Source organism: Mauremys mutica, chromosome 11 (assembly GCF_020497125.1).
Source record: "Mauremys mutica isolate MM-2020 ecotype Southern chromosome 11, ASM2049712v1, whole genome shotgun sequence".
NCBI lineage: Eukaryota > Metazoa > Chordata > Testudines > Geoemydidae > Mauremys > Mauremys mutica.
Window position 1 is genome coordinate 71937951 of NC_059082.1, and position 288358 is coordinate 72226308.

At 41.6% G+C, this 288358-nt stretch overlaps 2 protein-coding genes and 2 long non-coding RNA genes across 4 annotated transcripts; 2 read left to right on the forward strand and 2 right to left on the reverse strand.

Moving 5' to 3' along the window:
• Positions 1-11910: 11910 nt before the first annotated feature.
• On the reverse strand, positions 11911-31949 carry TMEM130 (transmembrane protein 130). Its single transcript, XM_044980708.1, has 8 exons — positions 31626-31949; positions 26314-26616; positions 23078-23249; positions 21965-22134; positions 20675-20759; positions 15265-15467; positions 13288-13400; positions 11911-12448 (listed from the first exon to the last, which is right to left on the reverse strand). The coding sequence occupies exons 1-8, from the start codon at positions 31705-31707 to the stop codon at positions 12260-12262; spliced, it is 1317 nt and encodes a 438-aa protein (XP_044836643.1). The 5' UTR covers positions 31708-31949; the 3' UTR covers positions 11911-12259.
• Positions 31950-34321: 2372 nt separating this feature from the next.
• LOC123344006 (transformation/transcription domain associated protein) lies at positions 34322-194713 on the forward strand. The gene is made up of 71 exons (XM_044979696.1): positions 34322-34418; positions 35284-35445; positions 35809-35858; positions 38029-38139; positions 38790-38894; positions 39708-39791; positions 40903-40959; positions 47281-47406; positions 50793-50870; positions 51110-51198; positions 52780-52876; positions 53287-53425; positions 57800-57878; positions 59575-59809; positions 61589-61904; positions 62017-62114; positions 63123-63317; positions 64227-64418; positions 66491-66656; positions 68539-68795; positions 69822-70022; positions 72153-72304; positions 74760-74959; positions 75836-76053; positions 76183-76380; positions 77082-77342; positions 79399-79560; positions 81724-81820; positions 83603-83724; positions 91676-91846; positions 93153-93221; positions 97350-97469; positions 97791-97910; positions 98207-98371; positions 99400-99581; positions 99863-100061; positions 100697-100825; positions 102637-102903; positions 103712-103918; positions 105187-105345; positions 105434-105568; positions 105772-105882; positions 106775-106921; positions 110880-111093; positions 111740-111865; positions 115781-115927; positions 118909-119111; positions 121367-121488; positions 122689-122902; positions 124472-124651; positions 125547-125693; positions 126931-127050; positions 127360-127647; positions 128180-128317; positions 128772-128884; positions 129351-129486; positions 137169-137360; positions 147462-147657; positions 147984-148249; positions 148756-148856; positions 153114-153315; positions 156076-156240; positions 158885-158975; positions 160676-160875; positions 162927-163188; positions 174989-175214; positions 175941-176158; positions 181008-181192; positions 183624-183827; positions 184937-185131; positions 193437-194713. Exons 2-71 carry the CDS (start codon positions 35346-35348, stop codon positions 193719-193721), a joined length of 11502 nt encoding a protein of 3833 aa, XP_044835631.1. The 5' UTR covers positions 34322-34418; positions 35284-35345; the 3' UTR covers positions 193722-194713.
• On the reverse strand, positions 188541-208052 carry LOC123344007. Its single transcript, XR_006572429.1, has 3 exons — positions 207941-208052; positions 193268-193308; positions 188541-190686 (listed from the first exon to the last, which is right to left on the reverse strand). It is a non-coding gene; the product is annotated as an uncharacterized LOC123344007 (long non-coding RNA).
• Positions 208053-218290: 10238 nt separating this feature from the next.
• LOC123344739 lies at positions 218291-231819 on the forward strand. Its single transcript, XR_006572642.1, has 4 exons — positions 218291-218414; positions 220211-220318; positions 228483-228538; positions 231636-231819. It is a non-coding gene; the product is annotated as an uncharacterized LOC123344739 (long non-coding RNA).
• The last annotated feature ends 56539 nt before the right edge of the window (positions 231820-288358 follow it).

Consider the following 288358-nt stretch of genomic DNA (forward strand, 5'->3'; position numbering starts at 1 on the left):
GAAACCTTGTGGTGAAATAGGACACATTTAGGGGCCCGATCATGAAAAACTTACACACTTAATAGTTCCATTAAGTCCAATGGGACTACTCACATGTGCAAAGTTACTTTTGTGCCTAAGAGTTTGCTGGATCAAGGTCTTAACAAGTAGTATTTTAATTATATTAAAAGTAATATAGCCACTAGTTTGTGGAAAAATTAAGGCAACCTCTATTGCAAAGGTAACAAAACAGAGTGTACAGAGCACAAATCTTTACGGATAGGCATCCTGCTGGTAACAATTGAGGTGTAGTAGCCTGTTGTTATCTCTCAGTTGTATGTGTCATTTGATCCCTAGGGCTGCATGTAATGGATGAGTTTTCCTTCCGAGATCCCTGTCCTTTCCTCCTGTACTTTATTAGTAATGGCTGAGAGTCCTCCTGGTCATAAAAAATGTATGCACTACTTACCTGATTTTTCTCATATTTTTCTTATGAAAAAGGACATGGCTCCTGAAGAATTTAAATGAATCCTCTCATGTTTCATTACGAGGGGCTCCTCTTGTGAATAGATTTTCTCCCTTGCTTCTCACCTGATTGCAACCCAAAGGAGTAGAGTCCTAGCTGGAGTAAAGGGAATACAAAGAGAGAACTGTATGATCTAAGCCCCCTTCCCTTTAAATATCCTTCCCCATTTTTCATATGCCTGGTTTACTTTAAGAACATAAGAATGGCCATACTGGGTCAGACCAAAGGTCCATCCAGCCCAGCATCCTGTCCTCTGACAGTGGCCAATGCCAGGTGCCCCAGAGGGAACAAACAGAACAGGCCATCAAGTGATCCATCCCCTGTCGCCCATTTCCAACTTCTGTCAAACACCATCCCTGCCCATCGTGGCTGATAGCCATTGATGAACCTATCCTCCATGAACTTATCTAGTTCTTTTTTGAACCCTGTTATAGCCTTGGCCTTCACAACATTCTCTGGCAAGGAGTTCCACAGGTTAATTGTGCGTTGTGTGAAAAAATACTTCTTTTGTTTGTTTGTTTTTAAACCTGCTGCCTATTAATTTCATTTGGTGACTCCTAGTTCTTGTGTTATGAGAAGGAGTATATAACACTTCCTTATTTACTTTCCCCACACCAGTCATGATTTTACAGATTTTACAGATCTGTCAGATCCCCCTTTAGTTGTCTCTTTTCCAAGCTGAAAAGTCCCAGTTTTATTAATCTCTCTACATATGGAAGCTGTTCCATAACCCTAATAATTTTTGTTGCCCTTTTCTGAACCTTTTCCAGTTCCAATATATCTTTTTTGAGATGGAGCGACCGCATCTGCATGCAGTATTCAAGATGTGGGCGTACCATAGATTTATATAGAGCAGGGGTGGGCAAACTTTTTGGCCCGAGGGCCACACTGGGGTTACAAAACTGTATGGAGGGCTGGGTAGGGAAGGCTGTGCCTCCCCAAACAGCCTGGCCACTCTCCCCTATCCGCCCCCTCCCACTTCCCACCCCCTGACTGCCCCCTTCAGAACTCCCGACCTATCCAACCTCGCCTGCTCCTTGTCCCCTAACTGCCCCCTCCCAGGACCCCCCCACCCCTAACCAGCCCCTGGGACCCCACCCCCTATCCAGCAGCCCTGTTCCCCATCCCCTGACTGCCCCCCGACCCCTATCCACACCCCCACCCCCGACAGGCCCCCCCCCCAGACCCCACGCCTATCCAACCCCCTCCGTTCCCTGTTCCTTGTCCCCTGGACCCCTATCCACACACCCCCGCCCCCTGACAGGCCCCCTGGGGCTCCCACACTTATCCAACCCCCCCACACCCCGTCCTTTGACCACCACCCCAAACCTCCACCCCTTATCCAACCCCCTGGCCCGCTTCCCATGCTGCGTGGCTGCGGGGGAGAGGGGATAGCAGGGGAGGAGCCGGGAGCTCAGGGTGGTCCTGTAGGCTGGATGTGGCCCACAGGCCATAGTGTGCCCACCTCTGTCTTATTATCTATCCCTTTCTTAATGCTTCCCAATGTTCTGTTGGCTTTTTTGACCTCCGCTGCATATTGAGTGAATGTTTTCAGAGAACTATCCACAGTGACTCCAAGATCTCTTTCTTGAGTGGTAACAGCTACTTTAGACCCCATCGTTTTATAAGTATAGTTGGGATTATGTTTTCTAGTGTGCATTACTTTGGATTTATCAACATTGAATTTCATCTGCCAATTTCATCTTGTTGCCCAGTCACCCAGTTGTGAAAGATCCTTTTGTAGCTCTTTGTAGTCTGCTTGGACTTAACTATTTTGAGTAGTTTTGTATCATCTGCAAATTTTGCCACCTCACTGCTTACCCCTTTTTCCAGATAATTTATGAATATATTGAATAAGACTGGTCCCAGTACAGACCCCTGGGAGACACCACTATTAACCTCTCTCCATTCTGAAAACTGACCATTTATCCCTACCCTTTCCCCCACATCTTTTAACCAGTTACCAATCCATGAGAGGACCTTCCCTCTTCTCCCATGACAGCTTACTTTGCTTAAGAGCCTTTGATGAGGGACCTTGTCAAAGGCATTCTGAAAATCTAAGTACACTATATCCACTGGATCCCCCTTGTTCACATGCTTGTTGACCCCCTCAAAGAATTATAATAGATTGGTGAGGTATGATTTCCCTTTACAAAACCCATGTTGAGTCTTCCCCAACAAATTATGTTCATCTATGTATCTGACAATTTTGTCCTTTACTATAGTTTCAATCAGTTTGCCTGGTACTGAAGTCAGGCTTACAGGCCTGTAATTGCTGGGATCACCTCTGGAGCTCTTTTTAAAAATTGGTATCACATTAGCTATCCTCCAGTCATTTTGTACAGAAGCTGATTTAAATGATAGGTTACAGATGATAGTTGTTAGTCCTGCAATTTCACATTTGAGTTCCTTCAGAACTCTTGGGTGAATACCATCTGGTCCTGGTGACTTATTACTGTTTAGTTTATCCATTTGTTCCAAAACCACCTCTGCCAAAACCTTCTTTGTTTCATTTTCAGTTCTAGATGCTCAGTCCTGGGAGATGATGAGCATGTTCAACTCCCACTTAAGTCAATGGGGCAGATCTTCATCTAGGACAATGTACATGCACTGAGGTTTTGCCTCAGTGGGACTACTCTTATGCTTATGCTCATGCTTAAGTGCTTTGCTGGATTAGGGCCAAAATGTCCAGTTTTAGTGCTAGACTATTTTTATTTAATTAAGTGTGTTGTTTTCATGGCATAGATGCCCATTCCCTGGGTACTGGGGTAAATCCTTTAGATTCAATATAGTTAACGTAGTGCTAGAAAATTGTCATCAATCAGTACAGGTGACTTCTTAGGTACTGAAGTCAGTCATCTCATGGGGGAGGGATAGCTCAGTGATTTAAGCATTGGCCTGCTAAACCCAGGGTTGTAAATTCAATCCTTGAGAGGGGCCACTTAGGGATCTGGGGCAAAATTAGTCCTTGGTCCTGCTAGTGAAGGCAGCGGGCTGGACTCAATGACCCTTTGGGGTCCTTTCCAGTTCTAGGAGATAGGTATATCTCTATTATTATTATGGAGACTATTTGTTATATAATTTAAGATTAAAGAGTGCAAAAAGTATATTGTGCAGTTAGTAAGGATGCCAACTTTGTTAAATTTTAGTAAAATAAATGATTTCTGTGTAATGTACATTTTATTGGCTTTCACAAAAAAAAATTAAAAGGATTCACATCTAATGAAAGAAAAACAGGTTAAGAAGAGTATACAGGAATAAGAATAATTTAAAAAACCCACAGCATAATTTTTACAGCACCACTAAATATGTGCTATAGCTCTGCTATAGAGGACATTGTGAGTCATTCACATTCTGTATCTAACTTCTAGATTTAAAAAAAAAGAAAGAAAGAAAGAATAGCCCTAGAAGACCAAATGTAATAGATTTTTATAACCAGGAAAGACAGAGATGGCGCATCTGTGAAACTGTGATATGCAGTCAATAGTGCAGAAGTCAATAGTGGTTCTTTGGCTGAGTCCAGCCATTTTGTTCTCAGATTGCTGCAGCATGTTAGAGGGGCCACATGATATGTGCTGTCTCATGAGATTTCACTTGGGTTCTTTCTTGTTTTCTTTATTTTAAATTAAGTCATTTTAGACTGAAAGTAGACAGTTGCTCTTGTGTATGGAAAAACCACCTTAATTCAAAATAACAGGCCTACCCATGCAAACTTGTCTTTGCATAGCTGTCTCACTGAAGTCAGGATTGTATGCACGAGTAAGGGATTACAGGCCTGAAACCCATGGTTGAGTTTAAATATATTGTGTAAACCCAGCGCTCGAAAGCTTAGAGGGATGGAATTCTCTGGTCCCTCCAAAGGGAAAAGCCAACCCTGGCCACTCTCGTTTACACAAATTGTAACGTTGATTACCCACGGTTTCCCATACTATGTTTTGTTTTATTTGGAATCTATGTTCTAATTGTACAAATGCTAACAGATTGTTACTGTAACTGTACTTAAGAAAGGGAATAGGAATTGTGCAAGATATGCCCTGGAGTAAATGTGTCACCCTGAGGTTTCCGGTAGTGGACTCTGGTTTGGGAACTGATTCAAGTTCAAGAAGAGAAGGTCGAGGGTTGTTCCCTAGAGATCAAGAGCTCTTTTCAAAGGAACAAGAATTCTGTCTTGCTCTGGGTTCCCCACCTGGATATTCTGAACCATGTGTGGAGTGATTCTATGGGACTAGACAGGAGCAGGCTGAACCAGTGGTGGTGCAGAGCTGACCTCACAAGCAAGGCCCAACTGGACTGGCTGTGTAGAGATGACTTAATAGGTAGGCCCAAGAGCAGGTGGCTGCAGCAGCAGCATAGAGCTGATGGCCCAGAACTGGACCAGGTAGCTGCACACTGCAGTGGGACCTCATGGTGTGCACATCTCGAGACTTGAGCAGACAGGTGGACCAGCTTATGTCCCCTCACTGAAGCTAACTGGACCTGTGGTGGGGATTGTTTTGTGACTAAGTTCTGAACCAGATCATTAATACCTGGAGCCATAGGGGTGGCTCTCATCCTGGTACACTGACTGGGTTTTATGCATTGATTGTATTTAATTATGTAAGTGGTGTTAGTGTTCCTTTTGTTTGCCTTCCTTGGGCCCACATACTCCTGTTCTGCTGCTGAGTAAGGGAATCTAAAAGGATGCAGTTTACATGCCAAAGAGCTGGAACAAGGTGTAAATTGAAGTAGCCTCCATTCTATTTTAACATGCACCTTCGAAAAACCTTTCTTTAGTGCCTCGGCATGTAGGTTACACCAACTTAAACTTCTGTACGCGCCAATAGATTAATGGTAAGTAGTTCTACAGGGATCTAACTGGGTGTCAGAGGGTCGACATACATCACCTTATACATCAGCTCTGAATGTGGTCACCTCCCTCTGCCTGTCATGGAGTCACCAGGGGTGTTTCTGCTGAGAGCCCTTGGATGTGCAGGCTGGAGGTGGGGTGTTTCCTATGGAGCGTTCTTCGCTGTGAAGCTTGCTCGGCCTGCTCGTTCCCCTAGTCTGGGTTTACTGCCTTTCAGAATGACGCACCAGGCACGCCTCTTTTGAGTCAAGCACTTGTTTGGCTCGTGACTATCAGAGTTATTTATCATAATTGGTTGAGTTGGTGCAGAAGCTGGGGTGGTTTGTATTGCGTATGGTAAGCATTTTAAATGGAATCTGGTGTTACGTTTAGTTTAGATGCCACAGTGATGCATGCATAAAAATAAATAGATCAGCCACTGGTCTGATAGCAACTCGTGTCTTCTACCAGCTCAACCTGCCCGGGTAGATTCAGTGCAAACATTCTTGTGCTTAGGGAGACATCTGCTGTGTAAACTGCTAACTGCAAGCAGGATTTTCTTACAGCACATCGCCCACCCCTGTAGGTCCTGCTCACAAACTGGTGGATCCCCCAAAATCCATGTGTATCTCATGCTGCTGCCAGGGGTGCAGAAGCATCTCTGTGGAAGCCCTGTGTTGCTGCAGCATCTCTGGGTTCTCTGCAGCTCTGCCCCTATTCCCAGTCAGCACATCTTCATGCAGACATATTCTAAGGAAAGTGTAATATAGCAAGAGGCTGCATTAACCATTTCACTCCCACCAAGGTAATACACATCCCCATTGGCTCTGCTGCCCAGCCCACGTGCTCTTTGTTGCTTTCCCAAGTGAAGAGCCATGGGCTTGCTGGGAACCCTTTGCTGCATCTGAGGGATGTGGGGAATGCTACTGTGGAGGCTATTGACTGCCCCTTTGCACGTGGGTAGGAGATGGTCCATCCAGGGAGAGCCCCCTTCATAAACAGGGATCACCAGCGCATAAACTGGCCCCATTATCCTCTACCATCTTGCATGTGTGTTTTGGAAGAGTCTGTTTCAGACAAAACCAGGGAAAACAGGAAGGTGATTGATAACACATGTTGATTTATAAGCGGGTGCAAACAACTCTCTGTTGGTTCATGAGACTGTGATATTGGAAAGGTCTTGGCCAATTTCCAGCTAACATGGAATTCACTTGATTTTCATGCTGCAGCCTTATTGACTCTGAAAGCTGCAGAAATTATTTGGGGTTTGGTTTTGCTCTCTTGGACTTCAAAAAAGTCTTATAAAATAGGCTTTAGATCACTTCCTGGCTAGCACTAGTATCACCTGGGTGGGTTTCCTTTTATAATCACAGAGGTTAGGAGTCAGCTGCCAATAGAAACTCCCTTAAATGGTTACACTTCTACATGGGGAAATGTGGTAGGGAAAGATGCTTAAGATGTTATCCCCACTGTATTTATTCACATGTCAAACACTATGGCCTAGATATCCTTCAGATTTGTATTCAGAGAAGGTTGGCCCAGAGGTTAGGACCCTGGCCTAGGACTTTGGGACACTCAGGTTCAGGCTCTACCATACACTTCCTTCTTTTTGTGCTCAGTTCATCATCCGTAAATTAGGGAGGATACCACTGCACTACCTCACTGGAGTGTGGTGAGGCTAAATACATTAAAGGGAGGTGCTCGCAGACTATGGTGAGCTCCTTGGATGGAGCTGTGTGAGGATAATTTTCTCACCTGAAGAAGAGCTCTGTGTACCTTCGAAAGCATGTCTCTTTCACCAACAGAATTTGGTCCAGTAAAAGCTATTACCTCATCCACCTTGTCTCTGTAATATCCTGGGACCAACAGGGCTACAATAACACTACAAACATCATTTTCTTACACAGTTCTGTCAGTTGTTTTTATATGCAATTACCGTGGTTGCACATACACTCATTATGTGCATGATCTCAGTATTTCCGCTATCAGGTATCGTAATTATACGAACCTGCAATGTGCATTTACTGTTATGAAAATGGGGCCCTCGAAGATTTTGAAGCCCATGGAATCGCCCAGTCTGTAGGTGCAGTTTAAAAATCAGACCTTGTAGCGCTCAGTTAGTTGCCGCAACTGAAATGTGCAGAATTTTAGCAATTCAGCTAAATGGTGCAGGGCCCACTTCAGTTTCCATGGAAACTGACATCAGCTCACCAAACTCAAGGCAAAGTGTTGGCTGATTATCTGATGATAATGCTGAGAATTTAAATATACAATGATTATTCTGAAGCCCTTCACCTTCCTCTTGCTGAACCAATTTCCATTCCTAGCGCATTCAGCAGAGTAGATAGAACTCTGGAAGATTTGAGTTGGAGCTGCAGTCTGCTATGCAGTCAGGTCTCCAGAGGTGAAAGACTGATTAGCGTCTTGGCCCTTACATTGTGCTAAGAAAATGGGGTAACTGTCCCCAAATCTAGCAAGTAGTAACTGGGTTAATTGAATATGGTACAAACTAGAGGATAATGGTTTATTTGCTTTTTAAAATTCAAAAATTTTGCATCTGAACGTCTTTGTTTGTAACCCAGCCTTATAAATTCTAGGGCCAGATTCTGCTCTTGTTACATTGGTGTAGTTTTGGAGTAACTCCACTTACACCTAGATTTATAGTGGTGTAACGGAGAGAAAAGTTTGGTCCATAGAGTGCTCTGGGGAAAACAATCTAAAAAGTTAGTGAGGGAGGTTTAGAACGTGGCTTTAACCCAGCTTGATATCAGAGGCTTGGTCAACGCTGCAGAGTTGGGGGGCAGTGGCCAGTGTTGCAGTGGGACTGGTGCAGCTCCATCAGGGGTGTCGGAGCAGCTGATCAATGGATACGCCCTGTCTCTGAAAATCCAGCTGTTATCTTTCAGTTAACGTACAGGATGGAGAATTTAATCCCCCATGATTTAATTTTTATCCAAAGCAGCTTATTGACGTAAGCTGTGGATGTGGAAGAAAAATGCAAAAAATCTTTCGTTTTGGCTGCTCCTTTTTCCTATCAGTTTTAACCGACTCTGCCCCTGAATTTCATTTTGAAGTGTGTTTAACCATAGCTCTCAAACTGAGATAAATGGTCAGTGGTTAAAGAATGGACCCCACTCTTTCCAAAGCAGGTACCGAGTATTCCTTGATAACTGACTGAATACAGGTGACAATATTGAGTTGAATTGTGGGTGTTCTACACCAGCACTTAAACACTAATAAAATACATGACCCGTCTCAATCCCTCGTGGATGCTGGGGGAGCGTGGGGAGGTGTATTGGAAATTAAAATGGCTACTACTGTATTAAATACCAGGTATCACCAACATGACAATCCACTAGATCAGCAGTTCTCTAACTTTTTGATTGTGTGAGCCCATGTTCAGACCCTCTCCCCTTTAAGCATAAAGGAAGGGAAGTGGTTGTCACCCACCTGGACCTGACCATGGCCCCTAGGTTGAGAACTCATGCAGTAGACTAGAGGAAGTTACACACACAGGAAATAAAAGAAGAAAATCTTAATGTATAACTGAAGCAGTTACAGTTTTACACCTGGGTTTATTCAGTGTATTAGCTGTGTTCCAGTTTCTGATGCTGTTTGCTTGATATCCAGGATGCAATTTTATATAATGTCCTATCAATGTGTTTCTTCCCTTACTCGTTTTATTTAAAAAAATTTAATTAAAAAAATAACCACACAGAACGCCTTCCCTCAGTTGCATAAACTTCTTATCTGCGTATACTCTTGCTTATCTGACCTTACTTGCTCTCCTGCTTTCCACGCTCTGCTCTCGGTTTTGGATCAGTGAATTTAATGATTTTGCTGAACACTTTTTTTTTTCCAGGTCACTGATTTATAAGGTTAAAAAAATGAGTCCTGCTGATTCTTGCTATGTTGCACCACTCGCCTCACTCTGTCCTGAACTGTTCAATTACCCTTTGTCTTCAATTTCCAGGGCATTTACTGAACCCATAGATTAGCTTTTCTGTGCAGGAAGCAGTCTTGTACCATGCCCAGAAATGTATTCATGGGTGTATTCTTTTTACTTATAGCCCAGTTTGTTAGGGTTATTCAAACCTTCTATTACTGATTTGCCTGTTGACAAGCCCTTTTCGATTTCTGCAAGCGATCATCCTGGTGCTACAAAAGCACACCCAGTATATTCGGATTTCCTGCCACCAACTTACTCCCTTAATTATCTGTACTTTCAAGTAATAATGATAGTTCCCTACCCAAACTTCCTGCAAGAGCTAGCTCTGTTACTCCCAAACCTTCTATTCTCTTCAATTTGTCCTGAGCGATTAGCATTTCCCAATATTTTTCAGCGTTGACTTTTACTTTCCTACCCTTTGTGTTTAAGCTTTGAAATTATTTGACTTCTGTGTCACCCTTCTTGCATTATTCTAAAGAAGATAACAGATTGTTTCCTGGGGTTTGCCTTCTTTTTTGCAATTCTTTTTTCTTGATACCATTTTTTATTTCTCTCAGTAATTGATCTCTTTCATGCATAGGTCAGTCCTTCACCCTATCCATTTACTTATTCCTTTTCAACTCAGAGTAGCCCAGTTCCCACTTTCCTTTACATGATGGATTCCACACCCCAACCAGTGCTTGGTCCGATCACTTTTGTGTGGGCTCAGTCATGCCACTGTAGAGGCTGTAGTGTACTAGGGAGTTGAAGCAGTGGTGCTAGCAGGCATAAGTCCCCAGAGTTGTTTGGGGGTGAATGGAAGATGGAATATATCACGGGTGTAAGTAGTTCTACCTCAGCAAAGTCCTGCCTGTACCTTCACCCTACCCCCACGTCCCTTTCTCTGGGGCATCTAGTGCTGCCAGTCCATGTTCCCCTATTACCTGCAGGCAGATTCTGGCCAACTCCAGTGGAAGGGTGATGGGGTATAGGGGAAGAGAGAGGCTCCCTATATCCACTCCCCCAACTCACTGCACCTGGGTTAGCATGTCCCACAATGTATTATGTATGAAAGGGACACAAATGAATATCAAACATCATCAGCTATCTTCACGATCTGAACTTCCCTCTTCGTGTAGCAATTGCCGAGGGCAGCACAGTTCTCTGAGGTCACCAAGGGGCAGAGACCTGTCTTGTAGCTCAGTGATGCAAATCAAATGCCTCCTTTCCAAGGAACTGTGTAACCTTTTGTGGGGTATGTTAACAGCCAGGAACTAGTCCTGTACCTTCTGGCAATTTTTCAAATTGATATTATCTCAGGAATAAGCAGTAAAACTTCAGCGCTTGAGAACAATAGCTGCCTCACAAACTAAGTAGAGCCACCTTGTTAAGACTGACTGAAGATAAGATTTTGGCATTAGCACACTTAACAGGAACACAAAGGACACCTTTTCTAATTCAGAGGTTCCACAGTTCACTTGTAAATACACCATCAAACCCTTTCTTTAAAAAAACAACGGGGGTGGTGGTGGGGAGGGCACTACGTGGGAAGGTACCTGTTAATAGAACTTGGATTGACTAGATCACTTTTAAGGGTCCTTGTCCTCACCTTAAATCCCAACTCCCTTTATAAATATTAATTCAGTTAGCATCACAGCCCACCTGCTCTGAGTTAGGTAAGAGCCCATGTACTGGTGGAGACACTGAAGATCAGAGAGGTGAGCTGACTTGCCTAAGGAACGCTGCAAATTGGTGTCAGAAACAAGAAGAGAATCCAGGAATCCTAATTCTGGATCCCCCTCCCCTCCTTTAGCCATTACACAAGTATTTCCCATATTCAGGGTACAACGAAGTGCTTATAAAAACAGTGAGCAAATCAGCAGGTGAGAAGATGGAGAACAGAGGGAAAGAAATGGAACAGAATTTGATTTTATGTAAACTCTTTCAAGGTACTTCAGGGCTCTAGTATACTAGTAAGTTAAACGCTAGTAGTGCAGTGAATTGGAAGGCGGGAAAGGTAGTAGCCAGTATGCACTAAGCAGTGAGTTCACACAGCTTTGACTGGCAGAACCTGCTCTGAGGGGCACTGACAGCCAGCACTAGTTTTAGCCTATTGTTTGCGTTGTCTCTGAAGAATGCCAGCGGGAACTTCAATGACTATCTAGGTAGAGATTAAAAATGGGCAAAAGGGACCTTATTTTAATGCCTCATCTGAAAGATGGCATCTCTCCTGGGCTAGAAAACCTTAGTACTGCACTGCATCAACAATGTATTGGGAACCCAGCACCTTTTAAGTCATGTAATGTCCTCACACAGTACCTTGTATCTGTTGTTAGTATCTGCAGGTTTCCACCAGTGCAACATCAGCTATTATGTTTCTGGTGAATACTGGTTGCTAAAATTGAGGTCCTTTTAATAGTAGCAACATAATAATTATGGAGTCTGGTTCATTGAGAAGGGTATTGGAGTAAGAATGTTCCAATCTGGAGAACAAACAGGTTTCTTTTTAAGTCCTAATATGCATTACAGTAACAGCATTTCACCTGGTTCAGTCTCCTGGTAAACTGAATGCTGTATGGCGGTGAAAAAAGAGAGAGGCACTTTTTTGTCTTGAGCATTTGCATCTTTGAAACGAACAGCATTGAGATGGGAGTGATGGGGGAAGGTCAGATAAATTACAAAGGGGAGTGGATTTGGCAAACATCTGCACATAAAATAATCCCTCATAAGAATAACATACTGCATTTAAATGATTCGGCAATGCTCTCTACTGTAAGATATACACTCGTGTAATTAAAATATGCGAAGCCACTTTTATTGTAGTTCAGGCTCTTTCCTTTTAAATTACACGATGAAGTACTCTGTAGCATTGGGCCTAATAAGTAGTTAATCTCTCAATGTACCAGCAAAAATGAACCATCCATGCAGCACTTGGCTTTTAACTCATCATAAGAGAAAAGTGAAGGTCAGCAGTTAACGTAACCAAATGAAGCTGTGTTCTTCACACTGTGTAAGTTTTGACTGGCTTGTACAAAGGATGGAGGAGTCTGTGGCTCTCCCTGACAGTCTCCCAATATTCTTGAGGTGGCTGAAGGAAACAGGACCTGCAGCATATTCGACCACAGCTTGACTCGGAATCGGAAGGAGAGGGATTTTTGTCAGACAGAGGAGAAAAATCAAAGTCAGCTACCTGAAAAGCAACATCAAAGAAGAGGAGGTCACTTCCAAATTTAGGGCTACTCTAGCAAGTGAAAAATCAGAAATGGAGCCAGAGTCGGTTTTTCTCTTAACAGGCCTATTATTTATATTGTGGTACTGTCCAAAATGTTAGTTAAGTTCTAGTATCTAGGAAGATCAAGTCTCTGACCCTAGTAGCGTGCATATTAATTATAGACATAACACAAGGGAAAACTCCACTAGGTGAACAAAATAGGAGGATGGGTGGATGAAGGTTACAAAATACACTCGTATGATTACTTAGTACCATTCTACCTAATACCCTGTCCTACCTTACTATTCAACCTCCTTTCCCACTACCACTACCTTCCTTCTTTCCATCCACGCATGGTTACCCAGGATATGTCCTTCTGTGAATGCTCCCCCCGCACCTCCCCCGGGCAATCAGTCCCCTCCCTCAGAACAAGAAAATATTAGAGAATATTAATGGAAATTCAATTTTAAATCGATTTCCCACTAGAATTTGCACTGCAGCCTGAATCAATGAGTTACCTTCATCCGATAAGGACAAAGAGCCCTGCCACGTGATTTAAATGACCGTTTACACAGCTCAAATTTCTAATAGTGAATTCATGCAAGAAACTGCTGTGGAATGAACTACAGACCGAGAATAATTTGGCGAAACTATTCAGTGAATAATTTCAAAATATAACTGAGAAAATCACTCTCTGTTTGTGGGCAATCTGCAACCAGGAAAAAAAGAAACACAACAAAAAAAGGGGTGAGGTAGAAATTCATCCAGTGACTTGTTCTGAATTATTTGCCCAGTGCAAAGCAATGCTACCCCTGTACCTCCACAAGATCCTTCTGCTGTGAGCTGCTTCGGAAGGTCGTGTATATAACAAATCCCAGCATCAGTGAAATCAGAGCAATACATGGCAGGGCAAAGAAAGCCGGGTGAATACCTGGGGAAAGAAGGAATGTGTCCAGTATAATAATATGCACTGAGATCAGGCCATTCTAGGTGAAGAAACGTTAAGACTGGGTAGAATGAAAGAGTAACATGCACTTGGGCACAGGTTATTCTCCCCAAAACACTATTTTTAAAAAAAGCAAATTGCACAGCTGTATTTGAATCATTGTGGTGTATGCTAGATTGTTTTCAATTCTTTTAAACCAGCCTTCACTTTGCCAAATATATTTCCTCTTCCTCCCTCCTCAATCATATAGAATTTTAAGCATTCTTTGTGACTACACCAGGGACACAAAGGGTCCTTGAAGCTGCTCTAAAGTAGGCACCTGAGGATTTCCCAGGCTACTCCCTGAACCTGCCCTAAGTTATGCCAAGAGTTGAATCCATCCTTTGCTGACCCTAAGAGTGCAGAAGCAGGAAACAGAAAAGTGAAATAAAGTCCCCTGGGTCTTTCCTCACCTCCAGGTGTGCAGAGCATTGGGCCCAGAGAAGTGGAGGAAAAGAGAATACATAGGATAATCAGAAAATCCAAATGCTAAGGCAGGGAGAGATTCCACCCAGCAAACCTGCTTTGTAAATATATTCTACCAATTCTGTCTCCTAGTGAAGTAAAGCAAATTATATCAGAACAAACCTCACACCTGGCTGGTAAATCTTCTTAACGCAGTTGCCTGGATTCTGAACTGGCCATGGCATTCAGAACCTTTAACCTCTAGGCCACTGGTTCAAATCCAGCCTGAATTTTGTAGCAACCAAAAGTAACTTCCATCTGCTGGCTGTCCAGCAGCTTCAGTGAAATGAGGTGGTGGTCTCAGCCACAGTCTATTTGACAGGTGCTCGCATCATTACAGCTGGCACTTTTGCTGGCTAGCTCAGGCCAATGACTGAGGACCAGAATGGGGCCAGTCCTTATGAGAGAACAGGGTGGTGGTGTGGGAGGTTGTAAAGGTCCTTTCCTTCTCCTCTTGCATGGTCTGCACAAAGGCAAGGTCATAGATAGCTCCTGAGTGTTTGTGTGCACGCTCTTGAAAAGAGCAGGAAAGAGGTGTGGTCAGGGCTCCCTTCATAAGTTTGGGGGATGGGTTGGCTTTGCAGCTCCCAGTGTAAGCCAGCGTCTTAAAGGCCTTGGAAACTGAACTGCCCTCTTACCCCTTCTCCTGAGAATTTTTAGGCATTCTCTCACCATTGCTCCAGCAAGCTGCCCTGGCCATGCTCTCTTCCCCACCTGGCACTTACCATTTGCTCAGTGCTGGCCCGTTACAGATCTCTGAAAACTGGTTTCAGTTCTGGTTGTCCTGTCTCAAAAAGTGTATAATAGAGATTGATGGGGTGGGGGGCTGGAGGGGCAGAAATTGGCAACAAGAATAATTACAGACTTGGAAAGACTTCCCTATAAAGAGAGAGACTGAAAAGACTGGGACTGCTTATTTTAAGGAGGAGGTTAATACGAGGGGATGTGAGAATTTGTATGTCCTGTTCAGCCTCTCACAATGCATGAGCTAGAGGCCACTTGTGAAATTTAAAGGCAGCAAATTTAAAACTGATAAAAATACATTTTGTAAACAAGTCAGTCATCCTATGGAACTCACAAGGTACCACTGAGACTTAGTAGGATTTTAAAAAGGAGTAAATTTAAACAACAACAACAAAAAAAGAGCATATAACCTTCATGCTTCAGGACATAAGACAACTGCTGATCAGGGTTAGGAAGAAACCATCTCTGGGCTGGTTATTCCATAACTGTCCACTAAGAAACTTTTTGCACTGTCCTCTGAAGCTTTTGGTAATGGCTACTGTCAAAGGCACATCTAGTCATCTGAGCCAACATGGCAGTTCCTCTGTATCTCGAGTCTCACCTGTTGGCCACACTTTAATCTCATGGTACGTCTGCAACATGTTCACATCATTCTCCACTCTCACGCTGAGACAGTATTGTCCTGCATTACGAAAGGTATGGCTCAAATTGTAGGAGGAGCCATTAATCACCACTAGATGGCACTTTTCCCCTTCAAGTGGAATACATTCAGCCTTTATGAGCCAGCATAAGGTGAGTGGAGGGCTGAAATGACAAGGGAAAAAATCAGCAGAGGCTTGTAAAAAATTATTTGAAATAGGAATACATGAATCACATAGATTAAATAGCACAGGAACTTTGAAAACACTGACGGTTGGTGTAAGTAGTAATACTGCACTGAACTAATGCTAGAACTAAGTAGCTGTACACACATTTATCTATTGAACACGTCTTCATAACACTTACATAGCCATGGATATTTTATATAGACCTGACAGCCAAATGCCTGAGAGGCTAGTGGGGCAGACAGCTTCGTGTACAGAATGTGAATGACCGTTTCTGATTGCCTAGGCAAGAACAGCAGTACACACACAGATCGCGTCACAATTCAGGACTTACGATTATAATGGCTCAGCCTACCTTTTGTGGGAATAATGGACCGAAGTCTCAGCGGGCATAAATCAGTGTTGTTCCCTTGACTTCAGTGGAACTATACTGATTTACACGATTTGAAAATGTCCTAATACTTGCTATGACTTTCCCTCAGTTCTGTTAGTACATTAACGAATCCTCATTTCTGCAATAGCATGAATTATTCTTATGCCAAAACGTTGCTGCAGCAGGGGGTGGGGTAATCGGGTTGATGGAATTATTATCAGTGTATGGGTTTTTGGCAAACATTGACTATTTGTCTTTTGTGTTGTGGCACTGATCACCTAAATCATGTGGTATTGTTTTTGTGATGCTGGTAGACCAGGTGCCAGCTTTTGCCAGGTCTGTAGGCGTCAGCTGAGCATTGACAGATTCAGAGCTGGAGACCAGACGTAGCTCACTTGGATATTAGTAGTGTTCAAGTTGGGTGTTAGACTTGTAAGGATGGGTTTAGTGTTTAAACTCTATAAAATGCTTGTAAATTGCTGCACGCATTAATGCTACTTGTAGTGTCTGCATCCCATGCTATAAAGGTAAACAATAAGTTTTACTTTATAATTGTAAAAATGCCTCCTCTGAACTTGTAAACTCAGACAGGACGAGTGATTCCCCCTGCTCATGAAGGAGAACTATCAAGACTAATGCTGTGTCTACACTGCCACTTTCAGCACTAACACTTTAGTCATTCAGGGGTGTGAAAAAACACCCCCTTGAGCGACAAAAATTTTAGCATTGAAAAACACCAGTGTAGACAACGCTTTATTGCTGGAAGCTGCACTCCTGGCGATAACGCTACTACCGATCGTTTTGGGTGGTAAAAAGCAGAGATCTCCAAGGTCAACCCGGTTTAGCCCTAAAAGACATTCAGTGGACAGATTACTACATCTCTGTCACCTTTGGAAACCACAGACTATAACTCAATTGTGCCTATATGTTGCCTGCTTCAACCTGTAAATAACTCTCTCATTTGTTTTCCTCACTTAATAAATCCTTAGTTAGTTTACTATAGGATTGGCTACAAATGTTGTCTTTGGTGTGAGATCTGAGGTAGAAATTGACCTGGGGTAAGTGACTGGTCTCTTGCGACTGGAAGCAACCTGAATATTTTGTGATCTTTGGTGTAAGTGACCATTTATCACTAAGTCCAGCTTGCCTGGGTGGCAAGATAGACTGGAGTGCCCAAGGGGCCTGCCTGTGTCTTTATGGTAAGACTGGAATGGTACTTCAGGAGTTGACATTAGTTACTAGAATGGTAAAATCTAATTATAGAACATGCCACAAGTTTGGGGTGTCTGCCCTGCTTTTTGACAGTCTGCCCTGGGGTTGGCACTCATTGTGAATCATTCCACACAGAGTGGCAGTTTTTGCTTGGCTGACTGTAAATTTTGAGACAGGACAATAAGTAAACTTCTGTTGCTATTTTTTTGGATGAATAATCATTGGGGCTAAAATTTGTGAATTCACAAATGTTTTCCTGAATACTGGGCAGCTGTCTGAATGGACATGAATAATATGATACTATTATTAATAAAAAACTAAACTTTGATTCCTTTATTTCTTTATGAAAATTTGTTACGATCAGGTTGCTTTGTTTGTTTGTAAGTCAGTTCCATTTACCATTATGAAATGCCGTAAACATCTAAGAAATGTATTTTAAAAATTGAAAACCACCAGGACTCCTAAAGTATTTGGTGTCGGCCACGTTCAGAGATGGGATACTGGACTAGAGTGACCTTGGGTGTGATCCCGTCTGGAAATTCATATGTTCCTAAATTTTAGTCCTAATTCAACCCTAGCACTGAGGTCAGAGAATGGACTTCATATGTAAACATTCTGCACACAAACAGAAGTGGATGTCTATTATTGTTTTCATCAGTTTCACGGTATGCTATATAACCAGCCTTTCCTTGATCATCTTCATCATCACATTCCACAGCCAAGACTGAAAAGGAATCCCCTCTAGATACTGGAGGGGAAAAACTGGTTCCACAGCCTGAAGATATACCTCGGGGTCCAATCCTGCATTCCTTCTTATCCAAAACACCCATTCATTTTGGAAGCTTTGGGTCTTTTGGCCTGTATGGTTTCATCAGAGCTTACAAACTAAGCAGACCCAGGAAACACTCTGATAGGAAACCTTCAAAGGAAACCCAAGATGCTGCAAGAAGTGGTGCTGGCAATGCATAAAAGGTGCATGTCTACTTGAACAATCTCCATGGGTACGCCCTTTTGAATTAAATGCAAAACTGAGGTCCTAACCGCCTGTGGCGATTAATGATCTCATGTGGTTTTTAACAAAAGTAGGGGTATTAATCGTAGAGCCCTGGCCAAATTGCATCTTGCTGGATTACATTCTGCATACCTAGATGCTCCTGCAGTTTTATCTAGACAGAAACTGTCTTCATGTCATATAGGAAGTGAAAACTGTTACTGTCTCCAGATAAAACTGCAGGAGCAGCTAAGTATATAGAATGTAATCAGGTTCCAATCCTTTGTGCTCCAATCCTTTGAGGTGCTGAGTGCCCTCAACCACCGCTGACTTGCACAGGATGCTTAGCATCTCATGGGATTAGGTCCTTAAATACCTGCTTTATTCCACCCCACATGTAGCTGGATTTCAGTGGCAAGTGAAAGAATCCTCACAAGGGTATATATGGTTTATAAAGTGCTTTAGGAACAGTTGGCATGAAAGGTGCTGAAAAGGTAAAATGATACTATAAAAACGTGTCTCTCTATTTTTCATCCCTTCCTCAACTAGGGGAGGCAGAAACGAACTTCATTCCCAGAGGTCAGAAAATGTTATTTTTCTTGTTCCTTGGACAATGAGAGAGGTCAATCAGTGTCTGTGATGCTGTGACACACCCAGGATTGTCATGTATGTCCTCTGCTCATAAAAAGCCTATAAAGGAGCAACAGATGAGCGTAACACAACTATTTGGATTAAAGACTTGGCAAAAAGTAAATAAAGCTTGTAAATCACAGCATCGTCTTAAAGCAATGTCACAAAGCTCTTTATTTGCTAGAAATACATCCAGGTACACCACCATTTCCACCACATTTTGGCCATATAGCTTTTTGCTGTGTTTTGCTTGTGCTCTTTATTTACATTTTTCAGACCTTTGCTCTACATGGTTCTGCAGAGGCTCATCTGCTGCTCTCTGGACTTCAATTCTGGTGATAAACTTATCCTTTCTTGATCCTTTTTATCAGCATCCCATTCCTCCAACCCTGCAGCACATTCATTGCTGAGTGAAGAAGTCAATTTGTGCTTGGCTCACTTTGAGTTCTGCTTCTGTCATAAAAATCCCATCCCCTCGGGCCAGATTTTAATTAGACCAGTTTATTTATCATTCAGTGCTGCTTTGTATCACCCATATTCTTTTTAATATGTTGGTGCTATTTCTTCCACTAGGGTTAGGGTGTGGTTGGGTTGTTCATTCTAAAACCCTGTTTCAGGGGTCTAAAATTCACCTGCCAAATATTTTTTACAATTTATGTTAATTTCCATGCAATCTAGGACCTGCACCTGCAAATGTGTAAACTCATGAGAAGTCTTGCTTGGTTCAACAGAGGATGACTTCTGTCCAGGCAAATTACCAGCGATGTCCTGGTGTCACAAAGTTTGGGCACCTGGCAGGAGCCTTACATACACCTGTACTTGTGCTACTGTCCTCCAGGGATAGCTCAGTGGCTTGAACATTGGGCTGCTAAACCCCAGCTTGTGAGTTCAATCCTTGATGGGGCTATTTAGGGCAAAAATCTGTCTGGGGATTGGTCCTGCTTTGAGCAGGGGGTTGGACTAGATGACCTCCTGAGGTCCCTTCTAACCCTGGTATTCTATAATTCTATGATTTGCAATGCACACAGCAAGACTGTATCAACCCAGCCAGCTCTCACAGGCAGGCCTGGCAAGCCTCACTCACTTGGAGGAAGACTTATTGCTGTAGGATAAATTTTAAGCCAGAGTTTGTTCAGTATCTCTCTCTGCTGATGAAGGATTCGGTTAAGTTTTCCAACAAGACATTGCAAAACTCCTTCCCTATCTTAAAAGATCTCCTTCACTCAGACTGTCACACAGCTTGAAAGAGCGTCTGCAAAGCTAAACTTGGGTGTCCACTCTTGTGTTCTTACAGCCTTGAACCTTTAGTCCCAATGCACCACTAAATGCACCAAAGTGGTGCACTGGGAAGAGGGCCGAGACCAGCCTCTGCACTGTAAGCTTTCTCTCCTCCCCAGAACCAGCTGTCTTTGGCTAACTTCTTCACCATTATCCAGTTCTTTCCCTTCACTCCTCCCCTTCTGGGTCTACTGCCACTCAGACTCTTCTTGCCTGGTTCACCTTGTGGCTGCTGTTACCTGGCTGAAACAGCACCCTAAACTTATCACTCCCTAGTGTCAACCCTGGTGTGCCTATTGGTTAGTGTGCCCTACATGCGGCGTGCAGGTTTCTTTAGTGATAGGGATCAACGAGGAAGAAAAGTCCAGAGCACAGTTTAAAAAGACCCTTCTTTTCCTTCCTTTTTACTGCTCTCTGTGTCTCTTCTCACCGACCTCTTTGATTTTCATTAACATTTGTGTTGTGTGTAAAGCACTTGGGGATTCTCAGAAGAGAAGTGCAGTTTATTAATAGTCCACATTTCTGCAACCTTTGCAGTACGAGAGATTTTTAGAGTCATGAACAAGTAATGTGCAGTAATATCTTGTTCCTAGAAAATAAATCTTTCTAGGATCAGTTCTGTAGCATGCAACGGGTTACACACTGGGGAAATCAGAATTAAAAAACAATTTTTTTTATAGCAAAGGATATTTGTGTTACTTACCTGCCATTGATATGTAGAGATAAACTTAAGTTTTCCATTACACGAGTCTCTCTGGAGCCTATGACACTTATACTTTTAACAGCATCTGGAAAGAACAGTGTGACAAAGTCATGAAACTGTGGCTTTAAAATCAAAAACAATTTCTTGTTTTACACTGAAAGTTTAATTTTTATACACTTTTCTATGCTGGCTTATTTTAGTCACATCAGTGATATTTATCTATCATTGTTTGTTTTTGCTAATAAATAGAATCACTTCAGGTCAACTAGTATGTTTTGTCAGTTATCTTTAAAAATTACAATCGATTATTTTTAGGCTTGGAAAGATTAGATTTTTATCGGTAAATGTTGATTTCACCATATACAGACAAACCGACAAAAGAAAATTTCCATCAATGATCATTAAAATTCACAGATAGGCAAAGTAAGAAAAGTGCTGCCTGAGAAATTATTAGAGTTGATTTAGGATATTTACTTTGTATATTTTGACAATGTGATGTTGACAATTTGTGTTTTAACCATTACAAGCATTAGTTTTTGAATCTCAACATCTACTGTCGTTAAATAATTATGGTCTGACCCCACCATTGTCTGTACTTCCTCCCAGTAACTTCCTGCAGCTGTAAAAATGTAAATCTTTGAAAATCTAAAAAACTGCTTAACAATAAACATTGATATTATCTGCTGAAATTATCAAAAAATAAAAATTGAATTCTGTCAAGACTAATTTCATGCATTTAGGAACTGTCCTTTGCTATGGCCTCTGGGTGCCAAAGCAAACATAAATTAGCCTTATGCAGAGCTAATCAATATAATTAAATAGAGCCATTACACACTTTTTAAAATAATGATTAAAAATTCAAAATATTTTTGCAGGGTTTAAATTTTGCATTTTGATTTTTTTAATCAAAAAATGTATTTAACAATTTTCATTTACTAAAAACAAGGTTTTTGATACATGGAAATCTTTTGATCATGGTGATAAAAAAAATTCGGATTAGAAAACATAAATAATTTCATTAAAAATGAAAAATTTAGAAAAAGTCTTTACTGAATGTTTGTTTTTGAAAAGGGATATTTTGATGATAAAACTGGTTATTTGAAGGGAAAAAAAAACCACCCTGAAAAGCTCTGTTTTTAAACCATAGGTCTGATGCAATACCTTATTAAAGAGCTTCATATTCTGTTTGATTATCATGCTCAACTTATGATCTAGAAATTACATTATACTACAACTTGTGCAACAATGCAGGAAGTTCTGTTTTGCGCATCCAACGCCATTTATAATTACCCAGCAACTCCAATTCGGTGGTGAAATCTCCCGTTTTCTGCACAATCTTTCTTTCATGTGTGGCACTGTCAATTTGCTCCCATTCAGCTACAACTTTGAGATGTACCTTGCAATTCCTCACCATAGAATAATTATAGTAGACAAAGGGTTCTTCAGTTACCAGCTGAGTTCTATAGGTAGCATGAAAAGATTTAGAATCAGCATCACCTCTGTTCAGAAACTGCTTGCACTGAACGTTTTAGATACATGAAGGTCTGAGTCTTCTTTGTTACACCAATGTAAATCAGCACTAACTCCCCAGAAGTTCATGGAGTTATACTGATGTCAAACTGGTGAAAGTGAGATCAGAATTAGGCCCACCAGTATGCTTTTCTTACTTTGTGTCATTGTTTTCCTGAAAAACTTAAACAATCATCCCTAAATATCATTCTGGGTCAGAATTAGGGTGGTGATGATCTACTATTTCTTTTATTACTGTCAGTAAAGCAGGGGTGCCACAGGCAAACTGAATGCTTTAGTAAAAGAATATGGGCCACTATTTAAAAAAAAATCAAACCTGAAATATATGCACACAAACATTCATGCCAGAAGTGCTTATGCACCCATCCAATCAGTGACTAGAAACAGTACCATGTGATTATCTAAGGTATTTATAGATGGCCAGTCCTAATATCTAGACACTGTTCAATAACAACCAAGGGAAAGAATACAATCGATTCTTCAAATGTATTTAAAAATACACTTGAGAAAACTGCAATCTGCTCATAAAGATTCTGTAAGCAGAAAAACATGCTCAAGTCATTAAGTATATTTACTATGAATTATTTGTTCAGCTCTATGTATTTGCACTAGCATACCCTCTCTAACGAAACATGGACTTTAACCTAAAAACCTGGATCTCAACACCCCTGCAGTTTGAGGAAGCTCAGCACACATCAGCACCTAAGTAGCATAATAATAAAACTTGGAGACAGACCCTAGGCCAAAGCTTACATTTTTAACTGTTTGTGAGCTCCTAGACTATCTGAACATTGTGAGTGTAGGAGTGTGTTACACATCCTTACCAGAAGCATCCAGAGCCTTTCCATAAATAAACAAACAAACTGGACATACCCATCTCCAAAATCCCAGTTGTAGATGAATGATGCCGACTTGAAATAATTACTCGGATCATGAAGGAAGAAAGAAATCAGGGTCAGAGTGTCTGTGGCAGAACTGGAACCTTGTTCGACAAATGTTCTGTTGTCTTCTATTTGTGCAATGTTAAGATTCCCTACTATAAACTCTGCAGAAGAAGATGATAAAGGAAGAATAATGAGACTGTATTTCACTTCCATGGCATTACCTACAAATCTCAAAGCCTCATTTAAACATTAATTCTTTTAATCTCTCAACATCCCTGGGAGGGTGGGTAAGCATTTTTATACCTATTTCACAGATTGGTAAATTTAGATAGAGAGATTAAATGATTTACGCAAGGTCACACAGCCTGCAATAGAATCCAAGGGGGGAAATCTTGGCCCCATATAAGTCCAGAAAAGTTTTGCCATTGATTCCAATGGGGCAATGATTTCACTCCAGGAGTCCTGACTCCCTGTCCCTTGATCTAACCAATACACACTCTCTCTAAAACAAAGTATAGGAAAAGAAAATTTTTACTATTGTGGATGTCTGACATGCTATACACAATCCTATAATGATTTAAAATACAGTTATACAATGTAAAGCGATTCCGTGCAAACAGCATAGTGAAGTTCGAAATTTCATGTCTCTCAGTGATGATATTCTCTTATTTGCTTGGTTTATAGCAGGGGTTGGCAACCTGCGGCACACGGTCTGATTTTTAGTGGCATGCTGCTACCAGCCAGGGTCCTGGCCGCTGGCCCTGCTCAGCCCGCTGCTGGCCTGGATGGACAGAACCCTGGCCGGCAGTGGGCTGAGCGGGGCTGGCAGCTGGGACCCCAAACCGGCAGCGGGATGACCCGCTCAGCCCACTGCTGGCCTGGGGTCCCGGCCGCCGGCCCCGCTCAGCCCGCTGCTGGCCTGGGGTCCCGGCCGCCGGCCCCGCTCAGCCCGCTGCTGGCCTGGGGTCCCGGCCGCCGGCCCCGCTCAGCCCGCTGCTGGCCTGGCATGCGAAACCTTAAATTAATGAAGACTTGGCTTACCACTTCTCAAAGGTTGCTGACCCCTGGTTTATAGGCTGATAGTCTAGGGATGTGTATACTGCATTTAAAAACCTGCAGCTGGCCTGTGCAAGCTGACTCAGGCTGATGGGGCTTGGGTTTGCGAAGCTGTTTAATTTCAGTGTAGACATTCAGGCTTGGACTGCAGCCCAAGCTCTGGGACCCTCCTAGGGTTGCCAGTTTTGGTTGGATGTATTCCTGGAGATTTCATCACATGACATAATCTTCAAATTAATTAATTAAAGATTAATCTTTAAATTCCTGGAGACTCCAGGCCAATCCTGGAGGTTTGGCAACCCTACTCCCAACTCACAGGGTCCTAGAGCTTGGACTCCAACCCAAGCCCATATGTCTACACTGCCATTAAGCAGCCCTGTGACCCTGAGTCAGCTGGCATGGGCCAGCCCCGGGTTTTTAACTGCAGTGTAGACATATCCATAATGGCCAGCATTGTGAGTGCAACCTGTGATACAAGAAATTGGGCTGGGATCTCTCTAGATCGTCCATGGTCATGCTGATCAGATTCCAAGGGATAAGCTCATTATAGGTAACTAGATAGGTTAGACGGATCACCTGTAACATAGATTCTGCTATCCAGTGGCAGATTAGCCATTGGGCCAATTGGGGTGCTCGTAGGCTCCATACGCCTGGTGCTCCAAGCGGGGTTGGGGGCTTGCTCCACTCCCCTCACCCGCCCGGCATGCCTGCTGGGGAGCAGGGTTGGGGCCCTCACTTGTTCTGGCCCACTTGTTCACAACCCCTAATCCGCCTCTGCTGCTATCTTGTTAACAAATCTCTCGATCGGCAAATGAAGCTAGAATGAAAAATCACGCTTCCAGGCTGGGACTGACTCTGCAGAACTAACTGGAGACAAAACTAAACAGACTTATTTTTTATATTGGAGCTTTTCCTTGGGCCCTGCAAAGCCAGTACTTGGGGGCCTGCTTGCTTGGGGAAACTGGCAAGGTAAAGGTGAATCTTAGCTTTCATAGGTTAAAAAGTTTCTCTTCTTTTTCCTTGTGAAGATAGCCTTGAAAACATAAGCCGATGGAAATTGAGCACCGAGATTGAAAGGAATAAGCAGATAGGCTCTGCTTTGGCAGTAAGAGGCAGAAGAGGACTGAAAGATCCTGTGCGCACACTCAAACTCATTGTGTAAAATGGTTTAAGTTTGAGGTGTTTCTCAAAGAATGATCTCACTAACCCTCCCCCACATTTGCAGGTGTTCCCTGTGGCTAGTATTCTGATCCTGATGGACAAGAATCGGTTATGTTAAGGGATGATGGAGAAAATCCTTTCACAGGCCCACCCAACAATCCTGAGGATGAATCCACTGGACAGTAAAATCAGATCACGTGACTCTAAATAGCCACATGATCAGATCTCTTGAGCGTGTAAGCTCTTTGGGGCAGGGACTGTCGTCTGTTCTCTTTGTACAATGCCTCGCATAATGGTCCATGACTGGGCTCTTAGATGCTATGATAATACAAATAATAATAATGAGGTGCTATTTTACATAGTCCCACTTGTGACAGTAGCCACGCCTTCAACTGTGCTCCAGCTGCAGTTATTCAAAATACTTTTATACAAAGTATAATAGCTCTACCATGCCAATGGCCTCATGATATTCCTACTTCAGTCATGTCTTGTGCATAATTTGGATGTGACTGATAAAAGGGGAAACTTGTAGATTGCTGCTGCTGGAGGTCAACTCAAGTTTGGAACTAGATATGCTGAGCTAGTGTGTGACAGCAACAATCTGCATCTTCAGGAATCTAGATTTCACAGGAAAAAAAGGGCCTGATCCATACCAGGCTCGCTCTAGCTTTTGTGAGCTACAATTAGCAGAAACATGTGAAGTACAACTGCTCAAACATCAGGTTTCTAGCATGGTTTTCTTGAGTAGTGGGCACAGGGATTTTTTTTTTTTTGCAAGTGAGCATGTTACTGATTTTCTGTCTTGGGTAGTCTACAGCATGGTCTGGTGACCACAGTTCATGGCAAAAAAATCTCTGTCCACCTGTCAAAGAAACTGTTCTAGAACTCTGCTAGTAGAAGCCATGTTAAACATGGTTGTAGCTAGCACTGTTCTGAATCCCAGAATACGCAGTGCCTATCTCAGTGGAATGTGTGAAGACTCGAATGAGCTGTTCAAAGATATTTTACCTGTAACATGAAGCATTGTGAAGCTTTTGGCGATGGGCTGACATAACCAACAATGTGTCTCAGTTGCCCAGACAGAAATGGGAAAGTCTCCAGAAAATTCACCCGTCACTGTAATCATAGAGTTAAATCGCTGCTCTGATTTCTCAATCAAAGTCAGAGGGGTGAAAATCCAGTTAAAATGATAGGACTTTAGGTCACTAATGAATGCAACATCATCATTCTTCATACTCAAGCTGGCATGAATTGTGGCTTGAGCTCCCGTTGTGATGGGACCATTGTTGTGGATTTGCAGAACATACTGCACTGTAAAATCAGAAAACAAAAGTCATTGTGTTTATATATATATATATATATATATATTCTCCCTGTGATCAAACGTGAAAAAAGTATTAACGTGCTGTAATTATGTGGTTTTAGCACCCGATTGCACTAAACACAGTCAAGCCTCTGAACAGGCACTGCACCTTGGTATTTAAAAATATATGTATAAACATTACTCTCCTCTCTAGCTCCATGCAGGGCCGGCTCCAGAGCCCAGCGGGGCAAGCACCCGCCTGGGGCGGCCCTTTCCCGGGGGGGCGGCAGGCTGGGCCGGCGGACCTGCCACAGTCATGTCTGCGGGAGGTCCACCGGAGCCCCGGGAGCAGCGGACCTGCCGCAGGCATGACTGCGGAGGGGATGCTTGGCCGGCGGCTCCAGTGGACCTCCCGCAGGCATGACTGCGGACGGTTCGCTGGTCCCGCGGCTCGGCTGGACCTCCCGCAGGCATGCCTGCGGCAGCTCAACCGGAGCCGCCGGACCAGCGAACCGCCCGCAGCTGCGGGAGGTCCAGCCGAGCAACCAGTGGACCCTCCACAGTCATGCCCGCGGGAGGTCCGCTGCTCCCGCGGCTTGGGGGCGCCTCCCGGGCATGACTGCTTGGGGCGGCCAAATTTGTAGAGCCGCCCCTGGCTCCATGACTAGTTATATGTTATTTAGAATTAAAACAATTCGCAATGAAAAAACATACATTTCCATAGGGATGGGTCCTGGAAATGTTAAAAAATAGAGAGGGGTCCAAACCAAATAGCTAGATCAGAATATCCACAAAACTTTGGGGAAGTTTAGATCCAGATTTGGACCTTGCAGTTGGTTAAATAAAAGTGTATACGCAGAGAAGGGGCAAAATATATCTGTGAAGTAATAAACCCTCCCCAGCTTTGTTTGCCTTCTGAAACGTTACAAGCTAAACCAAATCCTTCCTGATAAGGGTCTGTTCCAAGATGTGCAAACACCTTCCATTTTAGGATTGTTTTTCTCTTTCTGTGTCACCATGTACAAGAACTCCTCACTTAAAGTCGTCCCGGTTAACGTCATTTCGATGTTAAGTTGCTGATCAATTAGGGAACATGCTCGTTTAAAGTTGTGCGATGCCCCCTTCTGACCTCATTTGGCAGCTGCCTGTTTTGTCCACTGCTTGCAGGAAGAGCAGTCCCTTGCAGCTAGCTGGTGGGGGGCCTGGAACCAGGGTGGACCAGCAGCCCCCTATCAGCTTCCCACTCCCCTAAGTTCCCTGTGCAGCAGCTGCCTGCAGTTCAGCTGTGTCCCTCCCCCCACTGCCATTTGCTGCTCCTGCCCTCTGCCTTGGAGCTGCTCCCAGAGACTCCTGCTTGCTGTATGGGGCGGGGGGGGGAAAGGGGGGCTAATGTCAGGGTGTCTCCCTCCCCCCTGCTCCTGCACCCCGCTTACCCCATCTTTCATAGAGCAGGGGGGACACACGATGGAGGGAGGGAGCTTCTAGGCAGTAGCTTCCCTCTCAGGTCTCAGCAAGATGATTTAATTAACAGGCCATGTACTTAAGCCTGGGGTCAGCTACTTAAAGGGGAAATGCACATTTTTTCTCTCACACCCCAGGTTTGTGTCTCTGTCTGCCCTCCCTCCTTTCCTGCTGTCTTGTAGAGTGTTGTGAGTGTTAACCCTTCAGGGCCCAGTCAATTGCTAGTTCATTTAGCAGTAAGGCATTCCCTGGGAAATATCCCACCCTCTGACTCCTCCACTTCAACCAAGCTTCACAATCATCATCACTGTGTACCGGTATTAAATTGTTTGTTTAAAACTTATACTGTGTGTGTGTGTGTATATATATAGTCTTTTGTCTGGTGAAATTTTTTTTCCTGGAACCTAACCCCCTCATTTACATTGATTCTTATGGGAAAATTGGATTCGCTTAACATCATTTCGCTTAAAGTCGCATTTTTCAGGAACATAACTACAACGTTAAGCGAGGAGTTCCTGTACAAGCCTGAACACACTTTTTACACCAACTTTGTATGATGAGGAGAAAAAAACCTTTGTGTAGTTAAGAGAAAGATTCTGTGCAGAGGAAACTGCAGGCTTCAGCGATCACCTGGGCCAAGCTCCCTTAAAGTGGTTTGTAATTTTAAAGTACAGGGGCAAATTCAGTACTGGTGGAAGCAGGCACAAACTTGGGCCAGATTTTTAAAGGTCCTTGGGCACCTAAAAATGCAGATAGGTGCCTAGCAGGAGTTTCAAAAGTGCCTAGGTGGCTGACTCCAGTTGAAATCAATTGGAATTAGGCACCTAGGTGATTAGGAAAATTCCACTAGTTGCCGAAGTACCTCTGTACATGCATTAAAAGTCTTGGTGTTTCAGCCTCTTATCACCAGAGCAGAATTTGTCTTATGGACATGGGTGTGATGATTTGGTCTTCGGAAATCATTACAGAGCCAGTCTCTGCATTTGAAACAAGACCAGTTTTACTTTAAGCCTACAAAAATAACAGGCATTATTCCATTGTGGATTTTGCAATGCAAGCCAGAAATCGAAGCACACACGTCATATGGACATGCCAACTCTCGCAAGTTTATTGTGAGAGATGCGATCACTAAGTAAAATGAAGCCTCATTCATGATCTTGTGATAGAACTCTCAAATCTCAGGATTGTTTTTCTACCCTGGCTGGGTGTGGCTCCCGCTGTCAGCCCCGGGCGGCCGTTCCCCTGGCAGCCTGGGAAGTGGGAGAGGGGACTCTACTGCAGCCCCCTGAGGCCTGGGATGGGTGAAGAGGAGCAGAGGTGAGACTAGAAAGGCTGAACTATGGCCGGAGGGCAGCAGGAGGGCTGATGTGAGGAGGTGAGGGCTGACAGGGTGGAGATCTGTACTGATGGTGGGTTCTGAGCAGGTGGGGTGAGTGCTGGGAGGCTGAACTGAGGGTGTTGGGGTCAGGGGTCAATGGGGAAGGGGGGTTGAACTGATGGGTGGTGATAATGGGGACTGGGGAAGTGAACTGAGGGGGACTGAATTGGAGGGGTTGGGTGGGGAGAGAACTTAAGGAGGACTGAGGGGCAGGATGAAGTGCTGGGCAGGTGATGGGGGTGAGAGCTCCTGTAATTGGGGCCAAAATCAGCTTATCCGGCACAGGTGGGAGAGTGGGAAATTGTCAGATGTACACGCCCTCGGGATGGGCAGGTTTTTGTTTTGTTTTTTTTTAAATCAAGAGAGTGACCAAAACAACACAATAAAATCTTTAAAAAGTCACACTTTTGGGGGCCAATCTCATGATTTTTGAGCGTCCAACTCATGATTTTTGATCTCTTGAAGTTGGCAATACTGTACGAGTTAATATCATAGAACTTCACCCAGGGAATCCCTTTCCCCAACTGTATTCATTCTTCCTGCTAGTTTTGGATCGGGCTTTTGTAGCCACAACTCCATTTCTTCCAATCACCCCCTGCTTCATTAAAAAAGAAATAAAAAGACCACAACTTCAATGCAAAGAATAAATTTTGTGTGAGCAGATCTGATGCTGTTCTGCAGAACTCATCTTTATAAATAGAGTCATTGTTAGCTACACCCTTCCCTTAATCAATGTATCCGTGAGCAGGGTTTTGGCCTGAAGATTTGTCCCCCAAATCAGGTACGTGTTACAGGTTTAATCCCCTTATTTCCTTATTAAACCCAAGAAAAATACAGGTTTTTCCTTTAGCCTTATGTGTATGAAAGAGAACATACTTTTTTGTTTGTTTTATGGTCCTCAATTACTAACCTTTCCTCTCTCTACTTCTCCCAGCCTGGGAAAGAACCAGTCTAGGGCCTTAATTTAAAGGAAACATCCACAGCCTAAATTGCGTATGCTAGTGAAGGTTAGCCCTGTATTCAAACGGAATGAGAAAGGGGGGGAGGGAATCCAAGCCCTTGCGGAATGGCTGGGAGTAGAAAGAAATGTGGTGGTGCAAAACTGGAAAAACTCAACTCCTTCCTGATGCAGGTAACCTTTTAAAAACTTAGATGGAGAGAGATGTCTCCTATTTCTCTATGTAAGTTAGACTTAGCTCACTGTCCATTTTGCCGAAGCACAAATGGAGGAAAATAGCAGAAATCAGTGGAGGATATCAAAAAGAAACTGGGAAGGGGTCTTATTGAAGTATGATAACTGAGAGAGAGAGGGGTCAAGTTACTCGCTCAAGGTCACACAATGCATAAGTGGCAGAGTGGAGTATTTAACCCACTCTCCTGACTCTCCTCTCATACCATTTGATGTAAGATGCAACACAGCCATGCTATGAAGGAGCAAAGGGAGAGGTGGGCTGTCTTAGTCATTTGTGACTCACTGGGTGCAATAGCAGTGAGGCAGCAGAGATGTTTTACTGCATCCCAATTAGGAAGGAAATCTAGAAGGGGGCTGACAGACTCATTCTTGTCCTCCCAGATTTGCCAAGCCTCACCATGAAGAGGAGGTGGGAGCTGAATGAGGTTTATGGATTAAAAAGGGCAGAAGTAGCTGCCCCTCCCTCCCCCGTTTTGTTCTGTAAGAGAACTTGCTCATTATTGCCAGCTTCCTACTGGGAAGGTGTCCCTTGGGGGTGCAACTCCCTTCACACCTGCTCCAGCTATTCAAGCAGGATGAATGAATACACAATCCACTGCAGAACAGGAAAACAAAAAGTCATCCTTATAAATAATCAGTGTTCAAGGTAGGAGGTTTAACCACATCTCAGTTTTGGAGTAGGGTTTTATCACTCTTCGGGAAAATAGAAACCTAGCACTGCAGAAATTAGCAACGGGAGAAAGATCTCTCATCTAATCTGTTCCCCTGCAAATGCAGGACTGCATATGACACTGCAAATTTTGCTGCAAATGCAGATAGAGCATTTATTTTCATGCAAACGCTAGAAATGCTCAGTTGCTTTTGAGCTTGCCTGGAAATAAATGCTGCTTCTGTGTTTACAGCAGCATAAGATTGCTTTTCAGGACTGCTTCTAATGACCCCTGGCTCATTAGCCCTGTACTGAGAAAGGAGCAGATCTACCTTACCTGCTGCTGACTTGAAATGGAAAAGAAACAGCACCATGCAAGTCACTTGGAGGATGCTCGGGGTGAAAAATGCCAGGGCCATTTGTGGTCAGTGTGCCAAGAGAAAGCAGCTGCTGTCTGTTCAGCTCCGATAGCCAGACTTCATCTTCCAAGTGGGCTCGAATTTGTCTTTATGCTGGGGAGGAGACGGGGAGCAAGCAACCACGGCTGCTGTCCCCTAGAGGCAATGTGGGGTACTGTGCTGTCTGGATTTTTTTGTTTTGTTTTTTATTTTCTCTGTACATTGTTTGCCCAGCAAATCCTCACTACCTAACCAATGTAGAAAAGTTCTTATTAGGTTTTGTTACAGGTATATTAGTCACCTGTATAAACCAATGGATTAGAAAAATGAGGCGGAGAAAATCCCTGTCTGGGGTGTTAATGAAAAGCTCCTAGAGCTGCAAGAATTTTGAAAATAAAAATCAGGTTTCTGGTAATAGAATAAATGTATTTTGGTATGTTTGGCGATGTGCATCTTGCAGAATTTTGTATAAAACACTGTATAAAACTCTACAATAGACTGACCTGTGCAGGGCTTAATATCCCATTAGAAAACAGGTGAAGTACTCTGCCCATCTCCTATACCATATTCCTGATGGCAGAGAAAAAAGTGCCACCTTAAAAAATCTTCCCAAAACAGATGAGTGATGAATTTTTGTGTGTCATACAGCTAATAATACAGTACAAAGCAAAAATATTTTAGGTCCCAATCCTGTAAACCCATAACTCTTTGCATGTAAGTAGACTCACTGAATGGACTGGGACTACTCCCATGCATAGTTACAAACACATAAGTATTTGCAGGATAGGACCTTATTTTGTATTAGCTCTTTCATACAAACTGGATGACACTAGGGTTTTGGAGAATCATGGCAGCCTGGGTAAGATGAGTTACTTTTAATAAAAATATTCTATTGTAAAATAGTCCAAGGCATAGAATGAGAGAGATGAGTTCAGTACAAAAATATGATATCCCATTTATTATTAACGGATTGCTTCTTGCAGTACAGCTTGTTAACTTGGATGACACTTCTATAGTTTGTCATGCAAATAAATTTTCTGAATGTGCCTACTGTCTGGGGAATCTTCTCCCGCAACCCACCTTCCCTTCTATTTTCTATTCTATATCTTGCTCATCACCATAGTCATCAAGAGCCATTGAATCAGTATAGCTGACTTTTCAAAAGAAACCATTGAGCAGAAACAAGTTTTGCCTCCTGAGCTAGGGTAGTTGCTGAAGTTTTTGCTTTCATTCAAATCCAGTTATTTGGTCCAGTCCAGTTCTATGGAAGCTGTGGCTCTCCAAGCACTTCACACAAGGTGTGGGGTGGGATAAAAATGATTATACACATTATATAGACCAACAGGGTTTCACAGTGGTTGAGTTTCTGCACAGCCCTGTGTTCATGCTTAATGCTCAGCGGGCTGTCAGCTTATCTTCCGTCTCCTTTCTGCTCATGGTTGTCGTGGGGAAAACTTATTGGTTCCGATCCTTTGAAGCATCTTTCTTCTACATCTAGGCATTCAGAGCAGGGGAGAACAAAGCGCCTGTCGGTTTTAACCTGGCCTCTGCCCCCCGGTCCTGAGTGCCTGTGTTTGCGGGCTGTCGCTTTAACAGCGGGGCGGATCCGCTGCGGCAGGGGCGGCTCTGCCCAGAGGTCGCGGCGGGCCTGCTGCTGGGAACCGACAAGCTCCGCAGCTTCCGAGCGAGGGTAAATACCGGGGCCCAGGCCCGCGCTGGGGGTGCTGCTGCTGCTGCGGTAACAGGCAGCCGGCCCGGCCCCGCGCCTGCATGGGGGGCAATGGGCCGCGCCGCCCCCAGCGTGGGGCCGGAGGGGTTCGGCTGGGCTGGGTCTCGCCAGTCGCGCGGGGGTCGGGAGGCCGGTGTAGCGGCTCATGGCGCCTGGCCGGGGGCACTGGCGCTGCGCGGGTGGGGAGCCCCGGGCCCCCCGCGTCTGGCTGACCCGGGCGCTCGCTGTTTCGGGTGGGGAGGGGTCGGGGCCGGGGCGGCCGGGGGGGGGGGTGTTGGAGAGATGCGGGGCAGCGATGCGCAGGAGGAGGCGGGGAGCGAAGCCGTTTGCAGGCGGCGGCGGCGGCCGGAACTGAACTTCGGCGGCTTCCGTCGTGCGCTGGGTGCCCATGCGCCGCGCCCGGCTGCGGGCTCGGGCTGGAGGCGACAAAGGAGGGACTCGCGCGAGCGGGGGGCCGCGGCGGCAGCCCGGGGGACAGACCGGGCGCGGGGCAGGTATTGCCCGGCCGGGGACTAGGCCCGGGGGTGGGGCGTGGTGCCGGGGCCGAGCCTGGGGCCGAGCAGTCCCGTCCCGCAGAGGCCCTGCCGTGGGGAGGCCTGGCCGGAATGTGTGAGGGGGGAGGGGGAGACGAGACCCTGCGCTAATGGGGGGGGGTAGGGATCCGAGGGTTGGGGTGGGCGTTGGAGGCCCTCCCGGGGTGGGGGGCAGGGATCTGAGGGGTGGGGTGGGCAGTCCTAGCTCGGGTGGAGGGAGGGTCAGGCGCTCTGGGCTGAAGGGTTGGAGAGAGGGCACAGATGTCAAGGGCTTTGACCTGAGAGGAAATGGGGGCTGGTAGAAGGAGCTGGACGCAATATCGCTTTTGTGCATGTTTTTTTAAAACCCGTAACGGGATTCACACAATTACAGGGTCAGAACATTGGCTGGAATGGGGTCAGCATAGATGGAGTCCAGTCAAAGGCCAAGTGCCCCCCTCAGTCAGGAGAGAGCCACCGAGACAGAGCAGGTAAGGGTGGAGAGGAGCTGAGACTTCTTGGTTGTATTTCCAGTGCTGTCATGAGCTGCCTTCTCGTTTGGGCAAATCACAGAAACCTCTCTGTTCCCCGGGGGCTTCCTTATCTTTAAAATGGGTAGAGCAATTGTCACAAAACTTTACAGGAGTTTTGTGACATTTAATCAATATTTGCAAAGAGATTAAGATGAAAGGCGATGTAAAAGTGCGGTGTGTTTTTTATTGAAACATAGATTGATCTGAAAGCTAAACCAAATTAAGACGTCAGATGTGACAGAAAGTAAGCATGGGTTGTGAAATGAGGTCAGCAGTAAAAACCCTGTGACAGACAATGAAAACTAAAGCCAAATTGAAATTACTGCTTTCAAGTTTTATTACATACTAGAAACTCAGATCTTATTTGTGGAAAAGCTTGCTTCAGGTACCCTGAAACTTTGTTGAGAGGTACTTAAAAGGACATTATCAACTTGAAATCTAGTCAAATTAAAGAATGCTGTTAAAAGAAGTTTATGTTGTGCTCCCACCTCTGAGTTCCCTTGCCAGTTTTTGAGTCTTTTCCACTGTATTTTCCTAATCTTTTAAAATGTTTGTTTCCCCATTGACACTTGATAGACCCACAAAAACAAGAGAGAAAACTGACTATATGCAATTCTGTAAAAGACTCAGTAACAATTTTCTCTGTTTTTTTTTCAGTTAAATGTTATGAGTTGCAATTGTAGGCTTAAATACGTATAACAAATATGATTTTTAAATTGATGGTGCCCCTTTAAAATAATGTCATAGGATTAAATCTAGATGATGGTGGTATCCACCAGTAAGTTATCCTACTTACAGTGTTTTTTTGTTTTGTGTTTTGTAGGTGGGCTGATTTTTTTTTTCTTTCCAGTTTTTTAATAAACTCTAATCTGGTCCAAAAGAAAAATGGCCTTTGTTTCGACACAAGGGCCCACTGTGGTTGACCAAACCACTTTGATGAAGAAATACCTCCAGTTTGTGGCTGCTCTAACAGATGTTAATACACGTAAGTTTATTTTCTATTTATTAAGGAAATGTAATTCTTTGTTACTCATTTGCTTCAAGGAGTTCTGTAATATTGTCTATTGAGTTGGTTGGTAAACTTGCATGGGGTTTGCTTTGCATTTCCTTTGATCCTTGATGTTTGAAGAAGCAAAATGATGAGCATTATTTACTTGAGCCTTAGAGAGAAGTGTGTGAGTATGAAGTGTGAGTATGAAATTGTGCGATTGTGAGAAATGTGTCCCTTTCAACTGGGCAGTGATGGCTAAACTGATAAGATCTGATTGCTTCTTTCACCTGTGAATGTTTGATGGTATTTGTCACACATTTAATTATTCACTTGAATTTGCAATTTTTTGTTTTTCAGCCGATGAAACAAAATTGAAAATGATGCAAGAAGTCAGTGAGAATTTTGAGGTAATTACTGAATAAACTTACTTCTTGAATGATTTAAATGCAATATTTCTTGTTCTTGCTGTGTATGCAAGCTGGATTTCTGCTCTTGTTTTGTTTGTTAAATTCAAACATATGCTAATTATTAAGTAAACAGCCATTACCCATTGGTTCTGTGTTTTTAAGTAAGAAAAGCCTTATTTCATTTTTAGAATGCATTACATGTCTCACTTCAAACTTGTTAGCAGAGTTATTGGAGAACTATAGGTTGTGTCCTTCCAGGATTTCTTTCTCTCAAATAATTGTTTTAACAGAAAATCTTTGTTCAGTAAGTAAGTTTTGAATAAAGAGACTAATCAAAATGTTTTTGAATTTTACCTCTCCAGTGTTTACTGCATAACTTGATAAATTTGTCTGTGGAATTGTTTCTATAACTGAGTTCAGGTGTACGTTTAGCTCTCTTGAAGTAGCGGGCTGCGTGGTGGTTTTTTTTTTTTTTAAATTGAGATATGCAGCAGTTTTAGAGGTGAGGGTGAATTGTCAGTGGGGATTCCTTCCTTGAGGACTGGAGGTCGAGGTGACAACACTGACCCTTTTCAGTTCTTGGGGTAGGGGGAAAAGGGGCGTCAGCTGAGCAGGAGAAAATAGTTTATACATAGTATGTTCATCTGGGGTGCATAAGAGGTACCATGTAGAAATATTAGATGCTAGGTTTGCATTTCTTGCTCAAGAAATGACACCATTGTATTATATTACACTAAAATCTGAATGGAATCCCCCGTTCTTATGTGTTGGCTTTTATTTAGAAGTACTGAATTCTAGGTACATTAGCCAAATATAATTTAATCTGGGACATTTGGGCAAGAATATCCACATTAATTAAAAATGCCACATGTTTAATGACCAGTGCTGAGGACCTCTGTTCTATGTCTTGCCCAAAGGTACATCCTGCATCTCTGACATTGCTATTGAATGAATTGCTGCTCCACTTCCTCTTGCCCCTGGGTTATCCATGGAGACCTCTCATCCAAGTACTGATGTGACCTAACGCTGCTTAACCTAGGGGCACGCAACTCAAGCTAATATAGCTCCACCATAAAGAAGATAGTATTAAATACAAAAAAGCCAAATATTGAAAGCATTTAGGCCAGGGGTCGGCAACCTTTCAGAAGTGGCGTGCCGAGTCTTCATTTAATCACTCTTATTTAAAAAACCTGAAAAGCTCTGTTAATAAACTATAGGTCTGATAAAATACTTTATTAAAGATCTCCATATTCTGTTTAATTTTTATCATGCTCAACTTATGGTCTAGAACAGGAGTCGGCAACCTTTCAGAAGTGGTGTGCTGAGTCTTCATTTAGTCACTCTGATTTAAGGTTTTGCGTGCCAGTAATAAATTTTAGTTTAGAAGGTGTCTTTCTATAATATATAACTAAACTATTGTTGTATGTAAAGTAAAGAAGGTTTTTAAAATGTTTAAGAAGCTTCATTTAAAATTAAATTAAAATACAGAGCCCCCCCGGACCAGTGGCCAGGACCCGGGCAGTGTGAGTGCCATTGAAAATCAATTTGTGTGCCACCTTTGGCACGCGTGCCATAGTTTGCCTACCCCAGATTTAGGGAATACTTCTTTACCTGAATACGTGTATTTGTTGCCTATGCAACTCTTTGCCACAGATGTCAAATCTTTCCTCTCAGTCTCTTGCAAGTATGTGTCAGATGAATTTGGAGTGTCATTCTTCAAAAATTGCTGCAGGAAGGGAGAATGTTTCTCTTTTCCCTGTTCCAGAGCTTCCTGGCTGCTGCAAACCTGAGAGAGGTCTTGAGTATCTTCCCATCCTCTGTTTTTGAGCCTGTCTCTCCTGAGTTGTTCCAGTGTCTGCTTCTGCTGCTGCTCATATCTTTTGTGTAGCAGTAGGAGTCTTCCCCTTCTGGGGTATTTTTTCCTATGTTCAATTTTATTCATTTTAATGTCAGTTTAATGTCCTTTCTGTCAGAAGGTGGTTGATCGCTAATACTTTAAAGATTTATTTAAAAAAAAAAAAACCCATAAAACCTTTTTCAGTGGTTAGCGGCATATAACGTTTATATTTTGATGACAGTCTGTGTAGCATGTGTATTACAAGTAACTTGGTTAAATCACACTTGAAATGAGAGTATTCAGAGAAAGTATTTTTTTTCTTTTAATAACTAGAATGTAACATCATCCCCTCAGTATTCTACATTCCTGGAACACATCATCCCTCGATTTCTCACCTTTCTGCAGGATGGAGAGGTGCAGTTTCTGCAGGAGAAACCAGCACAGGTACTATGTACAAAGCAGCAGTTATCTTTTTGTGCAGTTTTAATTCTCTAATTCAGAAATGTGAGAGATTAGAGAGAGTGCTGAGTGAGCAAATCTATTTTTGATTATAGGTTTTATATCTACACAAAGAGGCAGAATTGAAAAAGTCTGTATTGCTCTCAGTAAGATACTTAAATAAAGTTGGCCATTCTGTTTTGCAAATATGTTCTTTAATACCTCTCTTCTGTCACTTAAAGTAGTGTACATGTTACAGTTGGCTCTATTACTGAGAGATGATCACAACTGACTAAGTTTGCATTACAGAGTTAAAGGCAAAAGTTGAAGCATTACTATCGAGTAGTTATCAGAATATTTTATCATTCTTTTAATTTAAATTGCAGTTTAAGAATACAAATTAAATTTGTGCTGTGCTTTATAGCCAAATATTTGACCATTACAAGAAACTATTATGTATATTTATATAGGCATTTAATCTATTTGAAGAAAAGGGTTTTTTAAAAAAAAGCATATAGTTTGTCATTTTAGTGAATTAACACATTAAGGCAATATTGAATTGAACAAGAATTTTTTTTTAGTGATTTAAGGATTATCCTTACAAAGTTTTGATTATTTAAGTTCTAATAGATGTCTTTGTTCATTTTGTTTTCCAGCAATTGCGAAAGCTAGTTCTCGAAATAATTCATAGAATACCAACAAATGAACATCTTCGTCCCCATACCAAAAATGTTTTGTCGGTGATGTTTAGATTTCTAGAGGTATTTTTATTTATTTCACTTTGTTAAAACGATGCTTCAGATTTTGAGAGAGATTCCTATTTCTCCTCCTCCCGAAAAATATTAGGGTAGAATTCTGACCACACTGATGCTTGGGGTTAGATAATCTTTAATGGAACAAACCCATTCTATTAATAATTGCACTGTTTGAGCTGCTGGGACAGGATGGGAGGGGCAGTTGATTAGTCTTCACTTCATGATGATGTTTTCATATATAACATCTCTGGGTTCTATTTTACCCTTATGTATACTCTTGAAAGGTTTGCTAGGATTTTACTGAGACACAGAACTGTTCTTGATAGCTTACTCTAGGTGAGATGTCATGAAAGAACATTTTTTCTAGACTAGTTTATTACATAATTAAAGAGGAGAGGATCAGTGGCTCATTTTAAGTCCTTCCTTCAGATTCTTGCTTGCATCAAATCTAAATTATTGATAACTTAGGCCCTGTGTGAAAGGATCACTGTCCCTGTGAGGAGCCCTATTGAATTTGATCAATCAGTGGGGCTTCGCAAAGGGGTCTGCCGAAGTAGAGCAGGTTGCAGGATTGAGGCCTAATCCTGCCAAAGATACAAATTCAATATTTCCATTGATATTTTAATGGGATAACTACACACAGATAGCAAGACTGGGCTCTGATAAGTAACATGTAAAAAATGAGATGTTTTCCTTGTGGCAGTTTATATTAGGCAGAAACTTTCTAGGTTGCTGAGATTAAATTAAAGCTATATAAAATATATTTTTAATGAAGTTGTTTGAGTACAACAATGGGCTAATTAAACACATGTTTTCCAGACAGAGAATGAAGAAAATGTACTTATTTGTTTGAGAATAATTATTGAACTACACAAACAGTTCCGGCCACCAATCACCCAAGAAGTGAGTTGTATTTTATTATGTGATGTAGAAGAGTTACTCTACATGCTCTCTGTCTGAATTGATCTATTTCTGGCATATTTAATTGATGAATATGCCGGAAATATTCATGCACTACACCCAGTGTTTTATAGGTGTTAATATGCTGTGAGTATCCTGCATTTTAAAAATTCTCCTGAGAGTTAATGCTGTAGACAAGGATTGTGCCAGGGTTTACAGTCTCAGTGGTTTTACTCTGGAGCAGCATCAGTTTTGCTCTCAATCCTTATGAGCCTTCTGACTAGATTTATTGCAGTGGAGTAACAATCTGCTGTTCTAACCAAATGTGCAACTGACTAGCTTTCAGGCAGTTTCACTCTGATGATGATATTTTTTCCAGATTCTGTGTGCATAAACTGTGGTACCAGCATGACTTTGGGGAAAAGCCAGACAGAGAATAAATACATAGAAGGGAGGTCGCAGCCCAAAACATTCCAAATGAAAGATAAGGATTGAAAGGCAGAACAACATGGGTTGGGGGACCAGAATATTCTGGATGAGTAGGGGAAGGTGGAGGACCAAAATCTCAGGATATGGAGGTGGACCACCAAAAAGAGGGAATCCATGAGAGGAGAAAAAAATTGGGGGTATTTTGTTCTGAGAGAAGGAAAGAAAACCAGAATAGGAACAAGAAGAAAGTCAGCAATCGATGTAAGTTCTTACTCTGTTACTAGGGTTAGGAGTACAGTATATCTTACAAGAAGTAGAAAACCAAAACTGTAGTATCTCTTCTTCCCCCATCCCACCATTGAGAGGATTTAATGGTTTTGGAATAATGATGGTGTATCTGTGTTTGAATTATTATTTTGAGGGTCTTTCTACTGCTATTCAAGTTTAATGTTGACAGTAAACTGGCTTAGTAGTCCAAAGAAACTCTCCAAAAGGATCTCCCCAATCCATTTTAAGTTTGTGAGGATTCATCCCCATACTTAAGTGAAATTAATCTGCTGACAGTAAGTAATTTAACAAGATTCTTAGAGTACACTTCCCCCAGTACTGATACAAGGATCCTAAAGTAATGAAATTGATTCCCCCTTCTTCCCTCTCACCCTCCAGTAATATTCTTTCTTCCTAGATTCATCATTTTTTGGACTTTGTGAAACAGATTTACAAGGAACTTCCAAAAGTAGTGGTAAGTCTTATTCCCTGTGATCACACTGTCTGTGTCTGAAAGTGGTACTACTTATTTTATAATTAGCACAAATTAAAATGACTTTTTTGAAGTCAGTGACATGTAACTAATGCTGTTTTAAAGAAAATAAAAAGGTAACTATATAACATGTTATATTTTAAAAAGAGAGAAAGTTGCAGACTTCTGTTGAGTTCTTACATTCTGATCTCCATTTTAGAACACAATCTAACTAGTGTTAGCAAGTGAAGTCACTATTAGTTTAGTCAAGGGTTCTTCTTATTTTTTTTTTTAACTTGGAGCCTAATTCTAGAATCAAACACACACACACACACACACACACACAGTACACCTCTACCCCGATATAATGTGACCCGATATAACACGAATTCGGACATAACGCGGTAAAGCAGTGCTCGTGGGGGGGCTGTGCACTCCAGTGGATCAAAGCAAGTTTGATATAACGCGGTTTCACCTATAATGCAGTATGACTTTTTTTTTGGCTCCCGAGGACAGCGTTGTATCGGGGTAGAGGTGTATATTTAAAAACAAACAAACAAAAAAATCAGCTGCTATGCCTCAGACAACATCTAGTGTTTTGGAGGCATGCATTTGTAAGTGTGCCCTGACCCTGACTCAGAGATCTGATTTGAGCCTTTTCTTAACTGCTTAATAACTAGCGTTGAACTTGTAGAGAGACTATTTCAATCAATAGTGATTAAAATGAGAGTATTAGTACTTTGTAGTTTAGTCTTATTTTCAAGATTTAGTGTGATGAACACTTCGCTAGTAATAGGAAGTGTGAAACTTGTTTTTGCCATGTTCAGTCACACAGTATTTTGATATTTGTCATCATGAAATAGAAATTGGTTTTTGTTGTTTTCACGGTGTTGTAAGTCAGCCTTTACTCTAACATAGGAAGAGAGCAGCGTCCATGATGTGAGGTCTTAGAGACACTGCAGCTCAGTCATGGGTTCCGCAGTTGCAGTATTGCTAGGCCCTATAACCTCATTAGTGGCTCAACGTTTTAATAACATTGTTTTTTAATCTATAGAATTTCAGCTTCTTCAAGTCTATGTCCACAAAGATCCCACTGTAGGTGTGAGTGCTTCGAATGCGTGAGACTGGAATTGTCCAGCCATCTGTTTGCTTTTGAGTTGTCCTGTACACTCTTACGCCACTTACAATGAGGGCATAAAAATGGAGCAGCCCCAACCATCACTCACTTTCGTCTTACTGTCCGAGGCACTGAGTTGATGCATAATGTCTTTCTATTGCCCTAGGGGATAGGATTAGGGTTTTATAGTTTGTTTTTCTTTTTCTCCCCTCCCCTCTCCGTAACTTTTTTCTTGTTTCATTTAAGCTGGTTGACTTTAACTCCTCTACCTCCTCCGAAAGACTCCTTGTTTTCTTTCTGAGTCTCAAGTCTGATGGCTGAGATCTGCCCTGCCTGCGAGACAGCTGTGCCTATAAATGATACACATATAAAGTGCCTTTTTTGTTTAGGGGAATCTCCTATCTCAAACTACTATATTATTTATAACTCTTCTTTTTGAACACACACAAGGCATGTGATGACCACTTGATGATGATCTTTTTGCTGGAAAAGATAAGATTTTTGACTCTGAGATTCCTGCTTGAGAGCAGTCTGCTCCTGCCTATGAACTTGTTTCAGCTTGTGCTTTGGCTACAAGAGATGCAACTTGGGGGGGCTAAGAGGTCTTTTGATTCTGGGAGTCCCTGAAACTTTAAGCCTTCTGTTTGCTCTTAGGAAAAAAAGAAGTGATGTGAACAGGATTTCAGTCTTTTTGAAGAATCACAGAACCCAGTGTGACTTTGAAAAAGCAGAGCTCTCTGGATGCAGCTTTGCACTAATCTGCATCACTGGTAGTGGCCAAGAGGAAGGGTAAAAGGCATTATGCGTCTGAGTTGCCGAAGGCTATTCCTTCAAACTCACATTGGGGTTTCACGGAATCATGGCACCATTCTTTTGATTCAGGGGTGCAGCTTCTGTCTTCATTGATCAATACTGTTTCTTAAGTACAGTTGGCATAGGTGTACTGTACGTCAGGGCTTTGGAGCGGAGCCTGGAGCTGGAGAGCGGAGCAGCAGGTTTTTGCGTGGAGCTGGAGTGGAGCCAGAGCACAGCTCCAAAGCCCTGCTGTATGCCACCAAATCATTGCATTGTGATATGATATCTGCCAAGGCAGCTGCATTGGAACCATTGTCATCTGTACCACCTCCTCTTTCTGCCCAGGCTATTTTTACATCTTCTGCAGATCTAGCTATCACCCTGGAACTGGAATCCCCTTTGCTGAATCTCTCTCCTTTTATCTGTGGTATCCAAACCTCTGCTTGGAGTTCAGAGTACCGAAGATGAACCTGCCTGCATTGATCCTCTATGGTAGCAGTGTCTACCTTTAATACCAAGGGGTTCTGAGTTTCTGTGTTTCTACACTTCAAGGATCTGCACCTCCTTTAGAAGAATTCTGCTCATGTTTATGTGGCAGCAGATGTTGTTCTCCTAGGAGATGTTCTCATTTGCCTAGAGTGGTTCCTGAGAGAAACCTTAAAAGGAGTCACAGATCTCCTGCTTCCATCATGTTCTTTGGTTCCCATCTCTTTGGCACCATATGCCTTTATCTTCTGGGATGAAGTGGCCTTAATGTTTTGTGTGGAGTCCTTAGCTATTTCCTGCTCTTTTGCATCAAGATCTAGAATAAGGTGGTTGTCCCTAAAAACACCCCCCACCCACCCAAAAAAAAACCAACCCAAACAAACCCACACCCCATCTCAGGAGGCTCAGTCATCGCTCCAAGATCGCTCCTTCATGGTTCTAAACAGAAACTGTATAGTGATGAGGAAGACCTCCTCAAAGAATATGAGGACCAAGCTGGTCATATTGGCTTTATTGATTGAAGGTGTGACACCATCTGCTATGTCAAAAATAGAACATTTTAAGGCCATGAAAGATAGAGATACAAATATCTGTTTAAAAAGTTAACTGTTTAAATGATTTAAATTGTTTAATCGGTTAACTGATTAAAGGGAGAGGAAACCCGGGGCTGGGGGTCGCCTGGCTGGCCTGGGGCTGGGGGTTAATGATTAAGATTGGTTAACTGGTAAGACTAATGCTTACCGGCTAACCGTTTAGTATTTTACATTACTAGTTCAAGACCTCCTTAGAAGAATGGTGGACACTTTAGAGTTTCTGATAGAGATCATTTAAGAGAGCTGTCCTAAATTATTTGACATTTCCCAGGGTTGATTAGCCAGGCCTATTAATAAAGGCATTCTCAAGATAGAAAGTGGGGGCTGTCACAGATCCTTGGCTAAAACAGCCACATCCAAGAGGGCCAACATAGATGCCCTGCTAGATAATCATCGAGATGAGGAGATGCATCACAGCAGGTCACTAGGGATGTTCGCACAATTCTACAGTTGGTTTCCAGACAAGGCCTCAAGATCAATTGAGACATGTCCGATCTCACACCTACTCAGATCACAAAATTTATATGGGCGGTGCTGGACTTCACAATGGCAAGAGCATACATTCCTAAACACAGACTTTTCATGAGTCACCTCATTTCATACCTGCAATCTCATCTGAGAACCTCAATAAGATTCTGCCTCCATTTACTGGGTCATATGGCAGCTTTACTTATGTGACTCCATAAGTCCTCTGGTCTTTTCAGAGTTGGTTAAGAACAGTTTATCAGCCAGTCAAATACAACATGGACTTGCCTGTTGGAGTGCCAGTGTCTCTGCTTTGGTGGACAGACCCTTAAAAATCAGCTAGGGAATTATGTTTCATCCACCGCCCCCTTAAAAAAAACAAACAAAAAAACTCTTGTGATGGATGCTTTCAAATGATGCTGGGATGCACATGTGGACTTCCTCTGAATACAGGGCAAGTGATCGTGAGTAGAGTCTGTTACACATAAATGTACTGGAGCTGAGGGCCATTCATCTAGCCTGGAAGGCATTTCTGCTTCTCTTTCTGGGCACCACCACTCAAAGCTGTTGCATTGTCTGTCAAGATATATGTTGTATGGAGAGTCCAGGGGGAGTGCGATCATGACACTTCTGTCAGGAAGTGATAACCTATGAGACTGGTGCATCCTACAAAAGATCATCCTAGTAGCTCTGTCTTTCAAGTACCCAGAATTATTTGGCAGATCATCTAAGCAGAAAGAGCTCCATCACAATTCATGTGTGAGTGGGAGCTGAAAGACTTCTAAATCAAGTATTGCTAAACAGAGTTCCCTATTTGCTGGATCTGTTTGCTCCCAGTGTGAACACAAAGTCTCCAGTGTTCTCTTCCCAAAGAGGAGTGAGTTCAGGATCTATGGTAGATGTATTTCTGATTTGGTAGGAGAAAAACCTGTTAATGTTTCTCTCTATTTCATTATTTCCCAAAGTCCTTAGAAAGATCTATCAGGACAAAGCCAAGGTGGTAATGATAGTTCCAGCCTGGGTGCATCAGTTCTGGTATTCTGACATGATGCACCTATCAATTAGGCCACTTCTGCTACTAAACCTCCCAGATGTCATTCTGCAGAACCAAGGCCTGGTGCTGCAAACCGACCTGGCTTCTCTACATGTGACTAGTTGACTAAGGTCTGTAGATAGTGGCTGTACAAGAGCTTTTGATCCAGAGCAATAAGGCCTCTGAGAAGCATGTTTCAAGGTAAAAAGTTGTTTCTTGTTGTGGTCCATTGAAACACATTCAGTCCTTGGGTTTTTCTATTCCAGCTCTTTTGGACTATTTGCCATTGAAACACTTGGGACTGTAGATTAACTCTAATGAGTCATGTGACCGCTATATCCGCATATCACCCATCTGTTGAGGGTCATTAAAAGGTGGTTTCAGATTTCATATAAAGCAACTTATACACTTAACTGTAGTTTTTCCTAAATCTCCTGTGCAGGCTAACCTCCACACACTTATAACTCTGTAGTATAGACCAGGTCTGTCTGTCTAAGTTGCCTTTCATCGACCTCATTATGTCTGTGTCTATGCTACAGCCTTGCTCCCGCTGATATAAGTGCCATACTACAGCGACATAACTCCCTTCACGAGAGGCTTATGTTGGTGTAGTTAGGGCAATGCAAACACTGCATTACATACATGGGCTGTTGGCTGTCTTGTCAATTTGATGGCAGGAGAGCTGGGTGACTGGACCCCACTCCTGGCTGGGAACCTTGGCTGTCTTGTCAATTTCAGGGCTCCTTGTGGCTTTTGGTAATAAGTCTACAGTGCCAGTTGTTTTCTCTGAAAGACTCTTAGGTGGGTTACAGACTGTATTTAGATTTCCTATACATTAAACAAACAACCCCTTCTCAAGGTAGAAATGCTCTACTAGTTCTCAGTCAACTTCTGTTTCTTGTTTCAGGGGAGACTATTTCTGAGATTTATAAGATTGCGCTAAATGTATGCACAGAACTCCAATTAGCTATCTTTGCTCCCTTGTGACAGCTTTGAGATCAGATGCCCAGTTTGGTAGGGCTCTCCTACAGTCACTTTTAGGTAGGACTCCTGTCACCAACCTCCTTGAAAGGTAACTGCTACTTAATCACCTGCAGTGGGATCTGTATGGACAAATGCATGAAGAAGAAAGAGAGGTGGTTACTTGCCTCACAGTAACTGGAGTCCTTGAAAATGGTTTTTTGTCCACATGGATCTAATGATCTGCCCTCCTTCCCACTCATGTGGAGTCCTTACCTGCTTATTCTGTATTAGTGAAAGAACTCCATTATTTATATTCTTTGGGGAATGCAAAGGTGTATCCAGCAAATGTTCAGTCCCAGTGGACACTGGTGGTTCAGAGTTTGTGGGCTCACAGCTACAATGGGATCCATATGCACAAAAGCACCCCGAAGAACTCCAGCAAGGAAAGTAAGCTCTTTTCTGAAGAATTTAGTAGTAGTAAAAATACTTTCCTCATGGATTGTATTTTCTAAATGGACAACCTACCCAGTTCTCAATTACTGAGGGACAGTCTCCACTTATTGTTATATTTTGCTTTCCACAACCACATCTCTGTACAACTTTTCATGAGTGATGTACCTTAGTATTCGGAGTCTAATATCTAAACTGTATTGTTAAATGTATTCACCTAAATTTGAGTTATTGCTGATTATGTACTCTATGTATCATACGACTTCAAAAATAAACTTTGTATTTGTGGATAATCTAAGCACTATACCCAGATGTGTATACACTTTTCTCAACCTATGTATTATATAATTTTTTTAACATTAGCTTTAATAAAATTTAAATCTGTTTCTCTTCTTTAAAACTTCTGCTTTGTGTGTCTGTAGAATCGATACTTTGAGAATCCTCAGGTGATCCCAGAGAATACTGTTCCTTCCCCAGAAATGGTTGGTATGATTACAACAATTGTGGTGAAAGTAAATCCTGAACGGGATGACAGTGAAACAAGAACAGTGAGTATTTTGACTAGGTGACCTCAAATACTGAGTACCTGTAAAATTGGCCATATGTTAAAGATGAAAATCTTATGGAAAAGAACTAAAAAGGCATGTCCACCCTTTCAAACTTATTATTAGCCATAGAGGTAGGAACAGAAGATACTCCTTTTACAATGGGGATACTGCATAATTTAGACTGCAGGCAACTCCCAGTGACGTTAACAGAAACTCCCATTGACTTGATGTGGAGTTGGATCTGACTCTGAGTATGTTGTGACCTCACATGTTGGAGGGGTGGAGAGAAAAAAAAAAAAAAGCCTATTAACTCTCAGTCTTTCTGTGGTAGGGTTTACCTGATCTGGCTTTGGGCTCTGCTGCTACCCTCAGTTTTCCTTTCCTCCCCAGTCAATCATACTTCACACTGTTAGTGTTTTCTCAAAAAATTCTCCCCTTGTGGGAGTGTGATTTATTACCACAAAGTTCAAAAAAGCCCACACCTTTCACCCAGCTCACCTAGCTGGCTCTTGCTCCTAGCAGGCTTCTTTTCTGGGCCTTCTATCTAGGAGTTCTGGAGAGTTACTCAGCTTTGGACACCTCACTGACCCTTTCTAGGTAGTGTTCCTTGTTTTTTGATGAGTTCCTTCAGAGTCTGTTCTCCCTGAATGATCACAGGCTGCTCTTATCTTTCCCAGCAGGCCTGATTCTTAGGGCATGGCTACACTTGCAGATGTAGAGCGCTTTGAGTTAAACCAGCCTTTGTAGAGCACTGTAGGGAAAGCGCTGCAATCTGTCCACACTGACAGCTGCAAGCGCACTGGCCTGGCCACATTAGCAGCTCTTGCAACGGCCACAGAGAGCAGCGCATTGTGGTAGCTATCCCAGCATGCAACTGGCTACAGTGTGCTTTTCAAATGGAGGGGAGAGCGTGACGGAGTGTGTTGTGTGTGTCGGGGGGAGAGAGTGGGTTTTTGGGGGGCTGAGAGCATGTCAGCATGCTGTCGTAAGTTCAAACAGCAGCAGGACCCTCTCTACCCCCACTCCTCTCTCTCACACAGTATTCCACAGTAATGGTTGTTTTGTCTCGGAGCAGATAAGCATGCCGGATGTCAGAAATGGAGCTTTCAAAGGGCATAGCTGCATTCCTGCAGTGATTCTAAAACAATGACAAGAGTGGCCACTTGACTTAATTATGGGACGTTTCCAGAGGCTGATCAGAATGCAGTAATGCAACACCTCGTTCACACTGACACCTGGGCGTTTCAGCCAATGCGCACCAAGCATTAATCTTCTCGCCAAGGTGGAGTACCAGGAGTGCTCTAGCCTTGGAGTCAGAGCGCTCTACGTGCCTTGCCAGTGTGGAACGGGTAGTGAGCTCATAGACTTAAGGTTAGAAGGGACCATTGTGGTCATCTAGTCTGACCTCCTGCACAATGCAGGCCACAGAATCTCACCCACGCACTCCAGTAACACACCCCTAACTTATGTATGAGTTATTGAAGTCCTCAAATCGTGGTTTAAAGACCTCAGGGTACAGATAATCCTCCAGCAAGTGACCCGTGTCCCACACTGCATAGGAAGGTGAAAAACCTCCAGGGCCTCTGCCAATCTTCCTTGAAGGAAAATTCCTTCCTGACCCCAAATATGGTGATCAGTTAAACACTGAGTATGTGGGCAAGACTCACAAGCCAGTACCCAGGAAAGAATTGTCTGTAGTAACTCAGATCCCACCCCATCTCACATCCCATCACAGACCATTGGGCATATTTACCTGCTAATAATCAAAGATCAATTAATTGCCAGAATTAAGCTATCCTATCATACTATCCCCTCCATAAACTTATCAAGCTTAGTCTTGAAGCCAGATATGTTTTTTGCCCCCACGACTCCCCTTGGAAGGCTGTTCCAGAACTTCGCTCCTCTAATGGTTAGAAACCTTCGTCTAATTTCAAGTCTAAACTTCCTAGTGTCTAGTTTGTATCCATTTGTTCTTGTGTCCACATTGGTACTAAGATTAAATAATTCCTCTCCCTCCCTGATACTTATCCCTCTGATATATTTATAAAGAGCAATCATATCTCCCCTCAGCCTTCCTTTGGTTAGGCTAAACAAGCCAAGCTCTTTCAGTCTCCTTTCATAAGACAGATTTTTCATTCCTCAGATCATACAAGTAGCCCTTCTCTGTACCTGTTCCAGTTTGAATTCATCCTTCTTAAACATGGGAGACCAGAACTGCACACAGTATTCCAGATGAGGTCTCACCAGTGCCTTGTATAACGGTACTAACACCTCCTTATCTTTACTGGAAATACCTCGCCCGATGCATCCTAAAACCGCATTAGCTTTTTTAACGGCCATATCACATTGGCGGCTCATAGTCATCCTGTGATCAACGAATGCTCCAAGGTCCTTCTCCTCCTCTGTTACTTCCAACTGATGTGCCCCCAATTTAGAATCAAAATTCTTGTTATTAATCCCTAAATGCATGACCTTGCACTTTTCACTTTTAAATTTCATCCTATTACTACTACTCCAGTTTACAAGGTCATCCAGATCTTCCTGTATGATATCCCAGTCCTTCTTTGTGTTAGCAATACCTCCCAGCTTTGTGTCATCCACAGACTTTTATTAGCACATTCCCAGTTTTTGTGCCAAGGTCAGTAATAAAAAGATTAAATAAGATTGGTCCCAAAACCGATCCCTGAGGAACTCCGCTAGTAACCTCCTTCCAGCCTGACAGTTCACCTTTCAGTATGACCCATTGTGGTCTCCCCTTTAGCCAGTTCCTTATCCACTTTTCAATTTTCATATTGATCCCTATCTTTTCCAATTTAACTAATAATTCCCCATGTGGAACTGTATCAAATGCCTTACTGAAATCGAGGTAAATTAGATCTACTGCACTCTAACTCACAAGTGTAGCCACGCCCTTAGTCACATGCTCTGTGTCACATGACTATTGTATTCATTCCCTCCACCATGGAGATTGGTGTAGTTGAGCCCCAACCCCTTAAAGAGAGAGTTTGCAGGTGGCACCATCTCTAATGTCTAAGTCTATGTCTTGAATTACCCAAAAGTAGCAGGTATATTGAAAAATATTCTGTTAAAAATGTGTGTGACTCACTCCTCTTGCTGTTGGAGTTGTACTTATCAAAGCTACATTTAAAATGTAAATATAGTTACAGATCAAGAAATGTCTGCATAGAATTTTTATTTATCCAAAGAATAAAACTTCCATAGGATATCATGCGCTCTGAAATTAAGTATTGTTTACCCTGAATGTTTAATTATTAAAAGGAATGATAAATAATTTACATGTTTTTATGAAGGGATTAATTATCAGGTTTTTTTAGTACTTTTCTTTTGAAAAAGAATGAAAATTTTAAAATATTTTTACCTTTCAGCATTCTATAATTCCCAGAGGGTCTCTCTCCTTGAAAGTGTTGGCTGAGCTTCCCATTATTGTTGTTCTAATGTATCAGGTTAGTACAGTATCTTGCATATGAATATTTTATTATTGCCTGTTTATATAGTCTGTGTATTGTGTCTAGCTCATTAGTTAAAACGGATGTAAGATCTTGTGGCAAAATCCACCACCACAATGATGATGATGATGCATTCAGATTAGTTTTTTTCCTGATGTGCTCTCTAATAATTTGCTGAGCACAAATGTGAAATGTGGGTATTGGATTTTGTTTTCAAGTTTGTTATTTCTTTTTAGCTCTACAAACTGAACATTCATAATGTGGTCGCTGAATTTGTGCCCTTGATCATGAACACGATTATAATACAGGTTTCCTCGCAAGCCAGGTAAGACTATCTTAACAAACAATTTCAGTTGAATCTGGGTCATATTGGTAATAGATCTAAGTATGACTCATGCTCTGTAGGTCCCTCTACCCCCCAAACTAGAAATAACACAAGAACCAGGGGCAAGCCAATGAAATAAATAGCAGCAGGTTTAAAGCAAACGTAAGAGTACTTTTTTCACATCATGCACAATCAACCTGTGGAACTCATTGCCAGAGGTTACTGAGAAGGCCAAAAATTTAACTGGGTTCAAAAAAAGAATTAGAAAAGTTCTGAAGGTTAGGTCCATCAGTGGCTGTTGGCCAAGATGGTCAGGGATGTAACCCCTATGCTCTCTGCTTTCCTAAGCTTGGCTGCCAGAAGCTGGGACTGAACAATAGGGGATGGATCAGTTGATAAATTGCCCTGTTCTGTTCATTCCCTCTGAAGCATCTGGACGAGCCACTGTCAGAAGACAGGATACTGGGCTAGCTGGACCATTGGTCTGACCCAGTGTGGCCGTTCTTATGTTCGTAGTTTACTAATAGCTAAACTTGCCATTTAAAAATGATCCAAAATCTTAAAAGATAAATTTATCTTAAAGCACATCTGTTTGCCTTTGGTTGCTTGCAACTACAATAAATCTTGGCTACTTTTGACTTAATTATCCTGGCTCTCAGGAAATTGAGTCTTCGAATATTTCAATTCCAGGTCACTAGACTGAATCTGTCCCAGTTCACTAGTGACCCAGACTGTCATTAGAACTGTCTCAGTTCGTTTAAGTGGACATCTAACAGCATTACAACAATTGCTATTGCAGTGGGCAGTGTTTGCCAGGCCCCATATTTACTAGGATACTACACTCATGGAATCTCCATCCTGCCACAAAACTAGTGTTCTTGCTCTTCTTGGACCCGTGAGAGCCTCCGGTCTAGGCAGAGCATTGATATTCTGCCTGTTGGTTACTACTCTGTCTGCGTCAGAGAGAGAGAGAGTGCCTGATGAGCAGCCAGTGGTTCTGGAAGGGGAAGCAGGAAGAGACAGTCTATCCCGGTCTTCCCAATTCCTTGAGGTGAGCGATTGCTCAAAAGGCAGAGAGGTAGGGAGAGCGTTCTTGACCTGAGGGAAAGTGGAGGTGACCCCTGGAGGAGGAGGTACAGAGTCATGTATTCTCTGTCAGCATACCATCTTGGAATTCTGTAGAAAGCCAGAAACTACATGGTGGGCTGAAACGCAGTAGAAAGCGCTCACATTCTGAGGGCTTTCAATATCAATTGCTCATTTTAATAAGTTATAACCTTCAAATGCTTATCAAGCTATTACAGAATTTCCAGTGTGCCACAGCGTATGTAGGGCCTTGATTATTTAACACCTTTCTGCCTGAGAGGGTAAGCATCGAATGGGCAAGGAGCCTTCCCTACTAGATTTAGGCCCCTTCAGGGCAAAGGAGGGAAGGTTTGAGAGCCCAAGTATGCTCTACTTTGGGTAATTTGACTATACAGCAAACTGAAGCCCTTTCTGGCACTATTCATGACCTCTAAACTCATTTCAAAAAGAGAGGAAGAACAAAATAAGCATAACACTTGTTCAATTCAATTTCAGGCAACACAAACTTTACAATAAGGAGCTGTACGCTGACTTTATTGCTGCCCAGATTAAAACATTATCATTTTTGGCCTACATTATAAGAATATACCAGGTAGGTTATGCTAAAGATGGTTGCTGTTATAAGTAATGTGAGTTCTGTTGCAGGGAAGCAGCAAGAGGAAGATGATGAGCGGCACAGCATGCATCAGGGATTAGAGAGGGAGGAAACTTGTGTAGCAAGTTTAGAGTTACAGGTTTGTTCTATTAGTGAAAGATTTATTTAAAAAAAAAAAAATCAGGTTCAAGTCTGCAGACAAACCTTCCAGCTAAAGAAAAGGTGTATAGAACAGTTGTCTACTGAACTTCATTTTTTTACAGGCAGAATTTTTAAAGGGAAAAAAAAAATTCTGAATTTCTGCCAGATGGAACTATAGATAACTACCAATACAGAAAACTGAAAACAAAACAATTGTTTAAAACAATTTGCATTGCAAATATAACTTGAGCATATTTACTTTACAGGATTTGGTGGCTAAGTATTCTCAGCAAATGGTAAAAGGAATGTTGCAGTTACTGTCCAATTGTCCAGCGGAAACTGCACATCTCCGAAAGGAGCTTCTAATAGCTGCGAAGCACATTCTTACCACAGACTTGAGGAGCCGTATGTATTTTTTTTTTTTAAAACATGGGTAGAAACTGTGTAAATGTCTCAGATCCATTCTGTTTGCTTGATGCTTTGTTTTTATTATGTATTATTATTATAATACCATTGGTAGTGATTATAAAATTGCTTAAATTGGGCTGTATTGGATTTTTGAGTTCTTTGGGTCAGGTTATTGGGAAAATTGTCAACCAAGTTGTTCCTTAACATCTTTCTTTGCTCTCAGGCAAGGGAGCTTGTCATATGTCCTAGAGTGGGATGGAGAACTGAGCAAGGCGCCCTGATAGCTTTTTTGCTTTTTTTTTTAAACCTGTGCGTTGCCAAGGTGCTACTATATACTGATACACACCTAGACCCTAATCCTACAACCACTGATGTGCATGATTGAAATAAAGCACATGAGTAATCCATTGACATCAGTGGGAATAGTCACTCAACTACAAAGTGATCTTGCTTGGCTAATTCGGCTCAGTTTTTGTCTCCAGACAGAAGACCTCTTTCAGTCTGAACTAATGTAGGTTCTTCAGTAGATTTGTTCTTCATTCTTTTCTTTTGGCAGGATTGTCAAGTTTTAGAGTAGCCTGGCTCTCAGTTTCAACTTTTTATTTTTCCATCTCTCCCCCCCCCTCCTCCCCAAAACAGTCTGTGGGGATGGGTGGAGTAACTCACCATGTGTGCTAACAAGGGTCCACTGCTTCAGGTGCTAGAGCTGGGCTAGGGAGGTACAGAAGAATTAGTACACAATGTTTTCTTCAGGTTTTCCAGGGTTTTGAGTTTAGTATTGTAGTCACACTTAAAACTGTGTTTATTTGGATGCCACATGTTTGCAAGGGATTCCTTATACTTCAAATGGGACCTAATGTGGGAATCAGTAATATATCTGAGTGGAAGAAATTTTCAAAGTGCAACCCCCATGCTGATTGACAGATCATATAGTACTTGCCATTATGATTCGCTCCCCCCCTCCTTTTTTTTTTTTTTTTGGAGCTTAATCTTCTGAGGGGCAGGCAGGGGAGAGAAAAGAGGTCCTTTTTCTCCACTGCTGCTACAGTAAATGCAATATTAATCAATTTAAAAGAAAAGGGCAAAACTTTGTGTGCATGCAAATCTCAGGCAAAGGTTTTAAAAACTGACATCAATGTAATTTTATTAATGGTGCTTAAAATTAAAACGCAAATTAGAGTCCATGCACATTTTAAAGGTTTACATCCCTGTTGATGCTGCTTGTTTTGAATTGCAAGTGGCATTTTTCTTTCAAAAGATTAAAACGATATAAATTAGATTGAAAATTCGAAGTTCCTGGAATTTCATATCATTTTGTACTTGTTAAATCTTTGATATGTCATATTCATTAACTAGCCATTAGCAGAATCCCCTTAATGGTATGTTCTGCGTAATCTAATTTACCTAATTGTTTTTTATGCAAATTAAAAGAAATTAGGGTAGTGACACAACCAAAGATTTATGTTAAGAATGGGGCTTCCATACTGGATATTTTAATTGTGGATGGTCAAAATTTCTCTGCTTGTGTTGACTAATAAGACTTGTGGTTTCCTCTCTTTGTTCAGCTAAATGTCTTGACAAGTTGATCTCTTGAGCAAGAGGGCCCTCATCAAGCACAATTCCTTCTCCATCCCCTTCCTTTACTCAGATCTTCAGTTTTCTCCGCTATTATGCTGCAAGCAGTCATGAACTTAATTCTTTTTTCCCCACATCTGTCTTCTGCCTCTGTGGTATTCCCTATGTATACTAATTTCAGCTCCACATTTGAAATTCTTATTCATGGCTTCATCTCTTCTCACAATAGTAGGTAATTGATTGTAAAGACCTGATATGGTGGAAAAAACTCTAGATTTGCTAATAATGCTTTTTTCCTTTTCTGGCCCCCTCCTAAATCTGAGTTCTCTAGCAACAGTGCTGATGCTTGCCTTTACTCCTAGTCATCCTCCGTGCACTTGCAAGCACATCACCAAACAAACTCTACTGGCTCCCTGTTCATTTTGAGAATCCATGGAAAGTTGCCCCCCTTAGTTTTAAATATGTTTCACGCATTCCAACCTAATGGAGATTGCATCTCTCTTTCTACTTCACTCTCTAGTCCCTCTTCTTGTCTAGCAGTCGACTTCTCTGTCTCGTAGCATAATGTACATGCTGTGTATGAGCAAGTCTTCTCCACAATTCCCGTCAACAGCAGTATCCAGATAGTACTCCTGGGGGAATTCTGCGCATGTGCAGAATTTATGTCCCTCACAGATTTCTTTGCTTCCCTGCAGAAAAGTGACTTTCTGACAGGGAAACCATGGGCGGTCATGTGACCCTCCCCACCAATATGTTTCGGGTGCCTGGGGCAGCCGGCAGAGAGGTAAATCACTGTGGGGCAGGAGACGGGACTGGGGAAGACCCGGCTGGTGGCTCCTACCCTGCGCTTGGCTCAGCTGCTAGTCTCTGCTAGGATGGGGAGGATAGGACTACTTCTTCCCCTGCAAGGCATCCAGGGCTGAGTCAGACTCCCCCACCCAGATTTCTCCCCAGCTGCAGGAATCTCTGCAAACTTCCCCCCCCCCCCACTTCCTGCACCCATCACCCTTCAGCTGCAGAAGAAGGGATCCCTGTACAAGGAGCTGCTCCCCCATCTGCCCAAGCCCTGTGCATCCAGACCCCCTTGTACCCAGTTTCTTCCACCAAGCCTCACCCTTCCCAGCACCTGGTCTTTGGCAACCTTCCCTGGGCTGGTTCAGTTCTGCCTCCAGTGAGCTCTCCATGGTCCTGCTGCTCAGCCAGCCTGGCACCTGGTCCTCCCTCTTCAAGCTCCAGGCAGGAACTGAACTTCTCTGCTCTGCTACTTGTCTTATATAGGGCCCTTTTGGCCCCAAATTGGCTGCTCTATCAGCTTCCCGATTGGCTGCTCCTCTGCAGCCACTCTACGGTGCCTGGAGGACCTTGTTCTGCTCTATTCTGGGGCAGGGTGATTCAGGGCCATGAGGCCTCCTGCAGGGGACCTCCAGACCTAGTCCACCCTGCCACAAATAGGTTTTAGGAAAACTTAGTAAGAGCTTTTGGCCTTAATATAAGTTGATATCTCTCATATATTATGAAATTACTTTTTGGGGATTCACACCTCACCCTTAACGTTACTTTATTTTTTTGTTATGTAGAACTGGAATTGTTTTTTATTATACCAATTTTGTGGCTTTGAGTACATGCTAAAGCAGGGGTTGGCAACCTTTCAGAAGTGGTGTGCCAAATTCACTGTAGTTTAAGGTTTTGCGTGCCAGTAATATATTTTAACATTTGTAGAAGGTCTCTCTCTCTCTCTCTCTCTGTCTATATTATATAAACTATTGTTGTATTTAAAGTAAATAAGGTTTTAAAATATTATTTAAGAAGCTTCATTTAAGATCTGCATTTTAATTTTATTTTATCAATTTAGTGTGATCCTTGCCTGGGATCCTTGTCTGGGGTCCCAGCCACTGGCCCTGCTCAGCCTGCTGCCAGTCTGGGGTTCCATTCACTCAGCCAGCGGGGGGCTGAGTGGCTCAGTCCGCTGCCAGTCTGGGGGGCTGGCAGCACTCAGCCTGCTGCCGGTCTGAGGTTCTGGTTGCTGGCCCCTTGCCAGTCGGGATCCCATCCGCCAGCCCCGCTCAACCTCCTGCCAGCCTGGGTGAGCAGAACCCCGGGCTGAGGGGGGCTGGCAGGAGCTGGCGGACGGAACCCCAGACCGGCAGCAGGCTGAGCAGGGCTGGTGGCTGGAACCCCAGACAAGGATCCCAGGCCCTGCTCAGCCCACTGTCGGTCTGGGCTTAGCAGGGCCAGTGGCCGGGATCCCAGACCGGCAGCGGGCTGAGCCGCTCAGCCCGCTGCCAGTCTGGGGTTCCGTCCGCCAGCTTCTTCCAGCCGGGATCCCAGCCGCTGGCCCCCTTCAGCCAGCGCTACCAGCCTGGGGTTCTTCTCACCCAGGCCGGCAGGAGGCTGAGCGGGGCCAGCAGCCGGAACCCCAGACTGGCAGCAGGCTGAGTGCTGCCAGCACCCTGCTGAGTGCTGCTGGCACCCCAGACGGGCAGTGGACTGAGCCACTCAGCCCACCGCTGCGTGCCATCAAAAATCAGCTCGCGTGCTACCTTTTGGCACGCGTGCCGTAGGTTGCCGACCATTTAGGGAGAAAATTAGTGCAAAGTTCCTAAAGTTAAGTAAACATACTTTCTATCATTATGATATTGCTTTTTGTGTGCTTGAAAAAAGACTTGCATAATAAATTCACTGTAGTCTGGCTGTGGTTAAGTACATTAGTTACTTGATGCAATGCTTAATTACTTTTTGTTTTGTTTACTACTTTTCTTGGTGATATATGTAGTGGGTTTTTTTTTTGTATTATAGAATTTATTCCATGCATGGACAAGCTATTTGACGAATCTATACTAATTGGCTCTGGATACACAGCTCGAGAGACACTGAGGTATGAGATTAAATTTGTGGTATCTGTCTGATTGCTTGTCAGTAGAGCGTTTTAATGGTATTTATATTTAGTGTTTACTGAATATACAGAGTTCTAAATCATTCATTCCATTATACTTAAGTATTGCGTGTGCTTAAGAAAAGACTTGTAATTTGTATTTAATGCTGTGCAGTATTTAAACATAATCCTAATAATAAAGAGCAACAAACTGCATAAACTCCAAATCCTGTTCTTGGTACAGAGTTTAAGATTTTAAATCACTAGCTGAACACGTGAGCTTAAAATTCTCAGTAAATAATTGTAAAAATAAATGGAATATGTGTATCTACTAGGATCTCAGTTGAGAGAGATGTGTGGTTTTTTAGGACTTCTTACTGGACAATCACAGAAACCTGGATTTTAGGTCCTGTTAAGTAAACGAGGAATTAATTTTAAAATTTTATTTTTAAACTCAGTTAAGATGGACATATGTTTCCTCAATGACTTAGGCTCATAAACAGTTTTTAAATTACTTAAAAAGCATTTCATTTTTCTAAAATTTATCAGATTTTTAGTCATCCAAGTTTTTAATTTTTTTTTGTAAGTTAATGCATCAGTATTAGTACTTTAATCTGAGTAAATATTTCTGCATATGCACAGTAGGATACACATACAGTCCAATTGCCAGATGACAAGCACAATTTTCAAATGAGGCTGCAACCCCTGCTTTTATTAAAATACAAGCTTATATTTGCATACTTAATGGCATTTTGCATGTAGAAATGGAGATTTTATTGCCACAACAGATGTGTGGTAAATTTTCCTAGCATGGTCATTGTGTGCTGCCTTAAATGTGTCCCCACATGCTAATGGCGTACAAAATAAAAATTTGCATTTTCTTAAAATTTTTGAGCCCGGGAATTACAAAAGTTTCCGAAACAGCTAACCAGTAACACTTTAAAAGTTAGCTGTTTTTAGGAAAACAGAATATAACATTAAACCAAGCTATTTGTTGTGGAAGAGGGCATGTGCTGGGGACATACTGGGAGGGGGAGAAGAAAAACAGGGGAGGGAACATCCTCCCCCCCCAACACCAGCTCTGCCCCCCCCAACATCCCCTCCAACATCCCAGATCTGCTCCCCAACCAAACATCTCCCCCAAACTCCCAGCTCCGCACCCCCAACCGACTATCGCTCAAACCCCCAGCTCTGTCCCCATAAAAGAACATTCCCCTGACCCTAGCTCTGTGCCCCACCGAACATCCCCCCCAAACTCCAGCTCTGCTCCCCCCACTGATTCCCCCCCGAACTTCCCGCTCCAAACAGCCCCCAACCCTCAGCAGTCCCACGATCCCCAGCATGTGCTGTCTCCCCCAACCCCCAGCCCGGCTCTGACCCCCCAGATCCTCCCCCCGCCTGCCCTCCTCCCCCTTGCTCCTGGGCTCCAAGCTCTGCTGCCAAGCCGGGCTCCAGGCCCCTCCCCGCGTGTCCGCCCCTATAGTAAAGTACACAGGAAATGTATAATAATTTTATACAGGAAATAATGAAATACATTATATTTAGAGTTAAATGTGAATGTACAAATAAATCTCTTACAATTTGAATTTTAATATTTAAAAATAGTTTTGAATGTAGTAACAATTAATGATATCTGAATAGCAGCATACTATAACTGTATAATCAGTGTGATGCCTTTTAATTCCTTTTTTATCCGTAGGCCTCTTGCATATAGTACACTGGCAGATTTGGTACATCACGTCCGTCAGCATCTACCACTCAATGATCTCTCCCTTGCTGTTCAGTTATTTGCCAAGAACATTGATGATGAGTCATTACCTAGCAGTATCCAGACTATGTCTTGCAAGCTTCTTCTAAACTTGGTAGATTGTATCCGTTCCAAAAGTGAACAAGAAAATGGAAATGGCAGAGATATTCTTATGAGGATGTTAGAGGTACTGATTTGGTTGAGAAGTTTAACATTGGAATGATGTATAAATTATCATCCACTCTCTCAATCTTTATTACTGTATTGCCAAATGCTTCTTAATACTCTCTCCCATCCACCCCCATGGGATGGAGAACATATAGAAGTAGCTGGACTGAAATACACTATCTAGTCTTTTGTGTTGCCTTGAGCAGTGTCCAGGTCCAGATAATTCAAAGGGAGGATTTTAAAACTTGTGCAATACCTTAACCTGAAGGGAAATTCCTTTCCGTCCCCAGCTGGTGTTCAGCTTATGTTCGACAGCTGGAAAATTGAATTGCGATTTAGTTGGAGGTTCTCAGCATCCTCTTTTAGAGTATTGGGTGTCCCCATTCCTTTCTGATTAATAAACACTGTCTTTAGGTTCCCTTGTTATAAGGCCCATCTTTCCAGCTGAATATCGGATGGGAGTTCCTAAAGAATCTGTCATCACATCTCCTTTACGTTCTGGGAGCTTTGCTGTGTTAAACTGAGCACCCATTACCTTTCAAGTGTGAAGCATGCTTCCTCTGTAGAACCTTAGTCACACAAACCTCAGTGTAAACATCTCCCACTGCTGTGCTAGTGTCAGTGAAGCTCTAACTGCTAGTTGCAGTCAGAGTGTTAAAGTAGAAAGGCCTCCAGCACTTCTACCACCATGTGATCTGGACGTTCTCTGAGCAGTATTTATACAACATGGTTAGTTTAACAGCTGGAGACTTTCACAAAGACCTCAGGGTGAATATGGCCTTGGTAGTGCAGTCTTGAGGTATGAGAGCAGCCCTGAGAATCAAAGCCAGGTCAGTCTCATAGCAGTTCAAGGCTGTGGCCTCATATTCTTTGTCTCCTGGGCAGGCAGGCCCAGAGATTTTGGATCCCTGAAGATTTTGGTTTTTCTCCCTTCCCCATCTTCTTTCTAATCTGTTTATAATGACAGTTTATATCATGGCTCTAGCTGCCTGGGGAGGGGGTGAAGAAGGGTGAGGAGAGGGCTAGGTTGGATATGGCTGCTTTGAAATTTAGTCATCACCACTCCTGAACTATATCCTAGCAGACTAACATGAATTACTGCTTAGCTAGGCTGGGTTTTAGTCTAAAGTTGGCAGTTTTTCATGGATAGCAAGACATGCTTTTGCTCAAAACACAAAGTAGCTCTGACCCTATATATGAAGATTCTTTAATATTAGATGGTATTGTGGTGCAGTGTAGTGGACTGGCAGTGTCTGCGTTCCAGGTATCCTGTGATTTTGCCCATTTATCAAACTGGAAGTTAAAATTTAGAAAAATAATCAATAAAATTAATTGAAAGAAGGTGAGAAATATGAAGCAAGGGAGAATAGTATGGCATTGTATGTATTTATGGAAGCAGTTAAACCATGGAAACTAGGAGATCTGCAAGTATTACTGTAGGATTGCTTATGACTTTTCTAATTTTTGTTTGAAAAATCTAGTTCTCTGATGTCAGACAGATCAGGAAAGTAACTATAATGAGATCAGATCTCAGTTGGGGGGCTTAATTAGTCTTCAAGTATTTTTTACTTTTTGGAATGTGTTAAGGTAAATCAAATATCGTTAGTCCATTTAGAAGAGAATTTTAACAGTGATTACTTGAATTATTTTGGGGATATTTGATATTTCTGAGATCTTGAGTGTAATTTTTATTAACCCAGCTGTCTTGGTCTGAATAAGTTTTACCCTAAAGTTAATATACTAGTAACAATCTTCAAAATTAATTCAATCTCCCTTTGTTTTTTCTCTCCTGCCTCAGGTTTTTGTTTTGAAATTTCATACCATAGCACGGTACCAGCTTTCTGTCATTTTTAAAAAGTGTAAGCCACAGTCTGAACTTGGTGCAGCTGAAGCTGCTTTACCTGGAGTGCCGACAGGAGCAAATGCAGCTCCTGTTCCATCCCTTGCCCCTGCCACTCCTGTGACCCCAGCACCTGTGTTTGAAAAACAAGGGGAAAAAGAGAAAGAAGATAAGCAGACGTTCCAGGTCACAGATTGCCGAAGCTTGGTAAAAACTTTGGTCTGTGGTGTCAAGACAATTACATGGGGCATAACATCATGCAAAGCACCTGGTGGTAATACTACACAATATTTAATTACATCCACTTTTAATTTTGCACTTTATAACATAAAATCAAATTCTGTTTGTAATAGAGGTAAACTGTGCTTATTCCTTCCTTCTTCCAGAAGCACAGTTCATTCCTAACAAACAGTTGCAGCCAAAGGAGACACAGATCTATATAAAGTTGGTGAAATATGCAATGCAAGCTTTGGATATTTATCAGGTATGTAGTCTGGCCAGGGCATAATTCTGTGTCACTTTGATACACACAAGCTCTGCATACTGTGTGTTGTTAATAGAGAATATTTTTGATCCGTGTATGAAAATGAAGTCCATGGGGCTATATTTATATACCTGGGTTTTGGTTTTTTTTTTTGTTTGTTTTTTTTGTATGTGTGGAATTTATGATGTTGGAAATGCTTCTGCTATAGAATTTTCATTAATTTAAAGACTGACAAAGTGCTTGGTGGTCTGTGAGAGAAAAGTGTGTATTTTGTAAACAAATATTCTATGGTCCGTGTTATGTTGGAGGTCATACTCTAGAACAGGGGTCGGCAACCTTTCTGAAGTGGTGTGCTGAATCTTCATTTATTCACTCTAATTTAAGGTTTCGCATGCCAATAATACATGTTAATGTTTTTAGAAGGTCTCTTTCTCTAAGTATATAATATATAACTAAACTATTGTTGTATGTAAAGTAAATAAGGCTTTTAAAATGTTTAAGAAGCGTCATTTAAAATTAAATGCAGAGGCCCCCCCACTGCCCCCCCTCAGACCAGTGGCCAGGAACTGGGCAGTGTGAGTGCCACTGAAAGTCAGCTTGCATGCCGCCTTCGGCACACGTGCCATAGGTTGCCTGCCCCTGCTCTAGAATCTATGAAATAAATACAATCCTGCCTTCAAAAATTCACGAAGGGATTCACTTACATATTTTAGTTAGACATACGGTAGTTTAAGGGAGACTTAGTCTGAAATTATATAATATCACATTATATTTGAGCAATCTGTCTCCTCCCACTCTTGACTTGGTGACTTTTAATTTCATAATTGTGCTTAAAGCGTCAAATTTTGATGTATTTTCTGAAAGCTTCCTAGAGCTGGGGCATTGTTATCTTGCATATAAGGCATTGTGTACCAACTGGCATTCTAAATAGATATTTTGAGAATAATAAGGAAATTGTTTCATGTTGTGACAGCATTACTTAACTGTATATTAACTTTGCTGCATTAGGTCCAAATAGCAGGAAATGGCCAGACATATATTCGAGTTGCAAACTGTCAGACAGTCAGGATGAAAGAGGAAAAGGAGGTCCTGGAGCATTTTGCTGGTGTCTTCACAATGATGAATCCTTTGACTTTTAAAGAAATCTTTCAAACTACTGTTCCTTATCTGGTGGAAAGAATCTCAAAAAACTATGCCCTTCAGGTAGATGGCTTTACTTTATATAACAGTGAGGCATAGCTGTTTTTGCTCTAAATCAGACTTCATTTTTGTATTTAATTCAGAACATTGAAATGAACTTTTAAGGTATTTCTACAGCCAGTCAAGATTGAAATAATATAAATATTCTGGAAAGATGGATTTTATTTTCTACAGTTATTGCTGTGTAGGTAAAATGTAAACCGTGTAACTTGAAATGCTTAAATTTAAGTTAACAGTGAAGGTATTGGTGGACTGTGTTGTTCACGTGCTGAATGGAGTGGGTTTTTGAGTTGTGCAGAAAGTAGTAACCTAGAGCAACCAGGGGTCCGGGAGTAGGTTTCAGGTGTCCGCTAAGGAGGCCAGCATTAGACTCACTGGGGCCCAGGGCAGAAAGCCGAAGCCTCACTGCATGGGTCTGAAGCCCAGGGCCCTGAGGCTGAAGCTGAAGTCTGAGCAATGGAGCTTTGCAGGGGGGCCCTGTGGCCCCCGGGGAATTGCCCTGCTTGCTACTTCCTAATGCTGCCCCTGGCTTTTATATGCAGAAAAGCAGTTGTGGCATAGGTAAACTGTGGAGTTTTTATAGCATGGGGCAGGCCTCAGAAAGAACAAGGTTGAGAACCCCTAACCTAGAGGTCTCATCTACTGTCCTTCAGTATTAATTCCCTTAGACTGCAATGTGATTTTAATACTTGTGCAATAACTATAGGAGCTGTGCCAGTGAAGTGAAAAGTTTGATATGTTGCACAGGAAACACGATAATTTACCCTTTGTGGATAATTTAACTGAGTCACTGGTGGTGGAACAGCAACAGCAGTGACTACTTTTTTTTTTTTTTTTAATGGATGTAATTTGACTTTCCCTGTGTTCCTTTCATAATGGAATTAGTATTGCCCTATCTGCTTCTTTTGACAGATTGTTGCTAATTCCTTTTTGGCAAACCTGACCACCTCTGCCCTTTTTGCTACAATTCTGGTGGAGTATCTTCTAGATCGGCTGCCAGAAATGGGCTCGAATGTGGAGCTGTCCAATCTGTATCTCAAGCTGTTCAAACTAGTCTTTGGCTCTGTTTCACTATTTGCAGCTGAAAATGAGCAAATGCTGAAGGTAAAGTTCATTTTGACCAAGGAGAGGAAAATATTCCAATTTGTTTTTTTCGTTTTTCTTCACTGTTTTTAGCAATAAAATGCCTTTCCTGAAATGACCATTTTAACGTTTGAAAAATGTTCTTTGTTTTCAAACAAACAACCCCCTCCCCCAAAACAAACAAACAAAACCCCAACAACAACAAAAAACCCTCCATTAATGACAGGGATCCAGCATGCAGAGGCAGAAGATAGCCTAGTTGTAAGAAATATTTTTCATGAATGACTGTCTCATATTGGGAACTGTGAAGTGAAGTGGAAAATTCTAAGTCTTTATGATTGAGTATATGAGTTGTCTGTTTAGGAGTCCCATAAAGTTTTCCCTGGTTGAATAACTTTCTTGCCAGGCTGTGTATCTTACTGTATTTTTATCCTTTATTGCTGTAGCCACAATAAAAAATTCAAATAACTTTTCTCACTCTTCTCAAAAGCCTTCTACAGTATTTTGTAATGCTTAATTGTAGCCTTTATTATGACACAGCTTCAATGAGAGGAGTATGTTTGTGCAAGTAATGCCATTGAAGTCTGGATTGGAAAACAAAATTGTTTTTAAAATTGTTCCTGTGACAAGTATTGTCTAAGCTGCCTCATTAAAATTATCTTAGAAATGTGGTGGTTTCTGTACTTAAAAGCACAAAAGTAAAGTGTTTTCTTAGAACCACTTACTGTGTATATAGGCAAAAAAGGTATCAAATCTTAGTGTAACCCTGTTTTGCCTGCTCCTCCTCCCATTCCCTCTCCCCCCAAAAGGAGTGAAGTATCCAACATAAACAACTTTATACTGGTAGATATTTAGTTTGAGGGTTCACTATAGAAGGACTGGTTGAGTGCTGTCTAGATAGAGCAGTTTAGTCTTACATATGGATTACTAATTTAACTTGCTTCTTTGTAAGGCAACAGTAATCTGAAACTATATGCATGTAATGTGCTAAGTTTCCCCTCACCTGTCATCCAAATCAAGGTCACTTAAATTTTATAAACTGCAAAACCAATTTAAATGGTATGATTTACTGCCTTCACAGTTCCATGCTTCTGTTATATTTTTGTTTCAACAGAATTGATGGTGGCCTTGAGTAGACAATTTAATTGAATGATGAAAGCTATTCACAGCAGTTGTGTAGCAGAGTACATGGCTTTCAGATGTTAATAAAAGCTATAATTATTTCACTATTCATACCTAGGATGAGACAGTCCTGATATCTCCTTGCAATTTTTAATAGTTTCCACAAGCAGTTAATGTCCTGCATTCTAAGACGACCTTAACCAGAATTGTAAATTTCTAATTGCAGAGATTTTTAAAAAAATATGGAGTGCTTTTAAAAACTAGTGAATTTAGTGCTAATGAAAATGAAGGCTTTAATGATAAAGCTAGACCTAGAGCAAGAGGGTGCTGTACAAATTCTCCGCTCATTTACCTCTGATATTACTGCTAGTCCATCCTTAAGGTTCTTTGGAGCACAGGTTGCCAATTATGTCAGATTCAGTGTTTTGTTTTGTACTTAGTACTTTGTTTTGTACTGCAGGATAAGTGAGCAAACTCTTTCATTTGTGACTAATGTGAACCCATGTCTCCAATGGTTGAGAGTGATACATTTCTTAGCTCTAATTCAGATAATCTTTCTATATTTTTAATGTTTAACCTTTAGCAGCCTCTTTGCTAAGCTTGTGTTTCTGCTGCTCACCTATATCAAGGAAGGTTATTTCATTTAGAACACTTGTTCTCAAACTTTTGTACTGGTGATCTCTTTCATACAGCAAGCCTTTGAGCATGACCTCTCCTCCCCCTTATAAATTAAAAACACCTTTTTTATTTTTAACACTGCTATAAATGCATGAGGCGGAGCAGGGTTTGGAGTGGAGGCTGACACCTTGCGACCCCCCATGTAATAACTTCATGACCCCCTGGGGGTCACGATCCCCAGTTTGAGAACCCCTGATCTAGAAGATTGACAGCAAATAACTTTGTATCCTGTTGAACTTTTAAACAGTGATGATGAAATAGATGCTTTAATCTTGAAGCTTTTCTTTTTATAGCCGCATTTGCACAAGATAGTGAACAGCTCTATGGAACTTGCACAGACTGCCAAGGAGCCATACAACTATTTCCTTCTGCTTAGAGCACTGTTCAGATCTATTGGAGGAGGCAGTCATGATCTCCTATATCAAGAGTTCTTGCCACTGTTACCAAACTTATTGCAAGGTCAGAACAAATAACTTTCCCTATTTCCGATTAAGTGTTGAAAATACAGTTCTATTACTGGGTAAAAGTGTTTTATGGATATCACACATGGTGACTCTTGGCAATTGACATGTATTTTAAATATCTGACTCTAGCTTATTTCCTCTTGCTATTCACTGCCTCCGTCTCCAGGGTTCTGGCTACCTCAGCTCCTGCTGTTCACTCTTTCTGCCTCCCGTCGCGAGTTCTGGTATGCTTGTTCTTGTTAGCATGGAGTACTGAGGAGTAAGAGTGCGGTAGGAGAAGCAATGTGGCCAGAACCATGGCAATTTGGAGAGACAGGTACAAAGAAAAACTGCCTCTTCTCAGATTTAAAAAAATAATGGTGACGGAGTCTAAAGACAAACTAATTTAACAAAATTAGATTGGCTATAAGGGTATGCATGACTGAAAAGATAGCAGCAGAAGTATTAATGCTGAGCAGGGGACCAAGCAGAACCACTGAGATTTGGAGAGAGGTAATCAATATCAGAAAAGTGAAATCCTGTGGTACCCATCCTCAGCTAGGAAACTTTATTTTCCATTTAGTTAACAAATATATGTAAGCTACGTATAACCGGTCTGTACATAGAGTGCATTGGGGAAAATATATATACCCAAATAGAGTTACTACCTGGGGCTTATGGAATATATGCCATAAAAGCTTTTTCTGGTGGGAGGTGGGAGGGTTAGGGTTAGGGCGTAGTGTACATATTTCTTTTGTGGACACAATAAAAGTTCTTGAAAATATTTACTGCATTTTTTTAGTTTATCTTTACTAGAAGGTCAAAATCTTAAATTAAACCACTCAGGTTAGCATGTGCTTTTTTTTTTTTTTTAAATGTACTTGCTGAACATATGAATTCTTCCAGCATCCTCATTGTCTGAAGGCTAGAATTAGCCAAATTAGACCAGTGTACTAAAAGGTTATTTCATTATGTTAAATGTGCATTTTACTGGGCTTGCATACACATGTACACTCTTTTCATAGTATTTGCAGTCTGTTTTCTATTACATAATAGTTATCTTTGGACCTACATATGTATAGGAATAACAGACTTTTAGTTAGGGAATAGATATAGAGAAGCACCTTTACCAAATGCATTAAATGTAGAAACCTAAGGCACACTGAATGTGACTGGAAAAATACTGGTTGTTTTAGACCAGGAGTGGGTAAACTTTTTGGCCAGAGGGCCACATCTGGGTATGGAAATTATATGGCGGGCCATGAATGCTCACAAACTTGAGGTTTGGGGTGCAGGAGTGGGTGAGGGCTTCAGCTGGGAGTGTGGGCTCTCGGGTGGGGCTGGGGATGAGGGTTTGGGGGTGCAGGAAGATGCTCTGGGCTCAGAGCAAAGGGTTTGGAGGGTGGGAGGGGGATCAAGGCTGGGGCAGTTGGTTGGGGCACGAGAGGGGGTCAGGGTGCAGGCTCTGGGTGGCGCTTACCTCAAGCAGCTCCCAGAAGCAGTGGCATGTCCCCCCTCTGGCTCCTACACAGGTGTGGCCAGGCAGCTCTGCATGCTGCCCCGTCTGCAGGCGCTGCCCCTGCAGCTCCCATTGGCTGCAGTTCCTGACCAATGGTAGCTGCAGGAGCAGCATGCAGAGCACCCTGGCTGCCCCTGTGCATAGGAGCCAGAGGGGGGGACATGCTGCTGCTTTCAGGAACTGCGCGCAGCGGGCCAGGCTCCTGACCCCACTCCCCGGCTGGAGCGCCAGAGCAGGACAAGTTCCAGACCCCACTCCCTGGTGGGAGCTAGAGAACCAGATTAAAACTTCTGGAGGGCCATCGTTTGCCCACTCCTGTTTTAGACCATATTATTATAGTGTCTGTTTTTAAAAATATGTAACCTCCATTTTTTTTCAGGACTTAATATGTTGCAAAGTGGCCTGCACAAGCAGCATATGAAAGATCTGTTTGTAGAACTCTGTCTCACTGTACCAGTTCGATTGAGCTCCCTCCTTCCTTATCTGCCAATGTTGATGGATCCTTTGGTGTCAGCTCTAAATGGATCTCAGACCCTGGTTAGCCAAGGTTTGAGAACTCTTGAATTGTGTGTGGATAATTTACAGCCAGACTTCCTGTATGATCATATTCAGCCAGTTCGAGCGGAGCTTATGCAGGTGAATATGTAGTTTTTACTAAAACCACTAGGTGTCATTGATCACTTAAATATCCCTAAACCTTTGCTTTGAAATTTAGTATTGCTGAATCTCAGGGTGATCTGTGTTCTGAGAACCCTTCCCATTAGGTCTGTACAAAGTAGATGCAGAACTTTCAAGCTGGGTGATGCACATACGAAAAGCTTTAAATTAAACGAGGCCAGGACATAACATTTTGGTAGGTCTTCCCCCTATATTTGTTCTTTAAAAAAAATAAAATAAAATAAAAATAAAAAAATTGAAAGCCAAGAATTGAGATTCTGTAGCAAGGTGGCAAGTACAATAACATTAATAGATACAGAAGATGATAAAGTTTAGGTAATGGACTGGAAAAGAACTAATTACTTTTGTGTTATCTGCTCTTTTAAAACCATATAGTATGTAGATTTGAGGCATGATTTACTTCTTAAAGAGGGTTTGGATGACTTCAGGGTTTTCATATATTTAGATGGAGGATTATCTTGAAATGCTACATCATGTTTAAACTTGTCCATTTCCTCTAAAATGGGATGTTCTTCATCGCACGCAGAAAAAGCTGACTATACCTTGCACTCCAAACATAACATTTACTTTTCAAGCCCTGTTTATATGGAGCTTCCTTATTAAGTAGCACACTAACCTAAATTTACTTCAGCCTCTGTGAGTCCTTGTATTTTGTATATAATGCTTCCCTTCCATTGTTAGCCATGAAATCTAAATTGTAATTGAGAACTGTACTGTTTCTTTGTTATATTGAGAAAAGCTAATACTACTTTTTAGAACCAGAAGTAAAAGACCAGCTGCTTAAATGCAACATAATGGAAACATTTGATTTTCAAAAAGAGGAAATTCTTGTAATGTCTGGTAAGCTACTGGAGAGAGAGATTTTATTCCCTGAGAGAAAAATAAATTTCTCTTGTATAGAAATGTGCAGATTTAATTATTATTATTATTTTCAAGCAACACTTCTCTAAATATAGCACACTTAAACGTTCAAATTATCTGTAGGCTTTATGGCGTACATTACGCAATCCTGCTGACAGCATTTCTCATGTGGCTTATCGTGTCCTTGGTAAATTTGGTGGAAGTAACAGGAAGATGTTAAAGGAATCCCAGAAACTACAATACATAGTTACGGAAATTCAAGGACCCAGTATTACAGTAGAGTTTTCAGACTGTAAAGCCTCTATTCAGCTTCCAATGGAAAAGGTAATCTTACCCTTTTTTTCCTTGTCAGTTTCCTTCCAGTAAAGTTTCTGCACTGTTAATATTTGCTTATGAAATAGCCTCATTAAAACTCCTAGTACATATGCCATCAGCTTCAGTGATTAATTGTTTGAGATTTGAATGTATACCAACCTCACTAATGCTGAATTCTATCTAGCCTTCTAGAAAGCTGAATTTGCAAGGTATCTAAAGGCTTTTATGTTTCACAGCTCTCTCTTCAATTACACGTAGCACTGGTCAACTTCTTAGAGTTGACCAGGAAACAAAACTATTTACAGTACGCTTAACCAGTGCTGAAAGTAAATGCTGAATTTTAGAAAATTTGAAATGAGCTGAAAATGTAAGAAATCCATCTTTCCTTTTAGTGCCCTGATGAGAAAAGTTCCACTTCAGTGGTCTGTGAGAACTCATTGTTCTTTTCATTGAGACCTTGATAAGATTGCTTAAAAGATGATAGAGCAGCTAGTTAATTCAGTAGATGAAAAGATGATTTTCCTTAGAAAGAAACAAAATATCCCTTTGTCTGTAGCAAAAGGGCCTTCAAAGGTCATTTTTATCTACCTAATCTCATATTAACTGTTTAAGCATGGATGATTGGATTTCATTTTACAATCAGTTAAGCAATGAAATTTCTTATTTCATGCCCCCCAAATGAATTTTCCACATGGGTCACATTTGATGCATGTCTGTCTTATATTTGGGTGTGCTTTTCTGTTTCAGGGAAGGATGTAATATAAAGTATGTGCACTTGTAAAGATTTAAGTATAAAATATATAAGGCCTGTTCTTAAGAGACAACTTCAAGTATCCTCAAATGTCTTGAGTACAGTTCTTAGGAGTTGCTTAACACAGGTTTGAGAATGTATGATGTAAAAACATTTTGTATTGTGTGGAAAAAGGAACAAATCATCTATGAAGAGAGAATCTGCGTGCGTACCCCTCTCCCCCTTCAGAGCAGTGTTCCCCCTAATTTTGCCCACTCATATGCAGAATGAATTTTGTTGTGTCACACATCACCTCCATACTGGTGCACATATCACCTTCATTTTAGTGCACATAACAAAATTCATGTGGTGGGGGTGGGGCCGGGGGGGTTTGGAGTGTGGGAGGGGGCTCAGGGCTGGGGCAGAGGGTTGGTGTGTAGGGGTGTGTGGGCTCTGTGGTGGGGATGAGGAGTTTGGGGTGCAGGAGGGTGCTCTGGGGCCATGGCGGGGAGAGAGTACTCCCCCCAGCCCTCTCTCCCTGCAGCAGCACCTGGGCCATGCCGCCCCGGGCCGGGCCGCCCCGGTAGGATCCAGGCTGATCTGGCTGCGGCTGGTGCCATACCCAGCCATGCAACTTACAGAGAATTTAGATATATACACACACACACTGCATTTTATATCCAGCATATGTGGGAATTATGTGCAGTAATTACTGCTGGAAGGAAGAGACAAAGTGTTTACATAAGGAGTGGGGGAAGAAAGGACTAAATCTTCCATGATTTTGGCTATGATGTAGAGCCCTGCAAATCTTTGCATATCTGCATCTGTGGATGTGGTTGTATTAATAGAATCATAGAAGATTAGGGTTGAAAGAGACCTCAGGAGGTCATCTAGTCCAACCCCCTGCTCAAAGCAGGGCCAACCCCAACTAAATCATCCTAGCCCAGGCTTTGTCAAGCTGGGCCTTAAAAACTTCTAGAGATGGAGATTCCACCACCTCCCTAGGTAACCATATTTTTACCGTCTTTGCGTATCTGATGCAGATCCAAATTTTTACACCTGCACAGGGCTCTAACAATAAGATAGGCTGGTGGTGCAGACGCACATGCGGATAGATATAATAGGTGGAATGCGGATTGCAGGAAATGGTTGTGGATGCGGATGAAATTTTTGTATCCATGATGTACTCAGAGCTTCCCATTCACATAAAAAAACAAAATAAACATAATTTCAAGTTCACTCAAGCCTATGTACATTATGCAGAAATTTGACATTTTTAACTTGAGAGGTTTAAAGGATAGCAGAAGTAGTATTTAAATGATTTAAGTACCCTTAACAAGCCGATTTATTATAAGGCAACATGATTAACCAGTGCTTAGTTGATGATGATGTCTTATTTTTTATTGCAGGCAATTGAGACTGCTCTGGACTGTTTGAAGAGTGCTAACACAGAGCCATATTATCGGAGGCAGGCTTGGGAAGTGATCAAGTGTTTCTTGGTAGCCATGATGAGCCTGGATGATAATAAACATGCTTTATACCAGCTCCTTGCACATCCCAAGTATGATGATCCTTGAAAGCACTTGTGTTTATGTAAAATGTGAACTGTCCATAGAATACTATAAGTTTGAGGCAGAAATTAATCATTGAGTCTATACAATGCATATCCACTGTGGGATTGTTACCTGCAGTTTGCTTTCTGGTACTTAATCCAGTTTTTGTTTTAAATGTCCAAAGCCTGGGGCCTCCCTTCTTTTGAGGGACAGTTCTAGAATTTTGTTTTATTTACTGTAGATGATGGATGGTAGTTTCTTGACATCTTGACGCTTCTTCCTTACCCTTAGCCAAAAAAAAAGTGTGTGGGGAGACTGGGAGATCAGTTTGGTAAGTTAGGAGATGATTTAAGACAATTTGTGTGTCTTATTGGTGAATTGTTGGTTGGAATATTCCAGAATTTTGAGGTTCAGAATTCCAGATAATGGTCAAAGCACTATAGTAGAATTTATCTGTTCCTTCTAATATCCTTTCTTAGTTATTAAGTATTTTAACATGATTTTGGCACAATAATATTTTAAACTGTCAACACTTTGGCACACGGAACAGTTATTCTTTTCAGAAAGCTGGGTAAATTTTCGGTGCTATGTAAATTCTTTAATATGGAAACAGATTTTTGTTTTGGTTTCAATATAACAGGTCTTTCTGGCAGTCCAGTAACCTCTCCTCTTGCATTGTGCCTAATCTCTGCCTCCGTGCTCATACCCTTCTCCCTTCCCTCTCTTCTCCCCCCTCCCTTTTCCTCCCCCACCCAATTTCTGTCAAAGAAAGCCATGTACTTGGGACCCAGAATAGAGATGGCTGAATCTGGGTTCATGTTTAAGGTAGAGGAGGATACTAGAGGCTGACATAGACCTGTCTACACTTGTAGTATGTAGGGTACCTGTAGTTACACACTGCAGTGAAGGGCAGGCTACATCCACACTGTGGTGTGTGGATACACGTGGCAGCAAAAGTCTGTGGCAGGCGAGGGAGGCTGGCAGGAAAGACTCCGGCAGCAGGGAGCTGCCAAAGGCTTTCCCTGCTGCCTCCCTTCTCTCAGCGACTTTCACTATGGCGAGGAAAGGCTCTGCTGGTGGGGAGCTGCAGGAGCCTTTTCTCTGTGAAGTAAAAAGCTCCAGTGGCTCCCCTCTAGCAAAGCCTTTGCTCACCGCAGTGAAAGGCTCTAGGAGGAGGGAGGCAGCAGTATAGGCATGGTAGTTATAGCTCTCTCCATGCCCAACCAGTGTAGGGTATGTACTCTAACGTTCTGGTGTGAAGGTCACTCTGCTTTACTCTGCGTGCCTAAGTTGTGCCTCAGCATCTACACTGCTGTTTATACCTGTACTAGCTGGTGTGCTGTATCTGTACTCCACATGCTGCTGCAAGTGTAGACCTACCAACAGGGGTAGATGATTATGGATAGGAATGAGGCCAGAGTCATCAAACAGTCTCCTACCTAGTAATTTGTATAATAAGACAATCCCTTCCCCATTATGCATACTCACTTTCCGCACCTCCTGGGAAAAGTCTCCTCCTTCCAGCTGCGTGTCAGATTGCCCTTCTTCCTTCTCCACAGTTGCCAAACAAACCCCTTATGTTTGCTTTTTTTCCTCTCGTCCCTTAGCAGCCCTAATGGAAGGCTTCCTATTAGGGGCTGATTAACTCTTAATATTTTTCTATGCAATTTAAAAATAAAAATAAGTGTTTGTTCTGGACAAAAGCATGAGTGGAAAAAGCAGTGTAGTTAGACATTCAATCAGTGTGTTCCGTGAAAATATAAAACCTTTTTAATAAAGTTGATCTTGGAAAATACCAGGTATTTGCCTGAGCTGGGGTTTGTTAAATTAAGCAGTTGCTTTTCTAGGTAGTTTGATTAAAGTAGTTTAATTTTAAATCACAGATAATAAAATCATTGCATTTAAGTTACATTTGCCGTCTGTGTGCATAATATATATGTTACATTGATTCCCTCGGTGCAAATAATATGTAGCTAAAAAGCATGATTGTTTTTATTATAATGTATTTTAGATTTGACATAAATGTAACTTTTAAAAAGTCTATCTGGACTTTGAAGCAAATAGGTTTTATTGGGCAGTGAATTAATAGATAAATAACATTTCAGACCTTAAAGATCAAAATCAAATGTCATCTTACTTAATAAAATAAAAGTGTGAAAATATCAAAAATGCCATTCTATAATTGAATTCCACTGTGATGCCTGTATACATATTATTTGGAGTGTGTGTGGCCTCTTCTGAACCACTGGCTTTAAATGTTCATGATGAAATTGAGCCATCCATCATGTTGCCAGTGGTTGCCAAAATTAAAATGGATTAAATGAACTGATCTGGCTTTATCAGAATGAGGGGGTGGGGGTTAGAAGTCAGGAACAAACTGTAAATTAAGTCCTTGATGGTCATGGTTGAACTGTTGGCATAGTAGTTCAGGATTATAATATAGATATAATTTTGTCTTTTCAGCTTTACTGAGAAGTCCATACCCAGTGTAATTATTTCACATCGGTACAAAGCACAGGATACTCCTGCCCGTAAAACATTTGAACAGGCATTGACAGGTGCATTCATGTCAGCAGTCATCAAAGATCTGCGACCTAGTGCTCTGCCTTTTGTAGCCAGCCTAATTCGCCATTACACAATGGTGGCAGTAGCTCAGCAATGTGGTGAGTAAATGCAGAATAGAAATTTCATGAACTGTCAGGGGATAGGAGAAGAAGGTTTTAGTCTTTTGCAATAAATTCTTGCATAAAGGGCAAAAAATTGAAGTTTGTTACATTAAGTTCTTAGTTTAGTTTCTTAATTATATTATTGTTACAACACCTATTTGAATATGCTTACTCTTTCTCTTCAGTTACTTAAGTGTTTCAACTATTAAAAAATAGTTTTGTAAGCCGTACTTACAAAGTTATAACAATATTTTTTAAATATTCAAAAATCAAACACAGTGAAATGTGCACAAGTTATAACTAAACAGACCACTTTTGAAAACCCTGAGCTATGTATATCTCTGATACCGACAGATGTAGAATGCATTTGTACCTTAAATGCAAAATTTTTGTTATAGGCTTTCCACCCCCTCCCTCCCCCCATGTTGGGACTTGGGTACATTTTCTTTTAATTTTTGAAGGACCAGAAAAGGAATTGTGTAAATAACGAAGAGTAATGCAGTATCTTTCACTTATAAAATGTAACTTAATAAACCTTGGTTTGTACCTTTATTATATAGTTCAAGTGATGGGGGAAAAAAGGTGCTGTAAGCATACTTCAAGATACTTAAATGTAATTTTACTTTAATATTCAGAGTTTTAATTTCATAGTGAAGTACATAGTCACCGAATTAAAGGCAAGAAAACATTTCAAATAAGTTTTTTCATTTAAAAAACAAAAAAAATGACAATTCATTTACATGTAAATAGTCATAATTTTCACTAGTTTTGCAATGGGTTGATCAGAGAAGATCGGATGATCTAATTTAAAGATTGTTAACGCTGAAGTATCTATTATCTGTTCTTTTTCCCCCCCTCCAATATAAATTGTAGGTCCTTTTTTGCTGCAGTGCTATCAGGTTGGAAGCCAGCCCAGCACAGCCATGTTTCACAGTGAAGAAAATGGATCAAAAGGAATGGATCCTTTGGTACTTATTGATGCCATAGCCATCTGTATGGCATATGAGGAGAAGGAGCTCTGCAAGATAGGGGAAGTGGCTCTAGCTGTGATATTTGATGTTGCAAGCATTATTCTGGGTTCGAAGGAAAGGGTAATGTAATATTTAATTGCTTAGTTTTAGCCTGTTTAATAGTGCTCTTGAACGCTTTAAAATTCGGAATGGGATACGCTGATTGAATTAAATAATAAATCATTGACAGTTAATTTTTATTTTTTTTAGGCTTGTCAGCTTCCTTTATTTTCATACATTGTGGAGCGTTTATGTGCTTGCTGTTATGAACAAGCTTGGTATGCTAAACTAGGAGGTGTGGTGTCAATTAAATTCCTCATGGAACGACTGCCTTTAATTTGGGTCCTCCAGAACCAGCAGACTTTCCTCAAGGCACTGCTGTTTGTTATGATGGACCTAACCGGAGAGGTATTTAATGTATGGATGATTTCATTGAGTGTTTGGGAAATTGTGGAACTTCAGATGTTAAATTTATATAAACTAAACTCTTGCTAATCCTGAGTTTTATTACTTAACAGTTTAGTATACCTGTAACAGTTGTTGAATGTGTTCGTCTTTTTTTTTTTTTTTTAACCTAGTGAAGATCTCAAGCACATTGGGTCAAATTTAGCTCTGGTTTTATTGGTTACAACTCCACTGAAGGGATAGCTCAGTAACTCCACTGAAGTTGTTGGAATTGCTGACCTCTGAGTTAAATTTGACCTATAGACCTTTAATCAACAAAATAAATTAAATATGCTGTGATTTGAGTGGACAAACATTATTTTTCTTCATTTTAAACTCTACTTCTGGTAAAATGTGTATCTCGCAACTGATCAGCTTTAATGTAGTTCTTGTTTAGTAGTAGATGCTTAGAGAATAGAGTTCTTGACCTTTTCTGAAACCTAAATTGTTCACTGGCCAAGCTATCAGGATGTTCTCGCTTTAGGATTTCATTTATGAAATTGCATAGCACTCTACTTTGCTATCTTTGGATGAAAGGTGGAAAAGGTTAAAAAGGTGTGTTAACTTTAAATTTCTGGCAGAACAGCCATTCATAACTGAGCATAGTGTTTGTAAAGGTCGCTAATCTGCATAACAGCAGCACTAACAAATCCATGATTTCTTAGGTTTCCAATGGAGCCGTTGCTATGGCAAAGACCACACTAGAACAGCTTTTGATTAGATGTGCCACTCCTTTAAAAGATGAAGAAAAAACAGAAGAAATCCTAGCAGCACAGGAAAAGTCTTTCCATCACGTGACACATGACCTGGTTCGAGAAGTAACCTCTCCAAACTCCACTGTAAGAAAGCAAGCCATGCATTCACTGCAAGTGCTTGCACAGGTCACTGGGAAAAGTGTTACTGTGATTATGGAGCCACATAAAGAGGTAAGGTTATCACAAAGGGGATTCACTGAGATACCAAAGTATGTTAAAATAGCTTAAGGTTTTTGTTTTGCAAAATGCTTTTTGAAAGGGTTTTCACACTATTGAAACAAGCTCTAAAGTACTGTTAATTCTGGATATTTTTCATATGGCTTTGACCGTAGCAGTCCAGGATAATAGCTTTCCCTATACTAATGTTCCAGTGGTGCAATGAGTCACTGAAGCTAACTTTCTCTGAAGCCTACTTTTCAGGCTATTTTTTTTCCAGCTTATCCTCTGACATATCATATGCAAGGAGCTGAGTTTGTAAGGGGTTGTCACTCCCCATAGGAAGGGGATAGCTGGTTTGCACAGTCTTTTGTGGTCTAGTTTACAGTTCTAAAATGTCATTGTTCAACTGAATATTTTAGTACATTTTAAAAGCCTTTAATGTGGTAAAGAGGCAACCAAGCTGTGTAGGCTCACCGCTTGCACCTACTTGGGGCGTGGCAGCTCTCTCTGCTGCGGTTTGCTGCTGCTGGCTGTCCCACCTCTGTTGCAGCCTGCCTCTTTCCGTGACTTGGTTTGTCGTCCAGGGTCACTTCAGAGTCTCTCCCCTTTCAGGGTAGTCCATAAACAAAAAGCAAGAGGAATTAACACAAATAAACTGAGTTAGTAAGGGTGGGGGGGAATGACTCCCTCTTAGGGTGTGCTGGGATTAGGCAGTCCCTTCCCTCAGTGAGGGTTCTTCAGGCAGTGGTTGTTGTGGAAGTTCTTGCTGTCAATTACCCTTTCCTCAGGAGCTGAGGGTTGATGGTCTGTTTTCTTCCCTGCTCTGCTGGTCTGCCCACAAGTGAGCTGTTTTGCTTCTCTTTTAACTTCTCCTCCAGACTGTGCATGTCTTGCAGGTGTGGCAGGGTGGAACTAGCTGAGCCCAGAGCAGCTCCTTAACCCCTTGTTGTCCAGTATGCTTTGTATAGCCCATCACACAAGCCAACCTAGCTTTGTTAGGTTTTATTGGTCTAAGCACATTTCAGAGTTGGACTGTTGTTCGGATTTGTGTTTTATCTATCTTTCTTTCTTTCTTTTCGGCTGTTAGGGCAGAATCAGTTAAATATATTTTACTCTGGCTAATTGTAGAGTAGGCCTTGTCCCATCCTTTGGGTACAAGCTGAAGACTGAATCTCATGTTGCCCTCCACACATGGTCCATACAGACTTTGCTGTGCCTCTCGCTGCCCACCCCATCAATGTTAAATTCCCCAAAGTTGCAGGCACAAATCATCTTTTTTGTCCACTTAGAAGATAATGACATGGGATCCCTCAAAAACCTTGTCAAGTGGGCTTTCGATAGGCCAAAAGGATCTGCACAGAATCTCCTCTTACAACAAGAGACCTTCGTATTGTAATTCAGACATGTAACAGGGACGACATCTAATGGCAATTAGTCAGAATCTCACAGGTAGATAAGGGGTAGATAAGTGAGAATAAGAGGCTGATGTAATAACCCACCAGTCAATGAGTATTTCCATACTTTCTGACATTTTAGGATCTGACAGTATTCTAAGTGCGTGATCTAAAACATGTTTTATCCTTAAATCTTTGAATTTTCTGAGACTTTTAGACATCTTTTTTATATCTACAGGGTTCTAATAATCTTTTAAAAGAATATAGATCCATTTACAGCCTTTACTATCTTGACAGTTTTTTTTGTCTAGGGGTGTGTTTTTAATGTTTACAGTTTTGTGCAGGTCTTTGTCTTTTTTCATATGAAACATGTAACCGTTACTGTTACTCAGTTGGTCAGAAATAGTCATGATGACAAAAAGCTAATCATTCCATAAAAAATAAGAAAATCGTAATTAAAAATAGGAATATGTAATAGCCTGTTAAGCAAATTATTGTCAATGACATTGGCTCAAGGAAATCTCTTTCAGCTCAGTGATTTCTAAACAGGTATTGTGAGAGAGCCATAATGAGAGGGATAGAAACATGAGCAAAGCTGATATCCTCTTAATAGACTATTTATATAATCATGTATGCCCTGTAATCAAGACACTATTCTAAATGATATTTTGTAGGTTCTCCAGGACATGGTTCCTCCAAAAAAGCACTTACTTAGGCATCAGCCTGCAAATGCCCAGATTGGGCTCATGGAGGGGAACACATTTTGCACAACTTTGCAGCCCCGACTATTTACTATGGATCTAAATGTTGTGGAACACAAGGTTTTCTACACCGAGGTACTTCCCTTTTTGTACATTCTGACATTTCAAACTGAAGGTATTTATATTCTATCCTATAGCAATGATCTAAGCACTGACAATATTAGTAGGGACAGTGGAAACGAACATGCAGCATTTCTGTGCATGCTGTATGCTGAGGCTCACCCTGCCATTTGTGGGTATCGATATTTTCTGCTGAATTTAAGCTTTCATTTAAAAAAAACAAAACTTTTTGGTTCTCAATGAGAATATAACCTTTGAAATGTGAACTGATGAAGGGCTGTCAGCCTGCATCTGCAAATTAAAACAATAGCTTTCAGAAGTATGGAGTGTTCTTAATGTCGGGGAGGTAGGTGTTAAACTGATATTGAAAGTTCACAGTTTAAACAGTCCCAGGCCTTGTTTATACACACTCTTCACAAAATTGGTGCAACCCCCTAGCACAGGGGTCAGCAACCTTTCAGAAGTGGTGTGCCGAGTCTTCATTTATTCACTCTAATTTAAGGTTTCGCATGCCAGTAATACATTTTAATGTTTTTAGGTCTCTTTTTGTAAGTCTATAATATATAACTAATTTACATACAACAATAGTTTAAAGAAGGTTTTTAAAATGTTTAAGAAGCTTCATTTAAAATTAAGTTAAAAAGCAGAGCGCCCCAGACCAGTGGCCAGGACCCAGGCAGTGTGAGTGCCACTGAAAATCAGCTCGCATGCTGCCTTCGGCACACATGCCATAGGTGGCCTACCCCTGCCCTAGCGCATATGCAGTTATATTAATTTTAAAGTGTTTATTGGTTTAATTTATATTGGTGACTGCTTTAACTGAATTGGTTATAAATTTGTGTGTCGATCAGCCTTCAGTACTGATTTCTGCTTTAGAAACATCCAGCTAGTTTTCTTAGAGTGTAGTTGGATGTTTTTTAAAAGGACGTTCCACTGAAATAAAGCTGCAAGTTTAAAAATAAAGATAACTGAATGTTCTATCGGAACTGTGAGACAGTCCCCAGTTTTCTGGACTTTCTCAATGTCTCAGGGCTGACCTTAGTTTCAATATAATTGTCTAGCTGCCTGGTGGTCCATTACTTACTCTGCAATGCCCCAACACACTTCTTGCTTGTGAAGGGTCCCCGACACCAAACTTGCACAATAGAGAGGCACGCTGGTGGTGCATCTTGACAGATGCGGCCCATATTTCCTCTTTACGATAGGGAGGAGGGTGCAGGGTGTCTCTACAGTGGAAGAGAAGAGGCTAAAAAGCCAAGTATAGTAAGTGGCACCCTTTTCCTCCTCTAGGTATTAAGTACTATCCTCTCATCTCCTTAGACCCTCCTGCATTCAAGGACAAAATCCCTCAGCCACCAAAAATATTTTCTGCTTCCTGTATTTAACCTCCTTCCTTGGTCTTCAACAACTCACTTGCATCCCCATAGTGGATTTTTTTTGGCTCAAAGGACTTTTTGGAGACCATTAGCCGACCTTGCTTTCTAGAGGATGCTTCAGGTCATTGTGGTGATCTACTTCCATAACCATGGCCTGTAGACAAACTCAGGAGTATCTCTACAGTATCTCCTAGTCTTGAGCATGAGACTCAGTCTAGAGAATGGAACATGATCTATTGATAAAGGTAATCTCCTGGGAAAGAGCTAGGTAATGACCTAGTTCTTGTTCCTAGTTGAAAAAAAGACTCAGAGCAGATCATATAAACCAGGTAGAGAAGTCCTAATAATAATACCTAGCTCTTATATAGTGCTTTTCATCAGTAGATCTCAAAGCATTTACAAAGGTTGTTAGTATCATTTTATCGCCATTTTACAGATAGGAAAACTGAGGCACAGAGAGGCGAAGCAACTTGCTCCCGATCACTTCAACAGGCTGGGGGCAGAGCCAGGAATAAAGCCCAGGTCTTCTGAATCCCAGTCCAGTAAACTAGTAAATTAAAGCACTGAACCTAACTAGGGTTCTTAGAAATTGTGCAGGCTGACACTTTCAAGTATGGAATTGTGTACATCTTGTATTTTCAGCCTCTTGAATGAAACTAATTGTTTATTTGAAAATAACTTAAGGCAGCTAATTGCAAGAGCAGAGCTGTGTAGAGAGAATTATTGCCATGCTGAAAACGTGACTGGAAAGATTATTTTGCAATAATCACTGGGCTAACCTCTTTTTTTTTAAAACTTTCAGCTGTTGAATTTGTGTGAGGCTGAAGATGCTGCCTTAATGAAATTACCCTGTTACAAAAGTCTTCCATCACTAGTACCCCTTCGAATTGCAGCCTTAAGTAAGTTAAAGCATGCAAATATAGCTTGTGGTAGACAGACACTCTCCTTATAATAGCAGCGGGTGCTTTTGTAGATTACCTCAGCAGACTGAAGTCCTTGGAAGTTGTTCTTTCCAGATCATAGTTTGGGAGATAATGATGGGGACAGCCCATGGGAGCTTGCACTTCCATTGCCAATGCTGTACCTGCTCTCTGGATGAACAGGGTTTAGTTTTCAAAGCTGTGAATCAGATAATTGTCACAAGTAGGGTTGCCAATTTTTTAATCACACAAACGCAAAGACCCTTCCATGCCCCTTCTCCAAGCTTCTGCCTCGCCCACTCTTTCCCCACTCCCCCATCTCCATTGCCTGCTCTCCCCAACCCTCACTCAGTTTCACCATACTGAGGAAGAGATTTGAGGTGCGAAAGGGGATGTGGGTGCAAGCTCTTGGAGTTAGGGTGCAGGAGGGGGCTTAGAGCTGGTGATTGGGGGGTCAGAGGGGTTGAGGGATGCAGACTCCGGGAGGGAGTTAGGGTGCAGGAGGGGGCTTAGAGCTGGGGATTGGAGGGTCAGAGGGGTTGAGGGATGCAGACTCCGGGAGGGACTTTGGGTGCAGGAGGGGGCTCTGGGCTGGCGCAGGGGTTAGGGGCACGGGAGGAGGTTTGGGGTGCTGGCTCTAGCTGGGCAGTGCTTATCTCAAGTGGCTCCCGGTCGGCGGGGCTAAGGCAGGCTCCCTACCTGCCCTGGCTCCGTGCTGCTCTTGAAAGTGGCCGGTATGTCCCCCGGGGGGCAAGGGCAGGGGGGTCCATGTGCTGTCACTGCCTGCAGGCACGGACCCCGCAGGTCCCATTGGCTGCAGTTCCTGGCCAATGGGAGCTTCAAAGTTGGTGCTCAGGGCGGAGGCAGCGTGCGGAAACCCTCCCCTGCCCCAGGGGCTGAAGGGACGTCCTGGCCGCTTTTGAGGGCGGCATGGAGCCAAGGCAGGCAGGGAGCCTGCCGTAGCTCAGTTGCACCGCTAGATTTTTAGCGGCTTAAAGTCTCCTGTTTTGGCTTCAGTATCTTCCTCGAGATGGAGCCCGATTCCAAGAGACTCCTGGCTAGACCAGGAAGGTTGGTAACCCAAGTCACAAGCAATAAATGCACATAAATTCCAATGAGAGAGAACACAAAAATGTGAAGCAAGCCAGGAGCTTCTATAGGCAGTAATGATCTTGAAACTTCTTTAATTCAAGTGTGGCTTTATTGCCAGAATTGAGAGAGAGAGGAAACTATACAAATGATCTGAAAATTAGGAACTTCATCAATATTTACTCTGGGAAAAGTAACTACCGGTAATTATGTAATATCCAACAATGTTAATACATTCTCACTGGATTAAAAAGAAATTGTTAACAAGAAAGGAAAATACTGCTCTCTGTTAACATACTTATAACCTTATTGAAGTCAGTGTGATTGCATGTGTTGGAGAGCAAAAGTTGGCTGACCGGTTATTCCAGTGACAATATTCCTAAGTTCAGTTATTTACAGTAATGATTTTTAGTTCCTAAGGATTAGAACTCTAAATACTTTTGGAATGACTTCCTTGAATAGCACTCAGAAAATTTAAAATACTATTAGTAGTAACACCAGTCTTTTGTTGTTCTTGTGATATCTGTTGCGTGTGGCAAAAATGTTAAAGCTGTAGCTGTCAGTAATTTCAGAAGAAATAAAACAAACATATAGAGAATTTACCAAAAAAATGGCCTTTCCCTTCTGTATTTCAAGTTAACAAGGAACACAAAAATATTTTTATTTTTGCAGATGCTTTAGCTGCCTGTAATTACTTACCTCAGTCTAGAGAGAAAATCATTGCTGCACTTTTCAAGGCACTTAATTCAACAAATAATGAACTGCAGGAGGCGGGAGAGGCATGTATGAGAAAGGTTAGTGATATTAAAACAATGCTGCTTTGTGTTGGTCTTTCTTTATACTTTTCCCAAGAAACAGTGTAACAAGGAAGCAGTATTTCTGCTGGGATTAATAGCTGCTCTGTTTGTATTAGGGTGGCACCAGTATAATTAAGTTGCTTTCATTGTTTCTATGAAATGTTTCTTGAGGGAGGATTTGATCTTTCCCATAAAAATTTCCTCTGGTGGAAACCAGGCATACAGGCTCTTATCCAGGAAGCATATTTTTCTTTTGGACTAAATAAATTCAGCTTTGTTGTTTGAAAGTTCTTCTTCGAGTGATTGCTCCTATCCATTCCATGTAGGTGTGCACGCCGCGCGTGCACGGTTCTTCGGAACATTTTTAGCCTAGCAACTCCGGCGGGCCGGCTGGCGCCCCCTGGAGTGGCGCCACCATGGCGGCGGATATAAACCCCAGCCGGCCCGTCCGCTCCTCAGTTCCTTCTTTCCGCCCGTGACGGCTAGTAGGAACAGTGGAGTGATCTGCTTTCCTCCACAGCCTTAGCGTTCTCCGATAGTTAGTGTATATAGTTATCATAGTTGTTAAGTTTTGTTAATAGTTCTATAGTTAGTGTTACGATAGTCATTAGGGAATTAGAGGGGTTAGCCCTCTTCTTCCGCCCCGGTGCGGGCTTATGCCCGGACCGGCGGGTTTCAAGCCCTGCGCGGCTTGCCAGCGGTCTATGCCGGTGAGTGACCCGCACGACTCCTGCCTCCGCTGTCTGGGAGAGTCGCACCGGTCGGACAAGTGCCCCATTTGCGTCGCTTTCAGGCCTCGCACGAGGAAGGAGCGGGACTCAAGGTTGAAACAACTCCTCATGGAGTCGGCCCTCCAACCTCCGGCACCAGCACCGGCGGCGCCAAAGACTGCCTCAGCTAGCAGCGCGCCGACCGCACCCAGCCTCCCCGGTGCCGATGATGCATCTCGGCACCCGGCACCGAAGACCCGGCACCGCTCCATCTCCCCGGGAAAGAAGCGCAAAGTGCCGAAGACGGTCTCGGACAAGCACAAGAGACCGTTAGCCCAGCCGCCTCCGACTGTAACGGTGCAGGCTGAGGCTGTGCACAAAACGTGCACCGTGCTGTCGACTCCGGCGCCGCAAGGCCCGTCGAGTCCGGCACCGCCCGGCTCCCCGGTACCTACCGAGGAGGAGCTGAGGCTGCCGTCCACGCCCGAGGCGTTCGCGACGGCAAGACATTTGATTGACCTCACCGCTGATGCAAGCGCTCAGCTGCCGGTGCCACCGGTGCGGACTCTCAAATCTATTGGGAAGCCACTTATGATGCGCCCCCCGTCCCCGGGCCTCCGAGCTGATCGCAGCACCGCCGCCAGATCTCGGTCCCGATCTCGCTCACGGCACCGCTCTCCACCGCACCGGGCACGACGATCCACGTTGAGACGACGATCCCCGTCTCCTCGCCGGTCGCAGTCCCGGTACCGCTCCCAGTCGCGGTACCGGTCGCACTCCCGGCGACGTTCCAAGTCCCGGTCGCCGAGTCGCCGGCACCGCACCAGGTCCGGCTCCAGGCACCGCGAGAGGCGTCGAGAGTCACGCAGTCGCTCCAGGCGCCGCCGCACGCGGTCCAGATCCGCATCCCGGGGCCGCCGGTCGCGCTCCCGGGGCCGCCGGTCGCGCTCCCGGGGCCGCCGGTCGCGCTCCCGGGGCCGAAGGTCGAGCTCCCGGCACCGCCGCTCGAGCTCCCAGCACCGCGCCACGCGCAGGTCCCGTTCGCCGGCTAGACCACGTGACGACCGGCACCGTCCGTCGGCACCGCGGGGGCACTTTACTCCGGCACCGGACGTCCGCCCGGCCACCGCTTCGGCCCCCCCCTGGCCATCAAGAGAGCCCTCAGTCGCTTCCCCTGGGGGCAGCGCAATTGACTTCCGGGCGGGGTCCCTCCCACCAGAACATGGACCTCAACAATGGGGATTTTGGGTGCCTTGGGCCGAACATGAACAGGGGCCTCCCCTTCCGCCGCGACAGCCAGGCTCGGTGCGCTCGGTACCGGTAGCCACGGTCAGCAGGCCACCTCCGTCCCCCACTCCACAGGCCGCCGCTCACGGCACGCACTTAGAGCAGGAAACGCGGGCACCTATTCCCGCAGACACGGAGCAGGCACCGGAAGAAGTGCTACCGGGTCCTTCCTCATCCTCCTCCCCCGATGAGGCGGTGGCAGGGGCGTCACCGTCGGAGCCTCCGCCGATCGACCTCAAGGCTCACCAGGACCTTCTCAGAAGGGTAGCTAAGGCCATCAACCTACCGGTGGAAGAAGTCCAGGAGGTCGATGACCCCATCACGGACGTGGTGGGGGCGGAGGCCCCCGTGAGGGTAGCGCTCCCCTTCATCCGGACAATTCAAAAGAACAATGCCGCTATCTGGCAGTCGCCCTCTTCCGTCCCGCCTACAGCGCGCGGGGTTGAGAGGAAGTACTCGGTCCCCCCGAGGGGGTACGAATACCTTTACGTTCACCCGGCTCCGGACTCTCTAGTTGTCCAATCTGTCAATGACCGGGAGCGACACGGACAGCCCGCCGCTGCGCCAAAGTCGAAGGAGTCCAAGCGCATGGACTTGTTAGGCCGGAAAATGTACTCAGCGGGCGGCCTCCAACTCCGTATCGCCAACCAAATGGCCCTGCTCTCGAGATATACATTCAACATCTTGGGCTGCCTAGGGAAATTTGCAGAGTTCACCCCGCAGGATTCCCGCCGAGAATTCTCGGCACTGCTGGAGGAAGGAAAGCTGGCTTCCCGAACCTTAATTAAGGCAGCGGTAGACGCAGCGGACTCGGGGGCCAGGACCATAGCGTCAGGGGTAACCATGCGACGCATTGCATGGCTTCAGTCCTCTACTCTGCCGCCGGAGGTCCAATACACGCTCCAGGACCTTCCTTTTGAGATGCAGGGTCTATTCTCAGAAAAGACTGATACCCGCATTCAGACCCTAAAGGACGGCAGAGTGGCGATCCGCACATTAGGAATGCACACGCCGGCCACCCAAAGGCGTTCCTTCCGGCGTCAACCTTATCGCCCCTTTCAACACAACCGACCTCGCCCGCCTAACAATAGGCGCTCAGCCCCCTTCCGCCGCAGACCATCGGGCGGGCGGCGTAATCAAGCCCAGGGATCGTCCAAGGCCCCTCAAGACCCAAAGACGGCCTTTTGATGGGACGCCCGAGGGCCGCTCACCTCTCTCCAATCAGGATCCACCCCTTCTGTTTTCCGATCGCCTTTCCCGCTTCCTCCAGGCGTGGTCATCTATAACATCAGACAGTTGGGTCCTCAGCACTGTCCAATACGGCTACCGCCTACAGTTCATTTCGCCCCCTCCTTCCCACCCACCCTCCCTGTCCCTCTTCAGGGACCCCTCTCACGAGCAAGTCCTCTTACAGGAGGTCCAATCTCTGTTGAGCGTGGGTGCCATCGAGGAGGTGCCTCCCAGCAGGCGAGGCAGAGGATTCTATTCCAGATACTTCCTCATCCCCAAGGCGAAAGGAGGCCTTCGTCCCATCTTAGACCTCCGGGAGCTCAACAGATACCTGTGCAAGCTCAAGTTTCGAATGGTAACCTTGGGGTCCATTATCCCTTCCTTGGATCCTGGAGACTGGTTTGCTGCCCTCGACATGAGGGATGCCTACTTTCATGTGGCAATCTACCCCCCCCACAGACGCTTCCTGCGCTTCATGGTCAACGGAGCTCATTACCAGTTCGCAGTGCTCCCCTTCGGCCTCTCCACCGCGCCGAGGGTATTCACCAAGTGCATGGCGGTCGTCGCCGCAGCCCTCCGCCGTCGTCGCATCCACGTCTACCCATATCTCGACGACTGGCTGATTCGGGGCCGCTCCCAAGAGCTGGTGGCGAATCAGGTGACCGAGATTCTACATCTGTTCCGGTCTCTCGGCCTGCTGGTCAACACCGAGAAGTCCCTCTTAGTTCCAGCACAAAGAGTGGAGTTCATAGGAGCGGTCCTCGACTCCAATCTGGGCAGAGCGTGCCTCCCTCGCACTCGGCACGAGACATTGGCCTCCCTCATTCGGGAACTGCAGGCCTTTCCGACGACAACGGTGCGATCCTGCCTCCGCCTCCTGGGTCACATGGCAGCGTCCACATTTGTGACCGCACACGCCAGGCTGCGACTTCGCCCATTCCAAATGTGGCTGGCGTCGGTGTACCGCCCTCATCGCGATCCCCTAGACATGGTGGTAACGGTGGCAAAGCCCGCTCTCCAGACGCTCACCTGGTGGCTGGACCCGGAAACGGTCTGCGGGGGAGTTCCGTTCCGCCCGCCTCGCCCGTCAGTCACCCTGACGACGGACGCCTCGGCGCTGGGCTTGGGGGCTCACGTAGGAGACCGACACACCCAGGGTCTCTGGTCACCCCAGGAGCTCTCCCTCCATATCAACGTCCGGGAGCTGAGAGTGATCCGCTTAGCTTGTCTCGCCTTTCGGGCTCACCTGCAGAACCGCTGTGTAGCGGTCTACACGGACAACACCACAGCCATGTTTTATGTCAACAAGCAGGGCGGAGCGTGGTCCTCCCCACTTTGCAACGAGGCATTGCTCCTCTGGGATTTCTGCGTAACCCACTCGATTCGCCTCGAAGCGTTTTTTCTGCCAGGAGCGCAGAACACGTTGGCCGACCGCCTCAGCAGGTCCTTCGCCTCTCACGAGTGGTCCCTTCGCCCAGATGTGGCTTATTCCATCTTCCAGAGGTGGGGCTTTCCCCAGATAGACCTCTTTGCTTCCCGGTCCAACCGCAAATGCCACAGGTTCTGCTCCTTCCAAGGTCAAGCTCCAGGCTCCCTCTCAGATGCGTTTCTCCTGTCATGGACAGAGCCTCTTCTCTACGCGTTTCCTCCGTTTCCGCTCGTCCATCGAGTGTTACTCAAGATCCGGAGAGACAGCGCCCGCATCATACTCGTCGCTCCGGCCTGGCCGAGGCAGCACTGGTATACCCTGCTGCTCGAGCTGTCGGTTCGGGAACCCATTCCCCTTCCGCTGTGGCCGGACCTCATAACCCAGGACCTCGGCAGGCTTCGTCACCCGAACCTACAATCGCTGCATCTTACAGCTTGGTTCCTGAGTGGTTAACCGACGCAGAGAGGGATTGCTCCGCAGCGGTGCAGCAAGTTCTGCTCGAAAGCAGGAAACCTTCAACGCGAACTACTTACCTCGCCAAGTGGAAGCGCTTTGCCCTCTGGTGCGACCAGAGAGGTATCAACCCTTTCTCGGCCCCCATCCAGACTGTCCTCGACTACCTTTGGTACCTCAAAGGTCAAGGTCTGGCAATCTCGTCCCTCAGGGTGCACCTGGCAGCGCTGTCAGCATTTCGACCAGCTATAGGAGGTCGCTCGATCTTCTCCAACCCGATGGTATCACGATTCCTTAAAGGGTTAGACCGTCTCTACCCGCAGGTGCGTCGTCCTGCTCCGACATGGGATCTTAACCTGGTCCTCGCCCAGCTCATGGGCCCACCCTTCGAGCCCCTCGCTACGTGCTCTCTCCTCCATCTTACCTGTAAGACGGCCTTCCTTGTGGCGATCACATCCGCCAGACGGGTCTCAGAGCTCCGCGCCCTGACGGCGGGTCCCCCATATACCGTCTTTCACGGGGACAAGGTGCAGCTCCGACCACACCCGGCCTTCCTCCCCAAGGTGGTGTCGGCCTTCCATCTCAACCAGGAGATCTTCCTCCCGGTCTTCTTCCCGAAGCCGCATGCCTCGCCTCGGGAACAGCAGCTGCATACTCTCGACGTCCGCCGAGCACTCGCGTTCTACATCGACCGCACGAAGCCTTTTCGGCGTTCGTCTCAGCTGTTTGTGGCAATAGCTGACCGCATGAAAGGCGAGCCAGTTTCCTCGCAGCGGATTTCTTCCTGGGTGACATCCTGCATCAGAATGTGTTACGAGCTTGCTCGCGTTCCCCCGTGCCGACTCACCGCACACTCGACGAGGGCACACGCCTCATCGGCCGCTTTCCTGGCCCATGTCTCCATCCAGGACATCTGTAGAGCGGCCACCTGGTCTTCAGTCCATACCTTCGCTTCCCACTACGCGTTGGTGCACCAGTCTCGAGACGACGCAGCCTTCGGCTCTGCGGTATTACACTCCGCCACGTCTCATTCCGACCCCACCGCCTAGGTAAGGCTTGGGAATCACCTACATGGAATGGATAGGAGCAATCACTCGAAGAAGAAAAGACGGTTACTCACCTGTAGTAACTGGTGTTCTTCGAGATGTGTTGCTCCTATCCATTCCAATCCCGCCCTCCTTCCCCACTGTCGGAATAGCCGGCAAGAAGGAACTGAGGAGCGGACGGGCCGGCTGGGGTATATATCCGCCGCCATGGTGGCGCCACTCCAGGGGGCGCCAGCCGGCCCGCCGGAGTTGCTAGGCTAAAAATGTTCCGAAGAACCGTGCACGCGCGGCGCGCACACCTACATGGAATGGATAGGAGCAACACATCTCGAAGAACACCAGTTACTACAGGTGAGTAACCGTCTTTTTTATGGATGTGTCAAACTGCTCCCAATCAAAAAAATTAGCATTATGCTTATCTTGTGCTGATATATCCTAACATAACTTTAATGAATAAAGAGATACTTAGTGTAATTATTAATATTAAGTAAGTGTTTACTATTCATTGTCAGTACACCTCTCCCTCAATATAACGCTGTTCTCGGGAGCCAACAAATCTTACTGCATTATAGGTGAAACCGCGTTATATCGAACTTGATTTGATCCCCCGGAGCGCTGCTTTCCCGCATTATGTCCAAATTCGTGTTATATCGGGGGGCGTTATATCGGGGTAGAGGTGTATCTACTTTATAATGAGGAGCAGGCATTCATAGCCTATTACACAGGATAAGTTTCACGCTAGTAATGTCAATGATCCACAGATTTGTAGGTCATATGTGTACTATGGATCAGATTCCTTCCTGTGACAGCCTTTCTGTGGTGATGCCAGAGCTGGTTATAGCTCCCTGATTGTGAGGGCTGGCCCTGGCAAGAGTTCGGGCAGCTAAGAGGCTTAAACACCTTTTGTCATTGGTAGAGGATCATCTCCTGACCTCTTCTAAAGCCCCTTCTCTAAAGCGGAAGTGTGGGAGCAGTTGATGCAGGAGCTGCCTTCACCAGCTTCATGCTAGCAAGGGGTTCAGTTACGCCAGTGGAAATCCCTACTATCCAACTGTGGCCAGATTCCAACCCCTTTGCACTACTGGGGCAGTGCAAAATGACCTCGGGATTTCAGCAGAGAATCTGGCCCTACAGCTTTAACTGAGTTTGTAACCAGTTACTGATATGGCTGGCCCTAAATATAGATTCTCCACAATCCTTTCTTCAGTGGACTATGGCAGCTTGCAGTATTTTGCCCTTGCCTGTGGCATAAGATAGCACATAGCTGATGTTTGGTTTGTTGTGAAAAAAGCTACTGTGTGAACAAAACTTAGCTGTGTTTATTACGACCAGGGTCCCAAACATGTAGTTTTGCTTGTAACATAAAGCCTGAGTGTCTTTCACCTCTCTGTTAAGATCTTTTTCTGTTGCATTTTTAAAACTGCTGGTTGAATGAGAAGGACATTTAAATAATTATATACTTCTTCCCCAGTCAGAATTTTATAACTCCACAGTTAACAATAGTATTATAGGAATAAAATCCTGTTAACCGAATCTCTTGTTTGCAGCACATTCCGTAAACTGAGCAATGTATCATGATTAAACATGTTCGTCATAAGCCTCCATCCTGCCACCAAAAGCATTTTTTTAAAACCAAACATTTGTTGAACCATTTTTTATTGTACAGCCATTTTATTGTGAATTTTTAAAAATATGAAACCAGTTCTGCAGAGTTATTTTTTGTAAGTGTCTGTACAGAAGTAACTGAATTTTCTTTTATTTCTGTTGTGATTCCATGCTTTACTTCCTTGCAGTTCTTGGAAGGAGCTACAATAGAAGTAGATCAAATTCACACACACATGAGACCATTGCTCATGATGTTGGGAGATTATCGAAGCTTGACACTGAATGTTGTGAACCGTCTGACTTCTGTCACTAGACTTTTTCCAAACTCCTTTAATGACAAGTTCTGTGATCAGATGATGGTAAGCCCAATCCTTTTTTAAATGTTCCTAGAAGCTCTCCTTTTAACTGACATGGATAAAATTGAAGATTAAAAGAGCAGTTTAATAGTGATTTAATTAATAGATTGTACAAAAGGTTTCAATGCTTTACAATTCATGTATATTAATTTGTGATTTGAAATGTTTGCATGATTAGAATTTGATGAAAACCATCATTTTAAAAGAGGCTTAGTTAAGTGAAAAGGAAAACAACAAACCACCCTTTTTCTTCTAATGAAGTCAAACTTAATTATACTGAAATCTCCTTGGACAGATTTCTCTCTAAATGTGGGGTTGCCAGGATACTATGGTAAACATTGTTTTGAAAACTTGCTTTTTCCTTTTCAGTAGGATGCCAGTCTGCCCACGAAATGTTATCTCTTTGAATGCTAAAATGATGGTGGTCTTGCCTTTATCTTTTGTATTTGGATTCCTAAAAAATTTGCCTGTATCCTTTTGCCAGGGGCTGTAATACTCAGGAGATGAGTGATCATACTTGGTCATTGATTTATAAGATTTGTACATTAAAACATGTACGAATCAGTTACCAAATATGAACACCCATTCCTATTTGCCTATCAGACTTAATAAATATCTTCCTGTTCAACCCACATGCGCACTTTCATATCCATCCATTTTTTGAAAATTGGGGAACACGTACCTTGCAGCAGGCCTTAAAGGTCAGTGGATTTGGGCTTCACTGTTGGATGAAGTGGTGAAGGTAGTTCCAGAGTTAAGGGCTTTTAACACCCTCAGGTGACCTCAGCTGCTGTGATACCACATGAGGAATGAATTGGCAGCCATTAGATTTTGCTATGCCTGTGTAATCCACTCCCTGTGGAAAGAACCTCTAAGAAAGGAGACCTGCTGCATTTTTCACTAGCTAAAGTTCCCTAATGGACTTCAGATGTAGCCCCATATAGGAAGTATTAGTACTCCAATATAGAAGTGACAAAGGTATAGATAATTGTAGTAAGGTCAAAAAAAAGCTTGCAACTTTCCAATCAAGCACAGGTTTAAAAGCTCTTTTGGCCTCTGTAGGTATCTGGTCAGTTTAGAAGCAGTTGAATGTCTTACAAAACCTGTAGGTTGCAAACCAGTGGGTCGCAAACAGCAAGCTAACCTCTCCAATCAAGGGAGCCGAACTAACTACTGACAGCTGTTTAGTTTGCTTCCCTCAAAAATCAGGCTTGTACGTCTGCTTTATGTAGTATAAAATCTTGCTGTGGCTTTCATAACTGGAACTGTAAAATTAGAGTAATCATACTGATGTTGGATTTCCCCACAGCAACACCTGCGTAAATGGATGGAAGTAGTAGTAATTACACACAAAGGAGGACAGAGGAGTGATGGAAATGTAAGTTAATAGTTCCTTTTATGGGGGAGGGAGAAGCCGAAGTAAGCAATATACACTTTTATCAAATACAGAAATCATACAACCGTAAATGTTACCATAACTGGGTATCCACTGAGGTTTTCGTTACAAGGCTGCATATATTTTTGAAATTTTTGTGACAAATCTTAATAAAGGAAGCTTTTGACTTGCATTTTAAATTGGTATTTACAGTGACTGAAATTCTCCTGGCAAAGATAGTGCATGTATAAGTGTCTGAGCACTTTTGCTCTGAAGTTGAAATGATGTGGAGGATCTTTGGTAGGATCCTGTGTAGTGGGGTGAATTTCATCTAGTGTGCACAGTTTCCTAGGTCCTAATCCTGTAGTGAGGGCTGTATGGGCAGACACCCATTGACTTCTGAGGGATCTGCCTGTATAGACCAGATTACATGATCAGTGCCATAGTTTCTCAATAGTCCATTTTTTTAATAGTTCAGCTTGGTTTTATAGTTTAGTTTTCAGTTAATATGCTGGATGTTCATGTCATATTTTGTCAGCAAATGTATACTACATATAACATTCCCCCTTCCATCTTAAATATGATTTTTGAGAGCTACATTTTAAAATTTTGTTTAATAATTAAGGTCAGTTTGTTGGTTTGTTGTGGGAGGTAATAGTTTGTTGAAATGTGAAATTAAGTTTCCTTGCAAACTGAAAATTGCATAGTTTAAAGGCAAAGTGTGTTTTATAATACTATACTTGTAGAAATAATTATCCCATTCAGTGCTATAGTTTGTATTGTGTTTGCAGTTCTATTAGGAACTATACCAGTAATTTCTACTAGGGGTAAAGATTTATCACTGTCTCTAAACTTCCAAACTAGGAAGGAATCTGTTTTTGTTTTGTTTCAGATTAGAACTAAATTGGGCTGGCTGTTTTTGTTTCAGGAAATCAGTAGATTGAAATTATTTTTTTTTTAACTACTTTGTTCTCTGTCCCATCAAAGAGCTAACTTCAAATCTAAATTGGTCATCACTTCTGAAGTGAAGTTTGGGTTAATTTCTTGTTTGCATTAAGATTTAAAAGTAGGCTACTCTGCATGCATGTTTGCCAAAATACTAATATTTATTAATTCCACTGCACTGCTATGGATTTCTATAGACTGCTATTGGGATCCATTTTTTCCCACTCCCGATGATTATAGATAGAGTTGAGTCTTTTATAGTAATCGTCTTTCAGTCCACAGTGGGGCACCACTGTAACAGTTCTTTGTCTAGTTCTCTCTACATATTAGACATATTTCACTCAGCTGTGAATTCTTTTGCTTTTAATGTTTTCTGTCACAATCTTTTTGTCTCTGTGTATTTTTGTGTGTGTTAAACATTCCCTCCCCCAAGAACAAAAAAACTGTGGTGGAGAAAAAGCTATTTCAAACAAAGTTGTGAATGTTTGACACATGTTCAGCATTTTCAAATAGTGTTTTTTTGACAACGCTTACATTTAAAAAAGATTTGATTGATTAAACAAAGATAATTCAGTCTTAAATTTTACTCTTTTTTTTAATTAGATGTTCATCTCAAAAGAGTCCTTAATACTACAAATATTAGTAAATTGAAGAAAATGCACTTTGACACTGATCTTCACGCATCCATATATAAGATGGTTTTTGTAACTTTATCTCCTAAGAGAGAGAAATGGGGGTGAGGTTAATTAGTCAAGAGGATTAATTGTAGTTAGCATTAATACTTGTTTCTTCTTGGGGTTTGTGGACTCCAAAATTTCACCGATTCACATTAAAAGCATATTTCTATTAGTGTGAAGTGGTTCTTGAAGTGCCTTGTATTATACAAACTGATTGTGAATGCTAGCTTCAGGAGGAGATCATAACTTCAGTGGAGATTTACAGGCTGAGAAAAAGAAGCACATCTGCTTGAGGGTGGTTTGAGGCACTGTTCTTTAAAAAAAATAATTAAAAAAAATGACTTTAAGCAATTTTTATCCTTCTCTCTTCATCTATAAATTGGGGTGAGGTGAATAGGACTCCATGCTCTTTTTGAGCACTCTTGTTTTGATACCCGTGTTGTCATGCAGTTCTCAGAATTCTGAACACTCTGATTAGCTGACAAGACATGAATCATTTTGCCTTCTAGTAAAATACTTTACTGCAAAATTCCACAAGATCTGCATTTTTCAAGGAAAACAAATGGCACTTGTAAACTAAAAAGGCTAAAAAAAAAAAAAAACAGTTTAAAAACTGATTTATTATAATGTAAGTTCTGTCAAGGTAAACCCAGGTATAAAGTAAGGGAGCCAGAATTATTCAGCTTTTTTTGATCCTTAATCCTTGCCACTTAAAACAGCCCTTTTGTAGCCTAATGTAGCCCTGATTATGTGTGACTAGTAATAAAAAAAAATTGCATTCCAAGTGGAAATGAATTTTTAATTAATGGATCTGATGCTTAAAAGCTTCATTAAAAAAGCTAGTCTTTCCTTACTGCATATGAAATAGATAAAGTAACTTTTTTGATTAAGCAGGTTGCAACAAATTTTCCCCTCCTCATCAACAATGTTGCTTAAGTGAAAATTTGAATTTTTGTTTTGGGGGAGGGCTGAAGTCCATTGAAAAGACTTGTGTCGTTTGATATTTGAAGCATTGAAGGTTTTTGTTGTCTGCATGGGCAATACTTGTCTCTGAAGATATCTGAATATTGTTTCCACTGTCTTGTTCATCCCTAATATTTTTATTGTGCACAAATATATGGGAAATTATATGTAAACAATGTAAAAATAGAAAAAAAAAGATGCTTTTCCTCCCCATCCTCAGGAGAGCATTTCAGAGTGCGGGAGATGTTCGTTGTCTCCATTCTGTCAGTTTGAGGTGAGAACATAACCCTATTAAAGTCAGTTTCTGACTGCAATCTGAAGAATAGCATATACTTTTTTTACATTTTTGTGTTTCTTTTCTTCTTCTTCTTTTTTTTTTTTTTTCATGCTGTAATTTTTGTTTTGGTTCAGCCTGCCGTGGAAGGGGTAGAGGTGAGAAATTCAGTGGAGGCCCCAGGAGGTTCTTTGTTGTTGTGTTTGGTTTTTGCTGTGATATGTTAGCTGTATTGTTATGTAATGGGCAGAGTGCATTGTGCCTTTGAGTGCAGTGCTGTGACTTGTCCTATGTTTGTCTGTGGCGGAGTTGTTTTAGTAACATTGCTGTGAAGGATGTTCAGCATGTTTTGTACTAGGAGGTTTGGAGCAGTACTTTTAAATGCTTTCCAAGGGATCTAATAATCTGAATGGATTTTATAAATTTAAGCCCCAGTCCGGCAGTGTGTTCTGTGTAGGCGCCCCCAAGAACCTGCTTGTGCAGATCAGATTACAGGATTGGCGCCTTAATGCTTTGTATTTAAATTCAGTTTAAAAAACACCAATAATATCCCACTACAAACATGGTGCATAGTGTCTGTTAGAAGTGGATTTTTTTTTTCCTCTTCATGTGGTTCCTTGAATACTATTCATTAAGTAATACTCCCACTCTGAATAGAAAATACAGTTCATTGCCCTAGGAAAATATAAGACACATTTAAACTACACAGTTTTAAAAAGAAATCCTGACATTTGCTCAGACATTTAGAAGAATCAATATTTGATGGGAGAGCAAAGCTGTTTTTAAAAATAGCCAGCCATATGCAACATGCATTGAACAGTGATGGGAGGGTTCTTTTCTTTCGTTCCTATTCTGCTGTTGTGGAATGCGTATGGGAAATGGTTTTGAGCTGCTAGTTTGGATTTTTGAAGTGTGAACCGCTCAATATAGTGCCGCAATGAATCCTCATAACTCCCCTCATCACCATTCTCATTACACACAGTTTAGCTTTAATATTAAAATATCACTAAAGAAACAAAGTAAATAAATAAAATATGCCTACAAAAACATGATACCAAAATGGGGAAAAATATATATATTTCCTCAGGACAGATTCCTTCCATGTACTGGGGTAAGTAGTTGCTGCTTATATGTTAACTCCTTGCTTTTGTTTGCCAGCTGTGCTAATATATAGATACAAAAATGTAGTCATGGTAAGATCTGTGGTAATATGTTTGTACGTTTAGTTAGGAATTGTTAGTTTATTTTGATAATGTTTATTTTTATCTGTAGGAAATGAAGATTTGTTCAGCAATCATAAACCTATTTCATCTGATCCCAGCTGCTCCTCAGACTCTGGTTAAACCTTTGCTGGAAGTTGTGATGAAAACAGAACGGGCTATGTTGATAGAGGTAAAAGTGGAGTTTAATTTTGCTAATTGCCTCTTTTATTCCTTTTATAATACTCCTGTTTTAAGTGGGTTTTTTTAATTGTTCCAGCCACCTGTGTAAGATTATTTGGTATAAAAATTGATTTGTAACAAATTCTCATCTTTTAAGACTGATAATACTTGGTGGTTTTAAGACCTTGGGGTGGTTGTGGTTGCTAACAAATTCATTTTACGCCTGTACACATGCTAAATTCAGTGCTCTATTTTTTGCCAGATAATGTGAGAGGAATGGATAAATTGAATAAAGGGAAATAATTTAATTAAAACATTATGAATGTTTCAGGCGGGCAGTCCATTCAGAGAACCACTGATAAAGTTTCTGACACGTCATCCATCCCAGACTGTTGAGCTGTTCATGATGGAAGCGACTTTAAATGATCCACAGTGGAGCAGAATGTTCATGGTAATATCTGCGAACAATAGTCCAATTTTGATAAATTAGAAGTTATTCATGTACCTTTTTACCATTATTCTGACTGTGTAGTATCTGCTGTGTCAGACAAAATACCAGACTTCAGTCTTGAGGACAGTTGATTTGGCACCTTTTTATGAGTATTAAATTGAGGCACAAAATTAAAATGCATTAAGTCCAAGTGGTATAGGTAAACTAAACATGGGTATACAACTGTATGATGATACAACCTTTTGGTATGTTTTCTTTAAAATTTATTCCTATAATGGTTGGTTGCCCTTCTCCAGAGTTTTTTAAAACACAAAGATGCGAAGCCTTTACGAGATGTCCTGGCAGCTAATCCAAATCGATTTATCACTTTACTGTTACCTGGTGGCACCCAAGCTGCTGTTAGGCCCGGATCACCAAGCACCAGCACAATGCGTCTTGATCTTCAGTTTCAGGCTATCAAGGTATTTATTTGCTGTTTTCACAAACGTTGTCATGGATAGTTCAAATCTGTTTAGAGGGATGCTGACTATAGATACATTAAGTAATGTCACATATGTATTGGTAGATTTGTAAAACAGCTTAAAAAAATTGAATTTCCCTTTCACCTGCCAGTTTACTTGTTGCATTTACTTGGCTTTAAGAAAATAGACAGTCAGTTTGACTCTTCTGTTTCTCATTTACTAGCATAATGCTGCCAATGTTGAATAGGGACATTAAAAAAATATATCTTTCATTGGAGCTAAAAAGAAAACGAATTAATGGCAGTGTTTCTATGGGCAGTTTTTGTAGAACCATATTTAGCCCTAAATCAATCTGAAATGCGTCCCTGTATATCAAGATTGCTGTTATGGAGTGTTTTGGTCCCAGGATATTAGAGAGACAATATGGGTGAGGTTATATCTCTTATTGGACTAACTTCTGTTGGTGAGAGAGACAAGCTTTCAAGTTACACAGAGCTCTTCCCCTGGTCTGGGAAAGGTACGAAGAGTGTCAGTTAAATACAAGGTAAAACAAATAGCATATGTGCTAACTACTTATGCTAAGCTAAGGCAGAGGTTCTCAAACTGGGGAGGGGCAGGGGTGAAGGGGACCATGAGAAGTTGGTCTGCCTTCAGAGCTGGGTGCCTGGCCAGCAGCTGCTGCTCTCCACGCTGCCTTCAGAGCTGGGCGGTGGTATATGTATTTGTGTGGAAGGAGCAGAGGGGAAGGGGGCGCAAAGGACTTCAGACACTAAGAAAGGGTGTGTGTGTGTAGGGGGGGCACAATCAAATAAATTTGACCACCACTGTTCTAAGGGACCATTCAAGGTGAAGTGGCCTGTTAACAACTTGTTTCCCAGACCAGAAGTGCTCTGCATAAGCTCGAAAGAGTGTCTCTTTTACCAACAGAAGTTGGTCTAATAAAAGATATTAACTAACCCACCTTGTCTCTCTGATTGCTGCTATTAGATATGTCTAATAGATGTATTTGTCTTGTTTGTTTTTGACAGATCATAAGTATTATAGTTAAGAATGATGAATGTTGGTTGGCAAATCAGCATTCCTTAGTGAGTCAGTTAAGACGCGTGTGGGTAAGCGAAGCTTTTCAAGAAAGACATCGTAAGGAGAATATGGCTGCAACAAACTGGAAAGAACCTAAACTACTGGCATACTGCTTATTGAATTACTGCAAGTATGTAGAACTATTTATTGATCAAATCAATTTTTTTCTGTTTGTGTATATCTTTTCTGTACTTTCAAAATAATACTGCTGCATAGTGCTGTGTGGAAGAAAAGACTGAAAGTTGCTCTTTCGTGCTGCCGTTAGAACCAAAACCAAGACTACTTTTAGCAACTCCTGGGGTTTTTTAACTGTGCATGTTTAAAAGCAATGGTGATTCCTCCACCAAGTTATCAAACAGAATAGTCTGATACCAGTTTCTCACAAGAGGTTTTAATTGTTTCCTTTTCCAGACGGAATTATGGTGATATAGAATTGCTCTTCCAGCTGCTTCGAGCTTTTACAGGACGTTTTCTCTGCAATATGACTTTCTTAAAGGAGTACATGGAAGAAGAAATCCCCAAAAACTACAGTATTTCCCAAAAACGGGCTCTGTTCTTCCGGTTTGTGGACTTCAATGACCCAAACTTTGGAGATGAGCTGAAAGCCAAGGTAAGTAAAATAGGTTGATATTTAGGTTTAATTCTCATCTTGGGAACTAGGGCAACAAACCTTGCTTGCTTAAATGTCAAAAAGAGTTCAGTAATTGGCAGAACCAATTGTGTGAAAATACCATATATGTGGAAGACCAATAATAGATGGAGTCAGCAATTCCTCTAACTTTCAAAGTTGGGTATTTGTTACGTTATGCCTATGTGGCCCTGCAGTTTGGACTTTGGGGTGTAAATTGCAGAGTGCACTAGCGTGCTGTGCTCTGACTCCCATGTGTGGCAAACAACTGGCGTGAACTAAAAGGTAGTTGCAGCACAGCATGCTAGTGCATTCTAGTCCAGACCAAAAGTCCAGACTGCAGGCTGTGTAGACAAACACTTAATCTGCCCTTTCTAGGAAGCCAACCTTTGTGTGCGTCTCTCCCCCCCTCAACCCTCCAAATAATAATAATAATCTGTCCAGGATTTTTTACATGCAATCTCTAAGTTTGAAAGAGAGAACTTCAAGAGGCCCTGAATCTGCAGTGCATTGGTTTTGTCAGTAGTCAGAAATAATCCAGATACCGTTATTAAGTAATTGTTTTATTTAGAGAACTTAATAGCATAGTATTAACTTCTTCCATTTCTGGTTTGTAGGTTCTGCAGCATATCTTGAATCCTGCATTCTTGTATAGTTTTGAAAAGGCAGAAGGAGAACAACTTCTGGGACCACCCAACCCAGAAGGAGATAATCCAGAAAGTATCACCAGTGTTTTTATAACAAAGGTATCCAGCCCTGCTCGCTTTAAAGAATTGAAAAGCGAAAAATAAAATAAATGTACCTAAGTTGGTTGACATTCCAATCCTGCTCTGAATTATTCTTGCTACTTCTGGCCAAGGCTTTCTCTAAATATAAGTGGTCAATTATACTGACTCATATAATGATTTTGAATTGTGGAGAAATATCTACCAGGAGCTAGAATGAAATTACAAATACTCAAGTTACTTGTGACTTCATTAGGATTTCAACATATTACTTTACGAATGAAAGCTTGCTGCAGTAACCCCTTGTATCATCTACCTCTTGGTAAGAAGTGTCTTTACAGACGCTTGAAGTTGTCATAGGACTGACTTTTGTGCCTCATTATTATACCTGTCAGCAAATATAAGATAGTCACTGTTGAAGATATTTTGAAGGCCAGATCTTCAGAAGTGCTCAGCTCCCCTTATTATAAAAATGTGCTCACTTCATTTAGTTGCCAAAGTGGGAGCTGAACTTTAGAGGAACAGACTCACCCCTCCAGCGCCTCCTGCTGGTGACTTCCGGGAATTAGCTCGTTCCAACTCTGGAGCACCCTCTGCAGGCCAGTGATCCGCCTGTCCTCTGGCCCCCCATGTCCCTCCCAGATCCGGTGCTCTGTTGTCTGGGGTGCTGCCCCCTGGCAGTTAACCCCCCCCCACCCCCCCGTCTTAGGGTCTCTCCTCCCTGGGGAACCCCCACCTACTATCCCCACCTCGCCTCAGTATACAGCTACTGCCAGTCATTGTCTAGCCCCTGCACCCTGGGGCAGACTGCAGTATCAGCCTACTCATCACTGGCAAGGTTGGGTTTGGACCTGCTGCCTTTGCCTACCCCTGGGCTGCCCTCTGCAACTCCCAGTACCTGTTGGCCTTATGCTAGGTGGCAGCCTGGGGCTTTCCAGGCTGGAGCTCCCCAGTTCGTCTGCCTTTCCCCAGCCCTGTGCCACTCAGGTACCCTGTCTCTAGCTCCCTACAGGCAGAGGGAGACTGCTGAGCTCCTTTCTCCCAGCCTCTTTATACAGGCCGACTATGGCCTAATTGGGGCGTGGCCCAGCTGAAGCCACTTCCCAGTCAGCCCATCTTAGCAGCTCCTAGCCACAACCTTCCCCCAGGGCTGTTTTAAGCCCTTCAGGGCAGGAGCGGGGTAACCACCCTGCTACATGAACTCTTGCGAAAATCTGGCTTCCGTTGTGTGTGCTGAAGACGACTTTTGAAAACCTGGCCCTAAACGTAGATGTATGTGCATACAGTGTAATCAAAGATCATTTGGGCAATAGATGAGAAATAGACAGTTGCCCATTCCTTTGGAGAGTGCTGATCAGGGGCAGCTCCAAGCACCAGCACGCCAAGCGCGTGCCTGGGGCGGCAAGCCATGGGGGGCACCCTTCTGGTCACCGCGAGGGCGGTAGGCAGGTTGCCTTCGGCGGCCTGCCTGCGGAGGGTCCTCTGGTCCCGCGGCTTTGGCGGACCTCCCGCAGGCGTGCCGCTGAATCCGCGGGACCGGGGACCTCCCGCAGGCAAGCCGCCGAAGGCAGCCTGCCTGCCATGCTTGGGTCGGCAAAATACCTAGAGCCGCCCCTGGTGCTGATGGCTGGTGATAAAAGTACATTGTTCTAAAAGTCATCTTATCTGTTGCTGCAGATACCAACCTGAAAAAGTATATGATTTTTATAGACTTTGTGAACTATATTTGTTCTTGTAGCTGGTAATGTGTGTAGAGCTTTTGAAGATATTTATTTATTTCTCTTCTCCCCCCCCCCCCCCCCATCTTGCTACCCCTCCACTCTTGGGAATAGGTACTTGACCCAGAAAAGCAGGCAGATATGCTGGATTCACTCAGAATTTACCTCTTGCAATTTGCAACGCTTCTTGTGGAACATGCCCCACATCACATTCATGACAATAACAAGAACCGGAACAGCAAACTGCGACGCCTGATGACCTTTGCCTGGCCCTGTCTCTTGTCTAAGGCGTGTGTGGACCCAGCGTGCAAGTACAGTGGACATTTGCTTTTAGCACACATCATTGCAAAATTTGCCATACATAAGAAGATAGTGTTGCAGGTATTGTGTACAAATTTGCACGAATATGCTAAAGGGATGCTGATAAGTACTATTCCTGGTGTACGCTTTCTTTAATCAGTTATTTTGTACTGTAATGGAGGGCCTGTCATGGAGAATGGAGATGTAGTTTTGAATAATCATTATACATGTGATAACTAAAACCATAAGAGCAGATAAGATAAGATAAAACCCAGAGAGCAAGTATAGAAGGAGCAGGCCAAAGACCAGCACCTTGTGGGGTATCTACAAGAAGGGATCCAGTAAAGGCAGTAGGTGAGAGAGGAGAGTCATCACCTGGGAAGTTCAGTGGGAAGAGGGGCTTGTTCCTGGTAATGAAGGCAGCAAAAAGATAATGAAAAATTTGAACTGGCCTTAACATAGAGAAGATCATTCGTAACTTTCAGGGCAGTTTTAGAATATGAAGAGGGTAGAAGGTAACTGACAGGTGTAAAGGAGAGAGATGCAGGCAATTCAAGATAGTGGGCATAGATGACACTTTCAAAGAGCTTAGAGCTGGTGAATAAGGGAGATAAGGCAGTGAAGAAGCAGGTAATATTTAGAGGTCTCTTAGAATCAGGGCATTAGCAGTATCATTTAAAAGAATGGTGTTTGAGAAAGAGGTCAAGGGATTCGTGGGGGAGACACTTAAGAAAACTTAGCATCAGACACGGGGGAAAAACAGGATAGCAGGTTCAGGACAAGGAAGTGAAACTGCCATTTATTCAAGGGAAAAGGTCTTAAAGAGCTGTATTATTCTTTAGAAGAAGAGGTTTACACCATGTTTAAGAGGATCACTCCTTTTTTTTAGGTTTTTCACAGTCTTCTAAAAGCTCATGCAATGGAGGCTCGAGCAATTGTCAGGCAAGCAATGGCTATTCTAACTCCAGCTGTGCCTGCTCGAATGGAGGATGGACATCAGATGCTGACTCACTGGACACGAAAAATCATTGTAGAAGAGGGCCATACAGTTCCACAGCTGGTCCATATTTTGCATTTAATAGTACAGCATTTCAAGGTATGTATACAGTGACCAACCGAACACTTGGACAAATTATCCTAGATGCCTAGGAGATATAATACAGACTAAATAAAAATTAGTGAGATCCAAATTATATAGCAGAGAACAAATATTTAAAGGAGATGGTTCTGTATGCACATGTGCATACTACAAATGTTTAAAGCTGAAAACGTCTGCCGTTAACGTAACAATATATCTGTCCAATTCTGAAATGCCTCTGTCTCTTCTAACTTTTGCTTTTACGTTGTTACATCTTTCCCTTTTCTACCCACATGCCCTCGGCATTGCTTTTTGTTTGTTAAAGCCTCCTCCACTCATACATGGTGGTTTAAAGAGTCGTGTTCCCAAAAGTGCACAAATGCTTCAAATACCAATTTAACTTAAGCAAAGGGTCAGCTTGGTCGTGGTCCAAAAGCACTCTTAAAATTAGCTTGCACATGGTATGAAATAACGTAAATAGGGAGCCAACTGAAGTGCTAATAAAACATTTGAAAGCAGCACTAAAAGTGAAGTTTGGAGCGGTTTGTTTCCAAAATGAAACACTAGATAGGTATGATTCTGAGGCTATGTCTGTATTACACCTTATGTCGGCATAATTTATGTCAGTCGGGGGGTGAGTGACCCCTGAGTGACATAAATTACACTGGCATAAGTACCCTTGTGGACAGTGCTATGTCAGCAGAAGAGCTTCTTCCAGTGACATACACCTCTACCCCGATATAACGTGACCAGATATAACACGAATTCGGATATAACACGGTAAAGCAGTGCTCCGGGGTGGGCTGGGCTGTGTACTCCAGTGGATCAAAGCAAGTTCGATATAATGCGGTTTCACCTATAATGCAGTAAGATTTTTTTTTTTGGCTCCCAAGGACAGCGTTATATTGAGATAGAGGTGTAGCTACCGCCCCTTGCGGTTGGGGAGTAGTTAAGCTGACGGGAGAGCTCTCTCCTGTTGGTCTAGAGCAGCTACATTAGAGAGCTTGCAGCAGTGCAGCTGTATTGGTGCAGCTGTACTGCTGTACACAGACTATAGCTGTAGCCTTAGTCTGGGTTACCTGTGAGTCAGGGAAAATCTGGTCAGGAATGTTTGTTTTACCAAAGTACCAGCTTCTTGTCTTAATTCTAGAGGGATGAGCGTGGTGCAGATATAACCAACTCTGGGCTTAAAGGCAATTAATTTACCATTCAGTTTTCTGTGTGGTAGGGAATATGTAGAATATAATGAGTTTACATGTAACATATTTATGAATCCATTTCTACAGGTTTATTACCCTGTAAGACACCATTTGGTGCAGCATATGGTTAGTGCCATGCAGAGGTTGGGTTTCACTCCCAGTGTTACCATTGAACAAAGAAAACTGGCTGTGGACCTTGCCGAAGTAGTCATCAAATGGGAATTGCAGAGAATCAAAGATCAACAGGTAGGAATAGTAACAGTCTTGGTGAACCTCAAAATATTACCATGATTTTTTTTTTTTTTTTTTAATTTGTGTATCACTGATATTTCAGCCAGATTCAGATATGGATCCAAGTGCAAGTGGAGAAGGAGCAAGTTCTGCCTCATCTTCTGTTAAAAGAGGATTGTCTGTTGATTCTGGTCAAGAGGTGAAACGATTCAGGACAGCTACTGGGGCAATAAGTGCAGTAAGAAATATTCAGTTTCCTTTTGTTCTTATAACCAGCAATTTTAAGATTAAGTAACCTTAATGTTCATTTTCCTTCATAATTTTGTAGCCTGCTCACTGTTAAACTAAGATTCATTCATAGTTGTGCTTTATATTATTATTTAAACACAATATATTATATACCATTACCTCTCTTTTATTGAGCAAAAATTGTGTGCACAGGTATTTGGACGTACTCAGTCGTTGCCAGGAGCTGATGCACTTCTTTCCAAGCCAATTGACAAGCAGCATACAGATACTGTGGTCAACTTCCTCATTAGAATTGCTTGCCAGGTACTGTCTGATTCTGAAATGCATGTACCAATGCTTCATTAGTGTTCAAAAATGCAAATAAACTTTTATTATACAGCATTATTTTCAGTCTGGGATAAATGTATAAACTTTAACAATGGCTGTCATCTTCTGAAAAGTTTGGAAATTGGTATGAAAAGGTCTCATGAAAAACATAGGGTTGTGCCAATTTTTATGTACATTTTTATTAAAAATATTCATGTTCCATATTTTTGTAGTTATACTCTGAGATGTCTATATAGCTGATGAGACATTTAGATGTAAAGAACTTTAAGAAATTGACTTGGTTTTTGAGGTATAAAAATATATTTTGGAACAATACTAGAGCAGTTATTACTTAGGTTTCTACATGCCTAAATCCATGATCAGTGGGTGAGAAAACAGAGACCTACTGACTTTCACCGAGATGTAGTCTCTTAAGTGCAACTTTGAAAATGTGACTTAGACTCCTAAGCCGCTGAGATGCTTTTGAAAATGTTACCCACAGAAAAATTTAAAAAGTGAATAAACTAAAGAACTTTAAACTGCTCATAGACAAATTGTGAACATGACAATTAAATTTGTCAAAATAGTTCCTGTGAATTGTTTGCTTAGCTGTATTCTTAGCAAAATACATTTTAAAATATTGTTGCAACCTGACATCCCTTTGAGAATTTTTTCAGAGCTTTAACGTCTTAAAAACAGTTTGTACGTAAATACAATACTAGCCTTTTGGGTAATACAGTACTGTGATTGTACTGGTATAGTTACTTAACTAAGCCTTTCCAAAACTAGACAGATATATGCTTACATAGGATGTGTAAAAAATTAATGAATTCTAAAGATCATGGTTATGAATGGCTGTCATTCTGCAATAATTTTGATTAATTGCTAGGTAAATGACAACTCAAACACTGCTGGATCTCCTGGAGAATTGCTGTCTCGACGCTGCGTTAACCTTTTGAAGACAGCTTTACGACCAGATATGTGGCCAAAATCAGAACTCAAACTGCAGTGGTTTGATAAACTGCTAATGACTGTGGTAAGTTACATTCCAGCCCTGTAGAGCTTTAAGCTTCAGTAACACAGGACATAATTGAATACTGGCTTAATAAGATATTGAAGGTCTTTAACAATTTACCTATTTCTTGGTTAGCCAGTATCCGAGAGATCTATTTTACTTATAATATGCAGCTCTTAGGTTTAGACGATATATTGAAGATAGCATGTTGTTGTTGTAGAGAATTTTAAATTAAATATTGGTCCATTACTAGTTTAATCACTGTCATTACTAGAACTAATGAAATTGATTTATAGGTATTTTTGAGTAATTATTCTTGTCATTTTTCTTGACAAGAGGATTTAGGTAAAAGTCAACATTTGAGAATGGAAGTGCATGTTAATAAATGTTAGATTCTTTCTGTCAAGCATTTTGTAGCAATGCTAGTATTGTTAGTTAAATAATTTTAGTTTCTTTGTAGAGTCGTTAAAACTGATTTTTGTTCTAACATGCAATGTAAATACTACATATGGAATTGATAGAAACAAAATAAAGGAAACAAATAAGCTGATGGATCTGTTTGCACATGCTCAACAGAGACTTATAAACGTTTGGCAACTAAAGTCACTGAAGATTCTGTCTGTGCTGGACATGCTCCAGCCTAGGGCTGCAGGACTGTCTCCACAACTACCCCTCTGGGCAGCTGTGGGCCGCTGAGACACCTGGCATCAGAATTAAGAGCATGGAAACTATTCTTTCATTGTTCTCAGTGCTTCCTTTGCTGGTGCCCAAGCAGGATGAAGGAGAAGGGAGGAGGCAGTCTGACTGGAATGCAGAGTGTTGAGGAATCAGGTCTGGGGATGGCAAGTAGGGAAACTGGGACAAAGGTGGTGGGAAAACGACTGGTGCAAGGAGTTGTTGGTGGTACAGACCTGAAGAAGAGCTCTTTGTAGCTCAAAAGCTTGTCTTTCTCACCAACAAAAGTTGGTCTATTAAAAGATAACACCCACCTTGTCTTAGTGAAAGGTTGGCATTCTATACTTAACAGTGAAGTTTTTGATTAGGGCTGTCAATTGCAGTTCATGCATACAATTAACGTAAAACAAATTAACTAGATTTTAAAGTCGTGATTAATTGCAGTTTTATTTACACTATTAAACAATAATAGAATACCAATTTAAATTTATTATTAATATTTAGAATACTTAAATGTATTTTTTTATATAACTGCACTCAAAAACAAAACACTGTAAAACTTTAGAGCCTACAAATCCACTCAGTCCTACTTCTTGTTGAGCCAATCGCTAAGACAAATGAGTTTGTTTACATTTACCTTCCCACTTCTTATTTACAATATCACCTAAAAGTGAGAACAGGCATTCGAATGGCGCTGTAGTAGACCGCGCTGCAAGGTATTTACATGCCAGACATGCTAAACATTCATATGCCATCTGGCATGTAAATACCTTGCAGCGCTGGCTACAACAGTGCCATTCGAACGCCTGTTCTCATTTCAGGTGATATTGTAAATAAGAAGTGGGAAGGTAAATGTAAACAAACTCATTTGTCTTAGCGATTGGCTCAACAAGAAGTAGGACTGAGTGGATTTGTAGGCTCTAAAGTTTTACAGTGTTTTGTTTCTGAGTGCAGTTATGTTAAAAGAAATTCTGCATTTGTAAGTTGCACTTTCATGATAAAGAGATTGCACTACAGTACTTGTATGAGGTGAATTGAAAAATGCTATTTATTTATATCATATAAATTTTAATTACAATAAATATATTTTTATTACAAATATTTTATATCTACACTTTTCAATTGCAACACAGAATACAATGAATATATTTGAAAATGTAGAAAAATTGCCAAAATATTTAGAATCAATTTAAATTGGTATTGAATTATTGTTTAACGGTGCAATTAAAACAGCAATTAATCTTGACTATTTTTTATCTCGTGATTAATTGTGATTATATTTTTAGTCATTTGATATCCCTATTTTTAATATTACATGGCATAATATTACAATACTATAAACTAAGTTATTTGTACCATACTGCTATAATAAGTAGTATGAACTTTCTTATTATGATAAATATATTAGGATAACTTTTTGGATTCCCACTGTGGAATAAAGCCGTGGCAATCCTACTTCTCTGCAGTAGTAAATGAACTTAAGATTTTTAAAGAATACTTTTACCATGATTCCTTTTTCCAAATGTTTGACAGATGTTTAGATACTGTACATTACTGGTATGAAGATAGTTGCTTGGATAATCTTTTATTTTTAAAAGGTAGCCACTTCAATAATTTTCTTCTCCTACCATTGGGACTGGTTTAGTTGACCTCTGTTTAAAAGTGGTTAATACTGTTATTTCTATATACCCGTGTACATTTGGCTTTAAACCTCTGTAGTTGATGATGCTTCATCATTATTCATTACTCAAAACTCTACTTATGCTTTTAAAAAATACTGTACAACTTAACTAATGAGAACTCTCATTAAAATTCAGCACTTCAGTAGCAAATGTTATCCACCCTAAATAGAACAACCACAATTACTTAACCGCAATTCAGCACATTGTTTTCTCTTCAGTCCTGCAAATGAAACATCATAACATATTCAGCCTTGTGTCAGAATTCTCTCCCACCCACCTTTCTTGGTCTCAGTAATTCCAATGCAAATATATTTATCTGAGTTCAGGCCTTACGAGGTATTGGTGGCTGAGCAGAAATAACAACAGGACTTGGGTAAAACAAGACCGCACTTGAATATTTCTGGGAATAGAAGATGCAGAGGCTTGTACTGAGGACTAACGCTGGGCCAAGTTTTATAGTGGTAACTTTTTTTCACTGAAAAATGCAGTTTTGGGACAGTTTTAGTGAATTATTTGTTGAAACAAAAAAGAGAACATTCAGAAATCTCGGAACAAAGTTTTTCAACATGAATGAAGCATCTTGTTTCAATTTTTCAGACTATATTCACAAGGGGGATTTAAACACCAAAACTGGAGGAGGAGCAAGAGAAATAGGTGGTAGTAGTAGTGGTGCCCCCTTGTAACATTTAGCCCGGTGGTTAGGCCACTCACCTGGGATGTGGGAGGTCCAGATTTGAATCGCTGTTCCGGAGCAGGGACCTTGAACCACTACTCCTCCCCTCTTTCCCATGTGAGAGCCTAACCTCCAGGGTATTCTGGGGATGGGTCTCTCTCAATTTCTCCTGTTGAAGCTGTTCCACTTCTTATAAAATACTTAAATATTCAGTGAAGTAGACCTAGGAACCAAGTATGTCCTCCTCCCAGATGAGGTAAGTCCTCTGACCACTGGGCTATAGAGTCATTCTCTGTTTCTGGCCCAATGATTACTCAAGTATTTTATACAAAGATTCAACAGGAAAGGTGAGACCCCCCCATCTCAGAATACCCTATAGCCTGGCAGTTAGGGTACTCACTGGCAGCGGGGAGACCTGGATTCAAGTCCTTGCTCAAGAGTGGTGAAGTCATACAGCCTAATTCACTGTAACAGTAGTTATGTTTTAGGATGGGAGACAGACAGGGCTAGCAAAATCTTTTATTTTCCAGTCATTAGATTGGTTTAGTTTCAAACATCCTGTTTCTGGGCTTGAAGCGCCCATTTCTCATAAGCACTTCTTTTAAAGGTCCATCAGAATAGGCTGTTTTATACCTTCTCTTCAATATCTTTCTCTTTAAGGTATTTCCACAGGCAAATATAATGCTGCCCATTGTTCCAAGCAGTTTCTAGCTAGGCAAGGGTGAGAGCCACTTTCTTCGCTGCTTTCACCACTCCTGTAATGTTAAAAGTATGCAAATAGGTAAATTTCAGCTATGCAGTTGGTGGCTTCCCGTGTCTTATATTTTGCAGATCTGGAAAACATGGCTGGTGTAAGAAAACAGAATTGAAACTCTTGGAATATGGAAGCCTGGAATCATGTTGTAGAGCTAACAAGTCTTAATGCTCTTTTGTTTGTTGTGTTTTCTAGGAACAGCCCAATCAGGCCAACTTTGCCAACATTTGCACTGGGTTAGAGGTCCTAAGTTTCCTATTAACTGTACTGCAGTCTTCAGCTATCCTTAGCAGCTTCAAACCTCTGCAACGAGGAGTAGCTGCTTGTATGACATGTGGAAACACCAAGGTTTTGAGGGCTGTCCACAGTCTACTCTCTCGCTTAATGAGTATATTCCCTACAGAACCAAGTATGTGGTATTTTCCTCCTCCTTTTTCTTTTATCACTGCATAACTTAAGTGGTTTGGGTGTGGGGGGAGCAGGGAGACATTTCTGAATATGCTAATCTTCTGTTTTACGTGTTCTGCATTTTATGGTCCATTTTAGCTTGCACTTTCAACCTCCCTTAAAAAAAAAAAAAGTTGTTATAAGTAATCATGTGGAATACATCATTATCCGTTGACATAAAAACTTAATAAACTGTGGCAGCCATTACTTTGACTCAAGAAATGCCTGCTATAAATTTAATGTCTTTTGCAATTACCACTTTTCTGCTTTGAAAAATGCTGTTTTTCAGTAGTTGAACATCACTTTTTTACTAAGACAAGAAAGGGAAATCGTGTGTAAAGAGAGGCTTTAGGTAATTTGGAACACTTGACAAGGATAAGTCCTGTTATAGCACTACTAAATTAATCAAGACCATCTTATTACTAGGAAAATTTTGGTGAGCGTACTGGGGAAGTGATACCCAACACAGAGGCCACAGTGGTTGTATAATAGATGCAGGGTTTTGTAACATGCAAGTACAGAAGGTTCAGAGGGAGCCCCTTGTGCTGTTTTAATAACTATAATATTCTAAAACTTATATGGTTTTTATGTTGTCAACTCTGTCTCAGGTACTTCAAGTGTAGCTTCAAAATATGAAGAGCTGGAATGCCTATATGCTGCAGTGGGGAAGGTTATTTATGAAGGGCTTACTAATTATGAAAAAGCCACTAATGCTAATCCTTCCCAACTCTTTGGTGAGTTTCTCATTCCTCTTGTACATGTCTATAGATTGGCTCTCTAATTAGCGTGTTCTTTGTCATTAGGTTTTATTTTATTTTCTGTAAGGGGGTTGATAGCCGTGTAGATAGTGCTGTGTGCTGCCCTGGGAAATCTGGATGCAGACATGACCTTGGGATGAAGGCTGACAGCCTTGAGGAATAAGGCTACAGGGCTCATTGCATTCTATCATTTCCAAGCAGCTGGCTTGAAGATAAGTATTGAAAATGGATACTGGTGGCTGTATAGGTGTCTTAGTTACTAAGGGCATGTAGGAACAAGAAAAGGCATTTAAAGTAACAATGATGTAAAGTAAAAGCTGTTGGAAATTTCAGTTGGAGCAGCCAAAATCCTGCAGTTACTATTTTTGGGGCATAAGATCATGGTTTAAAAAAAAAAAAAAAAAAATGAAGTAAATAAACTTAAAACGTTTTTTGTCCAGTATTTTTCTTTTGAATACAAGCACCAGTTTGTTGAAAGCATCGTAATGTTAGCTGATTTAAATCACATAAGAGTCTTATTTAGAACTTGGATTCTGAATAAGTGAAAAGAACAGGAGTACTTGTGGCACCTTAAAGACTAACAAATTTATTGAAGCATGAGCTTTCGTGAGCTACAGCTCACTTCTTCGGATGCATAGAATGGAACACACAGACAGGAGATATTTATACATACAGAGAACATGAAATGGTGGAAGTATGCATACCAACAGGAAGAGTCTAATCAATTGAGATGAGCTATCGTCAGCAGGAGGAAAAAAACTGTTTGAAGTGATAATTAAGATGGCCCATAGAAGGTGTGAGGAGAACATAACATAGGGAAATAGATTCAATTAATGTAATGACCCAACCATTCCCAGTCTTTGTTTAGACCACAGGTAATTGTGTCTAGTTTGCATATTAATTCGAGTTCAGCAGTTTCTCTTTGGAGTCTGTTTTTGAAGTTTTTTTGTTGCAAAATTGCCACCTTCAAGTCTGTCACTGAGTGGTTAGAGAGGTTGAAGTGTTCTCCCACTGGTTTTTGAATGTTATGATTCCTGATGTCAGATTTGTGTCCATTTATTCTTTTGCGTAGAGACTGTCCAGTTTGGCCAATGTACATGGCAGAGGGGCATTGCTGGCACATGATGGCATATATCACGTTGGTAGATGTGCAGGTGTACGAGCCCCTGATGGCGTGCCTGATGTGATTAGGTCCTATGATGGTGTCACTGGAATGGATATGTGGACAGAGCTGGCATCGGGCTTTGTTGCAAGGATAGGTTCCTGGGTTAGTGTTTATGTTGTATGGTGTGCGGTTGCTGGTGAGTATTTGCTTCAGGTTGGGAGGCTGTCTATAAGCGAGGACTGGCCTGTCTCCCAAGATCTGTGAGAGTGAGGGATCATCTTTAAGGATAGGTTGTAAATCCTTGATGATGCGCTGGAGAGGTTTTAGTTGGGGGCTGTAGGTGATGGCTAGTGGCGTTGCAAATACTCACCAGCAACCGCACACCATACAACATAAACACTAACCCAGGAACCTATCCTTGCAACAAAGCCCGATGCCAGCTCTGTCCACATATCCATTCCAGTGACACCATCATAGGACCTAATCACATCAGGCACGCCATCAGAGGCTCGTACACCTGCACATCTACCAACGTGATATATGCCATCATGTGCCAGCAATGCCCCTCTGCCATGTACATTGGCCAAACTGGACAGTCTCTACGCAAAAGAATAAATGGACACAAATCTGACATCAGGAATCATAACATTCAAAAACCAGTGGGAGAACACTTCAACCTCTCTAACCACTCAGTGACAGACTTGAAGGTGGCAATTTTGCAACAAAAAAACTTCAAAAACAGACTCCAAAGAGAAACTGCTGAACTCGAATTAATATGCAAACTAGACACAATTACCTGTGGTCTAAACAAAGACTGGGAATGGTTGGGTCATTACATTAATTGAATCTATTTCCCTATGTTATGTTCTCCTCACACCTTCTATGGGCCATCTTAATTATCACTTCAAACAGTTTTTTTCCTCCTGCTGACGATAGCTCATCTCAATTGATTAGACTCTTCCTGTTGGTATGCATACTTCCACCATTTCATGTTCTCTGTATGTATAAATATCTCCTGTCTGTGTGTTCCATTCTATGCATCCGAAGAAGTGAGCTGTAGCTCACGAAAGCTCATGCTTCAATAAATTTGTTAGTCTTTAAGGTGCCACAAGTACTCCTGTTCTTTTTGCGGATACAGACTAACACGGCTGCTACTCTGAAACCTGAATAAGTGAAGAATCTCAGATACAGTACACTCTTTTCAAAAGGTAACATTTCTGAATGTATTTTTATTAAGCGCAGTTTTGAAAAGCTGAAACGCATTCCTAGTTCACTATTTATTTACATTGATTAAACTACTAGGGAACTAATCTCCCTTTGGTTCTTGTCTGAACGCTTGACTACAACTGAGATGTTGGAACAATTAGACAGTTTGGCTAGTCATACCAAGTTTGGCTCAGAATTGGTTCTGTCAATAATGCAGACTTGAAATTGCCCAAGTTAGAAAAGCTTGCTGCTTTAAATGGCAAATGTCCTTCACTATCCTAGTTTGTGATCTGTGCAGACAGGTGTAATTTCACTTAGGGAATTGCCTATTTGTCAGGTGTCAGGATGTGCTGTACAACACACTAACCAAGAAAGAGACTTTTTATCATTTGTCCAGAGCACACTCCAAGGTTAGATTCTACTGTTTTCCCTGAGTCAGTCTATATCTTATCGATGCTTTATAAAAAAGAGGTCCAGACTCTTAAAAGATATCGAGGGGCGGAATAGGAAGGACAAAATAAAGTAAAGCTTTCAAAGCAGTCATTCTGTCTGTTAATAAAACACTGAATCTCTAAATATTGTTATGGGTTATTTGATGAATTATGAAGATGAAGAAAAGTGGGAAATGGTTGTTACTGCCAGGATAGGGTTTCTAGTCTATCTGTATACTGTGTGAGGACAGGTTGCTATATATCTTGTAAAATCATCTGCCGTACATGAATGCCAACATACTTCAGAGGCGCATCAATCACTACATTTATATCCAATATATGTGCACAGGCACTGCTAACAAATATACAGTTTGAGGAGAAAAATATGTATTTGTTCTAATACTGATACTTAAGAAGCGTCTTTAATACTAAATGACAGCTTCTGCATAGCTCAAGTATGTACCCTTTTAATTATGGTGATTTCTTATCTACTTAGTAACTGATATATGAAACTAAGTAATGACATTCTGGGAGGATTACATCTATATGTCCGACAAGTCTGATGCTTTATTTTCATATTATGGGATTTAAGAACTGACACTGTTCCAAGGCATGAAAAAAGCCATTTAACAAGGCAAGAGTCAACTATTAGATATATTTAGGGTATTTCAATTGCAAAACTGAGCTTCTGACTGAGTAGAAAGGAATGCTTTGAGAGAGCTAAATAGAAAAAAATTGCAATTAATCTTGGTTTGCTAGCCTTTTCCATCATGCATCTACATAGATTTCCTGTCTTTGTAACAGGGATAGCTGAATATCCAAGGTAGGACACAACTTTCCAAAAGTAGAGCACTCTGCCTGTCCTTTCATAGGACAAGTACAGAATTTAGTTTACTCAAAATAGGGCAGGGTGTCCCTAGCCTCTGTTTGGCAGAAGCTGGGAATGGGCAACGGGGTGGATCACTTGATGATTACCTGTTCTGTTCATTACCTCTGGGGAATCTGGTATAGGCCACTATCAGAAGACAGGATACTGGGATAGATGGACCTTTGGTCTGACCCAGTAGGGCCGTTCTTATGTTCATCTGGTTACCTAAATTATGAATGATAATTTTAGTTGTCTTTAAAGAGTTTTTATTTATATCTTAGGTACTTTAATGATTCTGAAGTCTGCATGCAGTAACAATCCAAGCTACATAGACAGACTGATTTCAGTCTTCATGCGATCTCTACAGAAGATGGTCAGGGAACATTTGAATCCACAGGCTGCATCAGGAACAGCAGAAGCAACCACAGGTAGTAATGCAGGTCAATAAAAGTTTTAAGTAATGTAATCCTATCATAATGCAGAGATTGAGTGGTTTTAGCTGCTTGTGTATTTGTTGAGGTTTTGAATTCCATAGTGTGTTGAATAATTTGAAAATAATCCAATAAAAAGTGAGAAATCTTGTTGAAAGTATCGACTGGAAAAAATAACATTTTTGTGTTCTTAATACTTGCTGAACAATTTAATATTGAGTCAAACATCAATTGGTTAGTAAATGTTTGAAATGCAGTATATTTAAAAATAATTGGCTTCTTCAGGAGTATACGTTGACAGTTCTCTGCTTTCAGTGACTCTTAATTTAATAGGTGTAAGCTAATAGTAATGAAGTAGTTGTTTGTGAAATCAGTTGGTGTCCTTGTTATCTTTTTACAGTGGTGACATTATCAGTAGATGGAGTTCTGCCTGTCATCAGATTACCCAAATCATGAGTCAATACAAAATGCAAAAGTGCTGCTAAAGAAATACAGTGCTATTAAAGAACAAAATATTTCAATTAATGATGAAGCTGCTGAGGAAAATTGTTTGGAAGAAGCACTTCCAATATTAGATTTCTAACTCGCATTCTAATTACACAGACTAGAATCTTGTGAATTGAGACTAATCCCTGAGTAACTCATTGCAAATTATTAAATTTGGCAGATAAGCAAGTCAGGAAATGAACAGAATAAGAATACAGCATCACAAAATATTGTTTTCATTTTGACAAGTCTAGCTTCAATTATTTATACCTCATGATTTATTGGTATACTGTAATATTTGTCTAAGTATTATTAAAATGAGGCCTCACCACCTCCTTTCCAACCGAATTCTTTTCACATGGGCATGACCAAAGGGGAAGGCTCTCCTGAAGAGCACTGTGGGCCATTGTTTTGGGTATGATACATAGACTGTTTTTCAAAGTAATTATAGGGGTTTGTATCCATGGTAACATTTTCTGTTGTTGATATTTTAATAGTTCCCTAGAATTTTCCATAAAGTTGCACCCATAAAGAGGCTTTAACTATGTTATCCTTTAATTGCAGGATGGATTGATTTAAATCAAGGCAATTTAAATCACCACATGGAAAGGCTACATTTAAATAATTGATTTAGCCAACTTTTCCACTTGTATTTCAGTTATTTTCTGAAGAATTCTCATTGGTTGATGTAAATCAACATGTTTTAATAGAAGCAGCAAACAGACGTTTTGCAGCATGAGCTTTCGTGGGTGAATACCCACTTCTTCAGATGCAAGATTCACCCACGAAAGCTCATGCTGCAAAACGTCTGTTAGTCTATAAGGTGCCACAGGATTCTTTGCTGCTTCTACAGAACCAGACTAACACGGCTACCCCTCTGATACTTGACACCATGTTTTAATAGTTATGACTAACTAGATTTGGTAAATCTTTTTGCTACGTAGCAAACTATATACATTTATTTAAACAATTATATAGCTTAATATTTTCAGATGATTATTGTACATTTTCAGTAGGTTAGAAAATGGTGAATGATATATTATTTACTAGATAATTAACTTTTTTGTTCATGATTTGTCATGCTGCATTAGGATGGTAATGAATTTAATTAAACACAAAACTGCATATAACACTTATTTTTTATTAAACAAAACCTGAAATGTTTTGGATATATAAACTTATCAAAACATGTTTCACATTTACAACTAAATTATAATTAGGCCTTAACATATTTTGTGTTATATTTAGCTTTCATTTTAAAAGGTTTATTTTTTAAAATAAATGTATTATAGTTTAAATAAAATAAAAAAACCTATTTAAATAAAATATACATTTTAAAAAAATACTTTTAAAAAAATCATTGCTTACCCACCCTGCTTAACTGGGTTTGTGGTAGTACTGGGAGGTATAGAGGATCACAAATTGAATATAATTCAACAAGGTGATGAAGTTGGAAAAAATGCTAATATTCTGGGTGTGTTAATTTAAGAGTTATATGCAAGACACTGGAGTTAATTGTCCTGCTCTTCTTGGCACTGGTGAGGGCTCAGCTGGGTACTGTGTCCAGTTCTGGGTGCCACACTTTTGGAAAGATGTGGATAAATTGGGGAGAGTCCAGAGGAGATCAACAAAAATGATAAAAGGTTTAGAGAACCTGACCTATGAGGAAAGGTTAAAAAAACTAGACATGTTTAGTCTGGAGAAAAGAAAACTGAGGGGGAACCTGATGAGTCTTCAAATATGTTAAGGGCTGTTACAAAGAGGACTGTGATCAATTGTTCTCCATGTCCACTGGAAGTAGGACAAAAAGTAATCCACTAAAGCTGCAGCAAGGGAGCTTTAGGTTACATATTGGGAAAATCTTTCTAACTATAAGAGTTGTTAAGCTCTGGAATAGGCTTCCAAGGGAGGTTCTGGAATCCCCGTCATTGGAGGTTTTTTAAAGAACAGGTTGGACAAATACCTGTGAACGATGGTCTAGGTCAGGGGTTCTCAAACTCGGGGTCAGGACCCCTCAGGGGGTCATGAGGTTATTACATGGGGGCCACAAGCTGTCAGCCTCCACCCCAAACCCCGCTTTGCCTCCAGCATTTATAATGTTGTTAAATATATTTGAAAGTGTTTGTTTTTAATTTATAAGTTGGGGGGGGTCGCACTCAGGTTTGCTATGTGAAAGGGGTCTCCAGGACAAAAGTTTGAGAATTGCTGGTCTAGGTTTACTTGGTCCTACCTCAGCTCAGGGGACTGGACTAGATTACCATTTGAGATCCTTTCCAGCCCTGCATTTCTGTGATTAGGTGTTTCTTGTGTAACATGTTCATTGGCTTGCCTATCTGTTGCCTAGGAGAAGGGGTGATATTTAGCAGTTATCAGCTTCACAGATTGTTAGCAAAGTTAGAACTTGAAGGTTCTACTGTGCAGATCACACTGAAACCATTTTTTTCAGGCATATGAAATGACTGATGAATAAAATTATGCACTTCTATCCATAGCAGGTACAAGTGAACTGGTAATGCTGAGCCTGGATCTTGTGAAAACTCGTCTTGCAGTGATGAGCATGGAGATGAGGAAAAATTTTATCCAAGCTATTCTAACATCTCTCATTGAAAAATCTACTGATGCTAAAATTCTTCGTGCAGTGGTAAAAATAGTGGAAGAATGGGTGAAAAACAATTCTCCAATGGCAGCCAATCAGGTAAATTGAAAAGTTAAATCAGGTGAAAATCATTATTCCAATCAAAAACTAATGAAAACCTGTAACTTGCATTTTCTGTTCAGTGTTTGACAAAGGATTCTGTAAGGACCTAAGTCTGCATATTTTTAAGTGCCGTCTATAAGTTGTGAACACTCTAGGTTCCCAAGGAAGAAATGAAGTTAAGAATGCTCAGCACATTATAGGCTACATTTTCCCTTTCATGTGAAATAGTGCTTTGCTAAGAAAACTATGTATGTTTTTTTTTAAAGCCAAAGGTTCAAGTGTCCAAAAGCCAGTATTATAGGGCCATGTAAAGTTGCTTCAGTTAAAGTAAGATGATGGAATATTTGTAGGTGAAGCCATATCTTACCAATTACATCACTTTCCATAACATCATGCAGTGTCCTTGCCTGTATCTTATTTCTGAAAGAATTTGGCAGTGAATAAGGTCCAAAATGTTGTGCGTTCAAGCTAAGATCCTGATTCAAGTTTTTAAGTTTACAGGCTGAAAATTTTAGACTGTTGAAAATCTTCTTTCTGTGGTTTGATGAGTACATATTTTTATGCCTATTGTTGTGTGCGTACTGTGGGGCTTTTCTCATGCAGTGACCCAAAACCTTTTATTCTTAGGTACTTCACAAGGCATAATTGCTATTGTTGTAAGTGTAGGGGGTTTTCCTGCATTGTTCTTGCCTCAGTTTTTTGTGATAGGCATGGATAGGCTCTTGAAAGGAGTGTCGTAGGGGGGTGTTGATCATTGTAGCAGAGATATGTCTGCAGGTTTTGCATCTGATGTTCTGGCAGGGTCTGATGCTGCTTTGAGTTGCTGTGCCCTGGTGTGTAGGGAGCTTGCTTCGGGTGATGAGCTTGGAGAGGTTGCAGCGTTGTTTGAAGGCTAGAAGTGGGAGTTCAGGAAAGATTTGTTTCAGGATGGGGTCCCCCATCAAGTAGGGGTTGTAGTTGTTTGATATCCCATATGGGTTCCAGTGTCGGGTGGTAAGTGACAACTAGGGGTGTGTAGACAGAGAGGATTTTATTTCTGTATTGAAGCAGGTTCTCTGAGGGTATTTGGGTGGCCCTTGCAATATGTGCGAACTACTTATGCTAAGCAGTCTTTTCCACATTGCATGTTGCTGTGATGCTGGGAGTTCCTTTCCCAGACCTGAAGAAGAGCCCTGTGTGGCTCGAAAGCTTCTCTCTCCCACCAACAGAAGTTGGTCCAATGAAAGATATTGCCTCACCCACCTTGTCTCTCTAGTATGGTTCAATGGCAGTATAACCTAAAAAAATGTTGTACACCTTTCTGGATCACTGGTTGGTCACAGTATTTATAGTCATAAGAATGTCCATACTAGGTCAGACCAGTGGTCCATATAGCCTGGTATCCTGTCTTCCAACAGTGGCTGGTGTCGGATGCTTCGGAAAAAATGAGCAGAACAAGGCAATTTATTGAATGTTCCATCCCCTGTCATCCAGTCGCAGCTTCTGGTAGTCAGAGGTTTAGGCATACCAAAGTATACGGTTGCATCCCTGACTATCTTGGCTAATAGCCATTGATGGACCTTTCCTCCATGAACATAAAATTCTTTTTTGAACCCAGTTTCCACAGGTTGACTGGGTGGTGTTTTAATAAGTACTTCCTTATGTTTGATGTAAACCTGCTACCTGTTAATGTCATTGGGTGACCCCTGGTTCTTGTGTTAGATGAAGGGGTAGATACGCTTATTCACTTTCTCTACACCATTCATGATATAGACTTCCATCATATCCCCCGTTAGTTATCTCTTTTTTTTTTCTAATATGAACTGCCTCAATCTTTTTAATCTCTCATCATGTGGGAGCTGTTCCATACCCCTAATAATTTTTGTTGTAATAATTCTGTACTACTTTCAGTTCTAATATCTTTTTGAGATGGGGTGACCAGAACTGTATACAGTATTCAAGGTGTGGGTGTACCATGGATTTATATAGTGGCATTAGCTATTAAACAATTAAACTTTTTTAGCTTTAATGATTTTAAGCATCCATAGCTTTATTTATTTATATTTCCAGTGTAATATCTATGCTAGAACTATAAATACTTTAGAGTTTTGAGGGCTTTTTTACTTTTAGAAAGCATGACCTTGTGTCAAGCCATTTTTAGCGTAGGAGTGAAAAAAATGGTGTAGAGGATGGCTGAAATGTACTTTGAACATGCCATTTCTCCTTGTGTTTCGAGATGAATTGAGAAAATTAATCATGTCTCTTTTTAACAGACACCTACTCTCCGGGAGAAGTCCATTTTGCTAGTGAAAATGATGACCTACATTGAAAAGCGTTTTCCAGAAGACCTTGAATTAAATGCCCAGTTCTTAGACCTTGTTAACTATGTCTATAGGTAATTATAGCAATTAATCAAGTATTGCAGCTTATTGGTTCATAATTTGTACCATACATGACCTTTATAACATGCCATCCATCTTTTAGGGCTATACTAGATTTGTTGTAAAATGCACAATCAGTTCATTTCACTGAGACTGGAGTGAACATATTTACATATTCACGTTAGATCTTCAGATACAAAATCTTTTTACAGCCTTTTTCCAAGCAAAAAGAAAAGGGGTTGTGGCATCTTCATAGTTAATCGTGATGTAGAGATAGTATTGACTGCTAATGCAGTGTCCCTCCTTTCCCCTTTGTATGAAGCTTTTCTCCTGGAAGCTTATTGTAATGCATATTTTTCTAGTTACTTAGATAGCCACACTTGAGTCTTCTAGCTGCTTATAGAAAAACATTTACAATAATTGCCTCACCACAAGATAGATGTGCACTTCTAGTAAGTTATAATGGCCACTAAGGAATTTTGTACTTTAAACATATGCCTTGTTTTCAACCATTCAGAGCCAGCTAGCAGAGTAGCAGCAATTGTGCAAACCCTTAGTTGTAGACAAGGCAAACTGCAATTTGCGTCAGTGGAGCTTACCTGGGTATTTCAAGCAAAAATAACCTCCACCAGTGCAAATCAGAGAGATTGCCTTATCCACAATAGAAGTGTGCACTTGGACCCCTGCATGTAAGGCACCTTGCTAACAATATTGTCTACGGTGATTAGCATTGTATACACATGAACTTCTTGTTTGAGTAAGATGTTTTAAAAGCAACTTGTATAACCTCCGTGGCGCAGGAGTGATTCCACCACCCAAAATTCCACCTTGCCCAATCTGGACAATGGACTCATAGAGAAACCATTGAAACGTTGCATTACTCATTTGAGCCTTGTAACATTAAGCTTGTAGAAAGGTTTGCTGCAGAGCTAATCCAGAGAGATATAAACAGTGACCTCCATTGGACATGGTGGGACTTTTGGCCATTGTGGTATTTGTTCTTGTGATTTGACTCCATGTGAGATGTTCTCAAGGGACTTTTGATATGTCACAGAAACTTATGCTTTTTTTGGTAGTAGACAAAGCCACACTTGACTCCAGATATTAATATCTTCCAGAAATCGGTAGAACAAAAGAAAATATCCTCTGGCTAAATAAATAGGTGACACTTTCAAAGGTCTGTGTATTATCAGTTGCTTATGCGTTCTTCCTAGGGATGAGAATCTTTCTGGAAGCGAGCTCACTGCTAAACTTGAACCTGCGTTCCTTTCGGGGCTGCGTTGTGCCCAGCCGCTCATCCGAGCCAAATTTTTTGAGGTCTTCGACAATTCCATGAAGCGTCGTGTCTATGAACGCCTACTTTATGTAACTTGTTCTCAAAACTGGGAGGCAATGGGAAACCACTTTTGGATCAAGCAGTGCATTGAGGTTGGAAAACCATTTTTTATGAGAACCGTGAATGTAATTTTAGAAATGATATTTGCTGCTCTTTTTCCTTATGAATGTGTAGATGTACTGTGTGTATCTTGAAAAGTGATATAGCCCGTAAAACTCCCCATATCGAGGGTACCATTTTAGGTGCTCAGCACATTTTAAAACAAGTACTAAGCTTTTAAATATTGAAAAGCTAGTGCCTGGGAAATCTCTGCAACCATGCTCTTGAATCCAGTTGACAGTGACTCCAGTGGCTGTATTTTAAAGCTTTAAGGCTTCAGTTTATCTGAGAAAAGCTAGGCAGTGCTCAGAATTTCTTTAAGCAAAAAATGACTTATAAACAAAAAATGACTGGAGGAGGAATCTTTTTGACAGATTGAATCCTAAAAGACAGATCAGAATGGAGTGTCAGAACTGTTGCTGAGAGAGATTTTAAAGGGGGATTGCTGTGGTGTGAAACCTGGTTTCTGATCATTTTATCTAAAACAACTAAATTGCCAATTTCTTTGAAATGACCTGTATATCAAAATCTGAGTTTAAAATAACCAAGCACAAAGCAGTCATTTTATTAACTTCATCATCTGAGAAAGATCAGAGCAGCTTTCAGGGTGACAAGGAACAGCGGGAATCTTCTACATCTCTGTTTAGGTAAGCCATGTATTTTAGTGGAAAATTGTATATATTATGTAGATTTAGACACTAAATTTTTTTTAAAAATCCATAAAAATATGATGCTTAGATGCAGAAAACTTCTGTTCCCTATGTGTCCTAATGGGGTCTCTAATCTTACTGTCCTAACATATGACAATACATTTCCTGTTAGAGCTATAATCAAATGGCAACCTCAAAGGCACAATAACCTACCACATATCAGTGACAGAAGGTGATGAGCTGAAGATGGAAGTCCACTTTCTTCTCTGAATATGTGTGGCACCTCAGCTCTGTCCTAGAAGGGGCACATCTAGCAAAGACAAGATACTCCATGCCCATTCAATCTTTGGCCCTTCTGATACTGCCAGTAGAGGGACGGATTAATGAACAAATGTCATTGTCCCAGACTCTCACTATCTAGTTTTCTCCAACTGCTAGGCAACTTCAGTTGCCATCTTAACTTCCTTATTGACCCTTTTGTACTTGAACATATACAGCGGAGAATGTAATTGCGTTTCCTTTCTATGTTGTTCTGTTCAGTTTAAATCTTCGTTCTTTTAAGATTTGTTTGAATTTGTTCCTGTTTCAGAAACACAGGAAGGGGTGGGGGATATCTCGAACCCAACAACAACAACAACTGCTCATGAACCAGTTGGTAGAAATAATTGCTCTGATGTAGATAAAGTAGATAAAATTCTGACTCATTCAGGCCAGCCTGACATCCAAACTCAATTTGTAAAGGGAAGTTCAAGCTGTTAAACATAGTGCCCCCATTCTCAAATCAACAGTGAAGGACTGAGTCCTCTTATGACAAGGAAAAAAGGTGCAATACAAAATAAATCAAGGACATGTGTTCTTAAATACATCACACGCAATGGGTTAAAACCTTTGCCTTGTTTTTTAACTTCTTAGCTCCTGTTGGCTGTGTGTGAAAGAAACACTACAATTGGCACAAGCTGTCAGGGAGCCATGCTTCCATCTATCACTAATGTAATCAACCTTGCTGACAGTCACGATCGGGCAGCATTCGCTATGGTAACCCATGTCAAACAAGAACCTCGAGAAAGAGAAAACAGCGAATCCAAAGAAGAGGTAACATTTTATTTTTATTTTACAGCAGATGATGATGTCTCACCAAGCACAGTTTATGGGACACATCGTAATGCTAGTCTGAATTGCTATACATGTGTATAAAGTGATGTGCAGTGACTATAGCAGCACACCTGGTGTCAACGAATAATGAAGTTAAGTAATATAATTGTAATTACATTTTTAAACAATAGTTTACTACCATTTGACTTAGTAGCTCTATGAAACCGTGTTAATTCATAGACTCATAGACTTTAAGGTCAGAAGGGACCATTATGATCATCTAGTCTGACCCCCTGCACAAAGCAGGCCAATGAATCTCACCCACCCACTCCTGTAACAAACCCCTAACCTATGTCTGAGTTATTGAAGTCGTCAAATTGTGGTTTGAAGACCTCAAGGTGCAGAGAATCCTCCAGCTAGTGACCCATGCCCCATGCTGCAGAGGAAGGCGAAAAACCTCCAGGGCCTCTGCCAATCTTCCCTGGAGGAAAATTCCTTCCCGACCCCAAATATGGCGATCAGTTAAACCCTGAGCATGTGGGCAAGACTCACCAGCCAGCACCCAGGAAAGAATTCTCTGTAGTAACTCAGATCCCACCCCATCTAACATCCCATCACAGACCATTGGGGATATTTACCTGCTAATAATCAAAGATGAATTAATTGCCCAAATTAAATTTTTTAATCTTCCGTCTACTCTAGATGACTGCTTTGGCCCTTTCTTTCTCCCTTAACAGTGGGAATTAAATTTTCAAATTCTAAAAAAAATGACAATAGATAACAAGGGCTGAAATAATGAGTAGCACACTTTTTTTTTGTATGTGTACAGAAATGAAGTGGTGATAATTATTTACTTGAAAGTGTCAGCATTATAATTGGCCTTACTTTTGTATAGGATGTGGAGATTGACATTGAATTGGCTCCAGGAGATCAGACGAGTACACCTAAAACCAAAGAACTTTCTGAGAAAGACATAGGCAACCAGCTACACATGTTGACCAACAGACATGACAAGTTTCTTGACTCTCTTCGAGAAGTGAAGGTTGGTACAGGTTATTGGTCGCATAGCATGAAAACCATTGCTGAAATATTGAAATCTCAAAACTGTGATGCGCACAAATGAATTCTTTTTTGTTTCTTTGGTTCCACTGTTCATTTTATTTCATGCTAATACTGAATATTTCATGAGTCTTTTGAAAACTAGAGCCTACCTACTTTTACATTTGGCTTTCTCCTGGTCCTCTCCCCCAGCATCTAATTCTGTCCTTCACCTATTCCATCATATTTCTCTCTTCCATTTGGAAAAAAAAAGCATCATCTTCACTTTGCACAAGTTCTGAAAACAATAGGGCTCAGAGATTCAAGAGGTGTAATCTTTGCAGCCTGTTTTACCTGATCCTATCCCACTGCTAATATATTTGATGTCAATTTCATGGCTGCCACTGCTGCTCCTGTGGTACTTGTGGTGCTGATTGCTTTTGGCCACCTCAACAGTCTTGAACTTTTGCAAGCAATAGTAAGGTCCTGATTAACCTCCAAAACCTGAGGTTAAGCAGGCTGAGTGCGTGTCTTCATTAAGGAATACAGTGACAACTGTTTACTTATACTGACAATTTGAAAAGTTGCTAATTGTTTTTCCAGTTACCTTTGTCAGTGGAAATTGTATACTATCATGCTGGTACTAAGTCTTACGGGCCAAATGTGGGTAAACATAGGGCATCTGGAAAACCCTACTTTTGAGAGGATGAAATCAGGTGATTGGGCTCCTAACTTCAGTACACACAAATTTCAGGTTTTGCCAGATATACCTATTGCATTTAGAATTGAACTAAATATCTGTTGCATTTAGGTAAGAAAACTAGTGCCACGAAAACACAAGAAAGGATTACATCAATTAGTAAAGCGTGGTAACAGATTATAAACAGCACTGGCTTTTAATATTTCATAAGAAGCTAATTGTTAGATGAGCGCTATTTTGTGATACTCTGATCACATCAGTAGATCTAGCCAATTAGCCTGCTTGTTTTGTCTTACCACCAAATAGTCGGCAATCCCGTTGGTCACCTTTTTCTCTTCTCTTCCTTGAGAGCGTCTTACTTTTTTATTTGTAGCTTTTATTGTCATGAGTTGTTGTCTTAATAAACATGGAAATATGATTACATTTATTTCACAGTAGTTTTCTCTTTCCACCTAAGGGTAACTCTTCCATGGTGCAAATTCAATGAAAGGTCTTCTTTTTTTTTTTCGTTACATCCCTAATTGTTTCTCTTTATTTCTAGACTGGAGCATTATTAAGTGCCTTTGTTCAGTTGTGTCATATCTCTACACCGTTAGCAGAGAAAACTTGGATCCAGCTTTTCTCCCGATTGTGGAAAATCTTATCTGATAGACAGCAGCATGTGAGAATCATTTTTGTGTCTTTTTGGTAGTAGCTGGTGTTTCAGTAGATTGTAATTTTCTGCCATAATTACTTGTTCCCTCAATTTAAAAAAATCCATTTCTAGTGTTTCCTCCAGCTATATGTCTTAATACTGGTTGCTTTTGAAAGAAATTGGACCCTTCAGATTTCAAAGGGAATTAATCTTTTCATGTTTTAACTACTATATGAAAATTCCCTCATCTGTAGGTATTAGTAAGACTTTAAATATGACCTAAGTGTTGGAATAGTCTGAATGAAATAGTCACTGTTTCTGTTGTTTTAATTCCAGGCTCTTGCAGGTGAAATAAGCCCTTTCTTATGCAGTGGTAGCCACCAAGTGCAGCGAGACTGCCAGCCGAGTGCACTAAACTGTTTTGTGGAAGCAATGTCACAGTGTGTTCCTCCCATTCCCATCAGGCCCTGTGTGCTTAAGTACTTGGGTAAAACTCACAACCTGTGGTTCCGTTCCACACTGATGCTGGAACATCAAGCCTTTGAAAAAGGCTTGAGTCTTCAGATAAAACCTAAACAGACAACAGAATTTTATGAGCAGGAAAGCATAACCCCTCCTCAACAGGTAAGGAATAACATTAATTAAATTATGATAGCCTACTAAAGGCAGAGAAGACCTAGGGTGACCATAACCAGCTACACAAAGTTAAACAGAAAAGTATCTGTCCACACTGAGTGCTAAAGTGTGTAGCTATCATGTCAGTTACCATAAAAAGACCTAATATGCTAGTGGAGACAAGCCAGGTCAACACATGAGCAAGTTTTGAGAGAAATTGAATTGTAATATGGTGCATTGTTAATTTTTTATTTATCCGGTGATAACAGACCATTTACTTCCTGGGTTTTCAGAGTGATCATACAGTGGAGGTCTAGACATAAAAATTAAAAATGTCATATTTAGAACTTAATTGTTATTTTCATGTCTTTCTTTCTTACCCTATGTTGTGTGGTTTTATCATACGCTTTACTTTAAAATACACCAACTAACATGCTTTAATGTGTAAGGCATTTACTTAATAAAAACATTGATCACAAAAAAATTACAGCAACATTTTGACCTTAGAAGAATGTGCTTGGTTATTTGCTGTGTTTTTTAGGAAATACTGGATTCCCTAGCTGAGCTTTACTCTCTGTTACAAGAGGAGGATATGTGGGCTGGACTATGGCAAAAGCGCTGTAAATTTCCAGAGACAGCAACTGCTATTGCTTATGAACAACATGGCTTTTTTGAACAGGTAGTATTTGCACAATATAAGCACATTATTAAACTTTGCTCTATATAGATTAACTATCCGTATAAGCATACTAAAAGCCCACAAAATGTGTACTTTGTTATTAATAAGAACAAACAAATAAAAAATTCATTTGAGTTGAGGATAATGTCTCAAATAAAACTTCTTCTGTATGAAGTATTAGTTGAAGACTCCATGGTACCTTGATAAGATATATTTGAATATAGCCAAAACTAGTTTCCTGCAGTACATCATTAATTTGACTAAGAAACATAAAATTGTAAATAGGAAAATAAGTTAAGCCTCCTAATTTATTATAGGATCGGTTAATAAAGGTATTTAAAGAGAGTTTTTAAATTATGTACGTGTCTTCAAAAAAAAAATCTTAATGAAATGTAATCAGATATATGTTTAGAGCAGATAAAAATCTAAAATGAAGTGCTTTTTTTTTTTTTAGGCACAAGAAACATACGAAAAAGCAATGGAAAAAGCCAAAAAGGAACATGAACGAAATAATGCCTCCCCTGCTATCTTCCCTGAGTATCAACTCTGGGAAGACCATTGGATTCGGTAAGATTTTAAAATTGGAGCAGGACGATGTTGTTACAAAAGTAGTACTCTAGTAGTTTAAAACATCAATTACTAAAATAAACTAAGCCCAGCACATTTACGATACAGAGCAACTTAGGGGAATAAAACTTTATATTGCTACTCCTTTAACAGACTTCAGAACAGCTATACATAAATCATTGCAAAAGTATAATTTGCTGTTTGTGGAAACAGATTTCACATGGAATTTGTTTCCCCATTTAATATTGGGATCTGGGTCACATGAAAGTGCAGTTCCCCCTCTTCATACACTTCTATATTATGGTTTTTGTTGTTGTTTGTTTTTAATCCTTCAGTCTATTTACAACTACTGCAATGCCTTCTAAGCATTTTTCAAACATACACGAATGCAGATGCTCTCCTGATATGAAATGCTTAAAGTAACTTTTAAGTAACTCTTGCTAACATCATGTTTTCATTTTCGTAGCTGCTCAAAAGAGTTGAACCAGTGGGAACCTTTGACAGAGTATGGCCAGTCAAAGGGCCATATAAATCCCTATCTGGTACTCGAATGTGCATGGAGAGTCTCAAACTGGACTGCTATGAAGGAGGCACTGGTGCAGGTGAATATTTTTTTTGAGAATGTGCAGAGATAACATTTTGTTTCATCATTCATTGTGCTGATTGTGTTTCTTCAAAGTCAGCATTACAACTCATTTCACAGACGCAGTAAACTCCTTTTTGGGGATTTTCTTCTATGTAGTACGCAGCTGGGTATTTTGGCAACCAGAGCATATTGTTTCAACAGACTGACTTGGGTCTTTCCTTTTTATTTTTTCCTCATCTTTCTGTCTCTTTACAAAGCTTCCTTATAATTGAGAATTAATATTTCATAGCAGGGTAGCAATCACCAGGGTGGGTCAAGGTTGGGTCATGGTGTCAAATTATTAAAAAGCACCAAGTGGCTGACTGGTGAACATGCTGGTGCCAGTAGTGATTTATGGGGATGCTTGCAGAAGCATTTACAGTGCTGCATAAAAAAACATATCTTGCGGGGGCGGGGGGAACCCTAAGCATCAAACCAATACTGGTGGGCTTGTGTGATGTAAGATAGGGATGGGGCAGATAGATGTTGCCTATCCCTTTATGGTTTGTTGTTCCGGGAAATGAGGGATGCTGATATGAAAATCAAACTCTTGTACCTTCTATGGATGGATAGATTGTAACTAAACTCCCGGTTTTTAAATGGAAAAGCCCTCTGTCTGCAATGTTAATGTAAGTTTAGATGCTTTGATTTTAAGTGATAGAGCATGAGTACACCTGGCCCTTTCCTTCAGAATCTTATAATTAACATTACTGCTTCCACAACCATTTACTATGTATAGTTTTGTAAGGCTGTTAGGGTGTGCAAAGGCCCAGATTGACACTTACATAGGAAAACCTGCATACACCAGGAAACTGTCTGGATAAATTTTGGTTTCCCTTAATCGACCCTTTGTAGGGAGGGGGATGCTTGCTTCCATGTGTTCTGATATTCCAAGATTGTCAGGGACATAGTTAAATTCCAGGATATCCATGGAGGACTGGAGTTTTTTGCATAGAGGTCCAGTGCCAGCCTTCATTTTGCTAAAATATGAGATTATGAAGGGGAAAATGAGATCATGGAAAGGTAAGCATTCCCTAGTTTTACCTGGACTTGCCTCCTTCCCACAACTGTGGAGCTCCAGCCCTGTGGAGTTATGGTGCAAGGTTCTGGGGTGATTTGAGGAAATAGGGAGTATGGCACAGAACTGCAGTATTCTTCCTCCCACCCAGATCCACCCTGTTAAGCTTGCAACAGTAGAATTCAAAAGCAACCTCGGGGCATAATGCTGAAAACCTAAAACTTTGATATATTTTAATGTAGACCACATTATTTCAAATAAAACTGCATTAATTATTAGTCATGCACAAGCTACTTCAACAAAAGTGACATGTCTCTCCCTCTGCCTCCATTTGTCATTAATATGCTGGTAGGTAGGTTTGGCAGTCTCGTGCTAGGTCTATGAAAGAGAGAACTGAGTAAGACGCACATGAAATTTTATTTGCTGGGTTTAAATACCGAATGCCTGAGATTTGGAGTGTACTTGCTGTTGTCACAGGCTGTCGATAAAGCCAGCAGATATTATTTTAGTGAAACAAGTATTGCAAACTGAGGCTGCAGGCTGTTTATATGCTGTGATTGACATATTGCAATTACATGCTTGGCAAATACCTGTTCTAATTTTTCTTAAATTTTATTGCTCTGCTCTGCAATGGCTTTCAGAAGGGATATTTATACAGTGTGACCTATTGGAGGAGGACTGCTTCCTGTGTTAATATTCTTCCACTTTCTGTTCAAATTATAAAAGACCTCTGAAATAACTGTTGGGTTTCTCCTTTTATTTGGTCTTTTTTTTTTTTTTTGAGTCTACTTAATTTTATTTCAGAATGAGTCTCAAATATTGCTTTTTACAGCAAATCCGCTCAACTTTAAACTTTATAACTGCATTTTAAATAACCATATTGTAGCCAAGGGCACTAGCGCCACCTATTATTAAGGTTGCCCAGCACTTCCCATTATAAGACCCTGTTTTCAGTTGTTTATAACTTTGCCAGTCTTTAACCACATAGGGTATAATTTTCCATGTTGGGTGTCTGCCTCGGGGTGATTTTTAATTTCCTCCTAAAAAGGTTCAGCTGTTTCTGAGACCGGGGCTAGGGGAAAAAAATACATTGTTTTGCCTGTGTTAAATGTTTGAGACCTCTTCTTTGAAATGGTCTACTATCCCCATACTTTGGAACAGGGACTTCATATTTGTGTCAGGGATGTGTCTTTTGCCATGCTTGTAAAAATCCCTCCAAATGTGGCCAAGTTATATTGCAGTTTGCATGTGCTTCGTAGAGACTTGCTTGTGCATTAGAGCTAAAATACCTGAAGATTCCATGCTCACTGAGTATGCCCGAACCTCTCCCGGCTCTTAGCACTGGCTCGACTGCACATGTGCCATCCCCTGATGGTGACTGCGCTTCTTTAGCCCAGGGCTACAGGTATGAAGATGATTGTCTCTCTAATGCACTGATACTCAGACTGAGGCTTGCAAGCTGCAAGTGGCTCTTTAATGTGTCTCCTGCAGCTCTTTGCAGCACATATTAAGAGTGTGTGATTTAATTATTAACCAATCAGGAAGAGTTTACTATATTATTAACCAATTACAGTTGATTAAAATAATAATACTTGGTCAGTCATTTTGCTGTGAGAATTTTATATATATAAAAATTAAATTATATAAAAAAATAAAATTCTCACAGCAAGATGACTAAGTATTATTATTTTTTATTAGATTTGTTTATTATTTTTTATATATAAGGCTTTTTTGGGTAATGTTGATTGCTAATTTTGCTCCTGAACCAGTGAGGTCTGAGTATCGTTGCTCCCATCTACTCTAGGCTGGAGTGGGGTTGGGCACTGGGACTGAGAGCAGGGAGCCTATCCTGTGCTCTCAGTGAACCCCCTGCTGGCACCCAGACAGCATGAAGGAGAAAGCCATCTGATTCAAATGCAGAGGGAACAAAAGCCAGACCAAGGGGGAGGGGGGTGTCAAAGAAGTATATCTTAGCACAAGGAGTCTGGTAAGACTGGGACTGGATGAGCACGGAGGATAGGACTCGGAGTCATGGGTGGATGAGGAAGATGGGAAAAGTCACAGGGGGAGAGTGGGAGCCAGTTGCCTGGGGAGGATAATGAGATTTGAATGAGCAGCTGTGGGGATAGGGGGAAGACCTGGGACTGGCTGGACAAGAAGACTGTGACTATGAACCAGTGTGGTGGGGAATGGGTGTATGGGCAACTGTTCTAGCAAGGAGCTACAGTATTGGAGGAGAACTTGGACTGTCTGAGCAAAGAGACTGGGACAAGGAGCCAGGGGAGAGACTGAGTTTTGATGAGAGGTCTGGGGGGTGAGAGGAGAGAGAGAATGGATGAGGAGCTTGGAAGGGTAAACTGGACTGGCTGGGCAAGGAGACGAGGCAAGGAGTTGAGGTGGGAAGGGGGTAATAGTTGGAAAGAGGCAGAATGCCTGAACAATTTTTTTTCAGATTATGTAAATCATCCCTATCCTGAGACTTGTAATTTTTGTCCTGGAAGTAATTATCACCAATTGACAAACTTCTGGTGATAGGAACTTGGGGTAGAAAGCATAGTATGACTTCGTTGAGTTAGTATTACTGACATGAGCTACTGTAATGAGCTCATCTTATACCTTTCGGATGTCACTGCAGATAAGCTTCAAAATTTCTGATGTGCCAAGATTTTTAAATCAAACCAGTCTTCAGACTGCAGGTTCAAAATGTGTTTAATGCATTGGAGATAACAGGTTTTGAATCACCTCTTGTAGTTTAATGTAAGGCTTATTTTAAATATGTGACCTTTAGAAGCCTACAGTTCATACATACTACCTCCTTCCATCAGATGTTCTAAATTCATTAAGTGGCACGGATACTGTGTTTCTTCGTTTGGAGACAAGGAACTGGGTATGTAGGAGAGTGCAGTGGTCTTATTTTTCACTTAGTAATTTGTAAAAAGTATGGTTTGCAGCTGCCTGCTATTGACCTTCCTGATTCATTAGAGTTCATTGTGTCCTGGTTATATAATCCATTTTGCTGAACAACATGCACTTGAAGACCACTTAACCTTTCTCTTGTCCTTTTCTAGGTTCCACTCAAGAGATTATCTGGTCTTTGCTATCCATATGCTTGATTAATGAATACTTTGTAAAGTTTTGACTGTTGTAGAGCAGTCAAAAGGCAGGAGGCATGTTGTATATAGCAAACATATTTAAAGAAGTGTTGTTTTTTCAAGGCATTCAGAAGTCGACAATATAGAGATTTTGACTGATTTTATACAGCTAAATGGCTACTAGACTTCTTTTTTTAAGTGACTCTGTGAAGAAATAGTGCAAAAGTAGGTAGATACTTTCACTTGAGAGAACACTTTGAGGAATTTTTAAACACTCTTTGTGTCGTAATATAAAAAGTGAAGTAAATTGAAGCATGTAGAGGAAATCACCCTTATTAGGCAACCTCTGGTCTTAAAGCTACATCCCTAAGGTTCCTAGTATATGCTAAATGCCACCTTTATTTAGAGTCCTTCTGTGTTATGCAACAGATGGGTGTAGTTCCTTGTAAGGTTAAATAAAAATGTCAGCGTATACAGACTTAGACCACTTGGAAAGAATTACAGAACTGATGTGGCTACACAAGAACATTTTTCTGGTATATTTGTACACATGCATTTCTGTAATAATTGAATCCTTTTTACTTTTAAATTTGAAATACTTTTCATATATTTTATAAAAGTAAGTTAAAAGCCTTTTCATTTTGAGAAAAAAGATAATTCTTTAATGCTGAGCAGATTTGTTTCGCTTAGGACTTTGTTGGTGTGGGACATTAAGCCAGATATTGAGCCCAGATCATCAAGGTGAGAGGCTTGTGCATTAAGTCATGAATGGAAAGGAGTTTGCTGGTCTGCATCACACAGTCACAATATAGTGTGACTTGATTGTTTCTCTTTGCATAAGAGAGAGGACAGGAATAGCAAACCTTACTGCATTTCAAGATTCAGTGACATTGGAAGAGCCCCATGAAGAAGCTTGCACAGCACCTTCTTATCCCATATATGGATTTAGAAAAGCAATTAGTCCCTCACTTACATAAATAGAGACACGCTGGGTGAGGTAATATCTTTTATTGAACTAACTTCTGATAGTGAGAGAGACAAGCTTTCAGGCTTGAACAAGAAGACCTGTGTGTAAGCTCGAAAGCATGTCTCTCTCACCAACGGAAGTTAGTCCAATAAAAGATACCTCACCTGCCTTGTCCCTATTATCTTCGGACTACACTACAACACTGCATACTTACATAAATACTAATTTTGAAAAATCTGTTCAGTTTCTGAAACCAGCACACACTAACCAGAAACTATTTTCTATCTGCAAATAGTTGATGCACGTAGTGACTTTATTTCTCTAAATGTCCAAATAGTTGCAAAAGATGAGTCTGTTTCTTCAAGTTGCTGAATATCCTTAACTCAGGTTAACTTCAGTGTCTTGCAGGAGCAGTTTCCTGTATCCCAAAATCCTCCTTCACAGTGACTGTTTATTCTTGCATGATAAATACACTGCATTATGTTTCTTAATATATACAAAATCTATCTGAATTCTACATCAGTTTTTGGGGAAAAATACAGTTTCTCAAGGTTTTCTTAGTGTAGAACATCTGTTAATTCTTCAATAATTCTTTTTCCTCACTCAGATGTAGAAGAGGGAGATGCAATAAGTATGTATTACTTCAGGGGCTAAGCGTGAAAATTGTAAAGTTTGCTTTATGAATGAAGTTCTGTGTTTGTCCTTTGATAGGACCCAAAATTGAGCTGGTCAGGCTGTATCAGTGTTAGAAATTGAAGTTGCTGGTGTTAACACTACTGATGACTAGAATTGAATATTTGGCTTAACTAGCAGTTTTGTCACTGAGTGATTAAACAGTTATCTGCCCCAAAAGAGCAAAGTATAGGTGTTCAATATATAATTTTAATTTATATTTGTTTTTTGTTGCTATTTTAAAATCAATAATGTATTCTGTCCTATTCAAGTATGCACAAGTTCTTGAATAATTACACAGAACTTCTAAGAACACTTTTGTGGTAAGCTTTCTACAGCTGCAAAATAAAGAAAACGTTATACAGTAGATTTTAATCTTTGAGTTGTAGCTGAGTGAATTGATCATGTCTGACAGGTTCTACTTCTGATGGCTTTCAGTTTAAGTAGAAGTGACAACCACCAGCAACTGCAGATACGTTTTTGCTGGAGTTGTGTGAATGAGATTTTCAGTAATGAGGCATTTACTAATGGACTAAAGAAAACATACTGAAGCTATAAATTGAGCTTCTGTGGCTTTAGACAGATCCATGTAATAGTGTCAGGAAACATGTATTCATAAATAGCTGGATGTGAAAGAATAATTACTTCTCTGCTGATAGACTTGCTGGTTTCATTTTATTGATACTCTTTTATGCTGATGTTTCTGAATCTGACTTTGAACAGCTTATATTAAATGTTTTCTTTTATGCAATTTAACTCTTGATCCATAGGGAGTGATCAGAAAAGATGGCAGCTGTATATCAGTTTTCCTAAACTTTTGTGAAACCGTTTTAATAATCTACCTATTAAAGTTGAGGTATTAAAATAACAAGTGGCCTGTGATATAGGACCCAAGACTCATTTCCATTTGCTCACATTATTATTGTGTTTAATGATCCAGTGTATCATGTAATAAAAAAAAAAAGATGATTTTCATTCTATAAGTGTAGGATTGTTACCTGACAGTTTCTCTTTACAAGCTCAGGCTTAAAAGCTAGTTGAGAATAAACTGAAGCAACATTTAAAGTAATTGATACATTACTTTAACAAATGAAAGTGATTCCTTTGATATTTTTAAGCTAATGAAAATAGAACAAAGCCAGTGTAGCTGGAATTTCTATGCAGCACATGAATACAAAGGGGGGGCTGCACTGGGAGAATTGAGTGCTCAAGGTGTACAGAATCAGGCCTTTACTCTCTGCTCTGAATGCTAATGAGTGTTTGCAAATATTTGTGAGCTAATTTAAATGTACACTCTTTATTTAGTCAGATCGTCTCAAATGTATGCAATAATCAACCTTTCAGTACGTTTGTTGCAAAACATTTACATACTATGGCTAAATTGTGCTTTGAGTCTTCTAGTTGTCATATATTTGCCACTCCTGTGTTTCAGGAAGTCTCTGAAAATAGCTTAACATTTATTTCTCAGTCAAAAAGTGACTGTTACTTAAAATGATTGAGTCCCTGTATGCAGATACTGTTTTGACATAAACATATAATTAGAGCTAGATCGTTTTAAAAAAAATTGTCATTTACTTATTCTCCTAAAAACTTAATGATGTACAGGACAGCTAGGCAGCCTAGTATCTGTGCAATATGTTGACATGTAAAGTCAATTTATGTTGCTGAAAAGACATGAATATCAACAGACGAACAGAAAATCCCACAGATTAGAGATTTTAGTTTCAGGAAATACTATTTAAAGCATTCTCTTTCAGAAACTGGAATTTCTAGAAATTAGTCCATTTTAAAAAAATAATCAAGTTTAAAAATCAAGTCATATGTCCATTTAAGATTTCTTTTTGCTTTCAGATTTTCCTGTGCTTATGCAAAAGAGGTGTTTCTTAGCTAATTTTCTGTTTTACCATTAGGTGGAGCTGAGTTGTCCAAAAGAGATGGCTTGGAAAGTCAACATGTACAGAGGATATCTAGCAATCTGCCATCCTGAAGAACAGCAGCTTAACTTCATTGAGCGCTTGGTAGAAATGGCCAGCAGTTTAGCCATTCGTGAATGGCGAAGGCTTCCTCATGTAGTGTCACATGTTCACACTCCCCTTCTGCAGGTGAGATTAAGAACAGCCATACTGGGTCAAACCAATGGTTCATCTAATCCAATATCCTGTCTTCTGACAGTGGCCAATGCCAGGTGCTTCAGAGGGAATGAATAGAACATGCAGTCTTTGAGTGATCCATCCCCTGTCCTCCACTCCCAGTTTCTGGCAATCAGAGGCCAGTGACATGAGGAACCAGGAGTTGCATACCTGACCATATTGGCTAATATCCATTGATAGACCTGTTCTCCATGAACATATCTAATATTTTTTTGAACCTCGGTGAGGTTTTTGCCTTCACAACATCTCCCTGGCAACAAGTTCCATTGGTTGACTGTGCATTGTGTGAAGAAGTACTTTTGTTTGTTTTATCATTGGTGACCCTGGTTCTTGTGTTATGTGAAGGAGTAAATACATACTTAGTTGTTCACTTTCTCCACACCGTTCATGATTTTATAGACCTGAATTATATCTCCCTCCCTCCATAATTTCTTTTCCAAACTGATTGGGTCCAGGCTTTTTAGTCTCTCTTCATATGGAAACTGTTACTTCTTTGAGTAGTGTCCCTGTGGATGCTTCATAGACGCGCTACAGGCCAAAGCCTTCCTACCTCAGGACAGGTTTCTATCCCTGGTATCAATTATAGACAAGGGCCAGCCAGAATCTGCCTCCAGCTCCTGGACCATATGGCAGTTGGCATGGTGGTGATTCCACACGGCAGACTTCACATGCGATGCCTACAGCTATGGTTCAGCTCAGTTTACAGACCAAACAGGGACAGTCTGGACAAACCCCTTTCATTCTCCATCAGGATCAAGAACTCCTTGGACTGGTGGAAGAACCCGGCCAATGCATGCAAAAGGGGTCCCCTTCTTTCAGGCGCCACCTTCATCACTCCTTACCATAGACGCATCCCTTATAGGATAGGGTGTGCATCTAAACGGTCACCCATGGAGATCTCCCTACACATCAATCTCCTCGAGTTGAGATGGTCAGGAATGCCTCCGCCAATTTCCTCTTGGTGATAACAGGATCACATACAAAGGTCCCGACGGACAACATAGCCTGAATGTATTATATCAACCACTAGGGATGAGCAGAGAGGCAATAAAACTATGGAACTGGTGCATCTCTCACAACATCACCTTATCCATGGCTTACCTCCCGGGTACACAGAACGAGGTAGCAGACAATCTCAGTCACACCTTCCTGCACGACCACAAGTGGAAGATGCACCTGTGAGTACTTCTCGACTTGTTTGCACGGTGGGGAACACCGTCCACAGATCTGTTCCCCGCAGCGCACCTTCTCTCTCAGGACAAAAGGCCTATTTACCTGCAGAAATGATCCAGGTTCCAGATTTGGTGCACATCCCAACAAATCTCTCCAGCGTCAGCAACTCTTCCTCATATTCTGGAATATGCCCTGACCTTTAACCTCAGTTTTTATCCCCTAGAGCTCTCAGGGTCCATCTAGCAGCTATTACATTGTTTCATAAACCTGTAGAGGGGTACTTAGTACTTCTGCACCCGGCCACTAAAAGGTTCCTTAAGGGAATAACAAACCCTTAACCGCAACTTCCTACCCTGCCATGGGATCTAAACCTAGTGTTGAAAGGGCTGACTAGGCCTCCCTTCGAACCTATGGCCACCTGTTCACTAGCATATCTATCGATAAAAATGATCTTTCTGGTTGCAGTTTCCCCTATTCTTCTAGTCAAGGTAATAGCAGCTCTCATAGCTCATCCCCCATACACAGTATTCTTCCCTGACAAGGTTACACTTAGGCTGCATCCAAGGTTCATTCCTAAAGTGACCTCCTTGTTTCACATGAATTCAGTCTAATTCACCTTCACGTCTTCTACCCAAAACCTCACCAAGACAATAGGGAGGCCGTACTGCATACCCATGGCCAATGGTTCTCAACCTGTTTACCACTGTGAACCACATATGCAGCTCTCTGTGTTATGTGGGCCACATCCACACAATATATATACTACCTGTATGGCCCTCAGGGTTGCAGCTATGTGCTGATTCAGCTGCAAGCAGCCTACGGGCCTCAGGTTGACAACTACTGCTCTAGGTGTTAGGAGAGCTCTTCCATTCTACCTCAATAGGACAAAGGCCTTCAGGAAGTCCCGTAGACTATTTCTCTCTATGATGGAAAGATCTAAGGGCTCAGCAATATCAGCCCAAAGACTATCCAAATTTGTCTCTAATTGCATCAGACAGTGTTATCAAATTCATAACATGACCTCTCTAGACTCGATCCATACACATTCCATGAGATCAGTCTCATTTGTCTCCTTCCTCAAGGCTGTCCCCATCTCAGAGATCTGCAGAGCAATGACATGGGTGTCAGTCCACACCTTTGCAGAACATTATGCGATCACTAGGGACTCTGCCTCTGATGCCAACTGAAAACTGACCATTTATTCCTACCCTTTGTTTCTGATCCATGGGAGGACCTTCCCTCTTATCCCATGACTGCTTAAAATCCCTTCATTACAAAATGATTTTTCCAGTAACAAGTTTCAGGATTTTAGTAATCATAAGAAAAAGGTTTTGATGAAACATAGTTGATATTTCTGGGAGGTCAGGGAGGGCCAGGGGAAGATTCTCAAGTAATTTTATAGCAAGAAGGAGTTCTTTTGTTACACAATACTCATAACTGAAAGGTTATTCCTGGTGATATTTTTACGTTAAAATTGCAACATTTATATTTTTGGTTGGAATTCCTTTATAAAGGTTATAGTGTTACCACTGCAGGTAAACTAAGCTTTGAGAAAGTTGGCCTTGTGGCTCAACCTTTTCTTTTAAGGGACTTTGAACCAGCTTATAAGTCATTGGAAGGGCTCCCATTCACTTCAGTGGCCTTTGGAATCAAGCCCATTGTGAGGATGTTCTGCTGTTGCTTTATGATAACACCTGTGGAAATGTAGAATGAATCTGTAAAATGATTTTCTTTTCAGTTCAACACATTGTAAATACAGTACAGATTTCAGAAGCCTAAAATCTATAGGTTACTTTTAGTCTTAGCTAGACTTATTCAGCTGAGCCAACTGTTTGAAATCAGTGCCATTAAAAGAAAAATGTGTCTTCAGGAATGCTGGCATTGCTGTCGTTGGAGTAGAGTTCTGAACACATCAGTAAAATACCCGCAGCTGGCCCTTGTCAGGTGACTTTGGCTCACTGTGCTTGGAAATTGCAGTTTAGACGTCTGGACTTGGGCTGGAGCCCAGGCTCTGGGACCCTCTTCTCCCAAGGGGTGCCAGAGCCTGGGCTCCAGCCTGAGCCCAGATGTCTACTCTGCAGTTTTATAGCTTTGCAGCCTGAGCCCTGCAAGCCCGAGTCAGATGACTCAGGCCAGCAACAGCTGTGCCACAACTTTTATTGCACTGTAGACATCCCCTTGGCTCAAGGCTTGGGGTCAAAGAAGAACTTGTTGTCTCTAACTCTGGCATTAGTGAAAGACTGTCTTTTCCAAAGGGTAATAGTGCTCAGCTGAAAACTACTGCAGACTCTGGGACCTAAAGCTTGAGCATGTGTATTCTGTTGAAATGAACAAGGAAAAGGCTTTAAATACAACATTTTATTTTCATTCTAAATTGTAACACTTTAACCAGCACTAGGGACTCCCCTTTGTGCAGAAACCAAAAGCAAGACTTGCCTCAGAGACTGGTTTTTCATGCCACTTCGTACATCTCCTGAAGATTCCCTCTTGTACAGCGAATCCCTGTCCACCCAGACATATCATACAGTTAGGAGACTAGGTGCCTTCTCACTCCATTGCAGTCTTCCTTCCTCTTCCCCTCTCATTCTGCAGAATGTGACCGTGAAAATCAGGATCAGAACACTGAGGAAGGGCTCTTTCCACCAGACTTTTTGGAGAAGACTGTGTAGGAAAATAATTGCCAAATACACATTCCGCCTACAGAAGTAGTTTTCTTCTCACCACTGTGGTTGATTCAGATCCACTGGGTGCACAAGGTGATCAGTAAGAATAGTGCTGCCTACTTACTTCATGCTTCCTACTTGAAACTCCTCTTTGGTGACCTGCATGAAAGGGAGTAGGAGGCCCCAGCTCACATCCTAGTTTACTAGCTCTGTGATGTGCCTGGATGAACAGGGACTCCTCGTTCAAAGATGAAATCCTTCCGAGAATTTCCCCGAGTGCTGCAGAGGAGGCAAAGGAAGGGCAGATGGAAGACCTCTGTATTTGAGTGTATGTCTACACTACAATCGCTAGAATGCGACAACTCTAGCAGTGTAGCGTAGATGCGCTGTCAATGGCTACATCAAATTATCCCTTGTGCTGATGTAAGGGGGGAAGCTCATGTAGGTGCCATCCCATCATGTATCCTGGAGACTAAGGGTACGTCTTCACTACCCGCCCGATTGGCGGGTAGCAATCGATTTCTCGGCGTTCGATATATCGCGTCTCATCTAGATGCGATATATCGAACCCCGACCGCGCTCCCGTCGACTCCGGAACTCCACCAGAGCGAGTGGCGGAGTCGATGGGGGAGCCGCGGACGTCGATCCCGCGCCGTGAGGACGGGTAAGTAATTCGAGCTAAGGTACTTCGACTTCAGCTACGCTATTCACGTAGCTGAAGTTGCGTACCTTAGATCGACTCTCCCCCCCCCCAGCGTAGACCAGGCCTAAGGTACATGCTTGTATCCTGCACAAAGGTGATCTCAGCTGTTCCCCCAGTGGCATTATCCACTGATACAGTATACAGTGGGTAATGCCAGCAGCATGAAAGGTAGAACAATCTCACTTCAGACTGGGGATTACAATATTCCATGTCTTGGGAGTAAGCTGCCTTTACTGCAGAAAAAAAAGTCAGCTACACCCTGCTGGATAAAGGAAGGATGGAGCTGAAGGCAGGCTGCCCCTGAAATGGGGTGTTTCTGGACCTAAAATTCCAGTAGTGGAGTATTCCACTGACTTGTGCAGAGAGAGAAGTGAGGAGAAATTCATTAATTCCAGACTGCAGGAACCTCCAGCAGGAAAATAAACAACTAATTCAATACCACCTACATCAACTGACATAACTCATAGACTTAAGGTCAGAAGGGACCATTATGGTCATCTAGTCTGACCTCCTGCACAATGCGGGCAACAGAATCTCACCCACCCACTCCTGTAACAAACCCCTAACCTATGTCTGAGTTACTGAAGTCCTCAAATCTTCTGGCAAATGTCAAGATGTCATTTAAAAGTAGGAAGAAAATGTTTATAGCATAAGACTTTCCTACTTTTTCGTGGAACTGCAGTACACTGTACATCGCATGCGCATAATTTCTTAAGACTATCTCATGTATGCGTGCCAATCCTTGACTTCTGTGTACAGAAACAAGTGCTGTTTCAACTGGAAAACTAAGCATATAGCACACAGAGACTCAGCCAAACTGTCATTTCTGTGCTGTTTTGCTACTTAGTATGTACTATCTTTTATCTCTTCTATTTCCTATTTCTAGATTAGAGCTGAACTCACTGCCAACTCTTGAATCGTTTTTAACAGAAGTTATTTTGACTTCAGAAGCAGGCATGCTATTATCTGCATTTCTGCAACGAGTACTTTCTTTGGAATAATAGAAATAAAAAGCGGTTGTTTTTTCCCTCCCTAGTTAAACAGGATCTCAGGCTTGGGTGTTTATTTAAAGGCTCAGTGTTTAAACTTTAAGTCCTTTTTCTTGTCATCTTTAATGACCTTCTCCAGAACCTGCTGCAGGGTTTGACAGCACTTAGGGCTAGAGTTTCTGGGGTGTATGTGATGTGGTGTGTGGAGCTGTTTTGTTTTTTGTTTTGTTTTCTTATGTAAACCTAGTTTTATTGGTATTTCAGATTATGAAGAACTACAGGCATTGTTCAAAACCAGTATTTTTAATCTTTCTCCTTGGCATACACCTTACTCAAAAATAAGATCCACGTGAAAAATTAGGGGAAAGAGTTTCTTTCTTGTCATATCCTGAAAGGGTTGTGAAAACCTTTTTGAGAACATTTCTTTTAAGCACTCAGAAATGTCTTTGAGGCATTTTGCACAAATTTAAAAAGTCTCTCTCCTGAAGAGTGGGCAATTTAAGTTCAACATGACACAGCATGTATGAGTTATAATAGCCTTAGGAGGGGGAAAGAGAGAGGAATGACAGGTGCTGGTGATATACCTAACTCAGTAAGGAATGGCACATCTTGAAGGTTAAAGAGCTAAGCTTCTAGTTAGACAGAAGGCTACTGGTGTGGTGGATGACTCTCCCATAATTTGCATAGATGCTGCACTATAGCCAAAAAGGATTCCCATCTCACATCTTGCAGTATAAAATATCAAAACCTGATATGTTTTTCAGATGGTTTTAGCTGCCTATCTAAACATTTTAGAACTTCAACAGATACTTTTTTTTTTTTTGGATGAATCCGTTCCATTGCCAAGGGGGGACGACGACGACTTTTTAGCTGTCAATTTTTTTTTGAGTTATTGATCTGTTTTTCCTGACTCTTTTATGGAAAAACCACAAAGAGAGAAATAATGTCATTGAACTTGCCATATGCCAAATAATTACCTTTTTAAGGAAAAAAAGCTGCAAAGGACAGAACTTAGATCTATTGGTATCAGAATAACTCTTTCTTTCACTTTATGTTGTTAAAAATCGAATGCCTTTCAACTGCCATTGAAAATACTTATGCCCCATCTACACCAGCCAGCATGAGCAGCAAAATTGTGTTTTCCGGCTTAATCACACTCTTGAGTACATGGCACTCTTCCAAAGCCTAAAGCGTAAAAGATTTGAATGTCTTCGGGTCACAGATAAACCTGGGAAGCCAAGATTCTGGGAAGTTTTAAGAAGCAGGACTCAGAAGAGGCTGTCAGAACTTTTGGGTTTGCCATTATTGAAAAGGATAGTCTTAGGAAAGGGGGTTAATTTAGGGCGGACCTGTTAAGATTCGGTTTGGGTTTTCTTGTAGTTCTCACTTTCCATTTAATATCTCAAGTACTAAGCGGCCTCAAAAGTGAGTGTACTATGAATGAACTATAGGTAATTATTGTCTGTGGGGAAAAATTTCAAAAGTGCCTAAGTGACTTAGGCCCTTAGGTCTCTGCCTCATTGGCTTTTAGGATTCTAAATTCTTAGTCACTTAGTAAAATTTGATGTAGGCTCCTGACGCTTCTGAGAATTTTACCTTGTGTCCTTATTTTTGTGTTGTACAGAGTCTACTAGTTACTAAAAATTCGTGTTCGTGTTACTATTTAGAAAATTTAACTTTTCACTTATAGGCTACTGTTTGAACCACAGCCCTGTGCAATAGTGTCGGAAAGACAGCACCAACTGTTCATTTCTTAATTGACAAATGCTCATGTCATTAAAACCCACCATTACCTTGGTTGGCAGTTTTAGTAGAAAATCTTAAATTGATTGGGCTTGGGAGTAGGGTGACCAGATGTCCTGATTTTATAGGGACAGTCCTGATTTTGGGGTCTCTTTTTTTATTTAGGCTCCTATTACCCCCTCACCCCCATCCCGATTTTTCACATTTGCTGTCTGGTCACCCTGCTTGGGAGCTACCTTCACATATAGACATGGTTCATGCAAAAGAGGGTAAGGCATGTTGCCAGGACAATGCCAGGAAGCTTGCAGGGTCGCTACCTGTGGTGCACCTATTTGACACATAAATTGGACTTCGTTTTTATGATAAGAATCTGACACCTTACACAGGCAATACATTCATGTATAAAGCCCTCTCTTGAGCATTTTTAATGGACGGTCGTGCTTTATGAAGTTTCCTTTACCCTCTGTGGCTTTTGCAAGCGTTAAGATAGGTCTCTCTTCCTTATTCTTAGTACTCAATATGATCCATAAATAGCAAAACTTTAAATCTGAAAGATCTATAATACATAACTGGAATCATAATGCTTGTGTGGACATGTCCTACACAGTAGCCTGTTTCCCAGAATTTTCCTAATCATTTATGCTGCATCAGATGGGTAGTGAATGAATACATAAGGTTTCTACATCTTAAAATGTGAGTGTCAGAGTACAGTTTTGATAAATAATAGCAGAACACTCCATTTTTTTGAGATATTACATCTGGAGAATGGCTTGATTGAATTAACTCCTTGCTACCAAGAGTTGGGAATTTATTTAGCTTTTTTCAGGGCTGGCAATGGATGTGCCTAGACCCTCCAGCACGAAAGGATTAATGTTGCTAAATAAAATATTTAAAAGGTTCCACATGTGACATCAGTTAAAGTTAATCTTTATATATATATATATATATCCCCCCAGTGTGGAAATGATAAAATAGGCAGTGAATGATGAAGGTACAAACCAAACAATGAATTTGCACTGCAGTAATTACTTTTTTATATCAGATAGTGTGTGATTAAATACCTGCAAGAAAATTAAATTTACATGATGAATGGAAGTAGGATGAAGGTTAAGCTATTGTGTGAGCTGATACTGAGATGATTGTGGGAAAATATTACTTTCCTTAATTTATTTTGTTTCAAGAGATTTGACTTCGTAAATGTGGACTGATTTTTGAACAGTTATTTTATTGAGTTGATTAACAGTGAATGCAAATGTTATCTATTGAGAAGTAGCTTAGAGAATAGTATATTGGTTTAATTGTACTATAGATGATTAAATTCTAGTAAAGAGTGTGGGTCTTTTCTGTAGATTGTTGAAGTTCAACATAATGTCTGCTGTTTCTTGTAGGTGTGAGACTGCTGCCATCTTCTGTTTGTTCGTTTCCTTGATTTGAGCATGCTGGATGGCTGTAAAAGTTACTTTTAAACTGGTTAAATACTACAAACGTTAACATTTTTGAAATGTCTTCTTAGTTTTAAGCAAGCATAGACCATATTTTATGTTATGCTTTCATTGTGGAGTTCAGGAAGGACCAGTAACTATTTTTACAGGTTCTATGAAAAGTTTGCATTCCATTGATTTAAGATCAGTACTTTTATTCCAGCCTGCTACTTTATCATAAACTGGGTGCTATCTACTATTTTCTGGTGGTCTAAAGTTGATATAAATTCAAATTGTATTTGAGAAGGCTTCCAGTCAGAATTACTTTGTTTTCAAGCAGTAATAATAATTGAATCATATGAAAATTTAAATAAATTTTGAACATTTTCTTTCTGGTGATTACAGAGTGGCAGCTAGCCAGCCAGCCATTGTTGTCATTTGGATTAGGGATGTATGGAAAAAATACTCTCTGTCGCAAAATAAAACTTGGAGAAGATGCAAAAAATTGCAGGTTCACCACCTCCACTACTACTTCTGTTTTTCATGAAAAATGAGTATTTACAGGCACAGATTTTAGATGCAACACCAGTTGAAAGGGTTTTAGACCAATAAAATAAAATAAATATAAGTTCTATTGTCAGTTCCACCCTATGTGAGAGAGCCATGCCAATTGGTTACCTGAACTTTTAGCTGAGTCCCAAATTTTTTTTCCCCAAAGATATTGGCACAAATGCATACTATTCTAGAGGAAAATAGCTACAATCAGTAATGTCCACTCAGAACATACATGGTGTTAATGTTAGGTCTCCTTAGAAAGACAGGAATGCACGGAATGAGGTGCTTGGTACTTGATTTGCTTTTCTGGAAAAGATGAACGTCTGAACCACGCTACTGGAATTTTAAACCCAAGAGTGTAGGGAAGCACTTTAAACCTTTTTTTTTTTTTTTTTTTTTTTTTTTTTTAAATAAAGACATCACCTCTGGCATGAACTGATTCTCCAGGTTGGTGATTCAGGGTGTCAGTGATCTTACGTTTATTGAAATTCTCATGTCAAAATGCTGATTCTACCTTTTGATTTTTTGGCTTAATAATTAAATTGGTTATTGACTGTGTGTCTTCACAAGAGGTTATGAAATCCTCTGATATCTCATCGATAACCAGTTTGGCAAAATAAGAATATAAATAGCTCAGCTGTGTACTAAGTGACTTGACTTAATCAAATTATTGATGGATATCTTCATCTGATAAAATAGTGTGGACAACTCTTTATATGTCTGTAGTGCTACAGTCTTAAGATGGACTTCCTTGTTTAGTGACCACGAATGTCTGTCTTGTAATTTATATTCCTTAATCTTTCTAGGCAGCACAGCAAATCATCGAACTTCAAGAGGCAGCACAAATAAATGCAGGGTTGCAACCAACTAATCTAGGGAGGAATAACAGCCTGCATGATATGAAGACTGTCGTAAAGACTTGGAGAAACAGGTTACCTATTGTGTCAGATGACTTATCCCATTGGAGCAGCATTTTCATGTGGAGACAGCATCATTACCAGGGTAAAACTGCCTGGTCCAGCATGCATTCATCATGTAATTTTCCAGACCACCCACTGTTTTCAAAATATTTGTTTTTGTAAATGTATGTCCATTCTCTAGTTTCAAGCACTCAAGAATATAATTGATTTTGATATTTAAATGATCAATTTGAAATAGAACATCATTTTAAAATGTTGCATATTTTACATCTAAAACATACATTTTCAAAGCTTAAAAGAAGTTTGAGTATCTTAAATTTCCATTTTCATAAGTCATTTGTTCGTGTGTATTTTCTCTGTATAATGTTTGTTTTATAATTATTAACTTTTTACTTTCTGTCTCTGTAGCCATTGTAACTGCCTATGAAAATAGTTCTCAGCATGATCCCAGTTCCAATAATGCTATGCTGGGAGTTCATGCTTCAGCTTCAGCAATTATCCAGTATGGAAAGATAGCTCGGAAACAAGGACTGGTCAATGTAGCACTGGACATATTGAGTCGTATTCATACTATCCCTACTGTGCCTATTGTGGATTGTTTTCAGAAGATTCGGCAGCAAGTCAAATGCTACCTTCAGCTGGCAGGAGTCATGGGCAAAAATGAGTGTATGCAGGTATGTTAGTATTATCTGTGTCAAGACATGTTGCTGGGGACTTGGAGGGTTTGATCTGCCATCAAGTGTGCAGAGAGGGGAAAAAAGACTGTCACAAGACTAAGTGAAGATTTAAACTAAGTTTTGAGTGACTTACTGGATGTGTAATGAATGTCAGGATATTAAAGTGAAACTGAGTGAGTTAAATGGACAAGAAAAATGGAATGTGACAGTAAGCAAAAGAAGCTGAGATACAGTATTAGGTTTAGTGAAATTTAAAAGTGGAAAAGGCAGTCCATCGCCTACCAAGTGCAAGAATTTTGCATAAAGGCCAAGAAAAGTTGAAAAAATTCTGCATCTGTTTGGATTTTTAGAAAGCATTTTTTATTTATTTAAAAATTCTAACAGATTGTTGCTTATTAAACATCAAGATAATTTCTATTTTGGCAGTTTTTTAGGAAGCTCTTTCCTTTTATTGATACAGAATTCATTGTACAAGGCTTTTTCATAAAAATTTGTTTTAATAGGGCCTTGAGGTTATTGAATCAACTAATCTGAAATATTTCACCAAGGAGATGACAGCTGAGTTCTACGCACTGAAGGGAATGTTCTTGGCTCAGATTAACAAGTAAGTATGTTGTTTGGATGAGATACCAGCACGCATCTGGGAGAAGTGCAACATAAATATTTCAACAAAATGTTTAAGCAGCAGAGTTGTTCAAATGTTAAACCAGTATAAAATCAGGATAAAAATGAATATACATACTGATACTTAGCTTCTATGTAGTTTTTAGTAGTAATACACGTCACTTTACCTCTTCAAAATATTGTGGAAAATTAGGTCAAGTAACCCTCGCACTCCTTCTTCTATTAGAGAAGTTTTACATATAGGAAAAAAGGTCAAGTTAACTGATTTGTACAAAGTACCACAGTGAGTCAGTGGCCGATCTGAGGTTAGGACTCAGAAGTTCTCTGCCTAGTTCTTTGCATAGTCCATTCTGATTATATTATATTTGTCATACAAGACAATAAGATGGGATCTGCCAAAAAGGAGACATCAATATGATTAAATAAGTTTTTGGGTAGAGAATTACTTTGAGAAGGCAGTTAGGTATATCTCCATTGATTATAAGCAATCTCATAGAACTGGAAGGGACCTTGGAGGTCATTGAGTCCAGTCCCCTGCCTTCACTAGCAGGACCAAGTACTGATTTTGCCCCAGATCCCTAAATGGCCCCCTCAAGTATTGAACTCACAACCCTGGGTTTAGCAGGCCAATGCTCAAACCACTGAGCTATCCCTTTCCCCTATGAAAAAAATCCTGCTCAACCCATAAACTCAGAGCTGTCTGCTAAGCAAAAGTGGTATTGCTTTTTCTGTAGCTTTTGTTCACTGTACATCCCTTTCTTAAACAATAGCTATTGAAGGAATACGAAACAAAATGGTGACGAAATACAGCAGATTGTGTGATTCAGACTACTTAGACAATATGGCAGTGCCATATACAAACTCTTTTCAAATAATCATATTGAAAGCTTGATACAGAGGTGAAAGCAAGCTGGTATGGTCCAGTAAGGCCTACCGGCAAGAGCTGATACACAGCCAACCGTACCGGCATGGGGGCCCCTGGCCGTTTAAATCGCTGCCAGAGCTCTGCTGCTGGAGCCTTGGGGAAGCGGTGGCGGCCAGGAGCACCAGGCCCTTTAAATTGCCGCCGAACTCCTGGCTGCCAGTACCGCTACCATGGGGCTCTCGCCCCCCCTTTACTCCCCGGCTCAGGACCCCAACCCTGCATACCAGTAAGTCCCTTAAGTTAATTTCACCCCTGGCTTGATACACACTGCAAAGGTCTTGCCTGATTAAAAACATTCAATTCTAAGGCTTCCTTTCAAACAGATACCTGCCACCTGTTTTTTTCCTTCATGTTAAATAAGTATTTTATTACTGTTGGGAAGGATACGGCACCTTTAATCCAGAAGGCAAACTAATTTACAAGCTATAGGTCAAATTTTGTCCCGTGGTAACTATGCAGTTTCAGTAGAATTCATCAAGAATTTGCATACACATTTATAAAGGCATTATTTTTGCAGGCTTTATGTAAGGGAATCACTTCACTCACCAGTACAATGTAGCCACTCCTTGAGTGAAATTCATCAGCTTTTAAACTGTACACTGCAACACTACACAACAGACCAGGGCAGGAAATGATGACTATCTTCTCCAATGGAAACTACAGGGAATTTTAAACAGGCAGAATGTAATTACTTTGATGGGAAGTGCAAGAGGATCTTTAATGGCCACAAATGGGCCTTAGTTTTACACTTCATCTGAAAGACAGGCAGTTTAAATTTTTAATGGGGGCAGATGAAATAAATAATTAATGCTGTCTGTCTATAATCCAAGTAGATTTTTAAATGCAATTATAAGGTATTTACTCTTCTCTCTTTTTTGCAAAAATATACCAAATTAAGTGTAGAATTTCCATCATGTATTTGTCTCATACAATTAGCAAAATGAAAGTGGCAGTTTTGCATTGAACGCCCCAAAGAATGAGTGAATTATTTGCTGCCTATAAACTGAACTGGAAGTTAAAGGTCACCTGTGGGTGTACCATCCCCCTTTGCCGCCCACTCTGTGAACAAGGTGATAGAGATAGTATAAAGAGTCATCGGAGGTGTCAGAGTGATAGATAATACAGGAAAGAGGAGAGAAAGGGAAGACTAGGGACAAAGCTGGTTGGTAGAAATGGAAAGTAGTGATAAAGAGAGTCATTTATCAGACTGCTCTCATAGTAATCTGTTTCAAGACTGCACAACCTAGGACATGGAAATCTAGTGGAGGAAAATTAAGTGGCTGTGTAATATTGAGGGTAATTAGTTTTTTAATAAGCTATTTGACAGGCAAGGTTATTTTCATTTACGTCATGATTTTTCCCTAATGCTCGTCACTTTAGTTTTTGTATTGCTACAGATGATTACAAGTTGAGTGGTCTTCTGAATTAAATATTCATATTTTTGTATTAAAATGAGATTTTTAAGGTTCATTGTTAATAGAGAAATACGAGCAATACTTAAGTATTGGAATGAACAGTGCTATAGTTATCTAGTAAGAGGAATGTATTTATCTTCAAGCACTTCTATATCAAAGGAGCCCAAAATGCTTTGAAAGATTCCTCATTTCAGTGTTGCTGTACATGTGTGAGAGGGATAAAAATTGATGCTGAAGTGAGGTCTTTTATCTCTTATTTATTAAAATTGTTTTGCTTGAAATGTACTTAGTGTGTGCACCATATTATACAGATTCAAGAATTTAATTTATATTGGGGTAATTGGCACCATATGCACAACCTTCTGTATTTGGGAAAAAATCAGAATGGGAAATGTTTAAGGTCTTAAGGTTCTCAATTTTCGGGGGAGTTCTATGACCTGTGTTACACTACACAGGCAGTCTGTTACACTACATAGGGAGTTTTCAAACATCACAGTGGTCCCCTCAGGTCTTGGAATCTGACTCTCTGTGAATTCAATGCACTTTTAGTTGCCAAAACCTTCATTTTTGTGTCTCTCCTGAAATTAAAGTATATGTTAGAGATCTGTGATCCTCCTCAATCCCCCTTCACCTTTTCTCCAGAAAGCCACATGTTCTGGCTGTGAAGAAATGGAAGGAGTCATTTTCAGATCATGTTGATTTTGTTGCTTTATTAATTTCAGTATGGGAATTCCACACTCTTCCCCTAACTATTCTGCAAAAATTTCTCTCACATTTGTTTATGTGAGTTTCATCTCCATGTCCTGAAAGTGCTGGACAAGGAATCTGGATGTCATATCAATACATTTCCAATCTGACTTCTCCCCTTGACATCCTCTGAATTTTTTTCCCCCTCCCAATTTTTCCTCCCTTCCTTCACCCTTCCTGTTTCATTTCCCCACCTTTTTTTTCGACCAGTATTGCAAAGAAGTGTTGCTTGTTTGCCTTGCAACAGTAGTGAAAGTGATTTGCTCCTAATCAGTTTCCCCTGCTGCTTCTGAGACACAGCAGAATCACTCTGTGCTGGTGCAGCATGGGAGCAAGTCTCAGTTGTGATTGAAGCGCTTTTGGGGGAAAATGTTAATGTGGGAAACGAGCTTTTGCTTCTCTTTACCCCCAACTAAAGATCATGACTGGACAAAATGCTTTCCCTGTGGCCTAGTTAAATGAAATCAACTAGGACTGGGTCAGTTTTATACCATTCCTGCTGCTAGGTAAACAAGCGTGAGAGAGAATTTCACAGAAAAATGAGGGGAGGCGTGTGGAATTTTCACAATGAAATTAAACAAAAGGGACATAGTGTATACGTGTGATAAACAGTGAATTGTAATTATTTTTCTCTTTGTAGTAGGAGACTAATTCAAACTTTGTTTGAAGATCATTAGGAGATAGATGATCATGACTTCAAGGGATGAGAGGATAAGTGGCAGGATCAGATGAATTCTAAAGAATGGCTGTTATATTTAATTCCCTATTCATTATTTGCTAGGAGAGTTTGCTTGAAAATACAGGCCGTTTTTGTTTTATTTTGTTTTGTTTTTTTAATAGGAAGATTTTTTTCAGTTTTCCAATCGGTGGTAAATATAGACCTTTTAACAGTATCTCAGTGTTTCTATTATGAAACATTTATTTTAATAAACATTCAACTATGCATAAGAAAGCTCATGGAAAGTAACAATGTGTGTGTGGGGGGAACCTCATTACTAGAGAACTGAATAATAAAAATGCAGTTCAGTATTAAGAAAATAACCAGATTGAGTGCCATGTTTGTTATTACTGTGTTACTTATTATTACACAGCTTAGCTTTTATTAAGGTAAAATAAATATTCAAATTAGTCACTTACTATAATCCTGCAGGTCTGAAGAAGCAAACAAAGCTTTTTCTGCAGCTGTGCAGATGCACGATGTGTTAGTGAAGGCTTGGGCAATGTGGGGTGACTACTTGGAGAATATCTTCGTGAAAGAACGTCAGCTGCATCTAGGAGTGTCTGCCATTACTTGCTACCTGCATGCATGTCGCCATCAGAATGAGAGCAAATCAAGAAAATATTTAGCAAAGGTAAGACCTAGAAAATGTATTTTTAAGAAATGGCTATTGTATAGCTGCATAGTAAGAACCAAGTTGTTCCTTGGGATGTCAGCATTGATGAGGACAGCACAGATGAATAAGATGCAACACACGTTTGGTTTGGTTTACACATACGCTACAACTTTAACTGCTTAATAAGCTTCAGAAAGTAAGTAATACTACCGGGCAATATTTCAGTCTAATTCAGTATGCATCAGTGAATGTATCGGTCCCAGCCCTCCCAGCTTAAAGGAGGAGACTATTCTTGGCCCCTCTTCCAGTCAGACCAATGAGAGTCCAGATGAAGGGTACTTCCTGTTGGATAAGATCTTAAAATGAACCTCCCCAATCTGCATAGTTTTTGCTACTACTGCTGTTGAGGCACAGGGCAACTACATCAATAATTTTGGACTCCAGCTCTCCAAAATCCATCTTATACTGTAGGAGTGTTGTAAGGACTAAATTTAGCTCCTCCAGCTGCATTTCCAGTCCACTATGCAAAGAGAAATCTGCACAGGAGATGTCTTGCCCTTGAAAATCATCTTGAATTTGCATTTGTCTATATTATTTTGTTTAGTAATACCAATTATAAGGGGTTGATTGTTTTTTTTTTTTTTTACCACAGTTATTGAATTAAAACTAGTCAGTATTTCTGTGGGGGGGGGCGCCTCTTTCTTTCTTTCTGTCTTTGTCTTTCTGTCTTTCTTCATTTATAGCATGCCAACCAGATCACATTAAGCATGTATGTCTTCACTGTTAAATGTTTACTTTTTAACAACCCTCATGGAAAAATCTGAAACTAATGACGTTCTCTGCTGGGATATATTCTCCCTTCATATGCAAAAGTGCAGAAAATATCCCGTAAGAATAATGATGACACATCCGGTGTTTTGGAGAACGTTACTGTTTGCCCAATCCAGTTCTACAATATAAGACAAAAATTATTAGCAAGACCTTTGAGTTCTGCTTTTTAATTTAGCTGAATATTTAACAAATGAAAACATAGAATTAACAATACTGAAGATTTTCTCTTTTGAATTTCAACTTCTACACCAACACCTTTCTTTTACTTAATTGTAGGGGACTGGGCCTTCTGACTCCACCAGAGGCCTCCTCCACTGCTGCCATAATCTAAGCTGTGGTTGAATTTTATTTGTATTATCTAGATGATTTTAAAACAGAATTAACACATCCTTTTCTGCAATATCTTGGGCTTTGTTTTTTATTTTTAGTTCATCAGACAAATATAATTACTATCTTTGTGCCCTGCTGTTAACTAACAGTGATTATGTTGTCAAATCACCAAATTTTACTTCAGATGACTTTTTTTTCTAATGAAATAACTGGCACTTGGGGGTGTTTTTAAAAAAAACTCAAATACAAACAACAATGTAGCATTAAGGTTACATAGTTAAAATCAGAAAAACTCAGAAAATACAAACATTCAAATTCCAGCATTAAAGTTAGCTTAAATGTATAGCTCATTGTCTACATTATGAATGGACAGGGATGGTCAGAAAAAACCCCAGAAAATGTGTGCAATACAGCCAAAGTAAAATTGCTATTGTAGTGTTAACTTTTCCATTTCCTGCTTTGCAATTTTAACTGCAGAAGCTTAGTATTACATTTACTTACATGTTTTGCTTTTAATTTCCTTTTAAGAAAAAGATGAATTTGCCCATCCCCAATAATATTAACCTTTTAAGTTCCAAATTAGGTTTTGAGACTTTCAGCGTAAGTAGGTTAATGGAATAAGATACAAACTGAATGGATCCCAGTTTAAAATATTATGATATTACAGTGAAATAAATATAAAACACAATTCTCATGTGAAGACTTGCTGATGGCTGAGAGACTTATTTCTAAATGCTGGAAATGTGAACAACCTAAAACTGCCAAAGTTTGGCTGGCTGACACCTACAAAGATTTTTTCCTTCTGAAAAAGCAACATATAAAATCAAATGAAAAACTGAGCATTTTGATTCAATTTAAGTCTTTTACTCGCAGAGATTTAGCTGGAGGTTAGACTCTCTAACCATGATATAAAAAGTAAAATGAAATGAAAGATTAAAATAACTATATTATTTATCACAAATAATGTAAAATATATTAAATATTTTGCTTTTCCATATAAATGGAGTCTGTAGTTGCTTCAGAAGACAAATGGAAGAGGAGTTGATTTCATGCAGTTGTGAAGGGGAGGTAGTTTGCAAGTTGATCTCTTGAAGATGCAGTTGCCACTATGGATGGTTTAACATATCCATAAGCAAAAATGTTTCTGTTTCAATTAATGCTCTTAGCATGTATTTCCATAAATTAAATCAGCAAATTGATGATTTTGCAGAATGTACCTCCATCTCCTATCTTTATTCATACAGTTGTAGGATTTTTCTGAGGATGTATCATTTTGAAGTTTTCTTTTTTTGGAAGTTCTTTGTTCTCTAATATAAAATACAATAAACGTATTTCTTTAATGATTGTGTGGATTCCACAGACTGTGCAGATTCACTTTTGTAAATGACAGTTTGATAGGTTTTTTCATTTACTGTAATTTGCCTTGTGTAATATGGTTGGCTATGCAGGGCTTTCTTCTGCTGTAACTTTTTTTGGTTAATATTTAGAAAGCTAAACAGTTGTTTATGGGTGAAATATGTAAATTACTAGCAATCAGATTCCATACATCAGCTTTTGAAAATACTTAATATCAGAAAGATACAAGTTCAGCTTGAATCTTCTTTTTTTTGCTTTTAGGTTCTCTGGCTTCTGAGTTTTGATGATGATAAGAACACACTAGCAGATGCAGTAGACAAGTATTGTATTGGTGTCCCACCCATCCAATGGCTGGCTTGGATTCCACAATTGTTAACATGCTTGGTTGGCTCAGAGGGCAAGCTTCTTCTGAACCTCATTAGTCAGGTAGGGTGGATGTATGGTACAGATGATAATTTCTACTACTTTGTTGTTCATATTGTATTTTTGTAAGATTAGGTACTGTAAGTATTTTTAAAGCAAAATGAAGGAAGTATTAAGATTTCAAAATTTCATGGAGTGTACAATTATGAACATGTTTCTCCATTTTTTCCATGTAAGCAGGATACGTTAATTTCTAAATGAAGTTTTGATAAAACAAGATTAAATAAATTACTATTGTAATGTTTTGTTGCAGACATAGTATACAACTTTCCCTCTAGAGTTGTACTCCATATTACATTGTTATGAACATAATTGCCCATGTTTGAAAATGCACAGTTAAATTATGCATATAATGCAGGATTAGGAATTGAAGAATTGTTCTGGTTTTGCTTTAAAGTGATTTAAAAAACAATCTTGTTTTGGTGGGGTTTGTGTTTTGGTTTTGTTTTTTTGTGGGGGGAGTCAAGGTAGTTTGAGATGCTGGTTAAAAATTAAAAAAAATACCTAGTCCAGCGAGAATTATAAGCAAGGCCTATGTGGAATTTTATTCAGAGATGGCATTGCCAAATGATTAGAGAAGTGACAATGAGGTTTGAGGGGTTTAATCTAAACTGGTGGGTTCAGCTCTTTCAGTGATTTGCTGTATAATCTTGGATAAAGCACTTAAAGCCATCTGCCTCAGTTTACCAATCTGTAAAATGGGTGTCAAGGGATCTTTTTTTTTTTCTTGTAGCCTGTCCAGCAATCTTCACAAGAGGGTTGCGTCCATTCTTGTGGCCCTGGATGCAAAACTGAGCTATCGTTGTGCCACCTCACCCTTAATTCCCACCTTAGGAAATGGGCAAAAGTGGTTACTGACACTAGGATCCTGTTTAGACTAGGAAAAAAAGTGGTTTGGGGAAGGAATGGTTTTGAGGGTTGGTTTGTTTGTTTTAGGTAAATGTGTTACCATGTTTTAGAATGTGATGGTTTAGTGTTGTGAAAATGAGTTAGCACTTAGTATAGACCAGTTCAAAATGTTAGCTGTTCATGGTCAAGCGTACCCTTCTTAGCCACCTAGGCCCTGTCCTGATGTGTGTTACAATTGTGTTAGCTCAATCAAGTTATCTTAACATGATTGAAAACCCCTTTAAAGATGCAAGCTAATGTATGAAGTCATGATAGCTAGCTGTGTTGTAGCCTAGGCTGCTCCAGGCTACAATGTCCCCTCAGTCCCCTGGATGCTGGCAAAGGGGAAAAATCATCCCTTTTCTCATGACTCCCTTTCCATTTTTACAGTGGGCTCCCACTCTCTGTATGTTTGCCCTTGCCCCAACCTTTTTTAGGGTACTAACAGAGAATTACTGTGTTTTAAAAAGAAATGTAAGATAGCAGAATTACTATAAAATGGAGATTTAGAAGAGAGAGACACTCCCCTGCAGCCTTGAGGAAGCAGAACATTTGGGGGCATGCTTCCTGATTTCATTGTATCTTGGTGGTGGTGTCTTTCAAAACAAGAGTTCAGCTGTGTACTGAGGATTGATGCCTTAGAATAAAACCTATTTCACCAACTTGTTGAGGCTCAGTATTTATAAAGCTCTTTTTTGTAAAATTTTCAAAAGTGCTAGGTGATTTAAGACCTCAAGTCCCATTGAAAGTCATTGGGCTTAGGTCCATAAGTCACTTAAATGCTTTTGAATTTTTTTCCTTTTCTGATTATAGGATGGAAGGTGCTATACAAGTTTTATGCATTATTGATTTGTGGGCTTAAGGCTGTAGAAGAAATTAAAAAATGAACTTAATTGGAAATGAGATATTTACCACAGATAAACTTCTCATAAAATCATTTATTCCTGGATTGACTCCATGGAAAGTATATACATCATCTCAGTAATCTCTGTTCAGTTACATATGGACATTTTAAGATTATTTGTACATATCTTGCTCGTTTAAATGTAAGGACAGTATATTTTTAAGAAAAAAAATATGGTGAGAGAAACTTTTTTGCCTTATCTTATGCTTGCCTACGTCATTTGGCCAAGTTAGGTACATTGTTCTGCTCATGTAATGGGCACTGAGGTTTATAGATTTAAAGGCAAAAACTTCATGTTAATGTGTACTCAGTTTTCTGTAGGAGCCATAAAGCCTTTGTTTGGTGAAAGTGGTATCCCTTTACATTAAGTGGCTATTTTTCACATTCAGTGCTGCAATTATGTGGAGTAAGGTTACTCTTTAATGGGCCCAGCTACCACGTGGCATTGGGTTCATTGGGAATTGTGGGCCTAATTTAAAGACTAACTGGTGGTGTTATGTCTGTTTTTCTTTTATTATGTACATGAGTAAGATCTTTGAGCTGGTCAGGTACTCTTGCATTATGCTGTTTCCAGATTTATTAGGCAATACAGTAGTGGGAATCCTAATTAGATATCGCTTACTACAGTGTGCAGAGATGCACTGTGTCGTTTCTGTGACTCTACCCTCGTTTTTTTTTTTTTTGGATTTTGTTGTTGCTGAAATGAGCTTTAATGATAAATTCTAAATAAATCAGGGAATTATTGAAGTGCACTTGTTTAGCTATATACTTGAACTCTTGTATATTCTTTATAGATTCTCTTTGTAAACCAACAAAATACTGAATATTATTTCCTCTGTGTTTATATTCAAATAGGTGGGAAGAGTCTATCCCCAGGCTGTCTACTTTCCTATCAGGACCCTCTATTTGACACTGAAGATAGAACAACGAGAGCGTTACAAAAGTGGTGAGTTGTTAGTACTAAAATTCACTGTGCTCAATTGGCAGCTGCAACTTTGTCTCTCCAGTGGGGATTCCCTGACTTCCTGGTAAATCAAGTTCACTAGGAAGGATAGCTATTTATCAATGCTTAGAGCTAAGGGAGTAATTAATAGTAAACTTGTTTGGGTTTAGCATATGTCTGTGTGCAAGTATCTATGAATACCTTACAATTTTGTTGAATATATTCATTATATTCAGTCAAATTACTGTAATATCAGAGATCTGCACAATCATTCATGGATTTTTATCCTCATAAAACCGTTGTGAGTTACAGAAGTGCTGTTATCCTGAGTTTGCAAATGGGGAACTGAGGCATAGAGATTGTCACCTAAAGTCATGCAGGATGTCTGTCAGAGTAATAGCTGAACCCAATCTCCAGAGTCCCAGTCCACAATTATTAACCAGGAAGTTGTCCTTCCTTTTGGTTAGTTTTGATTGGACGCATAGGTCACATGGCGTTCTGTTACCTGTTGGATGAATGTAGTTCTTTCAGTGCACGTGCTGGTGTTTAAGATAAACTTCTTGCCATATATGCTCTCTAAATTTTTACTTTGAATTTAACTTCCTCTGTAAATACTCTCTCAAATTTGAAAATACAGTGTGACAGCAAGGACAAATCCCTGTGAAGCATTACCATATCAAGCAATTCCACAGCACCGAGTTGTTCTTTTGGCCCGTGTAGTCTCTCAAGAATAGCTCCCAAGAAAACTATTTGAACAACTTAAATCTTTCCTTTTGTTCTAGTTGTTGTTTTGTTGGTTTTGGTTACAAGTGCATTGTTTAGATAATCACCCGTTTCACTTGTGAGTCACTGTATTTAATTTCTGCATACATGTTAAAGGGCAGTATTTAAGTAACATCTTATTTTCCGGAGTGTATAGCTCTACAGAGGGGAAAATGTTCACATACAATAATACTAAAATTACATTTTATTTCTTGATATTAGTTGTATACTGCCTTTTTATTGGTTTCATTACATTAATTTCCAACAATGAGAGCATAGAAAAATGATCAGCTATCGATTATACATGCAGTGATATCATTATTAAGGCAGAATTTTGCATTTTTCTATTGACTCTACCTCATACTTTTTAACTCCTAATCACTGCTCATAAACAGTGCTCTTAAGTCATATGGTATCATTTGAAACCATGTCTCATCATTTAGTAAGTTGCAAGCTCATACCCTGAAATTCACTGATTAATTATATCATCATTCAGTGGTCTTTGTATAAGAAATTTAGTTTTAGTAAGAGATGTTCCTTAGGATGAATTTCATATTTGTTGCTATTAGATCACCTGTTGTTCCAATTATGTTATGAGGTTTCATCAAAGCAGAAAGGAATTGAATATTTTAACTTTTGCCTTTTACTTTAAGAGGAAGTGGATTGCACAAACCAATGCAAAAAGATTAAAGGTACAAATCTTCGCTCATTTTTTAAAAAATGTATGTTTTGCTCTTATCTTTATGAAACAACGAAATACCATTTGCAGCAAAATTATTTTTTAAACAATTTTTTGATTTAATCTTCCACTGAATCATAGAAAACTAGCTTCAGTTTCCTTTGGAAGCAAATTCAGGACGGTATATATTTTTTGAATACTATGCAATCATCTGTTTCATAGTTCTCTGAAAGTTAACTATGCTGTTTGGATTTTGTCCCAGATTCTGGACAACAGCAGCCAAGTTCGGTAGGAAATCAATCTCATTCTGCATCAGATCCTGGGCCAATAAGAGCCACTGCACCTATGTGGCGCTGCAGCCGAATTATGCATATGCAGCGAGAACTGCATCCGACGCTTTTGTCCTCTCTGGAAGGCATTGTAGATCAAATGGTCTGGTTCAGAGAGAATTGGCATGAAGAGGTATTTGGACTTAATATAACTATTCGTAATTATTTTACATGCATAAAAACCAAATCAAATTTAGATGTATAATATGTTTCTAGACTATTTATTTTTCATATCTGACAGTATTTTCTATAGAGTTTGTTTAGTAAACTGCTGCACAATAAACTGGTCTGTTTAAAAAATAACTCTAACAATTCTGCCTTCAGATGTAAGAATTTTTAATTATTTCTATATTTTTAAAAGTGATGTAGATGCTGTGGAAAACTCTCTGAAATAATTAGTGTGATAAATATTTCTGCAAATTGTAGAATTCCAGCTGAATCTTGTATTGCAAGAGACACTTTAAATTCTTGCATTATGTTTCTTTGTTTCCCTCTAGATGTGGTTTGTGAGGTAGAATTGGGAGCTACTGCACAAAGTCTAAATTAAATTTGATCTGTGTATTTTGAAAAGTAAATACAGCACGTGTAGTACACTGGAATCTTGCTTGACCCAGATTATCGACTTTAGCGCCTGCCTCCCAAAATGTTTCTTACCCCGACTCAGAAAAGATTTAATAACATTGGCTTTAATAAGGTCTCCTATTACTAACACTTCATTATTTTATGAAAAACCCCTCATGTTTATTAATGTATTCCAGAACACTGAGAATTTAAATTACAGTTGTCAAATGAACAAAGTACATTTTGTGATGCACTTTATTTGCTACATCTGTATAATTTGCTAATTTTCAGTGGAAAGACTCAACGCTTTAACTCTCAGTAGTGTAGGCCCATATTGAATATCTAATGATTCTTTTGCTAAACAGCATCTCAGGCACTACTACAAATAAAGTTCTTCTGTATTTTGACTTAAGGGCCAGCTCTTGCTTCCACTGACTGAAATGGAAGCAGAAAGATTCATAAGATTCATAATCTAGATTTAAGTACAGTAACTCCTCACTTAACTTTGTAGTTATGTTCCTGAAAAATGCGACTTTAAGTGAAACGATGTTAAGTGAATCCAATTTCCCCATAAGAATTAATGTAAATGAGGGGGGTAGGTAGGTTCCAGGGAATTTTTTTCACCAGACAAAAGACTAATATATAAAATACACACGCCCTCTCTCTCTCTCTCTCTCTCTCTCTCTCTCTCTCAGTTTTAAACAAATAATTTAACACTGGTACACAGTGATGATGATTGTGAACCTTGGTTGAGGTGGAGGAGTCAAAGGATGGGATATTTTCCAGGAAATGCCTTACTGCTAAATGATGAACTAGCAATTGGCTGAGCCCTCAGCGGTTAACTCTCTCACTCTACAAGGCAGCAGGAATGGAGGGAGGGGAGAGAGCATTGGAGACTGAGACACACGCTCTGTGTGTGAGAGAAAGAGATGAGCATTTCCCCTTTAAGTACACTGCCTTGTTAATTAGATCAGCTTGCTGAGACCGCAGCTGCTGCTGCCAGCAAGCTCCCTCTGTCTTGAGCCCTGTCGTGTGTGTGTGTCCCCTGCTCTATGGAAGATGGGGTAAGCAGGGTGTAGGAGCAGGGGGGAGGGGGACACCCTGACATTAGCCCCCTTCTTCCTCTCCTCCCCCCTGCACAGCAAGCAGGAGTCTTGGGGAGCAGCTCCAAGGCAGAGGGCAGGAGCAGCACGTAGCAGGGGGAGGGAGGGACAGCTGCAATTGCTAGCCTGCTGGGCAGCTGCTACACAGAGAACTTAGGGGAGCGGGGAGCTAATAGGGGGGCTGCCGGTCCACCCTGGTTCCAAGCCCCCACCAGCTAGCTGCAACGGGCTGCTCTTCCTGCAAGCAGTGGAAAAAGCAGGCGGCTGCCAAACGACGTTAGAAGGGAGCATTGCACAACTTTAAATGAGCATGTTCCCTAATTGATCAGCAACATAACAACGAAACACCGTTAACGGGGACAACTTTATGTGAGGAGTTACTGTAAAGGATAATTTTACTATTAGGAAATGTATTCTGGTTTTGCTGTATTCTAGTACTTCATTGCATTGTAGTAGTAGTGTATATTTGCTATCAAATCAAAAGACTTAACAACATATACTTATTTTTTTCTTTTATTAGGTTCTTAGACAGCTGCAGCAAGGCCTGGCAAAGTGCTATTCAGTTGCCTTTGAGAAAAGTGGAGCAGTTTCAGATGCCAAAATCACTCCCCACACACTCAATTTTGTCAAGAAGTTGGTCAGTACCTTTGGAGTGGGACTGGAGAATGTGTCAAATGTCTCCACTATGTTTTCCAGTGCAGCTTCAGAGTCGTTGGCTAGAAGAGCACAGGCTACAGCTCAAGACCCTGTATTTCAGAAATTAAAAGGGCAGTTTACAACAGGTGAGATCTTACAACATAAGTTCAAGTTTATTTTAATAATCTGCAATTAAAATATTGTTTGTCCAGTGTTCCGATCCTAAAATGGTCTTTACTCTTCCTTTCTGAGGAAGAAAAATGACTATAGAACAAACCAAATTTTTATCATTTGAAAAATTTACAATAGTCTACTGTCTGTCCATTCTTATACTCTTTGGAGTAGTAAAACATGCATGCAAGAAAATTAGATCACAACACCGCGGAAAGAACATTCGTAGAATAGCATGTAGTTTTTTCATTCTTTCTATAACTGTAGTCAAATTACTCCTATTTACAAAAATAAGTACATTACAGCACTTCAACAAAGGACTAGCACATTTTGACTGCTTGTATGGTGAATGACAAAACTATCTGGCAGATGAAAACCATTAATAGCTAGATAGTCCTTATTTATACTAAAAGCACACAATGTAAGTTACTTAAAATGTAATAGCAGTTTTCATCACAAAAGTCCAACAAACAGTATTATGTACACTTTCCAAAATTATCAACATCTGATGAATAATATTAATTTTGGATAGCTAGATTATAAAATTCTCTGTTCATTCACATAATTGTGTTAGATAAATTGAATCCATAACAATAGTCAGCTCTAATAAAAGTATCCTTTTGGGAAGTACCTTATTAGATATTTCATATTTTATTTGCCAGCAGATTTATTATATTTTGTGTGTCTCTGGTGTTGAATTGAAATTGAGTCACTTACCTAAGAAAAGCCTACAAAGCAGTTTTAATGTAAGAAACACTCAAAAGTATCAAAGCCACTCAGATATTGTCTGTATATGAGGTACAGAAGCTTGACATTTCATGGTGGGGGGGTTCCATGGCTTCCCTGGTCATGGAAATTGGCTTCTGTTGCAGCGATACTTTCTTGGCTTATCCCAAAAGAAGACTAAAAATCAGATAAAGTGGAATAGTAGAATATAAACTCTTTCAAACAGAAAAATATTAAACCTCTGAATCGGAAAGACATTTTAATGTAGAGCTAAGTTTTCAACTGTTTTTCTAAATCCTATTTTGATCATTTGTTTTAATTTTAGATGTTAATGTTCATAAGTAATTATAGAACTTACTGTATTCAGTATTCAAGGTCAGCACTGTTACTGAGTGCTTTATTGAGTTCAGCAGGTAGTTAGTTATAGTGGTTTTTCAAACATCTTAGTGACTATGATGTGAAAATAAGTGATCTGTTGAGATTCTTGTGAAAGTAGCTCCCAGTCACAGATATGACCTACATATCTTGTGCACATTTATGTATTGCATGATGTACTTTTGAAGCACAGCAGTTGCATGACAGTAGATAATGGAAGTCCTGAACCATATGATTAAATTTAATGGATAAAGGCTACAAGGGAAGGAAACAGTAGTTGAAGCATTTCACATATCCCCAATTGTCTGAAAATTACAGAGAAGCAAAATACAGTTAATGCAGATAAGGATTTCTTATTTTTTAAAGTCTTTATTATTTACATATTGCAACAGCCCTTAGGAAACATTTAGTCACTGATTTTTTTATATTTTTATAGAATTTTTTATATTATCTTAGTCTTTATTAATTTCTCTTCATGCTTTGTTTCCTTCCAGATACAACTTCTGGGAGATCTTAATTTTTTTAGGCTTTAAAGGAGAATAATTATGAAGTTAGACTTGGAATTCTAAGAGAAACAGAGAAGGGAGTAGTTATTTAAAAAAAAAAAAATACATACATAACCTTCCCCCCCACCCGCTAGAAAAAGGATTGTAAGACTTAATTATTTTGTAGTGTCCATCTTTGTTATGAAAATACCTTATACTGATAACATTTTCATTTTATTCTCTGTATATTTTCTTTGCATAATATCAAGGTTTATAAATGGCATATTTAAAGTTTCTAGCTTTGTTATCCTGTCACACTTTTACAAAAATTATATGCATCAGCATTTAAACAAACCTAAAGGGAGAAGTTTTTCTGGAGCTATTTAATGAAATAAAGAACATTTTAAAGTAATCAAGATACAAAGTATTTCTCTTAAATTTCAGTTTAAGAATAAGCAATTTGCCTGATTTTTTTTTTTTCCCTTGCAGACTTCAAAATTTATTTTTCAATTATAATTAAGCGTGAGTGGTTACAGGATTAAAATAGTTATTTTAGTTAGTGCTAGATTAGATTATGCTTTAATCTATTAAATTTGGGGTTTAATTCAAAATTGAAGTGTGAAAAAACAGATGAAATTAAATTGGTGAATATGCTTGCTTTGTGGAGTCTTCGATAATTTAATTTATTATGCAGAAAATGAAATTAGGTTTCTGATTAATTTGCAGTAGTAGTAGAAACTACATTATCAAATTAATAGAAACTTAATTACTTTACTGGACATAGCAAATGTATTAACAGTTTTGGACAACAGTTAGTAGATCATGCCTACATTTCCTTATGTGCTTTGGGCCTCTTCATTCTGAGTCAATGGGGTCCGCCTTCTGTCACACCTAGAAGTGACCATGTTTGTATTTATAATTCTCAACATCTGCTGTATTCACTTGATGTGTGGATATTTATATCTGTTTTCCAAGTCTTCTGTGACATGTGTATATTAGTTAAGAATCTATCTAAAGGTAAACTGTGTTCTCTGCAGTTATTCCTAGGTTAATGTGGATAGATAGAAATATTTTCAAAAGATATATGCAAATAATGTATTGTGGTTCCATAACCTCTTCTTACTACAGTTGACATGTTGACATGCATCTTTCTTCCTGTAAATACAAAAAGGAGCTTAGATATCTCCAGGAGGCTCCAGGGATAGGCCATACCCTTTCTGCACTCACTCACTACAGCCAAGCAAATGAAGTTCAGCTTCTTTTCCTTCTTATCTGTTACCATCCCAGCTTTTAAAGCCAAATTTAAATTCCAGTAGTTCTCCGCTCTATAATTTTGCCAGAATTTTTGATGGGATGGTTTTGTAAACAGGACCACTTGCCCAACATAGTGCAGTTGGCTAAATAGAGTCGAAGCAAAGAGGTAGCCCATCTTTGAAGAAATCTCTGAGGTCATAGAAAGAGTATTGTTGCAATTATCCTTAGCTTGGGCGGATGGATGTTGAGTCTGGAACAATCCTATTAAATACAAGCTGATGGTGAATGACATCTCTCACTTTCTGGTTAATAGGAGCAGTAGAACTGGTTTCCCCCAGAAAAAAGCTGTTTCTTCTAGTATATATTGCTGTGGGTGCTCCACTGTAGGATGTGTGTGTACCTGAATGCACTCAGATGGAGATTTGACTCAGCAGTGTCTGTGGGTCTGTGCCTGCACACTATACAACCTTGTGCTCCAAAGCAAAAAGGAGAAGATTTGCTGTTGCTCCAATTTCTTCTCAATGCCTGTGGCTCAAGACAGAGAACTGTGTCTGCTGCTTCCTAGAAGACTTTCCCATTTGTTTGTTTATTTTCTTTTCTCAGTATTTAGTTTTCTTTTCCTTTTCCTTCCACAAGTCTGTGCGTTAGGGGGATTCCTACCCAGGACTGATTCCTTGACCTTCCTCTGCTGTCGAATTTCTGGGGTATGCTGAAGGTCCCAGGATTCAAATCTGTACTAGACCTGCAACAGATTTTTCTCCTGAAGTGATGGGCATTCTAGCTCTCTCAAGCGTCTCAGAGACTCTCATTCCACCCAAGTGCAAAATTTGCATGGGATTTAAGAGGAAGTCTCATCCTCCATTCAGACTCGGACCATTTCCATCTGACAGTATGGATATTGAGAGGGTGAAGTTAATTGCACTTGGTTTGTCCTTCAAAGAGATTGTGACTCTACAGACTTCCAGAAGGATTTCATGTCTGGTCTACATCTCATCTTGTCACAGTTAAACTCCATGGGATCAAGAAAACAACAGAAACCCCAGGGTTTTCTTCAGTATGGACAAGGGACTTCACTTCAGAACCATAGCATGACAGGTGTCACCATACTCCGTGTCCCACATGCTGGGTCCTCAGGCTCTTTTGTTGAAAATCCTCAAGTCTTAAGATCTCTCAGAGGAATCATGCTGGCTAGACCCTATGATCAGGCCTATCTTTCCTAAGTGGGGTCTGGTGTTGGTGCCCTCACTGCAAATATCTATTGTTCTGTTCCATTCCCCTTTTTTTTTATTACCCTCACCTGCTACTGTGGCATCTGAGCACCTTCTGTCTCAGTTATTTCTGCAAGCCATATTCACATCCAAGGAACTCAGGCTCCATGCTTCGGTTATCAGGAATCTGTAATCTCTGCTAAAAGACGGTCAAAATAGATCAGAGTGATTTGTCATGTGCTGATAGGTGTCAGCCATTTGGGAATGATAGACCAGGCTCAACTAGGTCTAAGGGCTTGGCTACACTTGAGAGTTGCAGCGCTGGTGGAGGCTTTCCAGCACTGCAACTTAGTAACTGTCCACACCTGCAAGGCACATCCAGCGCTGCAACTCCCTGGCTGCAGCGCTGGCTGAACACCTGGTCTGCTTGGGGAATAACGAGTGCAGCGCTGGTGATGCAGCGCTGCTCGTCAGGTGTGGCCACACACCAGCGCTGTTATTGGCCTCCAGGGTATTAGGAGATATCCCAGAATGCTTTTAACTAAATCACTCTCTTTGTTTTGTTATGAAGCCTCTCTTTGTTTTGTTGTGAACTCGGGGCTCCCCCCCCCCCCCCCCCCCCCGGGCTGCTTATCTGAAAAACAAACACAGCTCCTGTTTGCTGTGATCAATCTGTAACTGACTGTGAACAATCAAATGAGATAAACCCCTGCCTGCCTCATTCACAGGAGTTGAGTGTTTGCTTGACGAGAGAAAGGGGGGGGAGGGGGAGAAAGGGAGTCCGTGCTGCTTATCTGGTCTGCAGGCTGTTTGCAGTTAAGACTAAGGGGTCGGGAAAATTTTCTGATTTTGCAAGGCAGGGAGCTAGTGTCGGCTCCAAAAATCCACTTTCTCTCTCTCTCTCTCCCCCACTCCCTGTCACACTATACCCCACCCCCCTCTTTTGAAAAGCACGTTGTTGCCACTTGAATGCTGGGATAGCTGCCCATAATGCACCACTCCCAACAGTGCTGCAAATGCTGGAAATGTGGCCACACTGCAGTGCTGGTAGCTGTGAGTGTGCGCTGTAACTCACCAGCACTGCAACTCTCAAGTGTAGCCAAGCCCTAAGACACCTTCCAGAGCATGCATTCTTGCAGTCTCCCATATTTAATTATGCAAAGGTATTACTTGGAATTCTGCATTCTTCATACCATTACTCCTTTGATTTGGCATCTAGATTTGATGCCCAGCTTGGGGGAGTAGTGTTGCAGTCACTTTAATATTTCTCAAATCTTTCTCACCTGGTGGGTCACTGCTATTTGTAGAAGAGGGGATGCATATAGATAATTCTCAAAAGAGAAAGTTATTGTAGTAATTGGTTTATTGAGGTAATTGTCTGTATGTGTCCATACGCTACATCCACCTTCCCCACTTCTTCAGATTAGTTGGGTAAGTATTTTTGAATTACTGGAAAGAACCAAAGTGTGTTCAGGATTACACCCTGATGTATATCTTCAGGCTCTGTTATGAGTAACGATAAGATTGTGTCAGAGGTCACAGATTGTGTCTTTCAGAGACCTATGTGACATCATTCCTACCCCATTATTTTTAATAAAAGTCAGACAGGTGGTTGCGAGCGTCCATTAATTTTAGTTTATTGCCCAGGACCTGTGTGTGACTTTTACTAAAAATAATTGTGACAAAATCTTACCCACACAGCCTCTTTTCTCATTACTAAGGTTAAGTCCTTCTTATGGCTGCATGCTGGGAGATTCTTACCTTGCGTGTCTGGACAAACTTCTCCTATTGTGGTAATTGTGGTAACTTGTTATTTTTATCCTAGTAATTGTAAAAATAGTGTTTGCTGTGATCCAGAAGTATTGATTCAGACAGGCAAATGTGTTCAATAAAATGTTGGTGTTATCTATGGGTAATTCCACTTTTTTCAGTATTTTCCCGATGCTCTTTACATTTGACTGTGGTTTCTTCATTGAATTGTTAAATCTTGAACTAATTCAAGGAGCAAGACTTAGCTTTTAGTAGTGGTTGAAATAGATAAATAAAACAACATATGTCTAAAGTAAGCTGTCTGCAAAGCAAAGTACAGAAGTCTTTCACCATAGTGAAGCCAGTGATATTTCTCCTCCCCTTCTTACAGCTGAAGTTACTTATTTTCTTCTCAAATGGGCTCTATGTGGAGCCTATGTGACATGAATGAAAACATTAATTAATTGAGCTCACTCTCTGTCATTCCCATCTGCTATTGAGAAACAAAACAAATCTAAAATAGGCATTTTCACCAAACCGGAGTGTATTCCTATAGTGAAATAAACAACTTGATGTAAAAATAAATTAACACTGTAGCATATTTTTACCACGTTAGTTATTTGCATGTCATTAGAATACTGTAGTTGTAATTTGGGGAAATTTTGCTGCACTTCATGGAGTTACAGAAAGAAATAATGCAGTCCTATTGTCACTTTTTCATAAAGTGATTTACTCATATTGCTCACTAGAGGGTAGACTTGGAATTATAATCAGATCTTTTTATAATATTTGTAGTTATCAGAGTTGTTCTGCATATACTATATAAAAACAGAAAAGGGACTGTCAGTTAACTACAGTAATAGTTTTTTGAGCAGGGGTAGGCAACCTATGGCGCGCATGCCAAAGGCGGCACACAAACTGATTTTTCAGTGGCACTCCTGGGTCCTGGCCACCAGTCCGGAGGGCTCTGCATTTTAATTTAATTTTAAATGAAGCTTCTTAAACATTTAAAAAACCTTATATACTTTACATACAACAATAGTTTAGTTATATATTATAGACTTATAGAAAGAGACCTTCTTAAAAAGTTAAAATGTATTACTGGCATGTGAAACCTTAAGTCAGAGTGAATAAATGAAGACTTGGCATACCACTTCTGAAAGGTTGCCAACCCCTGGTTTAGAGTCTAGCAGAATTATTCTTAATGTCTCCAACCTGGAAACTGTATGTGTCCTTTATGAGTTTTTCTTATGTTTTGAAAGAAACTGAAATTAATATATGTCTTGTTTTAATATAGGACATTCTCACGCCAAAATATTTAGTGTATCAGCATTGTTGTGGATACCAATGCTGCTCTGAAAATAATTTTAGAGCAGTTGCTGCTATAAAGCCAGCAGAGTGTAAAACACCATTATATAGAATATCAGTGTTGGAAGGGAGGGACCTCAGGAGGTCATCTAGCCCAATCCCTGCTCAAAGCAGGACCAATCCTCAGACAGATTTTTATACCAGTTCCCTGATCAGCCCCCTCAAGGATTGAACTCACAACCCTGAATTTAGCAGGCCAGTGCTCAAACCACTGAGCTATGCCTCCCCCCCGTGTTGATACAAAGAAAATAAACTTCTTTTAAATTAATTTGATTTTTTTTAAAATCAGAATAGAAAAAGATAAAGAAATCCTGTCACAATTTAAAAAAAAAATCAAAATTAGCAGTATCATAAGGAATATATTAAATGTATATCGTGTATGTGAGAGAGAGTGTATGCTGTGTATATAATGTGTGAATATATAGTGGTTACCCTTTAAAAAGCTAAGAGATTTATGGCAACTGTCAGATTTTTAGGAGGTGAGTGTTGTGCATGCATGTTTGCATTTCCTATACTCTTTGTGTCTGTCTCTCTCTCTCTCTCTCTCACACACACACTCACTCACTCACTCTCGTGGCTAAAAGCAAATAGGACCAGTTTGTTTTATTGTGCATGCAAAAGATACGCCCACAAAAACATGGTGTATTTAGGTTCTGTAAATTTGTTTGTAGAAGAAGTTACCAGATTTGTGAACAAAATGCAGCTTTTTGTGACCCCTCTTTTTGTGGTTGTGGTTGAAAATTTGGCCCCTAGTGTGTTTGTAATTGCCGTAAAGTGGATATAAGTATTTAATTGTTAGTGCACTATAGATGGATGTTCACAGCAGATTTTTGTGATCCAATTGCTCTTTCCTCTCATGTTTTACACTCACAATTACTTTAACTTATTTCTCTCAAATGCTTACTAGTTATATTGGAGACCTAGAAAAATATTTTATATATGTAACAGATTGCATAGTAGTTTCTGTGTTCTGAATGTACTGTCATCTCTGAGATTAACAGATAATTTTCCCTAGCATTCTACTTGTATTGAGCCATATTGGAGATTTCACATGCAGAAATTGTTCTACTATAACTGTGAATCTTATACCGGCTGTGAGGAAATGTGCAGTGCATTTCTAACACAGTAAAGCTAAGGAAGACATTGCTTGTTTTGACAAATTGATCAATGGTAAAAATTATTATATTTATAATTTATTATAATAATTTTATTATTATTATTATTATATAAATTTTCAGAGTTTAATATGCAGTAACTGGGATTTACACTATTATCAGCTTTTACCTTGTAAATTCTGTTCTTTTTGGGGTCTCATCCCATGTTCACCACTGTGGTACCTGAGCACCTACCAATAGTTTGCAATAGCCATTTTGGTCCCAGGATATATGAGAGACAAGATAGTAGGTACCAGATGTTAGTAGAAGGCACAAGCTTTTGAGGTACACAGAACTCTTCTTCAGTTCTGGGGAAAGAAAAAGACTGAGGTAAATACAAGATGGGACAGATTGTTAAGCGTAAAACAGAGGTGTTAACAGACTCTCTTCCTTGAATGGTCCCTATGTGCTAACTAGTTATGCTAAACAATCTCCACCTTGTATTTAGCTGTGATGCTCGGAGTACTTTTCCCAGACCTGGTGAAGATCTCTGTGTGACTCGAAATTTTGTCTCTATCACCAACAGAAGTTGGTCCAATAAAAGATACTACCTCGCCCAGCTCGTGTCTCTAATATCCTGGGATTGACATGGCTACGATTACAATTACACAGGCCAGATAAGGAGGGATCGCTTTGTGAAAGTTGTTTGCACGTGGGAGATAAGGTGTTTTTGTCTTTTATCATTTGTGTGTGTGTGAGTTCATTAAAGAGTGTAATATTTGTCTGGTTTCACCCACATACTTGTTGGGGCAGTGGATGAAGTACATTCACCACGTTGTGATAAGCACATGTAGGATCCATGGATCTTGAGAGGTGTGTTGTGTGTGATATTGATCATACAAATAGTGGAAATATGTCTGCAGGTTTTGCATCTGTTGTCCTGGCAGGGTCTAGTGCCCCTTTGACTTGATGTATCCTGGTCTGTGGGGAGGTTGCTTCTGATGATGCAGTTAGGTGGTTGTCTGAAGGTTGGTTGTGACACACCAGATTTACCTGCTACTCTTAACTGCATATTTTTCAAACCCCTTATGCATAACAACTGACCCTCAATTGCCCACTTCATTTCTAGTGCCCGCTTATAACATGTGTTATCCCTTATGCTTAACAATCTGTTCTGACTGGTATTTAGCTCAGACAAGGTTGATGAGGCAATATCTTTTACTGGACCAGAAACAAGCTTTTGACCTTTTTTGTATTTAGCTCTGACATTCTGATTTCCTTCCCCAGACTTGAAGAAGAGCTCTGTTTAGCACAGAAGCTTGCACCTTCCACCAACAGAAGTTGGTCCAATAGAAAATGTTACCTCATCTACCTTGTGTCTCACTTACCAGTAATGCATTTGGCACTTGGCTCTGTCTTTCTTCCTCTCTGCAGGGGGAAAATTCTGTGTGGATTTATTTTTAATTTTTAAAATATATTTTTATTTAAGATGTGCTGTGTGCTCTTATTAGTGAGAGCAAGGTCAAGATGAGTGTTTTGCACTTAGAACAGGAAGTGCTGGGATTTATCGTGGTTCTTAGATCCTGCAGGATTTTGTTCTACAGTCTCAGATCAACCCTCGAGAAAGCACTATCTCCTGCACACTTTACCCTTGTAGTAGATGCTTCCAGTTGTTGACCCCGGTTTTCATCCTTGAGTTGTGGGCAACTGTTCAGCTGTCCTGGCCCAGATTATTAAGTATCTTGAAGATAAGGATGGAGATCTTGAATTTGACATGATATTTTATGGAGTGCCACTATAGCAAGCAGAGGACAAGTTTGATATTCTAGCGGTAACCTGAGTTGTTAAGAAGAGCTGCTCTGTTCTGTACTAACTGAAGTTTTCTGAGCGTTGATCGTGCCCAGGTAGACTGTATTGTGGTAATCCAATCGGGACATAACAAAGGCATGTACTATTGAGGCAAGGTCACCACTTAGGATGGAACACTTCCCTAGCCAGCTATAGATAGCAGAATGCATTGTTTGCATCAGTGAGAATCCAGAACCATTCCTAAATTGCACTCATGTGACTAATTATGGGTTATGTATCTTCAGCTGGAGGAGACAGCACGTAGCTGCAAATTCTCTTTAAACTGGAGTAATCTCTCTGTTGCTTGGATTCAGCTTCAACCAGCTATTCATCCTTGAGCTGATCTTGGACAAGCACTGGGCTGTTTTGGAGACGCTGGAGTTGTGAAGGATGAACAGAGCTGTTTGTTTGCATGTTGTTGGCATTTCTGTTCAGGATGTCTTGTCCATTCTCCTAGTTGTTTCATACAAATATTGAACACCGAAAAGAGTAAAAAGAAATGTATTTTTCTATGCTGAGATATAAGAAATAAAAATAATTGTTTTGAATAGCAGACAGCAATTTTACTACTTTGTTTTGGAATTACTTCTGACTTTCAAGATTACTCCCCAGTTGGTGCTCTTTCATCTCATTTAAAAAAAAATATATGTATACTCAGATACAGAATAAAATAGAGCTAAAATCTCTTTTGTCCTATCTAATACCACTTAATTTCATTTTCAGTCAAAAGGAAACTCACATTACTAGATTGGAAAATAAGCTTCAGCTCTTCTTCCTCTATCTATGTGGCTTGATCTAATCCAGTCTATTCCATACCACATGCATTCCATGATATCTGCATTGGTGAACTATATAAAACCAAATAAAGACTGTTAATCAGTAACAGTGTTCAGAGTTTTCACAGTATTATTTCTAATGTCCTCATGACCATGAAGCAGTAAGTTATTAGAAGAATCTATATAGGCAAAAGAGCTGGAAAACAAATGGATTTTTCTAGAGCTTTGTGCAGGAGAAGGAAGCAACCTAGCTTGGTGGATTAAGTCATCTAGTGTACAGTTTATTCCATATTGGTTGTAATGATCAGATTCCAAAATCAAACTTCATACAGACATGAAATACCCAACAGAACCTGTGCAACTAAATGTAGCATACCTGTATGCATGATGGAATTGTGTGTGTGTGTTTGTACTGCTGTAGCACTTAAATCCCTAGCCCAGTTTTACTATGCATTCTACTCAGATGTAACAAAGATGGTCGGATCCCTTTCACAAGTAGTTTATCTCCCATTCTGTCTCCTCAAAATTTATCTGAACATACTAGCTTTTTTCTTTTTGTGTTTGGTATTCATCATTTGCTTTTAGTAACCACTCACATGTTTAATACACTGACTTGCTTGGTAAGGTAATGTTTTTTGTGTTCAAAATGCTAATTGTAATAGTTACTTTTCCAGTGTTATGTAAATAACCATTTTTAACATTTTTCTCGATGTTACCACTGTAGATCTATTTTAATGCAGAATGGTGTGCTGTACATGGTGCACCTAAAATGTTTTGCTTGAGGGCACAAAGATGAAAGAACAATTTTTAAAATGCCAACTTCAAATATCTGATAGTTAAATATAATGTACAGCATTCAGAATGATAAATTTTTTTAAAAAATTTCTTTTAGACTTTGACTTCAGTGTACCAGGCTCCATGAAACTTCACAATCTTATTTCTAAACTGAAGAAGTGGATCAAAATCCTAGAGGCAAAAACTAAGCAGCTTCCAAAGTTCTTCCTCATAGAGGAAAAGTGTCGTTTTCTAAGTAATTTCTCAGCTCAAACAGCAGAAGTGGAGATTCCTGGAGAGTTCCTTATGCCAAAGCCAACACATTATTACATCAAAATTGCAAGGTAAACTACCATTGGGTAAAAGGTAGATGTAACTGAAAAAATAAAGGTTTTAAAAAAAAAAAAATCCCCTTCCCCCACTTCTTGTGATGCAGTATCAATCTCAGTTACAGAAATGCACTTTATTTGTCTGTCTCTGTATTGAAATGACTTAATGAAATATCTAATGGAATGTTTCATTCTTATGTCTTAACATAATACAATTCTAATTTTAGATTCATGTGGTAGTTTTACAGGTCTTACTGGGAAATGAAGGAGGAGGAGAATATTTTAAAGTCATTGTAATCTACTTTACATTAGTGTAAATCCAGAGTTTTTCTGCTAACTACTAGAGTCAATAGAGGTATTCTGGTTTTTCATCCGTGTTGTGGTTATCAGAATGTGGCCAAGAAAATAGCTTGAATTAAAAGCTCCATTCTTAAATGTAGAAAAGACAAAGATGAAAACTTTCTTCATATCCATGTTTTGGGTTTTTTTAACAGAATGCAAATCTTTGCTGAGCTGTATTAGAAATTTAGCTTATAATAAGGTTGCATCTCATTTTAAAGAAGTCATAGTTGAGCGTTGGTTTTGCTCAGGAGCTAACAAGGTGTCTCTTTGTACCTCTAAATACGGCATTTCTATATTTATTTATTTATTTATTTAAGTCTTGCTTTCATCTCCAAGGACAGAAATAAAGCTTTAGACTTTGAAAGCTCAGGTGCTTTTATCTGTTCCTTTTCTTGATAGATTTATGCCCAGAGTGGAGATAGTACAGAAGCACAACACTGCAGCCAGAAGACTCTATATCCGAGGCCATAATGGAAAGATTTACCCATACCTAGTAATGAATGATGCTTGCCTGACAGAGTCTCGTAGAGAAGAACGAGTATTACAGCTCCTTCGGCTTTTGAACCCCTGCTTAGAGAAAAGAAAAGAAACCACAAAGAGGCATTTATTTTTCACAGGTACAGTAAGAGCAGATTTTAGATAATTCTTTGTGTCTTTGAAAATCATGTTCCTTAAACTGACTTAAGAAGATTTAATTATTTAAACTAAAATTTTAAATGTGCGACATCAAATTAAATTGATGTAAATCCTGCCGCTATCCTGGTGATCACAGAGGCTTCCCAGGCACTGTAACTCCACTGTATGAGGGGAAGGGGGAATGTACAGTATTTCAGGACATTTTTAGAAGAGGTTACAAATACTGCGTGGAGCAAAGTCATCTGTGAATGACTGGCCAGACCTCTGCATTATGTCCCAAAAGATCCACTGCTATGGCAATATGCAGACCCACCAGATGACATTTACCAGACAGTTTTATTTTAAATTAGTGATGTGTGAATACCAGACTACTTCCACCCACTTCTAGATAATCCAGAAGTAATGGGAAGGTGTTAAGCATCTGGAAGACAACCGCTCATGTAAAACTTTGAATTTGGTATAATTTCCAAATTCTACCTACGAGGCCATTACTCATTAATTCTTAGGTTTAAAATAAAAGGCTTCATCAGCTCTGCATAACATTGTTTACTGCTAAACAGTTGCTAAATAATGTGAGTTCAGTAATTCAGATATTTTTAATATAGGCCTCTCTTTTTGTGCATATTTTTATGTATTATTTTGGTCTTGAAAGAGCTAACTTGGAGCATGTGTCTCCATGCTCACACTACAGCCAGGCAATGTGTGGGCACAATAGTGAACAAAACAGTAGCTGTCTTGCCTCTGTTTCCTCAGTTAGACTTCTCCCTCACTGTAATTTTTTATATTAATTGCAAAAATCTTCATTCATGTAATATCTTTATGCATGCAATATTAAAGTTCAGAGACAAGGTGGGTGAGATCTTTTATTGGACGACAACTACAACAACACTGCATATAATAAGGTTGAAAGTTAAGCATTTAAGACAGGAACTGAGAGTTAAGGTGGAAGATACTGTGTATGTGCATTATGATTATTTTGTGTCATGATGAAGTTGTGAAACACTCCTTATTGAGAGTATTTGACTCTTCACAGTACACTTGGTCTGCATGTGACTTGAACACTAATGCAAATATAATGTCTTTGATCAATTAAATTGTTGGCAAGTTCCAGCTGCCAGCCAACAAATACATTATATATTAATATAAATACCCATCATCTTGGAAGATTGTGAGGCACTTGGCAGTTCTGCATAAACAGCAGTTCTGTATACAACACCGCTGTAATGCAATCAGAGGTGGAGGGCAGAAACCAACTGTCTCACAATTGAGGGTAAGGGAAATTTTTAGTCAAGGACAGTGGGGCAGACTCCCGATGTTTCAGCATGGGCCCTCGAGTTTTTTGGACAGATTTTTGTACCAATCTCTTTTTGCACCTACAGTTGCTGTTAATTAATTGCATATGTACCTTGATACAGATGCAATCATGAACTTGGATAACTAAGGGTATGTCTACACTACGAAATTAGGTTGAATTTATAGAAGTCAATTTTTTAGGAAGCGATTTTATACAGTCGACTGTGTGTGTCTCCACTAAGTGCATTAAGTTGGCGGAGTGCATCCACAGTACCGAGGCTAGCGTCGACTTTCGGAGCGTTGCACTGTGGGTAGCTATCCCACAGTTCCCGCAGTCTCCGCCACCCATTGGAATTCTGGGTTGAGCTCCCACCGCCTGATGGGGCAAAAAATCTCATCTCACACGTCCCTCCTGTCATTTTGTGCTTTCCTGGACTCTGATGTTGTTTGCCTTCACACATTCTGCTGGACTCTTTCAGTGTGGGAGGACTCCATGAGCTCAGAGAACATTTCAGCGCAAGTGCATTTTTTTCACCACCTTATCTGCGCTAGCCTCTGGGATGGCGATTATAGTGCTAGCATTGAAACATTTGCAGCTGTGGGAGGAAAAAAAAGGGAGAGTTGGGTTGACCATTTAAAATGGGTTGGCCATTTAAAAGGAGGGGCTAAGGTTTTCGGGTTAACGTGAAGCACAAACCCAACTAAACCCTCCCTCACACCGAATTCTCTGGGATGATCGCTTCACCCCTCTCCCCACCGCATGGTTAACAGCGGGTATGATTTCTTTTCAGCCACAGGCACACAGCCCAGCAGGAACGGCCACCTCTTAATGTCCCCTTACTAAAATTCCCCGATTTCAACCAGGTGACCATGAAAGATATCACTTTCCTGAGGATAACACAGAGCCATAAAGAACGGATGTTGCTTGACTGCATTCCAGTAGCTTTACTGGCTGCGAATACATCCCAAGTCTTCAGGGCAAATTAATCATTAAAACATGCTTGCTTTTAAGCCATGCATTATATTTACAAAGATACACTCACCAGAGGGGCCTTCTACACCTTCAAGGTCTGGGAGCCCGGGTTGGGAAGGTAATGTCTCCAGGGTGATAAACAATTCCCGGCTGTTGGGGAGAATGGTTTCTCCGCTTGCCTGCTGTACACTATCTTCAACCTCCTCTTCCTCCTCATCTTTCTCGTCCCCCAAATCCTCATCCCTGTTGCGTGAGACTCCCTTGCAGGAGTCCACGTACAGGGGTGGGGTAGTTGTAGGGGCACCCCCTAGAATGGCATGCAGCTCACGATAGAAGCGGCATGTCTGGGGGTCTGACCCGGAGTGGCCGTTTGCCTCGTTGGTTTTTTGGTAGGCTTGCCTGAGCTCCTTAAGTTTCACACGGCACTGCTGCAGGTCCCTGTTATAGCCTCTGTCCTTCATGCCCTTGGAGTTTTTTTTCAAATATTTTGGCTTTTTGTCTTTTGGAACGGAGTTCTGATAGCACGGATTCATCTCCCCATACAGCGATCAGATCCAGTACCTCCCGTTTGGTCCATGCTGGAGCTCTTTTGCGATTCTGAGACTCCATCATGGTCACCTGTGCTGATCAGCTTGCCACCCTGGCCAAACAGGAAATAAAATTCAAAAGTTCACGGGGCTTTTCCTGTCTACCTGGCCAGTGCATCTGAGTTGAGTGCTGTACAGAGCGGTCACAATGGAGCACTCTGGGATAGCTCCTGGAGGCCAATACTGTTGAATTGTGTCCACACTACCCCCAAATTCGACCTGGCGATGTCGATTTCAGCGCTAATCTCCTTGTTGGGTGGATGGGTGCAGGGTTAAATCGATCTAACACTGCTAAATTCGACCTAAACTCGGAGTGTAGACCAGGCTAAGTGACATAAATTACAAGTGCAAATAATTACAAGTGCAGAAAAGACCTAGCTTCAAAAATGTGACCCTTTATGTCCACACAGAGAAAAATCCCACTCAAAATTCCCATCCAAAGGAATTCTTATCAAAAAGGCAAACTGTGTATATATGTATAGATCACCGTATGGAGATATGTAGGAAGTATGCATTCTCCAAATCATTGATATAACTTATCACAGAACAGGCAAATTAACTTGTGCAGTGTCTTAACATCTTAGGGGGATTATTTAGTTAATATATGTGGGAAGACAACTGTATGTCATGCTCAGTACTAATGACAATTAAAAAGACAGAATAAACCCTTTGAAAGATATACTTAATGGATACGGAAGCTGACTCTTAAATGTAGCATATATAACAACATAAATGCAGTGCTATAGTGGATTTGCAAAGGACCTAATTTTAAACTACAATCTCTTTTTAAAAAAAAAAAAAAAATTTCAGTACATCCTCCTGTTGTGTTATTACACATTTCGTCAGAGCCTACAAGTGAAGAAGGCGAAGTTTCTCCCCCCCAAGGATTAAATGGAAGCAAAACAGGAGAATCAGCTCATTAATGACAATTCTGCACGTAACACAAATTATATTGGGGGTTTTTTTTCTTCAAGTTAGTGAAGAAACCACATCGAACTGTTGAAATAAGGATTTGGGGGCAAGAGGGGAAAAACTCGTTGTTACAAGTAAGCTGAGATCAATTATTTCAACACTTCCATTGCCAGCAATGAAACAATCTACCTGGTGACCAAAAGATCAAGATTGCCAAACGAACTAAATATCATCCATGTAAAACTAGCTACAAAAGAGCTCTAGTCTGTTTCTTTCTTAAAATAAGTGCAGAATGCAAATAGCAGACATGAGTGTTGTGTGAGTTTAGAAAAAAACTAAATAGGCTCAGTTCTGCAAAGTATCCAACTGGACTGTAGGATTTCAAAAGTACCTTTCCCTAGGCTCCTAAATCACTTAGGTGCTTTTGAAAATGTTAACTGTGTATCTCTTCAGCTAAGTATAAATAATCTTATCATGTGAAGGTCTGTTCACAGATTTTTGCAATGTTCTTTCTTTCCAGTTGTGGGTTCACCTCAGCGTTCTATTTTTTTAATTATTATTATTATTAGTTTTTTGTTCTTTAGAGTTTTTTTATATATATATATAATATTGGAGCGAGACCAGAGTGATTTAATCGGATACTGAAAACATGTGCTCGCAGTAGGCAGATTAGTATCTGAAACAAAAATTCTCTTTTCTGCAAATGAGAGACAGGATGAACTGTGAATCCCTAGATTTTTACTAAGATGGTATAGCTGTAGGGAATTCAACCATCCCTGTCAGTGTGATACAGAAATGTTTTCCCCACTCAGAAATTCCTTTGCATGGTATGACATCGAGTGAAAAAGAAAATGTCACTCTCTTTTATTAAGCTTTTTTTTTTTTTAACCAAGTTCTTGAACGTGCTATGAGGAATAAAAATCTCCACTTGACATACTTCAGTTGATTATCACAGCAATGTTTAAGGGCAGATATCTGCATGCTAATTCTCCCGTTTCTTAGTGTTTTCATTATGTATTAACTATTTTCTTCCTGTCTTTTTCCTTTTCCAAAATGTATTTCTAGTCCCCCGTGTTGTAGCAGTCTCTCCACAGATGCGCCTGGTTGAAGACAATCCCTCTTCTCTCTCCCTGGTGGAGATCTATAAGCAACGCTGTGCCAAGAAAGGCATTGAGCATGACAACCCTATTTCTCGTTACTATGACAGATTGGCAACAGTCCAAGCACGAGGGACCCAAGCCAGCCATCAGGTATTGAATCTTTGTTTATTATTATTCAAACTCACTTCTTAGGGGCTTTGTGGCATTATACTTTGCTTTCCTTTTGCATGTTTGCTACAGACATTGCATATGTGTGTTGTTTTGTTTTTTACTGGATATCTCATTAGCCCCATTATCTCATCAGTATTCTGAAGAATCTCAGGAAACTTACATCCTCAAAAAAGCCTCACTACCTAGTCTACTTTATTAACTACATATGTGTAATTCTAACTACTGTAGATGAAAACATGGTGTTTATATTATTTTCTAGTCCGATGTCTAATACTTAAGAAAGGTGTCAGTTGAGAGCATCAGAAGCAGAACTCCTGGCTCCACGAAAACAGATACAGTATTGGTAGATGTGGTGTAAGCTTCCCCATGTTGTTCTGCTGTGGTATCAGAGTCTCTGAGTAAGGTTTATCTTTTTGCATGAGGGCGCAAACGTGTCATTCATGAGGCCAGGTTTTGGAAAGTGGACCCCTCTTCACTAGAAGCTGAACTGAGACCATGGATTTATTTCACCAAAGTCAGATGCAAAGTGTAACCACTAATTTGAACCTAATTTATATTTGTGCCCTGCTGAGTGCAGGGCTTCATATCCTATTGTAACTGCCAGGAGCCATCCAGTTCTGATTAAAACCTTTAATAACCTTACATATTTATATAAAAAATAAAATATGTCTTGCACCATGCCCGTCCAGTTTCAGATTAGTTGTGGAAATACACAATATGTTTATCTGCTGAATGTGTTGTTGCAAGAAAGTCTTTCAGCCTTTCTGTGTTACAGAATGATGTGTTACGTAACATCTGTTTCTGTTTTGAGGATGATTCCTTCAGGTTATCAAACTTCATTGTTAACAATCATTTAATTGAAGCCAGTATGATGATGATTCTCTTTTGAATGTAATGGAACAGATTCCAACTTTATTTCTTTTTCTAATTAATTAGGCTAGTATATGCTAGAGTAATTAAATATGGTAGTAGTTTGCAGATGTTTATATCCAGGAGAGAACTCTATTGCACAGTGTGAAATTACAGAAATAGTTGCAAGCCTTTCTTTAGTTTTGCTATTGAGCGGGAACCCAGATTGTGCTAAGCACTGTACATAGATACATCTCTGCTCCAAAGATTTTGTATTCTGTGATTTTTTCGCCCAGTTCCACTTACTTGGGGAAATGCCCTTTATTTCCTCCTACAAACACTTAACCAAAAAGATAAAATAGTTTTTGTAGGTCTGTGCCTGTATATATCCCAGATGCAATTTCATACCTTTTTCCTGGTAGCCCTTTATGTGTGGAATGCTATTCTGCAAAAATCTGTCCCCTTCATATCCTTCATGTCTTGGTCTGCAGTAGCCCACAGACCACTGGTAGCTAATAACGGCTAATGAGCTGAGACTATTGCGGTTGATCTGTTCAAAGCTAGTCTATGACAAATATGCTCATACCACTGTTATCCTGTCCATCCTCCTTCCTTGGTGATTTGTTAGTCTCAGCAACCTGTTAACCTTCGTCTTAAGTCAAGGGCCTAATTTAAAACCCTTTGAAGTCAATGGGAGTCTTTCCATTGATTTCAGTGAATTTAGGATAATGCTTCAAGAGTAAAGTTTTTGGGTCAGAGACTGTTTGATCACATCTGTACAATGCCTAGTATGATGGGGCCCCCACCTGGCTCCAGAGCCTCTGGAAATAACTAAGAATAGTAACAAATAATATAAATATCAGGCCCTGAAGGGAGGATTTGAGTTTACTGTAAAGTGCTTCTTCAACTTGGAGTGAAACTGTCCATCCCAATTAGTTTTCTTAGTGTTTCTTTCCACTCTGTGAAAGAGGCCATCTGGGTATTTCCTGATTGCGGGGTATGGGATATTTGGTAGGAGTGAATTGATGCTAGTTATATTAATGAAGAGACAGCAAGAAAATTTGCTGATGAAGAGTTAAGTACTTCTCTCTGTCTGTTTTATGCAAGTGCAGCAGGATGGTGTATTGAATGTCCTTAGGATCACTCCTGATTTTTCTTGAGATGTTGAGTAGGAGCTATAGTAACCGTTTGGTCTTTTGGCTTATGTTAGATCTGTAAGCACTTTTCTCATGTCCTTATGGTAATAATTCATCTGACATTCTCAAGGCAAAGAAACATCTCTCAACATAACTTTTTGAAATGACCTTGAAACCATTCAGGATATACACTTTCAAAATCTCTCATCATATGTTTATAAAAGAGTTAGGAAAAAAATACTGGAATGAATGCATCTGTTTTAGAATCATGATTCCACCTTAAATGGAACAGTTGAGGGAAGAAGAGGGTGGTAGTTTCGTAAAGTTAGCACTGTTATTTCATTAGTATATTTTTTAATTGACCAATCAATAGATAATAGTGGTTTAAAAATCATTTGTCTTAACTAAATTTGCTTTGCTTTTAGGTTCTTCGGGATATACTTAAAGAAGTACAGAGTAACATGGTGCCACGCAGTATGCTTAAGGAATGGGCTTTACATACATTCCCAAATGCCACAGATTACTGGACGTTTCGAAAGATGTTCACAATTCAGTTGGCATTAATTGGCTTTGCAGAATTTGTCTTTCATTTAAATAGACTCAACCCTGAGATGTTACAGATTGCCCAGGTATATTGCATTCATTGAAGATGCACATTTTATCTTCTCTGATAAACTGAAATTTTGTAATTTACTTTTGAAATGAGTATATATTTACTATACACTGTACGCTGATTTGATTTTTTTTTCATGCGTTTATGCACCCTGTGTGTAATCAACAGAGCATTTCAGTAGGCCTCTCTTTTCACTACATGATTATACAAAATAAATGCAGTAATAAAAAATGACGTCAGTGGGCGCACACATTACTCTCTAAATTCTCAGCTTTTGGAAGGACAACTCCTGTTCATCAAAAAGGTCTAAAAAAAAAAATCGTAAAAGACTCTCATATGTTCATGTAGACGTGTGTACAGTCTCAGATTCCCTTTTCCCATTCTTTGCGAGCACTATGTGGCTATTTCCCTGTGTCAAATATCAAGTGATTTTAAAGCTTCATAGTCTTATGGGAAATATTCATTTTCTAACTCCATTCTCTCTCTTCCCCCCCACTCCCTGCTTTAACATAAACATCTAACATGAGACTTGCCAGTTTAGTAGAGCAAAGATGATATATTTTAATGCTTGGAAAGGTATACTCTATACAACTAAGAATCCCCAGCACTAAGCCATGGCTTTCAGGTGCATACCCAGAGTGAACAATGCTGTGCTTTTCTGAAATGCAAGCAGAATGAAGATGTATCTTTCTGCCCCTACTTGCTCACCTACCACAACCACAAAAGAACCTGTTCTCTATAGCTCATATTCTGATCCTATATATTTAATATGGTTCTTACTTTTCTTCTTTCTACGCACGATTTGTAAGAGAATAGTATATGTCTGAAATTCTAGATACCCATTGTTCAAGTATTGCTCGATCAAGAGAGCGAGGTGGTATTTGAACAAAGGAAATTAACAGTTTCCCCCGTCCCACCCACCCATATTTAACTTCCATCTTTGTTACAACACTTTATGCTAGGGAAATGGAAATATTTCACTGATGCATGTGGATTAAACTTAAAATATCACTCTGCTCTGAGAATTGCCAGGAAAAATAAAAAAAGGTCTATTAGTGATTTTTATATGTTGATTTTCCTTTCTTTATATAAAAATTCATACCTGTGTCTCATTTTAAAATCTAGGATACTGGCAAGCTCAACGTGGCATACTTCCGATTTGATATTAATGATGCTACTGGTGATTTGGATGCCAATCGTCCTGTCCCATTCCGTCTTACACCAAACATTTCTGAATTCCTTACCACTATTGGCGTGTCTGGTCCATTGACTGCATCAATGATTGCAGTAGCTCGCTGTTTTGCACAGCCAAACTTTAAGGTATGTACAGTATTTACCTTTTAAATTGTGTTTTACGGACATATCACACTTGCACTATAATGGACATCTCATAGGTCGGTATGCTTGGTATGCAGGAGTTCTGACTCTGCTCCATCTTGGAATGCACCACCAGACTTGGTGGCATCCTCGCATTGGAGGAAACCGGAGAGAAGACACCATTCTCCATCTCCAGTACCACCCAAGCAGTAGAAGAAGTCAAACACTTTTGCATCTTCTAGCCAGAAAGAAGGCCCACTTCATTTTTGAGGGCTAGGTCTCTGACAGAATCAGCCAGAAGTTAGAGCTAAGCCGGCTCTGACTAGAGTCTCCCCAGTACCACACTCATCATCTAGCATTGTAAAGTTGTGGACTCTAGCACCACTTCCTCCTCATCCCTGGATGAGGCCACTGTCTCTGAATTTTCCTCCATGGTTCCTGACAATAATAAGATGTATAAGGAACTTAATGAAAAGAATAGCCATCTCCTGTGTGCACAGCTGGAATTGGTCCAAGACAATCCATTTAAGTTAGAAGATGTTTTACAGGGCCTGCTAGCTTGGCTTTACCTGTAATTGAAGCCATCTTAGTGCCTACCAAAATCCTTTAGCAAATTCCCTCCCACTGCCAAAAGGATGGGGAAGAGTTATGAAGTTCCTTCTCAGGGTCATTAGTATTTTTATTCACACCCAAGCCCAAGATCTTTGATAGTAACAGCTGTGAATGAAAAAGCAAAACAAATCTAGCCCCAAAGACACACAGAAATTGGATTTGTTTGGGAGAAAAGTTTATTCATCATCAGGATTGCAGTTTAGAATTCTCACTATAACCACTTTTATTGGGATTAAGTGTTGAAATTTGTGGACAAGTTACCAGATGATGCCGAAGAGGAATACAGAGCTGTTGTGACTGAGAGCCACCTGGTGGCAAGATCGTCCTTGTAGGCTCCCTCAGGGTACGTCTACACTACGGGATTATTCCGAATTTGCATAAACCGGTTTTGTAAAACAGAATTTATAAAATCGGGTGGAGCGCGGCCATACTAAGCACATTAAATCGGTGGTGTGCGTCCATGGTCCGTGGCTAGCGTCGATTTCTGGAGCATTGCACTGTGGGTAGCTATTCCCTAGCTATCCCATAGTTCCCGCAGCCTCCCCCGCCCCTTGGAACTTCCGGGTTGAGATCCCAGTGCCTGATGGGGCAAAAATCATTGTCGCGGGTGGTTCTGGGTAAATGTCGTCAGTCACTCCTTCGTCTGGGAAAGCAACGGCAGACAAGCATTTCGCGCCTTTTCCCCCTGGATTGCCCTGGCAGATGCCATAGCATGGCAATCATGGAGCTTTTTTTGCCGTTTGTGACTCTCACCGTATGTGTACTAGATGCCGCTCACAGAGGCGATTCAGCAGCGCTACACAGAAGCATGCTTTTGCTTTTGCATGACAGCAGAGATGGTTACTAGCCATATTGCACCATCCAAACCCTTCCATAAATTGGAACTGAGGATGATCATGGCTACCAGTCCTTTTGTACCATTTGCTGCTAGTGCCCCTGGTCAATCAGCCAGGGGCGCAAAAGCCAAGAGTGGTTACTAGCCATATTGCACCTTCCATCGTTTTGTACCATTGGCTGCTGTCATAAGTGCCCCTGGCCGATCAGCCAGGGGCGCAAAAGCAAAAATTGGGAATGACTCCCTGAGTCAATCCCTCCTTTTTGGTATCTAAAAATAGAATCAGTGCTGCCTAATATAGGCAAGTGTGCTAGAGAACCACCTGCTCTGTGTCAGAGCCCGCAGAAATTATTATCTGTATGCTATTCACAGGGGGTGCTCCTGTAACAACCCCACCTGTTGATTCCGTTCTTCCCCCAGCCTTTCTTGGCTACCGTAGCATTGTCCCCCCACTTGTGTGATGAATTAATAAAGAATGCAGGAATAAGACACACTGACTTGTTAGTGAGAAATGAGTGGAAGGCAGCCTCCAGCTGCTATGATAGTCCAGACAGGACATTAAGCAGTGTGTAGGAGAGAAGCCCAGCATCCCACTGCTAGTCCAGGGGCAACTGAATCTTTTCTTTACACATGAAGGGTGGGGGCTGATGGAGCTCAGCCCCCTGTTGCTATGATGAGGATGGTTACCAGCCATATTGCACCATCCATCCACCAGAAAAAATTAGGGCCAATAGGCTGATGACGAGGACGGTTACCAGTCCTTTTGTACCATCAGCTGAGGCTGATGATGAGGATGGATTTCCATCATTTTGTACGATCAGCTTATGCTGATGATGAAGATGGATTTCCATCCTTTTGTACCATCAGCCGCCCATGGCGGGGGGGGGAGCAAGGATGTTGGTGTTGAGTGCTGCACTATCGCGTCTATCTGCAGCATTCAGTAAAGATAGGGTGACATGTAAAAGAGTCAGAGGATTGTTTTACCTTTCGCTTCTGGGGGTGGGTGGGGGGTGGGTGAGTAGATTGCCAAGCTATGCCCTGACCCGCGGGCACTGTGTTTGACCCTAGAAGCATTTGGAGCTCAGCCAAGAATGCAAATAATTTTAGGAGGCTGCAGGAACTGTGGGATAGCTTCAGTCCTCCAGTCCATGCGCATCCATTTGATTCTTTGGCTTTCCGTTACGCTTGTCACGCTGCAGTGCGCTGAGTCCCTGCTATGGCGTCTGTCTGGAGATTTTTAAAAAAGGATTCTGAATTTCATCTTCTGTAACGGAGCGCTGATAGAACGGATAGAACGGATTTGCCTGCCCTTACAGCGATCACATCCGCATGGTCCATGCGGGAGCTCTTTTTTTTAATTTTGATTTCGGACTGCATCGCCACCCGTGCTGATCGGAGCTCCACGCTGGGCAAACAGGAAATATTCAAAAGTTCGCGGGGCTTTTCCTGTTTACCTGACCACTGCATCCGAGTTCAGATTGCGGTCCAGAGCGGTCACTGGTGCACTGTGGGATAGCTCCCGGAGGCCAATACCGTCGATCAGCGTCCACACTAACCCTAATCCGATATGTTAATACCGATACTAGCGTTACTCCTCTCGTTAGGGAGGAGTACAGAAACCGGTTTAAAGAGCCATTAAAATCGATATAAGGTGCCTCCTAGTGTGGACGGTTTTGGCGTTAAATCGGTTTTACGCTCCTAAAACCGATTTAAACGCCTAGTGTAGACCAGGCCTCAGATGAGGCAGATTTATTAGCTTGAATAATGGCAATAGTGGTCACTATGCATCATGCTTATTGGCTGCAAACAGCTGTAATTTCAACCAAAGTCCAATAGACAATTGAGGGATTTGCCTTTCAAAGGCTTAAATTTATTTTTCAGAGAAGACAAAGCTCTGCATTGTCTTGAAGATTCTAGGGCAACCCTAAAGTTTTTGGGGAATTTGCATCCAGGCCCCAAGAAAAAGCAGTTCTGTCTCCAGGTCCAGTAAAGGTACCTGTTCTACCCTACAAGTCAGCTGGACCAAAACTAGGAGGTGCCATAAGACTCAAAGAAGACTACTACCTCCTCTGCCACCTCCACCACCATCTGCTACCTCTAAACAATCTTATAGCATTTAAGCAGTCTGACTTCTTAGTTGAAGCCAGCATACCACTCACTCTGATTTCCCCTCCCTTGGCAGCATGTTGTTCCACTCATCAATGGGTACTAAGCATATTGGAAATGGGATAAACCCTGCACTTTTCCTCTATTCCCCGTTCCCATTCCTCCCCACCTCATCCCTTGTCAGAAACTATTTTCTCGAGACGTCTAATTCAAGAAGTTCAACCTCTGTTACAATTCGGGGCCACAGATGAAGGGATTCTATTCCCATTATTTTCTCATTCCAAAGTCCAAGAGAGGCCTCAGACCTGCAAAAACTCAACACATACATTTTTAAAAAAAGTTTTGTATGGTTACCCTAGCATCTATTATCTCATCCCTAGATCCCAGTGACTGATTTGCTGCCCTCAACTTAAAGGATGCCTGCTTCCATGTGGCCATTCACCAGAGTCACAGGAGGTTTTTAAGGTTTATTGTAGCAGATAGTTATCAGTTAACAGACCTTGCCTTTGGCCTGTCTTCAGCCCCTCAAGTCTCCACAAAGTGCATGGCAGCCATTGCAGCACAATCCAAGAAAGTGGGTGCCTAGGTATGCCCATGTTTGGTTGGTTTGAGGTCAGTCAAGGGAGCAAGTGGAGGTAGCCATTCAAAAGATCCAGTCCTCTACAGTGTGTGGTGGTTGCCTTTGTTCATTGGGCCTGTTGATCAGCAAGGACACATAAGTTGTTCTGCCTTTGCAGAGAATCGAATTCATAGTAGCAGTTCTTGATTCTATGACTACAAGAGCATATTTACATCAGGCCAGGCTTCCAACAATATTGAACCTTTGCAGGGACTTCAAGGTGTATCCTCGTACAGCAGTGAGGAATTTTCTGAGACTTCTCGGTCACATGGTGACTTGTGCATGCCAGACTTCGCTTAAGAGTTATTCAGAGCTGGTCTATCATTCCTTTTGTTAGCTGGATGTACTAAATCATATACCTGCAGGTGTCTTCTTGTCCCTGGATTAGTGGATGGGACCCCACCAGAGTTTTCAAAGTGGGTTTCTTTTTTCCACAACTCTGCCCGCCATGCCCCTGGTCATAGATGTTTTGTTTCTCGGATGGGGAGCTCATGTAGGGGACCTCCAGACTCAGGGACTCTGGTCAAATAAAGATCTGTCTCTGCACATCAGTGCTGAAGAACTTTGAGCTATCCACCTGGTCTGTCAGGTTTTTCTCCCTCTCATCAAAGATGATACTGTGCAGGTAGTCATGGATAACACTGCTGTTCCATTTGAACAAGCAGGGAGGTGCCAGATTAGACCCCCTTTGCCAAGAGAAAATGAACCTATGGACTGTTTACATTCAGACAATTACACTCAAAGCATCTCATCTCCTGGGGGGGGTCCAAAACTATTTTGTGGACCATTTCAGCAGAACATTCAGGAGAGATCGTAAATAGTTCCTCAGATCTGACATAGCAAAGTCCATTTTCAGCCTTGAGAGATGCCAAAAATAGATCTCTTCGTCACCCAACAGGAAGTGTCACCTGTTCTTTTCAAGGGCAAGTCACAGTGCACGGTCTTTGTCAGACATCTTCCTATTGTCCTGGATGGGGGAAAATTCTATATGCTTTTCCTTCCAGTCCCAACGATACTGAGAGTTTTGTGCAATTTCAGACAATCACACCATTCTAATTTTAATAGCACCGGCCCAGCTTTGACATCCCTGGATCTCGGACTTGAGTCTTTCAATTTGAGATTGCATAACTCTCCCTCAGGTCTTGGATATAGTTTCACAGAACCACATCCAATCACTGCATCTCAACTCTCTCAGCATTCATCTGACATCTTGGATACTTGGTTGCTAACTACCCAGGAAGCTGACTGTTCCTTTGGGGTTCAAAACATTTTCTTAAATAGTGGGAAGTCTTAAATAGTGGGAGGAGGTTCTCCATGTGGTTCCAGCAGAAAGGTACTTCTCCTTTTTAGGCTCCCATACATTTTAATCTGGATTTCTTGCTTCACCTAAAGGTAAAAGGACTCTGTATTAATAGCTGCCAAATAAAAACTCAGGGTATCTCCTCATTCCATCCTATGGATGGAAGATTTTTTTTCCAACCCTATGACTATTAGATTCTTGAAAGGATTGTACAGGCTCTTCCCTCCTGTAAATGATCCCACACTATTGTGTCATTTAAATTTGATCCTATCAATTTTAATAGGACCCGCTTTTGATCCTGTATGTGTTCCTTTTCTCATCTAAATGGAGACAGCAACTTTTTTTCCGAAACCTCATTTTCTCGTAAAGATAAGGAAACATTCTATAGTTTGGATGTCCGTAGGCTGTTAGATTTTTACCTGGAGTGGACAAAACAATTCAATGTTTCTGCAATTATTTAATTCCTTTGATGACCGGGTCAGTGGGTCTCTTTGCAGAAGATCTCCTCCTGTATTATCTTTGCTATGATATCGATACGGTCCAACCACCTAAAAGAATTCTAGCACACACTGCAAGAGCTCAGGAAGCCCTGACTGCTTTCTTAGGTCCCATAAGGGCTGAGACTTGGTCATCTGTTCATGCCTTCACCACTCATTATGCTCTCTCCCAGTCCTCTAGAGATGGTGCTAGATTTGGGAGAGTGGCGTTGTGTAGTTCTTGTTTAGGTAGACTCTGATACCTTCCTCCTGGAACTGCATCAGAGTCACCTGAGGTGGAATGGACATGTGCAAGCACGCCAAGAAAAAATGGTTACATACCTGTTTCATAACTGTTGCTCTTCAAGATGTGTTGCACATGTCCATTCTACAGCCTATCCTCCTTCTCTACATTCGAGTACAAGAAAATAAAGGCTTCCATGGTGAAAGAACTGTGGGTGGTGGTTGGCTCTGTCCATTTATACCCTCAACTATCGGCACAAACATGTGGTGGGCGCAAGGTATCACTGTGGGGAAAAATATCTCATGCTTTGGTGAACAGACATGCAAACACCTGAAATGGAATGGACATGTGCAACATATCCAAAAAAACCCAAAAACCAACCAGTTACTGAACAGGTATGTAACTGTTTTTTTACAGATGCTAAGAACTCCACAGTAACTTCTTAAATATTACATTAGGACCAATACAAAGGCCAGTTGAAATCTCTGTAGTTTTGTAGTTTTAGTCAGAATACATAAGGTTGGAATAATTTCACTCTAAATTCACTGCTTGCTCAATCAAATTAATATGAACCAGTTGTTTTACCATCCTAGCTTTGTAAGTCCTTGAAAATCTAAAAATGACAAATGCACCATCATTTAGATCCTTAGGACTATACTGTAAATAGAAAAACACCGTGGCATCTCATTAGCAGAGTAGGATGTTGAAAATACATTGTTGCTTTGATGGACTTCAGCTCTTGGTGGTGTATTTACTAAAGAAATTGGCTTAATTCTTTTTAAAGTCTAATGCTTTACAAAAAAGAGGCATCTTGCAGTTAGGCAGCAATTTGCACCAAACAACATTGCACAAAACACATTGTAGTTACTGTTTTGTAGCAATTGGGCATTCTCATACAGTTTGTGGTGGTTACCTTTAAAATTCAAGTGGGGAAAGGGTTCCTGATGTGAAATTTTCCAGCTTTGTAGAACAGAAAGCAGGTGCTGTGTTTTTCCATAATTAAGCCACTTACAGGTTGACTTCACATACGTTTTAGGCCATGTTTACACATGCAGACAAATTTTCAGATGTGGCTTTTTGTGTGTGTGTGTGTCCCAGTTCTGGGCTGTACAACTGGAAATACCATCAGCCTGACTTTCATAGGTGCTGAGCACCCAAAGCTCCCCATGACTTTATTTGGAGGTATGGAAGTACAGTAGTTCTAACACTCAAATTGAGCACCTAGTAACATTGGTTACTTTTGAAAATGTGGCTTGGCTTTTAACCTTAGTAAGCTGAATTCCTTTAATTCTTTTTCTTCAAAATACTGTTTTGGTTACAAGCAGAGATACCTGGGATGCCTAGAAAGACTTGGTTTTTATAAACTATAACTCTTAGCATCAAAAGCTCAGACTGCTGGCATTTATACCTTACTATCAAGAAATGAGCTGCTAAGGGATGAGAGAAAATAGAAAACTGTTTGTTTTTTGTGTATTTCCTCTCAATAACAATAGGGTGTCCTTAGGATGCCAGTTAGTTGAAATTTTAAAAATTCAGTTCAGAAATCCACAGTTAAAACAAGAAATTACAACTTTGGGACAATAACTACTAATTACGTTCAGCCGAAATATGCTGCAGTTACGTAGGTGGGTAGGATGTGGGACCAGAATTTCCTTTCCAGACTTTAGTGGTAAGAGTCAGAGCTGTCTATCATTCAGCTAGTTATTTCTATTCTAGAACAATATTTTTCCTGAAATAAGCCTTTGTGTTCTTGTTTGGCAAAAATGTGTGTGCGGTGCATAGAAAATAGGTGTGTGTGTGTGTCTGTGTGTGTAAAAAATGTATTTGGTTTTGTAGTTCAGCTATAAAAAAATAATTTGTAGGGGAACTTCCTAGCTTTTTATACATTCTTTTTGGGGAAAAGAAATCTCTCTTAGAGAACAAAATAATTTGTTAAACAATACTTACAAAGCTTACTGCAACTCTTAGTCCTCTGAAGCAACCAGCCACTAAAGGGTTAAGATTACAAAGAGACCAAAATGTCAAGATGTAATTTATTACAATTTAGTTAAAAATCTATAGCCCCTTGACACTTCTTCTAGTTAAACATAATTATCTAATTTTCTCCTTCATGCAGGTTGATGGCATCCTGAAAACTGTGCTACGGGATGAAATAATTGCTTGGCACAAGAAAACACAAGAGGATACTTCCTCTCCACTCTCAGCAGCTGGGCAACCTGAAAACATGGACAGTCAGCAGCTGGTTTCACTAGTTCAAAAAGCTGTTACTGCTATCATGACTCGACTACATAATCTTGCTCAGTTTGAAGGAGGAGAAAGCAAAGTCAACACTCTAGTAGCAGCTGCAAATAGCTTGGATAATCTCTGTCGTATGGATCCTGCCTGGCACCCTTGGCTGTAACTTGAAATTTAGGTCTCTTTTTTTGCTGCTCTTGTGTTGTGAGCCATATATTATGGTAAGAAGAAAATGTGAAGAATTCATTTCAAACCATGGCTTACCTGTCACTGCCTTTTTCGTCAGTCTTCATTTTAATCATGTTTACAGAAATACTACAGTTTTACTGTTTTAAGTTAATTTCATGACAGCGGTATTTCATGTACAAAGAAATGTGCTGATTTATTATTCGAAGACAATTTCCACAAATAGCTTAAAATGAGGGGGCGAGACTTAAAATGTGTACAGACGAATTTGATTACAAGTGCTGTAATATGGGCACTGTTAGATTTTTAGGAATGGTATGTCCTAAATCTACAGCATGTTAAACTTTTTATACACTTTAAGAAACCAGTATTCCCAGATCTTCGATTTTACTTGGTGAAATTTTACTAAATTTTCCTTCATTTTAGTACTATGAAGGAACACGTGGACTGTTTAAATACTATCAGTTTTAATCCTTTCAGAAATTTACATGAGCTAAGTTGGTTTGTACAGAGATTTTTGTAACAAAAATGTATAGCAATGGCTTTTTTTGGTTAGGCACTCAGAAAAATGAGGAAACATTTGCTGGGTTTTCTTGGAACCGAAGTTATGTACAGTGAAAGTGTAAGCAGTTTTGGATATTTAGTTAAATGTTTGACAATGTATAAAAGGGAGTTTATAAAGAGGAGGGGAAAGTCATCCATTGATACATGTATGTGATGTAAATGGTATAAAGAAAAGCAAAAGGAGCTATAAAATGAACCAGTCTGATACTTTTGATTAGACTTCTATAGTTACTGTAGCATCCTCAGAAAGAACCTGTTTCAATTTCTTTGTAATTTCAAAAACATCAGTTTAATGTTTTATTTGAGTCTTTCTGTTCTGTTAGCATTTTTATAAACCTGCAGTGTTGAGAATGTTATGCTTAAATTTGTACAGGGTGATTTTTCAAAATAAATATTTTGTAAAATGTTCTATGGTACTTATGTCAATGTAGTGTATTTTTGGGTACAGGAAAATGAAATAAGTGGAAAAGGACCCACATCATGGGTAATACTATAAATGAAGCAAAAATTGCCTACATTCTGAACATGGGTAATTGCATTAATGGGAGTTGTATATAACTAGCTCTCCTTTGAGTGATTGTATTGTATTCCACTGAGGATATGTGCCAAGAGCTGGACCTATTCAAAGTAGCATTGCTCGGCGATCCACACGTGTTCTTGTACAGTAGAACCTTATAGTTATGAACTGACCAGTCAAGCACACACCTCATTTGGAACCAGAAGTACACAATCAGGCAGCAGCAGAGATATCCCCCTGCCCCCACGCCTCCAAAATAAAATAAAAAGCAAGTTCAGTACTGTGTAAAACATAAACTGCTAAAAAAAAATAAAGGGAAAGTAGCATTTTTCTTCTGCATAGTAAAGTTTAAAAGCTGTATTAAGTCGATGTTCAGCTGTAAACTTTTGAAAGAACAACCATAACATTTTGTTAAGAATTATAAATATTTCAGAGTTATGAACAACCTCCGTTCCTTAGGTGTTCGTAACTCTGAGGTTCATCTGTATTGGTTAGTGGTTTTGCCTGAGACGACGAATGGGTGGGACGGCCTGACCACATCTCCAGTTCCTTCTTATTGCCGCATGGTCCAAGTCAGAGCTTCTGCTGATCTCTCATTCTTAGTGACGCATTTTCTAAACAATTTTTTTTAATTGTTGTTTTTGTTCATAGTTAGGATTTTATTGTTTTTTGATGTACATTGGTAATTCCCAGCAGTTTTTAGAATTAAGGACTTAGGATGCTGCTTCGGCCTTTTGTTGTGCCAAACAATACTCCCCCCTCAGCTCCCGGGTCTGGGTACTAAATTATTCCAAAGAAACTGGGATTCAAAGTCTGTGCTTCCTGCCTCACTCGTTTTCCATCAGTGATTAATACCAATGCTGTTGTGTGCTTTCCTCAAATAGTACAATCACTTCCAGGTGCAGTATCTGCCTCATCTTCCCTGCCCATACATAGGAAGGCTGAGCTCTCCATCTCAAGAAGCACCTCATGGAGGTAGCTGTGGGGCCGAAGTCAGATCCTGGCCCAGGAAAACCGCTATACATTGGCCTGACTAATCCAAGAGCACTCCCCCTGCTGCGGAGCCGCCTTCCAGATCCGCCGGTACCTGTGCTTTCTACCCCATGTCATGGCTTAGCCATGAGCCACGGAAGCATGTGCATAAGCATGGCAGAAAGTCTTCCTTTAAATCCAGGAAGGAACCTGCAATCGTCCACGGGTTCTGGCCAGGAAGGACCTACATGCTCCAAGGTGCACAAGAGTGATAAGAGGCTGCATTGCTTGCTGGATCCATGTATTTCCCCCCGCACTTGGGCTGTGCCAGCATCCTATGAATCGTTGCTCCCAAGACTGGTGCCTTTACCAGTTCCAGTCCCGTCAATAGACCAGATACCATTGACTCTGGGGAGATTTGGAAGCACTCCCGGCCTTCATGAACTGCTTGCCCTGGAAGAAGCGAGGTCTCCGCATGTTCTCGTGCACTCACCTCTGCAGAGGCTCCATCTCCTGTGTTAGATCTACCTCCTGCTGGCCGTGTCTCTCTAATGCATCCTATTCCATCAGCACCACCATTCATGCAAAACTCTGAATCCTTTTGAATCCGAAACCCCAGATGTTCAGCACAGTCTGCCAATTCCGTTCCAGAAACAAGACTACCAGAGAGTTTTGATGGCTCCATGGCAGTTTCCTCCTTTGCCTTATCCAAGAAACTGGTATCCGGCTCCTTGAGCCCAAGTCCAACAGCAGCAGGATCAACCAGGTTGGCCATATTGGAGCTCATGGCACTAATATTCACCTTTGGAACAGCCGTGTTCAGCTTGGGAGAACTCCCCTGTTTCACCACCCCACCCTTCATCAAGTAGACATTTGGAAATAAGGTTAGATGATCCATCTTCAGTGGTACCGGTGAATCTGGAGAGATTCCCTTCGTTATCTCCAGATGCAGCTGTGTCATCAACACCTTCCTCCCTGCCAGAAAGCTATTGTCAGTTTCAAGAACTCCTATGGAGAATAGCCAGTGTTCTTGAGATCCCCCTGGAAGAGGTGTAGGACAGTCAGCACCAGTTACTAGACATTTTCCATGCATCGGCATCAGCCAGGGTGGCCTTACCAATCAATGCCATTCTTCAACCAGCACACACTGTGTGGCATACCCTGGCCACATGTGCACCAATCCCCCACCTCCCTGCCCAAAGGGTCAGAATTTTTATTTTCACACCTTCCACCTAACTCCTGAGTAACACAAGTGTGTCAGAGTGGACCAAACAACACACATGCTCCACCCTGGCAGGCAGGGAGGGTAAGGGACTGGACCTCAAGGATCAAAAGATCTTTTCCTCTCCTGGACTACAATTCCAGATCTCTTACTGGTTGGCCCTGATGGCCAAGTATGACTTTATAAACTATGGCCAGATAGAGAAATTCGCAGCTAAGCTATCTCAGCAAGATTGTAGTCTATTCCAAGCAATTTTATAGGAAGGCAGGTCGGTCACCAGGTCCATACTTCAAGCTGCTGTTGATTCAGAGGACACGTCCTCATGTGTATTGGCGATTAGAATTGTCATGAGGAGAAAATCCTTGTTACACTCAGGTTTCCCTAGAGAGGTGTAGAACACAATCAAGGACCTTCCCTTTGATGAATCATATCTCTTCAGCCAGAAAACTGATGATTCCTTACACCCACTAAAAGATATTAGAGCCAACTTATGATCCATGGGCATATATACACATGCACCAAAGAGAAAATTTTATCTCCCACCACCAGCCCAATGCTATAGAAATCAACACTTCTGAGGAGGTTTGTAGGCCCAGTGGTGATTAGAAGTGCCCTAAACTAAACTACACAGAGCCTGTCCACCAGTTCCAGCAACTCAGACCAATCCAGGGCACTCCCCACCAGATGGGATATGAACCCATTCAACAAGAGTGCAAGCATCAACCACAGCCACGCTCAACAACATGCCCATTGTGGGCATATGTAATGCAGCCACGTGGAGTTTGGTACACACCTTTTCCTCTCACTATGCTCTAGTACGTGACTCTGCGATGGGCACCTCATTTAGTGCAGTGATTTTTCGTTCTATGGGTCCACCCTCATCCTCACACCCTCTTTCTATCTAGGTACTGCTTGTCAATCACCCTCAGTGGAATACAGATAGCGACCACACATCTCGAAGAACCTCCAGTTACAAGTAAGTAACTTCCTCTTATTTACTCCTGAAATTGTTGAGCTGTGTGTTGTGGGAGTTGCAAATAGTAAATGTATACATGGAAAAAAACCACCTTGTAAATATGTAGATTGTCCTTGCCAGCTTGGGGATCCAACTAATTTGTTAGCCATCTGTCTCCCAAAATATGGTTTTAAATGAGACTTGAACCATTTCATGTCAATTATAAAATTAACTTTTGAGTGATTGTTTCAGAGGTCAAGATTATGAAGATGACTTGTGGCAGGGGATTTACAGTTCTCAGACTAATTTCTAGTCCGTTTTCCTCAAAAGGAATAATAATTCCATCCTGGCACTCTGCAGTACTCATTCCAATGCTGCATACTTGGAGAACTTTACGTACTTGTGTTCAGATGTAACCTCTGGCTCTGATGTTTGTGCACTCCTTCCTCATCTGCTGCAATCGTGGCTTTTACAGTTGATTTTAGGGGCAGTAGCAAGCAAAATAATCTTTCCCCGCTCTTCCTTTTGCTGAAGGGCTCCAAATTTCAGAGACTCCATTCCATGAATGGGAGCATTCACTGAAATCCTCTTTTTTTTGTTCCTTAGTTGGTCATGGCAAAGTGTGTCAAAGGGAGCAAGCTGAAGCAAAAGAGCTTCTTCATCTGTGTGTGGAGACACTTTCAACAGCATCAGAAAGTGTCAGTTACACTCAGTTACTCTGAGCCCACAGATCCTAACTCAGCCAAGGGAAGGGTGTTAGAATTCAGATGCCTTGTTGGGGCCTCTGCGTCTCCAGACGCTTCTCCCTCTTCAGCTGTTGGTCTGGCTTGCTGAGTCCTAGCCTCACCAAAGATTTCAGACTTAAGTCCAAAATATTCCATGAATCTCCTTGTCCAATCCACCTCAAAGGAGAAAATCTCCAAGTCCTTAATTGAGTAAATGTGCAAAGAATCCAGCATCTTTTGGACTGTTTTTCCCAAGAGGAAGATCCCAGATCTCTTAAGCTATGTCTACACTGGCGAGCATACTCCGGGTTCTGGACTGTGTATCTGCTTATGCATGCTCTCCATACCCACACCAAGTGTCCACATATCCTGTGTTGGACACAAGTATAGGGAGTCCTTGGGCTTACGACACCCGACTTATGTTGGAAGCCACTTACGATGTTTTTCAATTGACTTCCCATTTCGCCCCTACAATGCTTGTTTTGCCCTTAGGATGCTCGATTTTCATAAAGTTCTCTTGAAATCACTTCCTGGCTGTATTATAGTTCAAGGCAGCAGGGAAACTTGTTGCTTCCCTGGGTAGGGTAGGGTTGCCGCTTGCTTTTGATTGGCTCCTGTCCCGAGGCTCAGCCAATCAGAAAGCTTGAGCAGTGATTGTCTGCGGCTCAGCATGTGTGCTGTTCTCCCTGACTTTCTGACCCTGTGTTTCCGGCATTCAGAGCAGCGTATGTGAGTTTATATGTTTGAATGCTGTTTACAAAATGCAGTGTACAGTAAATACATTGCTGTTGCAACATTAGTCCTCTATAATTCATTTAGTATAAAAATCTGGGTTATTGTGGTGAAAATAGTATACCAAGCCTTGTTTCAGAAACCAACTCCCCCCCTTATACCATTGATTCCTATGGGAAAAGTGGTTTCGACTTACAACATCTCGACTTACAATTCGTTCCTCAGAATTGCATTGTGTCTTAAGTCCAAGGACTCCCTGTATAGCTCCATGTAAATGTGTATACCTGCATCCATGCTGCTGCTGTTACTTAATGACAGTGCTACCATTTTTGGGGCAGTAACTCAGAGTTCTGTGCAGAGAGGGAGACACTCTAGGAACAGCTTTACTGTGTGTTGGTACGGTCCCACCGCTTTCACGTATTTGGCTATGCAGTCCCTGATCACATCTCTCCTCACTTATTCCCTGCCAAACTGGGAGGAAGACATAGAAGCAATGGGATGATGATATGGTTCTGCTCCAGCTCGGTATTGTGGGACAAATGGAGTAGGTGATTGGTGAGATGCTGGATGGAATTTGGGCAGAACTTTCTGACACATTGAAGATGGCTGACCTTGAGGGTGAATGGCTGTTTATTCAGCTCACATGGTATGTCACTGGATGGACTGTCACTTCTGGTGTAGGAGAACCAGCATGGTATGGGGGGAATGCATCATTCTGGAAATCTGGGATGACCAACAGTGGCTACAGAACTGCTAAATGAGGAAATAGACCTTCATGGAGCTGTGTGAGGAGCTTGCTCCAAACCTCCAGTGCCAGATTCAGACACTTACTGTTCACTTGTTCTGCTAGCCTCTGTGGACCACAGAGACAGATTCATGAATACAAATGTAGGAAACATTGGAAAGGTTAATAATGCCAGGGTCCTGAGGAGATCAGGATTGTAGTTGAAGAGGAAAGTAAGGACTTTATTCCCCAGAAATGATAACGTTTTGTACCATCTGTCTGTGACATCTGTTGTTTTGAGGGACCCCACATACCCACTCCCAATTTGGTTCATGAAACTATACCCCAATGTCAATGATTCTGGAAAAAAGGAATTTAGTTACAAGCTCGCTAGCTGCAAAATGATCGTGGAGTGCATGTTCAGTAGACTGAAACCTCATTGGCACTCCCTGTGCACCCATCTAGATGCCAGTGTGGCTGACATTGTTTGTATAATTGTTGCCTGTTATGAGCTCCATCATGTTTGTGAGGGTAAAGGGAAGTACTTCTGTCCCAAGTGGGCTCAGGACACGTCTGGTTTACAAATTTTGCACAGTCAACCAGCTCCCACCCGGTTCACAATTCCTGGTTTACAGCGAGTGTGGAAAATCAGGGATGCCATTTATCTGCCTGTGCTGTGGGACACTTTCACAGTCTGTACAGCTGCTGGAAAATCACATACTCATGGTTTTGTTTCCCTGTAGACAAAGATCATTAGCCATTCATTCCAGTGAAAATTCTCACATAAGCAGTTGTAACAGGGCACCTCCACTGGGTTAAAACCTTAGGGTTTGTTTTTTGTGGTGGAGGGTGGCAGTTGAGTTGTAATGCAATAATTGTGCAATGCTTTTGTCTTAACTATTCACAGTTGTTTACAAACGTGTATTATTGGGAGCACTCATCTATCTTAATGCCCTTTTAACATTTGCTTGGGGGAAAGGGGGTGCGCAGATTCTTTTTTCAAACTATTCCTTGCCTGCAGAGCTAACTGCACTTAGCAGCTGTTATGGAGCACTAATCACTACTAAGATTGAAACTGGTGAGGGTTTGGGGGCATGGGTAGGAGAGAGACCATTGAATTACTGGCCAATTCCTCTTTCATTACGTGAATTACTTACTTGAGTTGTGTTCCAATTTTTCTGCATGTGAACTAAGCTGTAACAACATTTATCTACCTATCTTCTCTGCAGTAGATTTCTGCTACATTGAGAACTAGCACTGCTTTCTGTATGCACAAAGCACTAACTTTCCTCATTCCTCCTATGTAACCTTGGGACTTCAGATATTTCTGAGGCTGGGGAAAGGAGGGGTGTGGGACAGACAGAAATGATGGCACCACACTGTTACAACATTCCATTTCTTGTGCTATGAATCACCCAATCCCAGACCTGAAAACTGTCTTGTGTCTATCATGCTTAGCAAAGAAGGTTCATGCACAAGGCAAGGAAGCTAAAACATTTATTAAAAGTACTATATGGAACATGTAATCAAAAAATTTCAAAAAGAAATTTAAAACATAACAGGTCTGAATCTGAATAATTGCCAAATGTTAATATCTCTGTACCCATATCCTTGCCCTTTCCCTGCCAATGGGGGAACAGCAGGGAGAGATTGTTCTTGGGGTGATCTCCTGCATGGGGTTTTGGGAGGCAAGCACTTGATGGGGTTCAGGGACTCCTGCAGGCTGATTATTCTCCTCCTGGATGCTCAGGTGGGGTCCCGTTATTAGGGGTTTCAAATGCCAGTGGAGGATGTGGTCCTGGGAGTCTTGCTGGTTCCATGTTCTTCCGGTCACTCTATTGAGTTCAGTTCTCTGGCTCAGCAACACCCTGGGTGGCACCTGGAGGAGGATGGCAGTTCATAGACAGGTGCAGCAGCCACCTAGGTACACCTATTGCTAGCCAGTCAAAAAAAGGGGAAGGCTGCTATTCACTAGGGAAGCCGAACAAAGATCATAAGGAAAAGTTGCTTTTGGATCAGAGATGATTAAATCGGCTTCTCTGTGTGTTTCTCCTCTGCTACTAGGACAAATGCATCAGTAGATTTTAAAAGGGGGATTCTGTCACACTAAATTAGCCAAGAAGGCCATGGTGTTCAGACTTAGCAGAACTATTGCTCATGTCTCTACTCCATCTTCTGAACAGGCAGGAGAGTTTGTCTCAATGTCTATTTCTTCATCCCAATCTAAACTGCTTGAACCTGGCATCTCGAATATTGAGCAGCAAGTCCAAAACAAGATGGAGACTGTTCTAGTCTTGTGTAAGGCTTCTGCATGCTCAGCCTAAATAAGAGTTTCTTACTGGGGTGGGGTTAAGCTAGAAATTATCAACTCGAGGAAACCAGGCATTCAGTTCTAATTTCCTTTCGAAGTGGCCTAGGTCTGGATCTCCTACCATTACATATTGGATTACTAAGACCATCTTATCTATCAAAATCAACAGGCCTAGCTGCCCATAGTGTTTATGGACTCTTATGACCTATCCAATTGAACTGATGACACCCAATTCCCTATGGATCCCCTCACTTGTGGTGTTCCACAAGAATCCATTCTCTTTCTGGTCCTCCTCAATATGTACATGTACATCCACTAGATAAACAGGTCAGGCAACATGGACTCAAGTGCCAGCAATATGCAGATGATAAACAACTCTAGCTATTCTTCACTACAAGCGACCACACCACTACCACCAAGATGGCCCAATGCTTGGAAGAGATCATCTCATGGATGAAGAACAGCTGGCTAACAGCAAACCTGAGCAAGATGGATGTAATGCTGGTGGGCAGAGGGAAGCATTTTGAAGAGTTCACAGCCACGCTGCAGTCTTCTTTTGGTTGAAGGTACACACCCACAATTGGACAGTTAGAGTCAAGGAGTACTCTTGCATTCCTCACTACTGCTAAGTCCCACATATCAGTATCCACGAGTAACACCTCTTATCTTTGGTATCTTCCTATCCTGGAAGCCTGGCTTTAGTTATTCGTGGCTTTGTCATCTCTCAGCTGGACCACAGCAATGTAATATGCATGGGCATGAAGTCTTCACCTCTTAGTAAACTCCAGCTAGTACACACTACTGCAGTACATCTCTTCAGCAACCCACATTCCTGTGTGCACGTCACACGTGTCCTCCACTCTGTACATTAACTTCCCATAGAATATCAAACCAAGTTCAAGGTCTCAGTCCTTATTGTCAAGGTGCTCCAGGGCCTGGGCCCAGGATATCTAAAAGACCACGATAAAGACCCTGGCACAATGGAACTCTCTACAATAAGAGTGAGTTGCTACAATCTGTGCAGGAGACAGAACTTTCTCAGGGGGTTGGCCCACAGCTGAGGAATGAAATAAAGAGCATCACAAATCTCATCACCTTCTGCTCCAAGTGTCAGGCTCATTTCTTTGCCTTCTCTAACATAAACACATAGGGATATTTTTTTTTAAATATACATGTTGCTATCAGAACAAGACACTGCATATATTTCTTGTTCTGGGGAGATGAGAGAAGAAATGTGACAGATGTTAGTCATGTTTCTTAATGCACTAGTGGAAGGTGTTCAGGTACTTCTGAGATGAGCCTGGTATAAGAACCTCTATAGAACAAAATTTATCATTTTGATGAAGATGCTTCTTTGTAAAAATCATGCTGGCAAGAAGAGTCTGAAATTTCTTTTCTTGTAAAACACAAGCCTTCCTGTATTTTCTCTGATTTCCTTCATAAGATTAGCACTTCCATACCTCACAGGAAATTGCCTCCTTTTACCCAGGACCTCAGCATCTGAAAGAGAATATGGTATATGCTACATAGGAGCAGAGCAATAAAAATGTATCTTAATAGATCTGACCAGTTCAGGAAAACATCTTTTTCTTACTCATTTGTATGTCTCAATGTATCTGCCTCAGGGAGAGATCATTCCTAGAAAGGAAATACTAAGGTAACGTATATGCCATTCAGAATAGAACAGAATGAATGATAGAAAAGTGGAGGTAAAACATTTGTACAGGCACATACCAGCAAACTTGTGATAAAAGCGGGAAGCTGTCTGGCTTGATTCTGACTCTCCCAAGGGCCATGACTAAACTTCCGTACAGGCATCCTGCTACAGGAACCTTAGAAAGACATTCCAGGAGAGAACCCAAGTGCCTTTGTAGATCTTCATGCAGCCTGTGACACAGCTATGGTATGTTGTGATGATGTCTAAAGGGGAAGGTGACTATCTACACTAATGTAGTCACCACCGTTACAAAATCTGATAAACCTTGTACAAAGTATGCCTTGTGAGGTATCATTCGAAAAGTTGCAATATGCTGAGTAGTATTTATCTTGTTATAATGTGTGTATCGACATTGTGTGTGGGGTTATGACATTTTGCTATATGTTTGTAACACCAACATGTTGAGACTAAGAAACGCACTCCGGGTTAGCTTCTCAGAAATAACAAAGGAGCTGTAAACAAGGGCCTCTGCATGTCATCCCCGAAGACACCACACAGGACACGTGCACAAGGTGCAAACTAGAATGTGCAATTTATATGAAGAACTGATGGCGAAGCATGTGTAAGCAGAGTCAGGATGAGCTCTACCCTGACATCTGGTGGTAAATTATGGGGAGTGCGGAAAGTGTTGCATTGGTATTTCGGTTATTTGCATGGGCACTCCCACCCCACTTAGCATACCGCAAAGCAGCATGGGATGGTTACTTTCACAGCTGTGGGAGCCCCCAATTTCGTTGTTATTGGGGCAGGAGGAATGAAATGTTGTCACCCTGATTGGGTAAATGGGGAACTACAAAATTGTCTTGTGATGGGGGGTTTCATTGTCAGCTGGATAGCGCTTGCTAGATGGGGCACATGGGTTCCAAAACCCATTGAGAGGAGAGAGGCTCGGGGCCAGTATCTGTACTTGGTGGTGCAGGCTCCTTGTGTGAGCCAGAAGCACCAGTTCCACCTGTGCCTCTCTCCACTGTGGAATGTCAGAGTTAACTTTTGATTCCCTTAAGAATCTTGATGCAGGTTACTGAGCTGAATTCACTGGGGCTCCCCTACTATGAGCTGAAATCACTGAAGAGCTGGACTTGCTGAGCTGGACTTGCTGAGCTGAGAGCACTGTGCTAATGAGTGGAGCTGAAATCACTGAAGAGCTGGACTTGCTGAGCTGAGAGCACTGTGCTGATGAGTGGGGGAGCCTGAAGCAATACTGGCAGAGCAGAGTGGAGCAGTTTGTGCAGCCACTGGGTGAGTGGAGCTGAGCAGCTCGTGAGGACGGCTGGAGCGGATCACAGGACAGCTGGTGGACCAGAGCAGCTGGCAGAGTGGAGCAGCCCACAGAGTAAGCGGAGCTGAGCTGTTTGCGGGGACGACTAGTGGAAGCAGAACCCCACGAAGAGGCAGGGCAGCTGGCCCCGAACCACGTAAGGTGCCCCTTTCTACCTAGGCTGGGGAGGGGGACCTCTGCAAAGAGACTCTTGAACTCTGGGCTGCCTGACCCGGGACAGAGACTTTTGAATTGTGGGACTTTTGGGACTGTGGGTGATTTAGGGGGGTTGCTGGACTCAAGGGCCCAGAGAGAAGGACACAGCCCAAGTTGCTGGGGTGGGTCTTTGCTCACGGTTTGACCTATGAACTCCAGTTGAGGTATTTTCCAAATTTCATGCTTGTTGTTGTTTATCTTATGTAATTAAATCTTTTCTGTGACACCAAGACTCTGTGCTTGCGAGAGGGGAAGTATTGCCTCCTCGAGGCGCCCAGGGGTGTGTGTAAGATTTTCCCAGGTCACTGGGTGGGGGCTCGAGCTGGTTTTGCATTATGTTGTGGGGAAGGGACCCCTATGTATTGAACCTGGCCCTTGCTGCTATCGTTTCGGCCCGGCAGAAGGGTTACACATGTATGCCATGGAACTGCTTAACCCCATGACACAGCAAGAATTTTTCCTGCAAAAAGGGTCACAATATAAAAAGGGAGACCAAAGGCCCCGACCATCTCTTTCCTACCCCATCTCTGGACTGGTGAATTCTAAGGGGAAATTTTGAACAAAAGGACTGAGGTCCCCAAAACTATTTGGGCATAAGCTTTCGTGGGTAAAAAACCTCACTTCTTCAGATGCATGGAGTGAAAATTACAGATGCAGGCATTATATAATGGCAAATGAAGAGAAGGGAGTTACCCCTTCTCTTCTTACTCTACACATGAAGAATAACTCCCCTCTCTTCATGTGTCAGTATATTTATGCCTGCATCTGTAATTTTCACTCCATGCATCTACAGAAGTGAGTTTTTTACCCACAAAAGCTTATGCCCAAATAAACCTGTTGGTCTTTAAGGTGCTCCTGGACTCCTTGTTGTTTTTGTGGATTCAGACTAACACGGCTAATCCCTGATACTTAAAGCTATTTGGGGAACCCAGAGAGACTCATGGAAAACTAGCAGCGTGGACATCCTTGTGATCATTTTGGACTATATACTCTAATTCACCTGTAATGTGTTTTGTCTGCTTTTAACCTTGCTGTAACTTTCATTACTTTTTCTTAATTGATAAATCTTTAGTTTTAGTTTACTAAATGGTTGACCTCAGCATTGTATTTGGTGAAATCTGGAATATATTTTGACCTGGGGTAAGTGACAGGCCCTTTGGGGCTGGAAGCAACCTAATGAATTTTGGTTTTAATAACCTTCCATCAAAAAGCCCAGTTTGTCCGGATGACAGAGCCTAAGGGCGAATGTGATTCTGTGGTAAGGCTAATGCAGAAATTCAGGAATGCACTTTTGTTACTGGTTGGATGAAATCTAATGATAGAACATACCACCAAGTTGGGACGTCTGCCCTTTTTCTGACAGCCTGACTTGAGTTGGGCACTCTTAGCTGTGAGCTATTCCGTGCACCGTGGCATATGCATACAGATTATTTATGCTCCTGAAAGAAAATATCTTTTGGGATGTGGAAAAGGGAGCGGTATTTCAGAGAGATTCCTGGGAGTCAAAATGTGAGAAAATTAAGTGCTTAGATTTTTTTTTCATGCTTTTGTAACATGAGTTTCCACCATTGTGAGTGATGTATACCTTTTTCACCAGTGCTGGCCCCAAAGCAGTAAATTAAAAAAAATTCTGTCACCATTAATGTTCATTTTATAGATGGCTGTTCCTGAGAGAGAGATTCTTAAATTGAAAGGCTTTTTCTATCTTGTGTGATTAGTAATGATCTTAGCAGGTAACTTTAGGTCTGACATTGTACAATGAATGAAGTTCCTGATTATCATTAAGAAAAAGTTACATGATTGTCTATTATCAGTGCATCTCATTTTCCATTATTGTAGTTAGAGGTTATCTGTGCAGCTATGCTTGAGATATCTGTAAGCAACACTCATGCTGCTGAGCAGATACTTAGAAGTCAAATACATCAACTGTAGATTATCTCTGAAGGTATGTTACTGCCTTTAAGGTTTCTTCTCCCATAAATCACGCCTGCATCATGATATCTATATAGATATAGATATCATGTGCATCATTTTATTTTATTGATATTTTGCACACATGTGCAACAGTAATAATCTTTTAAAAGTCAAACATTCAGAAGTTAGCAAATGCCAGAATTGAGGTTGCCTCTCCAGTGTTAATATTAGGGATGTAAAATATTAAACGGTTAACTAATAAGTATTAGTCTTACAGTGAATATATTCCAGTTAACGTTTAAAACTGATTAGTAAAATAATGTTGTGACATTGTAATACCTAATGTGCACATCAAAACCACCACCGCAATACCCTGGGGACGCTGGAGCTTGCAGCACTCTCACAGCTTGGGGCATCGCTGGATCCGCCTGTGCCCGATGGAGAGGGCACCGCTGGGCAGCCCAGCAACCTCCCAGCTCTGCTTCTCTTGCAGCGGTGGGTCTGCCTAGGAACCACTGGATCTGCTGGAACACTTGGTTTGGTTTGTTGCCCAGCATCACCCAGGAATTCTGCAGCAGAATCAAGGATGTAATCCCAGTCTCAAGGGCAGCATTCAACTGCCTTAATCCTGTGACCCCCTTTTTTTCTTCCTGTAATCCCCTGCCTCATTCACTACACACCTTCCAACTTCTGCAACAAATTAGGCAAGGGTCTGACAGACAAGTCTCCTTCACTACTCGGGCTTGATTCATCCACAGAGCAGGTCCATTCTGTACACTGACTGAGGCAGTGAGGAAAAAAATTGTATGTGACCCTGTAAGTAAAGAGGGTTTATCATAATGCTGCATATGCATAGGGAGGCTGAATTTGGTGTTTCTTAACTTTTGAATGCTTGACTTTGCAACCTTAATGTTTTAACACAGTGTTTTGTATGTAATTCCTGTGCGTTTATAGGAGGTCACTCTAGTGAAAATTTGCTATGAAATATAGTAAATGAAAGCATGGGCTGGGCAACTTAAATGGGTAATAAATAGTTGTCAGGCTGTTGGAGTGGACAATATTTTTCAAGTTTTTTGGGGGTTTTCTAACAATGTTTTGGTTGTGTCTTTCTTTGAGACTGCAATCCAGCCATTTATTACTCTAGCCTACTTTGAAAGTAAATTAACAGAGTTAATTTGCTTAAGTAAATTATACTCCAAAATGAAATCATTTACCATTGGTTGGTTGTTTCTATCTACCCTCCAAAACTGTTAGGTTGCTCTGCTCCCCTGTAATTGGGCTGTCCATGAATTGTCAGATACAAAGAGAAAAAGATTAGTTATTATTGGAAGAAGATGACTCAAAGCATTTCAGCAACAGACAATAAAAGCTCTGTTTTTGTAATGGCAGTAGAATAAGGTTTCTTTCAGAACTGTGGTCTGTTTCAGCTGTGATGCTTAAAATGTTCTTTTTGTGGTGTAGGAACCTATTCAGAAAGCAAAATCCCAATATGAAAAATGTTACCTACATATTCCCAAATGAGTATTTAAATGAGGTCTACGAGGGTGCATTTTGCATTCTGAAAGGTTTGAAAGAGCACTTGTAAAGCCATGCTACATGTGGTTTATTATTATTCACTCAGTGTGCTATATACATATACATGTGTGAGATCTTCAGCAAACAGCCTGGGTAAAATGGTAGCTGGCCCTGTGAGAGTACTTTGCAAATAAGGGGAAATCCAAAAAATTAGTCGTTTCATTCACTGTAAATCAGTGTAGCATTTATCTGGAGATTTTAAGAAATGATGGGGGGCGGGAAATCTTATCAGCATACCAACTGCATTGCATTCTTCCTTCACTTCTGTATCTTTGTTCCAAACATAATCAACCAGAGTGGACTAAAGAAATCTTTAATATATGTCTACTTCCAGTTATACCTTGGGGAGCAACATGTACATATACATCCTAACATATTTCTTCAGCCACAAGACCTCAGGTTCTGAACAGAGCAGCTCTCATAAACTATGCACTTTTAAGATGTTGGCTTGGAAGTTCACCAAGGGAAATGTGGGTGCTGCAGAGAGTAACATTGGTTATTCAGTAGGTGTCACTCTTCCCTCCGAGGGTACGTCAGCACTGCAGTTAGGAGGTGTAATTGGGGATGTCTACACATACTGCAATCTAGCTTTGATTGAACTAGCTTCCTAAAAATAGGCAGGGCAACATAGGCTACCCTCCTGAATACATACCTAGGGTCTTGTACTCAGGCCATGGCTTCACCACTACTTTTAGTGGGCAAGGTTGATCAAAGCTAGCTGGAGTATGTCTACATGCACTGTAACTGAGAGATGTGATTACAGTAAAGTGTGCTGCTGGAAATTCCATTTTTTGAATTAGATGTAAAACTTTTTCCTGACTTTGTATCCATCTCATCATACCGTTCGCAAGAGTAGTGGTCACGGTTAAATTCCAGTTGCATCATTACATTCTGCCATGCTAAATTCTACTGTTTCATTTGGTATCATCTTCAATTCTTGTTCTTAAGAGCTGTGCAGTGTTGTCAGGCCCTGTTAAACAACTGCTCTGCTGCTGCATATCCAAGCTGGAAGCGATCACTAGTGTATGTGTCCCGTCCTGTATTCCTGCAATGTAGTCGTTTGGCTTTATAAGCACCTCTGGGCAGAGACTCTATTTCTTGTCGTGTTCAACAATGTGAACATCTTTAGCACTTTGTGCAAATACATAACTTGCTTCTTAATCAGTATCAGCGGGATATCTCTATTAAATCCAGCATTAGGAAATCAGATGTCATAGCAAACTCAGCCTCTTTTTTCCAACCATCTGATTTCTGTGTTCTTAAATGTGATGTGGACATATAGATATAATTTTTTAGAGGTGACATTAGCTGTGGCTTTTAGAATTGGTGAGTTCTAATGGCCAGGCCTCACTCACTGGCTGCTGTTTTTTAAAAAACGTTTTTAAAGATATGAGTTTTATCCAGAGTCACCAAACTGTTATCAGAATTCCACCTTGATCAATCAATCATGGCTAACCCTCATTCCAGCCACAGTGAGCCATTACTTCACACATTATATTAAGGAAGGCCTCTCAGTCTGTTATCTGGAAAGGACAGAGACCTCTGCAGGCTCTTCGTTTCTCTTGATGTGAACGCATTAATTATTGCCTCCATCCATTCCCCAGTGTTGTTATTTTTGAGACATTGGCATTAAAGAATTAAATCCGCTTATTCAGCAAGAGTTCTGATCAGTAGCAGTTCAAAAAGCCACTTTGGAATGGGTTAGACATGTGCTCGAGCATCGTATGCAGCAATACACAGCTGCATAGAGCTTTTAATTGAGGTCCGGCTGTGTCATGAGTGTGGTAAGCCTCTGTCAGTGTATATAATAATAACTTCCCCCTGCTTACGGTAATAAGCATAGCCATTATCACATAAAGACGGGGTTGAAAATGATGGATGCTGCATTAAAATGATGTAAATTGTGTGGGTGTATTACTTTAAAGATAATTCTTTAAAATATCTTGTATAATGAATGTTACATTGTTTCATTTTCTCAGCTCAAGCAGGAGTGGAGAGAGAATTGTCTGCCTTCAAGTGGTTCAGGCAAAGGACAGGCAGTCAGAACTCCTGGATTCTATCTCTGGCTCTATCTGTGGATTTTCTTTGATTTGTGGTAAGTGATTTAATCCCATCGGATTTCCCCATCTGTAAATAGAGGTGTTAGTTAGCTAACATGGTGTTGTGACACTGTAAAATGCTTTGAGATCCTCAGGTGAAAGGCACTACAGTCTTACTAGTCTTAATAGTTCAGCTCGCTCTGTTGCTCTTGCTCTGGAGATACATCACTGTTGTTTTTAGTCTTTTAGCCTTCTAGGGTGGACACTGACAGTTCTTGTCATTAAGAGCAATCTTTCTGGGGGGAGTGCTCACTGCAGATGAAGAGATGTGGCCTCGCTCTTTCTGCACTCGTCCGTGTCTCTCTGGGGGCATATTCCGTGGTGGTTTGTGCTGAGATGCTCTACGATTTCCCACCCTATTATTTATGTCAATGAAAGAACACGTCTGGCCCTTCAGGGGAAGGGCATTGGAGGGCTACCAGCACTTCAGTGATTTTTTTTCCTGCATTCTCACTGCAAAGTAGGTGGGTTACAGCCCGAATTAAAGTGGAGTCCAGGCTCTAAACAATACCCCCAACCATGTAAGCTAGCCAAGGCTTAAAGCATCTCCAAATCCCAGTCAGAGGCTTTTCTGTGTGGATCGTAGTGCTAAAACCCAGGTAAGAACTGCAGTGAAGACATTCCCTCAGGGTTTCTTTCACAGAAGAGTTAACTCGAGTTATTACTTGAGTGTTGCCCCTAACTTGAGTCCTGTCCACATACGCAAACCCTGTCCTCAAGTGTGGTGGTGCTTGTAACTCGAGCAGGTTTAGGGTAAAGCCTGAGAGGGGGTTTAGGGTAAAGCTCAGGTGAACACACCTTTGTCAGATGCTAACCCCACCATCCTGTGCAGACTGAGTCTTATTTTGCAGGTGGGCTGCTCTCACTTGAGGTAGGTTACCCCGAGAGGAGTTAACACGCGTGTAGCTAGCTTGAGGTAACTCTGCAGTGAAGACGTGGCCTGTCTGGATTTGAACCAGTAACCTTGCAGTAAAAGACTGAAGCCCTCTGAGCCACTCATTCCTTCACAAACAGTTTAACAGTAAGCTTGGAGAAAAGAGCTGACTAGTTTGTCGCTTAAAGGATGCTCAAAAGTGCTTCTTTAATTAATCATGTTAGACAAAATATTTGTTATTCCTGGTGCTGTGGGTCTAGCAAAATAAACTCATACATTTAATATTCAGCTTTCAAGACAGCACATCATTCATCCAGGGAAGAATATCAAAAAAAATCCAGTTTAGTTTCATGTAGCTGTTTTCATTCAGGCCAGTTTGGCAGGTGACACTTATGCTACCTGACTCATTGCAATTCTTATCTCCACATTGAATGAAATCATTAGGATGAAACGTCACTGCTCTCACAGACACAAAACTCTGTTTGTCAGATTGTCTAAGGAGATTCAGCCCAGAGAGAAATCTCAGCGTTAACGCTGATTGTGCATTTTACCAAAAATGGCAGCTTTTAAGATTTTCCTTTTCCGTTCAATACACTTGTGGATCAGTGAAACATGCTCTCTCTTTCATAGCTGTAGAAGGGGATCAGTTTTAAGTGTGAGAGCCAATTTATTAACTGTACATTTTATCACAGAAATGCATTAATAGATGCTCATGTGAAGAAAATCATTTTTAGATGATTGCTCAGTCTTACTGCTGGGTTACGAAGTGTCTGTTCCTGTAACCCTTTGTATTCATCACAGCACGATGGAGCCGAAGGTGCACACCAATTTTCAGACCTGCTGTTTGTAAAGTAAGAGAGAACCATAAATTACAGTATTTTGCTAGGAGCCATTCGCATATCTCATCAGTGAATGTCATAACCCTTCGTTCTGGATTGCAGTGAGACAAAGCATCAACCCATCTATTTGAAGTGAGGTTATCCTTAATTTGTCACTGTGGCGGGGCCATTGCCCTGCTCCTGAAAAAAAGGCTGGGCTGATTGGGGAAGCAGCCACAGCTGGGGCCATGCCCCAATCAGGCCACAGCTGGCCCTATAAAAGGGCTGTGAGCCAGGAGCTGAGTCAGTGTCTCTCTTGCTCTGGAGAGAGAAGGACCTGGCTGCCTGGAAGCTCAGGGTACAGGGAACGGAGCAGGGCAGGGGAGCTCCAGCCTGGTAAATCCCCAGGCTGCAGGCCTTGCTAAAAGGCCAAAACAGGTACTAGGGTTGCAGAGGCAGCTGGTCCGACCCTCCCTTGCCAACGATGAGTGGCCTTTTATAGACTGCAGTTTGCCCCAGTGAGCGGGGGCTAGATGATGACTGGCAGTAGCCACTGTGGCAAGGTGGGGATAGCGGGTTGGGGGTTCCCCTGGGTGGGGGGAGACAGACTGTGGATTACTGCTGGGGGCAGAACCCAAAGGAAAAGGGGCACCGGGGTCTGGGAGGGACAGGGGGGGCCCTAAGGCAGGCAGGACCCCGGCCTGCAGAGGGCGCTCCGGGCTGGACAAGAGCTAATTCCCAGGATAACCAGCAGGAGGCGCCGCGCTGGTGAGTTGTCACATCACTACAGTCACTTTTAAATGATATTTAAGCGAAGGAGAACATTGCATTCGCTGAAGAACACTGCAACTCTGTCAGCTCTCAGCCCTTGCATTTCCATTTGCTAATGCTGAATTTAGATTAACCGGAGCCCTACTTAGAAGGTGGCATGAAAATGGCAAGTCAATTAATTAGGAATGGAACTAAGTGAATTGTAAATGAATTCCCCATGAATTTTGGTATGCGAGAGGCAGTGAGGTCCAGTGGCCAGGGCACGTGCTTGAGGCGCTGGAGACCTGAGTTCTATTCTTGGTTCTTCTACTTGTCTGCTTATGACCTGGGGCAAGTCACATCTCCGCTGTGCTTCTCTTTCCCCTCCCATCCATTGTCTTGTCTTTTTAACCGATAAGCTCTTCCAGGCAGGGACTCTCGTACTATATTATGTACGGTGCCCAGCGCAATGGGGACCCAATCTCAAATGATGCCTCTACGCACTACTGTGTCAGCCATTGTGGGAAAGGAACCACACAAATACATGGGAAAAGTGCTATCCCTGGTATAGTCACTATAATTCTTTCCATTTTATGTCTTTAGGTGGGTTAAGGTGGCAGAATTTTCTCAACAAAGAACCACCACCCTGAGTTAATTGTTTTTGCACCCAAATCTTTCCTAGTACATCCATGCCAGCACACCTGTAGGATTTAGATAACAATTATCTCCATATTTTTCCTGAATCACTGGACAGGAACCACATATTTAGAGTGGCACAGTTCACCTCTGTACATGCCTTTAAAATATTATTGCGAAATAGCAAGGATAAATACTAACAGTCAGTGCACTAGATTATAAAGCAGGAGTGAATAAATCGGCAATAAAAGTTTGCAAATGGACCTGACATCAGTGGTGTAGCTAAAACATAATTTTGTGATCTCTCATCAAGATTTGCAATATCTGTTCCCCAATCTTTAGTAGGTGGGTGTTCATGAATCAAATACAATTTCAGTCGAGAAGCAGCATGGCAGTGGGAGGAAGCATATGAACATAAATTACGTAATTATTATTCTGTCTGCTTTTATGCATTTAATCACAAAAGAGCAGAAGACGAAGATATGAAATAAACCTTAAAGGCATCATAATCCTAAACAACAACAGAAACAAACCCACGCAGGCCCCTGCCAAACAACATTATAATATGAAATGACAAGTAAAACAGAGGGCCAGGGACATTTGTTAATTTTATTTTTGCCTCACTCATGTTCATTAGGCAATAACACAAACTGGTATAGCAGAATATTTTTGTGTATCAACATTTCCCAAAGTGCAGGGTGCACCCGTAGCTGGGCCCAAAGAGCTAACCAGGGGGGAAAGAAGGGGCAGGGACAGACCTCTCAATTGAGCTCCATCTCGGGGGCGGAGAGACAGCTGAAACCTTTCAGAATATGACCTGAGTGTAACTGGTGCAGCGATATCTGCCTGAATTTGCAGACAGCCTGAAATAATAGCTCTGAAGTGAGACTTGCCTTGTGCATTCCAACTAGGTGCTAATTCAGGTCATACTTTAAATGTCAACATTGTGAACTATTTCATTGCTTATCAAAGCATGTAGGGATGGAGAGGGAGGCTCATATTAGGGAGATCTATATGAATGTTTTCCAAAGTGTGGGGCATGCCCCCAAGGACACATAGGGGAGTGGTGGTGTGGCAGATAGGATTTAGAAGTCGTATAAAATAAGATGATTGTATCACATCGTTAATGTGCTTGGTTCCATTCTCCTGAAAGGTAGAATGGCAGCTCAGTATTATAGCATTTAGGAAACGCTGCCCTGAACCTTATAGCAGGGATGCAGAAACTTTGCCCAACTGAGTGTCCACATTGCCAGGAGAATGAGGTCTGAACTTTGATAGCATAAAATATGGTAGATCCCAGCTGCCTTTACCGTTAGTACAGAGTGGACTGCAGCAATGAGAGGTCATATCACAAGGAGCCATAGCCAGCTGGGAACTGTAGTCTATCTGGTCTGCATTCCAGAACTAAGTGTTGCCATTTTTGAGCCATGCCATATAGTTATACTATCCCTGGGATAGTCTTGCAGGTTCAATTCAGTTCAGGCTGCAATCAGATTCTGATTCCAGACACACTTCAGAACAGTTTAGCATTTCAGTCATTTTTGAGTTGTCATTAATTTCATCCCCCTCATCTATTAATGAACTTTCCCCAGGGCTTAATTTGTGCCAGGGCTTGCCTGGGTAGAGCCCTGGCACCTTTAATGGCAGTTCGTAGCCCCGGCACCTCTGGGCTTGTCATGTCAGTTGTGAAAGTAAAAAAAAAAAAAAAAAAAATCGTGAGCCCCGGCACCTCTTTCATTACAAATTAAGCACTGGCTTTTCCCACCCCTAGGTTGTTCTTTTCCCCTGAGATATTTGTAAAGAACCTGACCTTTTGCGTACCATTTGTAATGGAGGTACTGTAGGTCCTTAACTATAGCAGAGATGGTCAAAAATTAAGAGAGACACTAAGGACAACAGGATGTTTTCTTTCCTTCCTTCTCTCCTTCCTTCCTTTCTGTCGGACTTGGAGGTGTCAACTGCTAGTTCTCAGTCTGTGTCCACAGGCCTAAACAGAGACACCTGTGAATTTGTTACAGTGGCGTTCTGTCTCCTCATAGCTGTGTGAGAACATGGCTGTAAGCAGACTGTGTCCACTCAGTCCTCTGAGGGCATGTCAGCAGTTCCATATAACAGTTCTACATGGGTGGCTGGACCACACTGTAGTTTGGACTTGGTCACAATTAGCCCCATAGACTGTTTGTTTTAAAGGGGAAAACGAATGCTCTCTGGAAAGTTGATTTCAACACGAGTTGGTATACAATGTAACCCCTGATTTAATCCCTATGCTACTTGGCTATTGCTGGGAACAGGCTTTCCCCACCCCATGCCCTGATCTCACCTAAATTCTACTACAACGGACATGTGCAGTTACAGGCAAATGGCAGAGGCTTTCCATTCTCCTCCTTGGAAAGAAAGAAGGAAATTGTGGTCATGGGACACACTGAATGTCAGCAAAACTGGTTGCAGAATTCAATTCAATGGAGGGAAAAAAGATGGGATCTTGAATGTATTACTTTGACTCTGTACACATCACACACAAACACCACGTCATGCAGAAAAAATAGCAGATCCATATACTGTGTCAATGATATGCAGATTAAGGCCTGCTAAATATTATGCTGTGGCACAATATACCGGACAAAGCACTGAGAGACTGTTAAATCCTTTAATCCACAAATACACACTCAGTAAATAAAACATGGTTTTGATGGGAAACCCAATTACTTTGATTACAGCAGCTGAGGGAAATATTTTTTCTATTATTTTATGCAGGAAAAATGGGGAAAAGACTAACAAAATTGTCCTTAAAAATGCATCATCTTTATCTGCTTGGGCAGACTCATCCCTGGAGTAATCCTACTGAAGTTAGTGGGCTCGCACCATGGCTAGATTTGGTTTGTTGTCTTTCAACTTTAATCCCTGATCCATTGAGTATGAGTGACCTCCACATCCACTGTCTTGTTATTGATGATGGAGGATAGAGTCTTTCCTGACACCGTACTCTTTAACTTGGTCTCTATATTCTCCTTCGTCAGGCTTGAAGGCTACAATTCTATTCATGCAGATGTTTTTCAGGTTCTTCTTTGTTTCCATTGCCTAAATGGAGAGACCCAGAATTCAGGTTTGGCTCCAAAGAAGCATCACATTCTCCAGGAGGCAATGAGCCCCCTAAACAGAAAAACCTGTTGGTAGCTGTTAAGACAGTTGCACAATTTTACTAACGGCTGCTCTTGTCAAACACTGGATCAATCAAGGTGCTGGCTGTTTTTTATTTATAACTGTGGTTGTTCTTCTGGGAATCTAAAGCAGATCTTGGTGGGCAGTAGTACATGCTGGAGTTCCCAATGAAACACTACATGGTAACTTAAATCTGCAGTGACTACAGATGAGCAAAACCACAGTGGTGTTAAAGATAGAAAAGGGATTATATTGATCATATGAATTTACGGTAGATTAGAGATACTTATCCAAAGAAACGTTTGAGTGAGGATAGAGTGACAGAAACTTAAAAGGTTTGTTCGAAGAGCAAGAGATCTCAGTTACCCATGGCCTACAACACACTGAGTGTAGGGAACATATGAAGCAGCAAGCATGTAGAATGGGCATTGGGGCAGTTTACTTTCTATATAAAACTATGGAGAAGGGAGTAGCTTGTGACAATAGAGTCAATCCCAAATGTTACTAATGATTTGTAAGGTAGTAGTATCTGGAGTTCCTAGCCAAGACAGAGCCCCATGATGGTAGATGGTATACCTGAGTGATCCTGTGAAAAACTCTGGGGATTTGAGTGAAGGTTTAAAAGTGGAGGAGAATACAAGCAAAGTGGATATAATAATCTAGTTAAATTCATAGTTATAACTAAATTGAGACCCAAGTGGGAAAGCCTTTGACTATCAGCTGAGCAAATATTGGTAGGATTTAGGAAATGTTGGGTGTAGTTCACATTTCTGAATTCTCTTTTGATTTTTTCCTCTGTTTTATGTCTGCAGTTTGGCTCCTTCAAAACTCTTGCTCCTCCCTCAAGCTTTCACACTATTACCCCAGAGTGAGTTTCTGAAGCATCACAGCCATTTTCGATCTGCAGCAGTCCAGTCACTGGATCCTCCAAAAAGGTCAGTTGCCTGCTGCTGCATTTGAATTTCATCATAGTTTTGCAAATCCAAACCCTGGACTTTGAGATTCCCCAGCCATTTTTCCTGACCATGTCTGAATCCAGATTGAGTTCCCCGTAGGCTCAAGTGATTACCACCCCATCTGAACAGCATCTTCTCCTGACCAAAGAAAAACACGTCACATATCCAAAATCCACTTCCTTGCCTGGTCATTAGATCCTGCTGTTCCTTTTCAGAATATTTCTGGTGCCCATCTTTGCATCTGCTGGATTTGAAAGAACTTTGCCCTGAACAACTCCACTAATTCCCGGCAAAACTCCTTGGAGACTCCCAAGGAATAATTTGTGATTTGTATCAATGTCAACACCTGCATCCCTCCAGGAACAATTTCCTTGCTTACTCCATCCTTGACATCCCCTGTTGTGTCCCAGTCTATCCCAGTTGCCTGCAATGATTTTTTTAAACTTGGGGTTATGGGCATTCTTTCCACCAATTTTTTTTCCTGAACAATAATTGAAATTCATGTCAATTATGTATCGATAGACTTTATTTTGTTTGTGTGTGTATATATATTTCATTCTCATTTTATTTTGCATTATTTCTCATGTAATCTAAAAATTATATTCTAATGGTAGATCATAAGCTCTTGGGTGAAGGGACCACGAAAGCTTATGCTCAAATAAATTTGTTAGTCTCTGAGGTGCCACAAGAACTCCTGTTGTTTTTTGTCTTTTGTACTGTGCTTGTACAGCAATGAGCACAAGTCGGGGCCCTGGTCCATGATGGCTGCTCCTTGGTACTGTTGCAATAGAAATAATTATGCAAGGATGCATTTTTCTCAAAAATCACCAGGGGATATGTTTGCCATTTTAAAAAAAGAAAAGGACAGTACATTTTGGTTCAAATTGAATACTTTAAGCTGGATTTGCCACACTCCATTCTATCAATCACACTTGTCTGTGGATATGGGTAGAAGCCTATGGACTGATGAGTTGAACTGCTATCATGGGAAAACAATGCTCTCTCACTATAGTTGTCTCCCTTAGGAAATTACAGAGCTATCTCAGTATTCAGGAGTTTTAAAAAACTATCAGTGCCTGGTAAAGATGAGCAATAGCAATTCCAGGTGTTCTCAGCATTGAGTTTTGAAATTGTTTTCACCTCTAGATGCAAATGTCCCTTTCAAGGTGAGAAATGTCACACCAGAAAGGCAGAAAAGATTCCAAGCAATTACATTGCTGAATGCCTTTCTATGGATTGTTGATAACTTCTAAATAGCCTCTTTTTAATAAATAATAATAAAAAAGACAAGAGCCTTTCATAATTTATACACAGGTTGGCTGCACTGGGGGGAAAAATAAGATGTTGAATAAAACTGTAAGGCTATTTCCTGATTGTTGAAATCTATAATTGGTTTATTTATCAGCATTCAGCCAAGCTTTCCAATATAGTACCCATGCTACTAAGGCTGTCAGGTGATGCAGAATGACTTAATCTAATCTCAGTGCGTGACACACCCAGTCCCAGATTTGATCTTAAAGTGCAAAACCATCATAATAGCCAGAAGCCCAGGCACAGATTACCTCTCATTTGTTGAAGATGTGGACACACTAAACTGATGCAGGAAATAAATGCAACTTCACATTTTTTATAATCACCTATAGCTTTCTCTGCCATAGCACATAGCTTCTTGACACAGGTTTTTTTCATGTGATTGAATTGTGATAAATGCTGGGGAAACCAGGTTACTTATTCAATTGGTAGAAAACATTACACCCTTCTTTTTTTTTTTTAAGTTTTGGTGGCAGACTGGGGATTTAACCTATATGGGAAGATGATGGTTAGCTATGGGGCAGCTGTTATGATTGCGATGACAGTGATGAATAAGCATCAATATTTCAAAGGTGAGAGAGGCATTTTTCATATATTTGATGATTTTCATGCCTTGACAACTTGTTTTTTTAGCTGCCCGGAGAACATACGATGGCTGATTGAAATGTATTTATTGATTTGGATTTAGTTCAAAGACCTGCACAATGACCCTGTGATATGTATTATCTCCATTTTACACTTGAGGAGTTTGAGGCACATGAGTATATCTCCAATTATTAATTATCTCCTAGAACTGAAAGGGACCTTGAAAGGTCATCAAGTCCAGCCCCCTGCCTTCACTAGCAGGACCAAGTACTGATTTTGGTCCCAGATCCCTAAGTGGCCCCCACAAGGATTGAACTCACAACCCTGGGTTTAGCAGGCGAATGCTCAAACCACTGAGCTATTCCTCCCCCCTAAGGCACATGGATCTTAAATGATGTGTCCAAGGCTACACAATGAGTCAGTGTCAGAGATAGGCTTAGAACTCTGCAGCTCTTTATTATACAATCTCTTGAACTATCCACTAGACAGAGCATAATGCTGGGTATCAAGGAATGCAAGCTTCTAATCCCAGCTCTGCTGCTGAGTCACAATGTAGCCTTGGACAAGTCCTCTATGAGTGAAATGAGGCTTGGGATATGTCTACACTGCAATAAATGACCCAAAGCCTGGCCGTGGCTGGCCCGAGTCAGCTGGCTTGGGCTCAAGGGGCTTGGGCTGAGGGGCTATAAGATTGCAGTGTAGATGTTCAGGCTCAGGCTGGAAGCCGGGCTCTGAGACTCTGCAGAGGGAGGGTCTCAGAGTCCAGGATCCAGCCCGAGCCCAAACATCTACATTGCTATTTTTATCCCCACAGCCTGAGCCCGCGTCAGCTGATCAGGGCCCTGAGACTAGTGCCGCAGGTTTTCTATTGCGGTGTAGACGTACCCATAGAGTAAATGTGCAAGGTGTGTATGCCCCTGCCTCTCCGAGTGAACGGAGGAGGAAGATTCTGGTACATAGTGATGGGTTTTCTGCAAACGTGCCTGCAGTATTCTGATGTGAAAGAGACGAAAAAAATCACAATACATGAACATGTGAGATTGCTTCCCGGAAACCACGGTTTGCACTCACTTCGAAAAATGGCCCAGTAAGTCACGGTTTGGTAAATTCCCTTAAGTGGAAGTTGTTCCAACAATCATATTATTCAATGCTGCTTTGAGTTTTAAACAACTCTTTTTCAAAAAACGATGTAAGCCGGATTGCAGTGTTCTTGCCTTTCGTTTACCTTTGGGGAGCTAATGCATAGTGTGTCTGGAGAGACCAGAGAGCCTGCTTAGCACTCTCCCCAGTGGTGGCACCGAAAGAAAAGAGAATGTTTAAGTGGTACACAAATAGCAGAAATAAATCAGGGGGCCATTCAGTACTGAGCGTACAATATTAGGCTAAATGGTTGGAGTCAAATATTTCTGTAAGATGTGAGAGGGTGATCAGCCGCTCAGTGAAGCATAACAGGCAAAAGAACAGGAGACAAAAGGCTGAAATAAATTAGCCTGAAGGTAAAGCAAGTGAAGGAAATACATAAATGAAACCTGGGTAATTGGAGGGAGGTCCTTTGAACCGTCTGCTACTGGCTATTGTCAGAGGCATGGTGCCACACTATTATTTGTGTCTCGCACTCTGTAGTCCCAGTCCAGCACAACAGTTACTCACATGTTTAATCCCATCGTCTTCAAAAGGGCTGCACGAAGCCCGGGAGGTTGCCTGCATGTATGAGCTTGCAAGATCAGGATGTAGGTTTGTGTGTAAACTCATGCGATTGCCTCTGCGCGTTGGCTGTTTTGGGCCTGAACACCCATTCCACATACGTTCTAAGCATCCCTGGAAGTTAATGGGAGTTTGGGCCAGTCGAGCAGAGCACAATGGACTCCTTTCTGAGCATTGCGGACCCCTCATGGCAGCAGTTGTATTTCCTTTGAGGGGGTATCTCAAAGAAGAGAATGAGCCTTTCCCCTTTCTAACTCCAGGACGCAATCTGACTCCGGCCAGGGGAAGGTAACGTCTGGGAGATTTTCACACCTCTTCTTGAGCAGGGAGCTTTGGCTGGGCCTGGGAGGATTTATCCTGTCAGTCTGATTCTCTTCAGTGGGGCAGCAGGCGAGGCCTGAGCTGCTTACAGCGCCAGTTCAGACAATGCTGCCAAAGATACAGACAGACGAGCCTCATGTTCCCGGTGCGCTGTATATCAGGGCTGGGTTGAAATTCTGGTGTGATATTTACACCCGTGCTCTAGTGCCACATTGTGTGCAGTGTGAGCTGCTTTGTGCAGGGGTGGGATGCCCTGTCAAGATGCCCCTGTCTCTATCCTAGTCTGGCTGGGATATGTCATCTAATTCCCCTCCTCCTCTTTAACAGCTAACCTCCCTCCATTATATCTCCAGCTGAGCATCTTCCACCAAACGCACACTGGTCTGGACAAGCTCCATCTTCTCGCCCCATGTGGCACGGCAGAGCAGTTTGGGGAAGTGGGGGAGGGCTGGTTCACGTTACAGACAAGACTAAGTAAGAGTGGCTGTGCAGGGGGCTCCCAGTTTTCTTGAACTGGCCTTAGTTGTATTACAGACACCCAGGATTTCAGTGATGATTCTCATCTTTAGAAGTCTATGCCCTGGACAGAGCTGAAATCTCCCCTCATTACATCATATCAGAAGAGTAAATTTGTCTTGTTCTAGGCCACATTTTATGTTTGATCTTACTAAAAAGTGCCGTTTAAAAACTAACCATTTTTTTCCGAAGAAAAATTCTTCCATTCAGTTGACATCCACTTGAAATGCAGCCCCCACCTCATGCTCATCATTCCTTACCTACCAGTTATAGAGAGTCGTTTAGGCAAAACCCATTATGTATTCCTACAATGAATAGATCAACACTGTGCATCTATGAAACAGTCGATTGATATGGACATAATTAGATTTTTATCAGTTTCAGCTAGGTGCAACCATTTCATTATAACTGACCTGGATTAGTTTCTACGTGTCTCCTTCATTAAAATCTACAGCACCTGTGCTAATGGGTTTTGTTTCTATCAAGATATAATGAGGACTGGCATATCTGCATATTCTCCAAGCGAACCAAGAACAGAGACAAATACTCCATTTTATTACCATCTGACAGAGACATAATGATTGCTGAGAAACTCATTACCAATGTATTATGCAATGATTTAACTTGAAATCCTTGCCATGCTGCAGCCCAGCAGCAGCAGGCTTCTTGGAAGTGTTTGAGTTTATTTGTTTGAACAGAGAGATTAGCCCTTTCATACCAGTTCTGTGCTCAATAGAAATCCTATTTGTTGTTCTGATTAGGCATTGCCCTTGCTTTTGCAAGGTGTCTGATTGCCTGAGGGTGCATTTCATGGTGGGATCATGCAATTTATGTAGCCAGATTTCTCTGATGATTATTCACACACGTGCCCCTTGCGAGGATGTGCAAAAAGCATGGGGGTAAAAGTGATCAGAATTATTATCTTTCTTCTGTACGTTCTCTTCACCATCAAATTCTCTTCCCAACCCAGTGTGCCACTTAGCTGGCGTCTCCACTGGTGGGTGAGAGGGGCAGCATGTTCTTAACTCGGCTTAAAATAGCCATGAAGAGATGGCAACTTGCCTTTTAACTCAGGCTGTTAGCTCAAGTTCAGTGCCACGTATCAGCTTGTACTCAACCTGCTAACCCAAGTTAAAAGCCTTGTCTTCACTGCTGGTTTAACCCGAGTTAAGAACACACTTTTTTTTTTTTTTGCAGTGAAGACAAACCTGTGTTCTCCTTTCAAATCTCACCTCAGAGCCCAGAGACAGCAATTCCTTTCCGTGCAAACCATCACGACCGAAATGCAAAAAAGAGGCTTTTAGCTGATACGCTTTTTCACCAGCCCAGGAAGAGAAGCAAATGTCATGCCCAAAACTTTTAAGGCATTTGTCTCAGGGTACCATTTATTGTTCGAACACAAATACATAACTAATGTAAACAAAGCAATTCCACTGACAGCGGAGGAGGAGAGGGTATGAAGAGGACACACCCTTCCTCTCTCACTTTGGGTCCAGCTTCTGTTTCCTTATATATCCCTAACCCTTTCCAAGATGATGCTTCTCCTGGTCACAGACACCTTAATGTAGAATATTCTCATCCGTAGTGTCTATGTGTGTTGAGAGATTCTGCAGCCTGTACTCCTATCAGGTAGTATTTACTCACATGAGTAACCAACATTATGTTCAGCTGTGGGCTCCTCAGCCTGTGGGAAATGAGTTTGATGGTCTCCAGGGAGAAATGTCCACATCACGTAGACCATTTGTTATCACTAATGGCATCCAACCACTTCCAAAACTTAAATTAACATCAAGCTCCTTTCAATGCAGTTGTGACCTAGAAATGAGAGCTGTGGAAATCTCTACCAGCTCCATCTTCAAACGATGGGATGCAAATGTTTGCCGGCATTTTTCCAGGTGGGAAAATGATAATGAACAATTGATAAAATAACCAACGTGCGCCTGAAAACAAGCATGAAGCTTTTTCAGTGTTCAGTGGTTGATCATGTAAGTAATTTAGACTTATTGTGTCACAGAGTTGTAAACATAATATTTCACCTAGGAGAGCTCCTACCGGTATACCGAGCAGACTTGAGCCATATGCCACATATGTCAAAATGAGAAAAGGAGGTAAACTGCTCAATATGTAGCGTAAACAGATTGAATTCTAATTAAGATCAGATGGTCCCTACGATGAATCAAATACCCTGGAAGCCTATTACCAGTTGCCTAATCTTGGGTGTAAAGTTGCTATATAACCAGATTTCTCCAGTCGCTCACTCACAATCAGTGGAGTTTCACAGATGTGAATGAATGTTGAATTTATCTCTTAGTCTACAGTGGGTGCAAGGTTTGGGGCTAGGAAGCAAATCTATCCAGCGTACTGAACACTGTGGTTTTGAACTTGGCAGGTTCAAATGTGATGAGGTCTCAGCGTAATGGCTTTTATACTGTGATATCACTCTGGCAAAGCTTTGCTGGCACTAAGAAGAGACTCAACGGGCCAGCCAAAGAGGCTGGCATTTTGGAGATTGGCTCCCTGGAGCGTGGAAGGCAAGAAAGGGCTAGGAAGAGCTTTGTGTTGTCGGGGCCAATTCTGAGTACAGAAAAGGTCCTCACCTGGCTGCTCCACTCTTGCCGTATGCTCTCCATCCCAGGGTTCCAGGTTCTAGCAGGCACTGTAGCATTTCAGCCTAATCTAGACTGTTGTCAGAGTGCTACCGGTGTGGTGCTCTGCTCTCTCCAATGTTGATATCACTCGGCTGCGTGCGTGTGTTCCCTCTGTGTGCTGCCCCAGCTCTGCGCAGATAGCTGACACAGCAGACCCGACGAGAACCCCCAATAACCACAGAGTCCAGTAAGATGCAAAGTCACGTCGACTAGGTTTATTGCGACCTCGGACACAATGGCAGTTCCCTGTAGGTTTCTTAGCCTAACTCAGGGCATACTACGAGAAAGTGCCTCTTGGCAATGGACTCAGCTCAGTCAGTGGCGGGACTTTCCACTGCCCCCTAGGCTGGACAAAGACACCGCCCCAAGGATGCATTGTTATACACAGATACAAACAAGTTACACATCACACCTGACGTATTGAGGTGCAACCTTTCTACGTAGCACGGTACAACCCCTCTACGTATTAAGGTGCCGCCTCTCACCTTGTACATGTTGGTTCGATCAAAACAACTCTATCCATCATATTACCCTTTTGCCCCTGTCATTGGGATGGGCCAGCCTGTTCTTTATCTGTGTGGAATGTGCAAGTATGTGAATGTTCTGATATCTAGTGTTCAGTACCTTTTAGGTACGTATCTTCTTGCAGCATCAGCCCTTTCCTTGCTTCTGTGAGCAGGGCCTGCCTCTGGCTCACAGCTTAACTTTGCTTTATGTTAGCAAAGTCTTGACCACTACTTTAGTTTAGGCCTCAGGCCTAATACCAGGCCTCTGATACCAAGGTTTATATCTTAGGGCCTCCTCTTACTACATAGACTGCTTAGTGTCTGCTCTAATTGCTCTGGAAAGTGTTGGATATTGCTTTAAAAAGAGGTGTCTTGCAACTAAGTCAGTGGTGGTCTGCAGAATAAGATATTGGGAGACCCAAGCAGTGGTAGGTCAGGGAGATGGGGCCAAAAGAGCATTATTCCCTTACAAAAGGGCTTGTAGGAGAACCACTGGACTAAAAAGCTGTAACTACTGATTATTATCCCCAATAATTCTCACATATAAAAGAAACATTACGTTGATTGTGTTGACTAGAAAGAAATAAGGTCACTGCACAAAGAGGCTTTGGAGCATAGATCAGTTATTGATGTTGCAGAGGATTATGCTTTAAATAAGTCCAGGGATCATTATGGCAAAAAATATTCCACACCATTCATTTTCAGGTAAACATTCTGCTGTAACTCAGTTTAATAGGAGGAGATATCTCTCTTCAGAACCCTATACATTGCTGCACACTAACAATAGTTCTTGCTATTTATTTCTATCCCACAGAGTGATTGAAAATGGGACAGTTAATCCCAGAAGCTTTCTACACTATAATTATTAAATACAATACATAACCCCCCAAACTGAGTAGCCACATAGAATCTTATTCTGGAAACATTTTCTGTGTGTTTGATGCTTCCTTAGGGAGTAGGGGGTGGGAACGAAAACTTTTTAACATTATAAAGGAGAAAATTAAAAAAGAATGAGCATCCATGTGGTAGAAAGATGTCCAGGGAAGAGAAGTGAAAATAACTAGATGCGTTGAAAGCTATATAAACATAGGAATTGTTTGCCAGATCAAAGCAATTGTCCATCTTCTTCTTCCTGCCCCTGATAGTGGCCAATATTAGATGCTTCAGAGGAAGGAGCAAGAAACCAAACAGGATAATTATGGAATTAACGTACCCATAGAAGTTTCTTTCCGGCATCATCAGTTAGGCGGTGGTCTATGCCCTAAAGCATGAGTGCTTATTGGGGAAAAAACAAAGCAAAAACAACTTTCCTACCAAATGTGATTATGGCTGTCCTCATAATCCAGAGATATATAACCTTTTAAATGGAACCCTCTATATTCTTGGCCTCGGTGATATCTTGGGGTGATGCGTTCCACAAGTTAATTATGTTTTGGGTAAAAGTACTTCCTTTGATCAATTTTAATTTTGTTGTCTTTTAATCTAACCCTTGTTTTAGTATTACGAGTTTTTGTATCACCGTCTCCGCGACTACCTAAGTTTGGGGCATCTCTGATACAATATTCCGATAACCTGAAAAGGTGAAGGACCGTGTACACTGTGAAACATGAGCTTCATTCAGTGATGTTAATGGCTTCGGTTGGCTTTGGAACTGTGGAAAAATTTGTAATAAGCTGAAGCTGGTTTTTGGGGCCTTCAGAAGGAAAGGCAATATATCCAGTATTACTATTGTGCAATGATATGAGATTGTAATTCGGTTTATTATTATAGTGCAGGTGGGCATATGTTATGAAACATATTTCCTTTTGAGGGTAATGGATCTTTCAAAAATGCCATAAGAATTTTTCAGTGAGTTTCTACTAGTTTCTGTTGGGTTCTGCTGCTGTGTTTTAAGAATCCTAGGGACCAGCAGACAATTAGACCTTTTGCTCAGTTCCAAAACTGAGCCGCCAACCTTAAATAGCAGGAACCATCTGCAAATTTTCAATGGGAATGTCCACTAGGGAGAAGTGTACACATAAAGTGTTCCTTTTACGTACTTAAAAGACCCTATTCTGTACAACATTATAGTGTGTGTTTAAAAGATCTCTCCAGCTCTGCTTTTAGGGACCCCAAAAAATAAAATCTCTCTCCCACCGTACTTTGTTCATTTGTCAGTTTCCCTCATGTTTCTAACTGAGCTGGAAATGAAAGTAGCTTTCTGTGCTCACTCCTTTGTTTGCACACCATTATCTGTGATGTTGGTACAGCTCTGAAAAATAGCGTTTGATAGTTAATTTCTGTTGCCGAGCCATCAGACAGAGCACAAGAGTAAACAGTGTTCAGATGCATAGTGCAACATACTGTGCATAAACATTTGCTATTGCTATGCTTTCCCCCAGAGTTTTCAGTGATCAGATAATTTTAAAAAGGTATTTTTTCCCCTGTCTCCCCTCTCTTTTGTCTCCTTTGTGTAGGGGTTGTGAAAAGTGCCAGACTGAAAGAGAATTAAGTCCACCACCACACAGCACAGGTAGGGATGGTGCAAACTCCCCCTTTGCCAAAGTGCCTTACCTCTGAACTGGTCAAATCACTTCGAAAGGCCAAAGGACAGTTCAGTCTCTATGCCGATTCTGGTCCTTATCTTCTCAGCTGCCAACTGATGGCATTGATGGTGGCTGGCTTTAGTGACGTGGACATGTCTACAATTGGAAGTAAGGGGTATGTCTACACTGCAGCTGGGGTTTGTGATTGCAGCACATGTAGACGTACCCAAGTTAGTTTTGATCCAGTTAGATGAAAATACCAAAGAGGTATTTTGATCTCCAGGTTTGTGTCCACCAGATTCTAAAAAATATCAACTGTTGGCTGTCGTCAAACTGAACCTCTACAGTATTCCCTTGAAGTAGGACCCTGATTTTTCGGTTTGTTTATATTGTAAATGTGCACAGTGTTGCAAGGTCAAACATTCAAAAATCACGAATCAGGCCCCCACAAATTTGAGATTGACTTAAAAGATTTTTAAGATACATTTTTGCATGCTGGTCATACTTTTAAAGCTTATCTCCATAACTGTGAGGGCTGTAGGTTTATTTTCTTCTCTTTAAGAATGAGAGCTAAAGTTTTCATATTCACATGACTCCAAGAGCTGGCACTTTGATAAAAACACCAAATGTTCAAAATAAAATCATGAGAACTGGCCACACTACAACTGTCAAAATACAAAGCATAAATATCTCCACATTATATATTATTTTTATTATATAATATGATCATTATTCCTTTATACTTTCTGAAGGCTACCACAATATGCTAGGTGAAATACACAAGTAATGGCACTTTACACTTACACATTCACAAAACAGCAGTTTGACATTAGAAAACTGGAATATAAACAAGCAAACATTTAATTACATTTTTCTCAGCGTGAACTGCAAGATAAACTGTGTTAAATTAACTAAGCAACATGGTCAAGCCAATGTGAGAGTGAATTTATTATGTATTCCAGGGTTCTAAGAATACTAATTTGGGAACGAAATAGAGTGTTTTTCGCCTTAATACAATATGTTGTTCAACATCAAAAGACACCAGAGTGGAGATGGTAATAAAAAAAAATCCCATTTATGTGTAGCATCGCAAAGCTGTTCACTAAATTTAATGCAGCGCTTATGTCGTCATTTTCATCTCCCCTATCAATCTCCTTCAATCTTTCTCTGTCCATTGCTATTGCTAGATAAATGCCTCATCATGTCGTACTAGTTTGTTTGTATCCAAAGCTATCTCTAGCCATGATTTGTAAGGACTTATCTTCACACAAAAGTTGCAGTGTGGTTTGACTAAAATCATGTTTTAAATTGGCCTAAACTCATGCAAACTAGGACACTATTAAATCTGTTGAACCCTGGCTTGTATATTACGTTGTCAAGGAAAAGTGGTACAAGCCATGTTTAGGCAGAATAAAGAGTGTCCATGCAGAGGAATACGCTGGTTTAACTACATCACAATTAAAAACACACTCTAAAACCCCATGAAAACCCTGGTGCAATTCTGTGTCGGTCCGGTCCGAGTCCTTCAGACTGGATTGAAAAACTCAGTATTTTGACTCCCATCATATTGACTTCACAGTTTTTGACTTAGAAACTGGCCTTGATGTACAGACACCACCAGTCGGTGAAATTGTGCTTTTTTTACTTTTTGTTGGGTGCTAGACGCACTGGTGGAATGCACTCCCTCTTGTTTCAGAGGACAATTTGGTCCTTGTGCGTAAGTGATGGTGGCAGACAATAAGGATTTTGGGGTGTAATCCAAAGCACTTTTAAGTCAGTGGAAAGGCTCCCATTCACTTCAGTGGACATTGGATTGAGCCCCAAATCCTTTTCTCTGTCCTGTAGTCGTAAAGGACCCCAGACAAGCTGAAGAGGCATGTCTCCCCTGTGCAAAAAGTGAGGAAGGGAAGATGGAAAGCAGTGTCCACAATTCCTGTGTGCTGTCTAGCTCTGCTCTATGGGTTGGTGCATCTGTGATTATCTGGATCCCTGGGCCATTCTCTGCTACAAGGAGAATGCAATCACTGCTGGAGATACTGCAGAGTACGGCTGCTGCTTGGGTGGCAAGCCCCCTTGTCTGGTCTGCGCTCTTGGAGATCCCCAGACAGACTGGCCTCTTGGACTGGGAAGTGTAGTCTAAGACCGGGCCCTATGTTGTTATAGCAGTTGCCAATACTGATCCAGCTTATAGGATCAAGGTGATAGTTAGCTGTGTTCAATCTTCCACTACAAAGCCATCTCACATTTGTGTAGACCGCTGCTGCTGTGTATTTTATACACACACACGTATATATGTAAGTGTGTGTGTGTATGTGTACACACACGCGCACACACACACATTATTGTGACAAAGTTCCTCCTTTATCTTGGTAGGTCCTGCGCTTATTGGCAGATTTGCTCACCTCAGTGATCCTCCCCACAGTCTGGATCAACTCCTCCTGTGTCTGATCAGGAGTTGGGAGGTTTGGGGGGAACCCAGGCCCGCCCTCTACTCTGGGTTCCAGCCCAGGGCCCTGTGGGTTGCAGCTGTCTATAGTGCCTCCTGTAACAGCTGCATGACAGCTACAACTCCCTGGGCTACTTCCCCATGGCCTCCTCCAAACACCTTCTTTATCCTCACCACAGGACCTTCCTCCTGGTGTCTGATAATGCTTGTACTCCTCAGTCCTCCAGCAGCACACGTCTCCCTCTCAGCTCCTTGCACCTCTTGCTCCCAGCTCCTCACACGCACTTCCTCTCCTCTGGCTCCTCCTCGCCTGACTGGAGTGAGCTCCTTTTTAAACCCAGGTGCCCTGATTAGCCTGCCTTGATTGGCTGCAGGTGATCTAATCAGCCTGTCTGCCTTAATTGGTTCTAGCAGGTTCCTGATTAGTCTAGTGCAGCCCCTGCTCTGATCACTCAGGGAACAGAAAACTGCTCATCCAGTGACCTGTATATTTGCCCTCTACCAGACTCCTGTATCCCACTGGTCTGGGTCTGTCACTAATTAATATATATATAAAATTTTCTGTGAGGAAAAGTAGTTTGTATTAAGTGTGAACCCAAGGAAACACCTTTTATGATTTACTACATTTCTACTTAAAGTTTCATTTTAGCCTTGAAGAAACTCACCCCAGGATTCACCCTATGCAAGAGCCTGGAGCTTCAGAAGCAGTTTTCATTGAGTGAGCTGGTCCAGGCAGAGTTGTATTAACTCAGCGGACTTGAATATTCAGGACAAGGTGGTCTTGGCTGAACATCTGGCATTTCTGTAAGGATGCTATGAATTTCCCAATTGATACCAAGTTACCCACAAAAAAGAACAAGGAAAAAAATGTATTTCGCATTCTATTCTTTCATCTTCCAAGCGCCTAAGCAGTGGCATCAATTATCAAGTGCTTGATCCCTGCACGGAGCTGCGGTGGAAATAGTTTTGATTTTTACTGTCAGATGGACTCACTTATCTCCAACTAGGAATTAAAAAGGGTTAGAGCATTTCTGTGACGCCCAGGAAACCAGGGTGTGGGATGGGGAGGAGATTGCTGGAAGGAAAACACTCAAATCAGCTAGGGTTGGGGAGAAGGATTCTGCTGGGTTGTCATTTCAGGTACCAGCAAAGCCAGTCCCCAGAAAGGGGATGCATTTGGCCTATCAGAGTGGGGCTCAATCCTTAGCCCTGGGATGGGTCACTTCGCTGCTGCAGAGAAATCTGTGGGAAGAGTAAACATGGTGTAGCCAGTTCTGCACCCCAGCTCTCACTGCATATGGTGTGGAGAGAGATGGGACTGGCATGCTTTATACATAGCCCAATCCTCTACCGATGCAACAATCCCTGTTGGACTGCTGCAGCCAGTGTAGCATAGAGCAGCCTAAATTGTGTTGGAGACAGTTTCTCTCCTCCGTGGCCGCAGGAGCTGGATGAAGCAGAAAGATAGCTTAGAGCCACCTCACCTACTCACCTTAGCTATGCTGAACATCTGGCTCAGAGCGTGTATGCTTTAAGAGGAGGAGGATGGGAACTCCATCTGTATACAGCAATAGGGTCCCTGTTGTGCCAGAATTGAGGCATGGAGAGTTAAGTGATTTGCACAGTAAGCCTAACAGAGTTAGGATTAGAATTTGAACCTTCTTGGGTTATTCTCCTGTGCTCACTGCATTGTTAGTTTTTGTAAAAGGGACTTGCTCATTCTTATGCAGGGCCGTCTTCACTCCATCTCACCAGTAACGTCACTGAAACTCGGGTTTAAGTGGCCAATTTCTTAAAAGCTGCTACAGTCTTTAGGCTCCTAATGATGCCTAAAACATGAAGTGAATTCCTATTCGGTGAGATTGAAACAAAAATAAAAGAAGATAGAACAGAAAATATATCAAAGCTTTCTCCTGACTGTTTTTCTTGTCTTTTCATGGGTGAATTACTATCAAGAAAGCTATGTATCCATGGAGATATGCATTATTATTATGATAACTGGAGGGGGTTTCCTGGTGAGGAGCTAATAACCGTATCCTGTGTTGAATAGACTCTCAGGTTGAAAGCTCTCTCTCCTGCCCCCAGCCCTGTGATGCTAAACCTCCACAGGAGCTCTGCCAATTTCTGGGGTGAGAGGCCTTGGAGGAAAAGGGAGATGTTGCTTCCCACAGCACCATCCCCTGCAGTGTGTCTGGATTTCCAAGTGGAAATCCACATGGTTGATAATAGAGCTGGGAGCAGTATTTATCTCCCACCTGGTTTCATCTGCCGCTGCTACTCCGTGTAACCTTGCCAGTGACAACCTGGCTCCTGCTACAGCTGCACTGCCAGGGTGATAGAGAGGGGGCAATGGAGCAGAGGCCGTATCTACATGATGGCTCCTGGCTCCACATGGAATGGATGTCCTCTTCAGGTAGATCCCTATGATCTAGGAGGTTTGGAGACGCATAGCCTCCAAAAATAGCAGTCACTGTAGCTCCTCCTACCATTTGGGACTGTGTAGAGAAAACCCCAAGAGTGAAACATGAGAGAGCTCTCCTTCCCCTTCACCCCGCTATGAGGGGGAAATCTGACTCTCAGTTGCCCTGGGAACAAGAGCCTGGCTGGCTTGTGCATGTGGACGGGCAAGTGGAGGTGAAGGCAGATTGGAGGCCAAGTAGAAGCATGTTCAGTTCCTTATTCAACAGACCCATTCTCCTTCCCTGTTGGGGGAGCTTTTAAAATTCCCTCGTGCATTTTGACGTGTTTTGGGATTTGCTGAAGGGTGTCGAGGCTGATATGGCATTTTTGTTGGTGGCAGCCCATTTAACATTTCCGAGTACAGGAGCCCATAAATGCAAATTTATGATTTTGGCCAATTGGAGAAGAGAGATTTTCATGCTGAGCATATGGTTACTAAACAATATGATTAAGAAAAAGACTGCCTTCTGACTGGCTGACAGAAATGTTTTAGTCAGAGCCCAGGGTTTTGCATAACTGCAATGATTATACAGAGTGCAGGAAATCATATTTTCTGAGTTATTAATCAGTAACAGTACAGCATCTCCAGATACTGATTGGCTGAGCAAGTCTATTTTAGTGTAATGTAAAAAAGCCACAGTCTGTGGCCAATCAGAATGCTCCTTCGTTTTAAATAATTTTATAGGAGATAAAAAAATTCACGGTTATTCATTATCATGTTTCTGTTCTAGGTAATTGATTTTTGCATTGTTGCTCTGCTCCTCTCCCTATGTTAGTGAAATTTAATTGACAGTAAAAGCAGGGGAAATTAAAGGGATTTTAATCAGTCAGACCACAGTATCTGTTTTAAAAGGAAAACTGGAGTAATAGTAAAATAGGCTAGTATATATTCTTCCTTATCCATTTTGCTATTAATTACTGAATGGATGGTAATACCTACTTTGCATTTTTAATCATACAATTGCTTTTTTAAAATTAAAAATCTTGCTAGGAATTTTTACGGTCAAGGTGGTCAGTAAATGTTGTTTGCCTTCCAACTGTGCTCTCAACTTTACCCAGAAACCAATGCTACGTCTAAAGAGTAGTATTAATCTGAGGCCTGATCTAAAATCCACTGATGTCTGTTGTAAGACTCGCATAGACTTCAAAGGCTTGGGATCAAACCTCTTTGGACTCTTAATGTAGAAAAGCATTCCTATTCAGGAAAGCTCATAAGTAGGTACTTTCATTTTAAGCTCATGTTTAAGTACTTTCCTGAATCAGGGCCGTAGTACATAAAACCTGCACGGTTTAAAAATGACTGTTATGGTTCACAATAAAATGCTTGTTGTAAAATTAACCACGAATTATTTTTCTTTTGAAATTCTATCAGGTTTTTTATGTTAATAAATGTGCTTTATGAATATAGGCCCCTTTTGTGACCTTCATCATCTTCTTGCTATCTCCAAATTCCTGCCGGGTGCTTTGAAACAACAAATGAGTTCACCTTGATGTTCTCTAGCAACATTGCTAGGAAATACAATCTCCTCATGTCAACCAAAGGTACTGAGCAATTCTCTTACAGTTTAAGCTTTTCTTATAGTGCAAAGCAAATAGGGATTTAAAATGTCATGTTTATTGTCCCCTCTTCTTTTCTGGAATTTGCAACAACAAATAAAATCAGATGATCATGTTGAATGGCTTTGTGGAAGAAGTGAAACAGAAATTTGCTAGAAGATCTGAGCGTCTGCTATTTACTATGCACTGTATAGTGGAGAACTCAAATACAAAGACATGCCAGAGACTCCATGAAGTCCACTAGGACCTTTCGCTAGAGCTGGTATGTGGAAGGTTCTTAAGCTCAGCTTCTCAAAGGTATTTAGGCACCCAACTCCCACAATAGAAGTTTAGGCACCTAAGTACCTTTGAATATCTGGGCCTTAGATTCTACAGCAATGGTCATCATTATAATCTCCACAATCAGGTAGGTGGGTAGGTTTCTAGCAGTGAGAAAACAAGCTTTAAAGAAATGTGTTTCTAACAATATTTTGTTCTCTCCTTTCTTTTTGAGTGATGTGCGGATGGACAAACTGCCTTAGAGACAGCAAGAACCTTTCCAAAAATTGACCTGCCCCTGGACAGCTCCTTTTGTGAGGTAGGAAACACTTGATGACATGTTTAGGTGCCTCTCCACCTGCCAGGGATCCACAATCCCACATGCTGTGAATATACTCACAGGAGGTATTCAGCTCCTTGTAGCATGGGGCCTACAATAGACTCTCTTGCACAGTGACTTTTTTTTTTTGAGTTAGTGTCCTTAGACATGTGTTGCAGCCAATTTTAGGGTTGATTGACATAAGAAGTTATGTTTCTCTTTGTCATCATTTCTGGGTCACTATGGGCCTGATCTAACTCCACTGAAGTTAATGGGAGCCTTTCCACTGACTTCACTGGACTGTGGATTAGCTCCCATGTATGTATGTTTACTAAATTACATTGCACGGCTTTGAGAAGATCGCTGCATGGGTATACTTATGCTCATTCTAAATTTCCACCTCAGTTAAACACAGCAGGGATTTCCCAAAGCAAGAATATAAATGGTCTTGTCTCAAATCTGAAATCAAACGACTGTTCTTTCTGCCCTAGCACACAGGCTGCTGATGGAGTGGAATGCAGGTTATTTCTATCAGGCTTTCTGCCTTCACATGGAAGGTTATTTACTCTGTCATGTGGTTCTGGTAGATTTGTTAAAGGGATACTATCAGCTTGAAAATCATATTTACAGCTAAAAAGGTTTGTGCTTCCCAAGTAACACCAAAGATGGTATAAATTGACTTTAGCAATGCTTTTGATATGGTCTCCAACAGTATTCTTGCCAGCAAGTTAAAGAAGTATGGGCTGGATGAATGGACTATAAGGTGGATAGAAAGCTTGCTAGATCATCGGGCTCAACGGCTCCATGTCTAGTTGGCAGCCGGTATCAAGTGGAGTGCCCCAAGGGTCAGTCCTGGGGCCAGTTTTGTTCAATATCTTCCTTAATGATCTGGAGGATGGTGTGGATTGCACCCTCAGCAAGTTTGCAGATGACACGAAACTGGGAGGAGTGGTAGATATGCTGGAGGGTAGGGCTAGGATACAGAGGGACCTAGACAAATTAGAGGATTGGGCCAAAAGAAATCTGATGAGGTTCAACAAGGACAAGTGCAGAGTCCTGCACTTAGGATGGAAGAATCCCATGCACTGCTACAGACTAGGGACTGAATGGCTAGGCAGCAGTTCTGCAGAAAAGAACCTAGGGGTTACAATGGATGAGAAGCTGGATATTAGTCAACAGTGTGCCCTTGTTGCCAAGAAGGCTAACAGCATTTTGGGCTGTATAAGTAGGAGCATTGCCAGCAGATCGAGGGACATGATCATTCTCCTCTATTCTGCATTGGTGAGGCCTCATCTGGAGTACTGTGTCCAGTTTTGGGCCCCACTCTACAAGAAAGATGTGGAAAAATTGGAAAGAGTCTAGTGGAGGGCAACAAAAATGATTAGGGGCCTGGAGCACATGACTTATGAGGAGAGGCTGAGGGAACTGGGATTATTTTGTCTGCAGAAGAGAAAAATGAGGGGGGATTTGATAGCTGCTTTCAACTACTTGAAAGGGGGTTCCAAAGAGGATGGATCTAGACTGTTCTCAGTGGTAGCAGATGTCAGAACATGGAGTAATGGTCTCAAGTTGCAGTGGGGGAGGTTTAGGTTGGATATTAGGAAAACCTTTTTCACTAGGAGGGTGGTGAAGCACTAGAATAGGTTACCTAGGAAGATGGTGGTATCTCCTTCCTTAGAGATTTTTAAGGTCAGGCTTGACAAAGCCTGGGCTGGGATGATTTAGTTGGGGATTGGTCCTGCTTTGAGCAGGGGGTTGGACTAGATGACCTCCTGAGGTCCCTTCCAACCTTGGTATTCTATGATTCTATGATTGTCATAAATATAAAAGGAAGAGTAATAACTTCTATGTATGCAGTAACATAAAATCCCTCCTGGTCAGATGTACTGAATCTTTACCTGTAAGGGGGTTAATCAGTTCAATTAACCTAGTTGGTACCTGACCAGAAGGACCAATGGGGAAAGAAGATACTTTCAAATTGTGGGGGGGGGGGGGGGGTGTTGTTTGTGCTCTCTTTTAGTTCCCTTTCGGGACAGAGAGAGAGACCAACCAGGTTAACCAGTTCCTAAAAAGATACCTGAAATATACATATAAAATTACAGAAATTGTAAGTAAAAGCAAGGAAATACATTAGATTATCTTTTGTTTTAGCTTGTGAATTTTCCCTATGCTAAGAAGTAGTTTTATTCCTGTTTTTTCTAACTGTGAAGTTGAGTCCAGAGGGGAATCCTCTGTGTTTTTAAATCTTTTATTACCCTGTAAAGTTACCTTCCATCCTGATTTTCCAGGTGTGATTCTTTTACTTTATTCTTTATAATAAAGTTCTTCTTTGAAGAACCTGATTGATTTTTAGTGTCCTAAAAACCAAAGGGGTTAGTCTGTGCTCACTTTGTTAACCTATTGGTTAGTATGTTATTCTCAAGCCTCCCCAGGAAAGGGAGTGATGGGGCTCGGGGGGATATTTTGGGGAAATAGGGACTCCAAGTGGTCCTTTTCTTGAATCGTTGTCTAAATCACTTGGTGGTGGCAGCAATACCATCCAAGGACCAGGAAAGGAATTTTTGCCTTGGGGAAGTTTTTAACCTAAGCTGGTGGAATATAAACTTAGGGGGCCTTTCAAGCAGGTCCCCTCATCTGTACCGCAGAATTCAGAGTGAGGAGGGAACCCTGACAATGATAAATAAAAGTGAGTAGAGAGAGATTTATTTCCAGTCTGTTTACTTCGAACATTTGACTTCATCACGTTCCTTATCGTCAGTGTCACTGTTATGAGTATGGTCGGTTGCACTTCCTGGCTCCAATACTAGCATGATCACATCCTCGCTTGCATGCGCTGCTTGCAGGGAGCTCCTCTGGAAGGAAGCAGAAGAGCTCCACAGAATATTTTTTAAACCAATGTTTTTCCCTAAAACATCAAGATACACTGTATAAAGAGGGCTCTATCAGAAAACTGAAGTTTTTGTATTTGTCACTGTTGAAAAAATTAAGTAGGCAGTGCCCCTTTAAGAGCTACTGTTTTATAAATACACTTCCTTTGGACTGTTTGTGTTTTGGACTAATTGTGCAACTCGCTCTCCCGATATGGGTCTGCGCTGTGGCCTGCACTATCTCAGGATTCCAGGCTTACCACAGGACATGGAGAGAGAAAATAACAGTCCAAGGAGAGCCAGCAAATTGAATAGAGGGTGTTTTATCTCAACCCAGGCAAAAAACCCTGTAAATGGGGAAACATAGGCAGTTACATAAGAGTGAAAGAAAAACAGGCTAATACTCTGCGAGAGAAGGAAACTAACTATTCTCCCAGAGAGCAGGGGCAGAAAAGAGATCTGGTCCAACATACATCTCTGTCAACATACCCCCAGCTAATGAACCCTGTCACTCATGTGAATTCCCTTTAAAGATTTCTGGGTAGATATTTCCCCAGCACCAGGTTTGAAGGTAGTGGCCATTGCATGTCTCCAACCTTCTCGCTTTTCCTGTCTCATTCCTGTCCTGTTTCTGGACTCAGTAAGCTGAAAAATTTGCTGTGGGTTGACAAAGACCCATTCATCTCAAGCAAAAGCTGCAAAGCTTAGGGCTAGTCCTGATGTGAAGTCTGGAGTGGTGGGTAGTGCAGTCTGTGCATATCACTTGGCATTATGGCTACTGCTGTGAAGTATAAGAGTGAGAAAATCAGTAGAGTGGTATGGCTTTCTTTGCCTCTTTATAGCACCATAAAGCATACCCAAGACAGCAGGATTTGGAAGCCAGGAAGGCGACAGGACAAAGTGAGGTGTAAATTTGTACATGCAAATCGTCTGGGATTTATGCTCTTTGGAATGATCCACTGGGGGAGCTAGATGATACTTTATTGCCAGGCATGCTATGGTGAGAAAGTTCAGGCTGCATGATTAATGAAGGACAAGTAGGTGGCATTGGCCAAAAACCCCCTGAAGAATTTTTATAATAATACTTAGGTCTTTGATAGAGCTTTTCATCAATAGATCTCAATACACTTTATAAAGGAGGTTAGTATAATTCATCCACATTTTACAGAAGGGGAAACTGAGGCACAGGGAAATGAAATGACCTGCCCAAAGCCAGTCAGCAGCAGAGCCAGGAACAGAACCTGCGTCTGAGGGGTCTATTCATTAGGCCACACTGCTCTGAAAAGAAAACAGAGGATTTGTCTGTATGTTGCCTTAGTCCACACAACAGGGGTGTAAATTCTAGTGTGCACTAGCACTGCACACTAACTGGCCTGTGTGGACCATGCTGGCATGCACCAAAAGTTCTCTAGTGCACATTCATGTAGTCCAGTTTCAAACAGCCCTCTATTAATGCGCACTAGGCAAGTTCTAGTGCACACCAGCAGAGTCTCACAGGCCAGTTAAAAGCTAGTGCACACTAGAATTTACACCTGTCTGGTGCAGATGAAGTTAAGGTGTAGACAAGTCCACAGCAAAAGTCCAATTCTCAGGCACTGGGCTCAGCACTGAAACTTTGCTCATGGAAGCTTCTAACTGGATTAAAATGGTTTCACCTTTCAATCTGAGAGTCTTTCCAATGGCTTTATTCAGCCAAGCCTGTCTCAAAGCCTTTGGCAATTTTGGCTGAGATTTTAGACTTTTGTGTTCAGAAGCTTTCAAAACATCCAAAGGGCCACTATCTCTGCTTGCTGTATTGGCATTTAACAACTCCATGTGTCATCATCATTCTTACCCTTCCTTGCTTTTCTTCATTCCCTTTCTGCTTGTGGATGTGGAACAATCAGAGCAGTTGTCATTTGAACTCAAGGTGATAGTTTCCCCAAAGCTGATCCAGCTGTAAATGCATTTACTTTTCCTAAGAGCACTGAGTTCCAGGTAAATTTCCTCACTCTGCCCCAAGGGAGATGAGCCAGATGGCATTCTCCTGGCACCCGGTCTGACCCCAGACTAGTACAAATGTAGACAAAGCTGTTTGACGTCCCTGTCACTGGGCAGCCTGAGCACAAAATAAAGAAACGGAACATGAGGACGTAAATGTCAAAGCGCTTCGCTCTGTTGCAGCCATGCATTCCTTCTGTGCCTCTTCCTCATTCCTGCACCCACAACGTGGCAGTCAGGGGAGTGAGCCTGGGGCAGGATGGTGGCAAGACATCTGAGGATAGAGACAGTTTGTAGAATTTTTAAATATGCCGCCCAAACCCATGCTCTGGTGACATTTTTCCCTAGGAAAATGTCCTTATTGCTGCAGAATGAAAGCTAGTGTTCTTTTTCCTCCAAGATCCAGGCTCCTGCTCACTTACTGATTGCACAGCGATGTCCTCTTGCTGTCCTGTTGCTTCTATTAGCATCGTCTCTGGGGTCAGTGCTTCTCTGAACGTGCCCTGCGTACTTGCTTAGCGCGGAGGCTTTGCTCTGTGTAGTGGGATCAGAGAGCTGTGCCCCTTGTTCTGAAATACCAGGGATGTCCTTGTTTTCCAGCAGGAGAGAGAGGAGCACATATTTACAGTTTCCCATAATTATATTTTATGATAACCTGATGCTAGTGTGAACACCACGCTGAACATAAGGAACTAATTGTATGCGTCCTACTGAATAATGCAAAGCAGTAACAGTCCTTAGCCTTGTACTGCCTGAGAATTATAGAATCTCTCCATCACTGAAATCTCATAAACTTTTAGCAGATAGAGAAACTAAATCTACATACAAGGTTGTCATTGTCTCACTCTCATATTGGGAGCATAGGAATTGCTGTACTGAAATACAGCAAATAGCTTGTCTAGTCAGATCCTCTGTTTTCAAACTGGCTAATGTGCCAAATGCACCAAAGGAAGGAGTAAAACGCCTAATGGCAGCTCATTAGCTTGTAGGTTTCAGCCTAGCTCCTTTGAAATCAATGGCGCCATAGTGACTTCTGCTAGCTAAGGATCTGGCCCCTAACTGTGCAATTCTCTGCTACTGTGGCGGGTAGGGAAGAGAAGAGGGAGTATATTGCATTGAAGCTAGAAGTTTGAATGGAATGAAAGGGAGGAGGGGGAAGCAGATGGCCAGGTTCCTAGGTGACCAGATTCATAAAGTTGAATTGCACGCTGGAGCCAAATGTCTCCGGAGTTCAGGTGTACAGATGCAGAGTCTGGTTTGGCAAAGATCTTTTCAACAAGGGTGGTGGATTTTACCTACACGGGGCATAAAACAAAAAATTGGCCCCCTCGGAAGAAGTTTGCCTGTGAGATAGAATTGTCTGTTCGCTTAAAGGACAAAGGCGAAAATCAAGAAAGGGCAAGCAATCAGCAGATCACTGATGTGATTCAGTACTGAGCTTCCTAGCCTTGAAAAGTGTTTCTGTGAGCTGTTAAACCTGACCATTGATTTTAAATACCTGGCCCAGACTGTGGGCATCAGACTCTCCAGAAAATCTGGGCCTTACTATGCAACAAGTCGTCATTCCAGTTGCTGAAAAATAATTGTTTAACAAGAGTAGCTTAACACACTTTGTGGAGTCATGGGCCGAAAATGTATAGAGCTGGGCTCAAGTCTTGCTGTCTGTTGTGCTGGTGTTTGGTCTTTCTCATTAACCTTCCCATGCTCAAAGCAAGGCATTATTCCTCCCTGGAGCACCAGCATGCTGGGAGAGATGGCCTGCTCGTGTGCCTCTAGCTAGCATATATACTATAAAGAAGAGCAAAGTTCAGTCCCCAGTGTGTTCCTCGTCAGTACCCCGTGGAGGTGGGCTCCTGTCATCAGCTATCCTTATGGGTAAGCTACATCTCTGGACCCCTTTGCATCAGTGATGCTACTTGGACAGGATTCAGCCCTCGAGGTGGCATTTAAATCTATGGGATTCAGCCTCAGACCTGTACGTGCTCCTGTGGGCATCACTCATGTCACCGAGTATTTCTGTAGATCCGTGAGTTTCATGTTGTGTGTATTCTGACACGTAAACAGCCGTGATTAAATTGAAACCCCATAATCAAGTAAGGGTTATTGTCACACATGGCTAAAAGGTTCAAAGCATATAATTATTTTGCTCTGTTTGCATCAGGAGTGCCAGCTGCCAATATATAGCAATACCAGGAGCTATGGGTCACCATTGATCCTGTTTCTGTCAGTTGCAATATATGCAATCATTATTAAAACGTGCAGATTGTTTGGTAAATGGCACAGTCTGTGAAGGTCAGGTAGATTAGCCTTGTCACTGTAAGGGACAGGCAGTGGCTTTCCCAGTTTGGTACGTAGTCCCTTGACTGGTTGCATTTACTTTTATTTCTCCCTGAATTTGCCTGGAATAAGGGTAAATTTATATATTTTTTTCGAGAAAAGAGAAAAGACACCATTGCAGCCAATTCTGCTGGTTTCCATAGATTCTTCCATTTAAGCCAGTGTTTCCCAAACTTGGGACGCTGCTTGTGCAGGGAAAGCTCCTGGTGGGCCGGGCCAGTTTGTTTACCTGCCGTGTCCGCAGGTCCGGCTGATCGTGGCTCCCATTGGCCGTGGTTCGCAGCTCCAGGCCAATGGGAGCTGCTGGAAGCAGCGCGGGCTGAGGGATGTACTGGCTGCCGCTTCCAGCAGTTCCTATTGGCCTGGAGCAGTGAACCGGGGCCAGTGGGAGCCGCGATCGGCCGAACCTGCGGACGCTGCAGGTAAACAAACTGGCCTGGCCCGGCAGGGGCTTTCCCTGCAAAAGTGGCGTCCCGAGTTTGGGAAACACTGGTTTAAGCCAAAAATGGTCAATAAGATTTTCTTAACAGCAAAGGCAAGCAGGCCATGTAGGGCTAGCTCTGGCCTTCTGTTAATGTCACAGCGTTCAGCAGAGTTATTTCCCCCCGAGGTTTGTTAGTTTCTTTCTTACCCTTCCAAACAAAAATCCTAGAATAACTCCCTGGTATAAATAGCTTGCGGGATCATACTAGAGCTAATCTGGAAAGCAAATCCCCTGTTTTGGTAATTTCTAGATTGTCTTTCTGAACAAGAGAAGTTTTCCCTTCATTAGCAAGTTCTGAAGGTGAATATTTCGAGTCTGTTGAGTACACATTTTTAACTCTGTCCATTAAGTTGTTTTTAAAGGGCCGCCCTGGGACATACTCCGAAGATACACAATAGGAGGAGCAATACATGCTCTGTCATGACATATTGCTCTGTTACATATCTCACTAGGTGAGGAACCTGTTTAGTACATTTCATCGTTTCAAACTCTGATTTGGTGTTGGCATTGGGCAGCATTTTTTTAAAAAAAAGCAAAATTTGTTGTCAAAACCTAGCCATCCTCAGCAATGAAGGGATGTCATTTAATCGCTAGTGATATCCCCCCATTTAGCTTAATGTTGAAACCAGCAGCCCACTTCCTTGTGTGTCAGTTTCATTCTCCACGATCTCTGGGCCTCCTGGGTATTGAGCTTGGGAATGAGATACTCTTTGCTCTGAGAAGCGCTGCACCGTAAAGGTTTGAAACAAAAGTCTTGTGTCTGTGACCTTTAGCAGCCTTCAGCATGAATTAACAGTCCGCTCTTTCATTAGCAGCGGAGTCAAGGCTCACGTACTCCTGATCTTGATCTCACATACTGCACGTACTGGTGGTTCATTCCGATTTTCTAGCGTGCAATATTAGCTCCACTCCCTTTCTGATCTCTGTGATCATATGGCTACACTCACGGTACAGACACTGGGAAGAGAGTACAGACACTGCATGTTTCCCCTCCCCCTAGCTGGGATAGAAATACCAGTACTGACAGTGAGGCTCTGCTTAGGTGAGTAGAATACACACATTCCAGAACTCTTAGGGTGCATAACCTACATGGCTTTCTACGTGCCCCAGCTGCGCCTCCCCTATCTGCAGTGTAGCGTCCTGCTATCTTGCAGCTGCTGGAGCCTTTCCCCACTGTAGGGAGACTCTGGCAGGGGAGAGGAGTGCAGAACTCTCCATTGCCAGAGCCATTCACTGCTGCTTGTAACTACACACAGCCATGTGGACGTGGCCTGTTTTTCACTGCCGCATGTAGCTCAGGGATTTCCCTACACCCCCTCCCTGAATTTCCCCAACATGCACCTCCCCAGTTTCGTGAACTAGTTACAGGCAGTGTGGCCAATTTAGTGATTGTTTGGAAATCTGAATTGAAATTGAAACATTAATACACACTTTAAAAGCATATAAAGAGTATGATAAAATACGTGTATCTGACAAAGTAGAATAGATTTGAAAAGTATGAACATAGACTAGCTTCCTTATACAGCTGTTGTTTTTTATGACAATGTCAGTGCATTCATTTTGGTGACGTTGGCCCAACCTAGTAATTTCAAATGATGATTTGTAAGCAAAGTCTAAATGAGCTCTCCCTGACAGCTAGTGATGAGGTGGGGCTGGGCAGAAAGGCTTCAGGACCAGATTGTAGTTACATTTACACCTAATCTACCCAGGTATCCAGCAAACAGAGCTGTGTTGCCCAAGTGATAGATTTTGGCTGGGGCTGGGTTAAAAATCACTTGAATGCAGGGGGTTAATGAAATGTTGTTGTTCTTATTGTACGAGTAAAGGGCAGTAGAACTGTACTTAGCCTGTGCTGATTGAGGGCATCCATAGAGAGAGTGGGGAGGGGTGTTTTGCTTGATGGTCTGCCTGAGTCACAAGTACTATTTGTACCTGCCCCTCTCCACTGTTTAAGGACAGAGCTGATTAGGCTCCATAGAGAGTCTTTTGCTTTAAGTGACCACTACAGCTAAAATCACTGATAATCAGGTCTAAGTGCTTAGACCTGCTGTGGGACAGTGTTTCTGTGGAAGAGACAGCCCAGACTGCACTAGCAGCGAGGTTCCCCCACTGAGAGCTCAGCAGAAATCACTGAGAGCTGGGTGGAACCTCAAGAGACCAATTCGCTGAAATCACAGTGGCAGGTGGCAGCAGAAGGTGATGGCGCAGGGCCATTGGCAACAGAGCAATGGAGTCAATGGTGGCACAATGAACAACAGTGGCCAGAGTGAATAGTGAGCAACTGGAGGAACAAGCAAGGTGCCTTCTTGCCCCCCCCCCCGAGAGATGAACTCATGTGAAAGCACCTCTGAACTCTGAGTCTCCACTGACCAAGGACAACACCGGTGAGTGTTAATGAGGCTGTTAAGAATGCTGGAGACACAACACAATTCATGCGAACACACGTGGCCATGGCATCATACATTCTATTTAAGCAAGAGATACCACACGCTACAAACTGGAGGCCAATGTTAAGCGCATTGTCACTTGTTCATCCTGAACTTGAACACTGGTTCCAAACAAGACCAGCAAATGCGCATTATCTTTCTGCAAGAAACTCAACTGATTGGCTAGAAGCATGTGGGGCAACAGTGAAAGACTCAACAGTTGAAAAAGTGAAGAACTCTCTCACCACATTCAAAAAATGTGCATACATAGCTGATGAATGAACCGATGCAAATGGGCATCAAGTATTAAGTCATTGTGTATGCTATTTTGATATCAGTGGTAGGCCAGTAGATGCATTTCTAGATATTCAAGTTATAGAAGACACATCGGCTGCATCTGTGACAGCCCACATCTTAGAAGAGTTAAATGCTTGTCAATTGGACCCCAAACAGATGGCTGCTTGTGCCTTTGATGGTGCTGCAAACTTCTCTGGAAGACATGGTGTAGTACAAGCTTTGCTCAGAGAAAAGTGTAACCCTAATCTCTCCTATACACACTGCAGAGGCCATCTACTCCAACTACCACTAGTACGAGCTGCAGACTCTTCAAAAGACATTAAAAAAGCTATACATTTAATGTCTTCATTATATTCTTTTTTCAGCAATAGTCCAAAAAGACTGAATATCTTGGAAAATATAGACGATACTCTGGGACTGAAGTTCAAAATAGTCCAACCTGGGAAAACCCTCTGGCTTTCTCATTAGCGATCCTTGGCTGTTGTCTTAAAATTACTCCAGCTGTTATTACTGGCTTTGGGATGGATCTAAGTAGTGAAGCTGATGGATTACTTTTGCTACTATGTTCAGAGAAGACTATTGACATTCTCTCTCTTGTAATGACCACTTGGGTCATTAAATAATGCCATCCAGGCATCTGCTACAACAGTAGTAGATCTTTGTCCAGCAATAGAAGCTACATATGGATCGATCAGACAGCTATCTTTTGAAAAAGTACTGGAAGAAGCAAAGACTTCAGTCCAGAAGTTAACTAATGAAGGCATTTATATTGAATCATTAAGTGAAGAGGACAAGAAGTGTTTGGTAAGACAACTGAAAAAGTATACCGACTCGATTCTTAAAAATCTACAACAGCGACTTCTAGATTCTACTCAACCTCTACATAGCTTTTACAGATCCCTGTCCTATAAAACACTGACAGTTGAGTGGAGTGAGGCACTACCAGCAATGGGGTGCTGTGTGCTCAGGACTGAATAGAGAATTTGAACACAGAGTAGAATATCATATGACGAATGAATGAAGATTTGACTTCAACTTCTTTTTTTATCATCACTAGTGGCTCGAGCTGATCTTTATGCTATGTTTCCTGGGATGAAAGAAGTAGAAATTCTTCTCTTGCTACTCCCAGTCACAACAGTTACAGATGAGCGTTCTTTTTAATCATTGAATAGAATTTTGTGTTCTGAAAGAAGTCGCCTTCTGCCTGATCATGTGACTGAACTAATGAGCATATCTACTGAAGGAATGGAAGTACCGGACACATGAGAAGCCACCAAAGATGACCACATTGCATTCAAGAAGTTCATTAACAGAATTGTGCAAAACTATAACAAGAAACCAAGAAGGATGTAGATGTAGTGCTTCATAGAAGGATGGGTAGCCAACTTTAATTTGTGTGATGATTTTAAAACATGAGTTAAAAATAAAATGGTCATGAAACATTTTTCAGTTTTTATATGATGCCATACAGCCCACCTTCACCCTCATGGTCTCACCCCCTCATTGGCCCTGACACCTCCCCCCCATTCATTTGAACCCCTCCCTAATTTCAATTAAAACATAGGTGTAGCTACATGTACCCCACATGTCACTCGAAGAGTAGACAAGACCTGAGTGCATCCATGTCCGGTGTTTGGTCTCTTGCCTTTCCATGTCTCAGGGTGGAATTTCACAATTCATTCGGTCTTAGACTGGGACCCGGCTTCCCTACCCTGTGGGGTACCCACAGCGTATTACCCTCCAGGTGCAACTGGATTTCATGCCTTTGCATTTCTTCCCTCCAGGACCCTGTGATGAGTGATATACTGACCAGCAGCTTTAAAACTCTGTGTTTTATTCAGCAGTTGGAATAAAGCATTAGAGAGGGTTTTAAAACAGCAACCAAACCTAACTCACTTTCAAAAATCCCACCTTATGTCCCTTAGGAAAATGAGACTTAGGGTCATACATCACCTAGGTGCTTTTGCAAATTTTACTCATCGACTCCACTATCTGAAAGGATATAACCTTCAGGATGATAAATGCTGCATTTAAAAAAAATATGGCAAGAGATTCTGAAAATCTAGCTATAGAAAGGAAATAGAATCCTAGTAAAGCAAAACAAAGATGGGAGAGAATGGATTCAGTGGACCACAGCACAACAGGTTTTAGAAAAAATGGCTTGGAACGATTTATTTTGTAACAACATTCTATAATCCTATAATCCTTTGGAAAGCAAAGGGATGGACTGCAGCTTTCTGCCCTTAGCAATTGCATGCTGTGGCTTTATTATTAAACCACAATAATTAAATATTCAACCTGGAGAAAACATCCATGCATGCAGGAGGGCAAGAAATTGAAGCCCTGGCTAAGAAGCTGTAGAAGGTACTTTTGTATCTGGAAATGCTTTTGGTTTTGGAAATAAAAATAACAAAGTGGATGCTTTGTAACCTGGGATCTTATGAATGTAAAATCTCTCTTTGGATAGCTTTTGTCATTAGCATCTCACCGTGTTACCTAAAAGCTGGCCTTTTTCCTGTCAGATAATGTTATAACCGTTTTCTGTAAGAGTTGTTACTAATTTTGCCCCACATGAGTTTTCTCAAGTCTTAGAGCTGATGTGGCAATCCTTACTTGTAGGAGTAACCCCGGTGGCCTTACTAGCGGCATAGTCACTTAAAGAGTTCTAGTAAATGGGACGGCTCATGTGAGTAAGGATTGCCGAAGCAATCATGCAGGGAAGTGTCGATTCGTCTCCCAAAGCTTCACATAACTAGGGACCTGATCCAAAGACTAGTGAAATCAGATGAAAGGCTCCCATTGACTTTATCGGGCTTTGGATCAATGTCTATGGCCCCTGATCAGCAAAGCATTTAACCACACGCTTAAGTCCATCCTTCTTCAGCAAATCACTTCAGAGCATGATGAATCCCAGTGGAGACTTAAGCACGTGCCTAGAGTTCAACACGTGTTTAAGTGCTTTGCTGAATAGGAATAGAGTGCTGACTCAGGGCCTACGTTGAGTGTCACAGCAGCATTTTCTTCTGTAACCTGGCATGACATGGTCCTTGGTACAAAGCCAGGATGAGTAACTTAATGTAAACTTAAAGAGCCTGGCCCAAAGCCCATTGGAGTCAATTTGGGAGTCTCTCCTTCTTGCACCCACTGTACTTTCCATATACTGTGTGTTGGCCAAACCTTTGTTAATGAAACTCTTTTTGGTACAATGGAAGATTTCATTAGATAGACCTGTTCACAGTGCGACTCTTTGTGATGAACTGGGAAATAGCTATGTTATATTTTCTAAATATAGTGCATGCCTCTCTGTGTGTGTTGTTAAGGGGTTACTTGCTAAGGAATTAGAGGAAAAGGGTGGCTAGGGGAGCCAAGCAGGAAAGGTTTAAAAAAAATGGCCTAGATAAGGAGCATCCCCACAAACACTATAGCTGGGTGCATTGCCATGAAGAAGCGACTCCTGGGCCCCAGCTCTGGTGCCATAGCTTGTTTTGCCAAGACTGCGAAGAGAGAGACCCAGGGACAGCAGCAAGGAGGCTGGCTTTCCCAACCCAGGGTCGGGAATAAGCTGGACCTAGCAGAACTCTCTATAGAGAGGTTAAATTTAGTAAGGAAATATGCCTATGGGACTCTGTGGTGTTAACCCGTTTCCTAAATCCCGTGAACCCATTTGGTAATTACAAGCTATTTTGTTTTGAAGGTGCTGGTGCCGAATCACTTTCATCAGCTGCTGTCACACACTCCCTGAGAAAAAGGGCTTTCAGGTGCCTGATGCAGTTGGATTAGCATGGCTGCTGCCCAGAGACTGAGTCCTGGAGTGGCTGGGCCTCCTGGTTCTTCCCAGAGTGTGGTGGAGGAAGCCAGGCTGTCACCTAAGTGGTACCCTTGAGATGGATTAAAAAGGGTGTAAGATGCAGTTTGCCCAGTGAGCGTGACACTTAAAAATAATCGTGTTTAGCGCATCTCCCATTAATAATTCTACTTTAATTTTGTCCAATCTTTCCTTAGCCACACCATAATGAACAAATGCCATCTCTATTTCAAAACTGTGCAAAAGAGGAACAGAAATCTCTCTCCCTTATTATCTGATCCATCAAATGACAGTCAGACATGTCAAAAATGGAGACGTTATCTTGAAGGGATTTACTTTTGTAATTTCTGCTAAGGGATTTTTTTTCCTACCAAACCGTTAATATGTCACTTGGAGGTGGATTTTGTTCAGCTCTTTGTTTTTATTTTCCCTCTGTGGTGCTTTTCTTTGCATCGATATTTTTCTAGTATATTATCTTCATGACTGAAATCTTTTTATCTCTCAGTGATGTAGGAGGCAGAGTTACCTGTTGTTACATCCTTCCACTCTCTGGAGATGTCTAGTAAAATATCAATCCTCTTTTCCCTCTGAACATTTCCAGCTGACAGCCACAAATCAGGCCTCTATCACTTTTTGCTCTGGAGTTGTCAATGTCGTTTCCTGTGTAGGTTCTCTCTAAACTCTGGTGAGCATGGTGTTTGTTGCTGTTGATTTTCAGACATGCCATGTGTCATCAGTCAAAGTCAGGAAGGATGTCTTAACCTAATTACAGCTTTTGTGAGGGAACAAACTAATCAGCAGAGCTCTAATTTGTTATTTCCAAATATAGACTTAAATATATATGTATGTGTAATACGGTATTTCTGCTCTGTGGTCTCTGGGATCTACCACGAATCCTACGAGAGAGGAAGCAGAGTGTAGATGTTACGCATTTTGTAGCTAGTTTATTTCTGGGGATTGACCAAAGGAAGTGGACAGGAGGATATACACAGTTCTTTTCCCCCCTCTGCTTAACCAGATATGTTTTGACTTGTGTGTGTGTGTTTTTAGATAATTAAGCTACAGAGTGTTCAGTTCTCTGTACACCTACTTCTGCAGCTGCTGCATGCACTCTGCTGCTTTATTCCGCCCCCGTCCTCCAGTTCCTGTGGCCAATGTACTGCTAACAAAAGTGTTGCCTGAGCTTTCTTTTTAACTTAAAGGTGGGCTGCCCCATGGGGATTGATTTTCCTGTTTCTCTTTATAAATCTTCTCTGAAAATGTCAGTCTGTTCCTGTGCCACAGAGCAGATGGGTACCTCAGAGTGTACATCACACTTGGACTCTTTGAGGGCCAGATTCTGCCTGTGCTGCAGGTGTGTGGTAGAATAATGCTGGAAATGAACAGTTATGTATTTCAACAATACTGTATATGGTTATAAGTCTCCCACTTTATTATTTGGGTAGGGCCATTCCAGTTCCTTAGAAATCACATACATCCCCAGTTACGCAAGCCAGGAAAGAGTAGAGAGGTTCTGTTCAGGTGACCCCTTCCTCATGCACACAGAGAGAAATAAATCCATGGGGAGAAATTGTCAGTATAGATCTGGTAGAGCAAATCACATATGATGAGCACTAAGAATTTAATAATATGAGAAAGTTGGATTAAAGGATCAAGTCAGAGCTTTCTGAAAACTCCAGTGTTTGCGAGTTCAATTCTGACAACGGATATTCTAATCTAACGTGAACTCATTATGCAGGAGTAGGTTGGAGCAAATTGTTGTTGCTAAAAGTCAGCTACCAGATTACTAAGGTTTTTTTATTAATTTCTAGAAAAATAAATAAACCCAGTAAACTTGTCATGCAGAACATGACTGACACAGAAGCAATCTCAGATCATTTTGATTTTTCTTTCAGTGCACATGCTCTCAGTTAAACCATGTCATTTCATTACTAATATACTAGAAGATGATGTTTTTATTTGCACCTTTTAGTGATGCTGATCCATAGCACTAAGGTTTCCCAAGGTGGAGTTGTGGGTTTTCTCATCTTTTCTGTTGTTTGTTAGCAAAGTTGATGGATGAGTGAGCCCCCACACGAGACAAACACCAGCAAGGAAGGTAGTTTGCAAATTCAGATGTACTGGTTCTTTAGACTCAGTTTGCTGAGTCATCTTAGGTTCCGAAAGCCACGTGCACCCACAAGGTAACCATAATCTTAGTGGACTTTCTGTCCTGTGGGGATGTTTTGGTTACTGTGTAGGTCTCGGAGTTGGAAGAGCAGCTCATACCAGGGTCCTGCAGACAACAGTTTGTCTAATTTCCATTAGATGGCGCTATTGAGTGAGCACAGAGCCCCATCTCAGACAGGTCAGGGCCTCCTGGAAACATTACAAAGTGTACATGTGAAAAAAGCAATGGCTTAGAAAAGTATATATACTTATGTTTTTTTATCTGAGGAACAGTAAATTGGAGCTGATTGGCAACAGGAATTTCTGTTCCATGGGAACTTCTGACATTTTGGAAAAATATTTCATTCTGAATCAGAACAAATTTCAAAATTTCCTGCAAAATAAGAACATTCTGAAAACTGTTGGTCCAGGACCATTGCATCATTTCATTTCAATACTGTTGATTCATTTCATTTTGATAATGTCAAAACATTTCATTTTGATAAGATAAAAACTTCTTGTTGGACTTTATCATGTCAATTAATCTCACTTTGACTTTCATTGTATATTAAAATATGATTACAATGTATATAAATGTATAACATGAATATCATCACTAATAATATAAAACGTGTGATATTATTTTAATAATATATAACTTGTGAAATGAAACAACAAAGTTGAAATGAACCATCTGAAATTTACATTCAACTCACTGCCTTTATCCCAAGGAGAACTAATTGGACGAAGCTCCCTATCGACACAGAGAACATGAGCAGTGTGGAAAGCTACAATGCAAGTTGATATGTACCTCAGTCTTGATCTGGATAGAACCACCTCAACACATGAGGCAGCTCATTCTCCGTATGCATTTACTAACTAGATTCAATAAAACACTTCAGCACATGCATAAGTCCCACTAAAGTCAATGGGACTGAAACATGCTGAAAGTTAGGCATGTGCATTTACTTTGCTGAATAGGGAGGTTTTGCTGAATTGGGGCCTTAATCCTTGCCCTACCCTGAGATGATGTAGATGCCAATTGTGTGCTGGTTCTCTCTTGTCCACCATTAGCTCCTTCCGTGGTACCCCAAATATTGTAACTCAGCTGGGAGGCTTTTCAGAAAGCTGTGGACATACTTTAAGCTGTCACGGTTTATTACATCCATGGAACCTACATTTCCCTCGAGTCATTATGCTGTTAAATGAAACATTTGACATTCTAGTTAAAATTGTCCTTCCTTTTCCTCATCTAGATACTTTTCTTTGTTTTTTCTAGTTGATTGTTCCACCAATTTCTCTTTAGCTTAAAGGACTTAGCTTTAAGCTTTCTTTCCCTAATAATAAATCTCCCAGCGGTTTTGAAGACTGGGAATGAGGTAGCATCTAAGACAGCCAGGACCTCTAGAGTGATCACCTGTTGGATTTCACAGGTAATTTCTCTCTGGCACAAGCCTCCCACTGATTGCTGTTCCTTTGTTGTTCCCAGTGGAAAAACAAGTTACAGCGAGGCAATAGATGGCGCAAAGGTTTGGGGTACTAACCTTTCGTCCACTGTAGGTTCAAATTCTGGCAAAGTAAGGGACACAAAACTAGCTTTTATGTTCTCACCCTTGTGGGTAATAGGAGTAATGCAGTGGTAAATTAGGCCCTGAATGTTTTGCTTTTCAGTTTACTGCTATTTCTTCAATACACTTGAAAAAACTCCAACTTGATGTCATCTGCAAAGTCAACACCATATTATCTAAACGCCAAGATTTTATAAACAGCTGCCGTAGATGAGTCAGAAACCAACAAGACAGGAAATCATGGAATGAAAATGGAGATGGCTGATACACATGGAGGAAAGAAATGAACAACATAACAAGACAGGCATTGGACTGGATCCCCAGGGCATCAGGCGATGAAGTAGACCAAAAACAACTTGGAAATGCACAACAGAAGAGGAAAATGACATGAGAAGAAGCTAAGACTGCAGCAAGAGACTGCCAAAGATGGAAGGGTAGTGGTAAAGCCCTCTGTTATGCATGGAATAAAGAGGCGTAAGTCAAGTCCTCAACACACACATCTCCCAGTCTCTACCATACCATCCCTGAGGCTCATATAACTCAAATCAGCCAAGACTGGCCTCCTTTTCGACATCTCTTGTTTTAGAATTTTCAAGGACTAGATCTGCCACCAGGGAACTGGTTATTCTCCTGGGCTCCAACAAGTTGCACTTACATATTCAAGACACTTCAGTATTGAGTTTTTAAAAAAAACATTCATCATCCATTTCTGAGGACAAACTGATGGAGTGAAATTTTGTTCTGTTAAGCCACTCAATTCTATGGGATTTTGCTGGAGTAACTGACAGCAGAATTTGGTCCTTAACTACTATCTCCTCTTAGTCTTTGCTTTAGTATCAGAGTCACAATTTGATGGTTCTTCACCAGGCTGCTTCTAATGTCAATGGTAGTTTTGTATTTCGTTCACCTGTTTTGTTACATTGCTCTCTTGAAGAGTTGTAACTTTCTACCTGCTGCTACAACCACAATGGAAAGTAACGGAGCAGAGGTCACCTCTATCACCCAATTTCTACCAGAACTCATTTATTTAATGGCATTGCAGACTGTTCTTTATGACACATAATCCACTGGATAATAGCAGGCTGCAAAATAGATAGGGGCTGGTATTGTTCTGTGTGGTGGCAGATTGTATTCCAACTGAAAGAGCATATCCTTCTAATCTGATTTCTATTAGTGCTCTGAGCAGGATACATACAATACATTTTATGTGTCCAGTGAAACTGTTCATCAAAGGCTGTGATCATAAATCAGTAATTAGCAGTGGCAATACCTCTGGAGTTGTAGGTCTTAGGGTAAGTGTATGATGTTTTAAGGTTGATGAAAGCAATCCTCAGCATCCTTCCCGGAAGACAAAGGGGCTTCTCTCAGGCTGTGATTGCTGCTGGACCAAAATCTATCAGCTGTTATGTTTATAAGTTGTTTAATCCTGTTATCTGCATTGTTTACTCTGTGCTGTTTAGAACAAAATCCTGACATTTTTTCATGATGGAAAAATGTTTTTGATAAATGCAGTAGTTCAAGGGATGTGGCATCTGGCATGTTTATGAAGACAGGGGAAAATCACATTCACTTGGCTGTGGGCCTATGTAAAACATATGTACATCCTGAGCCTGGGTTACCAGTTCCATATATGTTCTTGGAGGAGGAGAAAGCAATAACTTCCCAGCTGTGTAAGACCTTGCTTAGACCAATTCCCTTCTTTATTATACTGCACTTGCAATATAACCCTAATATGAAGCAGCTGCCTAGCCACACTTGGGAGAGGAGGCATTCAAACTTCAAACGCTTGGTGACTAAGTTCTAGTTTAGTAAAGGTGAACCAGAAAGTTTCCCTCTATGGTTTTCTCCATCTCCTTGTTCTTGTTTTTTAGTCTGAGGAACCTCTGAGTCACCCTTTTGCTTATACATATTGTTTCCAGCTTAAATGGAACTGATGTTTCCTGAAATAAGTATCAAGGAATTACTCCATCCAGAAAACTGTCTGAAGAGAGCAGTGGCATGATTGTACTTTTTATAAGATACTGCAGTACTTCATAACAACAGTCCAAACCACTGCAGTAGTAACCTAACTGCAAAGATAGTGGGTCATGGCCCGGAATTTAAAAGACTGAGTACCTAAAGTTAGGCATCTAGGTCAGTGGCTTGACTTTCAAAAGTGATGAGCACCCAGCAGCCCCTGTTGTCTTTCATTTTCTTGTACCTCAGCTTTCCCATATGTCACATGAGTATGATACTTCCTTAGCACAGTGGGATGCTGTGTAGACTGATATTTAATTTTTTTTTTTAACAAAGTACGGATGGTCTCATGGTTCAAGCACTCGAATGGAACTTGGGAGATCTGGATTCACTTCTTGGTTCTGCTATGGACTTCCTGTGTGACCTTGGGCAAGTCAATTGATCTTCCTGCTCCTTAGTTCCCCGTCTGTAAAATAGGGCTAATAATACTTCCTTTCTCTTACCCTTTTTCTGTCTGCCTCTGTTTAGTTTGTAAGCTCTCCAGGGCACAAACTGTTTTTTACTATGTGTATGTACAACACTTAGTATGACGGGGTCCTGACCTCACTTGGAGCCTGTTGTGTTAATTATTTAAGACAAAAGTCCTCTAGGTGCTACTGAAATACAAATAATAAATAATTATATTAATTTTAAAGCACTTTGAGCTAGATCCACCACTCATTGAAATCAACGGTAAATTTTCCAGTGAAGTTGAATCAGGCCCTATGGGTGCCATGATGGAAGGCACCAGAGAAGTGAAAACTACGAGCAATATGCTCACTGCAATTCTTCTCTGGCACCCCAAATTGACTAGGAATAGGTCTCCCTGGCTTCTCCTGAACTAGTTTCCATTGCTGTACTAAGGCTCTTCTACTTTTTTTTAAGTTATTATTTCTGACTGCTTGGCTTTTCTCGAGTTCAGACTGTTCCATTTAATTGAATTAGGCTCACATGCCTGCTGATGACCATGACAAGTGTGAAAAGTTGAGTTGAAAAGACTAGCTTGTTTGCCAGGCAATGGCTGGCTGACTTATTCCAAACTCAATTTTCATCTTTTCCACGGCTATATTTTATTTACGGACGGCACATAAATAAGTTGCTTTGCTTTGACATTTTCCAGCTATCTAGAATAAAGCCTCCCCTTGATATTTCTTCAGTGGGCACCTTTGGCTTCACACACTTGCTCTTCCTGCTTGTATGGTTTATGCTGATATTTTGAGTAGTCAGAATTTTTTTCCAAGTTAAGAGAGAGAATCACTTATTGACCTGACTTTTATTGCTGCTCTGAGCCAAACATCGCCCATAAATTGAGTGTCCTCTAACTTTTATCTGAACGAAACGCTGTAAATTTTATTAAACATTTTTTGTCTCTTTCCTGCAAGAATATTAGTGCCATCTGACCTCAAAAAAACAGTTCCATCCTTTTATTAAATACTCCGGCCCAGTTCTTCGTATCGAGCTATATTTTAAGTGAGTTTAGTTGAATAAAATGTATCGTTATGGCGCACAGTGGTTTAATGCACTAGCCTTCGGCATCTGGAGACCTGGGGGCCAGACCTTCCGCTCAGACATTAAGTCGCACAAAAAGTACCCTTCGGCCAAGCTCTGCTGTGCCATTGGCAAAATCACAGCACAGGGATACTACAGAGGCTCTTATGACACCCGTTTCCCAATCCCTGAATATGAATATGACTGGTGTCCTGACACCTTGGAGACACCCAGCTGGGGCTGGTGTGATGCCCAGAAGCTTCAGGATCAAGAAGGCGGCAAATGGCTTAATTGTATCTTTGCACAGGCCTACTGAGTTGTGCCAGGGGCACAAAGGTCTGACCTCAAGATCTGAACCTTGAATTCAAATCCTACTTCAGCTCTCAAGCAATATATGGTTAGATTCACCTTACCTCCTAATGGACATTGACCACATCACAAAAACACTGCCCAAAGAGACATACTTAGGCATACCTGACAGTCTCAGCCCAGGACTGTAGTGTAGGGGAGTGATGGAAGTGTGAAATGCACTGGCGGAGTTGATTGGAGAAACAGGGGATGCACCAGCTTCTTTCTTGGCTTTGCTCCCTTTAGGATTATTAATCCCTCACTTTCATGAGCATCAAATTCACATCTGTTAGTCTATAAGGTGCCACAGGACTCTTTGTTGCTTTTTACAGATCCAGACTAACACGGCTACCCCTCTGATATAGGGCTTGATTTTCGAACAAATTTTTGGCCTGACCCAGCTCCAATTGAATGTATTGGGAATCTTTCCCTTGGCTTTAATGGGTGCTGGATCAGACTGCAAATTTGTTTGTACAATGAATATGCAGTTGTGGGTACATTCACATGCATGTTGGGTAAGTGCATGCATCAGTATGTCCATTTGCATACAACAAATCAAGTGGCTACTAGCAGTTGCACTGATCAACCCACGTAACCTAGGTACGTGTTTTGAATGCCTCCCTTGCTTGATAATCTGGCCTTACAAATATGTTGTTTATAATAAAGTACAACTGTTTCCTAAATGAGATATAATGAGGGAATCATTTGGATAAGATAGAGGTAGAGGGAGTGGAAAATCTGATGCAGAACTATACGTGTGAAAGAATTAGTTTGCCAAGAAAAATAATCCTTCACTGTAATTGGTAGGGATGAGTAAAATGATTGATAATGTTGGATTTCACTGTACTCTGATAAGTGAATCTGGATTCCACAGGGGAAGGGAAGGCTAGGCTGGTGATACTGCATCAGAGACATGCTTTGACATTCATACATTTGGCTGCTGCTATGGCGATCCTACTTTATCTAACATTTCTAGAAACCTTGTCAAAATGTGGCAGCTCAGGAACCAAGTTTCCTGGGCCTAGCCTGTATTGTAAAAAGACTTTTGATAATTTCCTTGCTCTCCAAAACCCTGCGGAAAAATGACTTGCCCAGGCTGAGTAGAATTTTGCAAGGTTGCTGTGTAGCATTTGGCATAAAGGGGTGGGAAAGAAAGTAGCGACATTTCTGCTGTGCTGGTATTGCAGCATGTCACTGTGCTGTCAAAGATTTGAGGAACCCCAGATCTGAAGACCTCCAAACTTTACAAGAGTTCAGATCTGGCTCTGGTCTTTGGCCCCAATCCTTCTACTTGTTCTGTGTCGGCAGATCCCTGTGCCCGTGTGGAGCCCCACTGATTTCAACCGAGTTGATTTTAGGAACAGGGATCTGCTCAAGTAACGCCACTTACAGGCTCAGGGCCTGTGTGGCCAATCTCTGACTTGAATTAAAAAATCCTTCCAACTATAGATTAGTCTTGAAGAAGCTCCCAGTTGTCAACAGAATAACCTCTATCACATTATGTTTGAAATTTCATTATGCTTTTGTCTAGCACTAGTTCACCTAGACAGCAATAAGAGTATTAAGAGCGACTTCTCAAGCAGTTTTAGTAATAAAATGTTTCCTGTCTTTGTCTGGAGAGCTTTATAGAATTAAAGAAAGGGGGAGGAAAAATAGAGACGAGGAGGGCTTCATGACGCAATGAACGTTGAATGGTTTTTGCACATCGTCTCTTTTGAAACTTGTATCAGATTTCATAGATAAAAGGCTAATTTTGTTACTTTTTTGGATTAATTTGTTTTGTCTGCTCCGCGCAACTAGGTGATTTAAATGGCCCGCAAGTGAGCAATACCTTGGGGACAAAATTTAGTTTTATGATGCATATTATTCAGACTGTAAAGCTCAAAGTAATTGAATCTCTGTTCCTAGCAACGAAGATTGAGTATTTTGATTTTAAATTTAAGTGTCTATATAAACATGATGCCTCAGGGCTTTGCTGATTTATAATATATATGATTTGTAGGGTGCCTTAGTGGCTTCAGCTGAACCCTTTTCATTATGTTGTTCTTTGGGAAAAAGTATGTAGCCAATAATTCTTCCCTTTCCAATAGTCTAATATTGCTAATGCTCTTTTCTGTATAATGCTATTAGCTAAGCAGCTGTTCTATACCTCAAGCACATTACAAAACACCTCCGAATATCGGCCCTTCTGGGTTCTAATGATAATTCTTCGTACAATTCTTTCTTTTGTGCTCTTCTCTCTCCTTCCCCCCCACCCCGCTCCTCTCTGTTAGGCTTCTTCAGCTCAACGCCCATAATGATAGAGGAGATGCTGATTCTAAAGCTCACTCATGCCAGGCTGGCGGGCTGCTGCTCTGCTGATGTCCACATCACATTATTGCAAACAGTAGGACGGCTATCGCTATATCTGAACAGGGTCAGTTTTAAAGGTGTGCATGAGGGCAAAGTCTTAGGCCTATGCACAATCCCATTGACTTCAGTGGGGCTCTGCCCAGGCGTAAGGTTCTGCATGGATGCTTTGGCAGGATCGGAGCCCTTTCTCAGGCCACGTTTACACTTACCTGCTGGGTCGACGCGGCGAGTTCGACTGCTCGTAGTTCGAACTATCGCGTCTGATCTAGACGCGATAGTTCGAACCCCGGAAGCGCTAGTTCGAACTCCGGTACTCCACCGCGGCAGGAGGAGTTGCCGGAGTCGACCTTGGAGCCGCGGAGTTCGCTTCCGCGGCGTCTGGACGGGTAAGTAAGTCGAACTAGGGTAGTTCGAATTCAGCTACGTTATTCACGTAGCTGAATTCGCGTACCCTAGTTCGACCCCCGACCTTAGTGTAGACCAGGGCTCAGTGGGTGCCTCTCAGCTCTGGAATGAGCTGCCTCTTGCCAGAGCTGAAGTGCCGTGATTTTAGGCAAAGCAAGCTGAAGGCGTTCACTTTCTCTCTCTCTCTCTCTCCCCCACACACCCCCTTGCTGTAGTCCTGTAGCCATGGATACTTACAGTATGTCACCCATGGATAGAGAAGGCAGGGGTGGGTTTGCTCTTTGCCTGTTGCTGGCAGATATTAGGATTAATCTGTGTCCTATGTTTTCCAGACGTTATGGGTGCAATACACATTCTTCTTAAATTAAAAAACCCTGAGAGTGCCTGAGAGAGGTGCAATTGTAGAGATGCCCTGCTAGGGACCAAAAGCCTTTTAAAAAAATCCAACACATCTATTTTTTTTTAGACAAAAATGGTTGAAGACTGTGCAATTCTCTGATGATATTTAGCAGTTATAATGCTAGTGCAAGTTAAGATTGTCTACATTATTAGGATTCTATTGTCTAAATAATCTTTACTGTATATTGACATGTGGCATGTGTGTTTCTTAACTAGAGATCTTCCACAAAGTGGTATAAGTCTGATTTCTGCATGTTAACCATCAAAATAAAACACCTTAAATATGTGACTGCATCTTGACATTTGGACAGGGGTTGACCTACCACATAGTAATTTGAACTAGGGGCCAGATTGACAAATATATTTAGGCACCTAAAGACACAGTTAGGTTAGGCGTCTAACCCACTTAGGCACAAAAATAAATCCTACTAGGTGCCGATCAGCATCTTTAGATGCTTTGTAAGTTTCATTTGTAGAAATGCAGCATTGAATAGTATCTATCAACTAGAGAGAAGCATAGGTTGGTTTCATAGTGTTGGAAACTAACTTGATACGCTCTCGCCATATTGCTCTCTCCTGATGCTGACACCGCTCATGCATCTGCATTCCCTTTTTCTGCCATCGGTCCTTTGGTGCACCCATGGATGATAGAGAGAGAAACTTAATTCATTAAGACTGCAGAGCTCAAGTGTCTTCTGTGCTGAGTTCTAACACAATCAATTGCTATAGCCCTGGAGTATGGAAGGAGAAGTCTACAGCAAATTTCTGTAACTAGATTTTACCAACCCACTAACAAATGTCTTACCATAGAGTCATAGACAGTTCCCTTGGGCTCTCTAGTCAATCTTGCCACCCAGGCAAGCTGGACTTAGAGATAAATAGTCACTTACACCAAAAATCACAAAAAATTCAGGTTGCTTCCAGTCCCAAGAGACCAGTCACTTACTCCTTATCAATTTGTACCTTAGATCTCACAGCAAAGAGCCAGTCCTGTAATAAAATAACTAAAGTTTAACTAACTAGGAAAAAGAAATGTTATTTACAGGTTAAAGCAGGCAACATATATGAGTTTAAAATGAGTCTCATAAATGAGTTTCATTCTGTGATTCAAAAGGTGACAGATGTAGTAATCTGTCAGCATTGAATGTCTTGTTAGGGTTCAACCCAGGTCAGCTCTGGGGATCTCTGCTTTTTGTGTCTTAGCTCCAGCCCTTCTGAGAGTCCAACCAGCAAATAGAAGAAAAATGTTTGTTAGCTATTTTTTTATATCCCTCTTCTATCGTTCAAACCAATGTGATGAGGCCTCCTGCATGTACTTCTTCATGGGTGGATGGGAGAATTAACAAAGCTTTTCTCCTGTGATGGCCCACTTAATTTTGATAGTCCACTCTTCCGCTCTCAGTTCACAAGTTCAGAGAAGGCATTTTTACAATTATAAAACAAACTTATGTTTTACCTTGTAGTATGGACTGCAGACATTACATGTGAGATTAATCCATGCAGCAACTTACATGCATTTTATAGCGTCTAAACACATCCTTAAAAGTCTAACACCCATCTTGAACAATATTAACATATAGGTGAGCCGGTCTGTTTCCAGCTAGGAATTTGTCAGTGCTCAACTGACGCCTACAGACGTGGCAAGATCTGGCACCTGGTTTACCAGCATCACACCCTATCTTGGGGTTAAGGTGAGAGACAGAAAGGGGAGCTCAAACATAAAAGGAGTATGGGCTCTTATTTGTACCTGGCCCCAGTGGATAGGTTTGTACAGTAAAATATAGATAAAGTTAGAAGATGTGTATATTGCACAGTAATCTGATGGTAAGACCATCGCATTGCTTATAGCACTGTGTTGTCTTTCACACAGACCAGCCGTAAATTTGCGACAGGGTCAGTTCACCTTTCTGGTGACGTACACCTCATGCCTCAGATTGATGTAAAGTCGGTTTGGGACTTAGACGTGGGATAACGTGGCCAAGAAGCCACTTTCTGGTTGGAGGTTATTTTTGTCGTGCTAGCAAGGTCAATGCTTTCATTCATCATCTGCCACGTGAGGTAAAGCACCTTCCTCCTCCTCTCTTTCACATTGATTGCAGCAGTGTGGTAGGCATGAGTTAATATTTCTTCTGTCTTGGCTGGATTGTTCCCCTTTTGTAACCTGTTCCTGGCCATGGAGATATGAACACACTCCCCTCCGTGCTTAGCCCGCAAGTGGCGCAGCAGGAATTCTATGCTTTTTTTTTTTTTAAAAAAATACTCCCTTTGTGTGAGCTATGTAGGAGAGCATTCATTCCATATAGAACTGACATGAAAATTGGTCTTAAATTGCTCATATTATTTGAGAATAGGGTCTTCATTGTTGGTACTTAGATATCACAGTAATTGGTACCTTAGAAAATCCCAAGATAGAGAGACTTAGCTGTACATAGGATAGTATTAACGCTCCCACTGTCACTCTTTGATGCACATTCTAAATCCCTTATGTTCAAAGGAGCAGCAATTTTGCATATTTTCAGATAAACTTTTAGCCAGGCCTTGTCCCAGGCCCCTAGTGGTGCACATGTGAAGAGAGGCCTCGGTATGTGCTTGTGCCTTCTCTTTGCTGATGGAAACACCTATGTAGGTGCTTTAAATAATCGTGTGTGTATATGTGTGTTTACGCACACTGGTTTTAGGATTTGCATGTATGGAACTTGTTGGGGCATCAGTTTTTCAGGTGTAAGGTCAAATGCCAGACTATGCCCAGTGCTAGAGTCTGTAGGTGTTTGCACCTCTAAAGTGCAGGAGCAAATGTGTTTATAAGCAATTTTTCAGATGCAAAATAAGGCTGACATTTGAAATTTGAAGCCTTTAAAACTGCATTTCTTCTTCTCCAGCTTCCCACTCAGACTATTTCTATTCCCGGGCTTTACTCATCTTTACCTTTCCATGGTGACATACTCTCCCTAAATACCCTCTGTCATACTGTCTGGAATGGGTCAGGAACATGAGTTCCAACCTCAAGGCAAACCAGGGCACAAACCCCACATTGGCTGTGAGCTCTATACTTAGATTCCACCAGCCAAGTATCAAGTGTGAACTCCTCAAACACCATTACAGCCTTGGCATGGAGTCACAAATAGTCCCTTGGGTACTTAGGTTTATCTTGCCATCTAGGCAAGCTTGTCTTTGTCGTAGATGGTATCTTACACCAACAATCACAATAATATTCAGGTTACTCCAGTCCCAAAGGACCAATCATTTACCCCAGGTCAGTTGCACCTTAGATCCTCTACCAAAGACAATGCTTGTAGCCAATCCTATAATATATTAACCAAAGATTTATTAACTGAGAAAAACAAATGAGTTATTTACAAGGTTAAAGTAGGTAAATGTACACACACACATGAGTTACCATGTAATGTTTCAAAGGTGATAGAAGCTGCTGTAACATGCAACTCTGTATGTCCTCTAGGGCTAACCCAAGCTAAGCAGCTGGGGATCCCTTGCTTATGTTTAGAAATCTTGCCCTCTCAAAGTCCAAGCAGCATAGATAAATACAGCTTCTTCCTGTCAGAGATTTGTATTCCCTTCCCCCAAAGTTCAAGCTGAAGGGATGAGTCCACCTGCATGTCTTCTCTTCATGGATGTGGGGGATGCAATCAGCTAAGTCTGCTGTTTTATAATGGCTTGTCTGGTGTCTGTGGGTCTTCTTTTGTTGGGCAAGAGATGACGCATGTTGTGGGAGACTAGTATTTCACACTTGGTAATGCTTCTTTCCTGACTTTTGGGGTTTACGGTTTCAGAGCAAACACTTAAATGCTAGGGGGGAGGGATAGCTCAGTGGTTTGAGCATTGGCTTGCTAAACCCAGGGTTGTGAGTTCAATCCTTGAGGAGGCCGCTTAGGGATCTGGGGCAAAAATTGGTCCTGCTAGTGAAGGCAGGGGGCTGGACTCAATGACCTTTCAAGGTCCCTTCCAGTTCTAGGAGATTGGTATATCTCCAATTATTTATTTATTTATTTTTTATAACATGGGATACAGACATTGTAAGTGAGATTTTTTTTATAATGCAGCAACTCAAAACATTTCATAAAGTCTAAACACTAAGCACATTTTTATAAATCTAATACCTGTTTTAACAATACTAACACCTGGGTGAGCTAGACTGCTTCCCAGCTATGCATTTGTCAGTGTCCAGTGAGACCTAGGGGTCTTGGCTGGCACCTGGTCTGCCATTGTCATACCCTTTACCCATCCAGAAACACCTTCATCCCTCTCTTTTCATTCCTATTTGATTTCATTGTATTAGTTCCCTTCTCATTGTTTTACTTTTCATATTTCCTTAGGAGCCATAGAGAGACAGTTAAAGCACAGTACATACTTGCAGTAGTTTATCAATTGCATCATTTCTTCTAGAAACCAAATGTTTTATGTACTGTTTCCAGGAGCAAAAATCTTTTCCGCTGTGAACAAATGCAATATCTCATAATGGAAACATTTCCCTTGTGCCCCAATAAGCAAAGCTGATTAAAATACAGCAGCACTAGTTTGTAGTGCTCCTGGCAGCTATTTGGGCAGCCAGTTAGTTCTGCTATTCCCTATTCTGCCAAGTCTCTGCGTGGAAGGAAAGAAAGGAACCAGTATAAATCAAGGAAATAACTGTGATGCTTGGAACATTGCAGAGCCACAGGGTGAGGCAAGAAACTTAAGAACTAACTTTTTGCGATTATTGTATTTAAAAAGAAAAAAAAATCAGTTCAGGTTCCAGTTGAAGTCTTGTAAACTGGAAGGCTAATTCACCAGGAAAGGAACAGGCCTTTTCATTGATTTCGCTTATGACAGGAGAGTAAAATAAGGTAATACGATCAGTAAGCAAAACCAGAATCTCTTCAGCTTGAAGTTCAGTGCTATAATCCTTACAAGGTGTACTCCCCAGCCCTGGTCTATTCTAGTCTACTCAGGTTCTTATCTTACCCTTATCACTGTGGTATCTGAGCACCTTCTGGCAGTGCATTAAGGGATGTGACTATCATCTGCCATGCGAGGTTTGTTCTTTCTCTTGTCCTTTCCTGAGGAGGAGAACTGTGCATGCACTGTGAGTCCTGTGTGGATGTCGGGCTTTGGCTCCACTCCACTGAGGCTGCCCCAGCCTTACTCTTTCTTTTCCTGTCAGCTGTACAGAGGTTGGGAAGAGGGTGTGGTATGTGCATCTGGGCCCACCTGTTGGGAATAAAAGGAGGAAGTCAGCCATGGCAGCTTGGCAGGGGAGCAACTAGGCTCCAGGGCTGGAGAAACCGTGCTGGCTTACTGAACCCCAAACATGGGAGAACTTTTGTTTCAGACTTCGGTTACACAATGAAGAAGGAAGGATCTTGTTTGGAGGAGGTTACATCTAGGGACACTTCCTTAAGACCATCTTTTCCCTCTGTCTTGCAAGCAACCATTCTTATGGCTCATTCCTATTCTTCTTTGTATTCCAGCTAACATTGGGGGCCAGTTGTGCTAGGAGCTGTACATACACATAAGAAACAGTCCCCATCCCAAACAGGTTATAACCTATATAGATGATCTGGATGGAAAGTTGTAGTAGTATCCACTTTAATAGAGGGGGAGCTGAGCCCAAGAATGGTTTAAGTGACTTACCCAAGGTCACACACAACAGCTGTGTGGCAGAACTGGGACCAGAACCCTGGTGTCCTGAATCCAAGCCCATTGACTTAATCACCCGCACCCTGGAATCTGTACAAGAGGAGAGAGAAGTTGAGTTGAGTTTAATCCCTTGTTCTCCGAGTCCAAGTAGCACCCCTTGATTCGTGTTGTAATCGTTGTACACGATATCTGAGGAACTCTCTTGCCTTGAGGCAGTTGTTCTTGGGGTGATTGTTTCTGCTCTCCATCCTGTGACCAGATTCTAGCTGAATGGGCTTGATCTCAGTTTGGGGAATCACCTCCTTCCCATGTCATCTATACTCAGGCTTGACATGTTGGGCTCTATCAATGTATTTCTATCCAATGCTTGTGTTTATATGGCCCCCTTTTGGGTGCCTCATGTCTTTAATGTATTTATTCTCACAACACATCTGAGAGGTAGGGCAGTGCTATGATTTCCATTGTACAGATGGGAACGGAGGCCCAGAAGGACTAAGTGACATGTCCAAGGTGTTAGAAAAAGTCTGTGGCAGAGCAGAGAATTTAACTTAGATCTTCTGGGCTTTAGGGTGGCACCCTAACCACTGGGCCACCCCTTCTTTAAACCCTTCTGCCTCCCTTTTTATCAGCTCTTCCTTCTTGCTTATTATCCTTTTTTCTTTCTTTCTTTCTTGGCTTACTTTGTTTGGCAGATTGGCAGCATTCAAGATACCCTGTCACAAGCATCCGAGGAATGAATACAAATAAATTAATACAATGGAAAAAGCAGTCATTTTTTAAAGATTACAATAATAAAAGATGCCAAACTTGGAAAAAAAATTACACTCCCAGCCTCTTTTATAATAAAAACATCAGTATTATTGAGTTTTGACTCAACTTGGCTTTTTTACATTTGTTTTTAATGTTGTCTTTGAGGAAGCAAGAAAATAGGATCAGAACTGAAATTCCAAATGACAAGTATTTAGTGCTTTATTGGGTCCAGCTAGGAAATGTGAATCTACATCTTTAGGGCCAGCTCCTTAGCTGGTGTAAATGGGGACTGCTCCATTGACTTCACTGAAGCCTCCCCCATTTACACCAGCTGGGTATCTGGCCCTTTATTCAGGCAAGATGTTGAGACAGCAGCGGGTGTTGCATCTGTTTACAAAAGCTAGTGAAGAAGGTAAACATGCTACTGTCTCATTAATTTAGGGGCAAATTAGATGTCATCTGTCACAGGGCGGTTCCCAGTGCTGACGCGCTTTCCTGCTACAAGATGATGCCAAGATGAAAATAAAGCTGCTGGAAGCTACCAACGTTCATCCCACATCTGGCCAAACTGTAGAAAACAAGGTAATTATAGAGATGTGGGGGTTGCTGAACTTTCTGAACTTGGTCATTTGCTCTGTAAACACTCAGCCACCAAGAGCTGCCCAAGCTCATGGCTGAAAGTAAACAGTGAAAACTCAGTGCACAGGGGCTGAGAAACATGTCTGTGGCTTATTCTCAACATGTTGCTAAAGAAGCAATAGCTCACAATAGGGTGTGTATTCCTCAGCTAAAGCAAGCGCACTTTGGCTGTGCTGAGGCGTGGGTTAAAGTGAGGGCGTCAGCTTCACCAGACGTGTGTGTGCGTTGGCTGGTGAACAAACACCCCGATATGTGTTGTGCTTAGAAATGTGCTAGTGGTGTGGTTGCATGTGTGTGTAGAAAAAACTGTGCACCCATTTCGACTGAATACATTTTATTACCTCAGTTGGCACTAGGGTTGTCAACTTTCTAATCGCACAAAACCGAACACCTAGCCCCGCCCCTTACCTGAGGCCCCGCCCCTTACCAGAGGCCCCGCCCCCACTCCCTACATTTCCCCCTCCCTCAGTGGCTCGCACTCCCCCACCCTCACTCACTGTCACTGGGCTGGGGCATGGGGTTGGGGTGCTGGAGGGGGTGAGGGCTCTGGGGTGGGGCTGGGGATGAGGGGTTTGGGGTGCAGGAGAGGGTTCCAGGCTGGGGGTGGAGCCAAGGGATTCAGAATGAGGCAGGGGGTTGGGGTGTGGGAGGGGGGCAGCGCTCTGAGCTGGAGGTGCAGACTCTGGGGTGGGGCCAGGGATGAAGGGTTTGGGGTGCAGGAGGGGGCTCCAGGGTGGGGCTGAGGGATTCAGAGTGTGGGATGGGGCTGTGGGCTGGGGTAGGGGATTGGGATGCAGGAGAGGGTGAGGGCTCTGGGCTTGGGGGTGCAGGCTCTGGGCCGGGGCCAGGGATGAGGGGTTTGGGGTGCAGGAGGGGGCTCCCAGTTTGGGGTGGGGCTCAGGGCTGGGGCAGAGGGTTGGGGCTCCGGGTTGGGGCGTGGGCTTACATTGGGTGGCTCCCAGTCAGCGGTGCATCTGGGCTAAGGCAGGCTGCCTGCCTGCCTATCCTAGCACCGCCCTGCACCCTGGAAGCGGCCAGCAGGTCCGGCGCCTAGGTGGGGAGGCCAGGAGGCGCCGCGCGCTGCTCTCGGCTGCAGGCACCAACCCCCTCCCCTCCAGCTCCCATTGTCCAGTGATCGTGGAGGGGGCAACGCCCGGAGCCCTGCCTCCTTTCCCCCCGCCTTGGAGCCGGACCTGTTAGCTGCTTCCAGAGCACAGCGCAGTGCCAGGGCAGGTAGGGACCATCCTGCTTTAGCCCTGCAGCACCGCCGACTGGACTTCTAGCGGCCCGGTCGGCAGTGCCGATTGGAGCTGCCAGGGTCCCTTTTTGACTGGGTGTTCCAGATGAAAACTGGACACCTGGTCACCCTAGACTTGGCACCAACTGGAACCCTCACTGAGAGGGCAGAGAAAGAACGGCTTCTGAACATGAACTGCTTTTCTCCTCTCCCAGAGCTGGTCTGTACACCTCAGGTTAAGGCAAAGAGGAGGGAAAGGATTGTGAAGATTGCATTGCTGGTCCCCTTGCTGAACCTGTTCTGTGGCTAAAAGAAGGATGCCAGCTCCCAGGGCTATCACTTAGCCACCTTTCCCTAATGCTAACGTCGCTAGTTGAAGTATATAGCAAATACCAAGGAAAACAGTTCAGTTGTAGCTAGGACTAGAGCTGAGCAAAATTTTTCATCTTTAATTGGAAAATACATTCAATTACCCCCAAACGTTTCATAAATATGTGTCAGCTTTGCCGAATTGAATGCACAAAACAGCAATAACAAAAACCCAGACACACAAATTTAGAAAGCCAAAATATTCCATTTTTGACATTTTCAAAACTAAATGTTGTTTGGAATTTAAAAAAGAAAACAAACTTTAGTTTTGAAATTTCCTTTGATTTTATTTATTTATTTTTAAATGTTCAAAATCACAATGAAACATTTGATTTTGGGCTGATCTAAACATTGCATTTGAGCCAATCCATTTTTTCCCCAATTTTCTGAAAAAAATCATATTTGGATCAATGCAAAAAAATAAAAATGGGGGTATTTGTTTGGAGTAAAGAGAAATGTGTGGCTTCATTCCCTCAATTTCATATATTGTCTAGCTTGATCCAGGGGCGGCTCTAGAAATCAGGCTGCCCCAAGCAGCGCGGTGCGCTGCGCCGCCCTTCCCCGGTCCCGCGGCGGGTCCCCTCTTCCCGCGGCTCCGGTTGAGCTCCCGCAGGCATGCCTGCGGCAGATCCACCGGAGCCCGGGACGAGCGGACCTGCCGCAGGCATGACTGCGGCGGGTGCCGTGGTCCCGCGGCTCCGGTTGACCTGCCGCAGGCATGCCTGCGGGAGCTCAACCGGAGCCGCGGGAAGAGGGGACCCGCCGCAGTCATGCCTGCGGCAGGTCCGCTCGTCCCGGGCTCCGGTGGACCTGCCGCCGGCATGCCTGCGGGAGCTCAACCGGAGCCAAATGCCGCCCCCCCGGGAAAGGGCCGCCCCACGCGCCTGCTTGGCGCGCTGGGGTCTAGAGCCGCCCCTGGCTTGATCCCTTTATCTACCTCTCATGTGAATGGCAGGATGCTGTCAGGGCCTGAACCTCTTTTGAATATTTCCCTCTTTTACACAGGTTCATAGATTCATTCGTACATTGTAAGGTCAGGAGGGATCATCCTGATCATCTCATTTGACCTCCAGCATAACACAGGCCAAACAACCTTACCTAATAATTTCTGCATCCAGACCATAGATTCTTTTGAGCGATAGCGTATATTTTAGAAAGATATCTAGTCTTTACTTAGCGGCTACAAGTAATGGAGACTTTGTCATGTCCTTATATACCTTGTTCTCATAGTCAGTGCCCTCACGGTTTAAAAATTTTCTCCCTATTTCTAGTTTGAATTTGTCTAGCTTCAACTTCCAACTACTGGATCTTGTTATGCCTTTCCCTGCTAGATGAAAGACCTCTCTACTATCAGAAATCTGTCCCCTTTGTACATGCTTGTAGACCTCATCAAATCACTGTAATCTTGTCTTTGATAAACTAAATAGTTTGAGCTTCTTTAGTCTCTCATTAAAGGCATGTTTTGCAGGCCTTGAATCATTTTTCTAGCTCTTTTTTTTTTCTCTTTCAAATTTTTCCACAACCTTTTTCATCCGTAGAGGGAAGATATTTAACGGCGCCGACAGAATATCTTAAAAATTACTCATCAAATGCTGACTTCACTTTGGTTGTATTGGTGCCCCATATGTATTCAACTTACATGGCCATCCTGGTGATCATGTTTGTGACAGGTTGGAGTGAATCTGTCAGCAAATCACATCTGATAGAGAGTAAAAATAATGTTATGAGAGAATGATAAGGAGGGGAGCTATATCTCTTTAAACTCAAATTGCAAGACAGCCGGTTGGATTCAGGTTAACACTGCCAGGCAGGATAATTAACACGCAAGAAATATGGTTGTTGGGCTAGAATAAAGAATAGACAGCTCTGGGTGTAGCTAATTCTTATGTGGAAATAATATGGGGAAATGGAGCAGGGCGATACCTTGGAAAGAAGTTTAAATATAAAAATGGTACAGGAAGGTAACTGGAAGCTATTTATCCAGAGCAGTGAACACAACCCTGAATGTATGTGGGATACAGAGAATGGACTTTTCATGAAGGTCTGTCATCTCCTCCTGGAAGAGTAAATACCTTTGGAGGTGATGCCATAGAGTAATGTCTCTCAAACTTTTTTACTGGTGACCCCTTTCACATAGCAAGTCTCTGAGTGCAACCCCCCTTATAAATTAAAAACACTTTTTTATATATTTAACACCATTATAAATGCTGGAGGCAAAGCGGGGTTTGGGGTGGAGGTTGACAGCTCGCGACCCCTCATGTAATAACCTCGCAACCCCCTGCGGGGTCCTGACCCCCAGTTTGAAAACCCCTGCCGTAGAGGGAAGATCAAAGTAAACTGAAAGGTAAATCAAGGGAGTCAGGTGGGAGGAAAGGATACCTGCTCTAGAAAGATGAGAGAGAGCAGGCTTTCCGGCAGCAACATGATGGGGACTTGTTTCGGATAGTTTTGTAGAGTTTGACTAGACATGTTAAACAGAACCTTCATTTTCTTTTCATCTGATTTTGTGTTCTCTATTCTTACTAAATCTGGTGTTGTTGGAAAGCAGCTGGCTTTTAGCTATTGGAGATTTTCCACAAACTGTGAAATGACTACAGCCGATCAGAACACTATAAAAATTTTCCATGCACAATTTTGAATGTAATAAAAATTGAATGTTGATGAGAAACCAATTTTTTTTCCCGAGAACAAAGATTTTCTCACCAACCCATTTGTTTTCTTGAAAAGCCATTCATTGTCCATGTGTTGTTAAAAACTTTTTAACCAACACCAGAAGTAGACTTGAACCTCTAAGGAAAGGTAATGTGAAGCTTTGCTCCAGTTAGGCCTTAGTCAATAGGGCACAAACTAAGGAGGCATCTCCCATAGACTGTGCTGCTTGCAAGGCTGCCCTCCTTCAGGGTCAAGAAGAACGCCCTCTTACCACCAGCAAGAAATGAGTTCCAGGGGCCAAAGATCATAAGAATCTCCAACAGAAACGTGAGACAGATAGGAAGCGTTGTGGGGAGAAAGAGAAGTCCAGGAGTCCCTTCCTCCTGAGGCTGACGGACATGACATTGTTAAGCCGAGGAGGGGACCCTAACCCTGTTGTCTGGTTGCCAGTAGATCTTGGTGGTGGTGGCAGCTTCTTACTTGTGCCTGTGTCCCCTGTTCCCTCTGTAAGCCAAAATGGGAGAGCAGCTACCTGAGACTGGGGTTCATACCCCTGCTAGGTAAATTGCAGTTCTGAATTTGGCAACATGGTGGCATTAATCTTGGGGCAGTGCATGGGGGAAAATAGAGTACAGCCTTGGGGAGATGGGGTGTGCTATATACCTGTGGGCCCCAAACCTTAATTTGAGCCCTGCCTCCAGTAATTAACATAACATGTTTCATTTAAATGAGGAAGATTGTGTGACAGGAGCTAGTGATGTGAGAGGTGAAGAGACCACTGTAACCATGATGCTTGCAAAAGACATTTGTATGGAGTGACAAAAGCCTCTTGTACCAGGCAGATCTGGGCTTCCATTTCTGCCCATTTGCAATGCATAGCATCTCATCGGTTTTGTATTGATGAGCACTTCTTAAAGAAGCATCAGTGTCAACTTGCACTAAAGAGACTTTTGGCATTTAGTGCTCACATGTGCACAAGTGAAAGAGCTAATTTTACAAGCATTGCGTGCCCATATATCCGCGTGCAGGAACAAGCCCTAAATGTGTCCTGCCATTTCCATTTTTGTCTTCAAAGACAAATCTATTTCTGTAGTGAAAGGAATTTACTCTTAGTGGCTCATTTTGGAACAATGCATATTTGCTTTGCAAATGGGAGTTTTGCTATTGACTTCAAGAGAACCAGGATTTTGATTCCCACTTCCTTTTCTTACCCAAGGCTTTCTAGGATCTCTTTCTGCTAACATAGTTTTCTTAATCTAATATATTTGAGGAAGCCACTTTCCTTCCTGTGGTTATACAAGCTGTGGACTTTAGTGCTTTTATTGATTGTGGTTCCTAGCTTCATTCATTACATTCTTGCCTTTGGTTAAAGGGCAGGACTAAAAGATGGCTAAGTCGATAATGTAGGGTTCACTGGGCATTGTGGTTAGAAGAAGGATAACTAAGGTATGGAGAAGTGCTGGTGTATTTGGAATAACCACAAAGGAGTGAATTTACTACAGCCATTGTAGGGTAGTCTCCATCTCTGGAAGCTTGTTTGGCTGCAATAAGATCCTTTATGTTTCACTTTTTTGACAATTGACAGAAATAGCCTAACATTATTGCTAACCCTGATCCATTTGCCTGGTTCCCTTTCCGTGTTAGAGGCTATTGCCTTGGGCTTTCAGCTGTCCTGGCACACGGCAAGTTCCCATGTGTCTAGGTTTGTTGAATGTATGGCACCAACGGTGGGGGGGAGACAGGAAGTGCTAAGAAGCAGCTACAAGGAGTAGAAAAGCATTGGCATAGTGGAGGAGGCCCAGGAATGTGGCCTGACAAGAATTATCCCGGCCTCTTGACAAGCCCTACTGTTGAGAGACAATAGTATTGAGATTATTTATATTTGAAGGGCTAGAGAATGATTACCTTCTCTTTGGGATTAACCCTTTTCCTTGCTGGACTGTGAGCCTTGTGGTAAAGTCTTGTCTGAGAGATGGTGCATGTATAAAATAATGTTTTCTTCCCTTTTTTAAAGTGTGTATTGGGTAGGTCACATGAGGCAAGGAGGTAACACCTGAGCACATTTAATTCACCTTTCCCAGCACGTATCAAATGAGGCCTGTTTCTGGAGCACAGCGCTATCCGGGCAAGGCCTGCTCTGAGCCAGTGGGACTGGGTGGCTGTAATTGAGGTGTGGCGGGGCGAAGACTCACCGGCATGGTGCCTCCTGTTGGTCATCCTGGGAATTAGCTCGCCAGTCTCCGTTGCACCCTCTGCACCTTGCCGCTGGCCCCAGTGTCTCTCACGGACCCCGGTGCCCCTTCTCTCGGGGTTCTGCCCCCTGCAGTACCCCCACAGTCTCGCTGGGTCTCCCCTCCCTTGGGGAACCCCCAACCCCTTATCCCCACCTCGTCTCAGTGTTTGGCTACTGCCAGTCACCATCTAGCCCCGCTCGCTGGGGCGGGACTGCAGTATAATTGCCACTCATCATCGGCAAGGAGGGTCTGGACCTGCTGCCTCTGCCTACCCTTAGGCTGCCCCTCTACAACCCCAGTACCTTCTCGGCCTTTAACAAGACCTGCAGCCTGGGGTGGGGGGGTTCCAGGCCGGAGCTCCCCAGCTCCTCTGGCCTTTCCCCAACCCTGCTCCACTCTAGGTACCCTGCTCAGCTCCCGGCAGCCAGGCCCGTCCCTCTCAACATCCAGCTCCAGCCTAGCAGCCCCTTTATAGGGCCCGCTGTGGCCTGATTGGGGCATGGCCCCAGCTGAGGCTGCTTCCTCAATCAGCCCAGGCTTACTGGTTCCCCACCACAGCCCTCTCGCAGGGCTGTATTAAGCCCTTCCGGGCAGGAGCGGGGTGACCACCCCGCTACATGAGGGCAAAGGGTGTCCCATAGCAAATCAACACTCAGGATGAAATATACCCAGATGTGTAGAGCCCACCACACAACTGCTATGGAATTCTATGTGGTGTGGATTAGCTGCACAAGGCGGACTCTGAAACCTCAGGGTGCAGGGGAGGGAGACTCCACACAGACTCTGTACTAGGGAGATACCACATGATCTGCCCTTGTAGTACATGTATCCCATGGTCCCAAAACACTGCATAGCTGTCAGGGTAAAGGCAGGGACTGCTATTAAAGCCCTGTGGACTGCAGCCCCCTGCTCTGTCTGTATGTATAGGAGGGAGAGGGGGAATTACTAACTCTGTGCTTAGTTCTCTGCACAAAGCCTGATGACGTGGGTTTTGCAAGGGGAGAGGTGAATATTGTCCTAAGATACGTGCATGCAACACCCATAGTTTTGATCCTCAGAGCTGCACTGCACTCTTGAACTGCAAATGCAGCTCCTCTTGATGATCTGTCTTTTACATACGTATATTCATAGATTTTTTTTTTTAAGAGCAGAAGGAGCCATTATGACTATCTAGTATGAGCTGCCACACACCAAATCAATGTTTTTCACTTCACTCTTGTGATGCTGTATGGCATCTGGGGGACACTTGAGGATATTGTGAATATTAATATTGTAAAATTGTAATGAGTTATGCCAGATATGCCAGGTAAGGTATCTGCAAAAATGTTACAACTTTCCAGATGTGATAATCTCATTTATGTGTTTGTATCACCTTTGTTTTGTGAGTTATAGATCTGTATGTCTGTATTTCAAAATTGTGCTATGCTTCTGGGTGTCACTCCCAGACAGTTTGGGTATCAGCTCTGCCTAGCCTGCTTGTTGGCTCATTCAGGACCATGAGCTATACAACTGACCCATTGAGAGAAGGCAGATGCACCTTATGACACAGCAAGGCAGGCAGGGGCATTGGCTATGGACAGAACTCTAAGGACTCCATGCCATGTGCTGGGCAGCTTTTTGTTTGAAACAAAGGAAGCCCAGGCTGCATGGCAAGAGACTATAAAAGGCAGCTGCAGCTTCTCCATTTGGTCTTCAATCCTGCTTCTTACCTCTGGAGGAACTTTGCTACAAACTGAAGCTCTGAACAAAGGACCGAATGACCCATCCAAGCTGTGGATGTGTCCCAGAGGGACTTTCAAGCCAGCAAACTCACCAATACTACTAGGAAACTGATTTATGGCTTTGAAGTCTTTGTATGTATGTGACTGCTTTATGATTTAACATCTCTCTTCTTGTTCTTTCGTTTTTCTTTATAATAAACCTTTAGTTTTAGACACTAAAGGATTGGCTGGCAGTGTGGTATTTTGTGTAAGATCCAAAGCTATACTGACCTGGTAATGGAGCTGACCCTTTGGGATTAGACGAACATTTGGTATATGTGAGTTTTTTAAATAACTATGTGATTTCTTTTTTGCTTCTTGATAACCAGTGTGGGGGATCAGAAGCACAGTTTGTGACAGGTTGAGATTAATTTCAGTGTTACCCACCAGCTCTTCCTTTTGCAGCCTGTCCTGACCTTGGCATTTCCAGTGAAGGCTGCACTGGACACCCATGGGTCACCACTCTGAGAAGAGAATTCTAATTTCTATTCACCTCACTCCACTTCAGAAAATAAAAAAAAAAACTTCTGTTTTTAGCATCAAAATAGCATCACTATTCTGCTTTTGCATGACAGCACTTGCCTGGTTCCTATAGATGCAAGGTTCTAATTCTGATGAACATGTTATGTTGACTAAAATTAAATGATACCACCCAGCAATTTCACACCCAGCACAGATAAAATAAAACAAGGAAAGTTTGTTAGTGAGTGATTTTCTGAGGAATAATAGCCTTTTGGGCAAATTTTGTAATCCAGTTTCCACCTCACTCAGCTTAAGTGGCTGTAAATTCTAGATACTTGAAATGATGCTTTCCATAATTATACTCCAAAGTTTTGTGGTTATTTTCTATTCAACGGCAAAAGAGTTAATTTAACTTACACAAATTAGGAGAAATGAAAACACAGAGTGTGACTATGACCTTAATTGCTTTCTTTTTATACAAACCCTAAAAGCATAAGGAAAATCTGTGGGATATGCAATTAGCTCCACATTGAGTAGAGACCTTGAAATAAGATGCTGTATAACTTACTCATCACTTTTGTCACTTCACGCTCAAGTTGTGCAGTGTGAAAGCATTCTCCAGAGCTTTAGATAGCGGTAAACATCATCTTTGTACAGCTGCTCACTATGGAGCCATGTCTGACAGAAGATCATGCCTAGATTTGCCTGCAGAGCTATGCAGGAAATCATTTATCTGGAAAACTTTCTGAATTTCTATCCCTTGACTCATCTTTATTTACTTCATTGTATCTTGCATTTTAGGGTTTGGGGAGAAGTGGAATTACTTCCATACTGAAGTGCCTTTGCTGGCTGGTGTCTGTTTATTCTGTAGCTATAATCATGTTAGAAGACTTGGAATGTTTAACTCCGAACCTTTTCAAAACATGATTTCATTTTGTAGTGTAGTTGGGGGAATAATCATGTTTCCAGTCCTCGCTAAAGTCCTGGACATCTCCAAGGCTTTAGCACCAATCAGCGTCCCTCACCACCACTTGAAGTCGCATAAACCCTTTTGGACCCATGCATTTAACCTTCAACAATGCAACTTCAACCCTGATGAAGTGTGGAAAGCCAGGAGTTAGGGTACAAGAAGTCAGAAATAAACACCTTGTGAAAGATCCCTGTCTTTGATCTCCCACGAAGTGCATGGGCAACCCTAACCCGTGTCTGCACAAACTGTGGCAGATGCGGATACTTGCTGCACAAATGGAAAATTAAAGACTCTCCAGCGTGTGACTGTGGTCACCCAGAACAGACTGTGGAACATATACCAACTCAATTCCCTATTCACAAAGACAAAGGAGGCATTACTGCAATATATTCTGCTAATCCAGACGCAATTATCTGGTTTCACAATCTAAATATAAAGTTATAGTTGTTGCTGTACATTTACATCAGCCATATGAAGAAGAAGCAGCACCAATTAGGGACATGATAAACACTAGAAGATGGACAAATTTAATGAATCGGTTGCTCCAGCGTTTAAGGTTTGTCAATAATGAGAAAATACATTGTGTTGTAAAACATGTTAACTAAATTGATATTAAACATGACTTTGTCTTTAGTGTAGACCAGGGGTCATCAACCTATGGCACGTGTGCCAAAGACGGCAGCAGCGTGCCATTAAAAATCCTGCCCAGCCCGCTCTTCAACCTTTCTGAAAGGTTGCTGACCCCTGGTGTAGACAAAGGTGGATCTGTCTGAAAACATATTAGGTGGACGTGGTTCATAAATCACACTTTCTTGTTTCTTATACGCCTTCTGCCAATGAGTCTATTTGGTTGTTTCTTTATCCAGAACCATCACTCAAGGTTCATCACTGCTTTATTTTCTCCACAGTATGCTCTAACAGTGTCATGAATAACCCAACAGTTTTGCTTTAAAGGCCATTCTACCAATTCATGATGTTTAGAATCAGGAGGTGAACAAACAAAAACATAAATCCACCAAGCAAAGAATCCTTTCTCCCAGTGTCTGCTCCCATCTTCTTGAAGTTCATTTTCCATTTGTGCACATTTGTCCTGTTTGTGTGTGGGTGAGAATATAACAAAGATCGACTGTATCACTGTCACTTAGCATTTGTTCAATGAATACAAACCACTATTTCTCCCTTAGACTGTTCAGTTTTGGGCTTGCAGCCTATTCTAAGAGTTTAATACCTTAAGCTGTGGATCCTGAAATCAACAATGGAGCTAACTGTTCCATGCTTTTTACCTCTAAAAAGATTCATTCTCCTTGTCTTAGACCAGCATTGAAGTAAACATGCTTTTGCCTGTGTAAAAACAGGCTGCCAATTTTTGTGTGTGTGTGGTGGGGGCACTTATTTTGTGTCCTTACATTTTACTGGGTTATACCTATCATACATTATTAGGGTTGGAAGGGACCTCAAGAGATCATCTAGTCCAACTCCCTGCTCAAAGCAGGACCAATCCCCAAATGGCCCCCTCAAGGATTGAATTCACAACCGTGGGTTTAGCAGGCCAATGCTCAAACCACTGAGCTATGCCCCCCTAGTTCAGAGGCTTGGCAATTTTTAAAAATATAGGACTAGAAATAGCAGGGGTCTGATTAATATTTCCTGGGAGACTAAAGATGGATGTGTTCCTGCATTGAGGTGGGTGGTGAGAAATATAGATATACCAGAGTCTAGGGAGGTGACATGCAGAAAATGATTTGGATGTATGTGTTTTATACCTACCTTAGTGCACTGCATGTACAGTTCTAAATGACGTTACTCTGCTTTGTTGGGTCAGATTGTATAGGAAGATCAATTGCTTAGATGTCTTTCCAAAATATCTACTCTAGTTTGAATACAAATTATTGGGCTCTATGCAGGAATGACGGGGTGGAATTAACTGGCTTGTCATGCAGGAGGTCAGACTAGATGATCACAGTGGTCCCTTCTGATCTATGAATCTCAGAAGTAACCTGGTTGAACATGTTTGCTAGTCACAAAAAATGGTTTCAGCCCTAATTTATTATGGGGTAGTTAGCAAAGTTTTGGTTTCAATGTGCACTACAGTCCAAAGTGGGAAACACCCCGTTTAATTTATCTTTGTGCGCTTCTGGCCCAATTCTTTGCTAAATCTGACTAGGAATAATTATAGTGTGATGCAAAGTCTTCTAACAAATGGTCTGTTGCTTTTTCAAATGTCATCAGCTCATCATCTGTATTAAATTAGTGGGTATTTTTCTAAAGTATCCCCCCCCCAATCCAATTAAATAGTCCCCTATGCACTGACATTTGTCTTATTGATCTTTTGAGCTCCTCTGGCAAGTTAAAAAGACACCCACGTACATCTCTTCTTCTATATTTTCCCACTGATGATAATTCTGAGTGCTCATATAACAGTGCTATTCTTCAAATCTCTTTACAGATTTAGGGCACGATCCAAAGCTGCAGAAGTCAATGGGAATCTTTCCATTAACTTCAAAGGGGGTTGAGTCAAGCCCATCTGGCCCACAAACTCCACATGTAGCTATTATATGTAACCCTGTGCTCCTGTTGCTCTCCCCTTACTCCCTCGCTGCCCCATTGTGCTCCTCACGTACCTCTTGTATCTTCTGTTTAGATTGCAAATTACTGGGGACAAATTGTTTTTTATCTTACGCTTGTACAGCACCTGTCACGATGGGGCTGTGATGCTGGTTGCATGTCCATCTCTGATTGTAGTTGTTTAGAATATGGCCAGAACTGGGGTATAACTATCGCTCCTTTTAACCTCTTCCCTATGGGATATTTTAAATGATCTTTTTGCATGTTTCCGATCAGCTACTAAAGGGATTTCTATTTTGGTAAGAAATGTAGCTCTCTCCCTCTCATTGGAAAGCTGCCTTCTCTGTTCCACCCATTGGCTTCTCTTTTCAGCAAAATCCATCCAATTTCATTCATTCATTGAATGCTGTAATTTTGATTCTGAGTAGATTGGTTGGTGAAATTTTTTGACTGAAATTTTTGTCAGCAAAACATGCTGATTTGGTGACACCAAAACGTTTTGCAAATCTGTGTCAATTTTGCTGAATTATTTTGGTTAAAAAAAACCCCAACCAAATGAAAACAATCTGAAAAAGTCTAAACATTTCAGTTTGACACTTTGAAAATGAAATCTTGTTGTTTTTTTCAATCTGCAATCATTTTTCAGTTAGAAATTTCCTTTAATTACGTGGAAAAAATTTTAAAACTTTAAAAAATCCTCAAAATCAATGTTTTGTTCAGCACAAGATTTTTTTTCATCTTTTGATTCACCAAAAATTTCACGTTCAGTTTGACTCAAAACAACTTTTTTTGATATTTCAGAATTGCCAGTGACTGAAAAATCTGTTATTCACACAGCTATAACCGTAAGGCCATTTTGGATGGTGGCTACACACAGCATTGTAAATGTTTTCCTGTATGGGAGGACATTTAGGGAACATTCATAAAATTTTGCCACCAGCTGTAACCTTGTTTACTTTTTCATCCTCTCATAATGTTGCTGCTTCTTCTTGGATGGATATATTTTTCCTTTCTTTTTTTAAGCTGGCAGCATGCTTGGAAGTAAGTTCCTCTGCTATCCCCATCTCACATTTGCTCTCCCTCATTGTAATACATTTTTTATCTGCTTTCCCATCATTTTTTTTCACTATTAATTTCTCTTCTCCCTGCCGTATAAATCCACTTCTACAGTGATGCCAATGGTAAATTGCTAGCTGAAAATGTCTAGGCAGATGGTCAGTGGGGATTAGTAATGTCAGAAATAGTTCTTGTTCATTTATATCTTAAAACCTATTTTTATTTCCCCTTTGTATGATTTAAGGCCCCCATTCTGCAATTAGCATGAGAGTCAATAGGGCTTTGGCCAGCTAGAGATTCTGATTGCAGGATTGGAGCCTAACTCGGCACTTGGGCCCTACTTTTGCGTATCACCACCAGACATTCCAATGGAGCTCCATGTGGGTACGGTGGATTACAAAATTGGGACCTTCATTAGTCTGTCACTCCCTGTTCCTATCACTGTTCCTCTCCACCTCTCTCCCGTTATTTGTTTTTCCCTTAGGAAGAATCTTGCTTTAAATTAGATCCTAATCCTACTTACTTAGCTGCTTAACTTTATGGACCTCCTCCACTCATACTTCCAATTACTCTTGTATCCCCTTGAACCATGTTATTATTTAGGTTTGGCACAGTGAGGCTTTTGAAACTTTTCTCATTTTTTGTCCTTGCAATTAGACATTACTGCCTAATTCTCTATATTGAATTGAAGAAAAATTAGCTAATCAAGGCTCTGTCGAGGATGCCAGACTACCCTGCTCCCTCGTGCACTTTTCCCATAAATATCTATTGCATCTTCTCCCTTATACTTCACCTTCCCTGAACTGATTGTCTAAACCTTGTTCTTCCTTTACATGCCTTCTGAAGTGCCATGAAGCCGGTGAGCTTCCAGAATGGTCCATGTCCATGACTGGGACTCTTAAGTGCTACTGCAATATAAATAATAATAATAATTACTTATTTAATTAAAGAAAAAGCAAGCATGATATGGACATATTGTTTTGCATCTGTTTGGGTGTAAATCTCTCCCCCATTCTTCATCTGCTGTTGTCTCCTGAGGTCATCAGCTCTTTGAGGCAGTCTGCATCTACCAATATGTCTACACAGTGCCTAGCACATTGGGGCCACAATCCTGATTAAAGCCTTTGGCTAAATGGAAGAATAGGGAGTGCATCATGGTTTTATGATGATAAACTTCTACCCAGCACGTAACAAAATTATTTGGGGGAAAAATAGTTTGAGGCCACTTTAAAGCTATGAAAACCATACTGTTGAATGCAGCATTATAGACCCCTGTGCATTACTCGAATCACCGTAATCTCAAATCTTTTCCTAAAGTCCTAGCATCGGTATCATTTATATGTATTGCATGTTCAACTTTTATTCTGGCAGCAACAAGCACTGTGCTTCAAATTTGCATTTCATGGCTGGAACCACCACCACCCTACACAGATGTGATAAAACATCAAAAGAACAAAGAAATGCCTCAACACATAAATGCATTTGCTAAGGCGGCATAAAATAATGACTCCAGGGATGTAAAACTCAACCTTCCACTTCAAAGGTTTGTTTACAACAATTCTGACTCGTATTTGTTAAGCAGAGGGAGCACATTGAATGGGGGGACTGAGTCGCTTTAGATACTCGGGAATAGGATAACGGGGCCTTTTGCATCTGGCTCATGTTAACATCTAGTTGCTGTTCTTTGGCCTGTGGGTTAGGAGCTGGGCATCTCCGATCAGTTCTTAGGGGACAGGTGTACACGTGAAAATAATGCAAGCGGCAATGATTGGTACAATTGTTGAGAGACTTAGCAGAGAGGCTGAGGTTCAACTGATCACAGAAATTAGAGGTAGAAACAATCTCCAACTTATCTTGCTGCTTTACCTGCGTCTTGCATAGTCCCAAGCAATAAGGCTTTGTGATGGGATGTTCCGGGCAAGTTTCAATCATAATGGTACAAATACATTTTTATTGTAAACAAAACAATCATTCAAACATTAAGAAGTCACCTGGGTATTCCAAATATTCATTTGTAAATAATAATGTTGGCAGAATCATCTTTTTCTTCCTGCAGTTTACACGGCAGTCCCGGTATTGACTCCTTGTGTTTCAAAAAGCCAGAGCTGCGGCTAGTTAAAAGCTCCTGTACGTGAATTCAGGCAGCAGTCATTCTTAGTTCCTTAGGGTATGTCTATACTACCCGTTGGATCGGTGAGCAGTGGGGGTCGATTTCTCCCATCGACTCCTGTACTCCACCGCCACGAGAGTTGCAGGAGGAGTCGATGGGAGAGCAGCAGCAGTTGACTCACTGCAGTGAAGACACCACGGTGAGTAGGTCTAAGTAGTGTCGACTTCAGCTACGCTATTTACGTAGCTGAAATTGCGTAACTTAAATCAATACCCCCCTCCCCAGTGTAGACCAGGCCTTAGACTTTAGGACCTAGATCCACAAGGGGGACTTAGGCTTGGTGTTTCAAAGCTAAGCCTTTTAGGTGCCCTGCTGCCTAGTGCAATGCAGAGCCCTTTGATAGGAGCCCATGCTCCTAAGCCAACTTATGGGGAGAGTTAGACAGCTAAGAATAGGACTGATGAAACTGCATGCTAAGCCTAAACTTAGGCTTAGGTCAATAGGAAATAGAGCATGGCCGAAGGCCCTCCCTTCAAAGGGATTTAGGTGTGAAGGGGAGGCGACTATCTCTCCATGGGCTTCAGAGCCATGAACTCCCATAAGCCAGGTCAGCCCTTTGTCACAAATAAACCTTCCTGTAGCCAGCACACCCACCCAGGATGAGAGAGACCCAGATTCAAATCCCAGTTCTTCCTGATGTGGAGCAGGGACTTGAACCCACATTTCCCGCCTGGTAGGTTACTGCCCAAACCATTGAGCTATGGTATATTCAGGGGGGGAAGGTCTTTCTCCATCTTATCTGTTGAAGCTGGTCCACTTTGTACCAAATACTTTAAATATTCTCACTCCCAGGCTGAATTTTAAAGTGTCTCATACAATGTGAAACAGTTTCAATAGGAGAGACTAAGAAAAACCCACCCCAGAATATTCCATAGCCCAGTGTTTTGAGTGCTCCCCTGAGAAAGGTAGGTTCAAGTCCCTGCTCCACCTGAAGTAGATTTGAACCTGGGTCCTTCAGAGCATGGGCGAAAAGCCACCGCCTCTGTTTTGTGTGGGGCTAAATCCACTTGCTTTAATATGGCCTCCAAGTACACCCAGTGGCTTAGGACCTGCAAGCGAAATAGATGGGGTGATACCTCATTGGTGAATCATGTGAGGGCTTAGATGTGAGTGAGGTGACAGGCATAGGGACATGTTCACCGAAAGAAATGTTGGGCATTTTATTGGTGGGAATTTATTGACTTAGGCACCTAGGTAATTTATGCGCCTACCTGGTTAGGAGGCAGCTGAGCATGAGTTTTCAGGATCTAAATTTTGGACTTAAGCACTTAAATCCCTTTGTGGCTCTAGCCCTAGAAATGCAGGGTGGTCAATCTTAGCTGTCTTTGGCCCCGTTTCTGCTGCTTTACACCATTCAAGGGACACAAAACAACTGGAAACTCACCAGATCCATCCCTCTGGGCTTCCCCTTGTGTAGCGGGAATTTTGTGGTGATGTACAGCCATTGTCACAGCCCTACGCAACCTCCCCCTTGCAGTGTAGGGACCTGGCTGAAGGGTAACGTGGGGTTACTGGAGCACTAACATCCTTCAGCAAGCCCTGATGTCTGGAATAGTCTCGTCCGGTAGTGGCCATAAGTTAGAGCAGCGCTGGAATTGTTCTCCGTGATGCAAGGGGTCAACCCTGCCTTCAGCAAGCCCCACAACTGGGGCTAAGAGCCACCTCTGCAGCTTGGCTGCACTTGAGGATCAGTCTCAACTGACATAGGAAGAGTCCATCTACTACTACTTGTTATTCCTATTTTATTGATGTGGAAACTGAGACACGGGGTGGTAAAGTGACTTGCCCAGTGTCATATAAATAGTCAGTGGCAATGCTGGGATTACTTGTTCATAGCAGGATCCTGCAGAGGCAGAAGAATTTGGCTCCGTTATCTGTGCTGAAGTTGCTTGCAGGTCACGGCAGGAAGAAGGGATGCATGATGTGCCAAGCTTAATTTATATTCTTACAGAATGGGCCATAGCATGGTAACTGCCTCCTGAGGTCAATAGTTTCACTGCTCTGTACTAATTAAATCTTGGAAGTAAACTATCAACTCAGTAATCACCATAATAATCATAAAACCTGCTCCAGTGAGGGGAGAGGGTCTGGTACACAACAATTAACCAACATCAAATCTGGGATAACACTTATTTAAGAGTGCATCAAGCAGAATCCCAACTGTATACAATTATATATTGTTGGTGTTAAAGCTTTGGATATGCAAATGGCCAGTCATCCACCTAGCAGGCCAAATGTGCAAATATATGATTTGTGTGTGCAGGCACATTAACTGTGCTTGCAAAAAAGGTGCGCAACTCTTCTGACTTTGGAAAACGAGGTCCTTAATATAATCGAGCAAACATAAATAGGGTCAAGCGGTAACTATATTACAAACTATAGGCCTGAATTGACAAACACTTACTCATGTGAGTAGTCCTATTTACATCAGTGGGAGTACACCTGTGAATAAGGACAGCTCACAGGAGTAACAGTTTGCAGGATCTTCAGTAAGCACTTGCATAGTAGCAAAAATCTTAAGCTTATTCTTATTTACGCTCTGGCAAGGTAGAGAGGCTTTAAAGTGAGTGTAGACGTAATTTAATTCCACTTTAGGGCCATTTTACATTGCTAGAGCAGTGTAAGGTGCCTCAGTGTCCATGAAATTTAAGTCCTAAGGTGCACTGGTGGCTAGCACTCTGCTATGGAAATATCGCAGGGGGCTGATCTATGTTTCCATTCCTGTGCATTGTTCTTAAGCGAGTTGTTTACATGTGCTCAGGCCGGGTGAGGCTCTGTGGTTGCTGGGAGTGGAGGCGAGAGCCAGATCTGGAGCAGCCCCCAGGATAGGGCCAGGGAGCAGGTGGGAACCAGGGTGACTGGGCCAGGGTTGGGACCAGCTACACCTGATGAAAGAGATGTGAACTGCTGGACCCCATGTCCCAGCCTGGAGCTGACTGGTCTCTGCACATCCCACTCCACGTCTCAGTAGCATCCCTTGTTCCCTATGGAGGACACCCACCCTGCTCTCCGTCCTGCTATCCCTGACATCCCCAACTGTCCCTCCTCTGACCTGCTGCCCCTGCCTCCCCTCACTCCCCATGCAGAGCAGCCACCCGCAATCCCTCCACATCCCTTGAGGAGCACCCACCCCAACTTCCCCCAAGACTCTGACCTCCCACCTCTGTCCTGCTGCTCCTAATTCCCCCTTCTCCCCATGCAGAACAGCCACCCAACACCCCCTGCTATCCCTGACACCCCAACTTCCTCTCACTCCGCCAAATCTCCCCATTCCCATGCTTAGTATGGTGCTTAGTGTGTTTAAATTTCACTATGCACCTCTGCCCCTCTTCCCCCACCTCCCGCCATTCAAAGCGCGCTTCCTCATCTCTGCTAAACATGGGTGTGGGTGGGAATATCTTCCTGCTGCCAACTCTAGTTGAAGAACTAAATTGGCATTCCTGTGATGTTAGTAACTTCATCCTGGATGCCACTCTCCTGGGGGGAGACAAATTCATCTGTCTGTTAGGGGCAAGTTATAGGCCAATTCTCCTATGAGGACTTGTGTGTGTGTGTGTGTGTGTATATCTATCTATCTATCTATCTATCTATCTATCTATCTATCTATCTATCTAAAATATGCATACAGGGGCGGCTCCAGGCCCCAGCACGCCAAGCGCGTGCTTGGGGCGGCATGCCGCGGGGGGCGCTCTGCCGGTCACCGGGAGGGCGGCAGGCGGCTCCGGTGGACTTCCCGTAGACGTGCCTGCGGGAGGTCCACCGGGACCGGCGACCGTCAGAGCGCCCCCCCCGCGGCGTGCCGCTGTGCTTGGGGCGGCGAAATTGCTAGAGCCGCCCCTGTGTGTGTGTGTGTGTGTATATATATATATATATATATATATATATATACCCAAAAGATCAGCTCTTCTTTGTCTGTTCTAAAATTGTAATTGACCTTTCATTTAAAAGCATCCCAGACAGAATTCCTAAGCATACTTAGCATTTAGGTAGGTCGGTGACTACATGTCAGTGCGGGACATGATTTTCCTCTTATTTCAGCAGGACTCATGTGTACTAGCTTGCAATGAGTTAAGAGAACGTGTGCAATCTGTGCTTCCCAGGATTAGCCTCAGGAGGCTTTGTAACTACCCTCTAAGTCACAATTACTCCCTCTTTCCTTTGAGGGGCGTGGTTAGTAATTGGCTTAAACCAGCAGCCAAAGATGGATGTGCCCCTGCCCTGGCTTAGCTGCTCTAGCTAAGGAGCAGGAGTGGAACCAAGACTCCTTCCTTTTCCTGCCCATCTCCACTGGGGAAAGAGTGAGCAGGTGAGTAGCCCATGCAGGAGTTCAAAGGGAGGATCTTGCTAGCTCTTCTTCCGCTGTGGAGACACATTGTCGGGTTGGGGACAATCTAGCCCATATATATTACAACAAAGATTGAAAGTCATAAGCACAGATAAATCATTTGAGACCTTGTCCATGACAGAGCTGAATGCTGATAAGATGATGCTTGGTCCCAGCAACAGTCGTGTTTGAGTGAATGATGACGGAATACCCAATACTGAGTGAGTGAGTGCCGCTTTCAGTTCAGGCCCATCTCTTCTACAGTCACCGTGCTGAATTTGCTTATTTCTTAGCCATTAGACCCTCTGTGCTTATGTTTGCTGGGATGAAAATACCATTTTTTAAAATCAAAATGCTGGGAGGGTGCTTTAGCCACTCACCATGAGATAGTTGCCTGCAGTGGTCTCCAGAGCTGGAAAGTGTTATTGCTCTTTGAACTGAATGGAAGTAGTCATTGATGCATTAATTTTTTTAAGCAGTGTATGGCAGGTAAAATTAAAACATTACAAATGCAGTTACACTCTGGGCTAATAATGGGTCGCAGATGGTCGTTCAGCACTTTAAACTGAATGATAGCCTTAGTTGGATGCATGAGCCCCGCTTTACTGATATCTATTGGAGGTGCACAGAAGTTACATCTGACTGCATTTGACAGGGTGGCTCTTGGCCACGGGCTCTGGTTCGGAAGCTGAACTGGGCTCTGGTTCGGAAGCTGAACATCTCCAAAGTGTGAAGGTCTTTGTCTAGTTTGGGCCCATTTCCAAGCTCAACTAAGGTGAGTGAACAGACTGAGCATTGTCTTTTGCTGACTGTTCTTACGATCCATTATTTTATTTTGGTTATTTCACTCTTTGACGATATTGTGCTTGATTGTGAAATGAAAAAGGCATATCTTGTCACATATTTCTTAGTTCATTGAGGATGGCCCTTCACTTTACCTCTGGCTTTACCAGGAGCGTAGTACTTCATCAGAAATTCTTATCACATCAGTTGACATGATTTTGTGGGGGTCACATATGATGCAATCCCAAGAAATTCACCTGACC

What these genes read in the sequence shown, in the direction of transcription:
- LOC123344006 (XM_044979696.1), top strand. Translation starts at nt 35,346, where the DNA reads ATGGCCTTTGTTTCGACACAAGGGCCCACTGTGGTTGACCAAACCACT. An exon ending in TTCAGTTTCAGGCTATCAAG is followed by an intron (nt 98,372 to 99,399) that starts GTATTTATTTGC and finishes TGTTTTTGACAG; the next exon opens with ATCATAAGTATTATAGTTAA. An exon ending in GAGACAGCATCATTACCAGG is followed by an intron (nt 147,658 to 147,983) that starts GTAAAACTGCCT and finishes CTGTCTCTGTAG; the next exon opens with CCATTGTAACTGCCTATGAA.
- TMEM130 (XM_044980708.1), bottom strand. Translation starts at nt 31,707, where the DNA reads ATGGCCCTGGCATTTTTCACCCCGAGCATCCTCCAAGTGACTTGCATG. An exon ending in AACTGGGATTTTGGAGATGG is followed by an intron (nt 22,135 to 23,077) that starts GTATGTCCAGTT and finishes TGCTACCTATAG; the next exon opens with AACTCAGCTGGTAACTGAAG. An exon ending in CACCGAATTGGAGTTGCTGG is followed by an intron (nt 20,760 to 21,964) that starts GTAATTATAAAT and finishes TGTTCTTTCCAG; the next exon opens with ATGCTGTTAAAAGTATAAGT.